General features: G+C 46.2%; 11 protein-coding genes, 1 long non-coding RNA gene and 1 other non-coding gene across 17 annotated transcripts in view; 9 read left to right on the forward strand and 4 right to left on the reverse strand.

Annotated features, from left to right (window-relative positions):
- The first annotated feature begins 4,156 nt into the window (after window positions 1–4,156).
- Window positions 4,157–28,034, forward strand: glis2b (GLIS family zinc finger 2b). Of its 2 annotated transcripts, none has more exons than XM_086175780.1 (7): window positions 4,157–4,624; window positions 20,950–21,152; window positions 21,231–21,361; window positions 22,296–22,451; window positions 22,533–22,666; window positions 22,764–22,882; window positions 23,014–28,034. In XM_086175780.1, the coding sequence occupies exons 2-7, from the start codon at window positions 20,975–20,977 to the stop codon at window positions 23,754–23,756; spliced, it is 1,461 nt and encodes a 486-aa protein (XP_086031906.1). In that variant the 5' UTR covers window positions 4,157–4,624; window positions 20,950–20,974; the 3' UTR covers window positions 23,757–28,034. The 2 variants fall into 2 exon arrangements, with proteins under 2 accessions (XP_086031906.1, XP_086031907.1); XM_086175781.1 differs by lacking the exon at window positions 4,157–4,624 and adding an exon at window positions 20,401–20,474.
- pam16 (presequence translocase associated motor 16) lies at window positions 27,822–32,022 on the reverse strand. Its single transcript, XM_086175782.1, has 5 exons — window positions 31,901–32,022; window positions 31,421–31,505; window positions 31,011–31,147; window positions 29,802–29,867; window positions 27,822–28,393 (listed from the first exon to the last, which is right to left on the reverse strand). Exons 1-5 carry the CDS (start codon window positions 31,901–31,903, stop codon window positions 28,307–28,309), a joined length of 378 nt encoding a protein of 125 aa, XP_086031908.1. The 5' UTR covers window positions 31,904–32,022; the 3' UTR covers window positions 27,822–28,306.
- Window positions 32,023–32,729: 707 nt separating this feature from the next.
- coro7 (coronin 7) lies at window positions 32,730–171,631 on the reverse strand. The gene is made up of 28 exons (XM_086175778.1): window positions 171,275–171,631; window positions 168,668–168,764; window positions 168,483–168,563; window positions 168,295–168,365; window positions 165,328–165,514; window positions 163,006–163,082; window positions 158,783–158,833; window positions 127,647–127,730; window positions 127,481–127,563; window positions 49,544–49,598; window positions 49,394–49,451; window positions 48,464–48,609; window positions 48,279–48,377; window positions 48,111–48,209; window positions 46,816–46,978; window positions 46,567–46,742; window positions 43,692–43,800; window positions 43,530–43,616; window positions 43,295–43,437; window positions 42,018–42,122; window positions 41,792–41,877; window positions 40,131–40,272; window positions 39,967–40,056; window positions 39,773–39,889; window positions 39,193–39,328; window positions 36,696–36,787; window positions 35,777–35,863; window positions 32,730–34,184 (listed from the first exon to the last, which is right to left on the reverse strand). Exons 1-28 carry the CDS (start codon window positions 171,332–171,334, stop codon window positions 34,176–34,178), a joined length of 2,790 nt encoding a protein of 929 aa, XP_086031904.1. The 5' UTR covers window positions 171,335–171,631; the 3' UTR covers window positions 32,730–34,175.
- Window positions 72,955–94,082, forward strand: vasnb (vasorin b). The gene is made up of 3 exons (XM_086175779.1): window positions 72,955–73,091; window positions 77,955–78,028; window positions 91,518–94,082. The coding sequence occupies exon 3, from the start codon at window positions 91,549–91,551 to the stop codon at window positions 93,604–93,606; it is 2,058 nt and encodes a 685-aa protein (XP_086031905.1). The 5' UTR covers window positions 72,955–73,091; window positions 77,955–78,028; window positions 91,518–91,548; the 3' UTR covers window positions 93,607–94,082.
- On the forward strand, window positions 121,006–130,804 carry LOC147217144 (uncharacterized). Its single transcript, XR_015108946.1, has 3 exons — window positions 121,006–121,050; window positions 122,053–122,184; window positions 130,734–130,804. It is a non-coding gene; the product is annotated as an uncharacterized LOC147217144 (long non-coding RNA).
- A 39-nt stretch (window positions 171,632–171,670) lies between the features above and the next one.
- dnaja3a (DnaJ heat shock protein family (Hsp40) member A3a) lies at window positions 171,671–177,280 on the forward strand. The gene is made up of 11 exons (XM_086175378.1): window positions 171,671–171,894; window positions 172,590–172,726; window positions 173,187–173,270; window positions 173,364–173,570; window positions 174,401–174,553; window positions 174,640–174,787; window positions 174,958–175,022; window positions 175,778–175,906; window positions 175,987–176,102; window positions 176,239–176,336; window positions 176,605–177,280. Exons 1-11 carry the CDS (start codon window positions 171,687–171,689, stop codon window positions 176,622–176,624), a joined length of 1,365 nt encoding a protein of 454 aa, XP_086031504.1. The 5' UTR covers window positions 171,671–171,686; the 3' UTR covers window positions 176,625–177,280.
- A 223-nt stretch (window positions 177,281–177,503) lies between these two features.
- On the reverse strand, window positions 177,504–181,966 carry hmox2b (heme oxygenase 2b). Its single transcript, XM_086175379.1, has 6 exons — window positions 181,765–181,966; window positions 181,280–181,357; window positions 180,890–181,007; window positions 180,130–180,621; window positions 179,329–179,452; window positions 177,504–179,221 (listed from the first exon to the last, which is right to left on the reverse strand). Exons 2-6 carry the CDS (start codon window positions 181,345–181,347, stop codon window positions 179,094–179,096), a joined length of 930 nt encoding a protein of 309 aa, XP_086031505.1. The 5' UTR covers window positions 181,348–181,357; window positions 181,765–181,966; the 3' UTR covers window positions 177,504–179,093.
- Window positions 181,967–185,823: 3,857 nt separating this feature from the next.
- Window positions 185,824–189,676, reverse strand: LOC147217147 (heme oxygenase 2-like). Its single transcript, XM_086176128.1, has 6 exons — window positions 189,591–189,676; window positions 188,808–188,885; window positions 188,421–188,538; window positions 187,653–188,144; window positions 186,940–187,063; window positions 185,824–186,836 (listed from the first exon to the last, which is right to left on the reverse strand). Exons 2-6 carry the CDS (start codon window positions 188,873–188,875, stop codon window positions 186,709–186,711), a joined length of 930 nt encoding a protein of 309 aa, XP_086032254.1. The 5' UTR covers window positions 188,876–188,885; window positions 189,591–189,676; the 3' UTR covers window positions 185,824–186,708.
- A 3,998-nt stretch (window positions 189,677–193,674) lies between these two features.
- Window positions 193,675–199,154, forward strand: tedc2 (tubulin epsilon and delta complex 2). The gene is made up of 8 exons (XM_086176127.1): window positions 193,675–194,115; window positions 194,630–194,688; window positions 194,948–195,533; window positions 196,611–196,661; window positions 196,760–196,838; window positions 197,098–197,230; window positions 198,205–198,398; window positions 198,493–199,154. The coding sequence occupies exons 1-8, from the start codon at window positions 194,012–194,014 to the stop codon at window positions 198,634–198,636; spliced, it is 1,350 nt and encodes a 449-aa protein (XP_086032253.1). The 5' UTR covers window positions 193,675–194,011; the 3' UTR covers window positions 198,637–199,154.
- trnat-agu (transfer RNA threonine (anticodon AGU)) lies at window positions 194,233–194,306 on the forward strand. Its single transcript has one exon. It is a non-coding gene; the product is annotated as a tRNA-Thr (tRNA).
- Window positions 199,155–201,467: 2,313 nt separating the features above from the next.
- Window positions 201,468–204,825, forward strand: LOC147217150 (uncharacterized). Its single transcript, XM_086176058.1, has 2 exons — window positions 201,468–201,527; window positions 201,687–204,825. The coding sequence occupies exons 1-2, from the start codon at window positions 201,487–201,489 to the stop codon at window positions 202,144–202,146; spliced, it is 501 nt and encodes a 166-aa protein (XP_086032184.1). The 5' UTR covers window positions 201,468–201,486; the 3' UTR covers window positions 202,147–204,825.
- A 3,674-nt stretch (window positions 204,826–208,499) lies between these two features.
- Window positions 208,500–220,309, forward strand: ccnf (cyclin F). The gene is made up of 17 exons (XM_086175783.1): window positions 208,500–208,739; window positions 209,502–209,653; window positions 209,822–209,928; window positions 210,037–210,104; window positions 210,277–210,473; window positions 210,638–210,691; window positions 210,923–211,027; window positions 212,004–212,081; window positions 212,652–212,806; window positions 212,924–213,088; window positions 213,179–213,302; window positions 213,397–213,577; window positions 213,694–213,781; window positions 215,452–215,551; window positions 215,650–215,783; window positions 216,687–216,865; window positions 218,580–220,309. The coding sequence occupies exons 1-17, from the start codon at window positions 208,727–208,729 to the stop codon at window positions 219,017–219,019; spliced, it is 2,340 nt and encodes a 779-aa protein (XP_086031909.1). The 5' UTR covers window positions 208,500–208,726; the 3' UTR covers window positions 219,020–220,309.
- A 1,420-nt stretch (window positions 220,310–221,729) lies between these two features.
- The window catches only part of abca3b (ATP-binding cassette, sub-family A (ABC1), member 3b), a 34,019-nt gene continuing 964 nt past the window's right edge, over window positions 221,730–254,784 (forward strand). Inside the window, exons 1-36 of one of the 4 annotated variants that reach the window (XM_086175374.1) lie at window positions 221,730–222,040; window positions 223,086–223,167; window positions 225,416–225,662; window positions 227,109–227,233; window positions 228,209–228,374; window positions 230,135–230,394; window positions 230,499–230,615; window positions 230,783–230,903; window positions 232,031–232,204; window positions 232,985–233,166; window positions 235,042–235,188; window positions 235,279–235,408; window positions 235,485–235,639; window positions 235,897–236,052; window positions 236,332–236,542; window positions 236,632–236,782; window positions 237,082–237,180; window positions 238,218–238,416; window positions 238,499–238,805; window positions 238,905–239,178; window positions 239,408–239,612; window positions 239,684–239,903; window positions 241,064–241,222; window positions 242,724–242,896; window positions 243,250–243,384; window positions 244,435–244,629; window positions 244,726–244,913; window positions 245,007–245,177; window positions 245,297–245,493; window positions 245,570–245,643; window positions 251,337–251,499; window positions 251,566–251,715; window positions 251,789–251,949; window positions 252,284–252,463; window positions 252,558–252,699; window positions 254,645–254,784. The exon at window positions 254,645–254,784 is cut by the window's right edge and continues 45 nt beyond it. In XM_086175374.1, the coding sequence (XP_086031500.1) occupies window positions 223,114–223,167; window positions 225,416–225,662; window positions 227,109–227,233; window positions 228,209–228,374; window positions 230,135–230,394; window positions 230,499–230,615; window positions 230,783–230,903; window positions 232,031–232,204; window positions 232,985–233,166; window positions 235,042–235,188; window positions 235,279–235,408; window positions 235,485–235,639; window positions 235,897–236,052; window positions 236,332–236,542; window positions 236,632–236,782; window positions 237,082–237,180; window positions 238,218–238,416; window positions 238,499–238,805; window positions 238,905–239,178; window positions 239,408–239,612; window positions 239,684–239,903; window positions 241,064–241,222; window positions 242,724–242,896; window positions 243,250–243,384; window positions 244,435–244,629; window positions 244,726–244,913; window positions 245,007–245,177; window positions 245,297–245,493; window positions 245,570–245,643; window positions 251,337–251,499; window positions 251,566–251,715; window positions 251,789–251,949; window positions 252,284–252,463; window positions 252,558–252,699; window positions 254,645–254,784 (5,928 nt within the window). In that variant the 5' untranslated portion in view covers window positions 221,730–222,040; window positions 223,086–223,113. Of the gene's footprint in view, window positions 222,041–223,085; window positions 223,168–225,415; window positions 225,663–227,108; window positions 227,234–228,208; window positions 228,375–230,134; window positions 230,395–230,498; window positions 230,616–230,782; window positions 230,904–232,030; window positions 232,205–232,984; window positions 233,167–235,041; window positions 235,189–235,278; window positions 235,409–235,484; window positions 235,640–235,896; window positions 236,053–236,331; window positions 236,543–236,631; window positions 236,783–237,081; window positions 237,181–238,217; window positions 238,417–238,498; window positions 238,806–238,904; window positions 239,179–239,407; window positions 239,613–239,683; window positions 239,904–241,063; window positions 241,223–242,723; window positions 242,897–243,249; window positions 243,385–244,434; window positions 244,630–244,725; window positions 244,914–245,006; window positions 245,178–245,296; window positions 245,494–245,569; window positions 245,644–247,575; window positions 249,468–251,047; window positions 251,264–251,336; window positions 251,500–251,565; window positions 251,716–251,788; window positions 251,950–252,283; window positions 252,464–252,557; window positions 252,700–254,644 lie in introns of those variants that run through there. The other 3 variants (XM_086175371.1, XM_086175372.1, XM_086175375.1) reach the window with 3 other exon arrangements.

The raw sequence follows: 254,784 nt of genomic DNA on the forward strand, positions 1-254,784 counted from the left end.
GAGAAAGGGCCCGTAGGAAACCGTTCTTCATCCAGCCGTCGTCTTCCGCCTTGCTTGACGTTCTAACGCAGGACTTCCCCGTTCCTTCTCCGGCGTAGCGCTGGATGCGGTGACGAAGCCCGGATCCAATCCCCGAGTGGGCGGACCGTTGCTTTCCGGCCGCGCTGTTCTGCTTCAGCTTCCACCTCCTCCTCCTCTCATGTTTTTCATCAACAGCCTCCTCCAGAGTCCCATCATTTCTGCAGAGCAGACATCGGCTGCAGACGGTCACTACATGTGCAAAGGAACTCCTCTTCCTCGACGATCCTGTTTCCTTTCTCACGTGGGAGAAGAGCGATACTCTTCATCGATGGTCCCCTCGCAAAAAATCAAGAGTAAAGAATTACAAGCTGTTTTCCATCTCAGGGAGAGGCAAAGCCTGCAAGCATCATTTCATTGTTGATTTGGACTTACACCTGCGCAGGGTTAAGCCGAGATCCCAAAATTGCCCAGAAGTGCGAATGAGGGGGTCAAGAGTTGTATGTCTTTATGTGACCCTTCATTCGAGAGACAGCGGGAACTGGCTCAAAATTAAAATGAAAATCACCGAATGAATGACTTCAATTAGCAACCTGATGTTAAGATCGCCTTCTTTCCAGAAGAAAGTGTAACTTGGGCTGCTGGTTCTGGTGATCATGTGTCCATGATGATGCCGTTGGGCGAGAGGCAGGTTCACCCTGGAGCTGTCAATCACAGGGCCGGAAATTTACAACCATCCGCCCTCTCAGCCACACATCTGGATATTTATTCAAACATTAGCAACGTGCTGCCTGTATTCTGTCACAAATGGGCAGTTTCCCTTTCACTTAGGCCTCTTGCCTCCATCTCACCCACAGCCAATCATCTTCCACCATCTAGCCAACAGCCAATCATCTTCCACCATCTAACCCACAGCCAATCATCTTCCAGTATCTAATTCATAGCCAATCATCTTCCACTATCTGAACCACCTCCATCTCACCCACTCTCAATCATCTGCCTTCATCTACTCCACAGCCAATCATCTTCCACCATCTAAACCACAGCCAATCATCTTCCACCATCTAACCTACAGCCAATCATCTTCCACCATCTAACCCACAGCCAATCATCTTCCACCATCTAACCCACCTCCATCTCACCCACTCTCAATCATCTGCCTTCATCTCACCCACAGCCAATCATCTTCCACCATCTAACCTACAGCCAATCATCTTCCACCATCTACACCACAGCCAATCATCTTCCAGCATCTAACCCTCTCCTCTGCACCCTCTTCTCCCGCACCGATGAACTTCCTGTCCTCTCTCCGTCCTCTCTGGTCTTCTTCTGGTCCTCCACCTCAGCATCCTACCACCCAGGATCTCCCCCATCCCTTCTCCGTCCAGCGTCCAAATCATCTCAGTCCGACTTTTATCTCCACAGCATCTTCCATGTCCTGTCCCTCCGACGGACTCCTTCCTGATCCTCTCCATCCCTCCTCACTCGCAAAGAGGAACCTCCACATCTTCATCACTATTTACTTCAACATCTTAAACCGTTAAAACCAGCAGAACAGATCATCCTTGGATGAATGCAAACCATCGGCTTGTTCCTCCAGACCTGTCAGATCTTCTGGGTCTCGGTGGAGCTCTTGCATGTTCTCACCGGCTCTACTGCGCCCCCTAGTGGTGACACCTCGCAGGGTGAAGATGCTGTGAAAGATCTCAGCACCTTCTGCTCTCCTGCTCTGCTGCAGGTTCAATTCCAGCTGATAACGTCCTTATTGACGATCACAAACCGTCGAGGATCGTGCAAAGACTTAGGAAATACATTTTTTTCGAGAGCGGCGGGTTTTACCGTTACACTGGAATAACACCCGAATATTATTATTATTATTTTTATATATTTAGGAATATATAACACTGGAATATTATTGGTAATCGTATTCTTGTTGTTGTCGTTTTGTTTGTCTTTTTTTTTCCATTCTGTTGTCTATTCTTAACCTTGTTGTTCTCTCTGCTGACTATTTATTTAAGAATGCCTTTTGCCATCTTTTAATTGTCTATTTATATTTATATCCATATTTATTGTATTTATTGTTACTGTAGTTGTAGTTGTTGCTGTGATGAAAGAATTTCCCCGATGGGGATCAATAAAGAATATCTTATCTTATCTTATCTTATCTTATCTTATCTTATCTTATCTTATCTTATCTTATCTTATCTTATCTTAGTAATGCTTTTATAATATAAATGACTTTTTTAACTTTTGGCAGATTGTTGTATCTCATATAGGATGAAGATCAAAAACATGTGGTAGAATATCTACTACTTTATGATTCAATTACAACCTTTGTTTGTCATTTTTGATACACACACACACACACACACACATACACACACACACACACACACACACACACACACACAAACGCACACGTGGACACACTTTCAGGTAATCCAATATATGTACGTATGTAGGTGTGACTTGCTTTTTCAACTTTGTCAGTCCCTGTGCACACACACATGTTGCGCACAAATATTTACACACACACGTGTCCACACCAAACACACACACATGCACACATACACACACTCTCAGACAATCTGACATACGGATATCCGTATACAGCTGTTTAAATTTTGTGATTATCTTTCTGCACACATATGTACGCGCGCCCGCACACACATACACACACAAACACACAGACACACACACAGACACACACACACACACACACACACACACACACACATACACTTACACACACACACTTTTAAACAATCTAACATATATCCCTATGTTGATGTTACTGGCTCTTTAAACTTTCTGTGTCTTTGCAAACACACACACACACACACACACACACACACACACACAGACGCACACACAAGCGCGCGCACAAACTAGCACAAACCCATGTGCACGCACACACACACTTTCATAAAATCTTATACATATCCCTATATAGGTGCTAGTGGCTGTTTAAACTTTGCCAGTCTCCTTGTGTGTGTGCACACACACACACACACACACACACACACACAGAGACCCCCCCCACACACACACACATGCTGTAACCACACACAAGCACATGCACTTTCAGACAATCCAATACATATCCCTATATAGGCGTAACGGGCTGTCTAAACTCTGTCAGTCTTAATACACACACACACTTACCCACACAGACACACATATTTACACACTCACACTCAGACACACACACATACACACTTTCAGACAATTTAATACACATCCCTATATTGTTGTTACTGTGTGTTTAAACTCAGTGTCTTAATAAACACACACACACAAATCTAATATATGATCCCATTTAAGTGTTTCTGTCTGTTTAAACTCGACTAGAAGAAGGAAGCAGTCGAAGGTCTCCCCCCTGGAGGTCCAGGAGGAGGTGGAAGGAGAAGAAGAGGAGGAGGAGGAAGAAGAAGAAGAGGAGGAGGAGGTGGAAGGAGAAGAAGAGGAGGAGGAGGTGGAAGGAGAAGAAGAGGAGGAGGAAGGTGAGGAGGAAGGTGAGGAGGTGGAGGAGGACGAGGAGCAGGAGGAAGGAGAAGGAGAAGAAGAAGAAGAAGAAGAAGAAGAAGAAGAAGAAGAAGAAGAAGAAGAGGAGGAGGAGGAGGAGGAGGAAGGGCGGAGCAGTAAGCCTGTGCTGAGTTGGCAGGCTCCGGGAGGCTCCTGTCGGGCTGCCCGGGGCTCCTCAGACGACCAGCGCCGCGCGGCTGCTCCTTGAACGCACCCTGGACACACACACACACACACACACACACACACACACACACACACACACACACAGAAATGCATGCATGCATACAAGACGACGACGGGTGAGGAAGAGGAGCTGTGCTGAGACGAAGGAGACCCTCCTCCTCCTCCAGCCCAACCCACCGCCGCTCGGTGCCATCCCTCCGGTCTGAACTGCCCTCCCACCCCCTCTCCTCCCCTCTTCTCCTCCTCCTCCTCCTCCTCCTCCCCCCTGCAGGAGGAGAGCCGCGACCACCCGCAGGAAACCCCCCACTTGACCAGCCGCTGCAGCCGCGCAGCGCGCATCGAATCCGGGGGTGGGAAACACCAGCACCTCCGCCACCTCCACCGGTGGTCTCCTCTACGGTTCTCCACACGGATTCGGGGGTGTTTCTTTTTTTTTTTTTTTTTTTTACTACTTTTCCCCGTTTTCTTCTTCTTCTTCTTCTTCTTCTTCTTCTTCTCCCCCCCCCTTCCCGGTGGCATGGTAACCCGCGCTTCGCACCCCGCCCCACGGAAAGCGACGCGTCCGCCACTCCATCGATCCGTCCCCGCGTCGTCCAGCTGTCAGCCGCGGTGCGTTCGCGTCCCGCTGGGATTTTCCATGCTCGTGGAGAACAACGCCGACCGTGGCCCCGGAGCGCAGCGCCTCCTCGCCAGCAGACGCCCAGCGGGATCCGACCGAGACGCGGCGGCCGCGGGGGAAGCGGCGGTCTGACCGTGGGGTGGGGAGGGAGGGAGGGAGGGAGGGAGGGGGGTGGTGGACGCAACCGGACGCCGGGTGGAAGCGACTTTGCGTGGGGGAAGTTTGGAGGAGCGAGCCGGTGGAGGAGGCACCTCCGGAACATCTCGACTCTGCAAGGTAAGAACCATGTCGGTCCGGGGGGGGGGGGGGGGGGGGGGGGTTGTCATGTGTGTGTCTGTGTGTGTGTGTGTGTGTGTGTGTGTGTGTAACCAGGGCAGTGACCTATTTTCCCCGGCCTCTCCAGCGGTGCCCCCTCCTCCTCCTCCCCCCATCGCACTGTCACATTCAAGGCCGCGGATTTTCCGTCCCCGGTCTGCAGACACCGACCCCCCACCCCCCCCCACCCCCCCGCCCACACACGACCCAGATCCAGCTGTTTTGCAAGCCTGTGTCACAACATCTGATAAAAAAAAAAAAAAAAAAAAAAAAGAGTTCAACCCCTTGTTTAACCCCCGAGCGTCTGGCGAGCGCACAGGTGGCGACCTCAGGTAAACAGCTGTTTGCCCTTTGCCCCTGCTTTCTGATCTAGCATCTCCACCCCGATTCGCTCATCTGTACCCTCTGAGATGCCTCCGGGACCCCCGCCCTCTCAGAGACGTGCCCGCGGCGCCATTGTATCATTTTTTTTTTGGTGTTTTTACAAGCACGTAGAGCCGGGGGTGGGGGGGGGTGGGGGGGGGAGGAGGCGGAGGGGCCCCGGATAAAGAGCCATTTTCCTCCAATTAAGCAATTCCCCCGTCCCTCGGCCTCATTGTGTCGACGCCGGGACCGGGTTCGGGACGGACCCTCTCCCCATCGGCCGCCTCCCGCGGGCCCCATTGTTCCGGAGGGATGCCAGTGTGTGTGTGTGTGTGTGTGTTGGGGGGGCGAGCCCTGCCAAGGCGGGCCTAACAAGCCTAACAAGAGGAATAAGGCCGGATCATTAAAAAGCCACGATGGAGGGCGCGCTCGGGGAGGTGGAGGGTTCTGGATCATTTCCCGCGGTTGCCCAGGTGACCCGGTGAACAAGACCATCCGCTCGGAGGTTCTTCTTAATGGGAGAGGGCCCGGCTGGCCGGGGAGGCAAATGGACGCCGTCCATCCCTCCCATCCACAGGTGTCAAAACCAGCTTTCTGGTTTTCAGACGTGAAGGTGCTCCTCACGGCTGACCTCCGGGTCAGCTGGGGGTCGTGGCGCCGGTTGTTCCGATGGGGTGCTCTTCTTGGACGCCCCTCGGTCACGGGGTTTCCAACCAGATGTCCACCGGGGTGCAGCTGCGTCCCCGCAGTGGCATTCCGCACACTCCGGATGTGTGTGTGTGTGTGTGTGCGTGTTTGTCGTGCATTTTCTGGTCCAGATGCCAGAGCAGCTGCAGGGAGCAACGGCCCGCCGGGCTTCGGTTACTGGTTGGGTTAGTGGATCCGCTCCGGCGCCGCGGCGGGGAATATTTCTCCCGACCGAATCCCGGGTGTGGTCCTCCACCCCCACCCTCAGCTTTCCATCAGCCAAACACCGCAGCTGTGTGACATCATCCCCAGAAGTTGTTTTAAGTGTGTATGGGGGGGTGAAAGGCGTCCGCTTTTATGGTGGGAAAAAGGTGGAGGCGAACGGCCCGGCTCTGCGTCACGGCAACCGCCGGGAACCCGCAGGGCGCCTGCACACAAACCGGGTTTGTAGGAGAACTAGCGTACTAGCCGGTTGTCGGGCTAGGAGGTAAGCCCCGGCGCACGTTAGCCGAGTTAATATCCGTCAGCGCCGGGGATTACGGTCAAGCTGAAAAGCGGCAGGGGGAGGAGGATTACGGCGGTCAGTGGCGGCGGCGTGCAGGGTAAACAAGGCTCCGTCCCCACCGGGGTGCTTTATCTTTCCCGCGACAGACACGCTCGCACTCGTAGCGGTCGGCGCTCACGTAGCGCCGGATGCTACGTGACCGGAGCGGCGCCGGAGATCTCGGCTACGCTCCGACCCAAAACCCTACACTTTTCCACAGAATGTCTTTTCGTCAATCATTCCCGCGTGGGGAGCGGCGGTGACACGTGTGTGTGTGTGTGAGTGTGAGTGTGTGTGTGTGATCTTCGTAGCCATACATTCAGAGTAGCTCAAGTAGCTACTCGGCCGGCCTCGCTCACATTTTTCTCCAGTTAAACTGTAACCACTTATCGCCTCCCGACTTCCTCCCTGAGGCAGATTTAAACGTATACTACAATCACCTGCATGCATGTGTGTGTGTGTGTGTGTGTGTGTGTGTGTGTGTGTGTGTGAGACGTTCAGAGGTCGGGTCCCTCCTCCGCGAGTCTGCAGGCCTGCATTTTCAAAATAAACACAGCCGGCTCCGTACCTCGCTCCGGCCACCCCACCCTGCTCCTTCTGTTCCCCCGAGAAAACCCCATATTCAGTGGCGGCGGCGGCGGCGGCGGGGATGCAGCCCAGGTGGCGTGAAGGTCCAGCTCCTCAGGTGGAGAGGAGATGTTTTAGACCTTTGGGTGACTCAGAGCAGATTCACATTTGAGACCGCTCATTTTGGGTGTCGGGGGAGACGGAACGGCGAAGTCCTGGAAGGAACAGCTGGTTCGTATTAGTGTTTATTCGCTGGCTCGACACCCTGGGATCTCTGACGTGCCCTCCACAGCACTGCAGCGGTGTGTGTGTGTGTGTGTGTGTGTGTGTTGTTTGAGGTGAAAGAAAGGGAGGAGTGAGCTTGTAAGTATGGGCGAGGAGCACCACGCTGGGATGAGGAGGAGGTGGAGGGAGAACAGTGGGGGTAACGGTGTGTGTGTGTGTGTGTGTGTGTGTGTGTGTGTGTGTGCGATGGGTGAGGCATTTCAGAGGCTCAAATAAAGCTCTCAAGTCTGGGCCTGGTCGCGGCTCCCTGTCTGGGCACATCCAGTCCTGTCAGCGAGCCTCCAGGCTCCGCCTCCTCCACCTCCACCTCCTCCTTCCATCTCCAGCTCCCTTGGCCTCCATCCACTCCTTCTAACCACCACCACCCTTCCTTCCTCCACCCGTCCCTCCCTCACACTTGCGTCTCCCGCTTTTCCATGAGGCTCCTTTGCAGACACTTCCATTACGTAAGACTTCATCTTCTACGTCCACGGAGAGGTGGAGTTGGCCTGCGAGTGTTTACCTTCTCCGCGGTGTTGTGTTTTACTTCACATGTACCTCCTGGGTTTATTTGTTTTCTTTTTCCTCGCGGCGGCCGGGATCGTCCGCTTCCTGCAAAGCGGCGTGACCACCGACCGTCGGTGTAGAAGCGAGGAGAAGCTCCGGCCGGCGTGCCAAAGCATCAAAACGCTTGCGAATCCTCGCCCGCTCCCCATTTTCCGTGACCTCTATAAACTGTCAGTCACCGCCGGCGCCTTAATTGATTCTAAATGTCAGCATCGATTCGAGGCGGACGAGCGTGTAAAAGCCCGGCCGACCTTCGGCGCTAATTGAGATCTTCTCTCAGGCTGGTTCTCCTTCCGGGGAGGGGAGGCCGCCATGGCGTCCTGTTTGTCCGCAAGCGCACGTATCAGCCCTCTCCAGCTTTAAGGAGGATACGAATTTAGCGCCGCTCCATTTTGCGGCGTGGACGAACCCCCCCCCCCCCCTTCCCCCCCCCCCCGCATCCGTCTCCTGGCTCGTCTCCTCTGGACGGCCGCCGAGGATGAGAGCCGACGGGTGGAGCCGTCACATGATCGAGCCAGAACGCAGAAATAACAGAAAATGCAGAGGAGGGAGGAAGAGAAAAGGCCGTCGTATTGACCTTGTCTGGTCGCCGGCGTCCACGTGAGGACGGTCGTTATCATGCGTGTGTGTGTGTGTGTGTGTGTGTGGTATGTATATGTGAGATGTCATGTGATGGAGGGTGCATGTCGAATTTTAAAACCACAGGATTTCCGCTATCACCTCCTTGTTGTTTGCTAAAGCTCGACACACACACACACACACACACACACGCGTGCGCAAAAACACACATGACGTCACTCGGCTTCCCTAATTACAATCTTCTGTTTTGTATTTCTCCCTCTTCCTGTTTTCCTCCCTCCTCGCCGTGCTTTGGTTGTTGGACTCCGGGTTCCCGGCCCGGCTCCGTCCCCACAAACACACTTACGCAACACACACACACACACACCTAACAAGTGAGGATGCTCCTCGCTCGGGGCACATCTGGCTCAATGTGTGTGTGACTTGGCTCTTCGGTGTGGCGCGACTGGTGCACAGGTGTGTGTGGCCCCCCCTTCTTCTCCCTCGAGGCCCAGGGAGGGACGGTGGAGAAAAACAAGATGTCGCAGCACCCCGGATGATACGAGTCGCCCCCGACGACGGCAGACAGCCCCCCCCCCCCCCCCCCCGACCCCCGGGGGACCTCGTTGCATAAAGCTGCCGCCGAGATCACGTTACAGCCGCTATTGAATAAGAAGACTTCCCAGGGAGGGAAAGGGAGTTCACCCTGCTCACTGTGACTTATTGAGTTGCGGGAAAATACGAGGGTCAGTGTGTGTGTGTGTGTGTGTGTGTGTGTGTGTGCAGGAGCGCTATCCCCCGACCCCCCGACGTAACATCCAGGAAAACGTCAGCGGCTTCGCTGTGCTACAGTTTCCACAATCCGTGAAAAAGGAAAAAAAAAAGACAGAGGGGGGGATTTTCTGGATTCCCTCCCTCCCCCGCTTTCGCCCGGCGGCTTAGAGTTTCTCAGAGTTGGAAGATCTCCCGTCGGGTCCGGCCCGAGCACACACACACACACACACACACACACCTGCATCTCGGGACTGAGTTCGCTCCTGTTAAACCCTGACCCGCGAGTGTTTTTTCATCTTTTTATTTGCGTGTGTGTGTGAGGCTCCGGTACTTTCAAGGGTTCAGGTGGGCGGTGGCGGCGGCGGCGGCGGCGCTCCACATTCCTAACCTGACCTCGGTCTCCTTTAGGGGAGGTCCGTCTTTACAGAGTGTGTGTACACCTGCGTTCATTCAGCCGGAGGTTCTGGCCCTAAATTTTTCCTCTCCCTTCCCGTCCCTGATAAGATCACCTCCTTCACGCGAGCTCTCGCCGGGAACGCCGTCGAATACCTGTCAAGTCGAGTCAAGTCGGATTTTATTTATCGAAACCTCGTGGTCTGATGACAGAGCAGGTCTGGACCGGGCGCTCTGAGATATTCAACCCGTGAGCGAGCGACGGGGAGGAAACACTGTCTTTTAGCGGCGCGGGAACCCTGGACAGATCCCAGCCGGCGGCCTTCTGCCTCGACCGGCTGGAGGAGAAAGAAAGAGAAACAAAGCGAGATCAGTATCAGTATTATCTTACTGATAATAGCAATCGTGCTAACAGCTACATGCTAATAGCTGCAATCATAGCTTTGATATTCAGTCATGACACTGTGATGTGCAGTGAGAGGTGGAGGTTTGTTCTGGAAAGGAGAGGAATGAAGCAAGACAGAATATATGTGTGTGAATATGGTTGAGGATACTTGGGGTGGAGATCAAGAAGGTGGAGGGTTTCAAGTCCGTAGGGTCAACAGTCCAGAGTGTAGGAGAGTGTGGAGAAGAAGAAAACAAATGGGTTCAAGCAGGGTGGAGAAAAGTGTCAGAGATAGAAGATTATCAGCCAGAATGAAAGGAAAGGTGAAGGAGACGGTGGTGAGACCGGCCATGCTGTTTGTAGAGCAAACAAAGACAGGAAGCAGAACTGGAGGTGGCAGAGATCAAGATGTCCAGGTTCTCTTTGGGAGGATGGAGAGGATCAGGAAGGAGTCTATCGGAGGGACGGCACACGCACACGAGGTCAGAGTAGCCAGACGGAGATGGTTGGGTCACGTACAGAGGAGGGATAGTCAATATATGGGGAGACGGATGCTGGATTTCAAGGTCTAGAGGAAGACCAAAGAGGAGATTTATGGATGTAGTGCGAGGGCATATGAAGCTGGATACAGAGATGGAGAAGGTGGATTCGCTGTGGCGACCCTTGAAGGGACAAGCCCGAAGGAGAGGAAGAAGAATGAATTCATCGTCACTGCTGCCGATCCCAGCTGTGACCGGGCGAGAGGCGGAGCTCAACCTGGATCCATCACAAGGCCGCATATTAGCTGTCCGGTGAACCTCCTGAGGAGACCTTTCTTGCCGTGACTTGTATGCCCTAACCACCGCGCCGGCTTTCGTATCCAGAACAGAAATGAAGATGGTGGACGGCTGCGGAAGATCGAGAAATCCTCGCAGCCTCGCAGAATCCTCGCCTTCACGCATGAGACCTCTTTTAAGACGCCGCGGGAGACGCTCGCTAAAAGGCCAGATGTGACGACGACGCGAGCTGCCAGCCGGACTGTCGGAATAATACTGACGGAGTGAGTCAGCTGGAACGGCGGCATTAGAGAGACAGAACAGCAAAGACCTGTTACTTCCGAAATACAGCCCCACCCCCCCCGGACAATGACTCACAGCCGGTTAGAAGCCGAGACGGAAGGGAGCCGCGGCGTATCGGCCGCCGAGAGCCATCGATCCGATTTGATCGAGAGTCACATGCCGTGGCCGCGGCGGCGCTCCGAACAAAAAACACATTCACCGACGTGCCGACACGCCGTAAAAGGGAGCCGTTAAGTTTTTATCGGGGTGCCTTACAACCCCCTCCGCCCGCCCGATCTGCCGCCGCAGACTTTTCCTTTCCGCCCTGCTTCCTTCGCTGGCGTCGTCTCTCCTTTTCTTCCTCTCCCCGCCGCTTTTCCACTGAGCGTAGCGTGGCGACGCCTCTGCCTGGCTGGCAAAGTGGCTCCAGACCCCGTGATTGCGAGCAGGAGCTGGAGGATTGCATCACCGCCTGTCGAGGGAGGGGGGGGGGGGGGGAGGCGAAAAAGAAGGGGGAGACGCCGAGAAAGGTCAACGGAGGAGAGGGGTTGGAGGAAGAAGTGGCGAGGGAGGGATGTGACGAGGAGAGGAGCGGAGAAGCGTCGGTCAAACCTCTCCTCGTCCTCTTCATCTTCTTTCTCCGATGGCGGCGGGCCTCCTGCCGCGCTCGCCGTTTCAAACCGCTCCGTCGTGAAATGCCCCACGTTACTGTCAGATTACTCAGCGCTCCTCAAAGCCCTGCGAAGAGCAGCTCTTGCTTAAATACACCGCCGCTCTGTGTGTGTGTGTGTGTGTGTGTGTGTGTGTGTGTGTGTGTCACTCATTTCGTGGTCGCGGATTAAGAGAAGAATAGAAGCGATGACTGGAAACGCATGTCCCTGCAGGTACCTCAGGCTGGAGGTAGCCTCCTAGCTTCATGCTAATCTGAAGCTAGCCTCCATCCCCTCTTTCAGCTGCCGTCCCATAAATCCAGAATAGGAAACTGCGAGACGCCGACATAAAGGGCCGGGATTATTCCTCTGAGGGACCTCCTCCTCCTCCCTCCGGAGAGTCGGCTCAGGTCACTGTGCCGTACGCTAATCCCGTGTTTACCGGTGCCGTAAGGCTTACCCGCACAATGTGAAATCTCCGTCAGATGGCTGTTGCCGGATCGCCCGAGCGCTAATCCCGGGCCACGCCGCCGCTCCGCGGTCGCATCTGTCGATGGCGCCCGGTTCCGCGATTCCTCTTCGCATCTGCAAAGAGGAAAGGGTGCGGCGTTTAGAATCACGACTGCTATCAACCGCTTCGCTTTTAAATCCGAGACCCGCTTCTGGTTAGCGCCTCCGCCTCGCAGCCAGAAGGTCTCCATGTTTTCCTCCGGGTTCCTCCGGGTTCCTCCCTCAGTCTAAACCAGAGCTTCTCAATTATTTTCTGTTACATTTCCCCCCTACTCTCCGCTGCAACTATAAATAGTAGCAAAAAGAAAGACATTTACCGTAATTTCCGGACGAAAAGCCGCGACTTTTTTCACGGAAACAACGATGCGGCTAATATATGGACTTTTTTGGGTGGGGGACGCTAACGAGCTTCACGCCGCTAAAACGTTTATCCTCGTCACATCGGACTGATGAAATGACCGGGAAATTCTGAGTCCGTTCAACTCCGACCACGAAGAAGACGACTTTGTCGGTTTTAGTGCGCAGGAGGAAGCCTGAGATAGCGATTGGCTAGCTGGTGCGGCTTATAGTGAGGTGCGCCCAATAGTCCAGAAATTATGGTAGATCAACTTGCAACAAAAATTAATTTTATTAACATTTATTAACATCGCAGTGCTCGCCTGTTTACTGAAGTAGCTTCAGCAAAGCGGGATGATTGTTGACGTTTTCGCTGAATCAACTCAAAGGGTCTTATTTGTCTTCATGCTTCCGCTGCAAACATTTATGGACACACCGGTGTTTCCTCGTCTCCCGCCGTCGTCCCGGTGAATCCAAGTGCTACATACAAGCCGTCGTATTTCCTTGACTTCGCTTTCGGGCAGTTTGGTTTGTTTCATCTCTGTTAACAAATTTTCCCGTGGTCGGTCCAAAAAACAAGCTACACCTTAGCGCTAATACTACACAAGAAGCATTATTTGAGAAGCAAAGCACATGCAGGAGGTTCATTGGAGACCCTGAACGTGAATCTCCTCACGACGTGTGAATGAGAGGTCGTACGTTTAAATCCGTGACCCCCAATTACAACCGGGATCGGCTCCACCCCCTTTCCGACTGCAGGCGTCACCGACGATGAATGAATGAATGAATAAAGGTTTGCCCTTTTAATTTATTTGGATCACGCGAACATCCACAGTGGAGCAGGAGGTGCACTGAGGCGCAGGTTCTGTCCGCTGCGACGCGGCAGCCATTAATCACCCGTAATGTTGACGTCCACCCACGGAGAGACATGTTGTTTTTAGCCTCCTTTTTCCTGTTTCGCCGTTCTCCCTACCAGCAAACCGCAAGTGCGACCCGCCTCCTCGACCCCCCGGTTCCCCCTCCTGCCCCTCTGCCTGGAATTCCTCAGCGTCTGAAAGCTCTGGCCGGAGGCCACCAGCAGCTCGCCGGGAAGCTTCCTGTTGCATTCCCTCTCCCCTTCGCCTCGTCTATCCCGTTCCTCCTCCTCGCCATTTCATCCGAGTAACAATTGGGTGTGTGTGTGTGTGTGTGTTCGCCAAGCATGTGAACAGCGCGCGTGGCGGCGTCGCAGCCGTCCAACAACTGTGTTTTTCCTGACCGGCCCGTCCCCATTGGCTGCGCGCGCGCCGCTCTTACATAATCCTAACTACGATCCTGCGCTTTTTTTCATTTTTTATTTTTCGCAGTCTGTCGGGAAGAGGCGGAGGGCGTTCAGGACGACGGGGGGGGGGAAGGGAGGAGAAAAACGACTTTTTCTATCTACGGCAGTTTATTCTAACCGGTTAGGGAGGTGAAAGGAGGAGAAAAAGGGTGTGGAGGTGCGAGAGGAAAAACAACAATGGTGGAGAAAGTGTAAAAAAGACGGAGGGAGGGAGTGAGAGGCCCGGAGAAGGAGGAGGAGTGGAAATTGAGGTTTCCTGTCTGAGGAGGACGGGAGCAGAGGGGGCTCTCAGCTGTGTGTCGGTGATCCGTCAGGTGGTCGGGCAGCGGAGGCGGGGACACTCGTGATGATTTACGAAACAAATGCGGGTTTTTAGAGAACGCAGACTGAATAAATGCTGCAAACCCTCCACCTCCACCTCCACCGGTGGTCTTCATGCACCGAGCCATCATTCGTATGGCTCTTGAAGAAGCTGGAAGTTCAGTTCCATCCATCACTTCCACCCTTTTCACACTGTAGGAACTTATTTTTGCAGTTTCTCGCAAAAAAGCGGAGGAATCAGCTCCGAGGATCATCTTAGCTCCGACTCCGAGGCAGGAGTCGTCTTAAGGTTGTTGTAGATGCTTGGTGGACCTCCTGCAGACCCAAGTGCGCTTTTTTTTAAAAAAAAAAAGATGAGAACTAGCGAGAAATGGAGCGATAAAGAGGTCTGAGTTCTTATGGCCTGCTAGAAGGCCTTCTAGTTCTCCATGCTGGCCGTGTCATCTTCCTCTTGTTCTTCTTGTGTGGTTTGTTTTTGAGTTTGCCGCTGAAGAAGCACGTCCCAAATAAAAACTAAAAAGTTCCCCCGGAGGAGGCTCGTTACTTGTACTCCGTGCACGGATCCAATTGGTGACCTCCGACCCCTCGCTCCCCGCTCACCCGGTGGGACGTGGAGAATCGTCCCACTGCGAAGGCCGCAGGTCGTCGCACACGTACACGCCAATGCGCCGGATTATCAGGGCGACCTGAACGTTTACCTTATTTGGTCACTTTTTGCTGCAATCTTTTACATTATCAAAGTATTTTCAGTTTGGAGGAAAACAGAGGAGCGCAAGGTTGAGCGAAGCTTCATCAGACCGAGTGGATTTACATCCAAATATCTTTGGATCGGTCGATGCAACGGACACATGCGACCATCCGCCCGCTCATTCGTTCATTCTGACAGTTTTTGAATCGGCGTCCCGTCGTTTCCAACGGAGGAATTCTACCGCCAGAGGAAGAGACGACCCGCGGGTTCCTGCGTAAAAGACGTATTCGTTCGGGGACGGAGGCTCGCGGCACTGAGCTAACGTCTACATGTTAGCGGCTACGTGTTAGCTTCATTTTAGCATCGTTTTTTTTGATAACACGGTCAAAGCTCAGCAGAATCACCTGAAATAATACGGCTAAAAGCTGTTGTTCCTGCTACAGCGAGCGCATGTGTGTGTGTGTGTGTGTGTGTGTGTATGTGTGTGTGTGTGTGTGTGTGTGTGTGAAAATGAAAGAGGGAGCAAAAAGCCCCGGGGAGGGATGGCTTACCTTCGACAGACCACCTCCCAGGGTCACAGCAGGAGGGGGAATTAAGTTACAGCCAGTCTCAGAGGGGGTCGAATACACACCCCCACACACACACACACACACACAACCCCCGACACACACGTATTTCTAGCACTTCAGAGTACATTAGCCTCCTTCACACAGATGTTTCGCAACAGCTAACCATCACATCGTGACGGTTTGGTTTATTTACGCGGGTCCAAACAGTGCCTGCGTGCCCAGCGTGTGGATTTACACACCTCTCCGCTTTTAAACCGGAGGAGGGACCTGCAAACACACCGCGGCCCTATAAGGCACACACACACACACACACACACACACAGATACACACAAATGTAAACCTATCTACAGATAACAAGACAAAATAGTGCACCCAGGGTGAGGCCCAACAATGACTGACATTCATTTAACTGTCGAGCTCTAACAAACACACACACACACACACACTGCTAGCATATTTTAAAACAAAGGCCTCGACTGATGGCCTGATGTCATGAGGCGATGACAGAGCCGACCCCTCGGCGCCCTCGTAAGAAAACTCCGACGCGGAAACCTTCCCAGCTGGATTTGGGCGGCCTTCTGCCTCGACCGCTTGCGGATGTTAAAGACCATCTGATGATTTAGAGCACGAGTGTCAAACATACGGCCCGCAAGGGCATTCGATCAGGCCCGCAGGATAATTTGAAAGTGAAAAAATGCTTAAAAGACAAGGATTTATTTTTTTTAATTAAGTGCAATTCGAAAATTTTCCGCTAGGAGGCGCACTATTTTGGTCAGAGTAGACGACAATCCGCATCACTGAGACGGACCAATCAGCAGACGGTATCGATGCACCACCTGTTGCTTGTTATGACGTTGTTTCTACCCCGTTCTCTACCTCCCCGCTACTCCCTCACTAGCCAAAATGTCGTTATCAAAATAGAGAAAAGTAGTTAAAGAGTGTAGAATTTTCAAAGAAAAATTGACTACGTCCTATTTATTTACGGAGACGCACGGGAAACCTTTGTGCTTAGCGTGTTGGCAACAAGTTTCGGTATTTAAGGAATATAATATACGGCGCCGCTACGAGACTCATCAGAGCGAAAAATATGACAGCTTGTAAAGACAACTGAGAAGAGATAAGATCAACCAATCGCTGGCGGGTCTGAGGAAACAGCGTCCACTTTCACCGATAGCCGAGAAATCGGTGCAGCAGCGGTAAAAGCCAGCTAGCTAATTGCTAGTGAAAATGTGCAATTTAAAGTTAAGTCACCAGCTTCACTACAAACTAGTATGATTCCAAGATTTTCTAATGTCCTTGTACTTCTTTACACCAAAAAAAAGGAAAGACATGATATTTTTGTTATTTATTGTGGAATATGCTATTATTTTAATGGTCCGACCCACTTGACATCTACCTGGACCGTATGTGGCCCGCGATGAGGAATGAGTTTGACACCCCTGATTTAGAGCGACGCTGCTAATGACTTTTCTTTGGCTCGTATGTCATCGGAGAAGCCGCGCCGCGAAACATAATCCCCCCCGCGACCCCCCGATCTCTGATCCGATACCAGATCGGGCCGTAGATCGTCCGGCTTGGAGGTCGAGGGGTCACCGAATGAGGTAATCCTCATCGCTGAGGGGGAGTTGGGAGGATCTCGGATCGAACCGCCCTTTCGCCCCCCCCCTCCGCCCCTTCCATCCGCCGTGAGTCCTGCGTTTCCTCGCCGCGGCCCCCGACGGCCGGCCCTCCCGTCCTCGCTCGGCCGCCGCGGCCCCGTGTTTATTCCGCCGGAGGGAGCGAGGGCCCTGCGAGGGGACAATGCCGCCTTTCAGAGAGAATGTCGACCCCTCGGCCGAGCGAGGAACTCTGCACGGGGGCCGGCCGACACCCCTTCCCCAAACTTCCCAGCCTCCCGCCACCGACCTTTACACACTCGCATGTCACGTAGACACACACACACACACATAGAAACGGGCTCGTGCATCAATCTGTTCTCTCTTTTTTTTTTTATGTCTCATATTTCCCACAACCCACCCCCCCTTTCCTCCAGATCCTGTGAGTCTCCGGACCAAAATCCACACACTGACTCACTTCCCGCACAGACTCCTTGACTGGCCTTCGTCCCAGGTCTCCTTTTACAGTAAATGTATTACAAATACACAACACGGCTTTTTTTAAAAACCTCACGCAGGGATGTTATGCAACCCTTATGTAGGATTTAGCTCGCGGAGCCTAAATATTTTGTGATTCGAGGACCTTTTTGCGCTCTAACCCGAGCTCGCCGCCGACAACGTTGACACCTCCTACCATGTCGGGTAAACGTGGAAACGATACTCCGAGCCAAATTGATATAAATCAATAAAATTCTTATTAACTCGTGAACAGAAGCGATCCAAATTTCATTAGCGTTTTAAATACAAATTGTTGCCATTTGTCGGACAACAAACAGGAGGCTTTGCTTAGAATGCAGAAGGTTCATTTAAGTCTGACTTAAGCCTGACTTGGGAAAAATACCAGTGAGAGAGATGAGAACAACTTTATTAATCCCGAAGGAAATTGTTGTGCCAGAGTTTCAAGTAAAAAAAAACAACAAAAAACAGTAATAGTAGAATAGTAGAAAGGAGGAAGAACAAGAAATATAATGAAATATGAATTGTCTTAACTGTTAGCAGTAACTACAAAGATTGAAGATTCCCTGCGGCTGAGGGAAGAGGAATTAAAAAAATTAAAAGTGCACGTATTTTATAAAAAACATGGCGAGAAAATAAAGACAGCGCCGTGCAGCCATCGCATTATGGAGTGTTAAAATGTTAATATGACATGTCTAACAAAAAAAAAAGAAAAAAAATCCTTCAAAAATGGTGTCACAATAACATATTTGTTAACACATATCTCAGTTCGCTCTGCTTTTTGTACTGTATGTAAAATAAATTATCTTTATTTGTGGAGCATTTTTGGCAAGCGGATTTTTTTCAAAACCTTTATTCAGGCGACGCCTGAAAAGGCCTTATTTTCCCCGTCAAATCCACAGAATGACAATTTAATCCGGTTCTAAGGGTTCGCGTAGACGCAGAGTTTGATTAGTTCCCGATCTGGAGCGAACCAAGTCTAAGCACGGGGGTCGGAGGGGTCGCGAAATGGAACGGCCTCAGACGAGTGTTGCGTACCTGCGCGGTGTAACCGATGACATATTGCAGTACATGTAGTACACGTGGTACTTTTCCAGTACTTTTCAGCGGGAGTTGCACGATGCTGTGTGCGCTTTAACACAATGGGACTGAACGTCATTTTCCTTGCGGCGCTGGAAGGGCCAAAGAATACACCCCGAGAACGTCTCTTTCCAGGAATCACCGCCAGGTTACTCAATCCGCAGACCCTACTGTAAGCAGTCTCGGGAGTTATTTTCTCTTAACCGAGCCCGTCGACGCAAAATTGCTTACAGTGACTTCTACGGATTAGCTAAGCGGGCCGCGGATTCTGGCGCCGAGGGGGCCGAGAGGAAAAATGTTTTTTTTTTCGAGGGAGGGGAGGAGCGAACTGTCCCTTTAAATAATTGGAAAAGATGAGCTTGGTAGCCCGTTATTAGCTCCTGGAATAGTCCGGAGTTGGACAACTCTTGTCGTGTCTCGCACCGCGACACCTGGGAGCTCGGGTTTGGAGTTCCAGGAGCCGAGGCGGCTTTGTTTTCGCAGACGGCGAGCGATTTCCTCGTCCTTCTCTGCACCGTTCATCGTTAGCGCATGCTATCAGTAGATAAATACAGCATTTTAGCCCTTCCGTAAAAGTGGACCACCGTCTTCTGCAGAGAGCATGGTTGCACCGACACACTGACGTAGCGCGGATGATGTCGGACGTGCGGCATCTCTGCGGGGTTTGTAATCGCTAGGCGCGCGCGTGTGTGTGTGTGTGTGTGTGTGTGTGTGTGTGTGTGTGACCACCCCTCCGTTCGCCGGTGAACCTGCTGACCTCTGAGCTCCGTGCCTCCCAGACACAAGGCCTTCTCATGTGGCCCCTCGCCAGTCACTCTCAAAGCCCACCATTCACAACTGCCGCGGCCTCTGTGAGTGTGTGTTCCGCATGTGTGTGTGAGGAAGACGGAGGAAGGGAGAATTTGTTGAAATTACAGTATAATTCATCGTGTGTGTGTGGAGTCCTTCTGTAAGCGAACACACTACATGCACACTGGGAGTGTTTTACATGAACTCAAGCATGAATATTGGACTTTTTACAACGGTGTGTGTGTGTAGATGGAAAATGCTTTGAGTAGATGTGTGTGTGTGTGTGTGTGTGTGTGTGTGATCCCGGTGAGAGCGAGCAACGAACCCTGACATATTGTGTTTAGCAGGGAGTGCCGTGTGTGTGTGTGTGAGAGCAGGAAAATGCTGAATGTTTAAAAAGACTTGCAACATTAATCAACTCCAAGAATTCTCATTATGGTTGTGACTACTTTATTAACATAATAATTAGCATTAATTATTTTCAGCGATTTAAATTATTGATCGAGGCCTGAGTGATTTGGATCTCGATGTAATTTGCAGTAGCAACTGTGTTTGTTTGCAGACGACACTCTGCAAATCCAAGATGTTGTCTGGTTTGGAGACACTGAGGAGAAGACGGGAGGCGGCAGGAACCTAAATATCATATAAATATGATATCATCATAATATATAATATATATATATATACGTCATAATATAAATATCATCTATTCGTTTCTAAGGAAAAGCTACCTGACTACACTTCAGCGATCCGTGTTGTCGCCACTCGAGCAAGTACGAAATAACGAATTCTCCCACCGAACGGTGGAAGTCAATCGTGTTTACGGAGATATTTCACGGACGTGTGTTTTATTGACGCGACCTAAGTCAACGGTTTCTCGGATATCGACGCCCCGCAGTAAAAGCGAGCCAAGGTCTCGCGCAATTCAGTCCTCTTCGGCGATAAAACTCGACTCCATGGGTTTGTTTGCACGATCCGTTCGGGAGGAAGATACCGTCGTGTCGACGAGGTTCACCTCCGCGTTATTGACTCCCGTTCAAAGGCTGCGGCCGCGTCACGCCGGGGGTTCGCGTTGTAAACAAACGTGTTCCATCCCTTGCGCTCCGGTGGGCGGGGGAAGGAAGGCGGCGGCGTCCAAAACCGCCGTGGGTTTCGGACGGAGGTGTTTTTTTCTGGTATGACGCAGCGCGGTCACGCGGAAGGGGTCGGGGTTAGCGCCGAGGGAGATTACAAGCGGAGCTGGCGGTGACGGCTAAACGGAGCGTCCGACCCGCGGCCCTCGGGGCGGGTTCAAAGGTCGGCGTGTTTGAAGGGAGGAGGAGGCGGACGGAGGGTTTGCAGCTGGACTTGAAGGCCCGGAGGGGGCGGAGGGGTTGCCGGTGGGTCGGCCTCTGGAGGTCCGTGGGGTCTGAAGGTGCACGCTGTGGGGGTTGAATGCCTTGAGGGGGAGGGAGGTGGACGGGACAGGGTGCAAGGGCCAGTGACCGGCGGAGGGGTGGGCTGATTGGAGCTGGCGGCGAGGGCGACCATCTGGATTGGATTGTAGACATTCCTCAGTGAGAGCGTGAGAGCAGAGGTCGGGGTGGATAATGGCGGAGGGGGGTCACGCTGATCTTTACGTACGTTGCACGTGTTTATTTCTCCTCTCTCGGTTCGTGATTGCAGAAGAGACTTTCCGCAACTCTGTTTGATGTAAAAATGCAGCGCGTCGCCGCGAACGCTCGGCTTGATCGTCCCGATCCGACCTCTGTTCGACCCCGTGTTTGTGCAGGTGGGCGGCGTGGTGACTCGTGATCATGCTTTCCCTGGACGAGCCCTTGGACCTGAAGCTGCCGCGGCGAACCAACGGGCGCGACAGAGCGGCGCGCTCGCCGCCGCTCTCCCCGCTGCATCCCAAACGCGCTCGGCAGCTCCGCATGGCGGATGACGGCACCGCCGTCATCGAACCCGCCTCGCCGGCGTCTCCGTGCACAGGTAGGAGGCCGTGGAAGCGTGCCTGGGCGAGACTCTCCGGCGAGAGGGAAGACCTCAACTCCTTTGCGGTCCTTTCAGGTACGCAGGTGTTGCCTCGCGGCCGAACCGACTCTCCGACCCCCCCTGCGGTGGACCTGAGCATGTCCCCCTCCTCGCGCCACGCCCCGAGCTCCCCGGAAATGACCAACGGCGCCTACGTCCCCTCAGGGGTGAGTATGATGGAGAGCGGCGGCGGCGCAGGTGTTCATCCGGGCTCTCGCGGCCCCGGGACGGGTCTCGACGGAGTTCGGAGTGGCCGGCGTTTTCCGGAGGGTCGGCAAATCAGGAACAACGCCGGACTGTTTTTGTCCGCAAGGGAATCAGGCGATGCACAGGGAGGGAGGTTGGTGGGAAAGCGGAAAGGGGCGGCTGCTCTTATCAAACACCTCTTGTGTCTCCGACAAGTGCCTCTGTTTGTGCAACTTGCACTCACTGGCCACCCTGGTATGACGCGTGTGAGTGTGTGTGAGTGTGTGTGAGCACATGTGTAATGCAGGCCTCATGCTGCCTAATCTATTTCCAATTGAATCGAGGCATGCTGGCGTCCCCGCCGGGGTCCGAAGCAGCGACCGGTCAACAACGCACCTTCTGTGCTGCGCTTATCGGACGGAAAGACGGTGCTATGCGTGTCGTCGCAGCCTCTTTATCGCTTTCTCGCCCACGCGCTCAGATGTCCTCGTACATGAACGGCAGCCCGAGCGCACACGCGTGTTATAACAGCTCACAAGTTTTCGGTGAAGCACATTCGTCTCGTTTTATGAAATTCGTCGCACGGACATTTCTGACATTGCTGAGGAGGAGGCGGTGATTCATTTGCACCGCTCTCCTCACTTCCTTATTCGGAGTTCCACATTTAGCACGAGCGCTAAAAGAAGGGAGCGAAGCGGTTCCTCGGTTCTCCGGACCCACAGCTCACAGCAGGCAACTACTTTCAAGTGAAGGACTTCTTTACCGGAGTTTTCACGCTCTTACTTTTGAGGGCTTTTCCGTATTCTTCGCGACCTGAGCATCGAGTTCGGGGTCCAGGATGTCGGGCCGAGGCGGGATGATCCTGAGCACAAACTGCGGATTGACCGACGGACCCCTTTTTTTTTGTCCTTCTAGAACTCCCACATCTCGCAGGCCTTCCAGTTTTTCGTGCCGATCGGAGCCGGGGCGGGTCTTCACCTGCCGTCCTCCATGTTCATCGGCCAGACAAATGACAAAAGGGCCTCGCCCGATCTCTCGGCGGACGAGCAGCTCGCCTGTCGCTGGAAGAAGGTGCGAAGCGGTAAAAAAAAAAAAAGCCGTACGTCTCGGCGCTCTAGAAACGTCGCGTGTTGACTCGGGTCTCCTTCGCAGTGCCACCTGCTGTTTGACTCCCTCCAAGACCTAGTGGACCACGTCAACGACTTCCATGTCAAACCGGAGAAAGATTCCGGGTACTGCTGCCACTGGGAGGGCTGCGCTCGCAAAGGGAGGGGATTCAATGCCAGGTGCGAGCGCCTTCATCCGGGGCGCTATCTTTAAAATCCGAATCCCGATCCGTCGAGAAGGTGCGACGGCCAACGTGGTCGCTTTGTGTTCCCGCAGGTACAAAATGCTCATCCACATCCGCACCCACACGAACGAGAAGCCGCACCGCTGCCCCACCTGCAACAAGAGCTTCTCGCGCCTAGAGAACCTCAAGATACACAATCGCTCACACACAGGTCAGTGGTGGACACACATACCCCGAGGTGAAGCTTCACAGAGCCCGATCGTACTTTTAAACTGTCAAGGGTTTGACCTGCGGATAAATGGAGGTCGTGGTAAGTTCAACCTGAGTTCTTTTCCTCCGCAGGGGAAAAGCCCTACATCTGTCCGTACGAGGGTTGCAACAAGCGTTACTCCAACTCAAGCGACCGCTTCAAGCATACCCGCACACACTATGTGGACAAGCCCTACTACTGCAAGATGGTGGGCTGCTTGAAGCGCTACACAGACCCCAGCTCTCTACGCAAGCACATCAAGGCCCACGGCCACTTTGTGGCTCAGGAGCAGGGCTCCCCCGGCGGGGTGGGCTCCATGCTGAAGGGGAGTCAGAGCGGAGGTCTCGCCGGCGGGGGCGGAAAGGATTCGGAGATGTCCTACGTGAGCGGAGCCCACATTATCATCCCGGGGACGGCGGCTGCTCTCCTGGGAGGCCATGCTCTGCAGGGTCTGGGAGGCTCCCTGCCCATGTCCCCGATCAGTCCGCGGCCCCTGGACCTCAGCACTCTGGGTTGCCCCAGCTCCCCTCCTGGAAGCTTGGGAGCTACGCCCATCCTGTCCTTCAACGGCTCTCCGCTGGGCTTGGCCAAGTCCCCCCTGCTCTCCCCGGCGTTCCCCTCCTCGGCCCTCGGGCTACCGATGGTGCCCATGCTGGGGGCGGCGTCTGAGCGCAGGGCTCAGAGCATACAAGTCAAGAAGGGGCGCGGGGAAGCTGCTGAGAACAAGGTGACCGGGGGGGTGCTGAACCTCTCCACCGGAGGGTCTCATGATCCCCTGTCCTGGGTGGTCATCCCCCCAGGCACTGTGGTGCTCAAGCCAGCTGTGGTCAACTGACACTCACACACACACATACACACACACACACACACACACACACACACATTCCAGAAGAGCTCAGGGGGTCAGGACGGGAGGGTCAACACCTTGGTGAGGTTGCAGGCGGTCAAAGGTGACGCGGATCGGCTCGCACAATCAAATCCAGGCGACGTATTTCGGAGACGGGGTGGAAAACATCCAACGAACAAACGGACTCAATAGAGGACGCCTCATATCGGTGAATTCTACAACGCAAGCCTTCTTTTTCCCGTCGGGGAAACAAAGGGGCCCAAGAACTCTGCTCGAAATAGTACGTGTTTCTACTTCAAGGCCCGGGAGTCGGGCTTTCTGTCGCATATTTTATACATTATTCATTCTCTTCGTGGGGTTGCGTGGACGGGGTCCGCCGGCGTGACGGTCTCAGTGCTCTTAGCGCGTTCTTACTTTGGTCGCAGTTCGTCGATGGTTATATTTATACTGCGCTTCATCGACGGCGTGCCTCCGGCTTAGCGGGAAGAGATACACCACCAAACCCGATGACGCACTCTCGGTTCTGGGCAAACGCAACGTAACGGGATTCTCCACAGTCGGTTTTAAAGTTTTGCCCCAGATTCAGACGAGCTTGCCGCAGCGAAGCGAGTGAACTCAAACTGTCTTTGTGCTGGAAAAGCCTGCGCCCGCTTCGAGACGGTCCAATTATCCCGCGTCGACCGGTCAGAAAAACAAACCTCAAAAAAAAAAAAAAAAAAAAAAAAAAAACACTGCTGCTAACGTTCTAGCTCGTTTCCCCATTTTCACCCCGGCCGGGAACGGGGGACTCCTTTTTTTTTTTTTTTTTATTTTTCGACAATCTGTCCCCGGCTCGGGAGGGGGACCAACGCGGACCGGCCTGGTCCGCCGGAATGTGCGGACCAGGGGGGTTTTAGGGTACAGAGCGATCTGACGACCGCCGACAAACGGTGTTACATCACCCGGCAACGAGCATTACTTCTTCCTTTCCAAAATCGTATTCATGGCGCCGGTGCCTCTGGCGCCCCCTTCTGGCAGGACCACGTATTGCACCCCGCTCGCCGTTGACAGAACCCCTACTGTTTCTGCTCCCGGATTGTCCGGCTGCTTTCCAGTAATTGAATCAACGGGGGCGAATTTGTGCATGAAAGGGCCACTGTGGAGACTTTTTTTTTTTTTTTTTTTTAAAGAAACTCCACCAGTTATGAAAAACAGATGGTCGGTGGCGGGAGGTTTTTTTTTTTTTTTTTTTTTTGTCGAAACCCGCGCCGTGCCAAAAACACACCGGGAACGGGGGGGGGGGGTGCAATCGGTGCCGCCGACAGCTGGACTGAAAAGGAAGCCACACTATCGCAAACTGCCTCATTTTCTTCTGTCCTTCTGGGAGAACTTTCTTTCTTTTCATGGCTAACATGCACTTACACACACACACATACACTATTTCTTACACGTTCTATGAAACCTTACTGCCAAGTCAGGGTTTTCTGTGTCGCTATCGTCCGACGTTGGCTCTGGTCGGAGAGGTTGGAGGTGCAGGAGACGCAACACGAGGAACATTTCCTGGAGAGACTGACCCGCCGCCGCCCCTCTGAGGCCGAGCCCTAGAAAACAATCGGTTATTGCTGTCTCGTTATTTGTTTGCTGTTGTTCGGGCGAAAATATTTTTTTCTTTTGTTAACTGATGTTGAAACGGCTTCTGCAAAAACAAAAAAACAAAAAAAAAAAACAAAAAAAAAAGCTGCTCTGCCCTAGAAGCTTTCTGACGTCCTGATGGGTCGGACGAGAGGAGGGGGAGAGTTTTGGGTTGACGCTCGACACCGGAAAAGTTCCTCATATGGACCCTCTTACTTAAATTCGGTTCTCGTGATTTATCGCTATTTCGCTCTTTTTCTTGCAGTATTTGATTTTTTTTTTCCGTGATGAAATAGCCATATTCCAGCCTAAGAGAGAAAAAAACAGTCAAAAATGTAGTACAATTAAACAACAATGTAATTGATAAAATAAATAAAATACAGGATCTCCTTTGCTAAACGGAAATGTTTTTCTTATAAGGAAAAACATGAGCTAATTAGCACGCTATTGGCTGATTGAGCGTGTTGTTCCGTTCCTCATATTGATTGCTTCACGGAGAGAAGCGGCTGGTCTTCTTGTAGGTTGCGCCGAGCATACATGTCCTGGTCCACTCCGCTGCCGTTCACGTGAGGGTGAACACTGTCCACTTTGTGCTGTTTAGTTTGTGAAGAGACGGATTTGTCCTGGAAAAGGATGCCGTCCTGTACTTTTCGTAAAGGGTCGAATGAGGTTCGCTGAGAGTTAATATATCTGTAAATACCATCGAAATGATCACACCTCTACTTTTGCGAAAATTCACTTTTTTCCTGCTAAAAGTGAGGTTACACTCTTGGGATATTAGATTTTGAAAAGATATTGATATTTGTGCTGTTTATCCACATGAACACATCTATTGGATTGCGGTTGACCCCCGTCGCCCCTCAGGATATCAACGGAGGGCTTCACCAGCTCCTCATATCTAGCTATCGGTGGAAAACAAGCAGCGAGAGTGCGCTCGTGGCTGCACGTATCCGGGCGCGTTCGAACTTCCCCCCCCGGAGAGATCTTTCGGCTCGCGACGTGTCCGAACCCGGGTCCGACCGGTCGGGGATCGCGGGCGCTTTGCGTTTTATAAGTCCCGTTCGTCTGGAGGAGAACAACCACAAAAACACATTAGAGAAAACCTTCCCTTCGAGTTCCATCACGCCGGTTTTCAATGTTCATCTAAAACACTGAGAAATTGCGAGCGGGGAAGAGCGTGAGAGCGAAGAGGCCAGCGATTGGCCGGATGAATAAGTTAATAGATCAGGGCAGGAGGGGGGGAAGCGATGAGGCGGCGTGCCAGCAGGAGATAGCGGTTCCGTGCAGCCGGCCTCCAGCTGGCCACCTACCCGGCTAACTGAAGTCACTGGCCGTGCTGTGAGCAATGTGGCAACCATTCACAAGCACACCAGCCCGCTAGAAAACTAGGCCACTGAACTCAGCCTGCCCTCTGGGTTCTCCTTTTTTGTTTTTTTTGTTTTTTTTCATGGACGACACCCAAATGGCTCAGCCCTCCTCCTCCTCCGACCTCCCTGCCGTAACCCCCCTTTTTTTTTTTTTTTCAATTTTCCAAATTCACCGTGTGCAACAACGCAAATTAACGTACCTCTCCGTGCGAGGATGCACACCTGCGTTGTCTTTTTTTGTTTTTCCACCTTGACGTGTCGGCGGCGGCGGCGGCGTCGCTGGCTGCTCCGGCCGGGGGTTGGTTGGTGGGGGGGGGGGGGGGGGGGGGAGGCGGCGTGGAGAATCTCTCATTGTGAGTGGACAATCAGGGCATGTGATGTCATCAGAAACAGGTGTTAAGTAGGCTAGACACGGTTCCCGTGGCAACAATGGAAAAAAAAAAAAACCCCACAGATGCGGCGGCTCCTCTCCTCCCTCCTCCGGCGGTCGACGCTGAGGACACAGACTCAATCAGACGGCAGAAAGCTGGATTATTTACGACACGGATCCTCACGGGATTCACATCTTTTTTTTTTTTTTTTTTTCAATATTAAATAAGCTGTACAATCCATTAACCCTTTGAGCTCCGTCTGTAATCCACTGCACTTTGACCCCGCCCTAGAGTGTGTGTGTGTGTGTGTGTAGATAGTGGGATGCATTCACATCGTCTCTAAGTGTAGAGCTTTATTCGGCTGTTTCGGGGATCGAGAGTAAAATTGTTTCGCAGCCCCCCCCCCCCACCCCGGTGTGAATTGGAAGTCGGCTGTTTCATTCAAAAGCGGTACTTTTGTCGAGATTTTAAATTCGGGGGAAACGTCTTTTTTGTGTTTTTCCCGTCATTTTGAAAGCGGCGCCGCTGACCGAAGTGCCACAGCGTCGCACAAAGGGTTAATGATAAGACTCAAGGCCGCGCCAGGCCTGTTCCAAGTTATGTATTTGCACATTTGTGAGATTTGTCAGTATTTTAATTTTTCCAAGTGCCTTTTTATTATAGGTAAAATATAGAAATTATACATTATATGAATAATAATGATGAAAAAAAAAAACGACGATATATATATCGAAAATATATATTTTTTTTCCTGGCATCATGTTCTGTGGTTGAACATGCAGAGTTTTAGAGTTGTAAAAGTCTCCAATTGGTACAACATAGCGGCGTTCTCCTGTTTTAGAGGAAGTTTATTACGATATTGATAATAATGTCAATGAAAAGGAAAAATGTTTAATAAAAGTTGCATTTGATACAAACTGTGCATTTGTGCTCCGTCGCCGAGTCGAACTATATCGGGAAGTTCAACCAATCGCATAAACACACCGGTCAGGAACGCATCGTATTATCAACACTCATCTGCTCCATAGAATCCAAACTTTTATCATATGACCGACCACACTTTTGTTTGCTTACCCTTCACGAAAGCACGTCTGCAGATAAAGCTGTGGATTCCAGACTTAAGAAAGGGTGAAGGCTTTTTATTAGGGTATAATTTACAGAGGATGGGGGGGGGGACATTTCTCCTTCTTCATGTTTCTGTGTTCTGTTGTGATCGTTGCTTCTCTTCTGTCTGGATACTCAGTTCCTCGTCTAACCGCTCTTTCGCCCGAACCACCTGGAGAGACACACACACACACACACACACTGATTGTCACCTCCTGGTATTTTCAAAACCTTTATACGGTCAGCCAGAAAAACACTTATAAACCGTCCTCTATGTCAGTGTTTCCCAACCTTCTTTGAGCCACGGCACATATTTTACATTAGAAAAATCACACTGCACACCACTAAATAAATATGTCAAAAACATTTTTTAACGAATTACAATGAAACCATAGTCTCAATTTACTTAGTGTGAAATCTAATATATCTAATGTAGATTTGTCAAGTTGCAATGCAAATTTCCCACTGATGTGCAACTTTTCCAGAACACTTTTTTCAATGTCTGAAGACATTTCATCAATATGTCTGAAAACGGTATTATTAGAGAACTGGCTATTTCTTTATCAACGCCAGAGCCGAGCATTTCTTCTACAATGATTTTGCCGGCAGGTAGTATTAATGTTTTGCTACGGTGTGTGGCTGTTTGGATTTAGAGATGAGGTCAGCAACTTTATAGCAGCTTTCACTGCTTTCTCACTCGTCTTGGTAGTTTTCAACAATGCTGCCTGTTTATTTACGCAGATACAAGTACTTTTTATTTTAAAAATGTATCACGCAAAGCGTCACTAATCACTCTGATACACAGATGCACAGGTTCATTCACTACCCGTCGCCATGGAATGGTCACGCTGCCCACATAGACATAGGAAGACACATTATTTACGTTGGAGAAATAATTTTCGGACCAATCGGGTGAACGTGGGCATTTTTCCACGGCACACCTGATGATCTCTCACGGCACACTAATGTGGTTGGGAAACACTGCTCTATGTCATGTGTCAAACTCAAGGTCCATGTGGCCCGCCACCTCATTTTATGAGGCTCAGGAGAACAGCTTTAACGGTCTAATAGTCTTAAAATAAATAAGTCAAACACCTGCATTGACCGTAAACTACATTTCCCACAATTCATGCTGATCATGTTTCCCGCCAACAGGTGGAATTGAGAAATACGAATGATCCCTAAATGTCCAGGAGGAGAAAAGTTGATGCAGATGGAAGGCTGTTTCAAGAAAGATGGGAATACATATGGAACATTTTGGATTTGAATGAGAATTAAATTCAGAATTATTTAACATTCGGGAGAAATTACATTTATTTACATTAAGTTACATTTCTACTGTTACATGTGGGCAGCTACAACGCTGGTATGGCCCTCGGTGAAAATGAGTTTCACACCCTTGCTCTATGTCTTGCTCCACATCACCGATATAGAACAACTTTTGCAGGTAAAAAATGTTTAATTCTGTTGTCGGGGGCTATGAAAGCATCTTTACCGGCCCTCCACCCCTGCACGCGTATGATGCTAACTGGAAATGAATACAACCAGGAGACACGTGGAACCCCTGTGGATACACTTACTTTGGATTGTAGGTAAAAGGAACCTCCCACCGACTTGTCGTTGACTTTGAAAAGGTGCTCATAGTTCTAGAAGACATGGGAAAAAAAAAAAAAACAAAAGTCAGCTCTCAGGGGCGGCGTGAGCGGTCGTCTCAGAACCAAACGTTCCCGAGCTCCTCCTGGCCTCAGGAGTGTTTTAGAGGAAGGCGCTGAGGCTTCTGGCCCGACGGGTTCGATGCAGAGGAAAAGTCTCGCGGGTGTTGTGTTGCGTTTATAGCTGAATGTGATGAAATAAAGAGCGTCGTCTATCAAGCCCATGATTATAACATGAATTAATTCAGTTAAATTAAATAATTGCGGGCGAGTACAAGCACCCGGGAGCCCATATAGACAAACTAGACTGGACTAAAAACACGGACGCCGTATAAAAGAAAGGTCAGAGCCGCCTGTTGTTTCTCAGGAGACTCGGGTTATTCAACGTCTGCAGATGTTTGATCACACGGTGGCGTCCGGTGTCATCTTCTGCGCTTGCAGCGTGCTGGAGCACTAGGCTAAAGGAGATGCTAACGGACTAATAAGCTCATCAGGAAGGCCGGCTCTGTCCCGGGAGTCGATCCGGACTCCTTAGTGGAGGATGCCGAACAAGCTGCTGCACTTTCAGCCGTAGACCGAGACCACAGAGGAGCACCGCAGAAGGTCTTTCTTACCCGTGGCCATCAAACAATAAAACACCCCTTTCTGCAAGAAGTGAACTTGACAGTAACAAAATTGAGATCACGTTCAAGTGAATATATGTAATGTTGGAGCCTTCCAGCAAAAAAATTTCCTCCGTGATAAATAGAGTTCTATTCTACATGTATTATTATCATCTTGTGAGTGGTAATGCTTGGAGAACATCCTCTCCAAAAATCCAGGGGCATAAAAAGCAACTGAGAACGCATCCGACTTTGAGCTCTGCACACTTTATAAAATGGCCTCTGGGTTACTCACAATAATAAAAGTACAGGAAGATGCTGCTTCTCAGCAGGCTTAGAAAATGGATTGTAGAAGGTCTCCATAGAAAAACCCTTCACTTCTTCCATTCACATCACACCAACTCACTTCATGTCCTCTTTCTCTCCATCCACCAATGTGCTTTACCTACTTCCATTCAGTAATGTCTGCATTTTATCTTCCTTCCATCGAGGAATGACTTACAGAACTCAAATACGGACTCAAACGATATTTCACCTTTTGAATATCTTCTGGATTCAGTGTGGAGATATTGAGGATTTGTTGGGCTTCTTGTAGGCTCATCCCGGTGATGTGAGAGGCGGCGGCGGACTGCTGACCCGCGCTGCTTCTGGCTCGTGCAGCTGCTTGACTTGCTGGGAAGGAAGGAAGGAAGGAAGGAAGGAAGGAAGAAATAAATAAGGAAATGACATTCATCCATTCACTGTCTATGCCGCCTAACCATTTAGACCAAGTGGGGCTGGAGCTGGTCCGGGCTTATTCCCCCAAATATTCCACCTAATCCTGCAACCTGGGCTGGATGAGGCTTTAACCAACACTTGGATTTCAATAAAAGTAAAACTTTAGACTCCATCTGTCAATAATCACCTCCAACATTTGATAACTCTTGAGAGAGACAGCAGGCATACCTGCATATTCTTGTTGAAGAGCTCGGGCAAACGCACGTCCCACCACTTGTACTCCCATCACGATGACTTGCGCTAGATATTTGGCCTGGAAAGCAAAAATAAAATGAATACATCTGTAGGAGTCTGAGGAGAAATATATCTCTGCAGCCACTGCAGCTCCTCAAGGAGAGGGAAAACGAGACTCCAAAACCTCGTGAAATATCGCGAGAGGATGAACCCGCATGGACGTGGGTTACATGATTGCTGTCAAAGCCATGACCCGGATAAAATTTCCCGACGTTGCCATATTTGGCTCTGATTAAATCTATTTAAGAAGGTTTTCAGAGGAGAGAAGGCAGCTAGCATAAAGCTACGATTCATGCTATAACGGAAAACCGAGGTCTTCTATCCGCGCTAACACTGACAAACCTCGGTGACTCAAGCCTGCGGACGAGCGGAAACTCCGGGGGAGACAAACACAGCATCTTTCGGTCCTCTTACCATCTCTGACTACGCCAAACTCCCTCGGACAGCCGCTCCGCCGCTGTTTTCACACATGGAAAGCTAAACCACTGAAGGTGACTGACGGCCGGGGTCAAAGTTCAAGAGGGCCGGGAGGGAGGGATGGTGTGAGTTTAGCAATACTGCCACCTAGCGGCTGGGAGGTCACATTGCAGCTCCTTTCTACTGTACAGTGAGAAGGCCTGGTTGAAAGAGAATTGTTGGAATCAATATGCTTTTTTTTTGGCAGAAAAAAAATCAAACATTCAAACTTAAGTAGTCAGCTTAATCAGCCTGTCTCATGAATAATTAGTAGTGCACTACCTTGTACTGCTGTGCACAACCAACCTCAATCGCCCTGATCTCACTTTTATTTTGCACTTATTTAAAGCCTGTTACATGTTGTCTGTTTAGTTTTGTCAACCAAAGTAAATTCCTTGTAGTTGGTGAATAAAGCAATTATGATTCAGATTTTGATGATACATATTATTTCGGGTAAAACTACCACTGCATGCTGACTTTTTAAGGAATGAAAAATCCCTTCCAGACGAAATGCTTGAGCTGTTATGGATGTACCTGTTTCACTCACAACCCTTTAAAAATGTAGACTCATAAAAGAAACAGAAAAGCAGTTTTAAGTACAGTATCTTTATCTGTCCTGACTCAGATGCTCTTTTTGTTTTTAGCTGTATAGTCAAAAATGTCAACGAAATACCATACATCATGAGGTACAATACCAAGGGCCCTTGTATTTTTGACTAAAAAAATAAAATAAAGGAGAGTCATGATACTCACCATGATGTAATGCTGACATTCACAGACGCACAGGTTTAAACAGATACCAAAGGTGTTTATTGCAAGACAATATTTAAGAAAAGCAAAATCCCATCCACAAAGACATTAACTCAAAGACAGAAAATACAACCTAAGAAACCAAATACACATTAGAAAAGAGGAATTTTTTTTTTTGCACCCTGGAATGACAAGAGATTATCCCAATATTACAAATGTGAGGAGTCTGCAAGTCCATTAAAACATCATATTACAGTACAACTTGCTGTTTGTAAACAAATGCGGTCGATTCAAGACTGGATTTTTGATGATATTGTTGCCCTGATTTGAAGTTACACACACATTCGCAGCTATTATGGCTGCATTGGAAGTAATTAATACTGCAATGTTATTGTAGAACGCAAAACGTGATGACGTTAAATTAGTAGAGGTTACATAAGAAACCAATACATATCCTGCTTCCAGCTAACAAAAAGACATCTTCAGGTAAAAAGGCCCCTCGAAAAAAATGTAAAAGAAAACAAAGTGAATCAAAGTGTCTAACTTCCATTAGATTTAAACCCTAGTTAAACAAATTTGACGATATGGCAAAATAATAATAAAACATGACTGGCACAATACAGTAACTTACAGTTCAGCTCAAGTATTGCGTTTATTTCCTCTCAAGTGACAGAAAATGAAACGTGTGGCGATTGAAAAATTCCAGTTTGTGTTCAAATACGGTTACCCTGTTTGATCCTCCCTGTTTTTTGCATTTCTTGAACTTACACACTTGTCATAATGTGTGTTTCACCTGACGAAAACCGGAAGACCGTTCAAATCTTCCACCAGACGCCTGACCGGTTTTTGCTCGTCGGCGCGCAAACGTGACCGTCCGGGAGAACGAAACGACAACAAGCGCCGATCCACTTCGAGAGTGGACGGCTGCACGGAATACAACTTTGCACACGACAACACACCACCACCATGTATCCATATAGCAGACTGGCCGAAAACAGAAACTGCGAGCGCCTACGCCGCGACACCAGAGTTCATATTTAACCCATGGAAGATAGAAAGTGTGCTCGGATCATCATATCGATAGTAGAAACCCAAGTTGCATGAAGAATTATTGCTATGCCACCTGCAGTTTCTGATGCACCCATTCATTGAGGTTATCATCTATAAGGTTTATTTTCTAAACACTGACATTAGTTTATTGTCCTATTAAGTAAAAAGCTGTGGAATCGGGCTTTTTTTTCTGAAAACACTGAACTTGGATCAGATTTTGTCACATTCGAAATTCAGGCCCCCTGATGAGTTCATTTATTGTCACCCTCCCCCGTATAATACCCATGTGGACTTTCACATCGTGCAGCAATCTTTGTGTGCTGGAAGATTGTCGTGTGTTACTGCACAAACACACACACACACTCGGGCGTTGGTTGGTGTCGCCTCGCTGTTATTGGCACCTTTCGGGAGCGGGAGGACGGCGGTGCCTCCTCTAGTCATCCTGGATGACACAAAAATTAAGATTAATTAAAACAGGATTATAATTCGACAAGTTGGAAGCACAGAGGGAAAAAAAAAAAAAAGATGAATTAAACCTGCACTCTCTCTTGTGACCACAAGGGGGCGCTCATTTCCAAAAATACCTTTCAAAACCTACATTCAACATTATTCTAATATGAATTTTCAAGGCAAAGCGTTGTAAAACCCCCCCAAAAAATAATACAAATCATATAATTCACAAAAAAACAGATGTTAATTGTGAAATGAAAACAGCGGTTTGACATTGAAATATAAAAAAATACCAAATACTACATATGTAGCTTGAAACTGGAGGATGCCCCCAGTAGGAATCAGAATCAGAAACAGAAACTTTATTTGCCCCTGATGGGAAAATGTGGGGGGCAAATTGGGTAGCAGCATCACAATTGTGAACGTCAAAAATAAAAATATAAAAAAAAACAAAAAGGGGTAGCAGCATCAAAATTGTGAACATCAAAAATAAAAATTAAAAAAAACAAAAAGGGGTAGCAGCATCAAAATTGTGAACGTCAAAAATAAAAATAAAAAAAAAACAAAAAGGGGTAGCAGCATCAAAATTGTGAATGTCAAAAATAAAAATAAAAAAAACAAAAAGGGGTAGCAGCATCAAAATTGTGAACGTCAAAAATAAAAATTAAAAAAAAAACAAAAAGGGGTAGCAGCATCAAAATTGTGAACATCAAAAATAAAAATTTAAAAAAACAAAAAGGGGTAGCAGCATCAAAATTATGAACGTCAAAAATAAAAATAAAAAAAAAACAAAAAGGGGTAGCAGCATCAAAATTGTGAACGTCAAAAATAAGAATAAAAAAAAAACAAAAGGGGTAGCAGCATCAAAATTGTGAACGTCAAAAATAAAAATTAAAAAAAAACAAAAAGGGGAAGTATTATCAAAATTATGAACGGCAAAAATAAAAATAAAAAAAAAACAAAAAGGGGTAGCAGCATTAAAATTATGAACGTCAAAAATAGAAATAAAAACAAAATAAAAACAAAATGGGGTAGCAGCATTAAAATTGTGAACATCAAGAATAAAATAAAAAGAAAAGGTAGCAGCATCAAAATTGTGAACGTCAAAAATAAAAAAACAAAAAAAACAAAAAGGGGTAGCAGCATCAAAATTGTGAATATAAATAATAAAAGAAAAGAAAAAACAATTTATATATATATGTGTGTGTGTAAATAAATTACTGTACAACATTTAGCTCATTGGAGGTACAGTGGGTAGGTATATGTGTTTTAATTTACTTTCAGCTGTTAAGACTTTTAGCAAAGACAAAAACAAACAGCACCCAATTACATAGAAACGATACGGAATCACAAAATGTGTCATCTTTTAATGGTTTAAACCCACCACCTTTAAAAAAAAAAAAAAGTTTAAATTACCGCCATCGGGAATAGCAGGGGGTTGACGACCGCGGCAAAAATTAAAAAAAAAGCACGTTCGCAGTTTCACGTCACAATACGAGGACACGGTTTTTGTTAGAAATGTGAGCGAACTCAAAATGAACATCTAGAATGTGGATCGGTTACAACGCTAATCATCTCACTCACCCACTCATCTTCATCGACGCCTTCGAAGGACTCCTGCGGCAGAGGCTCGTCCATGTTCCCCAGCTTGGCCACCATGGCGCTCAGCAGCTGAGCGGCGACGCAAACACGTACCAAGAAGGTACATGGAAGGTACATGGAAGGTACATGGAAGGATCAGGGTCAGAAGGTTCAGAGCAGGATGTTCTTCCTGAGGAGACTGTTGTGGTTCGGTGAACTCCAGACCTTCTAAAGACCTTCTAAAGCTTTTCTGCGGAGGCTCTCGGTCATCTATTTATCTATCAATTCATATTTCATTGTATTTCTTATTCTTCCTCCTTTCTACTATTATCTATTACTGTTATGTTTTTTACTTGAAACTCTGGCACAACAATTTCCTTCGGGATAAATAAAGTTGTTCTCATCTCATCTAGGTCACGGTGAAACTTCACCAAATTTTCAAATGTTCACTCTGCGGTCTATTTACTCGTGGTTGTATTTTGATTTAAATTGTTTCTCTGTTTATATTTATACAGTGGGTTGTCGCTACTTTGCAGATTTTTATTAGAATTCGGTTCTCGCGTTTTTTTTTGCAGTATTTCATTTTTTTTTCATGATGAAGTAGCTATATTCTGCCCTCAGAAGAACCAAAAAAAAAAAAAAAAGTAAAATTAAACTAAAATCAATTTTATAAAAATAAATAAAACATCTCCTTTGCTGATGCGCATTCTTGGAGGAGACGTCTTCTCCGACACGACTTGTAACGACATCGATGGTTTAATATGCCGCTCATATTTATTGATACTGTCATTGCCCTGCTAAAAAAAAAGAATTCCCCCTATGGGGATCAATATAGTATATCTTATCTTAAATACACACACACACACACACACACACACACACACTCAGGCTCAACAAGGTTGTGTGAACAGTCGGTTCTTACCTCCTCCTTCTTCTGCTCATCGGTCTTCTCCTCCAGGTAGAAGGACGAAGGCATGTATTTCCTGACCGGAGCTTCTTTGGGGGCTTCGCTCACTGAGAAGAACATGCAAGAGTGTGTGGCCGTCAGGTGAAGATGCTCGGAGGTGCGGTTCACACGAAGGCCGTCTTCTTCTACCACCAGGAGGCGCCGCAGTCAATTATCTTCCTGTCTTTAGCTGGATCTACAAACCTGGTTTTCCTCTGGACACTCCAACTTCAGCGTCCATCGGCCCAGATCTTCACCACCCCTCCTCTGTCCACGTCCAAACCATCTCAGTCTTGGTTTTATCTCCAAAACATCTAACGCGCCATCCCTCCGATGGACTCGTTCCTGATCTTCTCCATCCTCCTCGACATCTCAGATTGGATGGCAACAAACCACCTGAAGCTCAACCTAGACAAGACTGATCTGCTCTTCCTCCTGGGGAAAGGTTGGTAAGGCCGACCACAACCGCGAGAAACCCGGGTGTGGTCCTCAACAACCGACTCATTCTTAGCGAACGTCGGACGTTCCTGCAGATTCCTCCTCTACAACATCAGGAAGATTCTCAGATTCCTAACGGAGGTAACGGTGCAGATTCTCCACCGGGTTCTAGTCATCTCTGGTCTGGACGACTGCAACTCCCTCCTTGCCTTGCAGGCCTCTGGAGCTTATCCAGAAAGCAGCAGCCCGCCTGGTGTTCAACCGTCCCAAGTTCTCCCACACAACTCCCCTTCTTACGTCCCTACATCGGCTCCCGGTAGCCGCCCGCATCAAGTTCAAGTCCCCGGTGGTCGCCTACCAGGTGCTGAACAGGACAGTCCCGTCCTGGTCAAGCTACATGTCCCTAACCGTCCCATCCGATCCGCCACCTTTGGGCGACCGACCACCCCGTCCCTCGGAGCCCCCGGCCGCCGATCGAACCGATCTCGGCTCCTTGGTGGTGAAACGAACTCCCGAAAAAGGCGTCCCTGCCCATCTTTCGCCGTGAGCAGAAAACATACCTCCTCCCCAAGCACTACCCGACTAAGCCTCCAACTCCCCCGGAAAAAACAAAAACAAAAAATAAACATGAAATGAACGTATTTATGGACCGTAATTTCCGGACGGTAAGCCGCGACTTTTTTCACTTAAACAAAAGTGTGGCAAGTATATGGATTTTTTTGGGGGGGGCTAATGAGCTTCACGCCGTTAAAACATTTACCCTCGTCACATTGGACCGATGAAATGACCGAGTCTGTTCAACTCCGACACCGAAGAAGACGACTTTTTCGGTTTTAGTGCGCAGGAGGAGCCCAAGATAGCGATCGGCTAGACCAGGGGTCGGCAACCCGCGGTTCCTCTTTCATCTTTACACTGCGGCTCCGAGTGGCTTGGGAAAATATATGGTAAATATTTCATTGAAGTGTATTTCATTTGTGTTAATTCCTTTTTTTAACTTCTAGTTCTAAGTTGGAAGATTTATTGTGATCTTGAAATACTAAATAAAATTATATTTATTATTTTTCGCCGCTCAAAATAACGTCACACTGGCGGAAGCCGGTATACCCGCCGGCCGGTAAAGTCCCGATTTGCAGATGCTGTGCGCAGAAGTTCAGGAGCAGAAGTCCCATAAACCAGGTAAAATAAATATTTATGAAGATAATTTGCAAATATTTATTTATTATTGTTTACTGACACAGTGATTTTTTCCTGATTTATTTTTAAAATTCAGGTCAAGGCTCCGCTACACGCTCTGAAAGGCCAAAGCTCAAAATGAGTTCATTACATAAATAAAATTTAATTTTCTCTGTTATACTTTGTGAATTTCAGAAGCGACACACTACACACTTGTTTATACAAAGTGTAAAGGTAATAAAAAGCGATATATACAGTGGTACCTTTATTTTAGACGTCAAAAAGTGATTGCGGCTCCCAGAGTTTTCTTTTCCGAGGAAACCGGGTCCAGATGGCTCTTTGGGCGTTAAAGGTTGCCGACCCCTGAGCTAGCCGGTGCGGCTTATATTGAGGTGCGCCTAATAGTCCGGAAATTACGGTATATGGTTCTGAGATGGTCACTTCTGACTTCCATCTACTGCTACTTCGAATCTTCGGCGACTGAATTACACTTTTTGTAAGTCGCTTTGCATAAAAGCGTCTGCCAAATGACTGTAATGTAATGTAATGTAACGTCCTCGCAAAGAACCTCCATATCTTCATCTCTGCCTCCCATCTTCTCCTTCCTTGTCCTCCACACGTTCCTCCACCTGTTCCAACCTGCTCGGACGCATCTCTCCACCCATTCCATTCCTCTGGACTGTTGACCCTCTGTACTTCGACTCCTCCACCTTCTTCACCTCCACGCTAACCTCCAGCCCTCTCCTTTCCAGAGCACACCTCCGCCTCTCTAGACGTTCCTCCACCCACAAACCACGATATCGTTCGTGAACATGACGATCCGGTTGGACAAAGTCCCGGCATGGATGTGTGGTGCCTTCACCTGGCGTCATGTCCCTGGGCTTCAGGCTGATCTTCCTGGGCTGGGCGTCGGAGCCGGAGAGCCAGGCAGAGGCGCTCAGCGCCGGCTCCCAGGTCACCGCCGTGTCCGGGTACACGTCGTCCTGGAAAAACTCTTTCTGGACGCGAAAAAAAAAAGCAAAGGTGGATCAGTTTAGCTCCTGCTCTATTTATAAATACGCACACTTGTATGCTTGTGTGTGTTGTTGTTGTTGTAAAGCGAACGTAGTAGAGGACATCATGAGAACGTTAAAGGGGGAAGTGTGGGCGTGGTTTGTATTCAAAACCCGCGCCTTATAATCAGGTGCGCCTTATGTGTGAGTTAAATACAGTAATGGCACACATAACTGAGACTGCGCCTTTTAGTACGGTGCGCCTTATGGTCGTGAAAATACGATATTTACATTCATTCATCCATCTGCCACGAGCCCTGTCATTGGGCGAGAACCTTTCATTCAACCGTTCACCCTGTCATTAACACACCTGGATAAATTAGGGTCTCCGATGGACCTCATGCATGTGGAGAACATGGAGGCTCCACCCAGGTCATTTCTACGTCTCACCTTGACCCGCGGCACTTTGAAAACCACCGGCTCGATGGTGGTCTTGGTGAGCATGAGGCCCACGGCGATCTCCACGTCGCGCACGTCGCACTCCGTCTTGGGCAGGAAGGCCAGACCCTGCAGGGACGACAACGGCGGAGGAGTTGCGGGTCTGGACGCGCTGAAGGAGTTGGCCGAGAGGACGGACCCGGTACCTTGTGAGGCTCCGGAGAATGAAAACTGCTGCATTCCAGGAAGTACGGCGCTCCGGCGAGGATCTCGTAGATGTGCACTCGCGTGTCACCCTGGAAGCGCATAAATCCACGTCACCGCTCTTTATGTCTCCCGCCGTCTTCGACGTGGCCGCCGAAGGTCTTACCTTCCCGGTGAGGAAGACCACGCCGGTGTCCGGGTCGTAGAAGGGGATGAGGGTGGAGGGGGAGATGTCCACCGTCACGCTGGCCACCGCTCCGGACGCCAGGGCGTCGGCCGAGTACAGGAAGAGGACACGGTCACTGCGGCTGATAAGTTAAGATAAGATAAGATAAGATACATTTTACCCCTTCAGGGGTCACCACAGCAAATCCACCTTCTCCATCTCTGTATCCTCCTCTCTCACACCAACTACCTTCATATTCTCTCTCACAACGTCAATCAATCTTCTCTTTGGTCTTCCACTAGACCTCTAATTCCAGCATCCGTCCACCGATATATTCACTATCCCTCCTCTGTCCATGACCCAACCATCTCAGACCTTCTCTCCAAAACATCTAACATGTGCCGTTCCTCTGATGGACTCATTCCTTATCCTCTCCATCCTGGTCACTTCCAAACCAAACCTCAACATCTTCAGCTCTGCCTCCTGTCTTTTGGTCATTGTCACTGTTTGCAGAGCATACATGTCTCGCCTCCACCTTACCTTTCCTTCTGGCTGAGTCTTCTATCTCTTCGCACCCCTGATACTCTTCTCCACCCATACCAACCTGCTTGAACCTGTTTTTTCACCTCTTTTCCACACTCCACTATGCTCTGGACCAGGAGTGCCCAATACGTCGATCGCGATCTACCGGTCAATTGCAAAGATAGTGTGGGTAGATCGCATAGCTTTAAAAAGTAGAAGTCAGCCTCTTATCCTCTCTATGACATTTGTCACTTGACTGGCAGTCGGTCTGTCCAATCGGACCTTTTCTGACACAGGCGTCAATGCGCATGTGCACATAACGGCGCATTCTAGCAAGCTAGCGAGTTAGCCTCCAATTTATGCCTTCTAAACTTATGGGTATAAAAATGAGAGGGGAAGCTGGACCAAGTAAAAAGACTATAACGTATCGCATCCGTACGGAATGGGAGGCAGACTCTTTTTTTTTTACTATGTCATTTTCAAAGTGCGTTCATAAAACGCATAAAAACTACAGCGCTGAATTCCCTCCGAAAAGTGAGCTGAGAAGGAGAAAGGTAAAGGAACTAAAATCTCAGCGGTCATTTTTCCTCCCAGGTAACTTCAACTATGCTGCTGACTCCATTCAAGTCATCAGAATAAGGTATTTACCAAAAAAGTACTCAGTTGTAGTGAGCCATAAGGGTACATGCAATTATGCAAGATCCACAAACATTTATTGTGTTAAGTGTACTCAGTATTCAGCATTTTTAGTAGAAGTAGATCCTTTTAACATGGTTATTTGAAAAGTAACTCACAAGGCGAAAAAGCGTGGGCACCCCTGCTCTGGACTGTCGACCCCAAATACCCGAAATTCTTGATCTCCACTCCCTGTATCCTCACCGTTCCACCCAGATTCTTCTCATTCACACTCAAATATTCTGTCTTGCTTCAGTCCTCTTCTTTCCAATGCATACCTGCACCTCTCTAGATTTCCCTCAACCTGTTCTCTGCTCTTACTACACATCACAATGTCATCTGCAAACATCATGATCCATGGAGCCTCAACCGTCAGCACTGCATCGCACAAAAGGAGTTTCTACATTCAGTATTGCTTAAAATGCCCAAGTCTGCCTTAGAACCGCGTTTTCTGCCATAAGTACCTGTCGAATCCCGACACCAGCAGGGATTTGCCGTCGTTCACCCAGACCACTCGGGCTCCTCGGGGCCCCCCGGGTCCCGGACCCTCCTGAGGAGACACGGCAACGACCGAAGGGGCCGGTTCAATCCGACCGCCGTGGCGGTTCCGGGACGGATCGAACGACCGGCGGCCCCTCTCTTCTGGAGGTTCGGAAAATCATTTCGAATAACCGCCGTCATTCCTCTGACCTGCACGGGCCGGGCGGACCCGCGAGGGTCGTAGATTCGGACTTTCCCGTCTTTGCAAACCGTGGCCAGGAATCTGCCGTCGGGGCTCCAGGCCATGCAGAACACCTGGACGTGAAGAAGAAGAAAAGGGTGAAGTCAGAATGGAGAAAAAGCGATGAAAATATGGCGAGGATCCATTCGTTGGAGGAACCCGGAGGATCCTCACGCAGAATCCGCTCAGAAAAGCCAACCGGGGATCTTCTCGCTGCGAGGAGGAAGTTTTGTTTGTTTGTTTGTTTAGAAGTTTATCAGGACAGTGTACAAATACATTAAGCACAGAGGCAGAGATGTTTGTACCAGATTGTAGCTCATAGCTAATTTCCATCTGTAGTCCTGGACAATACAAATATAAATAGACAATATGTATAAAATATACAGATAGGCAATAAAATAACTATACAATATATAAACAGGCAATAAAATATGTATTTTGCAAGTTGAAAGTGCTATTGTTGTGATATTGTTACTTTGGTCATCTGGGGGCCATCAGATGTGACCCAGAAGGGAAAAATACCCGTCTGGTATTGTTACCAGACGGGTCGCCGGCAAACCATAACAACCTATCTTTAACTTAAAAACAAAGAAAAATGTGCAATATCTCATTTCTGTGCAATATTCAGAAACTGTGCAATATTTCATCTCATCTCATAACAGCTACACTACAACGTTCCCTTCTATCATACTATTGTGCACTCCTTACCTCACTTGTTACTAAGACACTTATAGTTTTATCACTTGTTTACTAAGACACTTTATAGTTTCACTGAGACACTTTATAGTTTATAGTTTATTTTTATTTCTAATTCTGCCTTTCTTTTATTATTTATTACTGTTATATTTTCTGTAACTCTGGCACTGCAATTTCCTTCGGGATTAATAAAGTTGTTCTTATTCTTATTCTTATTCTTAGCGTTAGCATGTTTGGTGCTCCAGAATCCAATTTTTAACGTCCCGTGTAAAGGTGTGAAAATCAGTCATGTAATCAAGTCAAGTCAACCCATCGTAGCGACGGCCGAAGGCCTGGAAAAAATCTGGACAACAAAAAAACGCTCCCAAAAGAAAAGACGATTTATTCAACATACAACACATAACACTTATTGTCGCGCGCGTGGCGTTTTAAGCAAAAAGTAGGCTGAAAAAATTTCTGTGAACAAATACGTCATTGCGGCTTTTTTTTTGTTTGTGATTGTGGCGCCACTGGGAAGCGAGGAGATGTTATAAAAAAAAGGCCTCCAAACCTGGTCCTCGTGTCCGGTCAGGACTTTGACCTCCTCCCCGCTCTCCAGGTTCCACAGCTTGACCTTGAGGTCATAGGACGAGGACACCAGGACGTCGGCGGCGAGCGGGTGGAACTTGATGGAGTAGATCTTCTCCATGTGTCCTGCGAGGGTTGGAGGCGCCGGTCAGTCGGCGGGAGGGAGGAACCACCTGAACGGTTTTTGGTTTTTATTTCCGGGAACGGTTCGGTCCTACCGGCCAGGACCAGGTCCGGATCGGTCACGGTCTCGCTCAGCCCCCCTTCCGGGACGCGCCACAGTCGGATCTTTGCATCGTCGCCGGCTGGACGAGTCGGACGGACACATATTATCACCCTCCTGACGTTCAACACACACACACACACACACATTCACGTACCCACGGCCAGACGGCGGCGGTCGAACGGGTCCCAGCAAAGGTCGGCCACGTTGACGGAGTTTTGGATGGTGGGCGGCGCCGTGTCCGGGAGCCTGCCCGGCTGGGAGCGCTGCGGATGCAAATAATATTTTTTATTTTTATTAAAAATGATTGTTTTTGTGATTCCGTATTATTTTTACGCTGTTTGCGTTTGTCTCCGCACGGAGGCGCTAAAGACTGACATGACGATTAACTCATCCGGACGTCCCGTAGTTTCAAGCTGCAAATGTACTTTTGCTAATTTTTATATTTGAATCCAAACATGTTTTCATTGAGTTGTTATTGCCGGTGTTTTTTTTTTTTCTTTTCGGGAAATATATCAAGATAAGATAAGATAATTTATCAATTCCCATTGTTACAGCAGCGTAACAGTTATAGTGTCAATAACTATGAATATAAGTATGAATAGAGAGACAATTAGAAAATTGCAAAATACATCCACAAATAAACAGAAAGCAGATAAGAGCGGATGAGAATGGACAACAGAATGTAAAAAAATTTAGTTTTAAAACTAAGATATGACTATGACCTCATGGGGGCATCCTATAGTTTCAAGCTGTAAATGTACTTTTCCTACTTTTTATATTTTAATCACAGCATGTTTTCATTTAGCTGTCATTGTCAGTGTTTTTTTTTTTTTCTTGTGAAATATATCAAAATAATATACTTTATTGATCCCCATAGGGGAAATGCTTTTATCGCAGCAATGAAATCAATAAATATGAGTATAAATATAAATAAAAGAGACAATTAAAAGTTAGCAAAAGACATCCACAAATATAGACAGCAGAATTAATAACAACAACGACAAGGGTAAAAAATTAGCAAGGGTGAGAATAGACAAGCAAAATGACAATAACAAGGATAAGAACAGAAATAGAGTGACAATAACAATGACAGAAATAAGCAGGATTCTTATTTATATTATGACTTTGGGTTTCCACTAGAAATTGAGAAAAACACACACATCCGTTGCCCAGTTCGGGATCAGAAGGATCAACTAAATAAAGGGCTGAAAGAATGCTCAGAAAGTAAAGAAAATGTCTTTTTTCATGATGTTTCAAGCAGAGAATCCGCTCCTCTTCAGATGTTTACCAAAATATAAACATGCAAAACATAATATAAACATATTAGACATATTAGACGCTAGACAAGATGTTTTCATCGCACTCATTCGCACGTGTCATGCCCGAACTCCGATTATTAAACTTTTTTTATTTTTTTTATCCTTGTTGGTGTTGCTCCACTCGCTTCGTGTTCATTTTTGTCATTGTTTTTATCGTCGTTTCTGTTGTTGTTGTTGTTGTTATTGTTTTGGTTGTGTAATATTTATCCATCTCCTCAATTCTCAGCAAGCCTGCAAACCCCTCGTCACCAAGCAAACCCTCCCACTGAGTGGAATTAATGCCGCTCATGTTATATTTATTACATAAATGCAGAGCAAATATGAACCAATAATTTGCAAGTAATTTATATATATAATTTTCCTTTTTTTTTAAACTAGAATTTTTTTTTTAAATTTTATTCTTCACATGTTCACAACTTTGATTCAGCTAACCCAAATAAAGTTTTTCAGATTTTAACTTGTCTTTTCTTATCCTTGTTGTTGTTGTTCACTCTGCTGTCTATATATGAGTGGATGCCTTTTGCTATCTTTTAATTGTCTCTTTTATTTATACTCATATTTATTGATACTGTAATTGTTGTGACAAAAGAATTTCCCCCCTATGAGGATCAATAAAGTATATCTTATCTTATAAACATATTTTGGTAAGCATCTGAATAAGACCAAAAATTTGCACAAGTAATATACATTTATATATATATATGTATAATACTTGTAAAAAAATAAATTATATATATATATATATATATATATATAATTTATTTTTTTATTTTAATTTATTATTTTTTATTATTATTTTTATTTATTATTATTATTATTATTATTATTATTATTATTATTATTATTATTATTATTATTATTATTATGTATTATTATTTATTATTATTATTATTATTATTATTATTATTATTAGGTATTATTATTTATTATTATGTATTTATTTATTTTTATATTTATATTATATTTTTATATATTTATATATTATATTATTTATATATATAATATATATATTATTATTTATTATTATTATTTATTATTATTTATTTTATTATTATTATTATACTATTATTTTTATTTATATTATTATTATTATTTATTATTTTATTTTAATAAAAAAAACAACAACTTTGATGCGGCTACCCCAAATAAAGTTTTTCAGATTCTAATTTGCCTATTCTTACCCTTGTTGAAATTCCTTTGTCACTCCAGCACAACAATTATAATGTCAAATGATAAAAAAGTAAAATAAATAGGAATATAAATATAAATAGAGAGACGGATAATAGAAGATTGCAAGATATTTATCCGTGAATAAATAGACAGCAGCAACAACGACAGCAACAAGAGTGGATGTTTGCTTGAAACATCATGCCATAATAAATTTTCTTTGCACTATGTAAAATAAATTATATATTTTTGGAGCAATCTTGGTGTGTGGATCTTTTAAAACCTTTATTTTTCCACTAGAAATTCCCATGAATATGAATCTAGCTGTTTTTTTTTTTTTTTTTTAGGAGATGAGGTTGTTATGCGCCCCCTTCTGGCCAAATGAGAAAATGCAGATTTACGGAATAGTCCTACTTTTTCCCAAATTTTCAGATTATCATCCAATTTAAGTTCATCGATCTTGACTCTTGTGTCGCCCGGGAACGACCCGGTTTGATCCGAGAAGAAACCGCAAGTTCCCCCTCCGTCTCGTCCGCAGGGTACCTGAAAGACGCCGATCTGCCCTCCGGATATGGCGAGCGGCACCGCCACGTATTCCCGGTTGGCGCAGAAGCCGTCGCACTCGCCCGGCGTGGTGAGATTGAGACCCCGCAGGTTGGTGATGTGCGCGTCCCGGTGCATCACGGCGCCCTGGATGTGCCGGAACTTGGAGGTCGGACCTTGGAGGTCGGAGAGGAGAACGAGTCAGCGGAGACGCCGGGATACGAGACGAAACAGAGCGAGAGTCGGTACCCAGAAGGTTCTGGATGGCTTTGGTGCTCTGGCTGGGGCTCGGGGACGGGAGGAAGCCCGAGGAGAGGCCGGACGAGGGGGAGCGGGACGGGGCGGCGCTGCTGCCGGGGCTGCTCAGAGGGCTCAGAGGGCTGCTGGACGTGGAGCATCCGCGGGCGGCGTCCTGCGGAGAAGAAGCGGGTGGAGGTCACACATTGATGACCTCCAGGTCAGGGGTCGGCGACCTTTGCCGCTCAAAGAGCCATTTGCAACCCTTTTGACATTTAAAATGAATTAACACGGCATATTTTAATGTTATTTTATTCGATCGACGAATCACTGCAGAGAAAACGTCTGGAACAGCGGGAGCCATGCGACCCTTTTGAGGTTGAAAATGAATGAACACGGCATATTTTAATGTTATTTTATTCCATCAATGAACCACTGCAGAGAAAACGCAATGATATTTCCGCATGCAACATAACATTTCGCCTGCAAAAAAGACATTGAGTGGAAGGTTACTTTTAGGCAAACTACTCAATGTCTATTTGGGTCCTTCTTGTACACTGCTCAAAAAAATAAAGGGGACACTTAAAAAACACATCCTAGATCTAAATGAATGAAATATTCTTATGAAATACTTTGCTCTTTACACAGTTGAATGTGCCGACAACAAAATCACACAAAAATGATCAATGGAAATCAATTGTATCAACCCATGGAGGTCTGGATGAGGAATCACACTCCAAATTAAAGTGTAAAAACAAACTCCAGGCTGATCCAACTTTGATGTAATGTCCTTAAAACAAGTCAAAATGAATCTGTGTTGCTTCCTGAGTGGACACTATGATTTCACACAAGTGGGATTGACTTGGAGTTACATTGTGTTGTTCAAGTGTTCCCTTTATTTTTTTGAGCAGTATATTTATTAAAAAAAAAAAAACAAAACAAAAAACTTAAAATAATCCAACGGCAGTAAATTAAAATGGCGTCCTCTCCGTGCGAGCCGTCATCCTTTTCCTGGCGCTTGCAGTCGCTTATTAAGAGCGACAAAAATATTTTCACGGGTTTTATTTAGATGTAAAAAAATTGGCACCTTCTTCAAATTTAAAGTTAAATTTTTAAAAATGAACAAATTAAAATAAAAAATACATTTGAATAAAAAAAAAAAAAAAAAAAAAAAAAAAATTAAATAAATTAAAATAATAAAAACAGCTGGATAAGTGTTTATAAATACATCTACGGAACATACTCGACGCTGTGTAATTATTTTTGAAAAGCCACATGGAAGTGGAAAGAGGTTTTGGCCGGCTCACCTCCTTGCCGTCGCCCCTGGCGGCCTCCTTGGCGGCGTCCTTGGCGGGCGGCGCCTTGGATCTGGGCCGCTTGTCCGGGTGAAGGCTGACTTTCTCCACCTGAGGACAAACACAGCTGCACGACTGGGAGGAACATCTGCGCTGATACCAGCCGGCGTCCTACGTTACCTGCCGGTTTCCTCCCCGCCACCACTCTTCGGCGGACAGAGCCGGCGCGGCACCCGCCGTTTCCGGGTAAAGGTCGGCGTGGAACTCGTGGCCCGAATTCTGACGGGGAGAGCGACACGTGAACGCACGAAGGCGAACGCGCAAACGCGCAAACGCAACTTTGCTTTTCCCGCAGAGCGTCACACCTTCCGGGGGACTCGATAGCTGATCGGCACGACGCTGGCGTCCGTCAGCTGCAGCAGACGCATCACCTCGCAGGACATCACGTCCAGCGCCAGCTTGGGCACCATGGCGACGCCGCGCGTGGAGAAATCCGTCAGGCAGTGGCTCACTGCGCGAGCAAAAACAGGTAAACAGCGACGACGGGAAAGACGGCGGGGGAAGAAGGAGATCCGTTCAGGCCACGGTCATCTCCCGCCTGGACTACTGCGATTCCCTCCTAGCTGGACGACCTGCTTGTGCAATAAAACCGCTGCAGATGGTGCAGAATGCTGCAGCACGGTTGGTATTCACTCAACCCAAAAGGGCTCATGTTACACCTCTGTTCATCCAGTAGCTGCCAGGATCAAGCACAAGGTTCTGACCCTGGCCTTCAAAACCACCTCAGGAACAGGTCCAGCATATTTGACCGAAATGATAAGACCTTATGTTCCCGGCAGAGAGCTGCGTTCCTCTAATTCAAACCTACTAGCAGTACCTTTTGCTCGCTCTAAGCGATCTCAGGCAAAACTGTTCTCAGTTCTACTACCTCAGTGGTGGAACAAACTTCCGGAAGCAACAAGACTAGCATCATCTCTCTCAACCTTCAAGAAACAGGTAAAAACGTTTCTCTTTCAGGACTTTTTACTGCACTGATGCCCCAGATCAGGTTGGCAGCAAGTTAGGCTATGCAGTGTGTGTGTGTGTGTGTGTGTGTACGTCTTTGTAAAAAAAAAAACAAAAAAAACTCACTAACCCAAGCTTACTGTTCTGTATATTTCCTGTGCGTCTTGTATTTGCAAGTGTATTTGTAGTCCCTATGTCCTCTATTGTAAGTCGCTTTGGATAAAAGCGTCTGCCAAATGCAATGCAATGTAATGTAATGTAATATCCGGAAAAAGACGTCCGCCGCCCACCTTGAGAAAGGAACGGCTCCGACGTCGTCACCTCGAAGCAGTCGACCACCGAGTCACCCTGGCGATGAAACGGCGGGAGTTCACGGTGATCAGCGTCGGGAAAAGACAACCAGTTGGACCTTTTCAAGGACGAGAGAAGGTTGGTCTTACCATGCCGGCGAGGACGAGCAGGCCGGTGTCGTCGTCCATCAGAGGAATCAAGGACCTGGAGGAAAAGAGGACCGGAGGAACATCTTCAGCACGAGATTTGTGGAGCTACTCGCCGCTAGATGGCGGCAAACACCAACTTCAGGGCAACGTGGACTTTCGGATCAGGGAGGTGAGGCGCCGACTCGGCCAAGACCCATTTTGACTCATCTATGTCAGCTAATGAGAGATGCAATATTCCATCTATTTTTTGTACGTGGCGACATTTTAAATGTTGCCAAACAGCTAAACACAGACGGCTCTTCAGCAAGACCTTCGCCAGGTTCTAAACAAAAATCTTCATCGAGGTCCGATTCGAAATATTTAATTGAAGTGTATTTCATTTGTGTTCATTCCTTTTTTTTTACTTTTATTTCTAAGTTGGAAGATTATTGTGATCTTGAAATATTACATGAAATTATATTTATTATTTTTCGCCGCTCAAAATAACGTCACCCTCGCGGAAGCCGGTATACCCGCCGGCCGGTAAAGTCCCGATTTGCAGATGCTGTGCGAAGAAGTTCAGGAGCAGAAGTCCCATAAACCAGGTAAAATATATATTTATGAAGATATTTTGCAAATATTTATTTTTTATTGTTTACTGACACTGTGATTTTTTTCCCAATTTATTTTTAAAATTCAGGTCAAGGCTCCGCTACACGCTCTGAAAGCCCAAAACTCAAAATGAGTTTATTACATAAATAAAATTTATTTTTTTCCGTAATACTTTGTGAATTTCAGAGGCGACACACTTTACACTTGTTTATACAAAGTGTAAAGGTAATAAAAAGCAATTTATACAGTGGTGCCTTTATTTTAGACGTCAAAAAAGCAATTGCGGCTCCCAGTGTTTTCTTTTCCGAGAAAACCGGGTCCAAATGGCTCTTTGGGCGTTACGGGTTGCCGAGCCCTGATCTACACCGCTTATCGTGGGATGAAGACAATCCCGGCAGTCATTGGGCGAGATCGATCAATCACGGAGCTACAAATAAAGGCGTACAGCTGTTCGCTCTCATCATCGCCCAACGCAACGCCAAAGAGCACCGGAAGAACCGGCAGCCGGTTCCGTAAAAATGCAATTTCACAATCGAGGAGACGTCGGACAGTTGGGTTGAAAACCGATCGAACGGAAACTCCAAGCCCCGTGAGAGGAAAGTAACACCGACCTCCAAGACTAGGTAATCCGAGTAAACAAGGAGTTAAGAATTCCAAAATACCGACTTCTATGAACGAACGGGAGACCTGGACGGTCGTGCCGCGTTCGCCTCGGCCCTTGTCACTTTTTTGGCAGCGTTCAGGAGTCACGCTCGCTGCGGTGACTTAATGCCATTAATGAGTCACGCCGATTTTAAACCGGCTTTCAAAGCGGGGGACCGTCGGGAGGAGATATTAGTGTGGACATGCAGGAAATGCCAGCCGTGATGCTGATTAGTGTCCATGCTGGCTTGTCGTCGGGCGGCTTCTTTCTCCTCCACCCGCCGCTTGGTTTTGTTAATCCTCCACCTCCACCCACCGCAAGTATTCCCCCGGTTTGTCCTCCATTTAGCGCCGCGGAGCCGCTCGGTTCCCGACACTCCTCCTCTGGCCGGCCCGCCGCCATCCATCCATCCATCCATCCATCCATCCATCCATCCATCCCTCTATTCATCCATCCGTCCGTCCGTCCGTCCGTCCGTCCGTCCGTCCGTCCGTCCGTCCCTCCCTCCCTCCCTCCCTCCCTCCCTCCGTCCGTCCGTCCGTCCGTCCGTCCGTCCGTCCGTCCGTCCATCCATCCATCCATCCATCCATCCGTCCATCCGTCCATCCGTCCATCCATCCGTCCATCCGTCCATCCATCCCTCCCTCCCTCCATCCATCGATCCATCCATCCATCGATCCATCCATCCATCGATCCATCCCTCTATCCATCCATCCATCCATCCATCCGTCCATCCGTCCCTCCCTCCCTCCCTCCGTCCGTCCGTCCGTCCGTCCATCCATCGATCCATCCCTCTATCCATCCATCCGTCCGTCCGTCTGTCCGTCCCTCCCTCCCTCCGTCCGTCCATCCATCCATCCATCCATCCATCCGTCCATCCATCCCTCTATTCATCCCTCCCTCCCTCCATCCATCCATCCATCGATCCATCCCTCTATCCATCCATCCGTCCGTCCGTCCCTCCCTCTGTCCGTCCATCCGTCCGTCCGTCCGTCCATCCATCCATCCATCCGTCCATCCATCCATCCATCCATCCATCCATCCATCCATCCGTCCATCCATCCATTCATCCCTCTATTCATCCATCCATCCATCCATCCATCCATCTGTCCATCCATCCATTCATCCCTCTATTCATCCATCCATCCATCCATCCATCCATCCATCCATCCATCCATCCATCCATCTCCGGCCCGCGAGGGGCCGCCACGCTTCGTTAGCGCCGATGAGCGTTCCCACGTCCGAGTGCGACCGCAGGGAGTCCACGAACACCTCCGTTCCCACACCCCTTTCCTCCCGTTCGACAAAACTACCTCTCGCTCACGTTCCGCCTCTCATCCAATTATTCCTCTTTTTCTTATCTCCCGCTTTCTCACAGTTAAAGGCGCAAAAAGTCAAACAGGCTCGGAACGGAGGTGCAGCTTTATCACTGATAGCGGCATCTGTTTACTGTCGTTTCCACGCTCCGCCTCGCCGCCGGGCGATTCTCCCACAACGAAAGGGGGCGGCGGACACGCATCCGTGCACGCGTTTACGTCCACATGTGCACAGGCGCTTTTATTATTAGCGCGTTTATGCACGGGCGGGTTCGGGTGCAGGAGGGGGTTTGTTGTGCTGATCTGAATCTCGTGGGCTGATTGTGAATGAAAAAAAAATAAGAAAAAAAAGGATTACAGGCCTGATTTATGCTCTAAGAGCCGGGGGTTCGACGTGCACAAACACGCTAATCCTGCGTCGGAGTCTAAACCCTGCTCAGGTTCAGCGGTTACGTGACCAAAATACATTTAAGATACGATAAACTTTATCGATTCTTTTATCACGGCAGCGTAACAGTTATAAGTGTCAATAAATATGAATAGAACACAATTAGAAAAAAACCAAGACAAAATAGCAAAAGAAAAAAAAAAAAAAAAAAATATAGAGCATCGAGGATAAGAATGGAAAAAAAAACTGACCGCAAACATACTAAATAGTATTTTTTAAGGAATTAACTTAAAAAAAGCCAATCTGTATTACATCAGTAGCCAAAGGGAGGATATTTGGTGGCTGTGAAACACACTCAGGGCAAAAGCGGCCGCCTTGTTCGCAAAAACAAAGAAAACCCCCCAAAAAACGCGCTTCATTAACGAACCGTCGGTCTGTGACAGCAGTTTTCAGCACCGGCGGACATGACGGCTTTATTAGTGTGTGAGTGTGTGTGTGTGTGTGTGTGTGTGTGTGTGTGTGGGTCCAGGTACACTGCGATGATGAGAAGGTGTTGGCGTTTGCCTGACTGATGGGGATCAGGGAAAGCCAACACGCGGATTATGGCAGAAAATAGAATAAAACAGGACTTGTACGCACAAAATGAATTAAAAAAAAACAAAACAAAACACATAATCCGACATCCAATCGGATTAAAGTGCGTAAACATCCAATAAACTTATAAAAGAGTCGCCAAGGCAAACAGATAAATTATACTAATCTTTCTATGTAATGAACTGTTCCTCTAAGAAAATACATGACGAATTACTTTTAAAATGAATATTAAACAAGAATGAATGAAATGACACCCTAAAATATTGTCGAGTTAAAAGAGAAAATGTTGTCACTGTGGGAAAATTTGCCAGTAGAATTTATTAGAAAATGGATTGGTAGCATGTATAATGTTTACAAGGCTATTCTGGTTATCAAATCAATCTTTTTAATTTTGCCCGATTTTTTTTTTTTTGCTGTCGGTTTTGTGGTTTTTGTAGAAATAAGAAAAGAAAAGATCGTTTTAACGGTGTCGCTAGATGTTTTTTCATCAAAAAAAAAAAAACATTTTGTTTTTGAAGCAAAAAATACATTGCAATGTTACTTTATCATTTTTTTAATTTTTTTTTTAAAACCCACTGTATAAAACTCACAGATGCATGAGAGAAAAAAGCATCAGCCGCATTTACACAAAGATTTGATTTCAGGCAGGGGGGCCACAAAATATTGTTCCGAGGGCCGCGAGTCTGAAACCACTGATGTAAACATTATTATAAATATGACTATAAATACCGCTGTGTTTACTGTGTCTCAAAAAAAAGTGTCCTGAGTCAATGTGGCTGATCAATTTGAATTTATTCTCATTTTTATTTATAATTTTTTTCATTTTATTTTTCAGTATCAAATGGTTCACTTGGGCAACTCGATTTTTATTTATTGATTTTTTTTTTCATTTTATTTTTCAGTATCAAATGGTTCACTCAGTCAAAAAATGTTTATAGTTTAATTTTTTACATTTAACGAAAATGTATACACTTTCTGTTACAGATTAATAACATTAATAGTTATTCTTCATTGCAATATGACCTATATTTCTTTATTTTCGCTTTCTTTTTATGTTATTAATGATACAACATTATGCAGAGGTGTACAAATAACAGTTTTATCGACAAATGATACTAAATATATTTATATGCAATTATATGAATAAATATACTATTTATTTGAAAACTGAAGAAGCCTCTCGGATGAGGGGTGAAAACAACCTTACGGGAAGAAATTCAAGTCCAGTTGCAAAAAGAAGAAGATTTTGACAAGAAGATACTATTTATTTAGCGTAGAATGGGGGGGGGTGTTGTTGTCATCATCCTGGGGGGGCCTAACAGAAAATAATAGAGAAGCACTGCGCTGCACCCACACACACCTCGGCCGACTGGGATGACGTGACCGAGGGGGAGGATGTCCATCGCAGGAGAGGACGGAGATAAAGCTGCGGTCCGGAACCATCCATCTGTTCGACCGGACGGCTGATCGGATATTAAACCGATAAGAAAAAAAGCGACAGACGACCTCCTGGAAGAGGCTAACAAGGTCGTTTTCCAAGTGTCAGAAATTCATCCGATAAAATCTGTCCGCCTACGTCGGCTTGGGTTTCTCTCCCGGCCCCCCGGCCCCCGGCCCCCCGGCCCCCCGGCCCCCGGCCCCCGGCCCCCGGCCCCGCCTCCTGCTGCTCATTGAGCCGTCTGGCGGATGGTTTTGACGCTAAAGAAGGTCCAGATACAAGCTAGCAGAGAAAGGACCCTTTGAAGGATAATGATCTGGTGGCAGCTCCGCGACCCCGTGACCCTGCACCCCCTGCAGGCTGCTTGCATTAGCTTCACCTGTGCAAGGCATACACTACGACGGCATGTGTGTGTGTGTGTGTGTGGAGAGCTACAACCATTCGCCCTCCACCAGCAGCAGATTTGAAAGTGAAGGACTGCGCTGAGAGGAGATATTTGAAAAAAAAAAAACAAAAAAAAAACAATGGGTGAAACAGATTTATCTCCAGAGGCGATTCAGAAAAAAAAAAAAAAAGTTAAAACGGTGGAAAATCCACCCCAGATTGTCTTCATCGAACCGCCGACGGGCTTCTGTCCGACACGCATGTCACATTTCATCCTCTGGATGGTTTCTGGAAAGACGAATAGCGTCGGGCGGAGTTTCCCCTCCTGCTTTAAATTCACACTTCTTCGCTTCTGATATTAAAAGACGGCGGAGCTCAAATGAGAAACCGTCTTCTTCCTCTCCGTCCGAATGTTGCCGCGTTGTCGCCGCGATGCCACCGGAGATGCCGGGGGTTTCGACCTCCGGCTCGCACGCGCTAGCGAACCGACGCCGCGTCGCCACGTCAGATTTCGAGCGGATCCGGATCAAAGCGGCGGATCCCGGATTGTTTTTCCGCTCCGGGCTCTTTTTCCGACATTGGGTTTGACGGCGGCGCGCGATCCCGCGAGTGCCCCGCTAGCGTGGCTATTGTCTGACGTGACAAAACATAGCGTCGCGGTTTCGCTCTTCTTTTAGGCTATCGGACACGGCTAATGGTTTTAAGCGCACTCGCGCCGCGGGCTCCTGGGTGTTCTCATCTCGCCCACAATAGAAGGACTGGGGCGGAATAATCCGCTGGTGATTAAACAGAAGTCATAACAGAGCAACGCCGCCTCGGCAAAACCATCTCCGGAGCGATAAATCCCGGGTTTGGTCGTCGCGTTGGGTAAGAATGTCGGTTCTCCTCCGCGCTGGAGGCGTTTTGCCGAGCGCAGGGACGGACGCTTCCCACAAAAGTCGTTTTAAGACAAAAGAGGAAAGAGCGGTTCCCGGTTTGAGGGGCGAGAAAATAACCCGAAACATCAAAACTCATGGAGTTTGACGTCTCGGTGCGATCGCACGTTAACAGGGAACGGAACCGCAGGCGCCGCGCTGAAGAACGCTCGTCAGTGTTTCCATCGGCGCCGTCCAAAACCCTCCGCCGTCGAAGGTAAAGTGCGGAGGTCGCAGCGAGGGCGTCGTCGACCCAAAGCCGCCGCCGCTGCCGCGCGCACGCCGTCCTCAAAGCTCACCCGAACCGAACCCGTCGAACATCTCTCATGGACTCCCTTCCTGTTTGCGCGTTGGACAAGAAGGACAATTTTTGTCTTTTGGACGTTCAGAACCTGCAAGGATCAGAGCCGGATCTCGCCGTCTCACTTTTCCATTGTGTCTTTTTCGCTTCGGGACACGAGAATGGAATCTGCAGATTTGGTGGTTCGGGATGTTTTTTGTTATTCTATTTTTTTTTTCCCCCTCTATTGGATGTCAGAAGAGGTTGACTTTCGGTTTTACAGTCAATTAAAGGACAATTTGGGTTTTTCCAACGAGAGCGAACGGCTCTTTGGCTCAGCCGCTACGCTAATCGCACGCGGGAAAAGCAGAAGGCGGCTAACGCGACCTTTTCTCCGGTCACGATCGGTTCAAGGACGCTCGGCAGGTGTTCGGAGAAAACACTCGCCGCCCCGCCGAGCCCCCGAAATGAACTTAAGCCGTCAGACTTGCTCCGCTGCGCCGGAGTGTGTGTTTTCTTAGAAGTGCAGCGGGTCGGCCTGCCTTCCCCGCCAGCGCTCAGTAGCCAGTTCATTAGAAGGGAATTAGAGTTGACGGCTGCGTTCCTCAGAAGGCGGAACGGCGAGGGCTGGCGGCGGCGGCGGCGGCCCACGAACTGCCAACAGGGTCGGTTTCCACGGGGGCTCGGCTCTCGCGTGTATTCTCGGCGTTTAATTAAACCCGCCGAGTCGCAGGTTTGCTAACCCCCGTCGCTAAAAAGAAAAAAAAAAAAAAAAGCAACCACTCCAGCTACTTCAGAATAATTCCGACTCGTCATCGGCGTGTAAAGATCCGACGCCGCCGTTTGGAGTTGGAGATCTTCACGGGATAACCAGGATGCGCGAAAAAGGCGACCACCTACATTATATCACACACTGAAGGAATCCTCCGGGACGGAGACTCGCCGCAGGACGGATCTCGCGGTACGTCTGGCATGATGGTGACGTGAAGAATGAAAAGCGAGTTTTACTTTTACAGAAAAGGAGGGGGAACGACGGCAAGGACGTGAGGAAGGCGCTGCGGAGGCTCGTCCGGAGGGAGGAAACCCCCCCCAAAAAAACTAACAGTCCATCCATCCATGTATGCGGCGCGTTCACCCGCTCATCGACACAAAGATACGCAAACTTTGTTCACATTTGCACTTTGTGTGGAGATATAGAGATTCAGCCTCTCATTCACACCTCATACATATTCATTATTCGCACACTATATGGACAAAAATTCACCCTCTCATTCACGTGTCATTTAGAAACCAAAAAACATGAACTCGAATCATTCGATCATTGATCGTGGAGATCCGATCATTCACTCATTCATACACGTTATATAGAAATATGCGAACGTTTAATCAAAAGTCATCTAGCAACATGTGACCCCGTCATTCACACATCACATGGAGATGTGCAGCATTCACGCCTCATAAAGTCATATTAACATTTACATCTCATGTACATCTCGTACAGTTACAAAAATTCGCATCGTGAAAAATTCACGTCTCATATAGGAAAAAAAAACTCATCCACACGTCATAAAGAAACAGACAAACATTCATTCATTTACGTGCCATATACAGGGCTGTCTCAGGAAATGAGAATATTGTGATAAAGTTCTTTATCTTCTGTAACGCAATTACAAAAACAAAAATGTCATACATTCTGGATTTATTATAAATCAACTGCAAGTCTTTTATTATTTTAATATTGCTAATTATGGCTTACATTTTAAGAAAACTCAAAAATCCCATCTCAAAATAGTAGAATATCTTGGAAAAATTATTATATATATTTTTTTTTTTTCAAATTTTCTGAGAAAAGTCCTGTAGACTAATATGTACCCTGACATTCACACCTCATATAGACATAAAAACATTCAGTTATTCACACGCCAATAGATAAAAATTCACCCTCTCATTCACATGTCTTATACAGGACTGTCTCAGAAAATGAGTTCTTTATCTTCTGTAATGCAACAAAAAAAAAAAAATGAGTTACTTTTTCATGATATTCTAATATTTTGAGATGGGATTTTTGAGTTTTCTTTTGATGTAATACGTAATCAGCAATATTAAAATAGTAAAAGGCTTGCAATATTACAGTTGATTTGTAATGAATCCAGAATGTATGACATTTATGGTTTTGTAACTGCATTAATAAAAACAAAATTACTTTTTCATGATATTCTAATATTTTTGATAGGATTTTTGAGTTTTCTTAAGACGTTAGTCGTAATCAGCAATATCAAAATAATAAAAGGCTTGCAGTTGATTTGTAATGAATCCAGAATGTATGACATTTATGGTTTTGTAACTGCATTAAAAAAACAAAAAATACTTTTAAATGATATTCTAATATTTTTAATAGGATTTTTGAGTTTTCTTAAGATGTGAGCCATAATCAGCAATATCAAAATAATAAAAGCCTTACAGTTGATTTGTAATGAATCCAGAATGTATGACATTTTTGTTTTTGTAGTTGCATTACAGAAGATAAAGAACTTAATCCCAATATTCAAATTTTCTGAGACACTCCTGTAGGAACCAAAACACACGAAGTCGCTCATTGATACGTCGCGGACATACAATCATTCACACGATAAAAGTACCGCCATTCACCCTCTCATTCACACATCGGGCCAACGTCAAGATCTCCAGCTACTCCGAAATGTGTGTCTGTGAAGCAGTGTGTGTGTGTGTGTGTGTGTGTGTGTGTTGACGGCCCCCTCGGAAGAGATGCGTTCCGCGTTAACCCCTGGGTTCAGCATCAAGGGCCCGGGCCAGATGACCGTAAAATGACCTGTCGGCGGGAGCCTGGGAACGCCGCCGGCGACCCCGTCTGCTTCCAGGTCACCTGACCCAACCTGGCTTCCTGTCACGGTTGCATTCTGCACGCCGATCGCAGACGCGGCTTTTGCACGCTCGCAAACGACACGACCCTCCGCCGAGACGAGGAAATATGGACGGAAATAAAAACAACCCCCCCCCCCCCGACGAGTGTTTGGAAGGTTCGATAAAAAAAAAAAAAAAAACCTTTCGGATCAAATGTGAGCGTTTCACACGCGGTGAAGTCGCCAAAGAGCGTTAAAAAAAAAAAAAGAGGAGTGAGCCAGAGCGGGACGTTTCCAGAACTGCTGAAATCGTTTCTGAATGTTTGTTAGATAATATGTGTCGGTGCTCCCAAAAAAAAGCCGGAATGAATCCGCAAAATAACCACAAAATAGAGATTTCAAGGTCCAAATCGGACCAATATCGGGGGATTTGACGGGCGATTATTTCCCCCTGATATGCAAAAGCCATTATTTTGCATACCGGGGGAAATAACCGGAACCACCTTAGTTGTGTTTTCGTGTTTTTTTTTTTTTTTTTTTCCCCTTTCTTTATTAACTTTACCTTTTTTTAAGATCGGGAAGACGTTCACCTCCGAAGCGGCGACAGTCAAGCGAACTGGGAACATGTTCGAAAAAAAACCAACCTCTTCCGTTTGCACGAATCAAACAAATTTCATAATTCAGTGGTAATAACCCTCTGAGCGTGTGTGTGTGTGTGTGTGTGTTTCTAGGCGTCCAATCGCGGGAATATAAATCTGTTCCTACGGTCACGTCGGGAGGACGCCGCTCTCGGGAGAAACGGACAAATCCCCATAAAAGTGAAATGATTTAAGAGCGAGAGAGTGCAGAGCGTTGGCTGGAACACTGCGGGGAAATGAATGTTTGGTCGAAAAGCTCTTTTATTGACCAGATCTTTAGCATAAGCTATATTTCCTTCACTGCCGTGCGGTTTCGAAAAGTAAAAACTGCTCTCGGGCACCGAGCGGATAGAAAGCGGACGGAATTTTAACAACGGATGGCGATGTGGAGGAGGACGCAGAGGACCGGGAGGCCCGTCGGAGGTTAGATGTTACAGAAGAAGGATGGAAAAGGAGCTGCAGGAGGTGAGGAAGACCTCAAATAGAGACGAAGATGGTTCAGATGGTTGGAGCCGTGCACAGGTGGCGCCGTCCCTCCGCCGAAACCGCCGGGCGAATGGAAAGCGGCGTGACGTGATTGATGGAAACGCGGGCGTGCACGTGCACGTGCGCGCACACGCGTGTGAAACTTTCCTCCGCCGGCCGCCGAGATGGAAACACTCCAATCGTAAAAACCCGGTAATTTACAGACACAAAACATTACTGTCTACTATTTGTTTTTCCTGCAGGCTCGGGTGCGAGTGCAAATGAGTGAGGGATAGAAATGTAGAGGAATATAAACTTATAACAACTTCTGCCGTCTTTTTTTTTCTTTCTTTCTTTCCATCTCCGTCCTCTGGCTGCGAAAACAAACTCCGGGGCATTTTTCGAACACAGCCTCTTTCCACCGATTCTCGCTCGCGCATGTTCGGACTCGGTCATCTCTCTTTTCTTTTTTTTTTCCAGCTCGAGAGAGAGTCGGTTAACTCGGTTATCATCCGCCAAATCGAACTCAGATCTCACACACACACACACACACACTTATCAGTCGCGTCTATTTGTCTATACTTGCTCTTTCTGGTCCGCGGACGACTTTTGCCACTCTTATCCCCTCCTCGGATCTGTCTGGGACGCTATCTTCAAATTCCACTGCGGCGGGATCAAGATCGACGGCTCAGGAACGCAAAAATGCGTAAAAAAAAAAAAAAAAAAAATCTTTTCACGGACATTCACCGACCCCCTGCGGCGCGTCGGGTTATTTCAGAATGGCGTCATCGTCCCCCCCCCCCTTTTCCTTCCCTCCGGACCGAGGCTTTACCTTTCCCCTCCTTCTGTCCAGGGTGGAGCCGCCGCGTAGGAAAAAAAAACAAAGTGTTTTACTGTGGGTCCGACCGGCTCGCGCTAAATCACTCCGTTTCATGACCCGAGCCGGGATATCTGCGGCGAAAACCAATAAAAAAAAGGCCCGGCGCCCCCACGGCGGATTTACTGTGAGAGGCCTCGGACTCCGGGAGAGGAAGGGCGGAGGGAGAAAGAGAAAGAGACGAGATCGCTATCGGGGTTTGGATGAGCCGAGGTTCAAGAAGCTCCAGGACTGGAAACCACTGCAGGAACCTTTCAGGAACTGGACCGATGGGCCAGCGGAGGAACCTGGGATTGTGGACCTTCAGCTCCAAGAACCGTCGGAGGTGCTTTCCGAAGGTCCAGTACCAGATACATCTCGTGGACGGCAGAGCACCATTTTTAAAAGCTAATGCTACCTAATGTTTTTCTCCAATATTAGCTCCAATATTAGCTCCAATATTAGCTCCAATATTAGCTCCAATATGGGCTTCTCCACATGGCGAAGCAGCGCAGGGAGAAGATAAAAACACTCTGATAGTCCACGGTTATTATTCCGCCAACGCTGTGGCAGCTTCCACCTCCACGTTCTTCTTGGGTGGTTCGTTTTTGAGTGCGTAGCTCACGGCGGCTCGTACCGTGATCCCTCACTGCCCGTGGGAATGCAAATCCAAAAAGGTTCACCTGGTTCCTGGAACCAAAGTCGAGCAAGATCTTGGAACTTTTCTGTCAGAAAGCAGCTAAAAAGAGCCGGTGCGACAACGACTGACTCCGGTTAGCTTCCTTCATTAGCCGCCCCGGACTCGCTCGCACACAAACAAACACATTCCAGTTGGCCTTCCCTTCCATCTCCATTCGTGACCACCCGGACAGAAGAACCGTCACTAATGCGGAGTTTGGTATTCCACAACAACGATACAGCGATCCACGTGTATAAACGTCACATTGCAAACAGACGGGTCGCGACGGCAGGACGCCGGACGACGTACGCAAAGAAACATGGCGGGTATGTTTATGTGAAACGCAAGGACTCGCCGTCTCGGAACAACAAGCCACGCTGACCAGACGTTTACAAGCCCGCATCCAGGCTCTGCCCGAGGGAGGAGTGGGGAGGTTGGCGCTTCCACCGCCGCCGCCGCTGCCGCCGGGCAGCTATCAGCAATTTGTCAACACAGCAGACGCCTCTTCCGGAGCCAAGCGCCTGCGTCGAATTACACCCAGCTGGGCTTTTGCCTCGTAGCCACAGACGAGAGCCGGACGGCGGGGAGCCGGAAAGCGATTGTCCTCTGCCCTGTTTTGTTTTCCGGGCCTCGAGATCTATCACCTGGAGGGAGCGCTATCCCCCGCGTTAGCTGCGCGCCGGCTAGCCTCCATGAAACCTCCTTCCCTTTCACCGGGCGGGGCCTCCAAACCAGATTTATGGGTTTTCTTGTTTCGTATTTGTTCCGGCCGGGCGGACAGTGTCAGCAACTCGGTGAGGTGCCTCCACCTACATCACATGACCGACCAAAAGACGCTAATTACACCTTCCCCTCTGACTCAGACGGCTAGAATACCATATTTTCTTCATTTGGTCCAAATGAATACCTTTATATGAGATTTATAGCCGCAGCTGCCGTCTCTGCAAATCTCACCATCGGCTAAAAAAACAGCCCTGACACATTAAATTTAAGATGTAGAGATAGAAAGATAATTATACGTGACGTATCGGCGAAATGATGCACAGAATGCCAAAAAAAAAAAAAAAAAAAAAAAAACCCACACAAATTTACGGAGTTGCTCGCCGCGACACGTCGGGATCGCTCGCCGTGACCGGTGGCTCACGTCCCTGTAATAGCACGGTGAACGCGCATAGTGAACATACTGTCGCCGAAGCTCCGGGCTATTCGCTCCCCGTATTAAACCACAGGCATGCTGTTGTTACGAAATACCTGAAATACCCGACTGAGGGGCAAGGGGAAGTGTAGCAGGTAGAGAAGGAGGAGGGGAAAGCAGCGCCTGAAAGGGGAAGAAGACGGTGAAAGTAAGATTTGGTATTACTTTTTTGGTACAAAGAACTCCTTTGATAAAAATCATTCAGTTCAAAGGGGATCTTTAATTCGAGCATACCGTAAGAGACGCAAGTCACGCTAACTTCACTTTCGATCTCCAGATCCAAAGTTTCTGGTCAAGCTTAGAAATTTACCTGAAAGTTGCAAAGCGGTGGGCCGGAAGTGGCGAAGACGTTCCAGTGGTACCTTCTGGACCTTCTAGTGGGTTGACACAACATCAAATCTCAGTGATGTGGACGGGTTTCTCTTACGGGACCTTGAGTGCCCGAAGGAGTGAAGCGGGACATAGTCCTCTGAGAAACCAGGAGATGGTGAGAGCTTTGGAGTGTGGTAAAGATCTTCCCTCTCACCGTGTCTTGACTTGTAAAACAAGTCCTCGATTATACAAATCTAATAAAGAGCAGAAGTCCATCTCTCAGGGTGAGCCAACTCTTGCTGATGGACCCAACGGGGCGGAGAAGGAGTTGCTGACCATTCCCTTTCTGAGGCGGAGGCTTCGGCCCGTAGCCGGGTGAGTTCATGAGCTGTTTAGCAAACTCCAAATCTTTTATCGCCACGAGTTCAACAAGCCAAAAGAGCAGCCAAGTGGTAGGGCTTTAAAAAATCAACAGGAAGACACCTCCCGCTTCAGGGGTTCTGGAAAGCGAGCCAAAGAAAATCGGAGTGATTTACAACACCTGGATCTTCCTTCCAGGTCTGCAGCCTCGGCCCAGGACTTCATTTTCCTGCGGCGTCTCGGCATCTGCCGTTTGAACAGCGCGATGCCCCCGTTCGTCGGGTTCTCCCGTCTTTCGGTGAGAACTTCCCCGGGAAGACTACATATTCTGGAAACTCCTGCTCCGCTCTGCCAAACCAAGCTTTAAAGGAGGGCAAAGAAAAGCTGAGAGAAGACAAAATAACAGGCTGCTCACAATCATGGTGTCTCACACCTCCGTGCTAAAGAGAAAATGTGTGTTCTGGATGACTATCAGCGGTAGAAACCAGAGGTCAGCCACGCGCTCTCTACTCTCTCTTGTCCTTTATCACTCTTATCAGGGCCAGAACGCTAAGCAGAAATCCCGGATTATCAGCCAGAGCGCCTCTATCCGCAAACACAAGATACCGCGGCAGCCACATGCGCCCACTCTGAGGGACTCCGAAGGCTAACTCGTCGTGAAAAAATGCACATCCTGCAGTCGTTAAGGGGAAAAGTGTTCTCAATAAGTTTACAAGATGGAGGATTCGGGGTTGTTATAATGAGTAACAGTAAATAAAACGAGCGCCGGCGGCTCATGCAGCTCCGAGGCTGGGGTTTCTGCGCCTGCCTGGAATGAGAAATGCCAGCTCGCTCCGAGTCAACACAGTAGTAAAACTCAAAGTGAACCGCGGTGTGACCTCTCGGCGGCCGTCCCATGAAAGGGACTGCCCCAGCGGATTCTTGAGGTCTTCGTGTCGGTGGCCTTTTCCTTACGAGGGCGATATGCCGTGACAGGACCACTTAGCGACGACAGAGGGCCTAAAGGGCCATCATTTTTAAAAGAAACATGCAAAAAAGGGACAATAAATGTGAGGGTAAAGTGTTTAAAAATGGCATCCTGTCTGCCGAACCCGGCGTCTTGAACCCGCCGGCTGAAGGACAAATGCCGAGTGCGTGCAAAATGGTGTCAGAGTTAGCAAGCCGGAGACCTTTTAAACCCCAAAATAATTCGCTTTGCATACGTGTCTTGCAGACTCCATGAGTCTCCTCTGGTCCATTTCACTGTGGAACCTCTTTCATACTGAAAAGCTCTGTCCAGCTCCAGGAACCAGCCTCCCCCAAGGGGAACTTTTTAGTTTTGCACTCCCAGGCAGTAAGGGTACCACGGTAGGGACCACCGTGATGTGCACCTTAAGCTCCACACCCAAGAAGAAGAGGAAAAAGACACGGACAACAAGGTAGAAGCTGCCACAGCATTCATGTTCTGCAAGACGGGAACTGAGCCTTTCAGTTCCCCAAACACATTCCTCTGCGAGCCCTGGAAACCCCTCTGAGGCGGAGCAGGTTCACAACTTGGACCTTTTCGTGGGTCAATTTCTCATCGCTTATATCCGTTTTGTCCCGAGAAAACTGCTGACCAGTGACCGCGGTAGTTTTTAAACATGGTGCTCTGGAGTCCGCAAGAAGTATCTGGCAATGGGCGTGGCTACTCCAGTTCCTCCAGTGGGAAAGGGGCTGTAATCACGGGTAAACCTGACGTATATTAGAGGTTCCTCACCAGAGGACAGCTTTATGACCAATAGATGGACATGAGTAAAGCAAGCAAGAGAGAGACCACCTGGGAAGAGTCAACAGAATGATGCCAGATATGGACTTTTATCTGCATTTGATTACGCCATTGGGTGTTTGTTCACACACAAACAATGACAACTTCTGCTTCCAGGATGTGAATTATTCCGTCCTGTATTTGCCATGTTTCTCCGTCACTTCCAGGTTCCCATGGCCACACATTCACCATGGATGCTACCGGCTTCTCCGCTTTCTCCTTTCCCAGGGCATCGCAATAAAAAGCGGCAAATGTCATCAATGAAATATATTTTTTCATTAGTGAGACGCAGCCGGTTTAATAAGGACAAGAAAGAGCTGCAATTCAATGATGGACGAGGAGGAATCAAAGCACGTTCTCTTCGGCTTCTTTCCCCAATTCCAATGAAAGAAAACCAATTTCTCATAACTACTCGAGTCCATGCCACAGGTCCCTGGTTGGATTCCCACAGCGGGAATGAAAGCAAAGGGTTGAACGTCTCTATATGGCCTGTGAGCGAGGGAGCAAATGTTGTATGTTTCTATATGGCCTGTGAATGAAGGGAGCAAATGTTGTCTATTTCTATATGGCTTGTGAGCGAAGGGAGCTAAGTTGTATGTTCCTACATGACCTGTGAATGAAGGAGCGAACATTGTATGTTCCTATATGACCTGTGAATGAGGGAGCGAACGTTTTATGTTCCTACAATGACCCTTGAACGAGGGAGCGAACGTTGTATGTTCCTATATGACCTGTGAATGAGGGAGCGAACGTATGTTCCTACATGACCTGTGAATGAGGGAGCGAACGTTGTATGTTCCTACAATGACCCTTGAATGAGGGAGCAAACGTTGTATGTTCCTACATGACCTGTGAATGAGGGAGCGAAAGTTGTATGTTCCTACATGACCTGAGAATGAGGGAGCGAATGTTGTATGTTCCTATACGACCTGTGAATGAGGGAGCGAACGTTGTATGTTCCTACATGACCTGTGAATGAGGGAGCGAAAGTTGTATGTTCCTACATGACCTGAGAATGAGGGAGCGAATGTTGTATGTTCCTATATGACCTGTGAATGAGGGAGCGAACGTTGTATGTTCCTATATAACCTGTGAATGAGGGAGCGAACGTTGTATGTTCCTATATAACCTGTGAATGAGGGAGCGAACGTTGTATGTTCCTACAATGACCCTTGAATGAGGGAGCGAACGTTGTATGTTCCTATATGACCTGTGAATGAGGGAGCAAACGTTGTATGTTCCTACATGACCTGTGAATGAGGGAGCGAACGTTGTATGTTCCTATATAACCTGTGAATGAGGGAGCGAACGTTGTATGTTCCTACAATGACCCTTGAATGAGGGAGCGAACGTTGTATGTTCCTATATGACCTGTGAATGAGGGAGCGAACGTTGTATGTTCCTATATAACCTGTGAATGAGGGAGCGAACGTTGTATGTTCCTATATGACCTGTGAATGACAGGTCGAGGGTGAACCCTACCTCGTGGCCAATGACAGCTGGGTTAGCCATGCCCCCATTAGGAATCAATGAATGAATTAGTTGATGCAACATGCTTGGATGGTTTGAAGGAGGGAAAGAAAGGGGGAGAGTTATGACCAATGTTTCAAACAGCTCATGAAGCAAGTATTCAGCAGCTCCTCTTCATCTCCATACGACCAAACCTTAAGAAATGAATTTGGATATTATGACAATTGTAGTAATTTTGGTCAAAATAATGTGCTACACAAGCAGGGTTCAAAAGTCTGACGGACACTGAGCTTTTTCTGAGGGCCTAGAAAAATAAAACAAATAGCAAGAACGTCATGCTAACTTCACATTTTTGAAAGAAAACATGTTTGTAGTTTTGACAGAAAATGTGGGATTAAGGGAATCAGGCAATTGTGGTGAACGATTTCCCGAAATTCGCTCTAATTGTCATCGGCCCTCCTCTTGTTCTCCGGCTTGATCGCCTGCAGAGCCTCGCGTCCGCCTAGCTTTTGGGTACTTTTGTTTTACAGGCATGAAAACCAGCGGGCGTACCGTGAAGAAATACATCACCTCAGACCAAGAGGTCCGGGGCGTGTCGACACTCGAGCCGATGTTGAAGGACACATCGAAATATACCCCGACAGCACGGGGTGCCGTTTTGGCCGGGAGTTGATGCGGTTTCTGATGTGGCTTTACATTTAACAATACAAATAAGACTGCGGACCGTTCAGAAGAAACGAAGAGGAGCGAGAAGCTAGAAGAGCCCCTGGCTATCTCCAGCGCAAGTGATGTGGCAGCTGAATAAATGCATGGAGCCAGGTCCGATATTTTCGATTTTCTCTGAAGAAGAGATTCCTGGAGACCTGCTGCACTGTGAGTCACCCTGTCTACGTTGCAGCCGAGGACCGACGACGCAAACATCTGGTGTCTGGCCGGCAAGCGGGACGGACGAGCCCGTCACTTTATGGTTGTTCCGTCCTTCTTGCTCCATTAATCTGGAATAAAACCACCCCCGAAGCTGCTCTCGGGCTCAGACGTGGATGAGAACTCGCTGAGTTTTTACCCCTCAGATGTTTCTCAGAAGTGAGGGCTCTTTGTGAGGTCCTCAAGATCCAACCGATGGGTGGAATCCTACTCTTCATTTGGGTCGCTCCCCTCGGGGGCTGCAAAACCGAATCATCTGCTTCCATCTAGCCTCTACGTCATCTTCTCTCACACCAACTAACCTCAAGTCCTCTTTGCAGAATCTCCTTTTGGTCCTCCTCTAGATCTCCCACCTGGGAGCTCCAACCTCATCGTCCTTCTACCAGCCCTCCTCTGTCCACATCCAAACCATCTCAGTCTGACTTTATCTCCAGAACGTCTAACATGTGCTGACTCCCTCATGGACTCGTTCCTGATCCTCGCTCCCAAAGAGAAGCTCAAGATCTTCGTCTGCTGCCTCCCATCTTCTCCTCAGTGTCTCCAAACCAGACAACATGGTTGCTCTCAACGCCATCTTCTCCACCTTTCCTTGTCTACTCTTGTATCTCACCAGTTCCAACCAGCTAGCACAACTTTCCTCACTTCTTCTCCACTGCTCTGGACTGTTGACCCTTGGTACTTAAAACCCTCCACCTTCTCTATCTCCACATCTCTGCATCAAATGCGTTTCCTTGGTTAGCACGTTGACCCATATGTAGCACATTAGCCGTTTTATTTGCACGACATCTATGATAAGTGAGGCGGCTCATCACGGTTATTTTACAATCCGCGAGGAACCCGACTCTCTTGCCCTCGCATTCCCGGAAGTGTTGCCAAGCCACTCGGATTAAGACCGTTAAAAGGTTTAAACTGATTTATAATAAAATCGGCGGTCGGCACGATACGTCAATCGGGCAATTTGGAAGGGGGACGAGAAAATGCGAGAGTTGCGTTTGTAGTGGGAGGGGATGGCGGCCAAAGGGAGGAACGGCCATGACGAGAAGGTGACTAGGCGTTCTGAGAGGCCGGGGGTTTCTCACGTTCACGTTTTTGGGAGATACAAGTTTGCAAGTCCTTATTCGGTTGCGTGTCCTTTTGCGTGATCGACTGGTAAGCGGTCCCGGGTGAACCCTGCCTGTCGCCCGATGACAGCTGGGATCGGCTCCAGCAACCTCCACCGCGACCCCGAGCGCAGAATACGCAGCGTAGCTAATGAATGAATTTCACAACATGTACCAAACTGCCTCGACTATGTCGTTGATGTTTGGTACATTTTACTGATCCTTGAGATTCACTTGCTGATGAAGTACAGGATCAGAGGTTTTGGAAGGTGTAACAGTATGCTAAGGGTCAAGAAGAAGGAAAGGGCAAGAGGTACCCTAAAAGACCACTGGCACCCCAGGAGCAGGAGGACAAAGGGGAAGCAGCTCTGAAACCGAACCAGGAGGCTCCTCTGCTACGTTGTGCGGGTATGTATGCTTTGAGAGTTTGGCTCCAAACCAGTGTTTAGTAGGTTCCCCCGAGGAACCTCATCTCTGACTGAGTGATGGAGGCCTACGTGAGGACAGCGCCTCGAACCAGGTGGCCCCGGTTTGCCTTTACAGCAAGAAGAAGTGGGCTCTTCTGTTGCGGTTGCCTCGTCTGCACTGCTTTTCAAGCGCTCATCAGCAGCGACGCGATGACGGACGGAGGTCTGCGCCGGGCGGCGGAGGAGCCGAGGTCGACGGCACGAAACATCGCATTCTGGCATCTCGTTTCAGTTTGTCAAGACGAGGACGGCCTTTGTTTAAAGCCCGGGATCTGATTCTCTTCCGTTTCGTTACGGAGTGCTTATTTTTGGTGGTTTGACTCCAAATCACGGCCTTCATAAGAACACGGAGATTCCTGCCCCTGAATGGCATCACTGGCTATTTCCTAGCGAGCGCAGGAGTTTTCTACAGTTACACACAAAATAAATGCGGTGGGTTTTAATGGCTGACCTTTCCACCAAATCCATTTAAATGTGAGCAATTTTCAGATTGGTGGTCTCCAAAGCCTTGAATCTTTGAGATGTTGAAACACGAAATCTAAAAATACAGCATCAATTATCTCCGACGGAGAAGGGATCTTGTGGATTTAAAAAAAAAAACGGGCTTTCCAACGCCACGCGTTTGACTTGTTGCCCGAACCCGCGGTGGAACTTTCCGCCCGCGCTGACTCGAGGGATTCGTGTTTGCCTGCGACGCCCCGGGCGTGGGTGAGTCCGGGAGCACCTGCGCCCTGGAGGTGCCAACACCCAGATGACCCAGATGAGGAGCTCGCCTTCGGCTGATCTACCTGGGCGCTGCGGCGGCGGGCTCGACGGGGAGATTTACGGCGGCTTCTTCCGATAAAAGGTAAAGATGGCGTAGGACACGCGAGGCCGGGGGAGCGTTCGACGACTCCTCACGTGCGATTGAGCGCCGTAGGTTGAGATTTATGTGGCGACACCCAGTGTTGTCTACGTTTGAGGAGCTGGTTGTGGACCCTGGGGGACCTCCGCGGACTCCTTTCTCTATTCCGGCGTTTGCGGTAATCCTTTGCAGATGGTACTGCGAGTGTGTGTTTGTCACATGGACGATAACTCAAAAGAGAGCCGTGGATTCGCGTGGAGGCTGCGATCGGACAAAGAGCAAAAATACTCGGAAGGGGGGGATGCGAACGCAGGAAGTGAGGGGGCGGCTTCAGAAGAGCCGAGCAGAAGGCTTGACACCGGAGAGAAGGTTGTTCTGACTTTCTCTTGTTGTCGTTACGCCCCCCGGCAGAAACGCAACCACAAGGTGAAGTCACAGCCCACAAGAAAGTTCAAGGTTGATTCATTCAATGTGTAAAGACACGTATCTTGGAACATATTTGGGAATTTTCCAACTCAACCCTTCATTGGTGCTAGCAATCAGTGCATTTCCAAAGGGTATAACTGGTTCAGTTTCTTCTTCCTTTGGGTTCTTTCCACTGGCCACAGCAAATCACCTGCCTCCATACAACCCTCATCGCTGCATGTAGAGGCTACATGGAGAACATGGAGACTCCACACAGAAATGCCCCATTGTCAGAAGCCAACCAGGGACCTTCTTGCCGTAGGGCTGTCGGGATCTTGGACTCTGGGTTAATGTGCATTTCCCTTCACCTCTGCTCTTCACCGGAGAGCCTGGTTGAGCAGCAGATAGGCGGTTTGCTACTCGCAAGGCCCTTGTTCCAGAGTTCTACGTCTTTCCTCGCAAGCTCATGAGACTCCTATCGCTCCCAAGTCCAGAGTTTTACGTCTTTCCTCGCAAGTTCCAAGTTTCCGAGACTCCTATCGCTCCCAAGTCCAGAAATCTATGTTCCTTTTTCCCCAAGTCCTGAAACAACCCGGACCCGACGCAGCTCTTCATTCGTCTCCTTGTGAAATAAACCCCTCTAGCGCCTACCTTCTCACAGTGTCCTTGCATTTGGGTCAGGTACCCTCCAAAATCATGACAGGGGCAGAAGCACTAACCACTGCACCACCCAGCTCATGAGACCACAATAATAATAAAGTCATACAAAATGTTCATGTTTGCTCGCGGCTGCGTAGCCGAACGCAGCAGTACCACCGGAAGTCGAGAGGGGCGGCGGTGCCTTGTATGCTCAAGTGCAACCAGCAAAAAGAAGCAAGAGCAAGAAGACGACCCGGCAAATTCTCACAATGCCTTTCTTTTATTGTACATTCCACCGCCGCCATCTTTGTTGCTGTCGTCCGAAAGTGGACTCCGCACCGCCCTCTAGTGGATCCACCGCTTAACAACCACGGCAACGTAAAGGGGCGTTGAAGCATAAGTGAGCCTTTAAAAACAACAAAGATGTTCAGTATCAATACTTGATGGCCAGAATTTAGTGGTGAAACGTTACATAACGTTCCAGTGAGGATAAGAATGCCGGATAAAATAAAGCCCAAAGCGGTATGAAGATGCTGGAGCGCAAAGAACGCGAAAGAGACACTCAATTATACTTCAAGTGCTCAATCTATTGTTTTACTTTTGGATTTATGTCCGGCGGACTTGTGAAGATCCAGCCTCTCTGGTGAGCAGCGAGACGGAGATCGGCTCTTTATTAAACTAATAACTCAAGCTTGGCGAGGCCTGGAGCCGATGAGACACGCTTTCTGGAGAGAAGAGTCGCCGCCTCTTTGTTTTTCCACACATGTTGAGATTTCTGGCACTTTCCGCCCTGCAGATTACACCCAGTCCCCGTTTTGTGTTGGTTTTTTTTTTTTTCAGATACCAACGATTGATGCGTTTACGCGATTTCAGGAAAAAAAAAAAAAAAAAGCCGTAGTCGCAGCACCGACGGTCGTTTCTGCTTCCACTAGAAAACCCCGGTTCGTCTTTTGCATTTTTTGGGGGGCAGTAAATATTTATGTAAAACACATGAGCTCAACTTGACTGTTGGAGAACATCTGGACCAAACAAGTTTCTTCATACTTTACAAACGCGTAGCACGTTGCTGCACCCAAAGAGCCGCCTCGGCGGTAAAGAGGTGCGCTGGTGGTCCATCGGTGTAGAATAAGAATTAAAGCAACTTCGTTTATCCCGAAGAATATTGTGCCAGAAAAATATAACAATAATAAATAATAGTAGAAAAATTGTATAAACAGTAAAAAAAATAAGAGAAAAAGGGGAGATTAAGAAACACAAATAAACTATAAAGTGTCTTAAGTAACAAGTGAAAGATAAGAAAATATATTGTGCATGTAGCTGTTGTGAAATATTGCACAGTTATGAACATTTATACAGATTAATTATTACAGTTTAAATGATTTACAGAAAGTGGGTGAGATTTTTTTTTAATTTTAAGATTTTCAGATTCAAAGGAGAGGATTTAAAAAGTCTGATAGCCTCAGGTAGGAAAGACCTGGAGAAGATCACTGAGGAGAAACTGAAATAGGCAGCTGGTGTTTGGGAAGCGTTTAATGGCTTTTGCAGCTTGGAGATGTCTCTCTCACACACACACACACACACACACACACGCATGCACCTACAGTGTGAATGAGCGGGACTCTGCAGAGCAGAAGTGCATCTTCACTTGAGAGGAGGTGGTGGAGGAGGATCGTGGAGGACCATCTCCTCTCCTGTTGGAAGGGGAGGAGACGGGAGCGCGGGGACGCAAGGTGAGTGGCTGAATGCGCAGACGCGCGTCCCGCCGCCGTGCGTCCCGGCTCTCCACGCCCCTCCCATTACCTCACACACACACACTCACACACACACACCGTGTTTAAAGCGTCTTTTTGCACCCAAGCGGACGCAGCAGTCGAGCGCAGTCCTCCAGGTGGAGGTCCGGTGAAGCTCCTCCATGAAGACCGAGCTGTGGAGTTTACCGACGCCGGCGCGGCTTTGGATTTAGACGCAAGACGCGGCTGCGGCTCCTTCCAGGATCACGGTAAGAGTTTCCTCTGCTTAGGAAAGAAAAAGTGGAGGATCGGTGATGTTGCTTCGGAGAACCTGCGCTCCACTAAACGTGAAACCCGAGTCTTCTGCAAAACACCGCTCGCTAAAGTTACGGCGAGCACTTTGCGTTTCCGGTTCAAGACGCGGTAGTAATGACGTTATTGCGCTTCCAGATACAAAGAGGCAAGCAAACAAAAAAACGGAGGATTAGTAAGTGAGTTGACAACTCAAACTGGATCTTGTAAAGTTGTTTTTTTTTTCGCCACCCCAAAGGAGAAAGAAGGGGGCGCGGAGAGGAGCGGACAGGGGCCACCGGCGGAGCTCCGCCGCCGGAGGGTGCGCGCTGCCCGGGGGCGACGGGCGGCCAAACCCCGGCCCTGCAGTCCACCCGGGAATATCACAAATCCAAACAATTCTTCAAGGTTTAAAAAAAAAAAAAATATATAAGGGGGACGACGAGTCTAAGCAACGTGACACACCAGAAAGTGTGTATATTTTCTGATATGAAAGGAGGTTGGACGTGAGGCGGCCTGCAGCTGGTGCAGATGTTAGGGAAGGACTCCCGGCCGCTGCCCTGACCCAGGGGAAGCTTTGCGCTCTCAGCCGTACGCGGATAAAGCCACGAAAGCGAAAAATAAGAAGGTTTATATGAGTCACGACCGCGTTGGACGATTTCTTGTTGGACGCGGAGGAGCTCCTGAGGTCATCGGCTCCGGCGTTTGACACAAAGCTCCTTGTGGGATGTGAGCCGCCGTTGTGCACGAGCGGGAGGTGAGCGCACATTCCTGAGAGATTAAAAAAAAGAAGAAAAAAAAAAAAAAAAACCTCAGGAGTGAAGCCGTAATCCGAGGTCTAATCAGGAGACGTGACGCCACGGGTTCGGGAAGCGTGTCCTCTTCGGATTCACCCCATCCCGCACGACCGACGCCAACTCTCTGAGCACCGATGTGCACGTACGTGTGCACACACATGCACAGAACGCCGCTTACGTGCGGTAATTCATATAACGACCGTTTTCTGATCCCTTAAGCCTTGGGCCCGATTAGCATCTTTAACACGACCCCCACAAACAGGCACGGAAAATCGTATAATCTTTCCCAGAAGCGAAAACGACCCCGTCCCGCTCGCCTCCTCGCCACGTGTTTCCGCACACCGCCATTATTATGCTATAGGAGACGCCGGCGTGTCGGCGACAGTATATAATGCTTGTAATTGGTTTATATTAGGCTGCCGGGCGCAACAGGACAGCTGCGGGACGCCGGCCGCACTTCATTAGCGGAGGCCTCTCTCGGGCTACCGTGTCGCGCGAATTGCAACGCTTACTTTACGACGGGGCGGTTCGGGGCGCAGCTTGACACGGCGGAGAATGCAAAGTGTGCCGGTTTATATTTGGAGCGATGAAGGATACCAGGTCAAGCTCGCCGGAGTGAGGAATCCGCGCGTCTGCTGCTCGGCGGCGGATCGAAACCAGCCGGATGTAGCTGTTAATACGTTTCCGCGCGTGGAACCTCGCTACTCGGGATGTATCGTTATATAGCATTTTTTGGAGTCTTTGACAATGTTATCGTGCTGAAATTGTCATAGTCTAACCTAAGACAAATGAAACAATAAAAAAATATAGTAAAATTAAGTTAAAATTCATATTATAAAATAAATATGAAATCGCCTTTGTTAAACAAAGGTACCCAGCATTGCGAACTCTCGCTGCTACCATTGCACCCACGCCAGATCTTAGATACCATTGGCTAAGTAGATCCGTACTCGGCACGCTATTGGCTGATTGAGCATGTCGATCTGTTCCTCGTGTTCATTGGTTCATGGAGAGAAGCGGCTGATCCCCTTTGCGGGTTGTGCCAAGCATACATGTCCTGGTCCACTTTGTGCTATTTAGTTTGTGAAAGTCATTTTTATTGCGATACCCCACGCTCTACCATGTATACTTAAACGCCCGGCATCAACCCAAACGTCCGGTATAGCAGGAAGACCCCGGCTATTGCTAGAAAGATAAAACTTCTGGATATGTTTAAGGAAGTCGGTGTCCATTACAGCATCAACCAATCTACAGTTGGTTACATTAAAAAAAGCAATGCTAACATTACGAAGACAGCGACCTTAAGCTTCAGTAAAACGGGTGATGACTTTTATGAAAATAAACTGCTGCAGCAAAGTATTTTCAATGGAGAGTATGCCATAAAACGTTTCATTAAAAGTATAACATTTAATTTACATTTAATATGATTTTTAATGCACTCATTTACAGTATATTTTGCCTTGTATTTCAATGTCTAAAAGTGTTAAGAGTACTGTATAAGACTGTGCTACAGTCGATGGGTTGATCAGTTTGGTAAAGGCGGTTGGTAAAGGGTTGAGTGAGGTTCCTGGAGGGTAAATATATCTGTAAATACCGTCAAAACGATCGGAAATACACTTTTCGCGTGGGGTCTTGGAATGTAACTCCCGTGGAAAGTGAATCCTCTGAATGTCGCGTGCCAAAGGGTCCGGCGACAGCGAGGGGATTCCGGTCCGTCTCATCCGTTGTAGCTCCTGCGGCCTCCTTCCCCGCGGGAAGGAGACGGTTAAAAAAATCAGGTGGTGAGGAGGGAACGGCGAGAGGTGGAGGTGCGGGTCGCTCACACAGCGGGCGGCGAGAGGCGAGTCGACAAGGCGGAAGCGATGGCGCGGGTTCTCGGCCGGGAGTTTAAAAACCGAGCACGCGCTCTTTGAGCGACGACGTCAGGTGGCGAACAGGCCCGAGGTACCGCTCGCTGACAACCTTGATCCAGAGGGACCCCGCCCGAAGGGACGGCTTCTTCAATGAAAAAAAGCCCGGCCACCCCCGGCGCCGCCGCCGCCGCCGAGCTAAAATTGAAGAAGAGGCCCGGCGACGATGCCTTCAGAGGAACCACTTCAAAAACACTTGCATAAAAACACGCTTTCTCAAAAGCCGGCTCCTGTCCCGTTCTACCGATAGCAGCGATTTCAAATACGCTCAGCGCTTTATTTGATTTTTTTTTTTTTTTTTTTTTTTTTAAACCCATGGCCGGAGAGAAGCTGCAGACGCCCAAAATCCCCTGGATTCCTAAAAGCGACTGCAGAAAGAAAGATCGAGAGAGAGAGAGAGAAAGAAGGGGAGAAAGGGAGGGACGGGGAACCAGTACGAGGATGAGAGGGAGGATGCACGGCCCGGAGAGCCACCGCAAAATTGCTGCGTTTCAGTTTGCCTTTTGAAAAAAAAAGAAGAAGAAGAAGAAGAAGAAGAAGAAGAAGAAGAAGAAGAAGAAGAAGAAGAAGAAGGGGGGAACGACTCCTAATCTAAGGTGTAATTAGCTTCGGCCGGCACTGTAATTAGGAAATAAGACTTGAACCGGGGAGAACGTCTGCAGCGAGGAAGATGAAATAATTCACAGCTCGGTAGACGACGTCCTCTCCAAATATGGTTGAGGAGATTGAGACGAAGGTCGCCGCACGTCCACCCCCACACACACACACACACACACACACACACACACACACACGTCGGCACGGACGTTCCTCGTTCGGCCCTTTTTACTTCAATCGCTATTTCCGTCGCGGCCGTGGGGGACGCGAATAGTCCGGCTATCTGCTGCCGCTGAGGATCTCAGACAGCCTTCGAGTGACAGCGACTCAAACGTGTGTGTGTGTGTGTGTCCATGCAAGTGTGTGTATTTGATCGCTGCAAGAGGAAAACCGCTAGCGTTGTATTTGATGAACACGCTTGAAGCGGCAATGTCTTGGTTTTTTTGCCCCAGGATGAAAACAGATAGAGATGGAGGAGGGGGTTGATGTGGGGAAACCGGGGGTTGAAGGAGGGTGAGGCGATCTTTATGTTTAACAGATGAGCGGAGAGGAAAGAGGGAAAATTATAGTGGGTCAAAAGGCTGTAACGTATCAGCGCTCTAAAATAGGAGAGAGGGAAGCGCGGATAAAAATAGGGCTCTCGGAAAAACAGAGGACACGCGAAAGCGAAGCGACGGGGGAAGTGCAAAAAAAAAAAAAAAAACACAATGTTTACACCGTCCGGGCTGAAATTGAAGAGGGTGCTGTGTCACGGAGGGGGGGGGGGGGGGGGGTTCCCCGACGGAGACGTGCAGAAAAGAAACGCATCTATTTTCAGCGCCGTGAGAGATAAATATTTACATTTCAATTTTTTTACGTCCCTCGGCGGCATCGGCCTCCGCCTGGAACCCTGCGGGCGGATACGTTCACGTAAACGACCCTTGAGACGCCTAGCTTTTGGCGGCAACGGTGCGGAAAGTGGTGAAACGCGGCGCGGTGACTCGGAGCGAGGTTTCAGGTACGACGCCGGCGGGCGGAGTTTCACTCAAGAGTTCAAGAATAGCAAATATGGCCTTCGCGGAAACACGCCGCGACAGAAGGCCTATTATTCTCGACGCGGGTCGGTGGATTTTTAACATTTTGTTCCGGCCGGACGAGAACAAACACGATTTGTGGAATATCCACGAAAACAAACGCGCACAGGTCGGCTTAAGGTGCGGTGAATAGCGCACGTCTGCAGAATTTCAAGGCACGTCACAGGATCTGGGTTCTTCACAACAAAACTCATGCATATGTATCTGGAAACATGCTCTCCACACGCTCGATCCGCCGATAGCCGGCACGTAGAGCGGTCGGCCCGCATTCTTCACATCATTGGGCGCCGGCGCCCGGCTTGCCCTCTCGTTCGCCGCCGCCGCAAAGCAACCAATTAGCAGCAAACACTTCCTGTTTGGCCGCGTGGCGAGGGACCGGTCTGTGCGGGCGAGGGGGCGGAGGGACGCCGCTTCGCAAACATATTGCAAAATATTTGGCTAACAGAAGGCTGTTCTGCTTCCAGGGTAGTGGAAAAAAAATAAAGTCCTGACTTGGAGCACAGTGGAGCGGCGGCCGAGGAGGAAGTGTCTTCACCGGGTGAGCGAGGCATTAAATTCACTCTGACAGTTTTATTTGTAATCTGTGTAATTATGAATAAGATGTGGCCACTCGCTGTAATACAGACTCAATGTAACATCGGGAAGAGGTTTTCAGCACGAGTATTGTTAGATAAAGTGCGTAAGGGACTCCGCGAGCCGTGTCATAACACACTCCGGTGTGTGGAGATGTGCATCCAGAAGCCCAAACCGGCCCCTGAGCTGCAGGGGGAGGAACAAGACGAAAAACGCCAGAGGAAAACAAAAACTTAAGTTCAGGATTCGGCTTCTGTGATTCTTTTTGTTTTGCGAGGAAGTCGTGAATGCCGGCCTCCACCCGTTGTCACGTTGTGCTCGTGGAGACTCGTGCACACTTCCTGCTCGGTGGCGTGGAAGGATGGATGGATGATGCTAGTTGAAAACTAGCATCAACAGTTCCTTCATCCTGCACCGTGTTACCGTGGCAATTGTACAAGGCTAAAAAGAATTCAAGGCAAAACCAAAAAAAAATGGTGGCCATTCTCACTGGTGAAGCCCCCAACATCACACACACACACACACACACACACGCTGGACCAAAAGCATAGCCTTTGGCTCCTGCAAGCTCGCCGCCACCTCTCACTAATTACCTAGGAAATTCTCCGGGCGGCTAGCGAGCTAGCATTCCACAGGTGTAGGAATGTGTGGACAGTGTCCGTCCGTACGTCCGCTAGCTGTAAATTATTATCTGTGTGGACAATGCTCCAGTGTCAGGGCACATATACACACACACACACACACACACACACACACACACACACACACACACACACACACACACGCATGCTCCAGCTCTGCAGCTCTGTCGTCAAAGCCTTGTGCACACCAGCATGATTTATAGCGTGCTAACTTGTGTTTTTCTGGCTTGTCATCCGAGTACTGACATCATATGGCCTCCGTGTACGACCCGGGACGTATCTCAGTAAATATTAAAGCAGCGCACGGTGAGCAAATAGAGTTTGTTTTTTTTTTTTTGAGATTAAGGAAGCGTAACAAAACCAACATGGAAGAAATATGCTGGATGAGATAATAAAACCCATCGGGGCTGATCAGGTGGCTCTCCTATAGTGAGACAACAAACAAGTGGGTACAAAGCTGAGAAGAAAAATCAATAAACATGAAATCACAGCACTTGCTGGCTGTTATGAGATTTATATAAGTGCATCTTTAAACGTCAATATTGCTAAAACACTAAAACACACATTGGACATTCATTCATTCTGTTCAAACCTTCCCTGCACGTACGACGTGTTGATTGAAGGAAGAATGGTGCAAAAAAAAAAACAGTCTTAAAACAACAAACCGTCATCCGTTCCACCGGTTCTCCAATCCGCAGACACACACACACACACACACACACATGCCACAGCAGCGCAGGCGGCATCTGTGAAACCGACCCGCCGGGGTTAAACGAGGACACCAGCCTGTTCTCAATGACAGGAAAACAAAAATAAGCGTAATTAGGTGTGCTGCACAGTGAGGCAAGTATAAGGCCGAGGCGCCGCTAACCAGGTGACCGCCTGCGGCCTTTTGGGAAAGCGGCGCCGGGTTCTCGTCTCGGCCGGCCGGTCGCGGTGGCGTTTGTGTCGTTCCCTGGATCCGAAAAAAAAAAAAAAAAGCCTCACCGGGTTATCCATCAACCTCCGTCCCCCTCCCTGGACGCGAGGAGGGGCTGCACACCTGCTCCTCGCCAATTGCGGGGTTGAAGGTCTGCGATGATGTTCTTATTAGGCGCCTGTTGACTGACGTCTTTATCTTCAATGAAACGTCACGGCTCACCTGTTTTAATGAGCTCGGCCCGCTAATCAAAGCTGGGATTACAGAAGCGGCTCGGGACGTGCAGGTACACGCCGTCACAAAAGCTTCTTTCTCAGAGCGGGAACCTTTTCGGGATTGAGGCCGTTTCTCGGTGCGTTCGACTCGCTTTTACGGTTTCGCTTGTAGGTGTTTGGTGGAACTCCTTAACCACGCTAGTTAGCATTTTTAAAACCTATTGCGGTCACTGGTCAGCTGTTTTCTTGACAGAAAATGGACAAAAATGTGCATTCAACAGCAGAGGAACCATCTTAGTTTCTTCCCCTGAGGCGAGGACTTTTTACAGTTCTGTAGGACGTACATGCATGGAGCTCAGAACCCACGCCCATTACCAGATACTTCTCACGGCATTTTCAAAAACTATCGCGGTCACTGATCAGCAGTTTTCTTGCGTCAAATTTGGATATAATGGAGCCACGAAGAGGTCCGAGCTCGGGAACGTCAACGTTTTGGCCAGAACAGGTCTGAAGTTAGCTAACGGCTAACGGGCTAACGGGGTTCTTGCAGGGAGGAGCTAAAACTGATAGTCTGGTTTTTACTCCAAGAACGCCGTGGCAGCTTCCACCTCTTCTTCTCCTTCTTCGATGGTTTGATTATGGGTGTGGAGCTTAAGGTGCACGTCAGCGTGCACCCTCACTTCCTAAGCAACACTAAAAAGTTCCCCATAGGAGAAGGAGGCTAATCCCCACTGCAAAACTCCACTTCTCAATAACTTTTCCGATACACGTTGGAAGCGGAGCGCGGGCGAGAAGAAACGTCCGCCGTCGAAAAATTAAAGAAAATGAAAGATTCTTTTTGCCGTTGGCTGAATTCAGGGAGTCCAAGGCCGTGGAGAACAGTGCTGTCGGTGTGTGTGGGAGCTGGCGCCGCACAGGGAAAGGTTTCACAACACACTCCTCCGTGACATCCTTATCAGCAGCGGTTATCTCCACCTCCCATTTATCTTGCATATGCGGCCCATGTCATGGATGTTGTGAAAGGAAAATGCCCGCGGGGCGGCGGGGCAAGAAAAATCACGAACGGTAACTCTTGGATGAGGAGGAGGAGGAGGAGGAGACCTGAAGAACAAGTAACGCTGCCTGCATATGCAAAAACTGCATTGCAAGACACAAAAAATATATAGAGAATGCAATTTTTCCAGGTTATCTTGTTGGTAACATAAGATACATTTTATTGATGCCCATAAGGGAAATTCTTCAATTCTCTAAAGGTGAAACTATTTATATTTTGCTTATATCATACACATACACACACACACACACACACACACACACATACATATACATATATATAAATATATATATACTGCTCAAGAAAATAAGGGAACACTTAAACAACACAAAGTAACTCCAAGTCAATCAACTATGTCAAGAATTAGTATCTAATAAGAATATATATATATCAGTTTAGGGAAAAAAAAAATATATATATATATATATATATATATATATATATTTATATATATATATTTTTTTTCCTAAACTGATTGACATCACTTTTTATGAACTCTACTCTCATTCGCCAAATAAGCCGAGGGGGTCACGACCGCCCCCTTCCATGAGGCAGACGAACTGCGTGCCTCACTTGGTGGTTCTTCGCAGCTGGTTTATGATCGCTCAGCACAAGAAACTAGTAAAACACATCCAGTTGTTGACAAAGTGTAAATGTAGTTCATATAGCAAAAGTGTGTAAACATTTTAATTGCGACATGCAGAGAGAAAGAAATATGGCCATAGTGCTGAGCCTGACGGCAGTCAGTCGTCTTTGCGCAATCTACGTTGAGGCTCAACAGTCGATGGCCTCACCACACGTGTTGAACAGTAAATGTGAAAATCCAGCCATTTTGAATAAAACAAACAGGTGAACTTAAATGAAAAATACTTTTTACAGTGCAAATCACTGATCAATAGAACCGCTTCATTTTTTTTTTCATTTGACATTTTTGTCTTTCCAACATCGGTAAGTGAGGCACGGCCTCTCCTGCCTCCCCTGACTGCACGTCACTGACGCATTCGGACGACAATTACTACAGATCACAATACAGTCGACTTTATCCGACGATAGTATAATCCGTTTCCACGTGCTTGTTTGACTCCTCGGTCCGTTGCCGTGACGACAGTACGGAATCCAAGTGATGGCATACCTCGGCCAGTGAGGCCCAAAAAGAATGCTGCTACGTACGTTTGAGTCATCACATGCGCTGGAACCCGAAGCATCTCGAATACGCGCACACACACATACAAACACACAAACACACACACACACCTGCATGCACGCAGGCCGGTTTGATGTCAATCACATGATTGTCGGCGTTGGTTCGTATCTGGCACAAAACCAGAATGTAAAGTCTCAAAAGTTTCGGATGTTTTGTTTGCGACGGTTCACACTTTCAAGATGCTCTTGACGGGCCAGCGGCAGAGTGCAAGATGAAGCGGGTTTGGTTGTTCTAAGAAATCTTACGTGGCGCCGTAAAGTAACATAAAATCGTCGAAATGGGGGAAAACTCAAGGGCTTTTTTTTTTTGTTTTTTTGGCGGAGGTCAGGCGACGAGGCTGAGGCGGAATCCGTGTCGGCGTGCGCGGATTATTCATGGCTCGAGTCGCACTGACGGAACCGGTTGGTCCAGACGCTACGAGGCTAAAGGGCACGAGGCTGGAAACGCGCCGCACGCGCTCCTTCCTGTTTCTTTCCCGAGGGCCCCGGCAGACATGACGGGTCCCCGGGGTCACCGGCGACCCGGAGACGGTGCCGCGACGCCCGACAATACCAGATTTGTCAGAGGATAAGTAAAGTCGCGGGGGGTTCAAAAGGCGCGGAGACACAAAACAGATGAAAGCGGAGGTTGTCAGCGGCGCGCTGTGTAACATGAGAGCCTCGTCCAACCACCCCCAAGATCTGCGGCCGATACGTGGACCCTGACGGCGACCTCGGTGACTCTCTGGCTCCGACGGCCAGACGGGGAGGGGGGGCGGCGATGACAGAGCGCAGGAAGACATGTCGCTTTACGGCATGAAAACCTAAAGCGCAACGCAGAGGGAGAATGAGGGAGAAGTGGCGAGGAGACGCTAGCAACTATTAGCATGTTTAGATATGTACTGATAGGAAGAGTGTAAACATTATTATTAATATGAATTTAGACATGAAGATGACATTCCAGTCATTTGGCAGATGATTTTATCCAAAGCAAATTACAAGAAGTGTAATTCAGTCACCGAAGATCTAAAGTAGCAGTAGTCGGAAGTCAGAAGTGACTGTCAACCAAATAGCCGTTTCAGAACCATATACATGCATATAGTGATTTAATCATTTTATTAGTGCGATTAGCAGGGCAGTACTTGGTGAAGAGGTATCAATGGCTGGAATGCAAAACCTCCTATCTGAAAAAAAAAAACACATTTCATTTGATTATAGTATGGTCTTTGTTAAAGATATTCAAGAATATTCTATTGTTCACGGACTATAGTTCTATGTTATAATTTGAAAATACATAGCATGTAGACATAGCATGTAAAAATACATGATTTTTACCACTGACACCACCGCAGATGTGTTTTTTTCCTAATTTTTTCGGCTTCATTGTGCACATCGGAGTTTTGTCATGTGACATTTATGTCAAAAGAAAGGGCGGGATTATCTTGCAGATAGACTGAAAATGTGGAGCCGTCCCATTCCTCACCATTCAAATGCAAAAAACACAAAATCGAAAAAATTTGCAAAAAGGAGGTTTTGCATTCGACATGTTTTCAGCTCACGGCAAAAGATGCGCGGCGACTCGGCTGTTTCCTTTTTCGGGAGAAAAAATCCAGAGTTTGACCTCTGGAGGCGAGGTTAAGACGGACGCAGACGTCCAGTCCGCCTCGAGTCGCATCATTTACTCCGACACACTCCGGGGGTTTTGGATTTCACCCACCTGTCATGGAAACCCATAGCGGCAGGCTTCAGGTGTGTGTGTGTGTGTGTGTGTGCGAGTAACCGGAGCTGGGTGTGTGTCCGCGTTAAATAGGGCGTCTTATCTTTGTCAGTCACAACAGAGGATACAGAAGATCGAGCGGCGGCGGAAAACAATAACCCCGAATCTGATGCTCCGCGATAAAAAAACCCCACCGTTGAATCGCAGTCGAGGTTTCGGGTTTTGCGACAAACCCGTCCAGTTTGACGGGAAAACAAAAACGAGCGTGTTTTCCCATTCCTCAACACACCGCTATCTCTATTGACATTACCGGAGGAGCTTACCGTTCCAGCGTTACGCCCTCCGTCAGCTATCCTTAACTAGGTGGGAGGAGAAGGCCGAGGAGCCGGATAAGAAGGTCAGACTGACAGGATTCTGCGCCGCTGATTCATCGAGCACTCGCGCTAAAAAGACGCGACTCGTCGCTGCGGATGTGTGTGTGTGTGTTACGCTGTAAAGACGCAAAGCTGCAAGGCTGCAAAGTCTCGTTTGCGCGGCGCATTGAGAAACTACAGAACGGCGCTACTGCTTCTAGCGCCAGAAGCTACTACCATCATCCTAGCTAGCGACGGGTTAGCTAATGCTAAGCACATCCTAGCAGTAGCATCTGATATTATCAGAATCAGAATATTTTATTGATCCCCAAGGGGGAAACTGCTTTTTGTTGAACAAACAGACTGAAAAACATTTTTTACCCCGGAACGGTCGTCACGCTAAATTCGGCAAAACCCTGAACACTTGATCCTCTCGTATAAAACAGTGCAATAAACCCAATTTTTCCTTTTTTTACTTTACTTTTTCTTTCCACATATTTAACTGTTTATTCCTCTAGATCAGGGTGTCACACTCATAATGGTTGTCCTCAAAGGGCCACATGTAACAGTATAAATGTGACAAAATGTAATGTAAAACAAATGGAACTACTCATGAATGTGAAATAATTCTGAATTAATTCTCATTCAAATCCAAAATGTTACACATGCATTCCCGTCTTTCTTGAAACAGCCTTCCATCTGTATCGACTTTTGTCTTCCTATCATGTGTTAGTATTGTTATGCTGTGTCCTGGATTTTAAGGTTGTTTGTGTCTGTTTTTGATTCCTCTGAACCTGAGAGCTGCTATTTCCAAATTTCGTTGCACTCTGTGTCATGAAAATAAGTCCTATTGCTTGAAATCCTTCAAAAAAAAATGAAATTAGAACTCTATATATAAATATAAAAAATAGCAAAAAATATAAGAAATCAGAATAATATGATAAAATAAAATAAAACGGTAAAAATCAAAAGAAATACATAAAAATAAAGTTACAGATATGTAAATAAACACATAACGTATAAACATGCGTATTTAGATGTCGTATTTATGTGCATAAATCAGGGTTTTGGCACCGAAGGAACGATTGCACAAATGATATGTTTGTTGCGTGTGTTTTCTTCCCACCTCCGGATATTCTTCCTTTGGTAATCCTTTCATCCGCGGATATTCAACGAAAATCCGGCCGCCCCGATCCTCCCCATCCCAACTGAACCCTCCGTCATGTTGACAGAAAACCCCGCCGGATTACGGCTAACGGGGTCCAGCTGCGCCGCGGACTCCGCTGACGCTGGAAAAAAAAAAAAAAAAAAAAAGGGATGGGAACACGGGGAAGAGGTGACGCTTCGCATCCATCAGCGGCGCCTCGGCGTGCCTCGCTTATAACTTACAACCAGGGCCGTCGCCGGGCCCGAAACTGCACGGAGGGGGGGGATCCTGCTACTGATGCAGGAGGACGTGTTCTCCACGTGGTTCCTCCGGGTTCCTCACTCAGTCCAACACACCTGAACTGTCCGGACGCGTGAATGGTTGGATGTCTATGTATGACGTGGATGAACGAATGAATGAATGGCTGTGTGTCTCTATGACGCGTGAATGAACGAGTGAATGGCTTAACGTTTCTATAGGACATGTGAATTAAAGCATGAATGGTTTTATATTCGACATGTTGGAGTGATGAATGAATGAATGACTGAATGTCTCTATATGAGTGAATAAACAAGTGAATTACTGTGTGTCCCTACGTGACATGTGAATGCGAAGATGAATGGTAAAATGTTCCTAAATGACATATGAATGAATGAATGAATGAATGCCTTTTTATGACGTATTAATGGGAGAATGAATTGCTGGATGTCCTGGTATGATCTGTGACTGAGAGGGTGAACGGTTGTACGTCTCTGACGTGGGAATGAACGAGTAAATAAGAATAATAAGAATAAGAACAACTTTATTTATCCCGAAGGGAATTGTTGTGTCAGAGTTACAAGAATTATAAAACAATAATAGATAATAGTAGAAAAATTGTATAAATAGTGAAAAATAAGAGAAAAGGGGAGAATAAAAAATACAAATAAACTATAGTGTCTTAAGTAAGACACTTTATAGTAAGACACTTTATAGTGAAAAAATATTGTACATGTAGCTGTTATGAAATATTGCACAGTTATGAATATATATATACAGATAAATTATTTCGGTTTAAATTATTACAATTTACAGTAAATGGGTGAGTTTTATTTTAAGGCTGGATGTCTCTATATGATGTGAGAATGAGAGGGTGAATGGTTATATGTTGCTACGTGATGTATGGATAAATGAATGCATGAATTAATTTGTTATGGTGTGAATGAGCGGGTGAATGGTTGCACGTCTCTGTATGACGTGTGAACGGATGCTTGAATGAATGAATGAAATGCCGTGTCTCTGTAAGATGTGTGAAAGGTAGTACGTCTCCATATGAGGTGTGAATGAGAGGGTGAGTGGTTGTTTGTTTCTGTAATGACGAATGAATGAATGAATTGCCGTGTTTTGATATGGCATGTTAATGGTGATACGTCTGTATGACGTGAACGAACGAGCGAATTACTTTAACCTGTGAATGAGAGGGTGAATGGTTGGATGTTTTTGACGTGTGAATGAATGAGTGAATGCTTATAAGTCTCTATAAACCCGCCTCGCGCTCCATGACAGCTGGTTTTGGCTCCGGCCTCCGAAAACCCAGAGCGATCAGATGATGAATGAATGAATATTGGTGCTTCAAGCCCTCTTCATCACAACAAGATTGTTATAAATCGCGGTCCTGAATGCAAACGTTTGACGGACGGGTCTCGTAACGTTTCGCCTCCCAAAAAAAAAAAAGGACCACCGTCTTCGAGTCGGCCGGTCAGGTTTTCAAACACTCCAAAAACTTCGCGTCGATGCCTGGATGCCAAACCGATGACACAGTCAATCGCGCATTTTCGAGCTCAGCTGCTGCCTGTCCCAGGAATGTCTCGACAAGCGCACAGGGGAGAGGAGAGGAAATTACAACTCAAAGAGAGGAGGAAGGCCAGACGGGAGGGGGCATTCCTCCTTGACAAGCCTGTCTTTCTGCTGCAGTCCACCTCCACTGCCTTTCAAAAAAGAAAACAAAGTCAGCGCCGCAGCCCCCGCGGAGACGCCGTTAGCGACGCCGTTAGCGACACCGTTAGCGACGCCGTGATCGGCCTTTATCTCGCCCGCCGCTAAAAGACCCGCGCGGGTCACTTTCCACGCACGAGAAGACTTATCTACGTCTGAATTATCTGCCATCTAGCAGGACTAAACCAAAACCCGGCCGCCGCGTTTCATCCCCCCACCACCTCCTCCTCCTCCTCCTCCTCCCCGCTGGGTTATCAGATGTGCCGGGCCGAGGCTGGAATGAGGCACGCTAAAATAAACATTTCAACCCGTTCAGTGGAACCGCCGCGTTGAGATGTCGGGGGGGATAAAAAAAAAAAATCTACCGGCGCTCGTGTCTGCTTCGTACGTACCGAAAGGAATGGTTTTTAAATCGGCAAAGGGAAAACCGTCTTTTTTATTTATTATTTGCCGGTTTCAGCGCCCAGGAAACAATTTTTCGCCGTCGTTCGGTTACACGCCTCGCTTTTTTTTTTGGCAAGTCTTCCACGCGCTGACGGCAACGGTGACCCCGGAAGAGAAGGTGGAAGTGGAAAGGTCCAAAATCGGGGAGGGTTTTTCGTGACGGAGAAATGTTTATTTTAGCGCTGATTGCAACACTTGAGTGTTTAGTCGTTTGTTTGACAAACCCTGTCAGCCCTCCGTAGGTGTGAGGCACAAAATACTTTTTTTGTTTAAGGGAGAGAAAAACACAATTTATTGCCACTTGCGCTATTTGTTGAATATTGAATTGAATATTTGTTTAGCAAACTTTGTTATGAAATCACTCATGAAAAGTATAAATGTACTATAATAAATGTAAATAACAACATTTGGGTTTTTTTTTCATAATCTGGCTAGTTGTTATAGTGGTCATTGACAAGTTAACTATTGAATGAGTCATAGTGTTACACAGCGATATCCTCACAAAGCCATGTTTTCCCTTTCTCTGCGCACACACATATGAACACACACACACACACACACACACACACAGATTAGCCTTCGTTTCCCCTTCTGCACCTCTTTGTTTCAAAAGCCTCAAACCAAAACAGTTCTGGTTGACTGTTGAAATTGCAACTGCAATTTCTTATTGATTACCACAATTAAAAGTTTTATTACCCCTCCTGTCCAATAAATGAAATGCTTTGGGATTTATTACAAGCCCTCTGCGGCTTCATCGCAAGCAATCTTTTACGCTATAATAACTGTCTGAGTGATTTCTAGCAGACGCTTACAGCAAACGGTGGAATAAACTTTCGTTCGCCACCTTTGCTGCCAATTCGGATGTAGCCAGGAACGAAATCGCCCGACCAGACGGAAAATATTTTCCATTCACGGATGGCGCCTTTTTGTGCGTTCTACACGGATCCACACGACGGGCCGGTAGGCTCGAAAAAGCGGCGGCCGCTTTGATTGAATCGAGTCTGGAGGTTTAACCCGGGTCAATTTATCGGCTCCCGGCGTGGCGGCTCAACATCGGGTCCGTCTGAACTTATTATCCGGATGATAAGAGTAACGTGTTGGCAGGAGGACGGAGCGCGGATGCCAGGATTACTTTTAATCTACACAAAAGAAGGAGTTTGAAGTTTCAGGAGTTTCAGGGAGCGAGTTCCGCCCCCCGAGAAGCCAAATAACGCAGTTATCTCGTTGTGATGAGCCGATACCGACCCCTTTGTTCACTTTAATTTGGACGCGTCTCGAAACCCCTGACGTCGTCAGTCGCTTCGGAGATTGGACGGGAAAGGAATTCGATATGTTTTTTTAAAACCCTAAAATGTTAAAAGCATCTGGTTTAAGTTCCTTTTTTTTGTTGTTGTTGTTGTTGTTGTTTTTTTTTGTTTTTTTATTAAAGGGTTGGTATCGACGCTAATGAGCAAAACTGCACTGATTTATTTCTCGGCGTCGGCGTCGACAGCTAAGAGGCTTTTCTTTATGAGGTAAAAACCGGAACGCCGCGAGAAATGAACACGGTTTTGAGCCGGTCTGAGTTGCCCATTTGTTTGGCGTTTCTGGCGTGACGGCGAAACCAGAACGCATTAGCTCCTTTAGCGTGCACTGGAGGAACTTTTTGCAGATCCAAGAACCTTTTCCAGGAACACGGCTGTTATTTTGTGCATCCTGGGACCCAGGAACCGTGAACCGTTTTATCTCCAGTTCCGGTTGGTGGGAAGCTCATAAGCCCCGCCCATTACGGCATACTTGATGTTTCAGGAACTATTGCGGTCACTGGTCGGCTGTTTTTCTCGCGACAAATTGGACAGAACCGGTGAGAAGTGGAGCGATGAAGAGGTCCCAGCTCCTCCGTAGAGGTTTTGCAGGAGCGCCGACATTTTAGCCAAAATAAGTTGGGAGTTAGCTAACCGCTAACAAGGTTCTTCACGCGGCTAAGCAGAGCAGTCAGGAAATAAAAACACTTGAATCCATCTGACAGGCCGTGGTTATTATTCCCGCCATGCAGAACATGAACGCTATGGTAGCTTCCACCTCCATGCCCACTCCGTTCCCAACCCCGGTCCCTTACGATCTGTGCTAATGCTAACCAAGACGTTCCCCTGGTGGAGGTTATTTCCTTGAACGAATGTTTCTTCCTGCATCTTGTAAACTTCATATCCATAAAGCTTCACGTCGGCTTCAGCCGCCCCTGGTGTAGGTATCTGCGCACCTTTTATGGCCCTAAACTCGGCTCCCCCGGCACCGAAGATGAACCGCAGACGGTCCATGATGGTGCAATAAATATCCGATCCTAAAGATAGCGGGGGTCTGAATGTTTTCACTATCATTACTTACCGCGATAAATTCAAGTAACGACGCGAAATAGAAACCCCGTAATTCCAGTCGTACTTAAAAAGATTTGAGAAAATCGATCCAACGCGCGGCGGCGAAGATTAAGGCTTCTCGTTTTATTCCGTAGAGGTTAAAAAAAAAAAAAAGGAAAGAAAAGAAAAGAAAACACAGGTAGAGTGTACCTGTCTGGAGAAGATGAATCACGTAGAGATAGAGATGTTGGTTCTTGCCCCCGAGGTCATTCGACTCGCTAGCGGGAGATAACAAACTGCCACACAGGCTCTTGTCAGCAGCTCGTTTCTTCTTTATCTCCGCTAATTCCTCCCCTTTCCATCATCCTCCTTTTTCGGGTCCCGCGTTAACGCTGCCGTGTTTGTTTTTTCCAGGCTTAGCCTCAGGTGAAATGAGTTCAAATCACAGTAATCACATCCCCCTCCTCCCCCCCCCCCCCCCCCTGTACTGTTTATTTTACAGTATTACAGATACCGCTCTGGCAGGTAGTAACAGCCGTCAGTCCACATTATGAAAATATATAAAATGTGTAATTTATATTACGACTATATAACTTGGGTCGGGGAGGAGGGGGGGGGGGGGGGGCGGCTCCGGGCCATCGGCGAGTGGAGCTCGTCTCGGAGTTGAGAACGCCACAAAGTAAATCACCCCCAGATGTGCAGCCACGTGCAGCACGGCAGACGTACAGCCACACAAAGCTGACACGGTATGGTTATTTGAAACCGGAGAATCCAAAAGCGCTGTTTCCAATCACTCCGAGGGCGTGTTTGATGCCTTTCATGGTTTCGGTGGCTTTTTTTGGGAGATGGCGAACGTTTGATACGACCGCCCCGGGGGAACTCGGGTGCGAGTTGACGTACGTCCCGACGTGCCGGGGGGAGAACGTCCGATGTAGAAAACGGGTGTCGTGGGTTTATAGAAAAGCATACGTACGGGTGGCTCTGTGTGGAACATTAGAGAAGGAAACTATGGCTTTGGCGTCCCACAGCACTATCTATTACACAGATCATTGAAGGAAGAATGTGGCCCTTCTTTGGCCAGAAAAGTGTGGCAGGATGCCACTGTGTCAATTTTTCCCCTGACTAATGCAGAGCTCCCTCTGAAGTCTGAGGTGACGGCCACGGCCCCTATTGTCTGCGGGAGCCTGGGACAAAAGGCCGTCTTTGATCGCCGGTTATGCAAAGTTAAAGCTCTGGTAGTAATCTCACTCCATTTAACACGTTCAAGAAGCACACACTGAATCAATATCGGACCTGTGAGGTTGTTGTTTTGTTTTTTTTTTTGTCCAAAAGGAACTAGTTTAGGAATTCGACGGCGCGGCGTGTATTTTACACACTTGTTAGCGCCTAAAACGGTATTTGCGCGTCGTTGTTTTTTTTTTTTTTTCTCCACGGATGCGCGTCGAAGTGACTCTTCTTGTGTTGTATCGTTGCAGGCCGGGCAGGGCGAGTGAAGGCGTCCGCATCATGACGGCTTCCGTCCCTCCACCGCTGCCTTTGCTGCTTTTCCTCCTCTTTTCCGACGGGGCCTCGTCCGGCGGCTGCCCGAAGGACTGCTCCTGCGCCACGCCGGAGTCCGTCTTGTGTTTCCCGAGACAGTCGCCCACCATCCCGCAAGGACTACCTCCGTCCATAACGAGCCTCTACCTCTTTGCCAATGGCATCGAGAGTTTGTCCACGGAGGACTTTGACGGTCTGGAGAGCCTGGAAATGCTGGATCTCAGTCAAAACAAGCTGAAAGACCTTCCCGATAGGGTGTTCGAACCCCTGACGTCTTTGAGAAACCTGGACTTGTCATCGAACCAAATGAGTCACATTTCAGAGGAGGCCTTCCAGGGCATGGCACAGCTGGAGCGTCTCTATTTGTACAGTAACACCATCAAGACCATTCACCCCAAAGCGTTTATTGGATTGGAGCATCTGCTGGAGCTCAAACTGCAAGGCAATCAGCTCACGACCTTACCGACCCTCTCCATGCCCCGGTTGCTGCTGCTGGACCTTCGATTCAACGTCTTGCCCTCCCTGGGGCCTTCAGACCTCCAGACCCCAAATCTGGAGTCCCTCAAATTAGGTGGCGTGGGGCTGACTAGCCTGAGCAAGGAGCTCATCGGCAGTCTGAGGAACCTCCACGAACTGGACGTATCAGAAAACCAGCTCAGGTCTTTTCCCACGGTGCTCAGGGAGACCCAGGGATTGATATACCTCAGCCTGGCCGGGAACCCCATGGGTCCGCTTCTGGTTCAGGACCTACAGAATCTCGGAGAGCTGCAGGAATTGGACATCAGCAGCCTGAGTCTGCAAGGTCTCCCCGAAGAGTTTTCCCAGCTTTTCCCCCACCTGAAAAAGCTCAAAGTTGCGGAGAACCCTTTCAACTGCCTCTGCACCTTGGCCTGGTTTCCGAAATGGCTCAGAACCCAAAACGTCATCTTGGAGAGGACGGAGGAGACTCGTTGTCACTTCCCTCCTATCAATGCCGGAAAGGTACTGGAGAGACTGGAGCGCAGGGACTTCGGCTGTCCTACCACGACCACAGTCACCACGAGCACGGTAAAAACAACCGCCGCCCCGCCCCTTCCGGTCACGACCGCCCAGACGACCACCGTCGCCGTCCAAATCCCCAAAGCCAGCGACGACCCGATAAACGACGACGGGGACGACCCGCAGCCTCCCGACACTGCGTCCACGAGTAGCATCGGCGTGGACGTGGATGAGGAGCAGCGTTTTTGCCCCTCTCACACTTGTCTGAATGGAGGCACTTGTCGTTTGGACCAGTACGGCCAGGTGGAGTGCACGTGTCCGCAAGGCACCTCCGGTATGTATTGTGAACTCCAAAACCCAAATCAACCCCAGCTACCGGAAGCTAAAACCCCCATCGCTACCGTAACGGCGGATACACCGGACATCAGCTCTCGTCAGGCGACCTCGACGTCGATCCTGCTGGATCTCCATCGCTACATCGAATTGCGGCCGTACATTCGCGGGATCCGTCTCACCTACCGCAACCTGTCCGGGCCGGATCGAAGGCCGATGCAGCTCAGCCTGCCGGCGTCGTACCCGGAGTACAGACTCAGAGGTTTGCACCCAAACTCCACCTACACCGTATGCGCCAGTCCGCTAGGCGCCCCTAGCGGCATCGACAGCGTCTGCACCCAGGCGCACACCGCCGACGAGAAAAACGGCAGCGTCACGGGGGCCATCGTGGACAAGAAGCTGACCACCATGGTCGTGCCGGCGATCGCCATCTTGCTCTTGCTCGTGCTCGTAGCGACAGCGGTTGGCGTGATATGCTACCTCCGTAGGAAGAGGGCCAAAGGGCATCTAGACCTGGACTGCGAGCCCTCTCAGCTGGAGTTGGACGGAGTAAAAACCGGTTTGGACAACGGGGTGCTGCCTCAAAAACAGACCCAACTGATGATCCCCGAACCCGCCATTCAGAGTGGCAATCTGGAATACGAGGTGCTGCTGTTACAGGATCACTGCATATCGAATAAGAACATGTCGTCACACAAGCCTTCCTACTTTTGACATCCGGCTCGGCGCGACTTTCGTCGGAGCGAGGAGTTTACCTTCTGAACTCTGCGCGCCCCGACTGTTAAAAAAAAAAAACCACAGCATCCATCGCTGCGAGCGAGCGGGCCTCCATGCGTACTTAAAAAAAAAAAAGAATTTACAAACGGCTGTATATTTCACGTCCTCCACTCGTCTCACCGGACATTAAACATTCTGCAGGAAATGGCTCAGGTTGCCGGATTAGCAACCGCTCCCCGCATGATCAGCGACAGTTCAAGGGAACAGTACGGTTCGTTGTCATTTACAGCCGAAAGGACATTCGTGCGGAGAATCGACGCCTCGCTTTAGCCGCTTTAGTCGAGGAACGAGCGCTAAAAAAGGGGTCGCGCAGTACGAACGCCGCCGGAAAGCGCTTCAGCTGCAAGTTGTAACTCCTCGGTATCGTCCCAAAGGGATCGGCGCTTGCTGCCAATGAACTCCAAGACACAAAATGAAGGTGCGTAGAGGAAATTGCTGTCTTGTATCGTAATGCCTAATCACTTCCGCCGAGAAGCTAAACACGTGTCTTTGCTTCCTTTGTTTTTTTGGGGGGATTTTTTTATTCGCCTGCCTGTCGGTCTGTCGGCTGGCGAATGATTCAAAAAACAACCCGGGACTTTTTTTTATTTTCTTTTTGATATGGAGCGACGTTGAGGGTTTAGCATTTTCCCTAAAGAGCGAACCATTTCATTCAGAAATAGGCCAATTAGACACGGCGAAAACAACGGTTATTATAGGTTGTTATTTTCACGCAACAACACAACTGCTAACAGTTTGCTCCACCTAAACACCCTCCTCTTCTGACCAAAGGACAAAGCGGGAGATTAATGAGGCTTAAAACGTGTTTGGTACCACCAAAGTCAATCAAAGGGTTTGCCCTCAGACTATCAGACGGTCTAAGCAGATGTAGTCTGGGCCGACTCAAGGACTAAATCCCCCCCCGCCCTCCATTTGAGCCCTTTGTCACAAAAAGGAGAAGCGGGATTTCGGCAGGAACGGCGCCCGACCGAAGCCCTTCCGTTAAAGGTAACGGCTCCATCCAAAAAATAAAAAATCTTTTTTAAGAAATCCAAGCATGGCTCCCCCCCCGTCCCCCGTCCCCGAACCACAGCTTTGCCTGCCTCAAAGGGAGCAAAGTAGATAATGGCTGCATATTGTTTCTCTTGATTAAAATAGTCTGCTAGACATAACACAGCTTGCGATTTCTCCTTGGAAGATACCCGCTCGAGGTTGGCTGGATGCGAGAGGGCGTCGGGTGTTTACGCCGTCGTGTAAAGAGGACGGGAAGGGCGGGCGGGGGGGGGGGGGGGTGGGACGGGGTTTTTCATGCCGATACGGAGTTTCAAGATCCAAATCTGTGAAAACGGGGGCCGTAAAGGAGCGGGTTTACGTCCGCAAGCTCCGTCTTGTGCAGACATGGAGCTACGATCGTCCAGAAACCCCCTCCGCCACCATGAGCCCGCATGCCTAGAAGTATATTAAGCCCCCCGAAAAACCATCTACCTTAACGTAAACATGCCAAAGACACATATGTGAATTCCTGTGAAGTTACCAGCAGTATTTTCCAGTGCACGCCTGATAATCCTACACGCGCCAAAAAAAAGATCGAGCAATGCAACTGGAATATATTTGTCTGTACAAACTGATACATTGAAAATATGGAAAAAAAAAATATATATATATATTTTCAATGTGATTATTAATTTTCCCTGTTCATTTTGGGAAGTGCCTTGTTATTATTTGTCTTTTTTTTTTTTTTTTTTTTTAAATCTGTGAACTTATTTGTACAAGCTGAAAAAGTGATATTATCATTAAATGAATATCCAAAAACAACTAAGCTCTGTGTGTGTGTGTGTGTGAGTGCATATATTTATTTAGTTTGTCCGTGCCCCTTTTCTCATTACAAGGAGGATTAGGGCGACTGAACAAAAAAAAAAGTAGGAGATTATGCTTGTTATTCACTTCCGCTCTTTTAAAGCCGTCACTCAAATCAGCACGGGGGCAGGAAATCACCAAAAAATGGAGAATCCCGGCTTGAAAATAATATAAAGCGGACATTTTCCCACCTCTTTTCTGCGAAGAAGTCGTTTTTATCGCTCAGCGCGTGTAAAATCATTTTCACACAGATGCAATTAATTAGTGAATTTGTTCATTGGAGGCGACCGCGGGCACACCGCCGCCCACACACACACACACACACACATACGTCTGCAAACTGAATTGGCATTCAAAACTAGGTGATGCTGGAGGCAAAATGGAAATAAAGATTATGATTGGAAACACGTCGGGGGACTTGAGTGGATTCAACTATTGCGCGTTATTCGCATGTTTCAGCCTAATAAGCGAGCGGAGCTGGAAAACGGCGCGCAGGATGACCACCCGTGTGTTTATAGGTGGGACGATTCAAACGGCATGCACGGTCGCAAACAAACACGCCAGCGAGGGCCAAAACAACATACCTGGGAGCTGTTGGACCAGATTGCGCGATAGCTACCCAAAGTCATAAAACAGCAGCGCTCCGGTCCTGCAGGCTCAATTCCGCTTATTTACCAACGCAGAAAACTTCCATGGGAAATCGTTTTCGACTTCTGGTCCTTCGTGTTTCGATTAAACAGGATGTCGAACTCATTTTAATTATATTCGCCCTTTAAAAGCCCACACGTAATAGAACGACTGTAACCGAATGTAAAGTAAATGTTACTACTCTTTAATGTTGAATAACTCCAAAATGTAACACGTGCATTTGCGTTGATGTAAAAAAAAAAAGAAGCTTTTCACCGCTGCTGTGTTTTTGGGTGCGGCTTTCATGAACACATTCTGCAGCCGTGGTAGTTTGGCTTTTAATTCTTGGACAATTTTGCTGTTTTTCTGGAAGGCTAACTTTGGCACGTTTAGCTCCGCGTTTGGTGTCGAAATGCAGATTGTGCTCTTTGACAAGCACATGCACACAAAAGACATGCCGTTTTTTTTGTTTTTTTTTCTCCTTGAAGCACAAACATGGATTCACCTTCCCTCAAGCTTTCCATCGGCGTCTACTTTTCTCTTCCTGGACATTTAGGGATTATTCGTATTTCTAAATTCCACTTGTTGAAAATGGCGTTGATGTGGATTCACTGCGATCTAATGGCGGGTAACAGAATCGGCATGGATTGCAGGTGTTTGACTTATTTATTACACAAAAAGAAGATAGTGGATTTTTTTTTTTTTTCTTTCTCCCATCGAGGACACACGGCGAGTGTGCGCACACACACACACACACACACATCAAGCGAGGTAAAACATGACATGTGTGTTTTGTATCGTTCTCCAGTCAGACGTTGTGAAGAAGAAAGGGGGTGATTGGGTGAGCGGGTGGGGGGGTTCAGACCGCAGACGTATGTGTGTGTGTGTGTGTGTGTGTGTGTGTGTGTGTGTCCTTTCCATCCATTCAACAGTTCCTCTTTTATTCCACTGGATTTAAGAGAACCTCGGTCCCTGGACGGAAGCCAGCGCCGATGCTCACACAGCCGCCTCAATGGGCCCCATTGTAGCTTCGAGGGACTTCCAATTATCGACCGAAAAGAGGAACAAAAATCCTCCGCAGACTAACTGATGGCTAAATGTTTTTCTTTGCGCTTCCTTTCTTTTTCAGTTTTCTTTAGACTTACACATGAACAGCTAACCCCCCTCCCTTCCCAGCGCATCCAAACTACGTCTTTATCCGCCGCCTGGTTCAGGGGTGTCAAACTCATTTCTCATGGCGGCCACATACGGCCAAGGTAGATGTAAAGTGGGCCGGACCGTTAAAATAATGGCATACTCAGCAATAAATAACCGAAATATCATGTCTTTCCTCTGTTTTGGTGTAAAGAAGTACAAGAACATTAGGGAAATCTTGGAATTTCATCCCTTTACAAAACATTTCATGAAACACCTCATATTTCCTTCGACAAAAGTGAAATTAACTTCTATCATTCACATGTTTGCATTGCAATCATGTGATCATGAGATCCCACTGATCGTACAAAGGCACAAAACTTTAACAAGTAATTGGTATTGAATGCACTTTAAGATTAAATGAGACTTATAAAGAAAGGGATTTTTAACCCATTTACACATGTGCGTATAAAATCTAAATTGAATCCCTGCCTACACCCTACAAACTAAAAAGAGTGCTATTAAATGTGTAAGGAAGAAAGTATTTTACTGTCCTGTAAATGTGTAAACTTCATCCATGAACCATGCAAACACATACAATACATACTGAAAATGTATGGTGTTGCATGAACAGTAGAATTCCATCATACTCTTTAGTAGTGAAGCTGGTGACTAACATTAAATTGCACATTTTCGCTAGCAATTAGCTAGCTGGCTTTTACCGCTGCTTCGCTGATTTCTCGGCTATGGGTGAAAGTGGACGCTGTTTCCTCCGACCCGCCAGCAATTCGTTGATCTTATCAACGGTATTATCAACGGTATTCTTTAAATACCGAAACTTGTTGCAAACACGCCAAGCCCGAAGGTTTCCCATGCGTCTCCGTAAATAAATAGGACGTAGTCCGTTTTCTTTGAAAATTCTACACTCTTTGACTACTTTTCTCTATTTTGATAACAACATTTTGGCTCATGAGAGCAAATTCTTGATTTGCATTTAATTAAAAAAAATAAATCCTTGTCTTTTATGCATTTTTTCACTTTCAAAATTATCCCGTGGGCCTGGTCGAACCCCTTTGCGGGCCGTATGTTTGACACCCCTGGCCAGGTTTCTCCAGCGAAACTTAAAGGCTGGAGGACGGCGACGTCACCGCCGGCCGTTGCGAAAGCGGCCTGACGTGCGCGTTCCGTGTTTTTAAACCGTCGAAAACAAGATCTTCTCAAGATAAATAACCGTCTCAGACCCTTAAGAGATACTTCATGAGAAGGGATGGCTCCGAGCCCGCGCATCATTAGAACGGTTTTAAGGCTTTCGAGATACTTCCTGTGTTTTTGTTTAGTTTTTCCTCGGCCTGGAGGAGCATGTGCAGTCGAGATCCTTTCATTGCGGAGCTTAACCGGACCGTTCTGCCCGCGTTACGCCAGATTTCAACCTCGGCGCACCTGCCGAGTGCGCTCGCAGGACATTTGACCGCTTGATTTGCGCGGCGCCGAAACTCTCATTAGCGCCGGATCGAAGCACGTTTCGGAATTCGCTCCACAGGAAGAGAAGCAGGTGGGAAGTCGTGATAATGACGGGTCGGGGTTGTGTTTCAACGGCGATGCCGTTGGTTATATCACGGAGTTGGAAAAAAGCCTCGCTCACACGTCTGATGAACAACTGAGGCGGGGGGGGGGGGAAAAAAAAAAGCTAAGAAAACACACATATAGGCAACGTTAGATCTCCATCTTTACAGCGGCATGACTCATTTTTCCCCCATTCTCCTCTCTCAAGCGCGGCTGACCTCCGCGTGACCTCAAAACATCTCCGTCCCCCGTCACGGGGGGACGAAATAATCGGCGTCGCCGAGCGAAAACGTGGCTGCAGGCTAATGGACGCGAGGTATGATTTCAGCGAGGAGCTGCAGCGACAGAAAAAAAAATAAGAATAATAATATGAGAGAAGGAAAAGCAGCGCCGGGCAGAGAAAACACACCACCACTTTGTTTTTGGAATCTGGCTCTTTGGCTCCGGTTATTGGCTCCCCGGTTGTTTCCCTTCTCGCTCCAACTCTCCTGACACAGATTCCACCTTCCCTCCCTTGTATACTTTCTGCAGGACTAATAGCAGATGATGGATGGTGAGCTTCGCGTTCCCTTTTCTGCCACACAGCTGCCAGGATGTGCCAGCGGATGCTAATCTGATTTTTTTTCTTGTTTTTTTTTTTTTTTGGTCTTTTTTTTCAAGGCGAGCAGAAATAAGACAAAATAAACAAGGGGGGAAAAGAAATGAAAGGGAGAAGTTTTACTCCGGTCGGATCTCGACAGAGCGTGACACGCACCAACACATGTAACTCATTTCGCATGCTGTTCGGTCGATTATTGGATATAAAAACAAACGGCAGTATGATTTCCCTTCCTAGCGCAGCCTCGTCCGCTCACTTCTATTTCAGCGGTTATCTAATGTTTCAGCAGGACATGAAGTTCACCCTCTCCAGTAGAGGAGAGGGTCATCTTCCACCATCTCGCCCTTCTCCTCGGCGACCTAGATCTGCACCATCCCCCCAACTGTCCACGTCCAAACCATCTCAGGCCGACTATCTTCTCCAGAAGATCCGGCATGTTCCGTCCCTCCGCTGGATCCGATCCCGTCCACCCCAAAGGGAACCGCCGAGTCTTCATCTGCTTCCTGTTTTGCCTTCGGCATCTCCAAAGCCATCATGGCCGTTCTCACCAACATCTGCCATCAGGAGAGTCGGGCTTACGCTCGGGAGCCGGAATGTGGTGCAAAGAGTTTCCGAAAAAGCAACGGAAAGGAAATAAAGCGAGTGTAGCCCGATCCGATACAGCGACGGCAGATGTAAACACAACCGTCTTTCTTACAAGACATGTTTAGAAATTTGTTGTACCAAGACCATGACGACGGCCACGACGGGACGGCGTAAACCGAAAACTGGACGAATCAGGATCTAATTCATCATTTTACGGCTCCGTATCCCCGACCCCCTGGTAATCATTTGGTGCCGATCCACAAAGAAAATCTTTCTTAGTACAAATGAAGAGTACCCTTTAAGAAAGTGGCCATCAAGGGCTGAGAAAATTCTCATGTTTCAGCACAGAAGCACATCCTGCCCCGCATGGAAAGATCTTTCCCAAGCTAACCCTGTCACAAAAAACAAAGAAATGTGCCTTTCACTCACAGCGCCTCCTCCTGACAGCAGACAATGTGTCTGGGATTCTGTCGTTCATTCATTCAGTCGTTATTTATACCGCTTCTCCTGCACTCAGGATCTCCGACCCCAACTTTCATTGGGCGAGAGATGGGGTTCAAAGTCGACCGCTCGCCAGTCGATCACAGTAGGGTTCCCCAATTCCCGGTCCCCCAAGGTTCATTTGGTACCGGTCCGCAAAGAAAATCTTTCTTGGTACAAATGATAGTTTTTTTAATTCGACCTTCCGGATTTTATTCCGAAAAACGACCATTTCCGGCTTTCGCCTCACTGCCGCACTTAACTCTGTCACGGCTTTCACATGTCAGTTAGCTAGCGCTTGAAAAAAAAATGAGCCAGAAACAAAAGTCGGCAGGGAGCTTTTTTTTTTGAGAGGAAAAAAGCAAACGATGTGACCGCAGAAGTGTAGCAGACTGCTAGCAAAAAGAAAGCTTTGCAGTTCTTCACCAGAGAGCTTCGTCAAGCAGCAGCCGTGCAGGAGGCTGGACTCCAGCAGGTGCGTAATGCAGGTTCACCACTTCTACGTCTCGCCTTTCTTCGCAAGTTCCAAGTTTCTGAGACTCCAATCGCCTTTCTTTGTTAGTTCCTGAGACTCCAGTGACCCCAATGGGCAAACTGGATTCTGCACAGTCAAATGTTTGTGCGGACCGCCTCTTATCGGTCCGCACAAACATTTTCAGGCCTAAAACTGGTCCCTGGTACTAGAAAAGTTGGGGACGGCTTTCTGATTCTTGGTATCTTCAGAGTCACCGATCCGTTGCCAACCCACCAATGGGTTTATGGCAGTGTTGGACTCGGAGCTGTGGGGACTTCATCGTTAAATTCTCAGACATGAATTTGGAAATCCACTGAGTCCTGAGAGAGCTGGAATTAAGAAAGATGGGCTGAAGAGCAGCGGAGGAGAGGGCGGAGGCCGGTGCCGGCCGAGTCCAAGCTCGCCCCTCAAACCGGGAACAACTCTGCGGAGTTCAATCTGAGGAAGCCAATTCACCCGTTCTTCTCGAAGGGAGGGACATTGACGAAAGACGCCGGTGAGGGAACGGTTAATGGAGGCGAGCCTTCACAAGGAGATGTTTGTCAGCGAGCTAAGGGGGCGGTTAGCTCACCTTCTATGACTCCCACAACAAGAAAAAAACAGCTGTTGAGAGAAGACGGGGGGATGGAAGGCTTCAAAAGTGGTACTCTTGTGGACGGCGCATACAGGGAATATTGTCCTTCACTAACTAGGTAGAAAAGTTGATGCCTTGTAAATGATATAGGAAATGTCAGCGGTTAGGTAACCCTCCTTGGGAGGCTGCGAATGGCTCCTCTCTGCGAGCTCCAATAAACGGACCCCGGGAGTGTGTTTCGTAAGAGCGGGATAGGATAAATAAATAAATCGGGGCCGGATAAACGATTAAATTAAGAGGCAAACAACTCCGTCATGTTGCTCGTAAAAGTGTTATTTCAAGCAGAAAGAAAAGGGCCGGCCGGCCGGTCGCATCTCTTTCGTCTACCCGGCTAAATCAAACCAGCGTGTGGAGGACGCCGGCCGGCAGCAGCCTCGCAGCCTCTTTCAAGCAAGCTTTTTATTTCGTCAATATGCATTTGACCGATGGCCCTTTAGCCCGGCGGCATCACACACACAAAGCTAGCCGCGCTTTCCATACAGAAAGCGTTTAAACCACCTATCATTTCATAAGATGACAAACGGCGAGCGGATTAACCCTTCCATTCATTCAAAGCAACTCGGTTCTGATCAAACAGTGGCGTGACGCCATCCCGCCCGCTTCGGTTGCTTGCCGTGCACACATATCTGCGCACGCGGCGTTGACATTTCACCCGAGCGTCATCGGCAAACGAACCACGCCATCTCAAAAGAAATGATCGGTAAACTATTTATTCGTTCACCCCCGCACTCTGATAATATATCAAAACATTACCACTTTTTTTTTTTTTTTTTTTTTGCACTAATATCGCTATTGAGTAAACCATCATGCTGCTTTTGCAACATATACCATGATGGTACCACCTACTGAACTTTGCATTAAATGGTACAAAAAGAAAAAATAAAACCTCTGCTGCTACTTTCTCATGCCGTCAAATATTAGTTTGTATCAGCATGCAGAGCCGTGCCTTTCAAAAATGTAAACAACTCTATTATACCTCACATGTTCATGCTGATATGCAAGGGAAACAATACATTTCAAATATTAAGTATACTTGGTGTCTATATATACACACATATATACACCTATATATATGTATATATATATACATACACACACACATACGTATATGCACCCACACATATACACATATACATACATACATACATATATATAGAGATACACATATATACAAATATATATACATATGAGTGCATGTGTATCTATGTAAAAGTTATATATAAATATTTATATATATGATTTTTATTGCTGGTAGATCATTTTGACCTGGTTATTTTAAGAGTAGTTTGGCATGCAAGCTAAAAAAGTGTGCGCGCACGTGGTTTAATGTTCATTCATTCATTCATTCACTCATTCATTCATTCATTCATTCATTCATTGCTGTTGTTTGCTGTTAGCCGCCACTTTTGCATATGTTTACGCTACTGTTGAAATATTGTCAACATTATTAGCAACTTGTCAAACCTCCTCCCTGTTTATATATATTGTTAACCCTGTTCGTTGTGTATTTTTAGTTTTCTGTTTTTGATCACTTTTCTTCCACTTTCTGCTGTGGGTGCTTGAAGAAATATTCTCTTCGATTTTAACGAGGTAAATTAGCTATTTATTATTATTTTGTTGATTTCACGTCACCGCCGGATTGCGAGAAACATCTTCTCGATTCTTCGGTATGTCGAGTCGACAATCCAGCGGAATTTGATTTTATCCCGTCCACCGCTTGAGGGCTTCGTATCGACGTACGAGCAATCGCACGTATATGGAAATGATATTCCTGCTGTGAGGCGGAAGCGCTAACCGCCGCCCTGAAAAGTCTACCGTCTTTGAGAAACTAGGGTGATTGTGCGCGTTCACAGGAGTAGAACAGAATGCGGCGGCCCTGTGCTGCAAGTGGAGGGTGGCGACAGACACGGATTAGTTCCCTGTAATCCTTTTCATCGGGGTGGGTGCCCACGGCCGGCAACAGGACTTACGAATTACAAAATATTTCTGGCAGGATAAGTAGCATTTTTTTTTGGTGTAAATGGCTTCCACATGACATCCACCTTTTGAAAAAATGAGAAATAAACAAAACGCGGTAACGGTTCGCGGACGTCTCAAACATCCTGTTAAAACACGGCTGAGGCGCGCTGACCTTTGACCCCGCCGCTCGTGAACTCTAACCCTGAAGGAATGGACCATCAACCTCCAGCCAACAAACACCTGTTTGTTCCCATTTGCTGGAAATGCCCAAGGAAGGCAATCGTGTCATTACACACACACACACACACACACACACACACACACACACACACACACACACACACACAATAGCTCCTCTAATCCTGAGCATAGGGAGGGTCTGGACAGTCACAAGTGTCTGGGTGGTGATTAGTGCTGCTGAGCCCCCGAATGAGTAGCAGAGCAGGAAAAGGCTCATTTCTACCGGCAGAGGTTTATGTATCTAGAACCGTCAAAGGTCGACAGCAACAAAGACAAGATCTTTATGGATCCAGAGAACCCTCTAGAACACGTGTCAAACTCAAGGCCCGCGGGCCAAATGTGGCCCGCCAAGTCAATTTACAGGACTGTCTCAGAAAATTTGAATATTGTGATAAAGTTCTTTATCTAATGCAATTAAAAAAACAAAAAAAAAACTTTTCATGATATTCTAATATTTTGAGATAGGATGTTTGGATTTTCTTGAGATGTAAGCCATAATCAGCAGTATTAACCTAATTAAATCCTTGACATCTTTGTTTCTGTAATTGAGTTACAGAAGATAAAGAGCTTTATCACAATATTCTAATTTTCTGAGACAGTCCTGTATGTGTCCCGCAAGAAGGTCTGATTGTCTTAAAATAAAAAAGTCAAACGTGCTTTGACCATAAACTACATGTTTACCCACAATTCATGCCGATCATGTGACCTGCAGTGAATCAACATCAATGCTATTTCAACAAGTGGAAGTGAGAAATAAAAATGATCCCTAAACGTTGATGCAGATGGAAGCCTGTTTCATTCTGCAACATTTTAGATTTTTAATTATTCTACAATACATTCTGGTTATATTTTGTAACATTTATACTGTTACCATAACATGTGGCCCTTTTTGGGTAACCTGACGTGGCCCTCGATGAAAATTGAGTTTGACACCCCTGCTCTGGAAATATTTTCGGTTTGGGCGCAAGCTAACAAGAACCTGCACGAACGCTTGCCAACTGGAACATTTTGTTTTGGCTCATTAAGCCAGCAGTTAAATTTTAGGGTTAGATGGAGAAGGTTGATCCGCCGTGGTGACCCCTGGAGAGAAAAGCCAAAAGGACAAGAAGAAGAAGCTAGCTGTTAAATAGCAAAGGATGAATACGTCAACATTTGATAGCATTTAGTGCGTAATAGAATTCTGCTGCTGGATCGTCTGCGATCAAAGAATCACAACATAACGGATAAAAAAGGGAAAATCGGGTTTCGCTTTGCAAGCCGCGCCAGAACATCGATTTGCAAATCTGGCCTTCGAACACTGTCAAACTTCCCACGCCGTGCTCACCGTTGCCACGGTTGTTCAGCGATACATCCACTAATCGTCTGTTTCAGTGACAAACACGACGATAATGTAAAATCTGGAACACCAGCTCCTCCTTCTTGGTTGCACTTGAGCATACAACGCGCCTTCAATTGCACAAAAAAACAACAACCTCTCAGAAAACATGACGGAAAATGCGGATTTACCTTTGAGCCCCCACGCTAGCTAGCGTTCACACCCGTGCAAAACGCTAATCCGAAACCACCGGGAGCAACTCGGTGCAAAAGCGGTGCCGTTCGGTTCGGACAAACTGCAGCACAGTTCTTGTTAGTGCTTTATGGTCTGCATGAGCAGGTCTGACACCAAAGACTCGCAACCCGCCACGTGTGTGTGAAAGGGCAACTGCGGACTCGTCAAGAGTGTGTTTTATGTGTAAGAAGACCCGAAAGCTCAACACCGGCTCCCTCGTCTGTTTGCCGAGCTGACGATGAACAGCCGGGTTTCGCCAACGTGTTCCCAAACCTCGCGGTTCAAATTAATCCTGTCCGTCCACTAACTTCTTTTCGGCTTCATGAAAAGAGCATAGAGAGCGGCTTCCACGATGGACGTTTCCGTAATCCAGCGCTTCTCAATTATTTTCTCTTCATTTCACCCCCCCACACTCCGCCGCAACTATAAATAGTATCACTTGACTAAAAAATTATTATATGTACCCCTCTGCACATTGTATCCTTATTAACATGTAGAAAAAGAAAGAAATAGACCGTATTTTTCGGACAATAAGGCACACTTAAAATCCCTAAAATTTTCTTTTTCCGTCTTTATGAATTCTTGTTGTGCTTTCTGACCTCCGACCAATTTGATGAGGGACGCTGCGCTCAAAAATCGGTCAAAATGTTTTAGTAAACGACCAAACCGCTCCGCTCGAACGATTATCGGACCGTTCCCGCCCGACACCGGAACGTCGTGGTAAAGTCGTTCCTCGGTTGAATACGGTTTGCAAGTGCTGGAATACAACGTTGTTCCGATCTCACACTAGCTTAAGGTGTCCGCTATCGCTAACAATAATGGCACCTGTTAAAGGACATGCTCACGAAGCAGAATTCAAACGCAATGCTATCGGTCACGCTGTAGATGATGGGAAAAGAGCCGATGGATAAAGTTCGACTAAACCGACTATTCTGTTTCGCTTTATATCGCGTATGTTTTATCCTGCGCCTTATAACGCGGTGCGCCTTATGTATGAAAATAGACCCGTTCAATAATATCGCACCTTATAATGCGGTGAGCGTTAATAGTTTGCAAAATACAGTGGATCAACTCGCGACAAAGAATAACTTTATTAACATTTATTAACATAACAGTGCTCGCTGGTTTGCTAAAGTAGCTTTAACAAAGTGGGATGATTGTTGGCAATATTCGGCACCTTTTCGCTGAAAAAGGGGTGTAATGTCTTTCATTCATTTGGCTTCATGCTGTCCGCTACCAGCATTTTTAGACACGGTAAACACATGACATTTAGCACAGAATGTTTGTTTTTATCCTTCAATTGAAAAAGCGACGTCTGGGCTGTTATAACAAATACGTGCATCCAGCTTTCTCACTGAGCTTGCTTTATTGAGAATGTAATGACCTTCCGTTCCATCACCAAACACGACAGGAATGGCCTGGAGCGTAACGCCTTGACAGTCAAATCCTAAAACCAGCCAAAAAGATCGCCTTACCAGCCAAACCCCCCCGAATGTATTGCCGCTCATGATATATCTATTATATATAAATGCAGAGCGCAGCTTACTTCATGGTCTCTTCACACGGTACAATTTGCACAATTCCGTGCACAAATTCCGCGAAAATACAGAATTTATCGTATCTACATCATTAAAGTCAAAGTCAGCTTTATCGACAATTTCTGCGAAGGCGTCGAAAAGACGTTTTATCCCAATCCAACGGTAAGTATAAAGCGCACGCAGATACACGCTGATATTTGACGGCATGAACGAGTAGCAGCAGAATTTTTTTTGTGTGTGTGCACAGTTTAGCGCAAAGATCAGTAGGTACTATTTAAGTACCTTTTTTTATTAATTTCTATTTTTTTTATATATATAATATTTATTTATAAATATATAAATAAATATTATATATATAAATAAATATTATATATATACATATATATATAAAATATATATATATAATATTTATTAATTTTTATTAATTATCAGACTTTTTAATTCCTCTTCCCACAGCCGCAGGGAATCTTCAATCTTTGTAGTTACTGCTAACAGTTAGACAATTCATATTTCATTATATTTCTTATTCTTCCTCCTTTCTACTATTATCTATTACTGTTATGTTTTTGTACTTGAAACTCTGGCACAACAGTTTCCTTCGGGATTAATAAAGTTGTTCTCATCTCATCTCATTAATTGTTTACTGATGTTCATAATTTGATGCTGCTATGCTACCCCTTTGTGCCCCCCGGTTGCCCCTCGGGGGACAAATAAAGTGTTTTCTGATTCTGATTCTGAGCGGACCAAAAGCCGCTTGCAGCCCGGGACGATAGCGAACTCCGCCAGCGGCGCAGACGGTATTTATCGGGTGTTTAGAACGATGTGCAGGCGCCGGCGCGAGGCGAACGTAAACAGGGACACCCCGCCGGGCGGGCCGACGCCGCGTGCCCACGTGGGCGCCTGCCAGCCCGGGCTGCGGCCTGGAGGTGGAAGCGATGCAGCTGAAAAAGCTAACAGCTGCCCCAAGTCGACGGGTTCATCCCAGTGGAAAGTCTGCATCAGCCCGCACACAACCCGCTGCAGCTCGGAGAAGGTAGCAATTCACCAGAACCCCCCCCGCATCCCCTCCCTCCGCTAATGCGGCCATTACTTCCCGAGCGACCACAAGCTAAATGTATCCTCCATGCGCGGCAGAAAATAGTGTGACGGAGGGAGAGACCGGTTGAGCGGAAGGTGGATCGGTGCGACCGGACGGGGAAGAAAATATGAAAATCGATAAGCGGCGGATGAGAAGAGGTAATAAAGAAAATAGAGCGCCGCTGAGAGATGGATGGAGCGCTCCTGAAAAGAGTAAATGACACCAGCAGACAGATCGGAGGGGAGGGGTGGGGGGTCTCTCCAACATTCAACCGCCGCATATTTTCCGTTGCAGAGGATATAATTTAGTAAACCGAGCAAAGGTCGGGAGCAGAGAGCTCGGTGCCAGCTCCGTCTCCGAGCCAACAATTTTAATCACATTATTTTTTTTTTTTTTTGCTCCCTCCTATTGGGTTCGTCTCCGCCCTCCTGTCCCCGTCGTCATCAGTCATCGTGTTTTCCTCACACGGCAGCTCATCTTCGACTCCAGACAAAAAGGCCCGTAGATGTAAAAGTGCATCAGCGGAGATGATGGATTGACAGCTCTGGTATTTTTAAAGCTTATTTTTTCGAGTGTGAATTGAGTTTTCGGGACGACGGCCGTGGAGGAAAAAGCTAAAAGTGGGGAAAAACACCAACAAGAATTGCGCAGCATCGTATTCTGTTGTTTATTTATCACGCTAGAGCAGGGGTCTTATACTCATTGCCGTCGTAGTTCGGTTTTTAATTCTTGGACAATTTGTTGTTCTTCTGGAAGGCTAACTTTAGCATACTTAGCTCCGTGTTTGGTGTCAAACTGCCGACGTCGATTGTACTCTCTGACAACCGACGCTGCCTCATAACACATAAGACAGACCGTTTTTCCTCCTTGAAGCACAAACATGTATTTTGCCCTCCCATCTTTCTTGAAAAAGCCTTCCATCTGTATCAACTTTTACCTTTCTGGACATTTACGGATCATTTGTATTTCTCAATTCCACTTATTGCCTACACTTTGCAGGTAACATGAATTGTGGGAAACGTAGTTTACGATCAATGCAGATGTTTGACGTCTTTATTTTAAGACAATAAGACCTCTTAAGACGTTCTTGCGGGCCACATTTGGCCCGCGGTCATTGAGTTCGACACGTGTACTAGAGGAAGACCGAAGAGGACGTTTGTGGATGAAGAGGGCAAGGAGGTTAGGATATATATCATGCAACAAATTCATTGACATGAAATAAGTAAGGAGCTTTTTATGACAGCTCTGACAGCTACAGGATATTATTTATAATATACAAATTCCAAAAGGAATAACTGCCGGTATGTGCCGTCATATTTGAATGACCTCAGTCTCCTTATGTTACGATACAGCCAAGTGTAAAATGGCCAGAGGGACATTTGATAGTGCTTATGATAATATATTTGTTCATAGAAAGCCAGAGGCTTTCAATTATCCAGGGACCTCCTTGCTTCGAAGCGAAGGCATTAACCTGGACTGAACTGAAAACAAGTGCGTCTTCTGCTCTGCTTTGGGGAATCGAGGTCCAGAAGCAGACTGTTCCATAGAGCTGGCGCCTGAAAAGAAAAGGACTCTTCGCCAACAGCCTTTTCAAGGACCTTGGGAGGCACAAGGAACTAGAACCCTGGTCGTGACATGTATGCCTTCACCAAGTCAGATCGGGAAGATGGTGCAACGCTATTAAGACTTCGTAAGATGTTTCGGAAGCGATGGAGCAAAGAGTCAGAAAAGGGAATCCAGAAGCTGACCAAAATAAACTCCACACATCCAAATGATGCTGCGATTTTTCCCAGGGGTCGCGTCTTGGAGGTGCAGGGTTGCAGAGATGCGGATGAAAGCACTCGTTGGCCATGTTGAACAGAGACTACTGGCAGACAAACAACAGGCGAAAACCCTTGTTGCATAACTGTTTCCCAAGAAGGAAAAAGTGCAGTCGTGCGAGCCAGAAACCTGCCGCGAACATGAGTGGAGATGACATTAGCTAAACAAGAGTTTGTGTTGTGACGTAGTATCACTGAGTACTAGCGCTGTGGCTTTAACACGCTCATTTTGATTAATTACCGAAATTAATGCATTTTGATCAGACTTTCATTTGGGTTTGCTTGAGTTCCAGGAGGATGGACAAGGTGGAAGAGAGAAATCTGGTGAATTTAAATATCAGAAAGTTCCAGGTGACGCTACCGTATTTTTTCGGACTATACGTCGCACCAGCCACAAATGCATAATAAAGAACAAAAAAAAAACATATATAAGTCGCACTGGAGATTAAGTTGCATTTTTGGGGGGAAATTTATTTGATAAAATCCAACACCAAGAATAGATATTTCATCTTGAAAGGCAATTTAACATGAAAATAGAATAGAGAACAACAGGCTGAATAAGTACAGCCTATATGACGCATAAACAACGAACTGAGAACGTGCCTGCTGGGCTATGTTAACGTAGCATATTACGGTAAGAGTCATTCAAATAACGATAGCATATAGCACATGCTACAACCAAACAATCGGTGTCACTCTTTATCACTAAATCCAACGAAATCTTCTTCTTCGGTGTCACTTCTGAACAACTCCACCAACTCCGAAGGTAGACAATGCACCGCTTCCTCATCTGACGTTGCTTACGCCAGAATCATCGTCACTTGCTGTTCCAATTATTCCAGCCTTTCTGAATCCCGACAGGACGGCGTCCTTGTTCTGATAGAGAGGCGACTGCGTTGCATGAAGCGGTAACACCAGGAAGGTCCTCCCGCAAAGTCATTTCTATTCATCTCCTTGGCAACTACCTGGTGTGAAGACGCAACTGTCCTGTTGACAAGCCTCTCCATGTCCTTCCTCTAGCCGTGGCCAGCTAGCTTTTAGCCCGCGATTAGCTTTTTTAGTTTTCTTCATTTCAGTAAGAGTAACCTCCGCTTTTCGCCAGTCCCTTACAAGTTTCTCACTAACTTCAAACTTTCTCTCTGCTGCTCGATCGCCGTTTTCGGCTGCCGAATATGATTTTCTTTTCGGTGCCATTTTTGTTCAGCCCTTCTCAGTTGTTTTTATAAGTTAGCGCGAATGTTGTAATGATCCATTTTCATAGGTACAGAAGTAGCATGTAGCTTCTTTTTTCACAAAGCACTTCGGCTATGACCCGCCCCCGCTGAATTTTGATTGGTTGGCGTCTGTGTGTGACGATCGCTGTTATATTAAACACACACACATCAGAGCAAGAGAGCTCAATAATTTCACACATCAGTCGCTCCAGAGTATAAGTCGCACCCAAACTATGAACAAAACTGCGACTTAAAGTCTGAAAAATAGGGTACATACATACATGCTGTTCATTCCTGCGTATCACAAGAGCACTTCCACCTCCCCGTTAGCACCTCAGCGCTAACCACGCTAATCAGTCCTCAAGAGTCAGACAAATGTCGGGGGTCAAATACAGAAACAAAATGCCCGAGTTCACGTCGGACAAATAGACCAAATAACCAACGAGATGGATGACGGTGGACTGTAGTTCGCTCTCCTCTCCACCGAAGAAGATAAGGGGTGACAAGATCTATGAACGGTTGCCCAGAGAGACTGCACCAGGACGAACGGCAAGCAACACACTCATTTACGAGGCCGGTGTCGGAGACTGATGGAAAAACAAACGAGAACTTCGAGTTGAAGCTCGGGTATATTCATCCATTGATCAACCAATCTCCTTTTTTCTAGCGTCAAATAGTCAAATGCAATAAAAAAAAAAAAAGAAAATGAAATGGAGTCCCACCCATAGTCGGTACACAGTAAAAGAAGACGACCTCTTAGCCAAAGGCATTGAGTACCTTAAGTACTCAGTGCCTTTTGGGGTGCTGAGTACTTACTGCAAACAGCCAGCTATAAAACCTAAGTTTATTCCTGCGGTAAACTTGGAAGACTAATCAGCGTCGGTGCGGTAAACAGGCATTTACCTGCTCATCATTTACCTGCTTCAACTCAGGCGCAGTACAAATGCCCCGTATTTCTACTCCCGGAATTGTTTCACTGTAATTCTTGTCCTTATTAATCATACAAACCAAAGCATAATACGTGAAAACAGAGCGCCGGTTTCATATGACTGGAAATATAATTAAAAAAGAAAACAAAAGTGTGCCAGGGAGTAACGTTTAGTGCAGATGACAAGGATGTCAGAAAGTGTCGAGGAGAAGCAGAAACGAAACGTTAAAAGACTCTGCGGATGACAATTTTTACAATTCTCCAAAACAACAATTTGTCAGAGCCCTCCAGCTTCCGCGAAGGGATCGGCCAGATGTGAAGCGGCAGTCGGAATTAGAAATACTAGCAAGAGCCCGTTTTTTTCTTTTGTTTCGTTTCTTTTTTTTCCTCAAGCCCTCTCGATCGTCTACGGCTCGCGGAACGACTTCGCCAACGCAACCAAGAGAAACACGGAGCGGAAACCGTTCAAAAATGCGGACGGTATTATATTCCCCCTCCGAGCCCCGGCTATAAACACTTCATCGCTGTCACCCCGAGATTTCCGCGAAACCCCTTCCCGCAAACTCCTTTGCGAGGATAAAACATCGTAAACGTTGACGAACGTCCGACGGGCACGGCGCAAGGTGGATCCTCCAAAGGTTTGAGCGAAAACCAGGAGACCGACGCGACGACCCTCCAAAATAAAGATGCTACTGTACTCCAGGAGACCAGGGCTCTTGCTCTTTCTACCACTGAACAAAGCAGCAGCGTGATCTTCCAATGTTGACAACACACATGAATGAAGAGCATGCCAGTGTGTGTGTGTGTGTGTGTGTGTTTGCACGGTGGTTAGTTTGAAGCAGTCGACCTTCCATCTCGCAGCTGTGAGTCCCCGCTGCTTCACAGCGGCGGCGGAGCGTGGAAGCTCCATGGCGTTGAAGACGTGTTTGGGAAACGTTAACAATAATAGTGGCGGCCTCGCCGCCGCATGCGCGTCGAAATCTTTATCGCCACTCGCCCGTCACATCTGTGTTTTCTCAGTCCAGCGCTAATGAAAGGCTCGCTCGCTCCGCTGGGACACGACCGGGGGCGCGTCGGGCTGAAAAGCCCAGCAACCTCTCCGGCATTGTCCCTTTGGCTTCGCCGAGACAAGTGGCCCCTTAAAAATTGTCCTCCCTCCTTCCCCAACCCCCGGCTTGCGTCCCGGTCAAATGTTTGTCCAAGGTTCTTTGTGTAGAAGGCCGGTCTTTCACCCTTTGCTCCGAGAGCCGGCGCTCACGGTCGGTATTCACCGAAAGTAAGCGGGGAAAAGGGGAAAAGCAGCAGGGACCCAACGTGTTGATGTAAATTGGCGCAAATAAAGGCCTTATTCTGATGGGAAGCCACGTCCGGCTTTGGAAAGAAGCTGCTAGAAAAGCGGGATTATTTAGTCATCGGCTAAACTAACCAATCTGCAGAGAAAGATACCGTGACGCCGGCAGACTCGTGACAAAGACGAAGACTAGATCGGCGATCCACGACCTTTTTTTGTACCAGGTTCCATGTTTCATGCATGAAAATGTTTCAATAATAAAAACTTTTACACATTACACATTACACATTATATTAGGCAATTGTTTTTCAACATACGACCCGCGAGGTTTAATGAAAAAACTGTGATTTGTAGCAAGTAAGATATTCTCTGCGGACCGGAACCGAATAATCTGCGGATCGGGGGGTCGGGGACGGTCTCCGGACTCTTGTTTTAAAACAAGATCTGGTAAAGTGTCACGTGCGCGGTGCACGAATGCATCGCCGGGGAAACGCACGCATGATTTACTGCACGTCAGTCCGCCTGTCAGATGCAGCGGAGCCGTGATGAATGCTGTTTTGCGATGGTCTGTGTGTGCGGAAAAACTCAAATAAATGCTAAACCTGTCTAGGCATGCACGTGCGAACGACATGATGGCATGTAAGTGTGTGTGTGTGTGTGTGTGTGTGACTGACCTGCGAGTAGGAATGCGACTCCTCTCGCTCATGGCTGGGCTGCTTTGTGAAAGACACCTGCGTCCCAAACACCCTCAGAGCACTCAAGCCTTCAACTCTGAAAGCCTTCCCCTATGAAGAGGTCCGAAGCATTGCATCGCAGGGCCTGTTGTCCCTCCCGACACACACACACACACACACACACACTTTACCGGGTGATGCAACGCGACGGGAACCACTCCTCGGAGAATTGTGCAACGGAATTACCGACTGCAGGAACGGGGTCGGGTCGATTTCCACGCCGCCGCCAGAAGTTTCGCCCGAAACGTCTCGCTAAAATGAAGAAACCGCCTCTTCCCCTGAGACGGTTTCTGCACACCCGTGACGCCCCCATGGCGTGAATTGTTGAGGTCAGATTTTTAAAAGAAATTCGAAAAAAAGAGTCAGACAATAGAGGGCTTACACTCCAAACATTTTAAAGAACTACCTCCCACTTTTGTGCGCTGACAACCTCCCCCCCCCCCTCTTGAACCAGCACAAAACATCCACACAACAGCCTGCTGACTAATTGACCTTCCTGAAATTACGCTAGCTGGCTTCATTCAGGGAACATCCAGTCGATGCTCGAGCGGGGAAAATCCACAGAGGCCTCGACGGGCTGAAAAACAACCGGTCCCCCTCCTCCTCCTGCTCCTCCAGCCCCACATCCCAGAGGGCCCTCCACATTTTCTTCCTTTCTCCCGATCCGACCTGCTGTGCACAATGGGGAAATTATTTCCCGGGCCACCGCCACCCACCAAACTCCCTCACAGCCAATTACATTTTGATGAAAATGTTTAATCTGCTCGGGTCAAGTGCACTCGCGCAGATGTACGTGTCCGGGAGGCCACGCAGGTGCAGAGCGACTTTCTGCACCTCCACCTCATGCAATGACAATGGAGACTTCCTTCTTTCATCTCCTTGTCATAACAGTCCTGCGGGGATGATGTTGTTGTTCGGCGACTTTTCTACACTTTGTTTTTTTTAAGCTCATTCACCTCATCGCTGAGCGGTGTGTGTGCGGAGAATTTACACAAACGCACAAACGTGCGGGCTGAAGTGTAAACGAACAGGAATATGAGTTGTTAAAGTGTGATGGATCTTGATGTTAGCTTGAAGCTATCAGGTGTCAACGGGTGCACTGGTTAGCGCTTCCTTCACAGCACGAAAGTTCCCGGTTGGATTTCGATTTTCTGTGTGGAGTCTCCCCGCTCTCCTTGAATGAGAGGGTCAAGAGTTGTATGTCTTTGCAGTACATGAGAGGGTGAGTGGTTGTCGGCTCCTATTTATGGTCCTTGGATCCAGCGGCCCCCCTTTCCTCCCCGAAAAAGCTCTCCGGCAACTTTTTTTCTGGCTCATTTTTTTCAAGGGGCGAGTTTGTGGTAGCTGTTGAGTGAAATGGCATGACAGAATCAAGTCTGGCAGCAGGGCAAAGGCCTTTTTTCAAAATAGGATCCGGAAGGTCTAATGGAAATACTATCATTTGTACCAAGAAAGATTTTCTTTGCCTACCGATACCAAATGATCCATAGGACCGGTCGAATTTGAACCCCATCTCCCGCCCAATGACAGTCGGGGTCGGCAACCCTGGGTGCAGGATAAGCGGTATAAATGATGACTGAATGAATGAGTTGGCGCTCTGAGTAAAAAGCACATTGCTTCATCTTTTCTGACAGGGTTAGCTTGGTAAAGATCATTCCATGCAGGCTAGGATGTGCTCTTGTGTTGAAATATGAACATTTTTTCAGCCCTTGATGACCATTCAGGTTCTTAAAGGGTAAAAGAGGCTCTCTCAGTAGGTAGGTGGCGCTATGCTGACCCGCTCCACATGGCAGAGGTATGCCGGGACATTTTTCTCAGTAAAACAAGCGCAACACCAAACACCTACAGAGGTGAAATTGACTTGTTTTCCAGTTGCAGTTCGCCAATACACAGTGTACCGTGTTCGCCCAATTAGTCTAATTGGTCTGCGGGTTCTCCAGCTGGGGCACAAGAATCTCTTCCTGTAGAGTCTCTGTTGTTCGCCTTTTGCATTTCCCTCTTGTTATTCACAGAAGAGAGGCGGCACAGCGCCGTGACGTCCCCTCGGCTGGCCTCCGCTGATTGACAGAACACGCTCAGTGGCAAGTCGGTGCAACCCTGTCAATCTTTGGCGGTGACTAAGGCGGCGAGAACGCATGCCTCCAGTGCCTCTCCTCACATATCTGACTACGGAAGGGAAATTTAAAGAAAGGATGACGAAGCGGTCTTGATGTTGGTTCCCTTCAGAGGAGGCAGCGGTGTAGTATCGCTTTGGAAGTTATCGCCATAGGTGGACGTGAAACCTACATACGTTTACAAGGAACGCAGACATTTGCAGATGACATTGTGATCTACCATGAGAGCAGGGAGGGAAGATCCGGCGAGGTGGAGGTATGTCCAGCAAAAATGATATGGGTGGAGATAAAGAAGGTGGAGGATTTTAAGTAGTGAGGGTCAACCGTCCAGAGCTTTGGAGAGGGTGGAGAAGAAATGAAAACACAGATCCGAGCAGGGTGGACAAAAGTGTCAGGTGCGATAAAAGAGGATGGAAGGAAAGGTGGAAAAGATGGAGGCGAGAGCAGAAAGCTGGAGGCAGCAGAGATGAAGATGTGGAGGTTCTCCTTGGGAGTGAAGAAGATGGAGAGGATCAGGAACCATTAGAGGGACGGCACATGGTAGATGTTCTCTAGATAAAGTCAGGCTGAGATGGTTTGGACATGGACAGAAGAGGGACGGTGAAGTCGATGCTAAGCTTGGAGTTGAGACCAGAGAGGAGGTTTATGGACGGTTGGTGCGAGAGGAGAGGGTTAGCTGGAGGAAGATGATTGGCTGTGGCGACCCCTGAAGGGAGCAGTCCAAAAGTTGGATACGGTATGACTTATATGTATTGGATTTTACTAAACCTTTGGAAAAAAAAAAGCATCAGCTGGTAGTTGAATTGATCGACGGCAACCATGTGGTCAAAAAGCGGCGTCACCCTCGAGCACATGTGGCCCACCTGCCGCCGACCAATCACGGGGCCTCTTCATCAAAGAACGTCCCGTTTCTGGAGTTTCGCTTTAAGACAGCGGGCCTGCTAATGAGAAGTTGAGGATTACCGGTTTCTGTCACGGAAACAGGAAGAAAAAAGAAAAAGGGAAAAAAGAAAGAGAGAGAGTCACTGTGCAGACGTTCCACCTCGCCTGGTGTCTCTATTAAGTGATAGGAAAAGTCTGCTCAGTCGAATGCAAATCAAAACAGGGAAAGTTGGATTTCACCTCGAGCCAGATGTGAAGAAGTGCTGTGCTGATATAAAACAGCTTTCACAATTAGCCAATAAGGGATTAGGATAGTATTTGTTTCTCAAACCAATACTTTCTTTTGGTTCCGGAGTTCAGCGTGAAACCAGGAGACCAATTTTAAGAGAGCCAACTCTTCAATATCGGATGGAGTGCTGGTTTTATTAGCAATACCAATTTTGCTCCAGCATCAGGTTGCTTTTATTAGCAGCACAGGTTTTGCTCAGGCATTGAATTGGTGTTATTAGCAGTACAAATTTTGGTCGGGCATTGAGTTGGCATCATTAGCAGTACAAGTTTTGCTCCAGCATCAGGTTTGGCTTCATTAGCAGTACAAGTTTTGGTCCGGCATTGAGTTGGTGTTATTAGCAGTACAAGTTTTGGCCCAGTATCAGGTTTGGCTTTATTAGGAGCACAAGTTTTGCTCCGGCATCAGGTTTGGCTTTATTAGCAGTACAAGTTTTGGTCCGGCATTGAGTTGGTGTTATTAGCAGTACAAGTTTTGGCCCAGTATCAGGTTTGGCTTTATTAGCAGTACAAGTTTTGCTCCCCCATTGAGTTGGTGTTATTAGCATTACAAGTTTTGCACTGGCATCAGGGTTGGCTCTATTAGCTGTACAAGTTTTGCTTCAGCATTGAGTTGGTGTTAAAGCAGTACAAGTTTGGCTTCAGCATCAGGTTTGGTGTTATTAGCAGTACAAGTTTTGCTCCGGCATCAGATTTGGCTTTATTAGCAGTACAAGTTTTGCTCCGGCATGGAATTAGTGTTATCAGCAGTACAAGTTTTGTTCTGGCATTAATTAAATCAGATTTGGAGTCCCTTCTACCATAAACATCAAGACATTACAGAAGACGTAAAGGACAAGAGTATTATGCCGATTACTCCACAAAGAACAGACAAACCCTTGGGAAGCTAAGTTGTAACGAACTATCAGAAAAGTTTTTGTGTGTGATTTAAGATGGCGGTTCTTCTCCCCATTCATGGCCGAGAGCTAAATCTCTCCATTCTATCGTTTCCTTTGTGCTTCCATTATTGTCGGCGAGGTGATGAGGTGCGCAGTGATGAGCTGCCAATCTGCGGCGGTCCCCCTCGGGGATGGCGGCGGAAGACACGCCACAAGACAGAGGTGGGCGGGTGCAGAGTCAGAAGAAACCATCTGCTAATGGGAAACACACTTCTCTCCATTGCTTTTTTTTTTTTCTCCCACAGTAAAGCGAGGTAGCGTCCTCAAATCGAGGCCCTGCCCTCGTCATTTCCTTTTTCTCATGAAACGGACGGTCGCGTGCCCAAACACCTGTGTCCGTGCAGAAAGAGGCTCGAAGAGGAAGCGTACAAAGAGGAAAAAACAAGGGAGAAACATGGCGGGCACATAAAATATCACAGGAAATTAAAATTGAAATAGAGCTTTGAAATGATAGTTAGGAAAACAAATGGCAAACTGGCCCACTAGACACGCAGTTCTAAGAACTACCTTGCTTGAACTTTGTTCCAGGAACAAACCTCCTCCCCCTCCAGGGGAACCTTTTAGTTTTCCATTCCCGTAGGCAGGAAGGGCATCTCTGACGTGCACCTGAAACTCCACACTCCAGAACAAACAAGGCAAAGCAGAAGAGGACGACACGGACAAGATGGAGGTGGAAGCCGCCACAGAGTTCATGGAATAATAACCGTGGACTATTAGATGGGTTGAGTGAATTTTATCTTCTCCCTTCAATGTTTACGTTCCTCTGCGAGCCCCGGAAACCCCTGTGTGGCTTAGCAGGCCAGAAGAGCTTGGACCCCTTTTTCTGCAGTCAGCAAGAAGTATCTGCTAATGGCCGTGGCTTACGAGGTCCAACAATCACCTAAGTCAAACGTGTTCCTGAGGAACCATAAAAACAGAAGGAGCTAAAACGGTTCTGGGAACTGAGATCCTTGGTTCCCCTACTGTCTGAACCCACAAGCAAAGGGTCCAGATACTGAAGCAACTCCAGGAACTGCAAGAAGTTCCTCCAGTGTGAAAGCGGCTAATATCATACATATTGTCTCCAAGTCTGGAACGCCTCTTTCAATGTGCCTTGTGGCTACTACACCGTCCTCTTAAAACAATACATAACAGCAGTGTGTTCGTACTGTTCCCAGTATTTGGATCCGTGTGTTGTAAATAATGCCCTTTGCTGTTTCCACTTTAGACCCGCATCCCTTGCCAGCCTAGTCTTACTCGTGTTTCCATCAGATGCTCAGCTACTGTCGATTCGCCCCATATAGTAGAGAGAAAAGTGCTGAAATGGAATGGGGGTAGCCAAAAGTATGCTGCAGTCCTTTGGTAAGCCAAAGATCCTGAATGTTACTGCCAGAATCTCTCTAATCAAAGGGAAAATGATATTTTTCCAGATGTTAGAGAAAAAGCAAATATCTGCAGCTGCAAGTGTCACTGCTGCTGTTTTTACGAAGGTTTAGAAAAAGCGTAGCCTGACACTGCCTCACAGAATCCAAAATCCAAGAGGTTCCGGAGAGAGCTTTTCCAGCCCGAGGTCAAGTTTGAAGTTACCTTATTGAGACGACTGCCACGTAGAAGCCACCACAAAAACAAATGAGTGAAGGTGAATGGAGGAATGAAGTGGTGAAGGTAGGATGGAAGGAGGTTGCTGATGGAGGGACTTTTTTTTTTTTTTTTTACCCCCACCCACCCCCTTCTTTTTTTTTTTTTTTTTTTTTTAGTCTGTAGCGAGTTTGCAACAAAAGGGTCCTTCAAATCCCTGGAGAGCTGAGCACATACCTGTGGGATGAAATCAAAACCCTCTGTGAGTTATATTAAATATGCCCTGCCAAGTGCTCCAATACTTCCATGTGTTTTTTTAACCAGCTCTAAAAGGCTGCATTAGACCTTACTCTTGAAGGAAGAAAAAAAAAAAAAAAAAAACTTAATTAGAATTCCAGAGCCAAGCACCCTCTGAAACTCAGCACTGTGATTCAATTTCTCTTGTGCAGATAGGGTCCACTGACAAACACAGCCGGATAATCCAGAGAGCACACGCGGGGATTTTAGAAGGTGGCTCGACAAGGACGGGGAAAAGACTCCCCGGATAATGGCAGCTACATTTGTAAAATGTGTTCCTCGGTTACAAAGCGCTGTAAGCGAGACCTGGGAACGGGATGAGGTGTTTCGTTGCCAAACAAGTGGCAGAGCCCATTAGAGCTTATAGACGTCGGCCGCTTTCCGACAGAGCTGTACCGAGAACTGTCATACTCGAGTTTGGTTCCAGGGCCTAGCTTCCTCGGCAGGGACCGGTGCGACGTGCACCTTGAGCGCCAAACTCAAAAACAAACCACCGAAGAAGAAGAAGAAGAAGAGGAAGGCAGCACAGACAACATGGAGGTGGAAGTTGCCAAGGCGTTCGTGGAAGAAGATCTGATCCCTATCAGATGGGTTGAAGTACTTTTATCTTCACCCTGCACTGCTTGGCTCTGTAAAGAACCCGGTTAGCCGTTAGCTATCCACGGACTTCTCTGGGCCAAAACGTTAATGTTCTTCTGGGAGGCCTGGAAACTCCTCTAAGGCCAGAAGAGCTTCGACCTCTTGGTCGCACCCTTGTCGAAATCTTTTTTGGCAACTGGTCTTTCTGGAATTTCTTCCAGTTGCCAAGACAAGAAGATTTCGACAAGAATTCACCATGACCTGGATGGCTGAGAACCTCCGCAGACATCTTGGTTGCACCATTTCTCACTGGTTCGGTCCAATTTTTAGAAGAAAACAGCTGACCAGTGATACCGCGATAAGATTTCAAAAGGCGCACCGTGGAAGGTATCTGCTCTTGGCTGGTGAGTTCCACCAAGCACTTAGGACATATGACTTCCTCGGAAACCCTAAAAAGATCCAACCTCAGAGAAGGAGCTAAAATAGTTGTAGGATCTGAGGTCCAAGTGCCTCCAAATGCACGAAAATAGGCCTGGCTTCTGCAGAGGTTCTAGGAACTGCAAAAAGTTCCTTCAGCGGCTACGCTATGTTTTACCGTATTTTGCAGACCGTAAGGCGCACCGCATTATAGGGAGCAATATCAATGAACGGGTCTATTTCCATACAGAAGGCACACCACATTATAAATCATACGGTATATAAAGCCAAACAAAACAGTCAGTTTAGTCCAACTTTATTCATCTCGCTTTGTTCCCTCAGAAACTGTTTGGTCTTCTTTACTCCCCGCAGTTCGTCCGCTTGCTTCCTGCACTTCCGTACCATCGATTCATTCATGTTGAATTCTTTGGCGACCGCTCTTTTCCCATCATCTACTGCGTGACTGATAGCCTTCGTAAGCATGTCTCGTCACATTTTTGGGGGTCCTCATACACATAGATGTTCAGTATTATTATGTCAAAGTACAGTACAAAAAGTTACAAAAAGTGGCGGCGGTAGTCGTACTACGTACTGTTCTCTGATTGGTTTGTGGTTGGCAGCGATAGTGGACACCTGAAGTTAGCGTGAGGTCGGAACAACATTGTATTTCTGCACTACATAATTAGTTATCTAACATTGGTCGCTTACCAAATATGCACGAAAACAAATTTTTGAGCGCCACATAAAATTGGTTCTGGGTCAGTAAGCACAACAAGAATTCATACACAAGGTTCATCGGATTATAATTTTTGAGAAAACGTAAGGATTTTAAGTGCCTTAGAGTGCGAAAAACACGGTAAAAGAAATAGGCGACGGCAGAAATCCACTCCCCCTTCACATCCTCTTTCCCTCGACGAACGCCACCGCCGAATTACGGACTGAAACCCCAAATGACTAACAGATTCCGGACGCCATGTTTCCAATGTCAGGACAAGTTCGAGGTTCTTTGGAAGAGTGCGAAAAGCCGTCCCGGAGGAACGGGCGCCGCAGCTGCGGCGCTTTAGCCTTGACCCAGGAGTCAACCTGAGCGCCGGTCTGTTTGACGTTCTCCCCGTGTTCCGGTAAGATGGACGCCGAGACGACAAAGCTTAATTAGCTCGCGGAAGGCGAACTCCGAGGAAGGGAGCGACGTCCAACTATCGTTCAAAGCGTTGTCATATTTATATATATCTTGTCCGCTTTGGTTAGCAACGCTGCAGCTGCACCTAATCCCCACAGGAAAGCCTTCATCTGGGATTGATTTCGGAGCGCCCGAGCTGCGATGGGAGAAAGGGGGCGAGTGTTCCCTTCTGGGGTGCAACGGGCCTCCGCGCAATCCATCTGATTAAAGGGAGCTCGGCTAAATTACACCCGCCGACCGAGGCCTGCTTTCAGGCATGACCCTGCGAGGAAAACACATAGGGATGGATTGCGGGGAGTCAATGCCTCGCACCTGGGTCACCCCCCTCCTCTTCACCGCAAACCCTGCCTCCTTCTGATAACATCGCCGTCCGACCCGCGACCGGGGGTCGGGAAAACAGCGGGGTCGGCTCTCCGGAGAGAACCTGGATCGGGACTCGCCCCCCCCCCCCCCGTTTTTTTCCGATCAAGTCCGAAGGGAAAGCGAGCAATTTCGGAAACGGACGGCGAATGTCGGGTTACGGCGACGCTAAGAAAGCCAGCTCTGGAATCAATTTCGCCGAGCTGCCACGAATACAATATTTATACACCGGGTCGTGTGTTAACTGGAAGGTGACTCTGTGTGTGTGTGTGTGTGTGTGTGAATAATTACCGTGACGTCGCAGGCGTTTATACGGCGGGCCGTCTGCAGCCGTGCCAGGTTGTGAAGTTCACTGATTGCAGCTGGCTTCCAGGCCCAATTAAACTCATTATTGTAATTTGGGTTTATAGAGGGGGGGAAACAATGAGAGGTTTAGCGTCTCTCCGCCGCTCGCGGCATGACAGTAGTTCGGACTTTTGGAGATGTGAGAATGCTTCGAATTCCGTCACAAGCCAGCGTTAAAAACATCCCTCTCAGATCCGTCGCCCTCCGAGCTTCATTCCGAAGTCTCCATTTCAACCTCGGCCAGAAAATAAACACCCCCCCCCCCCCCCCCCTCCCTTCGTTATTCTCCGTCCAAATTTCGTTCTGCCCGCAACCCCCTTTTTTCCCTGGCCGGAGCGCTGGGCCCCCGTTTTATGTTGTGACACTCCAAAGAAAACAGTCCTACCGGTTGTCGTGGACGTGCACGGCGAACCTGAAGCGAGCCGGCTCGCCGCTCCGATTACACGGCGTGTTTACCGAGGCTGTTTTAATTAAAAACAGGCAAGAAAGGAAAAAAAAAAAAAAAAAAAAAAGAGGTCATCTTTACTCTATATCCACCTCGGGCCTGAAATGACAGGGAGGAAACGCTGCACTGTGGATGTTTGACATTGACTTCCTCAGCTGCTCACACACACACACACACTCACACACTCACACACAGGGATGGTGAAGTGTATACGAGTGCAGAGAAAGATGGAAACATCTCCTCTCAGATTTCCACCGATGCTTTGTCCACACGCCGGGAAATTCACGCCGAGGCCGTCGCGATCTTAAAAACAGAATTATCCACAGGGTGCATTGGCTAGCGCTTCCTGCTCACGGCTAGCGCTTCCCGGTTAGCGTCTCCACGTTCTCCCCATGTCTGCGAGGGGTTCCTCCAGGTTCCTCCAGGTTCCTCCGGGTTCCTCCCACATGCAGGAGGTTGATTGGAGACCCCACACCACATGTGTAAAATTCAAGGCAAACTCCATCCCCCCGACCAATCACCCCCTTTCTGCTTCAGACGTCTGGCCGGAGAACGCTAGAAACACTGTTATTTTTTACCTTGCTTAATGAAAAAAAACATCTACTATCTTCTCCTTTATAGCAACATCATAACATTCGGCGAAGCTTCTTCTGCATAGCTGTCAAACTCAAGTGTCGCGGGCCAAATGTGGCCCGTCGGGTGATTCTACGCGGCCCGAGAACATCTTAAATTGTCTTAAAATATAGTGCTCAAAAAAAAAATCAAGGAAAACAACGCAAAGTAACGCCAAGTCAATCACACTTGTGTGAAATCAAACTGCCCAGTTAGGAAGCAACACGGATTCATCATAAGGACTTTGGATCAGCATGTCGTGTGTTTTTACACCCAGACCTCCATGGCTTCGTACATTTGATTTCCATTGACCATTTTGGTGTGATTTGTTGTCAGTACATTCAACTATGTAAAGTATTTAATAAGAATATTTCATTCATTCAGATCTAGGATGTGTTATTTCAGTGTTCCCTTTATTTTTTTGAGCGGTGTAAATAAGTCAAACGCATGCATTGACCACCATCATGTTACCTGCCATTAGATCGCAGTGAATCCACATGAATGCCATTTTCAACAAGTGGAATTGGGAAATACAAACGATCCCTAAATGTCCAGGAAGAGAAAAGTAGATGCATATGGAAGGCCGTTTCAGGAAAGATGGGAAGGCCCAAAAAAAACGGCATGTCTTTTGTGTAACGAGGCATTTTGACACCAAACACGAAGCTAAGCCAAAGTTAGCCTTCCAGAAAACCAGCAAACTGTCCGAAAATTAAAAGCCAAACGACGACGGCTGCAGAATGTGTTCACAAAAGCTGCATCCTAAACCACTGCAGCAGTGAAAACTAGCTTTGGAACAATTCTTTTTACATCTACGCAAATGCATATGTAGCATTTTGGAGTTATCTAACATTAAGGGGTAGCTATATTTATTTTACATTACATTTAACGTTACATGTGGCCCTCGGAGAAAATGAGTTTGACACCCCTACCCTTCGTTGTCCAGACGGGTGAATGAGAGGGTGAATTTCTATAATTTACCCCTGAGATCAACCGATGACCAGTCACAGCTGGGCAGAGTCGGGAAAATGAACGGATTAATTCATGTTTTATCATTATAAACACCATTTGAAGCCGGCGACAGGCGGCCGTTCAGGGAAACTCCGCGAGATACTCCAAGCGTAGTGTGATACTGAGTAAACAGGGCGCCGGCCACGAGTCTGCTTCCGTCGGCGGCACGACGCGACGCTGATAAAACAGAGATAGCGACGGGTTGCGCTAACCGCTAACAAAGAACATTCTGACATTGTCACGACCTTGAAACCGGCTTGGTTTGTTATCAACAGCGAAGACGAAGACTCGGCGGGCGACGGCGCGGCGGGTCAAAGGAGGAGGATTGACAGAAAACAGGGGGGAGGAGGCAGGCAGTGGTATTTTTGTGCGTTTTTGCAAAAGTCTGTCACGGATATCTTCAACACAAACATATATAAAAATGCAATTACGCAGGAGAGGCTGGTATTATTTTGACATTACCGGTCTCGGCACGTCGGACTCGGACTGTTGCGGGAAGCGAAACGGGGGGCTGCTTTCAGTCAGTCCGTCCGTCGAGAGACCTCGCCGCCGCCGCCGCAACCGCCAGGATAACGACGCCGCGGATTAATCGGACACAGCTGGGTCGGGGAGGGCGACGGCTCGACGCAGTTCGGACAGTTCCGAGGCAAAGTTACGTCGTGCGAAAACAAACGCCGGTCAACGACGGGCAAAGTCTCATCTGCCCGTCGGTCGTTCATTCACCTGTTTGATTTCAGAGCTGGACAGACAATACCTTTTCCAGATGTTAAATATCTATTTATGTCTTTGGGGGGGGTTCAAAAGATTTAACTCGGACCGTTTCGCCGTTCGGCTTCGTCGCCGCCCAGACGGCGGCCCAACGAGGACGGAATGTGTAACAGCTTGTCGCCAGATGAGGCTGTGGAAATCCTCGGGCCGTCGGTACATTCCCTCCAGGTCGGGCCACCGTCGCGCCCACGAGGGGGAGGAGGCTGCAGCTCCGTTGAGTAAACGTTGACATTCTCCGGCCCGGCGAGCGCCACGGAGGTAAAGTCACAAGCAAACGCTACTTTCTCTGGCTTTCTGTGCAAAGAGATGCGCAGTTGACATCTCTTCAACTATAATGTAACATTCTCAAGTGTCTATTCCTAGCACGAACGCGAGCTACAGATGTAGCACCGCAGGGCTAGCACTCGTACCTCCTGATCCAGAATGAAGTTTCCGGATAAAGACTACGGATGTATTCTGTATGTCACAGTGAGGTGCAGTCAGGGGAGGCAGGGGGAGGACCTGCCTCACTTGCCATTCTTGGAAAAAAAAAAAAAGTCAAATGAATAAAAAATTAAATGGTGTTATTTATCAGTAATTTGCAATATAATGGCATTTTTCATTTAACTTCACCAGTTTTAGATTGTTTTTAATTCAAAATGGCTGGATTTTCACATTTACTGTTCAAGTACAGAAAAGAGACGTGCGGTGAGGCTGCAGACGGCCGAGCCTCATCCTATGACGGCTGACCGCTGGCATGCTCTGCACTAAGACCCGATTGCTGTCTCTGTATGTCGCGATTGAAATGTTTCAACACTTTTGCTGTACAAACTACATTTTCGATTTGTCAACAAGTGTATGTGTGTTCCTAGTTTATTGTGCTGAGCAATCAGAAAATGTCTGCGAAGAGCCACTAAGTGAGGCACAAAGTTCTCCTGCCTCATGGAAGGCGTGCCTCACCACCCATGAGCCTCACTGCAAGTCACTGGCCTGACAGAACTATGCGGTGAAAACAACAAATTCAAGGGAATCTCTGGACATTAGCAGATGGCACGACGATCCACGGTCAACACAGCAGAGACGCCAAAAAACAAAACAGGAACTGTGAGCAAATAATTTAGCGATGAGCTGCTCCAAAGAAAGAAGGCTGTCATTTATGTCGTCCTCCAAATGGGAGGATGAAGGTGTCATAGTGATAGATAGATAGATAGATAGATAGATAGATAGATAGATAGATAGATAGATAGATAGATAGATAGATAGATAGATAGATAGATAGATAGATAGATAGATAGATAGATAGATAGATAGATCGAAGGGGGTCATGTCAAAGTGTTAACTGCAGTCACCTGACTCACTGGTTCTGAACTGACCAAAGCAGATCGAGCGCACACACACTCATGACAATGGAATGTGTGTGTGTGTGTGTGTGTGTGTGTGTGTGTGTGCAGGAATGTGAAGGAACAGTGTGACGACTCTGGGAGGTCGGAGCGGATGGATGGAAGCTCCGCAATGCGCCGAGGCCTCCATACATCAACCCCGACACAAAAATGACAAACTTATAAACGCATGCCGCGCACACACACACACACACACACACACACACACACACACACATGCCGAGAATGTCAAGATCACGCAGGACAGAGCGTCTTTGTCAGAGAGTGGATGGTGCACGTCATTTAGGAGGGAAAAAAGGTCCGGGCGGAGCATCACTCACCCGCTGGAGGAGCCGAGGGACACGGAGCTCACCGAGGAGTTCAGCTTCCTGGCGTCCCAGAGCCTCACCTCCCGGCCTCGCATCTACAAACACGCACCGTACGTGCCGGTGAATCCAGCGCTCTCCGACCGAAATGATAAAGAGACGGTCGTGTCGGATTCCTCACCGTGTCGAAGCCGGTGGTCAGCAAGAGCTCGTCTTGGGTCCAGAGGACGCGGGAATCCTTGTTGCTGGCGAAGGTCTGGGCCGCCTGCGGGACAAACGAGGCAACCGTTCACGCCGGAAACAAAAACATAACTTTTTCCACAGCGGATTAAATAAGTAGCAGAAAAAAAAACAGGTTATTTCAATGTATTTTGCAAAGGAGATGAGTGCTTAGAGCATCGGCAAAACCTGTCTCCTGGAAGCAAATACTACACCGTCTCCATGGAGACGGGGTGTCAAAACAACGCCGACGGGTGGTCCGAACGCACGGTGACGGATAGAAAAGCAAATAGCGGCATTGTGTTGAGACGGGAGAATTTGGATGTTTGTGAAGACGCGTGTGACAGGAGCCGGAGGGAACGGGGTGGGGACTCGGCAAATTCTGCAGGATGTTTGTAATTCTACCCGAGGCTTCGCTCCCGTGGAATCGTGGAGCTCCTTTCCATTGTCTGATATTTCAACCGTGGTGACAAAACAGCAATCAAATCAGAGGCCAGGAGATCCCCGGTTGGATTCTCCCAGGAGGCCTTTCAGTGCAGGAGCTCCATGTTCTCCCCATATCTACGCTATGAGCCTTACAGAGTAGCTTATTCACCATTCGATTGGCGGCAGTTAGGAAGTTCTGTTTACAATCTCATATCAGCTTGCTTTACAAAGTGTTGCACACAAAAAAGCATATTTACCGTATTTTCACGACAATAAGCCGCACATAAAAGTCTTAGATTTTCTTCAAAATGTGCGGCCCGCCCTATAGTGCAGTGCGCCTTATAGTGCAGTGCGCCCTATAGTGCAGTGCGCCTTATAGTGCAGTGCGCCCTGTGTGTATTGTTGTTGTATGGCGGACATAGTTTCACGACTATAAGGTGCACATAAAAGTCTTAGATTTTCTTCAAAATGTGCGGCGCGCCCTATAGTGCAGTGCGCCTTATTGTGCAGTGCGCCCTATAGTGCAGTGCACCCAAAAGTGCAGTGCGCCCTATAGTGCAGTGCGCCTTATAGTGCAGTGCGCCTTATAGTGCAGTGCGCCCTATAGTGCAGTGCACCCAAAAGTGCAGTGCGCCCTATAGTGCAGTGCGCCTTATAATGCAGTGCGCCTTATAGTGCAGTGCGCCCTGTGTGTGTTGTTGTTGTATGGCGGACGTAGTGGAGAACACTATGAGAATGTTAAAGGGGGAAGTGTTGGCGTTGATTGTATATAAAAGGACGGGTATGTGCGTTATGCGGAACATCGTTGTTTTAACAACCCTGAAAACATCGCCGACAAACACATCCAGCCCGGCCACATCGCTAACATGGACGAGGTGCCGCTCATTTTCGACATCCCGGTGAGTCACACTGTGCAGAAGAAGGGGACCAGCACGGTAGCGATACCGTTAAAGTTAAATGAAAAATACCAATATAGTGCAAATCACTGATAAATATAACCATTTAATTCTTTTATTCATTTGACATTTTTTTGCCAATATTCTGCAGCCGCTCCTGCCTCACCTGCCAATCTTGGAGAAAAATATAGAGTAGCTTATTCACCATTTGATTAGCGGCAATTAATGAGTCATGTTTAAAATCTCATATCAGCTTGCTTTACACATACAACAAATTGTAGCACACAAAAAAGCATATTTAATAAAAAAAAATTTAAAAAAAGATTTGAAAAAATAAATGGATGGCTGCACTTGACTTGCTAACTCTAGCTTGCTGTCGCTGTATTCTGCAGCCGAGGAGCTTTTTCAAGTGTGAGATGGTGCGACAGGGTTACTTGCAATACATCCGGATTTCCATGAACCGGAAATGAATTTTCGAATGAAAAAAAACTATTGTTTATACCAGGGGTGGGCAAACTTTTTGGCTCAGGGGCCGCATTGACTTAAAATTTGACAGTCGGGTCGGGTCACCACGAGATACGATACACATAACAAAATAATGCGTTTTTTAAAAGTAACATCAGACTCGTTCGACATCTGCTTTGAAAATAAAACCAGCTTGGTTTTGAAGGCTCAGACGTTTTCTTGCATTTCATGCACAAACTGCTTTTTCCCTTGTACCTTCACGTCCGGCTCATTCATGTGTGTCGGTATGTCCACAGTAAAGGCTAAATCACAAGGCCAATCTCAAGTAGCTCCAAAAATTATAAAATCTACTGTTCTAGCTCCCACATTCTGTGATCCAATCATTCAATCATTCACATCAAGTATGAATTCTGTACCAATCTTTGGCGGGCCGGATTAAAAAGCCCAACGGGCTGGATGTGGCCCGCGGGCCGTAGTTTGCCCACCTCTGGTTTATACCAAAACAGATTTTGCTTGTGGACCGGTACCAGTCCGAGGACTCTCGCCCAATGAGAGTCGGGGTCGGCGACCCTGACTGCAAGATAAGCGGTAAAAATAATGACTGAAAGACTGAATGACGGGATCCCAGAGCGATTGCCTGCTGACAGGAGTTGACGCTATGACTAAAAGGCACATTTCTTCATCTTTTGTGACAGGGTTAGCTGGTAAAGATCATTCCATACAGGGTAAGACGTGCTGAATCATGAGCATTTGTCAGCCCTTGATGACCAATCACGCGTTCTTAAAGGGCTCTAGATGACTCATGAAACGTTTGCACGACGTTTGAACGAGAGAGTGAACGGTTTTCTGTCTCTGTACGATTGCGAATGACAGGGTGAACGGTTGTGCGCCTCTACGTGTCGAGAGAATCAAACCTCAACCTTCTACCATTTCCCAAATCACTGGAATGAGCGAATGAACATCTGAGGGAAAACTCGACCCTTCCCATCCTTCCCCGGCGCCACCTGATTCTCACGACTCTTATTACACATCCGTGCATGATGAAATAGTGAAAACATTAAAAACAAGCACAACGTCGCCATAGGGACGATTTAAAGCGTCCTTGTGCGAGTCGGCGAGGGCACGGCGTGGGGCCGCGGCGTCCGGGAAGCCGCTCAGATGATTCGGCGTGGGGTTTCCTCGCCTGCTTCGGGTGAGGGACAAACATGTGGACCCTATCAGTTCTAATTTGAAGACCACTTCCTTTTCTTCCTTTTTCCTAGCATCGCTTTCACTGCACGCTCCGCCGGCGGTTTGAGAATCAAGCCGACTCGTGGGGACGAGGAGGAGGAGGAGGAGGAGGAGGAGCGGGGGATCGAGGATACGGTTCTTTGAATTTCTTTAAACTGTTTAAAGTCTGACGTCTTCACGACCGCCTTCCCTCCACGTCAAACAAGAGTCTTCTCCTGGTGCATGTGGACCAGAAGAAATCACACACATATGGACGAGGCCGGAAGTTCTCCAGACGGAAAATGATGAAAAAAAAAAAAAAAAAAAAAACATCTTGTGATGGACTTGCGGTTGTTCTGTGTAATTCCTGCCGATATTCATGTGTGTGGAGACGGGGATCTCCATGTTTGTCCGCGGAGGACATTGGGACGTGCAGTGAGAGCAGGTGGAGGAACATCTAGACAGGTGGAGCTGAGGACCAAGTCGCAGCAAGATGGATGAGAGGGAATCTAGAGGAACGCTGAGGGTACAGGAGAGAGGAGTTGAAGTATTTAGAGGAGGGTGGATACAGGAAGCAGAGCTGGAGACAGCAGAGGTGAAGATGTGGAGGTTCCTCTTTGGGAGTGAGGAGCATGGAGAGGATCAGGGAGGAGTCCGTCAGAGGGAAAGCACATGTTAGATGTTCTGGAGATAAAGTCAGAGGTGGTGAAGATCAGGGTGAGGTTGGAGCTGCCAGTCAGGAGGTCTAGATGGAGCCCGCAGAGGAGGTTTACGGATGTACGGACAGATTTTAGCGAATTTTTCGCACTATAAGGCGCACTTGAAATCCTTTCATTTTCTCAAAGATCATCCGTGCGCCTTGTGTACGAGTTCTTCTTGTGCTTTCTGACCTCCGACCAACTTGATGTGACACGCTGCGCTCAAACATCCGTCGAAATATTTTACCGCGACTTCGGTGAGCGACCGAGCCGGTCCCACCTGACACGGGGACGGCGTGTTAAAGTGGGTTGAATATGAGTCGCAACATTAGACAATGTTAGATAACTAATGATGTAGTGCTGGAATACAACATTGTTCCAACCTCACGCTAACTCCAGGTGTCCGCTATTGTTGGCGACCAATCAGATGAATAAAGTTTGACCAAACTGTTTTGTTTTGCTTTATATACCCTATTTTTTTATCATGCGCCTTATAACCCAGCGCGCCTTATATATGAAAATTCATTGGTATCATTGATATCGTACCTTCTAAATTGGTGCAAAACACGGCAGTTGGCGTGAGCTAACTCCAGGTGTCCGCTATCGTTGGCGACCATAAACCAATCAGATGAATAAAGTTTGACCAAACTGTTTTGTTTTGCTTTATATACCGTATTTTTTTATCATGCGCCTTATAATCCAGTGCGCCTTATATATGAAAATTCATTGGTATCATTGATATCGTACCTTCTAAATCGGTGTGACTTATGCTCTGCAAAACACGGTAGTTGGTGTGAGCGGAGAGGGTTCGCTGGAGGAAGATGACCGGCTATGGCGCCTCCTGAGGGGAGCAACCCAGACAAAGAAGAAGAAGAAGAAGAAGAAGAAGAAGCGTGTCCTGTTTGACAAAGCCTGGTACCCGCTTCCTATTTGCGTAACACTAACAGGCAAATTCAGCGGGAGCACCGTGTTTCCTCCAAATGTTGTGCTTTTCCATGAAAGCGCACAACTCGGGCCAAGGCTTCCGAGCTGAAACCATCCGTGTCGGCGTGGCGGCGCCGGGCAGTAAATCACGAACCGCCGCTTACGTCGTCGGAGCGTTTATCGTCCGCAGCTAAGCGGGGACTTAACACCGGCGCTCGCGGACCCAATTCCGCGTCCTAAGGAAGTAGCCCTCGGCTGCGCTGGTCCGAGGAATGCTGTGGCTTCTCGCTGCCAGCATTCTATCGGACACCATCTGTATGTTGTACAGATGTTTTCTGGCTCCCGGTTCACTCCTAAATAGCCGTATCCGCTGGGAAGGATTAGCATACACTCTACTGATCTGGCCTTCCAGCGTCTTCCCCCAAGTAACGCTACCGAAGCGCTGACAGGGTTGATAATAAGTCCCGGGCTGAGTAAACACTCCAGCCACGGCTGAAGAGCTTTTTTTTTTTTTTTTCCTGCCGTAGGTGCGTGCTTCATATTCCCCACGCGGTGACTCACTTGAAAAACAGACCAGACGCACGCGAGAGGTCCAGGGTGAACGAAGCCGGGCGAAAAAAAAATGCGATAGATCACAAAGAGAGCGAGGGAAGGAAGACGGAAAGCCGAGGGTGAGGAGTTGTAAACAAACCCCCGGAGGGGGATTCACCGCCGCCGCCGCCGCCGCGCTCTTCATCAACGCCCGATTTCCTTCCAGGGGCAAAGACGGCGCGGAACTGGCATCGGGTCCGAACCGGGAACAAATAAGAGCTCGGGCTATTTTGATGTGCCGGCGGTCTGTTTAACATTAAACCGCGCTGAGAAGCCACATGTGGTATCCTCGCCATATTTATAGAGAGCAGGCAGGGATTCCAACGCCGTTAATGTGACATCAAAGAATAAACGCCGCGCATTTGCAGCGTTGTCTTTGCGCAGATCCGCCGCTGAGCCCCGGAGGTTTTACTCCGGTGCTGCTGAATCCTCAGGCGTCAAATCCATAAGAATTAACACAAAATACAAAATCCGTTCCAGAAGTGGGTTCGTATGTTGATTTTTTTCGTATCTTAAATTCATTTTCCCCATTTGAAAAAATACACAAAACAAATAAATTCATTCCAACGCCCCCGAAGCTCACAAAATAAGGATATTAATAGAGAAAATTTCTGAAAAAGAAGGGTATTAAAAATGTGAGGGAAATCAAAATGAAAAATTATTGTTAACTAGCTTTCTTCGATGATTATTATGATTGGTACAAATAAATACCGGAGCCGATGGGTTAAATGCAAATTTCAAGGGATCAATAAAGTAAAATAAAAAATAAAAATAAAATTTGCTCGAATCACATTTCACATCTTGTTTTACTGTAAAAGCTTGATTCTTTCATACTCTCATCAACTTTTGTTTTCTTGCAACTGCACCTTCAGCCACTTCTCTGTGACAAATTATTTTATCATTTTTTTGTACGTTGGCACCGTGGGTCTTAAGAATAACGCTTTTTCAATTCTCTGCATGTGTGAAGGTACGGCAGTATTGACAATAAAGTAGACTTTGACTTAAAAAATTCATATATAAAGGGATTCATATTTTGCAGATTTTGCAGAAAAAAAAAAAGAAAAAAAAAAACAAGTTTTGCCATTGCGCCATCCCTCGGGAGCGTCGGTACAGCTCGGCGGATTACACCGCCATGATGTCATACTCGAACCCGCGGCCGTAAAGCCACGCGCTGCCGCAAACCCTTCTGAAGGAGAGGTGGGAACACAAAACAAAAAAAAAAAAACAAAACAAAAACAAAACGTGGACGGGAATCGCTTGGCAGCAGCCATGGAAGTGCAGTTGAGAATTAGCAGCTTTACCTCTTTCCAATAGAAATGGCGTTCCAACTTTAGGGAAGTGCGATGTAGCTGTCAAAAAATTAAAAAAAAAGAAAGAAACTGCACTACTACTGACAGGCCGGGGCAGCCAGAGGACACAACATCTGGACCGGTGCAAACTCCAGCCTCGCCAAAACGTCTCTCTCTCTCCTCTGGTCATGAATATTAACTCAGATCTCGCTCAGTCGCCGACCAACAAGCCTGGGATCATCATAATATTCGTGAAAAAGAGGAGGGAGCGGTGGAGAAACACAAGACAAATGTTTTTCCTCGGCAAGTAAGAATCCCCGCCGAGGGGATTAACGTGGAAGGTCGGACAGAAACGGAGAAATGGTTCCCGATTTTACAAAATTTTTTTAAATAAGAAGAACGAGGAATCGGTTACACCTGCCCGAAAGGCCTGGATGAAAAGAAAATTTAATCACATCTGGGGAAAGGGGTATAGTTTTACCAGCGCAGGTGCCGGCGTCCAGATCGGGGATTTTTTTTTTTTTCTTTTTCTTTAAAAAAATAAAAATAACAGACGGCATTTGGAAGCTATTAAGGCGAGGGGGGGAGAATCAAAGCTGAGCCGAGCGTGACGTTAATCAAACTCAAAGAGACAGGATTTACACTAAGGTTAAACGTTGTGCAGACAGACACGTAGACGCAGGAAGTGCGAGTCAGCAGTCTGGCCAATTATGGTTTTATAGGTCTATTAAATACTTTCTCCCAATATAAACAGATGAGAATCAGCCTGCGCCTCCCCGTCCTTCTCCCGCAGATGTTTAACTCGCCGGCCCTCGCGCGTCGGTGTCACTCGCCGGGAATGTTGATTCGCCCATCAGGCCGAAATATCAGGTGTCCGAGGTGCACATGTGGGAACGATCAAAAAAAAAAAAAAAACGACCCCTCTCTCGCTCCCGCTAGCTCCCTCCTGTTTTTATATTTCCACCTATTTGCGTATCTGCTCAACGGGCTGTCGGCGAATGAAAGAGCGATTGCGTGATCGTCATTCTGGACGTCGTGCCGGTTCGGTTCAATCGGTGTAGTGTTAGCGTTAGCGTTGTAGTGTTAGCAAAATGACCGAAAGACAGAAAATGTCAAACCGATAGTTTCGGCATGTGTATGTCCGGTTTTTCGTGGCGGAGCCGAGAATCACCCGTCTATTTAAGAGCTCGTTTTTCCATTCCCTCTTGAAGAAGCTTCATAAATCGACGACCGGCGATCGTCATTCTGGACGTCGTGCCGGTTTGGTTCAATCGGTGTAGCGTTAGCGTTAGCGTTGTAGTGTTAGCAAAATGACCGAAAGACAGAAAATGTCAAACCGATTGTTTCAGGATATATATGTCCGGTTTTTCGTGGCGGAGCTGAGGATCACCCGTCTATTTAAGAACTCGTTTTTCCATTCCCTCTTGAAGAAGCTTCATAAATCGACGACCGGCGATGATTTCCCCGCCCCCGACGGCGCCAATTTAAGCCGGGTTGGAGTTCGCTGGCGACGGGCGGACGGCCGGGCGGGGGGGGGACACATCCCGAAAATCAAACCAGCCATTTTATCCTTAATTTCCTCACCGCCTACTGTCTCTTCATCTTGGGTTTAATTGAAACCATCTGACGACGCATCCCTTTTTCCATAAAAGTCCAAAAGCCACAAGCTAGCCCTCCGCCCCCCCCCCCCTCCTTCCCCTTCCCCCGAACGTCTCTTTCCTGTCCTTTAAATGAATATGAATGTGTAAGGTCAGAATCTGGGCGCGCGGCGTAATCTAAGGGAAAGGCAACAAGGAGCAAAGCCTGCGCCGCAGCTGTAATAGCACAAATCCGAGAACAAACCCCCTCCTCCGTCCGCACCCCGCCGTCATGCGAGGCTCGTAAATCGAACACACGAGACACGACAGTGTCAGGTTATAAAGTGCACGTCATTTGCAGTGTGTTTTTTAACAGTAGCGACTTCAAAAAGAAAAAAAAAAAAAGATATTTAACTGGAATCGGTTCGGCTAGGCGTCTAGCGACCCGGTAGCGAACCGCTACCGCCGTTAGCATCGTTTCCGTCGTGTCGACCAGTGAAAACGTTTCCTCTGCAGACCCGGAGCCTCCGTGGGCTGATGATGCTTCACCGGACGGATCCCCCGCTTAAATATAGATCCGCAGAAGCCAAAAAGAAGTACTGTAGGGCTTATTTTCACATTAAGATCGCTATTGATGCTAACTAGAGCGGGTTTAGCCTGACGGACGTTCCGCAAGCTCACCGAACAGAAGCAAAGTATCGCATTTTCTTCGATAATCAACTTGAGTTTTCTGCGGAATTTACCGATCAATCACTCAATCGCAGCGTACATCTTCCCCAACACTAATTGCACGTTCCTGCTAGATTTGTAAACCGACGGCCGCCGAGAAGACGTCACCTTCCAGTTTTTTCAAGAGGGCAAGAAGATGGAAAAATAAATCAAGATGGGGCAAAAAAAAAAAAAAGAAAAAAAAAGGATCAGTTACCTTTTGGATGAAGGTAAGAGAGGAGAAGGAGATTGATGCAGAAAACAAGCCGGCTGGGGTTAAAATGTATATTTATAAGCACCGTTTTAACCGCACTGGGTTTTTTTTTAACCCGAATAATCCCTCAAGAGATGACGTGACGTCGCCAGACCTCCTCCACGGTCGCTCAGATGATCCTTGCAGACAAACCGCACAGTGGAGAAGAAGGAGGAGGAGGAGGAGGATCCCCTCCATCCATCCATCCATCGTTCCTCAGATGCTGAAGATATGAAACCAACATCTCGCGCGCGTCCGTTCACCGTAAATAGCAAACAATGCATGTAATCATGCAATTTTTTTGTGTGCTTCTTTGCATGAAACTCAAAGAAAACACCAGAAAAACAGCAGTAATTAAGGTTTCCTTTAACTCCTTTATGTATTTTGTGCCACGCATGAACCCATAAAAATAACCGTAATTTCCAGACTATAAGCAGCTACGTTTTAAACACGCATTTCAAGACGATGAGGTGAATTTAAGGATTTTTCTAGCATTTAAAACCTCATCACAACCGAGACGCTTCCTTTTCTATAGTTTTTAAAAGTCTTTTTTTTTTTTTTTTTTAAAGTTTTTCCTCAAAAAATGAGCCATATGTTGAAGAAGGAGTTGATTTAGGGGGGAAAAAAAAAATTGTCAAAAAAAGGCAATTCCAAAAAGGTCCGGAGAGACCAGAGCCTCAGCGCCACTCCAGAAAAATATGAAAACAATAAAATATAGCAGAACTCAAGAAGAATACAACATGACTGATATGGAAGCCGTATATATGTATTTAAAAATATATCGTAATTTCCAGACTATTTGTGGATGTTATCGCTATGTATTTAATTAAAAGTTAAAAAAAAGTGTGTGTAAATATCTCGTATTACAACATGGACACCTGGGGCTTATAGAAGTGCGGCCAATATATGTAAACATAGATTTATTTTGTTATTTTTTCCCGGCGCAGGTTATATTCGGGTGCCTTCAAAAGTCTAAAAATTAAAGAAATTAAAGAAATTAAAGAAAGAGATTATTGGGGAAATTGCTTTTCGTCAAAAGCAGCTCCTGCTGCGGAGTCAAGTGGGGAAGAATCAAAATAGATAAAAATGTAAGATATATATCATACAATATATCTATATAAAAATAAAGAATAAAATAGCAAATAATAAAAATAAAATAAAAAGAACAATAAAGTTCGAAAGAAAGGGAGAAAAATAAAGTTAAAGGTATGGAAAAATATGTAAAAATATATAAAAATATTAGAGTACGTTTTTGGTGCCGGAGAACAATTTAATTTTAATTTCAACGGGGAAAAATAAATTCTGTTTTCCTGATGTTGCAGTTCATCCTTGATTGTGGAGGGAGATCTCCAACCACCAACCGTCTAAATATATCTCGGAGGACGCTTGAAAATATTTACACACAATGCATTACAAGGAGATTAATTTTCGTACTCACCGACTGAGTACTAAAATATACTCGGTCTGAGTCTAAAATGAAAACAGGGAAAATGAATCATGCCCTTAGTCTACGATGTTGTCTAATGATGACAGTAATGTAATCCGTGGTAATTTGTCACGGCTATTTAAAATGATGACACTGTAATTCGGAGGAAGAGCCTTGTGATTGAAACATCACATTGAATAAAAATCACCCCGGTGGAAGCTGCTTGGTGTGCAAAATCTATTTGTTTCTACCATGCGAGTTTTTTTTTTTTCGGTTTAATAATCCAGCAACCCGTCCAATTGGATCCGGGATGTCTGTCATTTTCACAAAAAAAAAAAAAAAAAAAAAAACACACCACCAAACTGGTAGTGTCTTAATGTTTTTTCGAAGCTAGATTTTGTGTGCAGTTAGTCAGCTTGGATTGTGATTTTTGGTCAAGACTCAGCGTATAAATCAGTTTAACTGCTGCGCTAAGTGAAAGGGAACCCTGAAGCGGGAGCGAGGCTGTGTTTATTGAGCCACAGTGCTAATTGGGACGTGCCGCCACGGCCAAGGCCTCGCTCAGCCAATGGAGTGAGCCGGGCTCCGGTCAACCCTCTCTGGGAACAATCGGCTCCTCACAGCGTGGGACTGGCAGCGGCGGCGCTGCGCCTACTGGAAGGCCCCACCCTCCGAGGAGGGGAAAAAAAAAAAAAAAAAACTAGCAAAGGTCGCGGAGGCAATGCATCTGGCGGCTTCCAGGCGACGCGCCGGTGAACCGCCAAATCTGCGTGGCAGGGAGCCGGAGGATTTCGAGCGCATATCTGATGATCTTCCCGGGGTTTTTGATGGTTATTGCGGCGGAGGCCCGAGCATGAGGATTCTCCACATGCACTTAGCGGCTGGGGTTTTTTTAAAATCCATGCACGGATCCAGGGGACGGCTAATGACAGAGGGACGGCTGATGAGGATCTGCGTGCCAGACGTTCTCGGCCGAAAGATCCGTCAGGAAGCATCAAACAGGTGATCCGGCGCGGCGCTTCTGAAGTCGTTCCCCGCCGGAGCCGCGACAAGATAGAAGTCGCTGGCTCTTCTCCGTCCCGGCGACCACATCAACGACGCTTCTCATCTTCAAAGTGCCCCCAGGGTGCTCACATGGGAGCGCCAGCCGCCGGTCGGCTCCACATGTGGGCCGCGCATGTAGCGCTCCCGTCATTTGCGTACATCAAGAAGCCGCTATTGCGGAGTCGGCAAACGTACGGCCCGCGGGCCACCACCGGCCCGCCGGGGGGGGTTCAATCCGGCCGGTGGAATAAATCTACAATTTGAAAAAATATTGAAAAGTCATGAACTTGTTTGCTAGGGGCGCAGTGTTTTAGTCAGCGTTAGCAACATGGCACAACACTATGTGACTCAGAACTCAGCAATCCCGCTTCCGGATCTGTAAAGCATTTTTACTTATTGTTGGAAATGTACCCGCTTTTCCCCCCATCAGAAAGATGTCGTCCAAAAAGAGAAAAGTGGACGTGGAGTGTAGGGCTTTAAAAGGAAAATGGAAAATGGAAATTTGTTGGTTGAGATGAATAAGAAACTTGTATGCTCGGTGTGGGTGCAGGAAGTTTCATTGCCACTATGAGACTCGTCATGGCGAAAAATACAACATGACGGAAGTGAGGCGTAGCGATGTTGAAGTAGCACTTACTTTTCTTTATGAATCTCAGGATGTTTCATTACATATAAAGATTTGTACCATTTACCTGTTATCTTTACACTAAAACAAAGGAGAAATTTGGGCTTTGTGTCACTTCTCGCCAATTACTCTACCATTTTACTGGTTCGGCCTCCTCGACGTCAAATCAGGCCGTATGCGGCCCGCGGACCAAAATGAGTTTGACACCCCTGCTCTGTTGTTTAACGTCCCCGAGCTTTATTATTTCCATTCTGCGGGATTTTTTTCTCGCACCGGCTCCGAGAACATCGTTCACACCAAAGAGAGATTCCAGTCGCCGCAGAAGCGGAGCCATAAGGACGATGCCAAAGCCGCTGACACGCTGTGTATTCCAAAGCAGCTGGACGGGAGTATGATTGATCAGCCCGTTAACAACACGATAACAAACCCTTCCATCCACTCTGCGGGTCGAAGCGAACGTCCACGAAAACAACCGCCGCTTCGCTTTTTCTCCAAACCGCAAGCACCTATTGTCTTCGCAGGCTCAATTAGTAAAAGGAGAAACGACGTTGGTTGTTGCCGTTGTGGCGTTTTGTTATTAAAAGACATGTGCGGGCCAGATTCTCGGAGCCTCCCGTGTTTTAACTGTTTCCCCTCTCTCTCGTCTCACAGGCCACGGATTCTTTTGTGCGGGAGGGAAAAACACCCCGTTGCAGGTGTGCACACCTGTGCTTTCACAGCGCTGCCCACGAAACTACGCGACGGATTGGATGTTGTTTTCCGCGGGGGCTGTCAAAACAGTGGACATCAAGAGAGAGAGAAAAAAAAAAAAAAAAAAACGGGGTTATCCGAGCGATTCCCTTTGTTCCACATCTGAGTTTCCTCTTTTCTGGAGCAGAACAAGCCTGTTGAGAATCTCTGGCATCTGGGTCATCAACCTATTACTTGTTTATTCCCGTTATTCGACTCTTCCAGCGCGTTTTTACATTGTAAATAATAGCGTTCCTGGGTATTTGGATGCTAAAACCTGGATGTCTGTATTCTTTTACTTCCGTCACGTTCTCGTTGAACGCTAACCGCTCACCAGAATCCCACCTTCCCCTAGCAAATGCGTGAATCCTATCTTAGCCGTTGCATCAAATGCAAGTTAAATTTGACTAAATCCATATCATTTAGCGGGTGTGCCGAATTAGCGTACCGACCAGACTTGCGGGGGAGGCCTTTTAGGCAAACCAGCGTGGCATTTTCCTGCCAAAATAACAAACCGGTCCTGCGTTTGCTTTTCCACGCTGAACGCCAGCTAGCAAATAATGTTTTACGCCAGAGTGGAAAATTAGCATTAGCTAACCTTTGGTGGAGAGCTCTTTAAACCAACGAAAACTGCGACGTGAACCTGTCACCTTGCAGAATTAGCTCTATTAGCTAACGGTTAGCGTTGAGGTTGTAGTCGCTCCGCCGAGTATCCAGACGGTCGGTACATCACGCCTGCTCAACTGCGCACTTCTTGCACACTCTCAGCGCACAAGAAAACCAATCCAGCGCAGTGAGCGCACTGGAAATGACTTATCATATTTTTTTCTCTATCATTTTCCTGCGTACCTCAGTGAGTGACAGGTGTCCAGCCAATCATACGATACGATGCATTACGTTACGCAGCCAATCACGGCACGGACGGTACTTGCGCACGTGCTCTGCCCGTACATGCTGTATAACAATAATAACAGTGTGGCGGAGTTAAGTGACGCTAATGCTAACATGCTAACCCCTTAACATGGCGAAACGAGCGGGCGGTGAATGTGATTCGTCCACTCACCAAGCCAAAGGAAAAAAGAAATGCGGTTCTTTTAAGTTGGAACGGATGTCAGAAGATGTGCAAATAGAAGAACGAGCGGTGAGATTTTTTCTTTTTTCGAGTGAGAAAGGTCTAGTCTGCAAAACATGCAGCTAAGCTAAACTAGTTAGCGAGTTTTCTGATGGAAAAATATGGACTCAATGGAAGCTGGACTACATCAAGCGACACATTCAGCAGGAAAGTCCTACGAATGCTGTTAGAATTATACGAAGACTCAAGATAATAAAAGGGATCGGTACATTATTGTGAGAGAGCGTAATAATGACGACCGGGAGAAAAAGAACGAGCTGTCACACAAAAAAAAAATCTGACCCTGCGCAAGTTAAAGTTCTCATTGACAATGCATCAATGCTATCAGTTGGCCAAATGAGTCACATTAAAAGCAAACTAATGGAAATTGCATTTATAATTTGATTCTTTTAATAATCCATGAAACTTGCTACGATCCCAGGTGTGATACAGTTGTGTGGCCTCAGCGTGCACGTCTAATGTTGCTCACAGCGGTCCTCAGTGTGCTCAGGGAGGTGGTCTGTATGCCCAGAAACATGAAAAATTACAGGGAACATTGCGCCTGCTTCTTCCCCGCGCCGCAAAACAACGTTCAATATCCTGTTTTACAAACTACAAGCGCCTCCTGTATGGATTTAGCTTGAAATAACGATGAACACGACCGCGACTAATCAGCTTCGCGCCGCCTCCGGCCTCCACATGTGCTCGGCGAGCGGCCGGCCAATTCGCACCTCATTCTGCTGATTTGGCAAGCGAACGGGCCGGGAGGAGAGCGGCGCTTCGCTCCGTCGATGTTTCCCACCGGGGGCGGGATTTGGCCGCGACTTTATCCGAAGACAGCGGAGAAGTAGAAAGCGGATGACGTAAGAAAAGGTGCGGAGGGTGATTGAAGCCACATTGCGGCACTCGGTAAATAGCGTGCCTGATACGGAGTGCAAGGCGAGGTGACGTCTTTGACTAAGCAGGCAAAAGCCGTGATATATCGGACTTGCGGTCCAGCGGTGAACACAACTATTCAGATGTGAGTGGATGTTCTGTATCTGTCGATGGACGAATGTCAAACAACATATTTATCGCGCCTCTTTTTTTCCTTAGTGGGTCATACTGCCAAAATCAGCACGCAAAGTGTTTTATATCATTCATTAATTCATTAGCAACGCCGCTACGGCAGCATGCTACCGCACCTGCACTGCATCTTGCTATCCCCTTTTTTTTATTTTTTGTTACTACACCTCAAAACTCCTGTCACTTTAAAAATCAAACCCTACAATTTCTACCTCTCTGTATAATTATTTCTAATTTTTTTTGTACTTTTGCACCGTGAGTCTTGATGCTCTCTGTGTGGGAAGACTCTGTGCCAGCTTTCATTTGGCGAGGCCGAACCTACTATTTTTTGAGAGAGAAAAAAAGAAATTGTACATAAATAAGCAGACTTGTCTATAAGCCGCAGGTGAATATGAGATATTAACACGTTACAGGAGACATTTTTACAATTACCAGTATCTAACGCAAGTGTTGTTTATCTATTTATTTGTTTTTTTCAGAACAGATGCTGAAGTGTACGTGCAGCAGTTCTATTTCCTTCCTCGACAGCCAGACTGATCGCTTTCGAAAGCATTTTTGCTGTCTTTTTCATGATGGGGGTGTGTGTGTGCGATAATCGCAAAATGGCTTATCTGAAGAATTATCGTAAAATGCGAGTGAGTTTGCCGAAACAGTTTCATTTGTCAGCTGTGACGCTGTTAGCATAAGGAGGCTAATGTTATTAGCCTCTAAAAATCCATAAAGTGTGTGAAAAAAATGAGAATTTTGTCCGTCGGTTTTAATCGTCGTTTTTAACGTCGGACATCCTTCGGCTGAATCTCCCGGGTCGGCGAGTGTTCGGCGGCGAATCGGGAATCATGCTTTTAAAAATGAGCAAACTTTAGCACGAATATCAGGGGACGGCGAGCAGCAGGAAAGAGAAGGGGAGCTAATCCTCCCCCGCTTTCCGTCCCCAGGTGTCGCCCATGTGTGCGCTTTAATTGCAGGAGATCCCGGAATATAATCAATATTACGGTCGCACACACGCAAAATAACAAATCCCACTTATGATGAAAATTCGCTCAATAAACAACACAAAAAAAAAAAAACTATCAAATCTTTCCAACATCTTTCTTCCAGCAGATCCAGTCTGCAACATCCTGTCGTTTCACATCACAACAAAAAGCACTATTTCCCGTTTGAAAATAAGCACGTGAAGAAATTAAGTCATAAAAATTAAGCGCAGGCAGATCAATCCTAATTGAGTCGGACTCTGAACGCCCGGATTTTTAAGGCCGCCGAGCGTTTCGGGGTCGCAAATATGGCCTTTGTTGAAGGAATGATTCAGCCTCGTCGGGCAAACTACAACCGAGGCCGGTAGCCGGAGGAGCCGGAGGAGGCCGGAGAGAAGAGGAGGGGCGAGACATCTGGGCCGAGTTAACTACCGGCTTTAACCAGGTCGCGAAAACCCGGCGGGGGATATTCAGGCACACGTTGCGCGGGGGGACGGGGGGGAACGGGGGGGGGGGGGGGATGTGCACTCGCACAAAGAAGCTACAGACGTGCCAAAAAGAAAAGTACGCAGGCGCAAACACAGCATGGCAACCAGTGAAGTGTCAGGTCCAGCCATGAAGACATAACAACACCTTTTTATCCGCCCTGAGAAGGTCAAAGGTCAGTGGGGATTATGCTGGTTAGATGGGGATCAACCCCCTAATTGCCCAATTGACCCTGGGACGTCGTGCCAGCTGTCTTTTCTCACCGCAATTAATTTGGACGGCCGTGGCTCGGCTGGTACGGCGGGGCCGGCCTCCGATCCGAAGGTCGGCGGTTTGATTCCCGGCTTCCTTCCGTCCAGGACACGGAGCGCCCGGTGGTCTGGTTAGCGCAGACGGCTAACGGGCCACATCCCGCCCGTTCTGCATTTTTAACCGGCCCGCCAAACTATTTTCTTTGAATATCTTCGCAAGCATATTGAATTTTTTCTTTTTCAATTTTTTTTCCCCAAATAATGTCGATCAGTACATTTATATTATTATTATTATTAATTATTTTAAAATTGGAAAAAAAATGCCAAAAATATTTCAAATTGTAATTTTCATTTTGTTCACCTAGTTGGCCCCGTGCATAAAAATAAAATAAGAAATGTGGCCCGTCGGCCAAAATAATAATAAAATGAATAAAATAAAATAATCTCCCCATCCCTGGGTTAGCGCCTTGCATGGCAGCTCTGCAGGAACGGGTGGATGTGATCCAGTAGAAAGTGCTTGATTTATAAAGATCAGACCATTTATCATTTGTCCAGCGTTATATGCATTCATTCATTCATTATCTATACAACTTATCCTGCGCTCAGGGTGATGGGGGGACTGGAGTCTATCATTGGGTTACGAGAGAGAGGCATACAAACATTCACTCACTCATTAACACATCATATAAATCCATACAACCACTCATTCATTCACGCATGCTAGAGACGTGCAACCATTCACCCTCTCATTCACATGTCTTCTTTTTGGACGTTCAACCATTCACTCGTTCATTCACACGTCATATCGAGACGTACAACTTTACATTCATTCATTCATTCATTCATTCACTCACACACGCTAGAGACGTGCAACCATTCAGCCTCTCCTTTTTTTGCTCATTCGTTCACATATCGATATGAAACAACCATTCACCCTGTCATTCACGCGTCTTAGCTTTAGACATTCAACCAGTCACTCATTGTTTCACACATTGTTTATATCCAGACATACAGTACAACAATTCATTCATTCATTCATATAGAGATACGACAATTTACTCATTCATTCACTCATCCAACTATTCATTCATTCATGAATACACACACGCTAGCAACCATTCCCGCTCTCATTCACAGAATTCACTCATTCATTCTCACATCATTATGAGACACAGCCATTCACCCTCTCATCAATAATCCGATGATTTGAACTGGTCGGGTTTGCTTGTTTTTCCCCGTTCCTCACTTCCCTCGATCGATCTGCGACAACGGCGCCGAGCGGCTCCGTTTTCACGTGTTTATATTCGAGAGGACGGCGAAGCATCGCAAGGAATAATATTTATGTTAGTGACTGCAGGAATCACGTGTGAACTATCAGAAGCCTTGTCGATAGGCGTGATCTTACACACTCACGGGAGTATTTTTGACATCAGCTGACCTTTCAAAGCTGATGTTTGTGTTTGTGTGTGAGGAATCCCGAAGTCATCGAACAAACCTGAGCCGTGTTCTTGGAAACCGCCGCTGTTCTTTATAGACATCGTAGTTTACATTTCACCATGTTGACTCCACATGCGGTGTTAGTGTTAGACATTCTCCGATCTCTAAACACGCTTCATTCTGAGGGGAAGTATCGGAATCTCGTTCCCTGGCAGGCGCAGCCTGTGAGAAATATCCGTTTGTTGGTGCAACGGAATATTAAGCATTTTTGAGACTGAGAAAAGTTATTTTCTTAGTATTGTTTTTTCTCCCCCCTCGTCCACGCCGAATGAAGATATTGTGTGCTGCTGCTTCGGGGGGCAAGAAGGGCGGATTCCTGGGGAAGCGGCTTCGGGAGGGGGAAGCTGGGTCTAGAAAAGGAAAGGCAGCTGGTGTGGAAACAGAAGTCAATCTATATCGGAATTTCAAAACAAATGGCAATATAGACGTCAAGGAAAACAGTAGAAAGGTATCGTCCACTTTCGTCCGTTCATTCATTCATCGTCTAGTGTTTATCCTGCGCTCTGGGTCGCAGTCAATGTGTGTTACTGCCATGCAACCGTTCACCCTCTCATCCTCGTGTCATATTGAGACATGCAAACATTCACCCTCTCATTAACAAGTACTTCAGTGATGCAACCATTCACACATCAAATGAGATAAATAACAGTTCACTCATTCATTCATGTCATATATAGACATGCAACCATTCATTCGCCTGTTTATATATGCAACCATTCACTTATTCATCCGCCTCTCACCCTCATTCATTCACAGAGACATGCAAGCATTCACTCATTCATTCACATCTTAGAGATATGCGGGCATTCACCCTCTCATTCACCGGTTCTTCAGTGACGCAACCGTTCACGCATCAAATGAGATAAATGACAGTTCACTCATTCATTCATGTCATATCAAGGCGTGCAGCCGTTCACCCTCTCATTCACGTGGAATATAGACATGCAACCATTCATTCATTCATCCGCCTGTCACCCTCATTCATTCACAGAGACATGCAAGCATTCACTCATTCATTCACATCTTAGAGATATGCAGGCATTCACCCTCTCATTAACACCTTCTTTAGTGACGCAACCGTTCACTCCGTCAGTCGCACATCCTATGAGACGAACGACACTTCACTCATTCATCCACTTCATGTCGAGACATGCAAGCATTCACCCTCTCATTAACAAGTACATCAGCGATGCAACCGTTCGCTCGGTTATTCTCACATCATACGGAGACAAACAACCGTTCGCTCATTCATTCATTCAATTCATGCAATTGTTCACCCGCTCATTTACACATCGTATAGCGACATGCAAGCGTGCAGTCATTCATTTACACATCTGGGCAATTCAGGGTGTCCGGATATCCTGTTGCATGTGTTTTGGACGGTGGGAGGAACGTGGAGATTCCACACATAAAGGCCTCCGAAGGCCTCTCGTTGGGGCGCGGAAGCACTAAGATTTCACAAAATTATAAAATAATTTCGCTGAATATGCGGAAGAAAAAATGAACGTCACCTCGCCGTTGGATCTAATATGGATTTAAATCCTGTGCGGCCGATTTAGACCTCAGGCACGTCCTCCAGTTTGCGGACGACACAGTTATCGTCCTTGCAGATTTTTTTACAGAAACTTGAGGACTGAAAACGACAGTATATAAACAGAATTTAAAGAGGAGGGGCGGCATAAACACCCTTGCATGAACGCTCAACCTGCTTCAATCAAACACCAACAAATGGAACAAAAAAAAAACTCCCGTTTGCACTGCCTCGATATCTTCTTACATGTTTAAAAAAAATACCTTAGAATTAAAAAAAATTTATTAAAATTTTTTGTCTCCTCCCAGTTCAAGTGCAGGTTCAAAACCGAGAGAGGTTGTCCCGAACTTCACCTCGGCCACTAAATGGATGCAGAAGTGAGTTTGGGGAATAAATTCAATGGGAATTTTTCAACGCCAGTCCATTTCTTGGGAGCTCTCAGGTGGTTTGCCATCTGCAAAACTCATGAGTCAGAAAAGGCTTCATTTATTTAATTGCCTTCAAATCTTCTTCAGTGATCTTGCCATCGCATCCATGGTTTTGACTGCCGTACCCGCAATTCTCCGGCTTCTCGCAAAAAACCTGGCCGGGACGTCTCCCTTCCATCCGCGGCGGAACCGCAAAGACGCTCGCGACTTTTCACGGTCGTAAAAGCGGAGTTCGTTTCCATCGGTGTTTAATACGGTATTTAAAAAGTCGTGACGTCCGTGTTCCCCGAATTTCTCCGGCGAGTAATTGGGCCGAAATAAATGCGACGTAACATGGCATCACGATTTACAGCAGAGGGACGGGACGGGGGTTTAAACCGAAATGTTTCTTCTCCAAGGACATCTGGTCCGACATCTGCGATACAAACATCAGTCTTTTGCAATAGTCAAAGACCTTCATTGTGCTTAGTCCAGAGTCCACACACACACACACACACACACACAAACCACACCATGCCTGCCGGTAAGTTTATTCTGCCTATACTGAGAAACCTGAGCATGGGCACACACACGCACACACACACACCCTTCTCCAAACACACCCTTCTCCAATTAATAAAATGTAAAAGACACATAGATTACACTGACATACAAGTGTAATTTATTTGACTCTGAATTAGAAATCCTACCCTTTGAAAAGGACACACAAACACACACACACACTGACACCTTACAAAGAGGTCGCTGTGATTTACGGTGGAATAGAAAAGACGCAGTGAGTGGCTGCTCTCAGCCACCTATAGTAGTGAAAACCGCCGTTCTTTTCCTTGGCCCACCTATAGAAGTGAAACCGCCGTGCTTTTCCTTGGCCCTGCCCATGCCTTCCCTGTAGTCCAAACCCATTCCAGCCTGTGGTCCTCTCTAATTTCACCCAAAGCAACAGAAGCTTAGCTGAGGAGAAGGAATCTGGCCCCCGAGTCCGGCGAGCTTTTCCCTTTTCCTGTCTCCCTCCTCTTCCAGCGACCGCAGATCGACAGCTCTACGGCCAGCGCGGGCCCCAAAACTATGAGGGGTATTTTCAGCACTGTAATTTCGAGCGCGCACTCGAATGCGGAATCACACACTCAGCGAATACGCAGAAATCGGGGGTTAGATCAAAAGGAGGAGGTCGGTGGGGGGGGGGTGAACTCCCACCCGAGCACGAGTCCTCGCATCCACCGAGCTTGAAATCAGGGCGGAGGCCCGACTGCGCGGAGATGTGAAGGAAAGTCGTCTGAAAACAAAGAGGCCGGAGGCGGGGACAAGGAAGTCGAGACCTGCTCGGTTGAACGTCGCGGTGACCGTTCACCGCTCTCACTGGACTTTTCCTCCAAAAGAAGTGTTTCTCTGTTCTCGGCCTCCCCGACAGATGTTTCCCTCCACGCCTCTTTGCTTTTTCCACTCATCGGCAAAGGCGTCCTGCGTGGATCCGAAGGGAGGCGCTTCCTCTTTTTTTTTTTTTGGGTTCGAGACGTCGAACGACACATTCGCGTGCCAAAAAAAAAAAAAAAACGGTAACATCCAATCTGACGATCCATCTGCTGTTCGCTTGTGTGTCAAGAGATGCCACATGTGCGAACACACACACACACACACACACACACAATTGCAAAATGTGCCAACTACCTAAATACAACCGTCTGTATGCTTGCTCGCGCACATACTCAACAGTTGACTGATTACAGATGCAGTGTATCTCCCGCTCCTGTCCAAGACCTTAATTACCCGGCGCAGTCTTATTTGCCATAAATACAGCGAGAGCAGGGCTGTAATTAGGGTCTAAATTTACCCCACCTGGCGAGGGGAGAAGCCGGCCCGGCGACGGCCGCAAAGGGATGAGCCTCGCTCGCTTAAAATCCGCCGGCGCTGGAAGCGGGAGCGCAAATAAAAACACTCCGCCTCCGCTTTGAATTCTGCGATTGCTTCGAAAGAACGAGTGTTTATTAAGGAACCGACACGACGCGCGTTTTATTCCCGGACGATATGTCAGCGGTTTCTTTCCGGCCAACGGGATCGACTGCGGACGATAAAAAAGGGAAAGGGGGGGCGCTTGATAAGATTGCGCAAGAGTTGCACAGCCCCGTGCAGATGGGAGAAATTATTTAATCCGACTCGAGAGGGTTCTAACGCGCTGCACGGCGAAAAAAAAAAAAAAACATTTATCCGTGCCCTTCCGTTGAACCTCACGGTTTTGGGTTCTCCTCTCTGAGCCACGGGTTTGAAAAGAACGGCGCTAAAAACGCGGCTTGCGCGCTTTCCGGCGGTTTACCTGAGTCAGTTTCGATAAAAGGGGAAACGTATTCTCGCGGCTCGATGTTTGAACATGAGATATACTTCCTCCCGAAAAAACAAAAACTTGCGGCTTCTCTCGATGAGGACAAATGACTGGAAGCCGTGCAGCGAAAAAAAAGCCAAAACGGACCTCCCAAAAGTTTGGACACTCCCCTGCGCCTCTCTGTTTACCCTGCGGCGAGACCCGTCGTTCCCGGCCGTAGCTTTACATCTCCGCCGACAAACAAATAATGGGAGGACGGGGATGTCGGATTTGATTACATTTCGCTCTCAATTGCTGGACACCCACGGCGGTTTGGCCGCGCCGTTGATATTCCAGTGCCACTTCCCGTTCGGTCGACCGCTTCGCACCGGCTTCGGAAAATCACGTGGACGTTTGGATCAGGAAGCTTCCGAGAGAGGTTGTCGTAACTTGGACGGAACGGCGGATTTCATTTCCAAGGCGGTACCGACTGCGTCTGCGAAACGGACAACGTCAGCCACGGCTCAAGAAAAGAGTCATCTTCTACTTCCTGGTTTTGTTTTTCTTATTCCTTTCCTTTTGGCTGCTGCCTTCGAGGGTCACCGCAGCCGATCATCTTCCTCATATAACCCTCTTCTCCGCATCCTTTTTGGCCCAGGCGCCGCATCGACTTCAAATTTGACAGACGGGCCGTGTCAGCACAAGATACCATACGCATAAAAAAAAAAAAAAAAAACACATTTGTTAACAGTTCACATCAGACTCGTCTGATATTTGTCTGAACGTTTGCTTGCATTTCATGCATAAACCGTTGTTTTGCTTGTAGCTTCACGTCCAGCTCATTCATGTGTGTCAGTATGTCAACAGTAAAGGCTAAATCACAAAGCCAATCCGTCTCATTCAACTCAGGAAAACTCTCAAGTAGCTCCGAAAATGAAATAATCTCCTGTTCGAGCTCCCGCATTCATTGATCCAATCATCCACATCAAGTATGAATTCTTTACCGATCTTTGGCGGGCCGAATTAAAAAGACTAACGGGCCGGTTGTGGCCCGCGGGCCGTAGTTTGCCCACCTTTGCTCTGCACCAGGGGTCGGCAACCCATGCGACTCTTTCACCCTTAAACTGCGGCCCCGAGTGGCTTGGGAAAATAAATGATAAATATTTAATTGAAGTGTATTTCATTTATTCAAATTCCTTTTTTTTTTTACTTCTAGTTCTAAGTTGGAAGATTATTGTGATCTTGAAATATTAAATAAAATTCTATTTATTATTTTCCGCCGCTCAAAATAACGTCACACTGGCGGAAGCCGGTATACCCGCCGGCCGGTAAAGTCCCGATTTGCAGATGCTGTGCGAAGAAGTTCAGGAGCAGAAGTCCCATAAACCAGGTAAAATAAATACTTATGAAGATATATTGCAAATATTTATTTTTTATTGTTTACTGACAGTGATTTTTTTCCCGATTTATTTTTAAAATTCAGATCAAGGCTCCGCTACACGCTCTGAAAGCCCAAAGCTCAAAATGAGTTCATTACATAGATAAAATTTAATTTTCTCCGTAATACTTTGTGAATTTCAGAAGCGACACACTACACACTTGTTTATACATAGTGTAAAGGTAATAAAAAACCAATATATACGGCGGTACCTTTATTTTAGACGTCAAAAAGTAATTGCGGCTCCCAGTGTTTTCTTTTCCGAGGAAACCGGGTCCAAATGGCTCTTTGGGTGTTAAAGGTTGCCGAGCCCTGATCTACACCAACTTTCTTCACGTCCTCTGTCCCTCCATCCAGAAACCTCGCGTTCACACACACATGTATTTGCACGTACAGCTCTCACCGTAAATCACGATGTCATCTGCGAACATCATAATCCACGGAGATTTCGGTCTAACTTCATCTGTCAGCCTGTTCATCACCGCTGCAAACAAGAAGGGGATCAACTACTGTCAATAAATTGTGAGATGTGTGTGTCCAGGATCGATACGACCTCCGACTGAGCAAAGAGTTTGAGTGCGAAAAAAAAACAACTTTTGTTGCCCTTTGCGGAAGAAATTTGCTTTCTGTCACCTCGGTCTTTTTGTTAGCACAGGAGTCAAACTCTGGCCCGACAAAAAAGAAAAATGACAAAAAGAAAGGCAGAAGATTAATGTGTAACAATAATTAAGGTTTTCTTTACGCGCTTTTTCTTGATACTCCATGACATGGGCTTGAATGGTTCACATTCATTGAAGGATGATATTATTATTAGCTAGTTGGTTTATTATTGTTGTTTTATTTATTATTAGCTTACGGAAAAAAAGATTACTGGAGAAATTTAAATCAGAAGGCTACAAATAAAAAGAGACATACGACTGTTATTTAACTTTTACTTGAGAAATGAATGCCATTGAATTTTGATTCAACCTGTGTGTAAAAATAAGTTATATATTGAATAGTATTAAGCTTTTTAAGCAAAACTTGTTTGGGTCCATATGAAAAGGTTCATTGCTATAACTGGAGGAATATTTTTATTCAATTATATTTTTTTATATTTAGATTTTTTTTATTCAATTATATTATTTTTTTCAGTTGATTACATATCAACGATGGCCCGCAACTTTGTACCACTTTTGAATTTCGAGTTTGACACCCCCGGTCCGGACGATACCGACTCGATTTGAAAATCCGAATCTCGTTATCGCTCTTCTATTTCCCGCAGAAATCTCGCCGTCTGAGCGAAACCACCGATTCTTGAACAGAAAACAGCGGCTCGGAGGGAAACCGATAATTGCTAACGTTTATATCAATTTATCGAGAGCTCAAGAAAAGGCAAAGGTAAGGTCTTTCCATCCCAGATGTTCGGCTGTTTAACCGACAAGTAGTTTAACAGACGGAAGGAGGAGCAGGAAACCTGGCGTGGATGATCAGATGAAAAATCCCGCACGTTCACGTCGGTAATCTTGTTACGACCGACGATAAAACCGGGCATAGTTGCGATAAACCTTGCTTTTTTTTTTTTTTTTCTAGACATCAGCAATACCTCGCGTCTTTCGGATTTGCTGCCCTTAATCCCTACGGCAGCGGTCTTCCGTCCCGCATCTAATAGCGGTGAGGTTGGACCAACGCTTGCACCTCTAAAAGCGAACCTCCAGAGCAAGACAACAAAAGCAAGACGGGGGAGAAAACCAAAAACCACCACCCTCTAATAAATCTGATCTGCGTCCTGGCTGTTCTTGGGTTTGAGGTGGTGAAGCCATGTGCAGATTAGAGGGGTGGATGGCGTGCTGACTCAGGCCTCTACGCCAACCCGCTCTGTCCTCCCCTGCAGGAAAGTACCAGCGTTTATCAGAGAGGGGAGAAGAAACGGAGGACATTAGCGGCCGAAGATGGACGGAGGACATTTCAAACCCCAACGATGAAAACCGGCTGCACGCGCGTTGGTTAGGACGCGACGTATCTCTTGGCTGAACTTGATTTTCAAGCGTCTCCGGTTGTTTGCGGATGACACTGTGAGGTGTCGTGAGAGCAGGAAGCAAGTGGAGGAACATCTAGAGAGGGAGAGGTTTGATCCTGGACCAGGGCTCGCCAACCCGTAACACCCAAAGAGCCATTTGGACCCGGTTTCCTCGGAAAAGAAAACACTGGGAGCAAGTATGTAGCTTCTGAAATCCACAAAGTGTTACGGAGAAAATTAAATTTTATTTATGTAATGAACTCATTTTGAGCTTTGAGCTTTCAGAGCGTGTAGCGGAGCCTTGATCTGAATTTTAAAAATATATTGGGAAAAAATCACTGTCAGTAAACAATAAAAAATTTGCAAAATATCTTCATAAATATTTATTTTACCTGGTTTATGGGACTTCTGCTCCTGAACTTCTGCGCACAGCATCTGCAAATCGGGACTTTACCGGCTTCCGCCAGTGTGAAAAATAATAAATATAATTTTATTTAATATTTCAAGATCACAATAATCTTCCAACTTAGAACTAAAAGTTAAAAAAAAAAAAAAAAGGAATTTGAACAAATGAAATAAACTTCAATTAAATATTTATCATTTATTTTTCCCAAGCCACTCAGAGCCGCAGTGTAAGGGTGAAAAAGCCGCATGGGTTGCCGACCCCTGACCTGGAGGAACCCAGGAGGAACCCAGGAGGAACCCAGGAGGAACGGCGAGGCGAAGAAGAAGGTGGAGGCGGAGCTGGAGGCAGCAGAGATGAAGATGTGGAGGTTCTCTTCAGGAGTGAGGAGGATGGAGAGGATCAAGAGAGGAACTAGATAGGCTGAGATGGTTTGGTTGTGGACGGAGGAGGGATGGTAATGATCTGGGTGAGGTTGGAGCTGCTAGTCAGAAGGTTTATGGACGGAGGGACGGAGGTTAGTTAGTGTGATAGACGAGGAAGCAGTGGAGAGGGTGAGATGGAGGCAGATGATTGGCTGTGGTGACCACCGAGGGGAGCGGCCCGAAGGAAAAGCGGTCAATCCACCGCTAACGTGAAAGCCAGAAGCACCTTGCTAGCAGCACGGCCACGACCAGAACCTTTCATTTAAATATGATCATGTTTTTTTTTTCCCCCCAAAAGGAACCTCGTCGACGCCCGACGCGTCAAACGCGCGTCTTGAAAACGGCGGCGATTCCGTTTCTTTGATCCGCTTCAAGTCGCCATTGAAAAAGCGGGGGCGCAGACAATAGTTATATCATGACAAGTTATTCCTTCGCTGCAAATATATAATTTTCTTGAAGCTCCGGTGGAAAAATTTCCTGCAACCAGTCGCCGGGTCGCTACGTTCTTCCGGAACCGCTCGCAAAAAGCATCCGACGCGATCCAACGGGTCGCGTCTTCTGTCGCTAATCCCTCCTCCGTCCCCCCCTTTTTTCCCGCGCAGGGTTGCCGCTTTCCGCTGGAGTCAGAAATGCCACAGACGCGGCTGGTATTTCACAGCTGCGCCGCCTCCTCGCCACCGACGCCGCCAGCAAACGCTGGGCTTTTACTGGAGACGCCGTTTCTGGCAAACAAACGCACCCCCCCAAACACACACTCACATCGCTGAATTGCAGAACCCGATTACGTGATTACGCTTTACGGGAATTATCTTGAGTTATTAGTCAAACAAGGGCTAATGAGCCGCCAGTGACTTGGAACGGCCGAAAGAGGCGACGCAATCGCTGGAAGATCTTCCGCTGTATTTTCCGGGGGGGAAATTTTCTAGAAAAAGGCCTCCGTCTTACTCCCTCCATGTGCGGGAGCCCAACATCACGCACCTGATGTAAATATCCGGCCTGGAACGTTCCCCCCTTTCCCGCTCAGCTGCCGGCTAGAAAGAAAATCAGACGTCCCGTTTCCCCCTCCGGTTAGAAAAACGTTTAAAATAAAACATGCCGGAAGATTCAATTCACAGCCAGACTTCGGAGGAGGGAAATATACTGCTCAAAAAAATAAAGGGAACACTTGAACAGCACAATGTAACTCCAAGTCAATCACACTTGTGTGAAATCATAGTGTCCACTCAGGAAGCAACACAGATTCATTTTGACTTGTTTTAAGGACATTACATCAAAGTTGGATCGGCCTGGAGTTTGTTTTTACACTTTAATTTGGAGTGTGATTCCTAATCCAGACCTCCGTGGGTTGATTTCCATTGATCATTTTTGTGCATATTGAACTGTGTAAAGAGCAAAGTATTTCATAAGAATATTTCATTCATTTAGATCCAGGATGTGTTTTTTAAGTGTTCCCTTTATTTTTTTGAGCAGTGTATATGCACGCACACAGGCGTCTTCCTCGCAACCATATAGGGTGATGTGTCTTCCAGGTATTTCTAAGTCATCTGAAATTGTGTACTTTTGCAGGAATCCGTGTATTTACAAAAAAAAAAAAAAAAAAAAAAAAGACCGAGCGTCAGAGTAATTAAAACACCTTGTGAGGTCCGCCGAACTCTGTGAGAATGTTTGCTTTGCGCTGATCAACCTCTCGCGAGTCTCGCCGCCCACCTTCATCCCGCTTCCCGAGCAAAACATAAATACTCTGCCGCTCCGCTTCCTCGCCGGCCGAGTCCAGCCAGGACGTCGCTGTCGAGCTTTTACCGGAGAGATGACGGTTATCCATGCGGAGAGGACGGCCGGGCCCTGAGCTTGTAAAGTGCATGTTTTGCATAAAGCGCACAAATCCACCGCTTGCATCACGCCAGCTCTTTTTTCGCTTGCACATGCAAAGTCCGAAAAGTAAAGCACGCTTAACGTACATGAGGGTGCGGAAACCGGGGCCCGTTCCAGATATCATTTTAGCATTTTTAAAGGTGCAGTTAAACCTCGGCTTAGGAGTGTATCGACTTTTCCGACTTTTCTCAGTCTTTTTGCGATCTGAGCTCGGAGCTGCGAGCAGGATGAGTGTTTGAAACGGATGTGGCCGCCGCTGTCCGTGAAGCGGCGTTTAAAGACAGTCTGGCGCGCCGCTAGCTAGCCCGGAGAAAAACACATCGAGAAGAAATGGAGAATTTGCTGTGGTTGAGGGGACGATTTGATGATTTTAGAAAGAGGAGCGGCTTCATTTTGTCCATAAATGAAGTTTAGAGCGAGTGTAGCCACGTGTGTGTGTTACATTTAGCATTGTAGCATCGGAGCTTCCATTTTCTACCATTCCAATCCAAGTAATCCTACAAAAGTGTCTTATTTGTCCCCCAAAGAAGGACATTCCTGTTAGCATAACAACACCCTTAAACCTGGTTTCAGCCCATGAACTCTTCCATTTACAAATCCTGGACCCGCCCTAAAGCCTGCCGGTTGTATTCGGAAACTCCACACCGGTCAGCAGAACTGGAGAAGCCTCTGGAAAGACGGCTAAAACATCTTCAAGTAAGAAATTCAAGTCCAGCTGCCACGACGAGAAGATTTTGACAAGGCTTGTAGCATTACGGGTGTAGCCTGGAAGTTAAGGATAGATGGCCGGCGTCTTTGTCCGAAGGTAAATAGCGAATCCACCTTCTCCATCTCTGTCTCCTCCTCCTCTCTCACACCAGCTAACTTCACATCCTCTCTCACGTCCTCCATAAATCTTCTCTTTGACCTCCAATCCCAGCATCCGTCTACCAATATATTGACGATCCCTCCTCTGTGCAGGACCCAAACATCTCCGACCTTCTCTCCAAATCATGTGCCGTCCCTCTGATGGACTCATTCCCGATCCTGGTCGCTCCCAAAGAGACATTTTACATTTTTTCTTCTTCAAAAACACAACCGGAGGGCTGGAAGGGATTAATAGCATTTCAATTCATTTCAGACGGGAAACGGAATTCGATATTAGAGCAAATCGAGCCGAATAACGGAGCCAATCCGACTGGTCAGTCCAGGGAGGACCGGGTTCGGTCTCCACTTCTAAAGCACTTCCTGTGCGAAAGCGCTTCACGCTGGATCCCGTTCACCAACCACAACTTCCCTTCATCTCATGGAATCCAAACAGTGGCGATGTTGGTCGGACGTATTTATTTTACTTTTTCTCATTGCTATTGTCACTCTGTCTATGTTGTCTTTTTTTTCCTCCCCTCATTCTGTTGTCCATTCTTATCCTTGTTGTAAGTGTTGTTGCCCTCTTTGCTGTCTATGTATTTATGGTTGTCTTTTTCTATTTTATAATTCATATTTATATCACATGCTGTATATTATTGACACGATAACTGTTACGCTGCTCCTGGGACAAAAGAATTTCCCCTTTGGGAATCAATAAAGTTTATCTTACGTAGCATCATGAAGGCATCTTCTTCAGGTTTGTCCACCTGCAGGGCTTTTATTCAGAGGGATGTTTTTTTTATTTTTATGACACCTCATCCTCATCAAATAAAGTTAATCAATAAAGGCAAGATGGCGGGCGGGAGGACGCTGGCGCGTTTGGCTGCCGCTTCCCGCTCTCCAACCAATCAACCAAACCAAAGACAAAGGCTCACCTGGACAATCTCCAGAAAGCTACCAAACTAGCTTGCCGACCTGAGCAGGCTGGCTGGCTAGCTAGCCTCTCAAAACTCCAGATCCCGACAGTGACCTGAGCCGGCTAGCTGGCTAGCTGGGCTCTCGAAACTCCGGATCCTTACGGTGACCTGAGCAGACAGGCTGGCTGGCTAGCTAGCCGGCTAGCCTCTCGAAACTCTGGATCCCGACGGCGACCTGAGCAGGCTGGCTAGCTGGCTAGCTAGCCGGCCAGCCTCTCGAAACTCCGGATCCCGATGGCGCCTAGCAAGACGGCATTTCCATCGGCCGAAATCTTCTTGCTCCTCCTGCTCCACCATCTCTCCCTCCACCAAAAATCCATCTCCGACATCCAGCTCCAACACTTGCCTCCTCACAGCAGCACGACACTCAGCTGCACACCGGCGAAGCTCCTCCAGCTTGTCCCTGGACTGGCGCTCATCGCCACACTCTGCAATCATGGACTTCTTCCCAATAATTCTGTGTATGTTCTGTTCCTTCTCTTTTTTACTTGTGAAGCGTCTTTGAGTGTCATGAAAAGCGCTATAAAAATCCCATGTATTATTATTATTATTATTATCCTCTGCTCATGCTTTAGTTTGGCCGACAAACCGGATCTTTTTAAAGGATTTATTGTAGGTTTGTTTCAGGACGGTGAAGGTACTCACCTGGACGGGCGTCAGCTGGGCTCTGGGGTCAAACACGCGAAGCATCTTGTCCTAAAAGCAGCAGAAAAAGAAAAAAAAAAAAGGGGGGGGGGGTTACACACACTTTAGCGCGGCGCCGAGGACGTGGGAATGCGGCGAACATTTCGATGAGGCAACAATTTTGTGTTGTATTGAGTGCAATCCTTTCGTGGCGGGGGAACTGAGGATGAAGCAACAACAACAGAAGGGCTGAGAGATGTGTGTGTGTGTGTGTGTGTGTGGTTGACTGTTTAGTACGGCTGCTGATGAGTGACACATGCAGGCGTTAACAAGCCGAGACCTGAGCTTTTGTTGTGCGTTTTCAACTTCACCAACGACTTGAAACCACCGGGACCACAGAAGGCAGAAGACAAAAGCGGTGTCTTTGCACCAAACTATGCAGGTGTTTATCATTTTTTTGCCGCCCTCGGAGACACCCGTCCTTACGAGCTGCCCGAAAAAAAAAAAAAATTGCTGTTTCAAATTTGCACGGACATAAAAAGCAAAAAAAAAAAAAAAAAAACATTAAGAGGCATTAAAAAGGAATAATCCGCAGCAGATGGTCGGGTTCTTTTTTTCTATCCCGTCTGCGCAAAGATCTGCAGCAGAGGGTCGGCGTTGTTCCTCGCTGATTGGTGTCATTCCCTTTGGCTACCAAGAGCCGGGCGTCCGTGATTGCGCGAACTGAATCACGGCAGATGAAATCGAAAGAATTGATCGGGACGTTCGTTGAGATTGATCATGAAAATGAAAAAAAAAAAATGTAATAACAAACGCAGGAGCTAGCGCCCTTGCTAATACCGAATGCGATCCGGCGACCTCTGGACGGCCTCGACCCCAGCCGACCCAAACGGGCATTCGTCATTAAATCACGCCGGCCAATCAGAGATCCCCCCCCCCACACACACACACACACACACACACACACACATATGACTGAGAGGAAATGGGGCCCTAATGAGATCAGGCTGTGACCTGGACAAGCGTGTCGCTCAATATCTCTGCGAGACTCTGATCACGGCGAAGATAGCAGGTAGTGATGATCGGGGCTCGGGACAAAATGGCATGAAACGACCCGCGAGAAGGAAAAAAAAAAACACACACACACACACACACACAGCCAGGCTTTCGTAAGAAGCGCGACAAAGAATCCATTGCGATATTAAGCTAGGGCTAAATAATAAACACACACACACACACACCTTTTCCATCACATCAGCTTTGTTTGGATCGCGGCGCTAATTGAGGCCGGATTTTAAAAAACATAAATCAAAGAACGGCGGCGGGACGGATCAGAAGCAAGCAAGAACACATCGAGGTGCCCGCCGGTGGATTCAACAACATTTCTGCGGCTAAATACCCACTTTGATTCTTGTGACTTCATCTCAGGGTTTAAAAAACATCAGAAACACACACACACACACACAGTGGGTGCTCACTGCCTAGGTGTCTTCATGCAATCAACAAGGGAGGAAATTATCTGGTTGTGCAAACACACAAATGAGGGTCCGCCACAGATGTGTCCGACGTGCAAACACCCCTTCCTAAAAACCCTACGACAACAACCTGTGCAAACACACACAGCGAGAAACCAAGACTCATAAACGCACAGACGGAGGACGGACACACACACACACACACACACAAACACACACGCCGTTGGATTGGCCCGTCTGCCTCATTCTCAAGCTGCCGCCTAGAAGTTTCGCGTCCCGCAAATACAGATGTACGCTCTCTGCGCTCGGCAAACACCGCGGCGCCCCGTCTCCCACGGTTACCGGCCCTCGAGAGGCTTTTCCCCAGCGGGAGGAAGGCACGGTTTGCGGCGTGGAGCTCACGAGGACGGACGTCGGACCGTAAAAAATCCCGCCGTTTCTCCTCCGAACACATCATAAATACACCTTTCTCTCGGGCCAGATGAAGCCTGCGGTGATTCCTGCTCTTTGGGGTGGCGGTCTCCCCTTCATCTCCACCCCCCCAATGTTTACCCTCGAGGAGGGCCGGGGGGATTGGACCCACATGTTGGCAGGCTCTATTTGCTTTAATAAGCTGGATCGGGGAGATGGAGAGGGGCCTTTTGGGTTAAATGACACCAGAGCCCAAGAGAGGGAGAACCTCGGAGGCCCCTGAGGTCTGATCTTAAGTCCGCATACACACCCGCCCTAAATTTTCAGGTCTTTTTTTTTTTAGGATGCGCGGCGGCTGAGGAGAAATGCGGCAGAGCTGCTGACGGTGATTATCCTGTCAAGGTAAATCTCAGGAGTTGGACACGGTCACTGATGGGTGGAGTAATTTGTTCCTTGTCAGTGCAAGGACAAACAAAGCCGCCTCGACTGACCGTCGGGCCTTCTAAGTGTGTACATGTGTGTGTGTGTGTGTGTGTGTGTGGGGAGGGGGTGTTACGTCAAAGTTCGTTTGGCGGGTTCTGGCGTAATTAGGACCCGGCGTGTTTTCCTTCATCACAAGTGATTGGCCTCTGCCACATTTCCCCGTCAATCATCAGCCGGCTTTTGCAAGCGTGGAGGCGAACGCTCTGCGTTTCCAAAACGTCAATTAAGTCGAGGTCTTACGACAAAAAAAAAAAAAAAAAAAGGCAAATATACTTGATAAATACTTCCACCTCCATTCAAAAGCCTTTTATACCTCTGCGTCTTACTCGTAAACTCACCCCGCCTCCTTCCTGCTACGCCGGGTCTTAAAAACTTAATGGAAAACCCTCGGAGCCCCGTGATTATTTCCCGATGACGCGACTTGAGGAAGGGGGCCGCGACGACCCGGAAAGACTCGCTGAGAATTTCCACCCCTGCAATTTCCTGCCAGCGCCGACGGTGTGGTCGCTACTGTAAAAACAAATATAGGCGTGATGGCGGTGAAGGGTTGGGGTCGCGTGAGGTCAAGGCTGAAACAAAAGACCTGACGATGAAAAAACCTTTATGAGGGACTGTTTGCTATCATGGGGGGAAATAAATTGGACGTCACAGAACTTTCTGACCGTTTTTTTTGACATAATTCGAACCCCTGCAGGCGAAATCCTGTGCTTCAGTGAGACGTGAGCGTCACCTCTGTTCATATTAAATGGGAATAATCCTGATGGAAACCGATGAGCTAGGCTGGGAGGCACTGGGGTGGTGGGTCGTTGCTGGCATCTAGTGGCAGAAAAGCGCCACGACTGCATTCAGGACCCCCAAAAAAAGAGGGGGATGCAATAAATGTGACCGACTTTATCACGCAAAGAGCCATTTAGATCAGTTTCCCTGCAGTAAAGAAAACACTGGGAGCCACACAACGCTTTGGGAATTTAAAATGAATGAACATGGTGTATAATGTTATTTCATTTTTTTTTTTTTTTTTTGGCTGAATGCTATGTATAAACAAAATGTGTTATATTTTATTTATCTTTTTTAAATCAGTGATGCAACTGCAGAGAAAATGTAATTACATTTCTACATGCTACAAAACATTTTGAACTCCATTAGGCTGAAGGTTACTTTTAAGCAAAATACTCAATGTCTATTTGAGTCCTTCTTTCTTTGTTGTGCTTTTCTTAACCGGCCAGCCAAACTGTTTTTTTTTTTATATATTAATCAAATATTATTTTAATTATTTATTATTTAAATACATTTTATTAATTTTAATTAATTACATTTCTACATGCTGCAAAACATTTTGAACTCCATTGGGTTGAAGGTCACTTTTAAGCAAAATACTCAATGTCTATTATTATGTAAAATACATTTTAACATATATATATATATATATAACTATAAACATATAAATAAATATAAATATATAAAATATATTTAATTATGTTAATATATTTAATTAATTTTAAAGCATTTTCAATCAATATTGAATTTAGAAACGTCATATTTTTTTCTTTTTGTTTAATTTTGTATGGATGATTTCATACAAAAATTAATGATTTTAAAATTAAAATAAAATGCAAAAAAAAAACATAAATATTCAAATTGCAATTTTCATTTTGTTCAATTTACATGATACGTAGTTATAAAAACTAAATTCAAAAATGTGGAAAGCCAGCCAAAATAATCGCCCACCCCTGCTCTAGACCTCCAACGGACACCTTTTATTTAGATGTTACCAGATCGCCACAATCGTATAATTGGAAATGACATTTAAAAACATGAGCAGACTAAAAATAAAATACATTTTAATTAAATAGTCGTGTTGGCGTTGTTCCTCACCTTGCAGGAGGAGGCGAGCAGGGAACCGTCCCGTTTCCAGTTCAGACTCTGCAGCTGGTCGCCGTGCTGCTCCAGAGCTACGGAGGACACACACTGGTTTACAGAAGATTCAGAAAAGAGCAGTACGGATTTAGGAACAAAACAGAGATGCTTGAGAGAAGTGGAATACAAAAAAAAAAAAAAAAAGTGGTGGAACAAATGGGAGCACTTGAGACGAATGAGTGAATCCACGGTGACGACATCTGAAAGGTCAGTGGAGCGAAAACAAAACGTAACAGCGAGATGAAGCCATTAAACAAGCACGTTTCAGGAAACACACGATGGATGGTTGTTAGGCTGCAACGCTGCGAGCACAGCGAAGCCGGGGTGAACGCGGCTCGTGCTCTGCAGCGTCAAACAGATGAAAAAAAAAAAACACAATTTTTAAAAAAATAATTTTTTAATTTAAAGAATCAAAAGAAGAAGACCGTGAACAACTTTTTTTTTCTTTTTAATTATCCTTTTTAATTATAAAAACAAAAAAATATATATATATTAAAAAATAAGAAGGCATTCACCGTCACAGCGTCCATTTAAAGGAGTGCGGACCTTCAGGTGACGTCAACGTAGAAGAATAATGTCCACACTCATTCAAATGAAGGCCATGACGGTCAACGTCTTGATTTTTTAATTTAAAAAATAAATTAAAAAAATTTAAAAAAAAAAGAAAACCGCAAAGACTTCCTTTTTTTTTTAATTATCTTTTTTAAATATAAAACCAAAATATATATATATATATATATATATATATATATATATTAAAAAATAAGAAGACATTCACCGTCACAGCGTCCATTTAAAGGAGTGCGGACCTTCAGGTGACGTCAACGTAGAAGAATAACGTCCACACTCATTCAAATAAAGGTCGTGACAGTCCACATCTTTTACTTTTTAAATTAAAAAAAAAGAAATTAATATAAAAAATAAGAAGTCATTCACCATCAAAGCCTCCATTTAAAAGGAGTGCAGACCTCGTTCGATAGGTGATGTCAGCTGGTGAATGTTCAACTTAATATTCTTTTATTTTTAATTCAAAATAAATAAATAAGTAATTAAATAAGAAGACATTGACCGTCACAGCGTCCATTTGAATGAATACGGACGTCGTTTTTCTAAAGAATGACGTCCTCACTCATCGAAACAGAGGTTGTGACAGTCGACGTCTTCTTTTTTTTTTTTTTTAATTAAAAAAAAATTCAAATATAAGAAAATATATAGTAATCGTAAAAATAAGAATGACGTCCACAATCATTATAACGGAGGCTATGACGGACGACGTCTTCTTTTTTTTTTTTTTTATTAAAAAAAACTCAAATAGAAGAAAAAAAATAATAATAATAAAAATAAGAATGTCCGCATTCATTATAATTGATGCTGTGACAGACCACGTCTTTAAAAAAAATTCAAATAGAAGAAAAAAAAAAAATTAATAATAATAGTAATAAAAATAAGACATTCACCATCACAGCCTCCATTAAAAACGAGTGCGGACCTCGTTCTTCAGGTGACGTCAACGTAGAAGAACGACGACCGCATTCATTATAACGGAGGCTGTGACAGACGATATCTTCTTCTTTTTTTTTTTAATTAAAAAAATAATAAAAAAAATAATAATAATAATAATAAAAGTGACATCTGCATTCATTCAAATGACGTCTCTGATTGTCAACGTCTTCTTTTTTTTTTTTAAATAAAAACATTTTATAAAAATTGACCCAATTCCTCCACAGTACAGAAAACACCGGGAGCAACATAAATAACCCATTTGAAATGTAATCTATTGTATGTATGGAGGAAATGAAAGTCTGAATGATAGGAGGTTCATTGCGGAGCGGGAAGGGGGTGATCATGAAATGTTGGGAGAGCGGTGAGCAGCGGCAGCAGTGGCGGCAGCAGCGGCGGCAGCAGCGGCGGCAGCAGCGGCGGCCAGGCCGACCGTCGTGGGAGGGGGTGTTTTGTGGGGGTCGGGTGGGAGGAGGCCGGGGGATTGTGATTACATCCTGAGGCCAGTGGAGGGGAGACTGGGACTAGGACTGCAACATATTACCTCTGCTGCTCCCGACAAGAGCCACAGGGCTGCAAAATGTAGGCAGCGTCAGTCAAGACAGTCCCGATCAGACTCCGGTCTAAATATACACACAGATACAAATCGTACCTCGACGTAAACTCGACACAGAGACAAAAATGCAACACTTGCACAGCGAACGGACAAATAAACTGGGAGGAGCGCACGAGGAAACGCATGCATCTGCGGGATCTCCGGCAGCAGCCGGCGCCACGTACCCGCCAGCGGGGCGTCCCGGCGCCCGGCGTCCCAAAGGAGGGCCGACTTTTCCGCGCCGACGGCAAGCAAACCCGAGGCGGTCGGGTGGAAGAGCAGCAGCTCCAGACGGCCGCGACCCGGGCTCAGGGTGACCTCCGGCTCGACGGGCGGCGCCGCCTCCGGCTCGCGCAAACGCCACAGCTTCACCTGCGAAAAAAACGAAATGTGAGACTACGTACTGGACAGATTTTTAGAGCGGACTCAACAGAACCAATGGAGGCTGAATGTTAGAGGTCAGAGGTCAGGTGTTGGAGATGGTTGAGATTCCCGGGTGTCGTGATTGACAACAAACCGGCAGGAGATCCGACGGAGAGTCTTTGTGCAGGAAAGGTTTAAGCAGACTGCACTTCTTCCTCATTCGCCCAGTCGTTTTGCAACTACAAGGAATTTGCTTCGGTCGGCGGCGCTAAACATGCAACAGGTATTAACCCTCATATTATGTTAAGGGTCAATTTGACCCATTTCACCCATTGACCCAATGGGTCAAATTGACCCTTAACATAATATGAGGGTTAAATAAGTGAAAAATAAAAGTGAGATCGGGGTGATGGAGGTTGCATCAGAGGGGTCGACGTCGGGGCTGCCGATGGGAAGAAACTGTTTTTGCGGCGGGTTGTTTTGGTCCTGACGGAAGGGTCGCCTGCGGGTCCCGGAGGTGTTCAGGTCCTGCAGATGATACGATGAGGTCTGACCTCGTCTCTTTTACTGCCCTTTGTTTGTGAGATCCTTGTTTGAGGTCCTGGGAGATCCCACAGGAGGATGGGTGGAGGATGGGGCCACCATCTCCGCAGTCTTCAGAGCATTTAGCTCCAAGTTGTTCTGACTGCACGAGGTGCTGATAGTCCTGGAAGTAGAGATGTTTTTCCAGCTTCACTTCCTGCCTCCTGACAAACAGGAAGGATTGGTCTTATTTAACGTACGCAGCAAGATGTTGGAGATCTTCAATGGGTCTGCTGTCTCGTCGGGAGAGCTGGCTCTGCGACGGAGAGCCTGGTGGAAAGGAGGACGCTGAAGAAACTGTCGTCCATCATGGACAGCTCGGACCGCCCCCTCCAGCCTTCTAGCAGGCTGTCCGACGGAAAGATCCAGGAAATCTTTCCTACATCGCGCCATCAGCCTGTACAATAACTCACTCTAATCGGTTACTGACCGATCGGTTACTAATCGGTTACTCGCAAATACTGACAAACATTCACTCGCTCGCTCATTCAAGGCAATTTTCCTCCATTTTTTTCCTGATTAACCTGCTGCATGTTTTTGGATTGCGGGAGGAAAGCGGGAGGAGAACATGCCGACTCCTCACAGATAGTGAACTCTGTCTCTCACCGATATGAGAGACAGAGTTTATTTCTTTTATTTATTTTTTCCATGCATTTTTAGCTTGTTCTTGTATGTCTTGCTGCTGTGAAACAATTTCCCAAGCATGGGATCATTAACATCACTTAAAAAGCGAATTGTTCCGAGTCACTGCTCTTCGTGCCGGCGCACAAAGTAGCCTTTTCAACTTTTCTTTTTGTTTTCAGCTTTTTTCTAGATTTTTCTTTAAATATACATTTTTCCTCATCTTCTCCTCATCTCAGCCATCTCCCCTTTCACCTCCTCTCCCGCTGCACAAAAAAAAAAAAAAAAACTCCCCCAATTGTCCCTCACGGATAAATAGTTTATTCTAATTCTGTATTTTCTGCTTCTACATTTTTGTTTTTTGTTGTTTTTTTTTACCATCAGATGGAAGCCTACATTCTGTCGTATCCGTGGGAGATTCTCGGCTTCACGCGCATTTCATCACCGCGCTTTACATTCATGCTCAATCATCATCAACACACACTTAGTCGTTAACGAATGATTACGATAAAATTCATTAAGCCGTGTTGAGTGCATGAAGAGGTTGTAAGAATAGGGCTGCATCAGCAACGTGTCCTCAACCAAAACAATATACAGGACTGTCTCTGAAAATTAGAATATTGTGATAAAGTTCTTTATCTTCTGTAATGCAATTAGAAAAACAAAAATGTCATACATTCTGGATTCATTACAAATCAACTGAAATATTGCAAGTTTTTTATTATTTTGATATTGCTGATTATGGCTTGCATCTTAAGAAAAACTCAAAAATCCTATCTCAAAATATTAGAACATCATGAAAAAGTCATTTTTGTTTTCTTTAATTGCAAGAACTTTATCACAATAATCTAATTTCCTGAGACAGTCCTGTAATGTGCACGGACAGATCAGGGGAGAGAAGTACAGATAAAAGAGCGTTGCGCGTCAGAAACCGTCATAATCGAGGGCTTCATGGAAACAGAAAAGGATAACAACTCCAAAGATGATAAACAAAAAAAAAAAAGCACGTAGGTACTGAGGGTTCTTTAGATAAAGGAGGCGAGTGTGTTGCCGACGTGACCATTTTTGAGTTGCAGCCCAGATCTGGGGAACCCAAAAGACGCCAGGAGTCTGATAACAAGGAGATACATCCTGGGAGAAGACCGTGACAACCGTCTGTGAAGATTCTCCATCATCTGAATTCTTGTCGAAATCATCTCGTCTCTGCAACCGGATTTGAATTCCTTCACTTCGTCTATAACGTCTTCAAGTCCACCTGCAACTGCACGTTTGATTCTTTGTATTCAAAAAAAAAACACGGGGTCGTGGAAACGGAGCCAGTCAGATTTCGTAAACTGACTAACTTCGATGCTTGTCAGAAGAACAGAAGATCTGACCCAGAGCTCTGTATACTTTATTTTGACGTCTGAAGCTTAAATATCAGCATCAGTGAAGCAGCATGTGCACAGCTGTGTGAGGATGCGACATATTCCAGGAAGCTTCCAAGTTTCTGCGACCTGCACGCAACGACCGAGCAGAGGAAGCGGCGGAGACGGAAAACGGCTAATAATAATAATAATAATATAATAATAAAAGGAAGAGCTCACCGTCCCGTCCGCGGAGCAGGTTCCCAGAAGGCTGTCGTCGAAAGGAGAGAAGTCCATGTCGGTCACCAGATCTGATCGGGGATAGATAGAAACAAACGATATTTCAAGAATGAGACCTCGCAGCTTTCACGGACGTCCGGAAGATACGTCGTCACGGCGACGGAGGGGAGCGACAGATTGAAGGATACCGGAGTGGCAGGAGATCTGGGTGACGGTCCACCGGCCTCCGGCGCCGGGTTTGACCGAGGAGAGGCCCAGCATGCCTCCGCCTGAGGACGCACGGGGGAAAAACAAACATCGGCCTGAATCTTTCGTCGTCTTGCAAATGTGGAAAGAATATCAGAGGACGTCGCCATGGTTGTCGACGTCTTACCGGCCTGCTCCGAGTTGAAGGCCACCAGCGTGGAACTCGCCTTGATGTGGTTTCCTTGGCACGGGAAGGAGCCCGAACGGATATCGGTGATCCATTCCTGGGGTTTGATGACACAGAGAGAAGATAAGATAAAAGGGGAAATTCTTTCGTCACAGCAGCGTAACAGTTATAGCGTCAAAAATAAATAGGAATATGAATAGAGACTGATTGAGGACAGAAAATAGCAAAGATATCCACAAATAAATCGACAGCTGTGAGAAAAATAACACCAACAGAATGGAAAAGTAAGGGTGAAAAATAGACAACCAGGGACAATAGCAATGACGAGAATAAAAGAAACAAAGAAAAATAGGTAGGTGATGTAGAGGTTGAAAAAATCTGCACACCAAAAATGCAAAAGATGATTTATTTCAGTGTTTCCCAACCTTTTTTGAGCCACGGCACATATTTTGCATGAGAAAAATCACACGGCACACCACCAAATAAATATGTCAAAAACGGCTTTTTAACGAATTAGAATGAAACCGTAGTCTCAATTAACTTAGTGTGAAATCTAATATCTGTAGATTCGTCAAGTTGCAACGCAAATTTTCTCACTGATGTGCAACTTTTCCAGAACACTATTTTGCAATGTCTGAAGACATGTCATCAATATGTCTGAAAATAGTATTATTTGAGAGAACTGGCTATTTCTTTATCAACGCCAGAGCCGAGCATTTCTTCTCCAATGATTTTGCCGGCAGGTAGTATTAATGTTTTGCTACGGTGTGTGGCTGTTTGGATTTAGAGACGAGTTCAGCAACTTTATAGCAGCTTTCACTGCTTTCTCACTGGTCTTGGTAGTTTTCAACAACGCTGCCTGTTTGTTTACGCAGATACAAGTACTTTTTATTTTAAAAATGTATCACGCAAAGCGTCACTAATCACTCTGATACACAGATGCACAGGTTAATTCACTACCCGTCGCCATGGAATGGACACGCTGCCCACATAGACATAAAAAAAAGGTATTCTCACACGGGCTCTTTCTCAGATGCTTACCGGAGGTGTGTGTGTGTCCACACACATCTTCCACGTGAGCAAGACCCTAACATCATACATTATATATAAAATACATCATCTTTCTTGTGGAAGCATTTCTGGTGTGTGTTTTTTCTCAAACTCTACTTAGTCGACTTTTTTGATCTTGTAACCAATCCCTTACCGGGTAGCGGATGTGTGTGTTTTTCTTTTTTTAAACAGAGAGAAGATGAATCACAAAAAAAACGGTTCACAAGAGAGCCGGGCGCCGCTTGACGACCGAGGAGAATCCCCGGTGTTCACCTGACAAGTCTATACAGGAGCGAAGTCGGCACGCTGCAGAGAAGGAACGTGGTTTGCCTTCTTTATTAGAAGTAAAAAAAAAAAGGATCTCACAGATGCAGAAGTGCTTCTGAAGGAGCAAAGCGCTGAGGAAGTGGAAAGGCTCCCTGTGTGGCGCAGCAAAGAAGTCTTTCATAACATTCAGAGGAGGCCGGAGTGTCTGCTCGACACGCTCCGACAGCCTCGGCTGATCCTCCGAAAGACCGCCACGAGCCCCAAATGAGTCGCAGAGCAATTTGAAACGGGGAAAAGTGATTTACGGCTCCGCTAAGGCTGCCTCGTTGTAAAAGTGTAACGTTGCTTTAATCGGGATAAGATGTTCGCAGTATTTCTACAAGACAAGCAAACCCGCGCGAGCTCTGTCAGCTTTTTTAATTTATCGCTTCGCTCAATAGCTTTTTATGCTGGGGTCAAAACTGTCAGCCGTCTGACACTTTCTGTGGAAAAAAAAAGTATATTATCAAAGGTTCTGGAAGCATCCCTACGTGCATTGGAGCGGCTTTATCTTGATTTACGAGATTTTCTATCACAATGTGCACAGGATCCATGCATTTTCCCCCAGGATTAAAAAGCCGCATCCACCAAACTTTCTACATGCTGCAAACTCCTACTTTCTGCATCCCCTCAGGTGCACAAGCGTGCTTTCTGCAGCGGGGAAAAGGGTCAAGTCTCACAGCACAATAGTGTCAGGTCAGATGCAAACACCCAAACCCACTGAACGTGCAAGGGATTTCACTGCAGAAACAAAGAGGGGGGATTACATAATGCACCTGAGCAGACGGAGGGCGAGAAAGTCCTGGGCTCCCAAAGACACAATCAAAGCTGCAGATATAAATTGAAGGTATTTCCAGCAGATTTGAGCCCGGTTCTGCAGCAGATGTCTGATCAATCAGTGCAAAAGCGACTCACAGCTGGAAATCACTGAGGTCGACTCAGATAACGATGATGATGGACGTCACCGCAACATCAGCTATTATGCTACCAGCTCTGCAACCACATGGCTCGTAGTTTTATTGAAATCCTGGAATGCGTTTGTGTGTTTGTGTGTGTGGACGAGTGAGTACTTTAGGATTTTCGCATTTCGTTATTTCCCCTCTATATTATGCAGTTTTCTTTTCCTTGAGATGCAGGAAGTTCCAACATCCCGTGAAGGCACGCCAGCACACAAAAAAGCAAAGCTAACGTTCATGAGCGTGCTAACGGTCGCCTTAAAGTGGGGATATCGGACCCTGCGGGGGTACTCACGTCTTTCTTGGTGATTTTTGGAGTGGTGTTTTTGAATTTGGAGGTCTTAAAGCGGTTCATGTTGTCCTCTGGGAGTGTTTCGAGGTGCCTTCCGGGTGTCGCTGTCAGGCTGCTCGCTTCCAGTCAGCGGCTCCGGCTGCAGCTGACAGCTCGGCGGCGGTGTCGCCTCGTTTTGTCCTGCGGAGCTGCCCGCTCGGGCGGGGTTCCGGCGATTGGACGCAAGATTACGCTCTCACACGCATTACACGTTTTTCCTTGTGTCACACTTATTGCGGTTTTAAGCTATAAGATACTAACGTTTGCTTTTATAGAAAGTTTTACACGAGTAGTGTGAGTTTAAGTTAACGCTGTCGGAACTTACTCCTTACTTCCGGACATGCGCAGTGCTCCGGGAGCGCCGGTCAGTCAGGCAATGATGGCGTCCTCGGCTGCTCGCCGTTTCTCACGCTGGATTGCGCTCGTCGTGTCCTCTGGACAATGCCTGGCTCCCGGAGCCGTTTCCTCCGTCAGTCGTGGCGGAGGACGTTGTTTTTCCACATACGGAGTGGGGAAAATGTGGCGGGCAGGAGGTTCAGTGTGCGGCGGAGCGGGGGATGCGTTGACATTGAGAGGGCTCTCAGGTGGCGCATGCTATTGGCCTTGACTACTCGCTACTTAGCTAGCCTAGCCTAGCCAAGGTTAGGCTAAAGCTAAGCCAACTGTTGTTATTCTTATTTTTCATGTGACAAGCCGTAAAACTAAATCATTTTAGCTGGTCGACGTCGACGCAAGCTTCCACTCGAAACGCGCCGAAGCTGTCGCTTTTATTGCCACTGAAGCTATCACTTTTATTGGCATTGAAGCTATCGCTTTAATTGCTATTGAAGCTGTCGCTATGAGTTGTATTTTAGCAACATTCTGTTGCAAAAAGCATGGGATTATTAAAGTACATTTCATCATCTCATCTCAGACAAGTGTTGGGGCAAGCATAATTCTTTTAACGTCAAAGTTGAAACTAGAATATCTCGTGGTGGCTGTTCTATAAAGATTAGGAGTACTCTAATCCCGATTTGGATAATGTGCCACTGGTGCATTGTTTACATCTTGTAACGCCAGTTTGTCCTTTTAAACTTCATATGGATCTTGATTTCGCTTCATTACCTGAGCTTTAGGTAGTTTTTCTGCTGAACTGCTTGGTGGAGCATCACCTCGTCGCTGCAGCAGCAAAGGAAGCTGGAAAATGATTTTTTCAGACGTCACAACAGTTTTTTGTTGATGCATCTGCGCTCCTCTTAATCCACAAATTTACTCTTCCTTTATGTTTGACATCTTTCAGGTTTCAAGTCTACCAATGTTGCGTGTCGCCTGTCCTTTCACACCAGCACGACCGGCAGAAGCAAGCAGGACTTCTACCAGGTCCTCGGGGTTCCTCGCACAGCAACGCAGAAAGAGATCAAGAAAGCCTACTACCAGGTCTGCAGAGATTTGGAGTTTGTATGTCAACGGCTGGAATATAAACGTCCTATCTGAAAAAAAAACACTTTTTTCAGGAAATGCAAAATCATTTCATTTGATTATAGTGTAGTCTTTGTTAAAGATGTTCAAGAATATTCTATTGTTCACAGACTATATTTCAATGTTATAATTTAAAAATACATAGCATGTATTTTTACCACTGACAATGCAGATAAGTGTTTTCTTCCTAATTTTTTCTGCTTCATGGTGCACACAGGAGTTTTGTCATGTGACATTTATGTCAAAAAAAAAGGTGGGATTACATTGCAGATAGACTGAAAATGTGGAGCCATCCCATTTCTCACCATTCAATTCAAAAGCCCAAAATCGAACAATTTGCAGATAGGAGGTTTTGCATTCCAGCCGTTGAAATTTCCTCGCAGGACCCATTTTCGAGTGCGTTTGCTGTTTCTTTCAGCTTGCCAAAAAGTACCATCCTGATACAAACAAAGACGACCCACAAGCCAAGGAGAAATTTGCTCAGCTGGCAGAAGCTTATGAGGTTCGATGTTGACACATGAACACATCTATAGTTTCTGATTTATGTAAATAAGAGGAGCGCAAATGGTATCCGTGATATTTGTGTTTGTCACAGATCCTCAGTGATGAAGGCAAGAGGAAGCAGTATGATACGTACGGCTCCGCGGGGTTCGATGCCGGGCAGGCAGGTGGGGGTCAGCAGTACTGGTCGGGACAGACCAGCAACGTGAACCCAGAAGAGCTGTTCCGCAAGATCTTCGGGGAATTTTCAGAACGCCGAGGCTTTGGCGACTTCAATGCCATCTTTGACCAGCCGCAGGAGGTTAGTCCAACACGCCGAAGGGGAATTTAGCTATTTTGCGACGTCTCATCTGAAGCTCCCTGTGGCTTTTGAAAATACTAGTATTTATAGTATTTGATTAAAATGTATTTTATTTTAGTTGGTTCATTTTTAAAATGTAATTTTAAATTTGAAGAGGATGGCGATCTTGCAACATCTAAAGAAAACATGTTAAAATATTTTTGTCGCTCTTATTAAACGACTGCACGCGCCAGTAAAAGGACGACAGCACACACAGAGCACGCCATTTTTGGTGGATAACTTAAGTTCAGCATTTTTTCATAAATACAAGAAGGACTCAATTAGTATTTTCCTTATGAGTAACCTTTAACCAACTGTTTTGTTTTTTTTTCGGAGTTCAAAATGTTTTTTTTTGCATGCGGAAATGTCATTTAGTTTTCTCTGCAGTTGTTCATTGCGACACATTTTGTTTATTCATTCAAAGCGTTTATTGTCACATGCGCGGTGTAGAAACCTGTTTCCCTGTCCAATGAAATTCCTACTTTGCTGTCCGCTGTGCATTTGGATACATAGCATAAAGGCCAAAAAAACAGAAAACGTTATATGCCGTGTTCATTTATGTTAAATTTCAAAAGGGTTGTGTGGCTCCCGGTGTCTTCTTTACTGTTGGGAAACGGGTCCAAATGACTCTTTAAGCGGTAAAAGTTGCCGACCCCTGACCTAGTTTAACATGAACCCAAACTCAGAAAACACAGCGTGGAGAGTAGAAGAAGCCAAGCGTATAAGGATATATTTTGGATTCTTTTTGGAATGGGTTTTAACCAAAGTTTTGAATATCTCTCCCATCGTAGTACATCATGGAGTTGACCTTCACTCAAGCAGCAAAGGGTGTCAACAAAGAAATATCCGTTTTCTTGGATGCAGCCTGCCAACGCTGTGACGGTAAGGGCCACGAGCCAGGCACCAAAGTCCAGCACTGCCACCACTGCAACGGCTCCGGCATGGTAATACTTCTACTACATCTGTGGTTTTCCCTCATCGACAAATATCCGTGCTGCTCTGGCTTGAAGTGGGACATTCTTCTCCGCAGGTGACGGTTAACACCGGGCCCTTTGTGATGCGATCCACGTGCAATCGTTGCGGCGGCAAAGGGACGGTGGTTTCCACCCCGTGTCGCTCGTGCCACGGATCAGGACAGACCAAGCAGAAGAAGAACGTGATGGTCCCCGTGCCTGCAGGCGAGTGCCAGCGGTTTGATTGCATTCAGCACCTTACACTCACAGCTCGACGGTACCAGTGCTAAATCTGCACCCAAGCAGGGTGCAGATTTAGTCCTGTGGGCTTGAAAATGCTTTTACACAAAGCACGAAGACATTGTCTCACCCCTGGGTTTGAATTCGCCTTTCAGGAGTGGAAGACAGCCAGACAGTCAGAATGCAAGTGGGCAAGAAAGAAATCTTCATCACGTTTCGGGTGAGAATATTCACCAACCGCCAATAATTGTAGTTGTGTTTAAAAGAGTGTCTGGTGTGCGGGTGCTCGTGCGTGGTTGTGTTGTATGAGGCAGGAAATCTTTCTTGGCACAAATGATGCGTTTTTTTTTCATTCGACCTTTCGGCTCTTATTTTGGAAAAACAACTGTTCCCGCCTTCGCCATACTGCTGCACTTAACTCTATCACGCCATTACACACATCAGCTACCGCAAGCTAGCGCTTAAAACAAAAAGAGCCAGAAACAAAAGTCGCCAGAGAGATTTTTCGGGCCGAGACCACAGAAGCGTCACAAACAGCCAGCAACATAGAAATCTAAATTCAACAGAAAATATCAAGATTCCCACCTAAGTTGCAGGTTCATCGCAACAGGTGATAAGCAAAGCTCCACGCCCGCTATGCATTATTTGCGGTGAACGGTGAAACCTCAAAAAGTTATCTTTATTTATTTATCCGTTATTTTTTATGATAGTGCAAAATAATTGTTATTGCCTCATGTCAGGTATAGTGGCAGTGTTCAGATGAAATACTGTTAACTGACAAGTTTTATTATTTGAGCCCCCACGCCTTTAACCGGTCCACGAAAACATTTTCATGCATTAAACTGGTCCCCGGTGCAAAAAAAAGCTGGAGCGCTGGTATAAGGCACTGAGCTTCCTCAGCTCTTTGGCTTTCACAATGGAGGGCTCGAAGACAAACTGTTGATACGCTTGTCAAACAGCTGCTTTGTCATCCAGGTCCAAAAAAGTCCAGTGTTCAGGAGGGACGGTGCAGACATCCACTCCGACCTGCTCATCTCTGTGGCACAAGCCATCCTGGGCGGCACGGCGAGAACACAAGGCCTTTATGAATCGCTAAATCTATCAGTGAGTACAGTCACGGTTTTCCTCAGAAGAAGAAAACTAGACGGGTGCCGTTAAAAAAAAAAAAAAAACTTTTTTTTTAGATCCCTGCAGGCATCCAGACGGACCACCGGATCCACCTGGTGGGCAAGGGGATAGCTCGAGTCAGCGGCTACGGCTTCGGAGACCACTATGTCCACGTCAAAATCAAAGTTCCCAAGTAAGACATGAGACGCACGCATTGCATACAATGTCACATACTTATTTGTCTTAGCTCTTAACTTTAATGAAAAAATGTTTTACTCGATATCACAATCCACCACGGGGTCCGACCACTGACGGGTTTCCTCGCGCAGGACGCTGACAGACCGGCAGAAAGCGCTGATGATGAGTTACGCCGAGGACGAAACGGAAGTGGAGGGAACAGTCAATGGAATTACATCAACCACTACAGGTGAGGATTTTCTCCCCCTTTTTTGTCGTACATTTTCGAAAATGCAGCCATCGAGCTGTCATGAGGTGGAGGTGTTACTCTGTGACCAGGAGGGGGCGCCAGAACAGAGGCTTTTTCTGGAAAATCGAGATTTGGTTCTTCTTAACAGCCTGTAACCGTGGTAACCGAAATGCCCCCGCCGTTGCTCGACTGCCAGCGTGAAGCACGGTTCCTTTTTATTTTCCAGCATTCGAGCGGTCTGTTTCAAATACCCTCTCTCTTCTTAAAGGCAAGAGGTCTTGGAACTGAGATGCTTCCTCACGAGGCCGAGAGAAAAGCGTGAAGCATGGAAAATCGAACCGTCGAAAGCAGCGGGGGATTGAGTTTTGGAGGATCCATATCCTTCAGTACAGACCCGCCTCCGCAGCCCTGCTGGGAATAGTCCTGGGTTGCCTGCTCTTTTCCTCTGCCTGGGTGATCGCATACAGAAGCAGATGTTCAGTGGAGTAAACCCTTTCCGGTCAAATGTCCGTTTTTGGCAACAAAGACTTGCGTCATCCTAGCATTCTGTGCATACTGTCTTTTAGTTGATGGATGATCGGCAGATTAACACGGAGATTAAAAAAAAAATGCAAAAATGACAAGACTGACGATACAGAAAAACCATCTAAATCTGTGATGTGATTATCATCTTGGTCTAGATAATTTAATGCTTTTATAAATTCATCCATTGTTCACTAAGATGGGGGTCACCAATTGCAGCAGCAGAACACGTCTGGCCCGAGCGGCCAGCTCCAGGACCAGGATACGTTTGGTTTCAGATTTAGGGTCACAAAGGTGGACAGTCAAACTCGAGTGTGTTGCCCCATCTTTCCCTCGGACTTTTGCACACATCTGTATATAAAAACAGTTGCGTTATTGTGACACCAAATGTCTAAAACCTATAATAAAAGTCTTTAAGGAAATGTCAAGAAATGTTTTGTAAAAAGGCAGTGACGAGTGGAAGGCCACGCGCTCGATTTTAGATCATGCCGTTTCTGCGCAACAAGTGTTCCTGGAAACCTCAATGTCTCTTCTTGCACTTTCCCGCCAACTGTCCTCTGAAATTCCCCAGACTCACAATTTGAAACTGTATCTTAAAGTTAAGGCTCAGGAAAAACACACATGGGCAAATTTGACAACATTCGAGGTTTGCGTATACTTTATTCGAAGAAACTAATAGAGTTTCACTCTCATACAACGAAACCACACCAGCTTCTGATTACCAGGTGTTGTTCACTCAGATACACAAGAGAATGGAGCACGGAGTTGACGATAACCGGTATAAAACAGGAAAGCATTCCACTCTGCGATCTGATTCATGATGGCCACGGCATGCAATTTTCCAAAAACGCAACTAGTGTCTTAAGAATACCAACAGGCTCACGTGAACTTAAAATAAAACTGTTAGATAATCTCCATGTTAGTCCTCTCTGTGTCCGCGTTCAGAAACACTACAGCTGTTTGCGCAAAAGTAAAGTATATTACAAATTCATTTGTAGGAATGTCATTTAACAATACGGTTGAGGTGTAGCCGTGGTATCCGAAATGAAAAGAAAACGGCACAAGCAAAGTTTTAACCAAAAAAAAAAAAAAAAACACAAAGTTTAACCGTGCAACTGCAAATACTGAGTTTAAGTTAAAAACAGCCAAGGAGGCCGAGTACAGTCTGAGAAACAAACAGATTTGGTTGACAGTGATTATAGGTATCATTTGCAAAATTATACACAAAAACATGGCAGCTGAGGGAAGGCTCCTAATAAAACACAGCACTCGGACCCGTTGAGCATTCCTGCTGATGAATTTGGTAGCGATACCAAAAATCTGGACCAGAAACTGCTGCGACCGTATGTCTCCTGATACAGGCTCTTTTGGAGGCTGAAGCTGATAAATAGAAACTCGTCGTTTTTACAAACGCAGTATGCCTCGTCCAAAAACTTGTGCAACTAAACATGCATCCGCTGATACCAGTTAGATCTTGAGTTGGTATTTTAATCTTACACTTGTCAAAGTGTAGGCGTGCAGCCATTTAACTACTGATTCCTATCACATTTTAGTTTCAGAAAAATAATAAAGCTCATGACAGCATTTACAGCCCATCTGTGTATGATGAAATCGGATTATACGACCCAAATGAAGTTTTTCTGCGGGGCATGTGCTAAAATACAGCATTTGGCGACATTTAATGACATTATGATTTCGAATAAACCGTTAGTTTAATTTTTTTTCTTGCCAAATTCAAATCCTTCAAGGCAGAAATTCACAAGAGGCAGACCAGCATTGACAAGCTAGCCTTACATAACATATGCATAGTAGGTTTTTTTTTTTAAATATCTTTTTAAACCCTCCTTGTATCACGCCATGCATTAAACTTACAGTCAGCATGGAAAGGGTACTGTGCTTTGTCAAGTCTGCAAAATGTCATTCAAAATCTGGAGAAAATAATCACTTCCAAAAGAAAATGAGGTAGAGAAATGAAAAGTTTGGAGGATATAAAATAACAAGGTGGACCTGGATAGATGGATGGAGTTACTGGATATTTGTAGCGACCTTAGATTAATATAGGAATTTCACTTGAGAAATAACAAAAACCAAGAACGTTACATCTGGCAAAAATGTAACACTGAACACACCTGGGCCTGTTTTAAGAGCTGAATGGATGGAACAGTCTACAGTTTGTTGTGATTCACGACTCTCCTTGCTGTCTGCCCTTCTCCTCCTCCTCCTGCTGTGGCTCGATCACATCAGATACCATGCAGCTAGTCCAGCTAATGCAGCAAACCAAGTGGCAAAAAGGACCTGTCCTGTGGGATGTCGCAGTACCGCCATTGCAAGCTGGCGTGCGTACGCTGTTCCACCAGATGCCGCTGAGAAAGACAGGACCACAAAAAAGGAATATAAACTTAAATAATGTCGCCAAGTGTGATTCATTGGGGGGTCATCATAGGTAGCGCATAGATTAATGTTAGCATACCCATTTTAGCAGCGTAGTATGGACATTTGCTGATGTCTCCATCCATTGCTCCGTGAGCCGGCATACCACCATCGAGAACATCTTCCACCATGGTTTTGCCGATCTCTTCCAACTCCTCAAACACCTATGAGCACAAGTGTGTATGGGTTTGTTTGTTTCAAACATACCAGCACTCCCTCGCTCCAAAGCAAAAACATCCAACTGAAAATACAATGTCAACCCCTGTGAATGTTCCATGCATTTGTCTATGCTCCTGTCAGAGGCCAGCCATCACCATTCAACCCCAGGCAACCAAAGGAAAAAAAACAAGACCCAGATAATGATAATCATGTATTTGCAGTCCCTATGTCCTCTATTGTAAGTCGCTTTGGATAAAAGCGTCTGCCAAATGCAATGTAATGTAATGTAATGTAATAATGTGGTTTGAAATGCATGCACAAAGTTGACCTATATTTGTAGTAGCTCGTGCTACGTGAATGCCTTTCTATTGCATATTCCTTTAAAAATCCAGCCAAGGATAGTTGGGATATTTCACCAATATTCGGTTAAAAAATTAGTGATAGCGCCCAATGAAACATTGGGCCGACTGAATCTTTTAGGAACTGGGCAGGGCTGTGTCACATGAATTAGATCACTAGATAGCAACGCTAACAATTAACATTTCTATTAATACTACTACAACTACTCTAAAATCCTCCTTCATGATGAATGCCTGCATTATAAGCTACGTTGCATTGCAATGGAAAAGTGTCATTCTTTCTCCACCTTTTTAACTTCTTTCCCACTGTGCTGGTGTCTTACCTCCATGTTAAACTGAAAGGCCTTGACAGCTTCTTCCACCAGCCTCTTCTTTATCTCCATGTCACACTCCAGCTCATTCATCCTACTGCGGTACAGCTGCTTGAATGCTTTGGCGCTATGGATGGCATCGAATTTGTAGAATTCAAGGCCCTCTCCCGTCGGTGGAAGCTTCAAGGCTCTCTGCGCCACCTTCTTCAGCACCTGTCCCCCAGATAGGTCCCCCATGTAGCGGGTGTAGGCGTGGGCCACCAGCAGCACCGGGTCTTCCTGCCCCACCTGGTGTATACGGTCCACATAGCGCTGGGTGGCCTGTGAACAGCTGATCTGGCTCTGCCAGTCAGGACCATAAAAGTACTCCAGGTCACGAGCCAAGGCCTCGTGACGATGCAGCTCTACAGGAAAATAAAGGGGTGCAAAGTGGTGGTGGTCTTTATTCCGTTCTATCTCCTCTTCCATGGCGCTGTATGTGAAATAGAGAGCCACGGACCCAAGCTGTGGAAGACAGAACAAGGACTTCATTTCTCTTTGGCTTTCCTACACAGATATTTTAAACATAAACTTATTGTTAGTCACCTCTTGTCTTTAGACAAAAATCTAACGAGCGGTTCATGTATCGGTGCGTCAACAGGATTGTGCACATCTACAGTGCCAGGTTTTTTCATTAAAATTAATGGAGGGAGCCAAGGATGTGCAAAGGTGAAATCTTTTACTTTTTGAGGCACACCTATTTATGATATTCTGTGTTTTTCTTTGCGCTGACCTTAAAGAGCTCTCTACGGATGCGTCCCCTGAGGAAGTCCTTTACAAACTGGGTGTTTTCCGCTTTTTCGTGAACCTCTTTGGTTCCTGCTGCCAACATCTCTGAGAGATCGTCAGGACTGGAGGAGCGGGGATAGTCAGCATAGCATACACATTAGCCCTGCAACTAACAATCTGATTACTGTTGCAATGTCAGAAAATGGAGAGAAATGCTCATCAGTGTTTTCCAAAACTTTTGTCCTCCAATGTCCAGAATGAAAGGATTTTTTACTTGCGGTCACACACAGGTAGAGAAACCAAATAATATTCATATACAGACACTTGGGGCTCTTAAATTACTCCACATACTCCACTGTTTTTAAAGATAATGTAAAATCAAGTGGCAATTTACCTGAGGGTGTTTTCTTTCTCATCATATACAGGTCTTTCTCCACTGGACGCACTCTCCGTTGTCGCCATTGTTGCAATGCTGAATCACAGGCAGAGCTTTGATAAGCAAGCGGTGGTCATTACTTATTCAAATTGTCTATTGCACGACCTTTGCGCTAAACTATCGCTTGAGAAAGTGAAGTGCAAGTTTTTCTGGGAGCAAAAGAAAAATAAACAGCAACAACAAAAGGCAACCTGTGACAAGCAGTAAGCTCCAGAAGTTTGTTTGGTGGCTTGGGAGTTTTCAAATTATAATATCTAGAAACAAAACATATGCAGTGTATCTTGTACTTAAGCATTCATATGTGCAGCTAGGCAAACTAAATTCAGGTAGTCCTCTGTTGTTCTCTTTTCAACAATCAGGCACTTTCAGGTTAATCAAATAGATGTCAAACTTAAAATCACGAATTATAAACAGTGGTCAAAGACAACTTGATGAATACATACCAAAGTTCCAGCGGTTATGAAACAAAATTCCCAAAAAAAGAGGAGCTAGAACAGCTCCAGTCCTTGTCACTCCTGGCTCTGTTCCTGAGTTGAAGATGACGTTCACAGCCCCCGTCTGTCAGTTGGTTCAGCACGTAGAGGACCTTATTTGTTCTGAAAAGTAAAGTCAGGCAATGTTAAGGCTGATACTCTGTGGTTGACCGTGGTTTGAGCTCTCATCGGAAAAGCCTTCCTATGTGCAGTCACATCAGGGGCCTTCTGGTGTTTACAACCAGGGAAGCACTCTCACAAAAACAACTGGATTCCACTAGCTACTGTCATTGAGAGCGACCAAACGTCACTGGAGTGGACGGTCTTAATTCACCGTTAAACCACATATATTGAATCCGTGAGCTCTTTCTCAACGACAGGGAAGAAGATCGCACTTTTTCCAAAACAGAAACGTCAAATTGTCTTCTTAAGACTCCCTCTGACAACAAGAGCTAACTTTATCTCATGACGTTAGCAGGCTAATGGCTAGCAAACACAGAAGCTAACCGAGCTTCACTGTCATAATACGTAACTAGGTCGGCACGGTATATCATATTCATAAAAAAGATTTCATTTGAAGATTTTTTTTTAATATATATCCACATTAGAACAACAAACCATCCTATATTACTCGTCAGCGGTTACTAAATCAAGGTGAAGTTGTGTCCTCGGGCTCCGGTCCAGTTCCGCCCCCTGCCGGCTGCAACCGGTCACGTGTCTTTAACCGGAAGTGCTGTGACTGCACATTTACCAGTTTGAAAAAATAGTAGTAAATATACCGACGTTCAACAACAACAAAGATAGCAAAATTATACCGGTACGGTGCAAAATATAATAGTTATTGCAACCTATTATATTGCAACCTATTATCCATGAATTTATTGAAATGAAACAATGCTCCTTGCAGCACTGGCCTCAAAGTGTTCAGGTTAACCCTGGCACAAACTCCTCTGTATTTTATTGCATACTATCAAAAACAAATTAACTTTGTTTGTTCCACCCTGTTGCCACAATGAAGATGAAAAACTCACCTAGCACTAAGTATTCATTGCAAGAATACCCCTGCTTTGACAGTGTTCATGGTGTTATTGTTCCAGTCATTTGGTTTTCATTTAAAATGTGTCAAGAAGCTTCAAACATTCCCCCTCCGTCCTCTTTTCCACAGAGCTATAATTACACCAGAGAAAATATACTATCAGACACACATTTCACCACACCTTTTCCCATCCAAGGTTACAACCGTTGTAATTATCCATGATATTTATTTGTAAAAGACATGTCATCCTACTATTATCCCCTTCTCAGTTGGACTCCACTTTGATGGAAAGTACTTCAAAAAATATGTATTATTATAATTATTATAATTATTATACATTACTTTGATGGTAAGTGCTTTATAAATATATGTATTATTATTACTATTATCATCATCATTATTACTATTATTATTATATATTACTTTGATGGCAAGTGCTTTCTAAATACATGTATTATTATTATTAGAAGTAGTCGTAGCAGGTAGAATTAGTAGTAGTAGTAGCAGCAGCAAGCTGCTGCTTCTTCTTCTCCTTTTGGCTTTTCCCTTCAGGGGTCGCCACAGCGAATCAACCTTCTCCATCTCACCCTATTCTCTGTATCCTCCTCTCTCTAAAGAACTACCTTCATATCTTCTCCCAATACATCCATAAATCTTCTCCTTGGTCTTCCTCCAGACCTCTTGCCTGGCAGCTCCAATTCCAGCATCCGTCTACCGATACATTCACTATCCCTCCTCTGTACATGACTGAACCATCTCAGTCTGGCTTCTCTGACCTCTTCAAAACATCTACCGTGCTGTTCCTCCGATAGACTCATTCCTGATCCTATCCATCCTGGTCACTCCCAAAGAGAACCTCAGCATCTTCATCTCTGTGACCTCTAGCTCTGCCTCCTGTCTTTTCGTCATTGTTAATGATCTAGGCCATACAGCATCGCTGGTTCACCACTTGTCTTGTTCACCTTTCCTTTCATTCTGGCTGAAAGTCTTCTTTCACATAGTACCCCTGACACTTTTCTCCACCCATTCCAACCTGCTTGGACCCGTCTCTTCACCTCTTTTCCACACTCTCCTACGCTCTGGACTGTTGACCCTAAGTACCTGAAATCCTCCGACTTCTTGATCTCCACTCCCTGTAGCCTCACCGTTCCACCCGAGTTCTTCTCATTCACACACATATATTCTGTCTTGCTGCGACTAACTTTCATTCCTCTCCTTTCCAGAGCATACCTCCACCTCTCTAGATTTTCCTCTACCTGTTTTCTGCTCTCACTACAGATCACAATGTCATCTGCAAACATCATGGTCCATGGAGATTCCTGTCTAAACTCATCTGTCAGCCTATCCATCACCATTGCAAACAGAAGGGGCTCAGAGCTGATCCCTGGTGGAGTCCCACCTCCATCTTTAACTTCTGTTACTCCTACAGCACACCTCACCACTGTCTCACAGCTAGCATACATGTCCTGCACCAGTCTAACATACTTCTCTGCCACTCCAGACTTCCTCATACAATACCAGAGCTCCTCTCTTGGCACCCTGTCATATGCTTTTTCAAGTCTACAAAAACACAATGAAACTCCCTCTGGCCTTCTCTATTGGCATCCTCAAAGCAAATACTGCATCTGTAGTACTCTTACTAGGCATGACGCCATACTGCTGTTCACAGACGCTGGCTTCTGGTCTCAGTCTGATTTCCACTACTCTTTCCCATAACTTCATTGTATGGCTCATCAACTTTATTCCTTTATAGTTGCCACAATTCTGCACATCCCTCTTACTCTTAAAAATGGCCACCATCACACTTCATCTCCATTCTTCAGGCATCTTCTCACTCTCTAAGATCCTGTTGAATAATCTCATCAGAAATTGTACCGCTGCCTCTTCTAGATACTTCCACAGGTATATCATTGGGAACAACTGCTTTTCCACTCTTCATCCTCTTCAGTGCCTTCCTCACTTCAATTTTACTAATTTGTGCTACTAATTTGTGATCCAGTATGATCTGGTTATTAATATTGATTTGCATATTTGATTTTAACAAAAGTTTTACGCCGGATGCCCTTCCTGACGCAACCCCCTGCATTTATCCGGGCTTGGGACCGGGTCGAGGCTGGCTCGGGGAGACACGGGCCCGCTGTTGCTAATACAAGCTGTTGCTAATACATTAAATTGGTTTGAGAGCTGCTTCTGTGATTCAGTTCGATAAATATGATAAGAGACTGCTAAAAAAAAGCTGCCAGAAGAAGTTAGGTACCAACACAAGATCCTCTTTTGCTAATTGTATTCATATCTTCCTTTTTGCTATTCTGATGAGGTAAGAACCTCAAAGAATTTAACATTATCTTCACCCTTATTAAAGCATTTAGCTGTGGCTTTGCCGGGTCATCTAGGGAGGATCATCTAAATAGATTGATGGGCTATCTGAAGCCCGGGCTAATATCAGTAATAGAACTGAAATAGTATAAAAGCAAAGAGATTATAAAGATACCTTGGAAACACAGACAAAACATGTACATCTTTCAAATGTTGTGACAATGGCTGTTTTTCTGTCAAGGGCAGTGTATAACCTAGACCGGTCGGCAGACGAGAAACTGCTGCAACGTTTTTTCTTGTTCTGATACAGGCTCTTTTGGAAGCTAAAGCTGATAACTAGATACTCGGTTTTTTGTTTTTTTTTTATAAATGTAATACCTTGCGGTTTTACAAACGCAGTATGCCTCATCCAAAAACCTGTGCAACTAAACATGCATCCGCTGATCTGTTAGATCTCGAGTTGGTATTTTAATCTTACACTTGTCAAAGTGTAGCTGTGCAGCCATTTAACTACTGATTCTTATCACATTTCAGTTTTAAGAAAAATAATAAAGCTCATGGCAGCATTTACAGCCACTCTGTGTATGATGAAATCTGATGATGTGACACAAATGAAGTTTTTTCTGCAGGGCATGCGTTAAAATACAGCATTTGGCGACATTTATTGACATTATGATATCGAATAAACCATTGCCTTAATTTTTTTTATTGCCAAAGTCAAATACTTCAAGGCAGAAATTCACTAGAGGCAGACCAGTACTGACAAGCTAGCCTTACATAACATATGCATAGTAGTTTTTTTAAAATATCTTTTTAAACTCTCCATGTATCATGTCATGAAATAAACTTACAGTCAGCATGATAAAGGGTACTGTGCTTTGTCAAGTCTGCAAAATGTCATTCAAAATCTGAATAAAATATCACAAAATGAGGTAGAGAAATTTCAAGTTTGGAGGATACAAGATAAAAAGGTGGACCTAGACATGTATGCCGTTACTGGATATTTGTGGCGACATTTTTGTCAATTAAAATCTGAATAAAATATCACAAAATGAGGTAGAGAAATTTCAAGTTTGGAGGATACAAGATAACAAGGTGGATCTAGACAGACGTATGGAGTTACTGGATATTTGTAGCAACATTTTTGTCATTCAAAATCTGAAGAAAATATCACAAATATCACAAAATGAGGTAGAGAAATTTCAAGTTTAGAAGGATATAACATAGCAAGGTGGACCTAGACAGACGTATGGAGTTACTGGATATTTGTAGCAACATTTTTGTCATTCAAAATCTGGAGAAAATATCACAAATATCACAAAATGAGGTAGAGAAATTTCAAGTTTGGAGGATATAACAAGTTGGACCTAGACAGATGGAGTTGCTGGATATTTGTAACGACCCTATAGATTAATATAGGAATTTCACTGAGAAATAACAAAAACCAGTTACGTTACATCTGGCAAAAATGTAACATTGAACACACCTGGGCCTGTTTTGAGTGCTGAATGGATGGAACAGTCTACAGTTTGTTGTGATTTACTACTCTCCCCCTGGCTTTATCACATCAGATACCATGCAGCTAGTCCAGCTAAAGCAGCAAACCAAGTGGTAAAAAGGACTTGTCCTGTGGGATGTCGGAATACCACCATTGCGAGCTGGCATGCATACGCTGTTCCAACAGATGCCGCTGAGAAAGAAAGGACCACAAAAAATATGAAAATTAAATAATGTCACCAAGTATGATTCATTGGGGGTCATCATAGGTAGCGCATAGATTAATGTTAGCATACCCATTTTAGCGGCGTGGTATGGACATTTGCTGATGTCTCCATCCATTGCTCCGTGAGCCGGCATACCACCATCGAGAACATCCTCCACCATGGTTTTGCCGATCTCGTCCAACTCCTCAAACACCTATGGGCACAAGTGTGTATGGGTTTGTTTGTTTCAAACATAACAGCACTCCCTCGCTCCTAGGCAAAAACATGCAACTGAAAATACAATGTCAACCCCTGTGAATGTTCCATGCATTTGTCTATGCTCCTGTCAGAGGCCAGCCATCACCATTCACCATACATTGTGTTTGTAAGATAATCTGTGATGTGAAATGAATGAAGTCCAAATGGCTGTCGTGCATACTCAAAGTTTGACTATATCTGTAATAGCCCATACTGCGTGAATGCCTTTCTATTGCATATTTCTTGAAAATCCAGCCAAGGATAGTTGGGATATTTCACCAATAGTCAGCTAAAAAATAAGCGACGGCACTCAATGAAACATTTGGCCGACCGAATCTTTTAGGAACTGGGCAGGGCTGTGTCACATGAATTAGATCATTAGATAGCAACGTTAACACGTAACATTTCTATTAATACTACTACAACTACTCTAAAATCCTCCTTCATGATGAATGCCTGCATTATAAGCTACGTTGCATTGCAATGGAAAAGTGTCATTCTTTCTCCACCTTTTTAACTTCTTTCCCACTGTGCTGGTGTCTTACCTCCATGTTAAATAGAAAGGCCTTGACAGTTTCATCAAGCAGCCTCTTTTTTGTCTCCATATTCAGCTCCAGCTCATTCATCCTATTGAAGTACAACTGCTTGAATGCTTTGGCGCTATGGATGGCATCAAATTTGTAGAATTCAAGGCCCTCTCCCGTCGGTGGAAGCTTCAAGGCTCTCTGCGCCACCTTCTTCAGCACCTGTCCCCCAGATAGGTCCCCCATGTAGCGGGTGTAGGCGTGGGCCACCAGCAGCACCGGGTCTTCCTGCCCCACCTGGTGTATACGGTCCACATAGCGCTGGGTGGCCTGTGAACAGCTAATCTGGCTCTGCCAGTCAGGACCATAAAAGTACTCCAGGTCACGAGCCAAGGCCTCGTGACGATGCAGCTCTACAGGAAAATAAAGGGGTGCAATGTGGTGGTGGTCTTTATTCCGTTCTATCTCCTCTTCAATGGCGCTGTATATAAAATACAGAGCCATGGACCCAAGCTGTGGAAGAAAGGACAAGAGTTCAACTCTCTTTGCCTTTCCTACATACATATGTTAAACATATACTAAATGCTAGTCACCTATTCTTTCAGTTTCTTCAGACAAAAATCTAACAAGTTGTTCATTTATCGGTCTGTCAACAGGATTGTGCACATCTACAGAGCCAGTTTTTTTTTTTTTTAAATTGATGGAGGGAGCCAAGGATTGCAAAGGCGAAATCTTTTACTTTTTGAGGCACATCTATTTATGTTATTCTGTGTTTTTCTTTGCGCTAACCTGAAAGATTTCTATACGGAGGCGTCCCTTGAGGAAGTCCTTAACATACTGGGTGTTTTCCACTTCTTCATGAACCTTTTTGGTTCCTGCTGCCAACATCTCAATGAGATCGTCAGGCCTGGGGAGGCGGGGATAGTCAGCAATAGTCAGCATAGCATACACATTAGCCCTGCAACTAACAATCCAATTAGCGTTGCAATATCAGAAAATAGATAAATGCTCGTCAGTGTTTTCCAAAACCTTTGTCCGCCAATGTCCAGAAGGAAGGGACTTTTTACTTACGGTCACAGATATGTAAAGAAACCATAAAATAGACATATACAAACACTTGGGGCTTTGACATTACTCCAGTTTTTAAAGATAATATAAAATCAAGAGGCAATTTACCTGACGGTGTTTTCTTTCTCGTCATTTACAGGTCTTTGTTCACTGGACGCATTCTCTGTTAACGCCATTGTTGCAATGCTGGATCACAAGCATAGCTTTGATGAGCAAGTGGTGGTCATTATTCATTCAAACTGTTTATTGTATGACTTTAGCGCTGAACTATAGTTTGAGACAGTAATGTGCACGTTTTTCGGAGCAAAAGAAAAGAAACATCAAGTTTTCAAATTGTAACAACCGGGAACAAAACGTATGCAGTGTATCTTGTTCTTCAGCATTCAGATGTGCAGCTAGGCAAACTAAATTCAGTTAGTCCGCCGTTGTTCACTTTTCAACAATCAGGCACTTTCGGGTTAATAAACAATATGTCAAAATAATGTCACAAATTATAAACAGTGGTCAAAAACGACTCTGTGAGGGAAGCACTCTTAAAATACAACTGGACTCCACTAGCTACTGTCATTGAGAGCGACCAAACGTCACTGGATTGGTCTTACTTCACCGTTAGACAACATATACCGAATCTGTAAGCTGTTTCTCAGCGATACGCAAAAAGATCGCACTTTTTCCAAAACAGAAACGTCACATTGTCTTCTTAACAGACTCCCTCAGACAACAAGAGCTAACTTTTTATCACGATTTTAGCAGGCTAATGGCAAGCAAACACACAAGCTAACCGAGTTTCACTGTCATAACACGGAGCTAAGTCGGCAATGTATATCATATTCATAAAAAATATTTCATTTGAATTTTTTTTTACTATGTATCCACATCAGAACAACAAACCGTCATATATTCCTCGCCAGCAGTTACTAAATCAAGAAAGTTTAGTTGTGTCTACAGGCTCCGCTCCAGTCCCGCCCCCTGCCGGCTGCGACTGGTCACGTGTCTTTGACCGGAAGTGCTGGGACTGCCCATTTACTAGTTTAAAAAATAATAAATATACCAACGTTCAACAATAAAGATAGCAAATATATCGGTACGGTGCAAAATATAGTAGGTCTTGCAACAGTACAAATCCCCTGACTATTTTGCTCACCATGAATTCATTGAAATGAAACAATGCTCCTTGCAGTGGTAGCCTCAAAGTGTAAGCTTCATTTTGTTGCACAAACAAAAGACTTATGTGCACACCACCATCTGACAACCACTGACCAAGACAAATAATTTTTAAATAAATTGCAAGTCTGTCTTACATCTACTGGTATTAATACAATGTCTGCTGTGTTATTTAACCTCTGCTGCTCTATCAAATGCCTCTGATGCGCCCACATGAACAGCATTAATATCTGATAGATGCAAGTATTTGACAGGTCAAAGTCTACAAAACAAAGTCAACAAAATAAAAAGTTGTTGGCTTCATTTATTCATTTGTTTATGGTTGTGTGCGGGGTGCTCTTGGGACTTTTATTTGTAACCAAATAGTTAACCATCTAAGCATATGTGTTATTGTGCATCATGGAAGAGTTCTGTTTCGTGGTATTGGAGAGCAAGTTTTCCATAAAGCAGATTCATTTTGTGAATCACTGTTTAGGTTAACCCTGGTACTAACTCCTCTGTATTTTATTGCATTGTATCAAAAACAAATTAACTTTGTTTGTTCCACTCTGTTGCCACGATGAAGATGAAAAACTCACCTAGCATCAAGTATTCATAGCAAGAGTACCCCTGCTTTGACAGTGTCCATGGTGTTATTGTTCCAGTCATTTGATTTTCATTAAAAATGTGTCATTGAGAAGCTTCAACCTTTCCCCCTCCGTCCTCTTTACCACAGAGCTATAATTACACCAGAGAAAATATACTATCAGACACACATTTCACCACACCTTTTTCCATCCAAGGTTACAACCGTTGTAATTATCCATGATATTCATTTGTAAAAGACATGTCATCCTACTATTATCCCCTTCACAGTTGGACTGCACTTATAAAGCACTGGAGAAGTGCTTTATAAAAATATGTATTATTATTATTGTTATAATTATCATCATCATCGTTATTTTTATTATTACAATTATCATACATTACTTTGATGGCAAGTGCTTTATAAATGTATGTAATATTATTTATTGAAGTATTAGTAGTAGTAATAATTGGTAGAAGTGGTAGTAGTAGTAGTGGCATCAGAAAAAAATCAGAAAGAAAATTCACATGGAAACTAGGATTTTACTTTTCTTTGAACACTTTGAAGTGAAACATTCTGCCTCGCACTCCTTGACAAAACACTTTGTTTACATTATGTTGAAAGGTAATGTGGCAATTACTGATGGAGGTCAACTAATGATTTTGCAGGGTTTGTTTTTTTGTTTTGTTTTTTTGTGCTAATGACTCATGCATGCTGCTCAGGAATAATGCATGAGGTGGTTGTTTGTTTCCTAGAGCAGTTGTCCTCCATCAGTGAATGTATGAATGCATTGTGTGCCCACTGTGTATACGTGTGTGTGGTGGTCAAGTACTGATATCAGGCTGGCAGACTACCGCAGTGTCAGATGTTCTGTTGGCGGGGCAGCAGATCCCCCCTCCACTGTTTTGCAAATGAGTCACAGGAGGTTGGTGGGGGAAAAAAGATGAGCTAACAAGATGATTCACTTCCCTCCAGCGGGGCCAGCAAGCTGTTGCTAATACATTAAATTGGTTTGGGAGTTGCTTCTGTGATTCAGTTCGATAAATGTGAAAGAAGACTGCGAAAAAAAAATCTGCCGGAAGAAGTTAGGGACCAACACAAGATCCTCTTTTGCTAATTGTTTTCATATCTTCCTTTTTGCTATTCAGATGAGATAAGAATCTTAAAGAAATTAACATTATCTTCACCCTCATTAAGGCATTTAGCTGTGGACCTTTGGGTTATTCTATTGTTTTGGCTTTGCCAGCTCATCCATCTAAATGGATTAATGGGCTATCTGCAGCCCGGGCTAATATCAGTGGTAGAACTGAAATAGTATAAAAGTAGAAACATTAGAAATGTAACTCGGAAACACAGACAAAACATGAAGACATTTCAAAATGTCGTGACAATGGTTGTTTTTCTTTTCTGTCAAGAATCATCGCATCCAACCATTATCTACCGCTTATTTTACACTTAAAGTTGCAGGGAAGGTTGGAGTCCATCCTAGACCTGTCGCCAGTCAATTGCAGGGAGAATTGGGAATTTATTCATTTGTTACTATCAAAATCAGACTTTAGCGACCGTTTTTTTTTCTGAATCCTTTGCACATGTTTTCTTTTGTATGCAACTGGATATTAGCCAAGCAATGGCACAATAGCTACATTAATGCAAATTGTGTTTTGGTATTTGGTATGTGGTATTCGGAGTATAAAGTAAAAGCTAGACAATCATAGAATGATTAATCCCAAAAGCTAGACCATCGGACAAACTCTGTTGCACAAAACTAATATAGGCTCAATATTGCACCATGACAAATAAATAAATACTGATGCAGCTTCGTACCTTCTGGACATGTGGATGAAGACACGTTTGCATGTCTGACTGTCTATAGATGAAGATGAGTTGAAAATACATGTTTTATAATGTCATGCTGCATTCAGTTTGTACAATTTCTGGGTTTTAATCAACAATGCTCCACTTTGGGGTTAGAATTATTTCTCAAGATGTTGTTATTAAGTGCTTTTCATAATCTCATTCTTAAAAAACTATCATAATGGAGAGATCAGTAGTAGACTGCCCTGGAATATTTCAGTGATACTACAAGTTATTAAGATGCCTTAGAACTTTTGAAATAATTAAAATGGATAGAAATCCAGTTAAAACGTAATAATGTCTCTTCAAAATCGATGATAAATTTGATAAACTTGAAACTCTGCCACAACAATTTCCTTCGGGATAAATAAAGTTGTTCTTATTCTTATTCTTATTCTTAAATATTTTCTGAGAGGTTATTTATTATTTAAATGCATAACGAATGCACACACAACTGAGGAAAAAAATGAGTCACAAACTTTTTCTAATTCAAGAAATTTCTTGAAAACATCTTGACAGGCAAATTTCAAATACTCAAACAAAAAACCTTTAAGAATAAGAATAAGATCAACAATAGGAATAAGAACAAGAACAACTTTGTTTTTCCCAAAGGACATTGTTGTGCCAGAGTTTCAAGTAAGACATAACAATAATAAATAATAGTAGGAAATTGTTTAAACAGTATAAAAAAATGGGGTAAATAAGAAATACAAATAAAACTATAAAGTGTGTAAATAGCAGAATCAAAGAAACTGAAAATTTTGCACTGATCTCATTTTTTTCCAGAGCTTTATATAGTGTAGCGGATATTATTATGTTAATACTTCTTTTCTGAATGTTACAACATTTTCATCAGGTCTCAAAATGAAAGAGAGGAATGATGAGAATAAAAATCAATCGAATGAAAAAGGGATAGAAAAACAAAATGATCGCTCTTTTCACGTACTCCTAAAAAAGATCCAGTATGTCTCAATTATATTTCTTATATAAGAAAAACGTTTAAACTAAATACATGTTCCAATCTTTTCAATGTAATCATGTAAATTATAAAACATTTGCCCACTAACAAACCAAAAAAATCTTCGTCTTGCTTTTCTTCTACATCTTAGCAGATAGTCGGCTGCTGAGGTGAGCTCAACATGCGTCTTTTCGGCAGCTCGAAAAATATGTATGATGGTCTTTTGCAAGATATTTATCTGAAATCAAGAAGCGTAATATTCTATGGCAAAAAAAGGAAATTTGGTCACTCAGAGCCGCAGCGGAGAGAAATAAAACGTTTTTTTTTCTACGAATGCAGCCGTTTAAAATCCAACCAACTTTTAAACCTCCTCGAGGAAACGGCGTTTGCTCTCACTTCTCGCGAGATGTGCAAACCCCGTTCCAACAGACGAAGCTGCGTTCTAAAACTTGTTTTATTTTCTATTTTACCGAAATTCACTCGATGAGAGTAATTGCTCAGTAATACCATAAATCTTTCAAAAATAAGTTTTTTTTCTAATACGAAAAATATGATAATATTTCATGTAAAAAGTGGGAGTACTACTACTTCCGCATCCGTTAAGTTTTCTTTCGCGGGTCCGCGCCGGAGTTAAACACCGTTCCTTTGACAACCGCTATCCTAAACTGTCGTGACAGTTAAATTTCCTTTCACTAATTACTTCTTTTGTAAACTACCAGTTGTGGTAAACTATAGTTTTACGGGTATTTTATTTATGACGCCGGGACCGCCATGTCTCTGCTGAGCGCGGTTGAAACCGCGGTCGAGTCGTGGAAAGCCGAACAAGCTAGGATTCACAACTGCATTCAACTGTACCGAGAAATACTACAGACACTGTAAGTATAAGTTAAGGAAAAACAAAAACGAAACTATGAAGTCTAAAAAGTCCTACAGACAGTGAAACCAATCCTGGGGTGGTAGAAAAAGTGTATTCGCTCCCTCAGCACTCATCTGGCGCTGTGGCTTAGTTGGTTAAAGCGCCTGTCTAGTAAACAGGAGATCCTGGGTTCGAATCCCAGCAGTGCCTTTTGGTGCAACTAGTTTTGTGCTTCCAAGTCTGTCTAGTTCACAACTTTCATTTAGGATATATTCCTTCATCTCTCACTGACAATAACAACTTTTAAATCAGGTCACTTAGTAATGAAAATAGATTAAACCAGTGCAAAATTATCATTTATGGTCCTTTGGGCTTTTCACTTCCTTGGTCGCCTCAGCGAATAAATCTTTTCCATCTAAACCTTTTCTCTGTGTCTTCCTTTCTCACACCAACTAACTTCATATCCTTTCTCACTACATCCATAAATCTTCTCTTATTTATAATTTATGGTAACATCCTGTTTTCTCTCATAGGACAGCAGAGCCCAAGACACCATTCATAGACACAGAATTAGCACTAGATGCTAACTCAGGTGAGTATATGTGTTTTTTATATGCGTATATATATTCATATTAATCTACAGACCAATTGAACCACAGAAGACCCATTTTTAACATTTGGGTTTATGGACCAGCTGAATGAACAGATTCCGCACATACACAATACAAAGCGTGTCTTCCACGTAGACATATGTATCGCATAAAAAATGTGTATTCCCTGATGGATGCTTTGACATGCAGGGGTCAAATAAATATTGAATAACTCAACTGTAGCCGTTATTTTGTTCTCAGGCATGAATTCCCCTTCAGGGGAAACCGAAGACATGAAATTGCTTGAGCAAGCACTGGAGAAAGCCCTCTGCATTCGCACTGGCAGGGGCCTCTCGAATAAAGACCCTGAAAGAAGCAAACCACCTGGAAAGGAACTCTCTGCCACAGCTGTCAGATCTAAAGAGGTAACAGAGGCCTCTGCAGCCTCTAAAGGAAAGCATGCCGCTGTCAGATCAACAGCCAAATCCACCAGTCTTGACCGAAAAGGGCACAGAGAGCCTCAAACATCTGTATCCTCCGCACTGGCCTCCAGATCCTCAACTCATAGAAATCCTGGACAAAGCAAAAACGCACTTATTAGACCTTTAATCCAGAAGCCTCGTGTCTCGTCAGCTGGAGCCGTGCGTCACAAAGCTGCAAAGGAGCAAAGTGTGGAGGCACATGGAACCGCTGGTGTTCAGCAGTTGGACATTTCAAGCATCCTGAATAAAGATAAGAGCGCTGGAAGTGGCGTGCTGAGCAGTGAGGATCTTGGCGAAGCTCTGCCACCTTCAAACGACAAGTGTCCTGTTTCCCATACGGATGAGACGGCAGCCAAGCAGAACGGGTATGGCTTTGCAGCACTGCACCGCAGAGATAAATCGCATGTGCTTTGTGCATTATACGCATCTTTCATTCAGTTTCTTCAGTTAACTGATGAACTAAGATAACTGGACTTCACTGTGTTTCTCGAACTGAACCTCTGTTGCTTTTGCACAGTCCGGAGCATTTTAAACACACAGATTCAGCTGTTGTTACCAGTTTTTATGTGAAAATTCACTTATGAAAATGAATATCCCATCAATGAATCCCCCAACTCAAAATAAGGGAAGGTTGCTTGTGAGAAAGAGACGTTATGTTTTGCATTCTCCACAGCTCAAACAATAATCCTGTTGCAGAAAGGTCAAGATGCTGCAGGCAAGCATAAAGCAACGGAATAAATCAACTTCTTGTACATACGGCAAACTCTCAATGCCATCTGACCAGTGTGCTGGTGATGTAGATGCAGGAAATGCTTGAATAATAGCGCAATAGTTGTTGAGGTTTCTCTGCCGTGAGTCTCCCTTGCTCAGTGTTTCTGATATTTCCTACAGAAACATCATGGCATGGATCAAAATTTTCATAATCACAGAAATCGGGCTAAATTATGTGTGACGGAGTGCTGCCGCAGCCTGGTGTGCACGTGGACACAGCATCTCGAAAACGGGCCGGCACAGTAGTGACGTGCAGAAAACCATCATTTTCGCATGTCTGTATAACAGCAGCTGACTCTCTGAATACGCTGCATTGTCAGTGGTGCAAGGGCTAATAACCGCAACAAGACCGCAAAAAAAGCCCATAATGGGCTTGGTCCCGCACACACACGTCATTTTATGATGAGCCTGCTCGTGACTCAGAGACAGGAACAAACCAATTTGCTATTTGAAGATGAGTGCGGGGAGATAAAGGGACAACCTCATTTCTGGAAACGAGTAGCGGCAACTGTGTTGCACCTGATCCTCCTGCAAAGCTGCATCCAGATGAGGTTAGGAGTGTGTGGACTATTTATGGGACAAAATGTGAGTTATTTGCCAATAGATTGCCCGAATAATAAGAATTTTGTCCCTTTTTGTGTATAACTGTGATTGCGTTTGCCTCCTGACAGAATCCCTGCACAGGCAGCGAAGTGGACATCCCTGACGGTGAAGCACAGCAGGTGGCCAAAATCAGTCTGTTCATTTCATGAGAGTCTTAAACTCTCCGGATTCCCCAGTTTGTGCTTTGACACCTCCTTTGACTCCACCTCATCTCTAGGCTGTGGGACAAAATACTCGCCGTGCAAAGGAAACCTGTGTCTGGGAGGATTCGCTTCATGGAGAGAATGACCGCCATGGTATCCTTCCTCTTTGAATTGAAGCCTGTCAAAATGTGCTGGCAAGCCTCAAACACATTTTCCGTGCGGGGCTCTGCCGAGGGAAGAGGCCTATCCTGCTGTCACGGCGGAGCTGGAGTTCCACCGTGATTGATTTCCGTTGCCTATCGATCAGAAGGACGCAGAAATTCTCAATAAATTATATTCATTGCATTGATGAACCAGTTAACCTGGATAATCAGTACGTTGAACCCCTTGCCTCTGATTTCGGCTCCTGCAGTTCGCTGAAGGAGGGCCACGCGGTAGCGCGGAGCAGATCGGGGCTCTGACCCGCCGTGGCCGCGAACCCGGCCGACAGCGGCGGACCGAGGAGCCTCTGGTCCCGCGGGATCCACAGCAATGCAGAGATCCCGGTAAAATCCTGAATACGGGTTGCGTGTCGCAAAAAAAAAAAAAAAACAGTGGAAAGTCAGAAGTGCGGATAGATGTGATGTGAGGCGGCGTGCGATAGAGTACAAATTGGAAAACCAAATTCCGGAGTGTTGGCAGGTGCGGCGATCAGGAGTCAGCTGTAACACTTAAGCCATGATTAGCCGTGCGTCTTTTTACCTTGTCTTTGGAAACATTGTGCGGGTGAATCGAGCGCCGACGCTGCGGTGCTGTCTACTCGGAAACCAATCGTGAGTGCGACAAGATGTGAGCAAAATGATTTATTCAAAAGCACCACGGGCCTCTGTCGGACGGCCAGTGAACGGGACGGCCATACTAACATCGCCGGCCGCCGTCTCTCTTGATAATGAGCTTTGTTTGTCATCCCGGCCGGGCGTTTCTCATGAGTCACACGATGTATTGTGGCGTAACTTCCAATCGGCGTCTGCGGAGAGATTGATCGACCAAAGGTTTTCCATTTGCACCAATTGGATTTTCCATTCCCGCGTACAGCAAGGTTATTTTATTTACATATGTTTACCAGCCCTGGCTCCTCTTCGGTCAACCTACGCCTGACTGCCAAAGCCGGCGTAATAGTTTCCAGTCCTATCAGCTCCACCTGTTACTTTTGCATCTACTGTTAAGTACTTCTGAGCATTTTACTTTCCGCTTATTGTACTTTAATAACGTAAGTGTTTTGTACTGACGGCTCCGCGCTAATGAGTTAATGCGGCTCGTCCATTTCGGCGCATGGAAAATGAAAACAGAGCTGCGGTGCCAGATCAGTGCTTTCCTCGGCCTTGACAGATCTCCTTCCCTGTGACGGTGGCGTTTTAAAGCCGTCCGTCCTGACGTGGCTCCGCATGGGCCCTCGCTATTTAAAGCCGAGGCAACGGAGCACAAAAGCGTTTTAGGCTACAGTTGCTCACGCTCTAAAAATAACCGTATTTTCCGTCAGAGCCGGGGGCACGGAATCGACGGAGGCCCGGGGGAGGATGGCTTTCCTCCACCGGGGCAGACGGCGAAACGGGATTTGGGATGGTCGCTGCGCTGCCCCTGAGCGTAACCTACAGAAGGGAGAGAGAGCTGAGAGAGCTGGAGGAGCTGCGGATGAGAGTGGCCCTGCTGCAGCAGGAGATCGACCTCGAGCAGGTAAGGGACGCCCCGTATTGCTTTTTTTTTCTGTCGCGAAATATCACCGTTACAAAAGACGGATCGGACAGATGGTGTTTCTTCTCTGCGGCAGGTTCTGTTGGACGCGCTTTTCCCTCAGCTGGCCTCCGCCGTGCACCGAGGCGCCGACCCCTGCGTGCTGAGAGACCTGTGCTCCCTCCTGGGTGAAGGAGGACAGCGTTTTCCCGCCATCGTCCTGGAATCCGAGCCCGACTGAATCCCGAGCGACGTCTCGTGTAATCCACACCTTTCGCTCTCGAGACAAACACCTTAATAGAAAGTCTCGTTTCAATGCGTCCCCGAGCGCCAGGTGAGCGGAGGCGCCTCCGGCCAGCTCAGCAAAGCCGGAGCAACAAGAGCTGAAAGAATGATTTTCACAATGCAGTGTTAATATTTATCACTTCATCACAAATGATTAGTGTCCGACTTCAATGCGAGTGGTTTTGTTCTACCGTGACCGGATCTATATCGGCGACTGGATGTCAGGAAACACATCACGCGGCTAAAATGTGATTGATTTTCTTTAACTGAGGGTGGGACTCCGAAACACCGAGCTAAAGTACGTCTCGTACCTGGGATCACTGATGGGATTTTCGCAGCTTTGTTCCAGCAGGTGTCACTCATCTCACAGAAGTACCAACCGGCGAAGTCGAGGACTTTTTTAAAATTATTTTTAATTCTTTTTTTTTTTTTTTTTTCCTCGATGCCTACAAATAAATGATGAGTAGAAATGAACCGGTGTCTCGGAGCTCTCCTATCAGGTATCTGCTGACATAGTGTTACGTAAGGAGGTGATAATGAGTGCAGGGGGAAGGAGCCGGGCCTTGGGAAGGTCCAAAAGGCCTGTTCCCACAGACGCTGTGTGAATGGCACGGGATGTAAGATGCCAGACCGGGCAACAGGTGGCGCTGGGTTCACACAGCAGGTCGTGGGTGTTGGAGGCCTGCTGCCGCGCCAACCCTCACGTACACACTCACAAAAACACACACCCGACGGCCGGTTGAGTCACCGAGATCTAGCGAGGCCTTTATTAAGGAATGTTTCCCTTTTGTCGACGGCAAATCCCGCCCCGTCGGAGCGGCCGGGGTCACGTCCGAGCGAGGGGGGGGGGGGGGGGGGAATTCACAGGGCCTCCGTCCCGAGACCAGAAGTGTCTCCGGTCGGGATCCAGCGGCCAGTATGTGCCCCGCGGGGCTGGGGAGATGTGCCGGCGGCATCTCATCCACCCCTGCAGTCTCGGATCAGCGCGTGTGAAAGCGCCAAGGGAGGAGGAGGCGTCCTTAAAAAAAAAAAAAAAAAAATCCACACTACGCACGGCTCCCCGCGGGAGCGATGCCCACGCATCCCAGCCTTCCCCTGACCCGCGTGCACCGGCGGCGGTGTAGATCTGCCCGTCGCCGCCGTCGACCCTGGCCCGGCCCCGCCCGGGTTAGCGGAGTCTCACGTCTGCGTCCCGTTTGGTTTCTTTTCTCACGCCATTTTGTAACATAATGGAAGATTTGAGGCGGTGTCACCGGAAGAGGCTGGATTTTCCCTCCGACGTCAACAGTAGTTTTCACTGAATGAGTGCAACCCCCTCCACCCCTCCGTCACCCCACCCTCCCGAGCCTGTTTGCCTTTTCTTTTTTCCCACCGTCCCCTCCTTTTGCAGTCCGACAAACACAAATCCACAGAAACCGAGCAGCGCCACCAGGAATCTCCCCTCCGCACGCCCGTTTCTTTTCAACACCTCTCACAAACAACGGCTGCACTCCCCTCAGCTCCTGATTTTCAGGCACATTACGCATCGCTTTGGCCGCGATTGGTTTCTCCTATTTTATTCCCTTTTTTTTCGGGCTGAGTGCATGGAGGGATGAGATGGAAAAACATTTAATTGCGATGTGAAAACGATGCCAGCTGGCGATAATATTTTAAATCTGTAATTGACGTCAGAACGTGTTTCATGCCCGCGCGTTCGGCTCAGGTCATCGGTGTTTTCGTTGGGGTCAGGATGGATGCAATCGGAGTCACGGTGACGTAAATATGGCATTTTAGATTCGCGGTTAACTTTCGAGTCCCAGGGTCGAAAAAGGCCTACGTGCTGTCAGACACCCCCGTTATGCCTTTTATTCCCACAAGAGCAGGTTGATGCGCGTTTAGCATCCCATTTAACACGATCAGAACCAAGATTTTTAATTGTCATTGTGCAGGCACAGTGACATTTTGCGATGAGAGCTCCCGGTTCGGAGCAAGTGCAGGTTTTTTATAAAAAATAAATAGATCGACGAGTTATTCACATAGCATCCCGATTTTTTTTTTTTTTTTTTTTTTAAAAAAAGCCTTCCAGAATGATGCGACGTTATCGGAATCAATACGCAGCTATTTGCGTCCGTCGCCCGTTTTCCGAGGCGGGGAGGGCCGGAGGGACCGAGCTCGCCGACAGGAAACCCGGATCGGTTGCATTTTAAACGGCGGATGGGGGTCGAGCATACTGAGGATTACTACTCGCTTGGCTTTCACTCTGCAACGGCTGACACCGGCGGCGCGTGGGCGGCCAGCGAGGCGCGGGCCTCCGTTCTATCACGTGCGGGCTCATTAGCATTTACTCTTCCCCGACAGAGGTGCTATGTAGTCGATGTTTGGTCACAAATCCTCGAAGGGAGGATTCGTCGCGACCAAACCTGCAGCGTGGTGAGGTTTCCCTCGTCTCAGCAGATCATTGGAAATGGACCTTGTCGCTTTCCAGCGCAAGCAGCAGGGAATCCCCCACCCCTTCCACACACACACACACACGCTCCGGTGTGTAACCTGGCTCGATCTGCAGGACGACTCGCTACAACCGTGATGGGGAGATGAAGAAAAGAGGGAGCAGTCCACCTCCTCCTTCCTGTTCTTCATCAACCCCTGTTCTCCCCGATTCAATGCTTGACGTCACGCGAATAACCGCCAATGGGAGCGCTCGTACTTCCCCGCTGTTGTTTTTTTTCCCGTCCCGAGCTCCTCCCCCGTCCCGGCCCCCTTATATAGGCAGCTTCCCCCGCGTCCTGCCCAGTGTACAATGTGCTGCCAGAGATCCAGCAGGCAGCGCATGGAGAATCAGCCTGAGAGGGAGGGAGAGAAAGGGAAAGTGTGAGTGGATTTGTGGACTGATTTGACGGCTCCTTCTCCACCTTCTGTTCCTCCTCCTCCTCCTCGCGTCACCGGAGCCCCTTTTTTTTTTTTTTTTTTTTTTTTTGCATTTCGTCTTTTTACCCGCTCTATTTTTTTATTTCCCCCCTGTCTCCCCAGGCCGGAGCCGAGCAGGGACGGGGTCGAGGCAGCCCGCTTCCCGGCTTCGCCCGCCCTCGCCGCGGGGATGGGCTGCACCCCGGGCCACCTGGCCTGCCAGCCGCAACCCCAGACCATCCTGGGGCAGGAGGGTCAGCCCCTGGAGGCCGGCGGGGTCAAAGTTCCGGAGGTGCTTTCCTCCCTGGAGCGCCTGTCCCAGGCTACGGGAGGCATGGAGAAGTCCTGGTACCGTTGCATCTTCCCTTTTGGAATAATCTCCCTGGTGATCGGCGTGGCGGGGACGGGCGTGACCTACACCTACAACGACCTGCCTCAGACCAAAGTGGTGTCGGTGGTTCTGCTCGTGATGGGGGTTCTGCTGTTGCTGATGGCCACGGCTTGCTGGACCGTCCACAAGAAGAAGAAGAGGAGGAAAAAGAAAGAGGGAGGCTCCTTCACCTCCGAGCAATGCCCCTTGTGAAGAATGCTGGGAGGGGGGGAAACAGTGAAAGGAAATTCAAAACAGAGACGGACCTCGAGAGTTTTCTATAGAAGCCAACACTCCGCCTCCTTCATGCGCCGAATTCCCTCTATTCTTCATCACGGAGTTTGGCACGGCTCGCGCCGGAAAAATACTTGGGCTGACAAAAGAGAGAAAAAAAAAACAAAAAACCCAAAGCGAGGACGGGCAGAAAGAGGGACATCTTCTGTTTAGTCTGTAAACTCTGGACCATTTCAGAATCGTCAACGTCCCGCGCTCCTTTATCCTCAGACGGGCAGGTGTCCGCTTTCAAAACAACTTCCGAGGAGGCACGCACGCAAATATGCGTCGCGACGGCGGCGTGCATATTTACACGCGGCGGTCCTCCGTGTACCGGCGGCGACGCCGGGAGTTCACGCCGCCGCCGCCACTCGCGTCACAGAAACACGTCAGTCGCGGCATTCCTCCTGCCAGGACAGGTGACTCTCCAAGAGGCCAGAAGTGGGCCAAAGACAAGCAACCCGATCCGCCGCCCAAAGAGCAGCGGACCCGCGTCAGCGGCCGGCGTCATTCGCTCGTCCTGTGACACCGCAGCAATGTGTTGGGGGGCTTTTTTTACGCAATGGGAACAGTGGAACTTGAGTCCGGCAGGATCTCGCAGGCATTCGTGTGGATGATGAGCTGAAGAGGGCAGAGGATCTGCCGCGGAAGCAGGGGGTCGGGACGGGACGGATGGGGTTTGGGGGGGTGGGGGGGGACTCTGAAAGGGTCCTCGGGATTATTAGGAATTGCACAAATGAGAGAAACTTTCAGTGGAGGGAACCCCTCCCGAAGCGGGGGGGGGGGTTCTTCTCCGAGCCTTACGTAAGATGGGCCCGCTAACTTTCATGCAGCGATGCGGCGACACCGACCGTGGACTCGCTCGTCCTTCCTCCGCACACACCTCAGAGGTGTGTGTGTGTGTGTGCACGACACACAACACACACGTATTCGCTCCGGTTGGAGCTGCAGACAGGTGTAACGGCATTTCAATCTTGTCTTAAACCCTCTGGACGCATTGCAGGAGAAAGCGCATGTATAGATTTAATGCCGTTTGGGTCCCCGGCTATCCTAACTTAGCATCGATCACCGGTGCATTGATTATTGGTTGCTTAGTAAATTGAGTGTCTATGCATCAAGAGGTAGCAGGAAAACGCGATGCCAAAGAGAACAGCGAAGGTCGTCTCGCCCGACGGGATGGCCGGAGCCGGCGGACGCGGCGCGGGTCGGTCCTTTTCGATCGCTTTTTCGGTTTGCAAAGTGAAGATGTCGGCCGTCGGACGGGGATCGATCTTCGCCCGCGTCGGTTTACTCACCTGTTGCAAAAAAAAAAAAAAAAAAAAAAAGTTATCTCCGTGCATTGGCTCTCGGAAGGTTGGAGTTTAAATCTCTTGCAGACGCGGAGAAAGGACATCGTTGTTGATACACTTTGTGTTTTTTACTTGCGTTAGAATGTTGCAGCCCTTTTGTGCCAGTGTGATGCCACATTCGCGTCGTGTCGATGGCGGACGGACGCACAGTCGTTTGTGGAAGATGTGAAGAGATTTCCCCTCTGCCTTTTGAGAAAAAAACAAAACAAAAGGGAAAATCTACCTCTTTGTGCTGCGGGGGAAACACTCCCCCTCCTTCCCCCCCGACACCCACCCCGGCGGACGCCCACGATGTCGCTCACTCCGACGAGTGACACGAAATGTATTTGTCTGTGTGATTTTTTTGGTGCTGTATATATAACAACTTTATATTTGTACCGCATATTTCTACTTAAATGTCAATTTCATTTGTTGCATTAAATAAATGTTGTCTGGAAACGGTTGGTTGCAGCAGAGCTTGGAAACAGTGTTTATTAGCCGTTCCGAAACACCTTTGGAGATTACCGAGGGGTCGTGACAATAAGCGACATCCCGAATGGCGTGGAAGTATCTCTGGTCGGCGCTAAAAATACTGAAGACAGATGGGGAGTGGATAGGGAGAAGACAATCAACTGACATGCTTTTTTAACTCTATTTTTAACACAGGGAACATTAGATTTCAATTGTCACGCCACCTAATCATTTACACCGACGCGAATTCCCGGCAGAAGACTACCTACGGGGATAGAAATTCAAACTGGCCGCATCAACTCAGTTACCTACAAACAACGCTAAATCCAATATTTTTCCTTTGTTTTAGTGTAAAGGAGAATTTTAGAAATCTTTATATTGTAGCGAGTCAATAATGTTGGGGTTTATGTTGTTTTCTATGTGATTTTGGGGTTGCTGGGAATTATGTTAGTGTTTTTTTTTTTTTTGGTGCAATGAATTCTGTTTTTTTTTTTACCTGGAATTAAGCGGGAGCAGTTAGTTGTATTGGAGGCTCATGTGGCGTGGCTGTGGCCAACAACAGCTATTACTCATTAAACAGACGTTTTAGCGTCACACTGCAGTTTCCCTGACTAAAATGCCACAATATGGAATAAACTGTTCATCTAAAAAGACACGACATTTACCAGATGGAGCTAAATACATATTCATGAAGACTTCAGAAGCCTATCTTTACTAAATGATGGGCCGTGTCTTTGCTAATACAATAAAGTTAAGCTCCAAAAGTTTTGGACAAAAGCATCATTTTAGATTACCTATGTGGAGTGGATTTTTTTTTTTTAATCATTTTTTCACCCCCCTCCTTTTTTTTTTCTTACCCACGATATTTCTGTTACTATTTCATGATCATGTCATCTCATTATATGTGGTATATGTACCTGTCTTATTGATGTAGAGAAAAACTAAATAAAAATTAAGATAAAAAAAAAACATGACGAACAACCTGAGATTCAAGAGGAAAAGTGCAATTTTAACAACTCCATGCTTCAGTTCTGTCTTCTCAGTTCTCCGTGCATTTTGTTGTGTTTTTTGTCTCGTAGTGATGCCGAAACTTGCTGCATCCACACCAAGCACACATGTTTCTTCCTAAACTCAAAAAAGAAGTAGCCCATTTTTCTTGCTAGCCACTTTTTTGACAACAGCATTTTGCTGATGAAGGTGTCGGAGGCCAAAGGAAAAGCAGGTAAATTTCTAAGAATAAGTAAAAATGCTATTTACAGATCCGGAAGCTACATTGCTGCCATCTACTGCAAGTTCTGAGTCATATAGTGTTGTGCCATGTTGCTAATACTGACTAAAACAGTGCACCTCTAGCAGACAATATAGAAACTACATTTTTATTTAAAGAAAGTAGTCCACGATTTTTATGTATTTTTTTCAAATTGTAGATTTATTCCATGGGCTGGATTGAACCCCCTGGCGAGCCAATACCGGCCCGCGGCCCGCACGTTTGACACCCCTGATCTACATCCTCCATTGATGTTTGATACCTTGGTTCAATGACCCATTCATTCATTATCTCTCCCGCTTATCCTGCACAGGCGACACCATTCCCAGTTGTCATGGCGCGCGAAGCGGGTTTCACCCCGGACCAATCACGGGGCAACATATAGAGACGTTCACATACGTAGAAGAAGGAGAGGAAAGCACTTTATTGTCAAACTCAGTGATACGAACAGCACTTCATTCACACGTTATATGGGGACATACAAGTCTGGGTACTTTAGTGCCTCCAGTGAACCTCCTGCATGTAGAACATGGTGACTCCACAAAGAAAGGCAATCCAGCCGGGGACCTCCTTGCTGCGTCCATGAGTTGCTCATTAACTCTTGATTTGAAGTTTTATTAGTGTTTTGCACCAAGGTCACTTTGCAAACAAGCTAAATCAATGCTTATCAGGGGTGTGTGTGTCTGACTGAAGGGTGAGGAAGCCAGAGCCAAACCTTCGGTGGAAACGGTCAGTCGCTTTGCTGAAGTCGGCGGCGGCAAAAGGACCCCAGGTGGTCGCAGGAGATCCGTCGCCGCTTGATCTCAAGGACTAGGCGTTGGGCACCACTTGGTGTTTATCGCATTTTGAATCCCATCAAAAGGGGCTCCCTGGTCCAAAAACACTAATTTAGAAAAGCAAAAAAGTCCTGCATCTGCAGCATCAAAGACAATATCTTCATTTTCTGATAGAGCATGCAGATTAGATAGCAGGAAAAGGAAATTACGGCGGAATCTCAATATAAATATCACGTATTGAACAGATGAGATACAGATGGGATTCTCTGTCTCTCTCCGTGCGATCTCGATACTGGAATAGGATAACGTTAGAGGTGATTATTTTTCGACTGTCAAAGAAAGAAGCCGCGGAGGGTTTGAGATTAATGGCGGCCTAAAGAATTTTCTCTTTTCCTCAGAGACCCATTCTTTAAATGTGACATCTTTTCACACAAATAACTGTTTGCCAGAGCCTGTTTCAAGATGCTGCAACTCTCAGGCTGCTTACATTCAACACAAAACACATTTTATGCTTAAACAGCTTGTTTTCCAAACAACTGCTGTCAAGTTTACTTACATTCAACTCATTTATCTCATATAAGAAATATAATAGTTGCAACTGCGTCCCTTTTCCAACAGGTGCCTTGTGAATGAAAAGAAAGGGACGTTGGAGTTTCGTGTGTGTGTGTGTGTGTGTGTCTCACCGGTCACTTGTGTGTTTTACCGAGAAAAGCGGTTAAAATGGGTTGGAGTTTCTATGGAAACAGTGGCTGCGTTCACCCGATGATGTCACAGCCTCGGCCCCGTCGGAGGTCACCGTGAGACGCGGTGATTTGATCATACCGCAACCCGCCGCCCCTTATGAACAAATAAGCCGCGGAGAAAGCAAAAACAATTTCATTTTACCGGCACATCAACAACAATTAACCCCAGCGGGTCTGACCGAGGTGAAGCCGGAGGTCTTGCCTTCGCGCGGTTCCCCTCGAAAAGCTGGGACGAAACCCTTCTGCTTCCGAAAACGTCAATCCGGCTTTTGGAAACTCGACTCTCCGGGCTTGTAAGTGATGATGGGATTGAGAGAGCAGGTGATGTGCCGATCAATAGAGAGCCTGAGAGGAACAAAAGACCACCGCCGCAAGAAGGCTCTGCTCTTTTATGACCCATTTTCAAAGAGGGGGCAGCGGAGAGGACTCTATTCAGTGACACGAGTGCTCCGCGTTCATCACTTGGCTTTGGATACAATGGTATTAATCATCATTCCACTTCTTTCAATGCAGCCGCTTTAAATTCAAGCATTATTTTCCTTTATTTGTCAACAACTCTGCAAGGTCACACCGTTATCGATTACGTTTGTGTGTGTGTGTGTGTGTGTGTTTCGATGAGGTCGAGGAAAAGTCGATCATTTCTCCAAATGGTTAATTACATGTCGGACATTGATATTCTTCTTTGATCTATTTGAAGAGAGAACAATAAATCTCACATTCCCCGATTTTGGGCCGATCACCAGTTACCCGGTTGACCACTGCACAATAAACTCATATTAATCTGGTTTACCCTTCTGACCCTGCGGACTTAAGATCAAACTAAAGTGTTTAACGTGCATTCATTTGTTTTATAATGAATTTTACTTTCACTTTGTTGTGCGGAAAAGTGTTCGTTGGCGTTCGAAACTCAACCGTTGACCTGAAATGTCTTGATATCGGGGACAAAATAAACCCGGAGGTGGGTCTGTACGGAGGTTTAAGATTCAAAGCATTTATTGTCACATGTGTATTGTAGAAGCGTGTTTCCCTGTAAAACGAAATTCCTACTATGCTGTCCGCAGTGCATTTGGATATTTAATGATAAGACATAATAATAGTGTAAATATTATTATAAATATGAACAGTGTTGGCAGTGCAGCAAAGTGCAGGTGCAAGGATGACTGCAGTTTAAATGGGCAGTAATTCCATGTGCAGTGCTGAAAGAAGAATGTCTTATAAGGTTAAAAATGTAATATTCCATATCAATATTAGTGTTAATATCAACCCATAAGACACAATGACCGGCTTGTCAGGCCCGTTTGATTAAATCAATCGCCGACTTTGACCGTGATCGATGTTCGTGGCCCTTTAAATGTCGTACCTTTAAAAAAAGACTTCCGGGTCCAACTACATCACCCACAATTCAGCTGTTCCTGGTTATGTCGTCATAATCAGGTCAACCAATCAAAGCTGCTCACTAGCGAGCGCGTACTTCGAAATGTTACGACGCCGTCCAATGCCCAGCCGATATATTACAGTTTATAAAATTCGCCCAATGATTACCGCTGTTAGACGGGAGAACCAATCATACGGCGCGTACCTCGAAGGTGGGCTGACCCAATACGGACCAATCAGATTGAATGTGGTGTTTAAACACTGGGCGCGGGCGGTCCTACGGCAAACCCGGGGTGGGTCTAACAAGTCAAGACGCGTGCTTGAATTTGAATTTCAGGCACAAGCCGATAACTACACTTATTTGAGAAGTGCTGCTACCCAACAAGGACAGAACGGCACATTGTAACACCGTCTATCTGTTGGAAAAGTCGTCTGTCTTTACGCTGTTTTGAAAGTTACATTTAACCCAGTGCTAACGGTGTGTTAAAATCACTGTAAAGCGCTGTAAGGTTAGCTAAGGTATCTGCTCCGGTATCACCCTCTTAGGAGACATCACTTGCAATGAAAGCGGGCGGTAAGTCACCCTTTCCCCAAATTTTTATATATATTGTTGTTGTTAAACCATGGTGTCACTTGATTTTAATTAATATGTGAACGACTTTCACGAATGGCTAAATGGTTTACTCCCTGTGACATCGTTAGCACAGCTCATGAACTTAACTTAACTTGTAATTCACCTAACTTTAAGTAAGTCCATGGATATGACTGGGATGCAATTTATAAAAAAAAAAAAAGGTTTGTTAGCTGTACAGTAGTTTTGGTTTCTCTTTTAACGACAAGAAAATAACGACTACTATTTGAAACGCTAGTTTTTTTTAGCCACTTGAACTGCAGGAGGGAAATTTAGGCGCTCACTGGGCTTGGCGTCACTCCACCAGCGTTTGAACGCCACTGTCGCTTGAAACACTCAATTATATTTTATTAAATGTGTAATAAAATGAAAATATCCCATTTTCTGTAAATATGAAATGCTGACTTTCACTCAAAGGGTTTTAGCGACCAGATGAGGCTAGCGTTGGCCATAAATTTAGAGCCATAACTTTTACTGAGGGGTTCTTGGCTAGATGACCAGTTTTCCTTCTGGCTGCTTTAAATGACCTGCAAATATTGAAATATCACGAATGTGAGAATTACTTTTTTCAGCCACACTGGAGTGTGAATCACTTGTGTGCATTTTCAGTGTTTACTGTGGGCTGCTGCTCCTCGCCTGAATTGTGGCATTCGTTGGTTAAGCCTGTCAGCTGAAAGCTCACTTGTCTTTCCTTGTCTTTCACAGCGGTCCACTGCCGTTGTTCAAAATGTTACTGTGTTCCGGCGCGTAAGCGGGTACGTAAGCGGACCACTGTTACCTTGCTGTCTCTCCCTGAGGAAATCCTTCTATGTGTGCTCCAGTGCCTCTCCGCTGAGGACCTGCTGTCTGTTAGAGTGGTAAGTAATCCTTCATGACAATCTTGACGCTCTTGTGTTCGGCCTTTAGTGAGGATGAAGCGCGCCACCCCGTCCTCGACCCGACCTGGAAACTTTTCGGCTTACCTTTACTGGTCACTCAGCTATCTGTCTGTTGCAGAGACCAACTGCCTGGTGCTTTTTTTGCAGGTTAACTCCCAGCTACGTGATATTGTTGACAACCACTCCAGTGTTTGGGCCAGAGTCAGTTTCCGAGACACGTGGCCATCCCCCAGCTCTCTATGGCTGTTTGAGAGGTGAGATCTCTTTTTTTTAATTTTTTTTTAAAGAAAAATAAAAAGCAAACTATTGTTGAAGGTGTTCCCTTCTCTGTGTCATTTAATCTGAAGCCTCTCTCCTTCCAGGGCGGCAGAGAAAGGGAATTTTGAAGCGGCCGTAAAATTAGGAATCGCTTATTTATACAACGAAGGGCGTGAGTAAACTTTTCGACAACTCCCAATTTGCACTGCACCGTGTCTCAAACGAGCGGATAGAATTCAGACGTGAAGTGTCTTCCCTGTCCTAATCATTTATTATTCAAACAAGGAAGACAAATGCTCAGTGCGCTTGCAGCCAATCATTCGAGCTCTGTCTTTCTCCATCAGCGTTGCTGAGCGATGAGGGACGAGCGGATGTGTGCGGACGGAAAGCCTCCCACTTCTTTAGCCTCTCAGAGAGCCTTCGCTCTTCTGCAGCTGATCCCTTTATCTGGGTGTTCATCCGTCCACCGTGGTCCCCCACCGGCAGCTGCTGCAAGGCCGTGGTTTTCGATCATCTCAAGGCCGAGTGTGACAACCATATGGTGGGTTTTCTTTACTGTCTCTCCCTCCGGGTGAACGTAACATGCATGATAACTTTTGTCGACGTGTCGCGCTAAATGAAGCTCTGGCTAAGGGCTGACCTTTTTGTTTTTCTCTGGAAAAAAAACACCAATAAATTGATGCTGATTGTTTTGAACTCTTACAGGAGAAGAAGGGGCCCCTGTTGCACTGTTTGGCAAGAGTTCTGCAAATGTTTGAAGTGAGTATGATGTTTGCTATGAACAGCTCATATAACACAGCTGGTGCTCATTTTCAGCCCAAATGTGATAGAATATCGAATTATTATAATTACAGCTCGGATCTCCAGGCCTGTGAGAGGAGAACAAAATCAAGGGACACAATTTTATTTATTTTTTCGTCCAGCTTGTTAAGCAAGATTATGTGCTAACATCTGGAACTGTGTGGCTTTTTTTTTTTTTTCTCCCCCCAGGAGGACAAAAAACATTCAGACGCCATTGCAATGTTGGAAGAGTCCTCGCAGGCCGGCTGTCTGCAGAGCTCCTTTCTTTTATGGGAACACAATCATAAAGCGGCTGTGAGTTTAAATCTCTCTTGTGACATTCCTAGAAGTCAGTATAGCTCTTAATCTCAAAGCCCATGATACAATTTTATAATTTTATATGTACACACACACATACACACCATATTTTTCAGACTATTGGGCGCACCTGAATATAAGCCTCACTGGCTGAAAGTAAACAAATAGATATATGTATATATATATTGGCCGCACTTGTCTATAAGCCGCAGGTGCCCACGTTGTAACATTATATATTTACATAGAAACATCTTCTTTAACTTTTAATTAAATGCATACACGTAACACGGCAGATGAAAAAGACTACCGTGATTCCCGGACAATAAGCATCGACTTTTTTTCACTTAAACGACGCTAATATATGGATTTTTTGGGGGGGGCTTATGAGCTTCACGCCGCTAAAACGTTTATCCTCGACACATCGGACCGATGAAATAACCAGGAAATTCTCAATCCGTTCAATCTGTCCCCGAAAAAAAAGACCACTTTGAAGGTTATAGTGTGCAGGAGGAAGCCAAAGATAGCGATCGGCTAGCCGGTGCGGCTTATATTGCGGTGCGCTAAATAGTCCGGAAATTACGGTAATAATAGAGGAAAAGTCCATCCATCCGTTTTCTATCCCCACTTTATCCTACTCCAGCTGATCGCTATCTTTGTTTTCCTCCTGCGCACTAAAACCATTAAAGTCGTCTTCTTCTGTGTCAGAATTGAACGGCCTCAAATTTCACGTTAATTTCATCGGTCCGACGTGACGAGCCTAAATGTTTTGGTGGCGCCAAGCTTGTTAGCCCCCAAAAATCCCTAAATTAGCCGCATCATTGTTTAAGCTGCAGTGTTCAAAGCGTATTTGGGGAAAAGAAGCGGTTTATAGTCAGGAAATGACAGTGTATATCTTACTTCATTGAATTTCCTCTGTGACGTAGTTATGAAAATGAATCCGCTGGAAACAAACTTTACTGTTCGCCCTTTACAGATGGCAGATCCGGGCAGATACCTTCAGTCTGTGCGAACCCTGAGAGACTACGCTGGCAAGGGATGCTGGGAAGCACAGGTGTGTGTTCTTCACAGATTGCTCGACGTTCCAGATGCACACCTGACGCGCAGATTAAACGCAGAGGCCTTTATTTTAATTTTAGATTTATGTGCAGATGGATAAACCGTAGCACTTTAACACACTGTTTTTGCTCGTCAGACTCGTAGGCAGAATAGACAGACTCAGATTCAGCTGTTTGTTTACCGGTTTCTCACCTGTCAGTTTGCAGTAACCGTTCCACGTGTGTTCAGTGTAACACAAAAGCAGCCGGTTGTTTACGACACGACAGCTCTTTATTTGCCGCGTCTTTGTTTTACCTCGTCTCCTGCTCCTCCAACTGCTATTCATAACAAACACTAATAAGCAGTGTCACGACGGTTTGACAGTTGTTGACGAGCCGCCGCTTTTCGGTCGTGGTCTGTCACATTTCCACAGCCAAAAACGTACCCGAGAATCATTAGATATGACCTCCATCAAAATCCAAGCTCATTTAGAGTTTTCCATAAAGTTAGTTTGTGAACTTCTTGACATGTTCACAACATTATACCAACACAGTGTCTTTTTTTTTTTTTTTGTGTGTGCATGCAGCTCTCGCTGGCTAAAGTCTACAGCAATGGGAACGCACTTGGTTTGGAGGCCAAGGCCTGCTCGGACCTGGTGTCCCAGCTTTTCAGTGCCTCCAACCAGGCCTCACAGCGCTGTAGTCACAGGATCCTCCGGCGAGGCATCAAGGACACCATGAGGTACTTACTGTCGTCGGAACCCCGATCTATTACTGAATATAACTGATAACCTTAAGGATGTTTTATTTCACGTGAGCGCCACATCACTTTTTACCGTCGTCTGATTCCCATCTGCAGGTATATCCTGGTGGATTGGCTCGTGGAGGTGACCACCATGAAGGATTTCTCCAGCCTGACGCTGCACGCCACGGTGGGCTGCGTGGATCGCTATCTGGCTCTGCGCTCTGTCCCTAAAGCTCGCCTTCAGTTACTAGGAATTGCCTGCATGGTCGTCTGTACACGGTAAGACTGTTCATTTTAATCATTGCACTGAAATACGACGGCTGAATTTGAGAAGAGGGTAATAATAACGTTTTGTTTATTCTTTTCCAGCTACATCAGTAAAGAAATCTTGACAATTAGAGAAGCCGTGTGGCTGACAGACAACACCTACAAGTATGAGGACTTGGTTCGAATGATGGGGGAGGTCGTAGCCGTGCTGGAGGGAAACATCAGGGTTCGTACCATCCCGTAAAACCTTTTTTTTTTTTTTCGAAGAAGAATTATTTTGGAGGCGAAGTAAGTAAACGAACCCTCTTTTTTCCTCTCAGGGCCCCACACTGCTGGACTATGGGGAGGTTCTTCTGTCTCTCCTGCCTCTGCAGCGGAGGAGCAGACACCTCTTCAGTTACATCTGTGAACTCTCCCTGCTCTACTCTGCCCTCGCTACACAACCACCCGCCAAACTGGCCTGCGCTGCACTTCTGCTCACAAGAGCGCTCCACCATTATGGTAACTGTCAAAGTGTCCGCGGAGAGACATTGTCACGCGTTTTCTCGGTTTCGGTCGGGAGCAAAAAAAAAAAAAAGGTCTCACCTTGAAATGACCTTGATGTTTCTCGTTCCCAGCGCCCGTCTGGCCCAGCCAGCTAGCCGACTACACCCGCCTCTCCAAGCTGGACCTCGTCCCCCTTTCCGTGCTGCTTTATGTCAAGTGGTAAGCTTCTGAGTTTGTTTTGACACACAAGGATTCTTTTTTTTGTTTGTTTTGGTCTCATCTTGCTATCAAACATTTGGCAACTACAGTGCATCAAGGCCACATATAGACCTTTTCTGTCTTTACCTCCATTACAGAGGTTGTTCATAACCCACTTTTTATGCAAGTTATCAGACGAGATCGATTTATTTTAATTAATTTTATTTGTTTATTTTATTTTATTTTATTTTGAAGGTTTGGGAATACCCATTAAATCCAAGACAGAGCCAGGCTCTTCCTTCCTCCCACGTTCATGAGGAATATTTATAATGATAATCAACGCTCAGACTTAAAAGATATCCTGACAAATCAGCTGATTTCAATACGAAGGAAGCCGAGGTCATCAGGCTGGGTGGGGCTCTACATTCTGAGTGCCCTGATAGTTTTTTTTTTTTTTTTTTTTTCCTCCCCCCAAGTGATCTAATTCTCTCAGCTCACTTCTCACAATTCCATTTCCTGTAACATGACCTTGGGAGTGAGACCTGAAAAGCATATCCGCGTACTTGAAATACATGTTTTTTTTATTATGACGTCAGCAGTCCAGCACGGGGGCCCGTGGAAATTCATGCTCTCATCGCAGCATATCTGATTAGCCAGGGATCAACATATGATTGGGATATTATGTTTCCCTGCAGCATGGGCCTTTATAAACATTACCCTGCTCACTCTGTGGCTGACTTGCTTTGCTTTTACAATCACTTGTTATATGACTAAATTTACCGTGTCGCTCTGCAGAACCGGTCGACACGCACCGCAACACGTTTTAAGTAACAGTTTATGCCGTTTCCAAGGAAACTTTTGGTTTTTTTTTTTCCGTTAGCTCTCATGGTTGATTTCATAAATGTCGCTTCTTTCGTACCGGCGGGGAGACGGAGGTCATGGCAAGCTGGGAAGGATATGGGAAAAACAACTGCACAGAAGTTTATCTATTTGAACAAAAACACGTTGTGTAAATGATGTGACAAATATGATTCACCTCGCCATCTGATTGCATGGCAGTCTCCCGTGGCATCGCCTGCTTCTGTAATCATGTTAGAAACATCATCCAGCCGCTCGGCGTTAACAACTCTCCAAACGTCCAGTTGTGACATCAGCGCTGCGCGGTTAACCTTCGGTTTCTTGTTTGGATTCTGAAAGGAAGGCGTGTCGGGAACAATATTCGGTTTCACCGCTTGTTTTCCACATCCAGCCGCTGATTTGATGCACAATTTGGATTTGGAAAGTATAAAACACATTCTCTTAATTTGCCAGCTCAGTTTGGCTCACACGGAGCCGTTATGTCACCGATCATCTTGAATTGATCGGTCAAAAGCCTGACTCACGTTGCGTCACTGGATATGAGACGCCTCATGATACCTGGTGACTAAGAAAGTGGAGTTATATGCCGAGTTATAAAAGACAGAAGAAACGTTCGTGGTTAGATGGGAGTGTGTGTGAGGACGCCGTGAGTCACCGAAACGTGCTTTGGGGCGGGTCACTTTGATAGGTGAGCTTTTGTATCGACAAACTGTAATTCTCAAATGGAGAAGTAATGAGATTTATCCCCGAGAGGTAATTACAGAGATGCAACTGCAGCCGGGAAAAGTGTTTTGAAACTCACTCCTTTCTCTTCACTCCGTTTCCTCCATTAGTTTCAGCCAAGATGTTCCCAAAGATTACCGACACGTATCTCTGACTGGCGTCAAGCAACGGTTCGAAGACGAAGCCTACCAGCAAATCAGCAAAGAGAGGGTACCGCCTGTTTTTTACTCATTAAACAACAACAAAACAACACATGATAACGGAGGACGTCGTTAAGCTGCTGTCCCTCTTTTCGTTTCATATTCAAGGTGATGGATTTCAAAGAGCTGTGTCAGATCTTGGAGATCCCAGAGGTGGAGCCTCAGATCGAACCACCCAGTCCTACCGGCCAACAAGCAGACATTTCCACTTTCCTCGCCTCTCCCTCCAGCAGTAGCAAGAAGTAAGATATTTGGACGAGATGTTGCCGCCGCACCCTGAAAAAACAAAAGTTCTGCCTAGAAATAAAAGCTATGTCTGCCGATGGAAGCATCATCTTGGAGCTGCGGCTTTCTGATATCCTGCAATTTGTGCAGACATAAGTTACCTGAAAACACTTTTGGTTTTTCCCCCCTCACTAAAGTTTCGTGCCAAGACCGAGATCTGTTAAAGGATCTGTGTTTATTTGTTTGGGGAAATGCACGTTGGTAGGTTTTCCAGAGCATCTGTGAGGGTTCTGTCCTCGTCAAATCTTATCGTGGCAACCGGAGTCGGTTCCTTTTCCCAAACCTTCCACCGTCCATCCTCCTTCTGCTCAGTCCGGAACTGTTACCGCGATAAGACCTCACAACGATTTTGCAAAGTCGGGGTGGAAGCGAATTACACATTGATTGCAGATGAATTAGTGGAGGATAATCCTTGGATTTCCTTCTAAAGCCTTTGCTGCTGCGGTTGTAAATTAAGTCCTAAATTGATTTGATAATCCTTTTAAAAGGTCTTAAGACACAAAAAAAAAAAACAAGACAATGAAATGCTGCAGAATTCCTTTTTTTTTTTTTTTAAATATCACCATAAAAATCAAATCCTATCACACTCCCTAAACAGTTCTGTTTATCCCACGCCCTAACCTCTGAACTTCACCATACGTGCATTTCGCTCATAAAGCGTAAGAAATCTCATCAGAAGCCAAACAGGCGGGAGCCGACGGCAAAGTGACCAGCTTCCCGTCCCTCCCTCGCTCATTTCACGGCCTGCGTCCGGTCGGCCAAGACAAACGGTCTTGTCCAGAAGGTGTTTTGTTTGTGCCATCTGTGAAATGAACCAATGAATCACTCTAACCCGCTCTCGACTCCCTCCCTCTCCCCAGGAGACGCGATGACAGCATGCACGCTCGCCGAGGCAGCTTTTCGGCCACGCCCACCACCGAGCTGTCCAATCAGGAGGAGACACTGCTGGGCGACATCCTCGATCTGAGTCTGGATACTTCGTCTTCCGGCTACGAGGGCGACCAGGAGGAGGAGAGCGAGGGGGAAAGAGAAACGGATTGTGAGTATAGGGAAGGGAAAGTGTTTCTTAGAAGAGAACGATTTGAGGAATCTGGTTTGACACACAGCATGATACCTCGAGTCACGAGACAGTCCTGTTAGTTTTGTTTTGGTTTTTTTCCCAGATTTCTGCAGCGTCTCGGTCCTTTATGACAGAGTGTGTTCATTGTTTACCAAGTGCGAACCCCAAAATATCCCTCTTCAGTCATTTTTTTTTTTAAAGTACCTGAATAAATAGGCCCCAAAGTTACAATTCTGTAGATGATCCTGACGAGCTAGTGTTTTCTATTTACTACTCTAAGTCAGTAGGGTGCCCCCTCTATTTGATCTGACTCACTCATTTACATCTCCCAGAAAATAAAAAAAAGAAAGAAAATTGAACGGGAGCTTCATGCATCAACGAATCGTTACAGGGACAATGGACGTTAATAAAAGTTTTTGTTTACGTGCTAGTATTAGCCAATTGGCAATTTTTTTTTAAACACCCACCCCTGGGCAGGTTTAATACATATAAAATTCAACATTGACATCTATGTTGTAGCATGGACACTTCAAGACATTTCTACAGCACCTGCCTGTAAAAAAACAGAAGTAAAAGAAAGATAAAACACACTTCAGGTCATCCAGACAAGTTGCACAGAATGGTCTCATTCTGTTGCTTAGGATTTATAGCGTCTGCCATTGGACGTGTTTTGTCGTATCAAAGCACCGAAGGGGAATTCACATTCACTTTGGGTCACGGGCTTTGTTTCGAGAGCGAGAGTGTAATCAATGCCACGAGATGAAACATGGCGCGTCTGTATGGCTGCCGGCCACAAAGCGCTCTGTGAAAGCAGAATCGATGAGTGCGGGACGCATGCATTCAAGATTCAGAATGTTTATTGTACAATGTACAATGTGCAAACGTGTTTCCCTGCACAATTAAATTTTTACGTCGCTGTCCACAGTGCATTTGGATTTGTATTGGCAATAAATAGGTATTGTAAACATCAATCTAAATATGAACGGCGTTGGCAGTGCGAGTAAAACATCGAGTGCCACTTGGTGTGCAACTCACAAGTGCAGTACTGCATTTAAATTACAGCCCAAATCTACAATCCTTCAGAATAGGTCCGCTGTCACTGGCTTAATAATAACAACACTTGCTAAATGTTCATCAATTATATTATTGGTATTGTTTTCACAACAGATGAATAGTGACTACGTCCTGTACAGCTGTGGAATCCCACGCTGCTTCTTTTGGCATGGGACTCCGTCATCATGAAATTCAGTCCTTTGCAGTCTTAAAGTGCCCGTGACACTTTTAATTAGGAGTATCGCAAATACTTTGGTGTGTTCTTGAATCTAAACACGACCTATTTGGAAAGTTTTGAGAGATCGAGAAAGAGGCTGTCAGGGAAAATGTTTGGTCATGTGTGCTGAATTTAATTTATTTTGCTAAAACACTTGAGCAAAATAAATTCAATTTATTTACATCATTTTTTATTTATTTATTGACATCAATTTTTTTTATTTTTTTTTTTACATCAGCGCTTTTTTTTTTTTTTTTTTTCTCCCCCCTCCCACGCCAGGGAGGAAAAAAAAATCCTCAAAGATGTAAATGTGTGTTTTTTGGTTTTTTTTTCATGTGATACTAAAATACATTTTACATACATGCATTACAATTTTGATTTTGTCCAAATGAGTAAGAGCCACGCATTCTCATTTTTCAATAGTCTCAATGATGTCCTTCAAACTGGAGCCGCCGACTGATCCGAGGGATGGCCCGGAGCACTGCCGAGCCCTTTCCAGTGACGAAGACAGCGTCTGCGAGGACGAGGGAGCGGTAAACAAAAATTCCCTCGTCCCGCAACCGCCGTCCTCCTCAGCAGACTTTAACAGTTCGGGATATATATCTGTCCAAAGCGCTAGTCCACCATCCTTGTGCTCGTCTGCCAAGGCTTGCACGATCAAGACCTTCAGTCCTCCCGCGGGCGCCGCCTCTGCTGGTCCCCAGCCCGGCTTCCGCCTTTTGCTTCCCGTGCAAAGGCCTCGCGGCAGCTCCGGCAAGCAAGTGAAGAGGAAAAACTCGGCAGCTCATAGTGCGGGTGAGATGGAAAGGGCGGCGGACGGAGGAGACGTGTGTTCTGTCAGCGCTGGCTTTCTGAGCCTATAGATTATGGTCGTTTGTCCAGACGTCTCGCGTAGTTTTCCTTTTTCGCCGTGCCCGTCAGTCTACAGAGGCCGGTCCGCTGTCGCATCAAGCAGAGTTCAAGAACCAGAGGGGAAAAGAAATGAGTATTAATCTTCTAGAAAGTTGCCATTGTTTTGCATTACATTTCATGTTTACAGGCGCGATACAGTACAATGCCTTCCTTCCTTTAATCAAGACAGTTCAACAACTCGCAGCCGGCTCGGAAAAACCCTGGAACGTGACTTGACCTCCCTCAGGGCCCGTTTTACAGCCTCCTACAACAACCTATCTCACATCCTATTACATTATTGTAATATGCCTCATGGACTCCTGGAGGAAGGAAAAAAAAAAAAAAAGGTTGCTCATTGAAGAGCCTAAACATAGCTGTCGTGTTTTGGTTTTCTACGTTTTTATAATGCACTGTTTTGTACAAGAAGCTCTTGTATTTGGTGAATGTCATCTTACTGGTGAATTTTCTTGGCATCTGAAACCAGAGTATTAGCGCAGTTTTGTCCTTACTTGCCAAAGGTACTGTGTTGCTGTCACTGGTGTCCTCAGGGGCGTCTTTTTCAGTCGAATCCGCTGTGAATGGAGCTCACGTTGCCGAGACTTTACACCGACTGTGCTTTTGTTGTCGCGCTGTGATCCGATGGGATCACTACGACACAATTCCCAGCAGGAGACCCCGGATAGAGTTTCACTTTTAAGATATTGACACATTGTGTATCCAAGTCGGCTGGAAATGGGAAAAAAAAACAGAAATCACAGACTATCCAAAGCTCACATCTAATCGGGCTGTTTTACTTTATGAAAGCGACACACTTAGGTTTTATTCCACCCATGTTTACTGTGGCTTATAGAAGATCCAACATTTTTTTTTAAATTTTTTTAAATCATGGAAACAACAGGTGAATGACAAGTTATCTTTCATGTGTATTGATGGATTTTTGTTTCGCCTCAAACTGTAATTTTAAGGCACAAGAGCGTGTTAACCCGAGTGCCTTATTCCGGTCACTGAGGACATTATTTCTAAATAATCGTGAAATGAAATGCTTCTTTAAACTGTTACTCCACACTGGTTTTTTTTTCCTCCTGTGTTTTTAAATGTACATAGTACTATATGTATAAACAAAGAGGGACAGAATATGCCACTACTACTTGAAGTTTTTTTTTTATTTGCTTCAATCCAAAAAAAATTTTTTTTTTTTAAGCGAAACTTTTTATGACCCGTGATGTGAATTTTGTGTATATATATATTTTTCAAATAAAAATAAGCCATCATATATGAGTATGTTACTCTTTGTCATCATGTGCACACAGAATAAAATCTTGGATAGAATTAAATATACATAAAGTGAAAGTGACCTTCTGAGTTCGACCCTGATGGATTTATAACTCTGGCACGTTTATCATCCCAGTCACGCACACATATGTCTTAACATTTTTATGATCGACAGTAATGTTCAAGCCCTCAACTGCTGCTCGGTCAAACACCTACGTTTGCACCATCTCATCCGCTGTGGGTTAGTAGCTGTTCAGCCACATTAAGTGAGCAATGAAGCAGCTTGTGAGGGTAGGGGACAGGCCTGGTCACCTCAGGAGGGCACTGAAGATGGAGGATCTACTGTCAGAAAGAAGGGGAGAATTCACATGAGGAGGATTCCACATCTTACACCCGGCCTTTTAGTGGCTCCCCTCTGGTTGCGGACTCCGCTGCCCCGCCTGCAAAGCCCAGAGGAGTAGGTCAACCGTTGTCCCCGGAGCCATCCAACTCCTCAATTCCCAGCAACCCTGCAAACTCCTTTTCACCATACAAACATCCCCACCCCTACCGAGTGTAATTACGCTCTTGATAGATTTATTATGTAAATGCAGAGCGAGCTTACTTACAATTTGCACAATTCTCTACAGCTATATATACATATATATATATATATGTATATGTATTATTACATTTTTTTTTCACAATTTGATACTGCTAACCCATGTGCAACTTAATCTTCAATCTTTGTAGTTACTGCTAACAGCTAAGACAATTTATATTTCATTATATTTCTTATTCTTCCTCCTTTCCACTATTGTCTATTACTGTTATGTTTTTACTTGAAACTCTGGCACAACAATTTCCTTCGGGATTAATAAAGTTGTTCTCATCTCATCTCATCATCTCATCTTAATGCTCCTCAGGGGCAAATATTGTCATACCAGCCCTCCACCCACCAAGTGTAATGCCCCCTATTATATATTATATAATATTATGAACAATAAATATTAAATATTAATATACATATAAATATACATATATAATTATTTTATTTGATGTTGATCATTTGCATCACCCTCGGGTACAAATAAAGTTTTTTTCTGCTTCTGATTCTGAAAGTAATCAGTTAAAAAAATAGTTTGGGCGTCTGAAAATTAGAAGGAGAATTCATGTTATTTTTTTGTCGGGAGCGGATAATATAATAATATGCATCCCTGGAGTGTATGTGCTAGTATTCCATTCCAATTAATAACAAAAAATTGCATTCGAAACGGGTATATTGTTGTTTTTTTTTTTTGTTTAGTGTGTAATGTTTTGAACGGCACGCCTTCGCCACGACACTTGGAATCACTTTACGGCAGATGACGTAGGCACGTTTATCACGTGATCACAGCAGGTCACATGACCGGCTGTGTTGACTATCCCCCCCTCCTCCGCTGCATTTTCACGATGAATGCAAGGGCTCGTCCGCTCCTTGCTGCAGTGTCATCGTCGCTTCGCTAACGGGCTGGAGGGGAGAAAGAGAGAGAGTGACGGACCCCCGGAGTTCAAACACGGGAAGACAGCCCGATGCCTGCCGGTCACCGATAGTGCCGGGAGAACCGCCGCAGTGATGGTATTGTTATCTTTTTAGTCCGAAAAGGAGGAGCGGGTTCTTTTTTTTCCTCGACAAGAGAGAGAGAGAGAGACAGAGGGGACCGCCGCTGGTGACGTTCATGAACCGAAGTCCCGTTTTTGTGGTAATTTGACTTTTATTTTCCCACACAAATTACCATCGGGTTCGCTCGGTGTCCATAATATGTTGCTATAGAATTCAATAAAGCCGTAACGGTGAGTCGGAATATGTAGTCCGGTGTTTCCTGGCTCTGACCCTCAGTTCCCATCTCCAGCGTTCATTAGAATCCTTAGGGATTGACGAGCGTGCCGTTCAGCCAATCGGGAAAGCCATAAAGCGTCGCTCGGCCAATCAGAGGCGTCGAAGGCGGGTGTCAGTGCATAGGTAAAAGGTTCACGTCTCCTCGGCTGCTGTGTTTATTGTCCTCCTGAACAATGCCAGGAAAGCATTTGAAATATAAAATAAACATCTGATAATGTCGAAAAAAAAAGTCAAATCACATTCAATAAGAGGCACGAATCTGCTAAACATCCCTGTTGTATCATCACCTGTTATGTCTAAGTTCTGTAGATAGATAGAATTTACTGTATTGATCTCCAAAACTGGGAAATTATCATTTCCAGAAAAAAAATAACAGTGGAGCGTGTTTACCTGTCAAATAACTGGCTGACATACTTTTGTGAGATTTTTTATTTTGCAAATACAGTTTCTGGATATGGCTCACACTCTTTGCGATTGTAGGGCCTTGGCACTTCCTCAGCATGCTGGAGTAGCGATTATTCTAAATATGTATAATCTGAGTTGTTGTTTTCTTTTCACTTACTTACTAGTTCCATTGCCAACTCTCAGGCCGTTTATATTTGCACAGTTAAAGCAAATAGGATCAGCTCTTAAATCACCTTTATACTTCCAAAATGCAGTTTTGCTGAACCGCAAGGCTCGGGGTGACTCTGGGAAGTGGTGTGGACTCGGGATGCATGATTGATTTGTGTTTTAATATAAAACAGCTTCGTACAAAGCTTTCACTTCTCTTTTCCCATTATTGTATTAGTAACCTAATAACACTGTCGCTTTACACTATGAACTCAGATTTCCCATACATGTTAAACATCAACACACTTCTAATGACAACATATAACGAAAGGCTTGCTCTGTGTTTTTGTCCTCAGGAACTGTAAAAGGAGTTTACCTTTCAAAATGGCTATCATGCGACAGTTTGGACTCCTGGTGTGGAAAAACTTTCTTCAGCAGGTGAGTTGGAGATGAACGACTTTATGACCAGCGTGCTATTGACCTTGTTTGGTTTTGACTGCCAATAGAAGCTAGCGTTGTCACAATTAATCATGTTTTATAGAGCAATAGTTTTTTTATGACAGGTTTTATTACATTAGGCACTCAAGTTAGTTCTTCATCATAGTAAAATAGTGTACTGTTGTTTAAATGATGTTTGCCAGCTATTTGTGTGTTAAGGTTTTCTAAGGTCACCATGTCAGTAGCTGTCACGTGCTATTTTTTGCCTTTTCTGGACAGTATTCAGTTTTGGTTCCCTCTGTGAAACTCTGTCATGTACAGGTTATGTTGTGGCACCAATTTCAAATTTTACCTGCAGAATAGAAACAGCGTAGCTTTAGATTTGCATGTCCTTTCAGTGAAGACACCTTTGCTGATTGTTGTCCAACAGGTTGGACAAGTTGCGTTCCTAAGCTGTATCTAGAAATGTGAGAAAATGTGCAGATCTTTATACCATTGTGTGTTCTGCTGAACATCATATCAGACCTGGGGTTACTAAAGATAATACCTCTGCGTCACAATGAAATAATTTCAACACGGATGGAACCCGGCACATTTCTGGCAACTCTAAATATGCGCGTGCTTAAATTTGCACTGCAGTATCACTCGGTGTTTGCAAAGAACTGCAAATATTCAGATACCGGCCTGCGTGCCTTCCCTCTGTTCGGCGTAACGTCTCCGCTCCATCGCATTTTGTCCACTCCCTGCTGGTTCAGTCAAGGTTGTGCAGGGGAAGAAAAAAAAAAAAGCCCACAGTGAATCTCATTGTTGCTCGCCTGTCTTGGCCGCAGAACACAGAGTGCAAGCTAATCCCTTAATCAGCCCCGGTCATTCATGTTCAGAAATACTTGGATATTTACGTGAGGTTGCAGTGTATGGACGGGTCAGCTTTCATTTGATCACCCACACGTATTAGCTGATTGAAGAATCGATTGAGCTGGTTTGGGAGCATCTATATTGAAATAATCTAAAAGCCACAGACGTACACATTCAAAATGTATTTGCTCAACTTCTCGAAATGAAATTCTCTAAATGAAAGCAAGGAACGCTACTGAATCAGGAGCCATAGTCCTTCCAGTGTTCTCTTGTCCTTTTTTTTTGAGCCGTCAAGTATCACAGCTGTGTTGAAAAGACAAGACCCCTGCTAGAAATTTAATGTGAAAGCACATGATAAGGCCTGAGCCTTTTATAAAATCATAAAAAAAAAAGTTTCCTTTTCTTTTTCACGGGTAAAGTAATTTACAGACACACCAAAACACTCTCCTGAATTAGTTTTTATCCACAATTCAAAGTGCAGAGTATTAATAGGAGTGATAAACAATAGTTGAGCAGTGATGGATGGCAGAATGAAATTCAAGTAGAACTCGCGCGTGTGTGTGTGTGTGTGTGTTTGTGTGTGTGTTTGTGTGTGTGTTTGTGTGTGTGTGTTAAAATAGCCTTCAGCAGGAGAAAGCAAAGCATGAGCATTTTTTTTTCAGTTTGCACAGAAATTGTGTGCTCAATATAAAGGAAAGCAGACGCATCACTCACTTTAGGGTTTAAATGACAAAATGACGAAAAACCCCTCGATACAAAAAGTGTCCAGGAAATTGAACCGTCATATCTGACAGGACAGCACAAGCACTTGAATAGAGCTTTTTTATTTTTTCATGTCAAACTGACTAAGCGTGCAGTCGTCCGGATAGAATAAGGATCAGATGTCCACAATAAATTTACAACCATTACCACGTACTCTGTTTTTCTGACTTGTGATCGAAGAGGAAGAGCCGCCATCGCTCTCCCTCAGAGACTGGCTAATGTCCTGGAACTGTCAAAGTCACTCCCGACCTCAGTCACTCAACAGAAGGAGGTGCTCGCTTTAAAAAATAAAAAATAAAGGGGTCTCGTCAACTGTCTGTGAAATGTTTTAGCCTCGGCCGAGAGTAACGAGGACAGGATGAATTGATGCACGGACTCATGTTGTGACGGAAATGATGACACGCTGTTTACACCAAGCAAAGCAAAGCGGCGTGTGTCATTTGATGCTGCAGTTCTTAGTTTTGTGTTTAATGAATACCACGGTTTTCATTCTTTAAGTGCTCAAGCCGTAAATACAGTATCTATACCTCAAATTCCTATATTGTGCACTTTAGTCTTCTGATGCCACTCTGTTTGCTTCCACCTCTTCCTTCTTCTTTCTACAATTATCTCCCTGTTTCTTCCCTCCCAGAAACGTCAAATCCTGGTAACGCTGGTAGAGATTGTCCTGCCCCTGCTTTTCTCCGGCATCCTCATTTTGATACGAGAGAGGGTGTCTTTTAAAACTTTCCCGAATGGAACCATCTACAAGAGCTTCGCCATCGACAGGCTTCCCGAGAAGTCCATGCGCTCCCTGCATCTCGCTTACGTGCCTGGGAACTCCAGCTTGGTGCGAAAGCTGGCAGAAGATGTCCAGGAGCGTCTGTCCCTGGCCTCAGGTGGGTCGTCGCTGTTCCAGGAAGTGGGAAAACTATGTAGCCGATCTGATTTGAAATATGGATCAAGAAGGAATTGCAGCCAAAGAACTTTAATGGCATCATAAACAGATAAGGCGCCTGAAAATGGGTATTGTTTATGCTAGCAAAAAGGTCTGTTTTGTTTTGTGGGAATCGAAACAAGAAATCAGCTTCCGGCGCAGGAATGGAGAAGTAACAGGCAGCGCAACCTTGACGCCATTTAGCGCTCAACACAGACCTGGAAATGTAAACGCGCTGTTATTGCAGCTGGAGGTTCTGTCGGAAAGTAGGCTTCTTATGGCGCTCACCCAGCTTCCCAGCTTCCCAGCTGCAGCGTCTCTTTGGCCGACAGCCTGACCTGACAGCCGTGCAATTAAGTTGATAAACACGCTTGTTTGCCGGCTGACGCACCGGACGAGCCGCAGAGCGCGCATCCGAGGCGGCCGTCGGGAAGCGGATCTATACGCTCGTCGTTTCTGAAGCCATCGAGATCCCCGCTCAGCTATTTGTGTTATTTTAGCCGGCGTTAGCGTCAGAGGGAAATGTCACGCTCGCCGAGAAACCCGCCACAACGTGATGAAAAACGCAGCCGACGCTTTTCTGGTGTTGAAGAGAAGGTCCCATATCTAAGCCCTTTGAGTTGAATTAGATTAAATTAATTAAGAGACACTTGTTGAGGGTCACAAGAGCAAAGGGGAATGTCTCGTGATTTAGGGAAGTGGTTTGGACTGGATGAATTCCGTGGCTCGTATTTGTGACACTCTGAGTCACATTGTTTACCCTCGCCTGGTAAATGTGTTTTCATGTCTCGTGTTTCACGTCAGCAGTTGAAGATGTAGATTGCAAGGGCTCGGGTTTTTTTTTTTTTCTTTCCGCCGGCGTGCCCGCCGCTTGTTTATTTTAAGAGAAACGGCCTCGACTTCACCTTGAATCCTCCGTGTAACAACCCGTGCCCTTTGCCAGACTTGGAATACCTGCATGTTCGTATGATAAGTGGAAGAAAATGCTATTGAGAAACGTCCAGGCAGAGAAAGAATGTTAAACAAAAGTGTGTGTGTGGCCTGTTATCTAAACCTCTGCTTTTAGTCCATTTTTTTTTTTTTTTTTTTCCAACCGTCTCCAGTAGGTCATCTTAAGACTTGTCTATTCCTTCATTTCATTGTGACATCTGCGCTGTCGTTCTGTCAGTAAATGGCCATCCTTAAGAGCACTTTTCCTCAAGGTCAGACAAATTGTACTGATAATAGCGACTGAAGAATTCAGCCGGGGTCGAGCTTTCCAGACAACTTCCTGGCTGCCGCTGAGAGTAGCGAGAGCCAAGGTCAGGCGACAAGACCTGGTTGAAAAGCGATGTACGTGAAAAGAATTCAGTTTGAAATAAAGTCCCTTTGTGTCATCTGATGTGTGTGTGTGTGTGTGTCTTTTCAGTGCGCGGCTTCGTCACGGAAGAGCAGCTGGAAGACTATATCAGAAAGGACCTGACAGGGAAGCTTCTGGCTGCGGTGGTGTTTGAACACACCTTCGCCCAAGACAATGAGACTTTGCCTCAGAAGGTAAAATGCAGCACACACACACACACACACACACACACACACACACACACACACACTCACTCATATACACACACACACACACACACACAGATGATCTTTTCCCTTGTGCACCAGGGGTTCATACTTATGGTGTTGTATTAGCTCTATAGCGTTTTTTTTTTTTGTAGCGAGGATGCACACACACAGCACAGAGCAGGAAATATGACGTGCTTTAGAAAATGATTTAACTTGGATGATAAGAAAGGCGGTGAGAGACGGAGATAATGAGGTAAACGAAAGTCACCAGAAAGCTAAGATGTGGAAATATGACGAAGCGTATTTAGCGCTTGGCTTCACTGTGACTACGGTGGGAGTTGAGGGAGGAGCGGTGTGTTTACTGGGTTTAAAAATGTTAGCAGCATGAAGCCAAATAAATTAAAAGACATTACACCCCTATTACTCTGATAAGCCGCTTGAGTTTTTTGTGCAAAAAAGCGCCGAATATTGCCAACAATCATACCGCTTTGTGAAAGCTACTTCAGCAAACCAGCGAGCACGACTCTGTTAATAAACGCTAATAAAGTTACTCTTTGTTGCAAGTTGATCTATATTTCTTTCTTTTTTCTATTCTTTAATATTAGTAATGATACAATGTTGTGCAGAGGTGCACGTATAACAGTTTTATATTTCTAGTTGCGTTGGAGAGTGTTTTCTTCTTCCAAAGGGGGTGGGGGGACAGAAAATAATTGAGAATCATTGGTTTAATGTAGAATTACAAAGGATTCTGCAAAAATTGCAAATATCATAAAAGCTCTGCAAACTGTCGAGCTTGCAACGCACCGATTATGTAGATGGTTTGCGTTGCAGATCCACTTGAGATGGACTTATGGACGTTATTCTATCGATCTGAACGTGGAGCGCTCACCGCATGCACCTGTTTTCCTAAATAACAAACGGCTAATGAGCTAAAGCAGGACTCTTCTGTCTCTCCCACAGGTGAAATACCACCTGCGTTTCCCCTTCACCCCGCGCAACGCCCCCTTCAAGGAGAAGTCCGAGCTGGACCCCAACAGCGACTTCGACTGGCATACGCTCAGCCTCTTTCCGCTCTTTCAGCTGCCCGGCCCGAGGGAGCAAAACGACGACTCTGGGGGCACACCAGGTGAAGCTCCTCCGCAACAAATCTGTATTCTTGTCTTTTAGACACCTTTTTCCTGTTTGACCTTTTCATTTGAAGTAATAATCCTCCTCACAGGGAACGTGAATATTCTTAAAAGCCTTATATTGTTTGCTAACTTGTTTTAAAAGCCTTTTCCTCTCTTGCGATTGACGTCTAGCACTTTCCACCGGAAAAAGACTTTGGATGATTTGTAAAAAAAAAAAAATCAGCGTGGAGATATTCAGCGCGTGTTCCTCGGCGGATTCGAAAATCCGATTACTTCCTCATTCACGTGTGAGATCTTTCCGGGATTCGAGGGAAGAATTTCTCCCATGAGAAAATCTCACAGACACGGCATCTTCGACAAATCCCGTGTTTCCATAGATACCTGTGCATCTCGGGCCGGGTCAGGTATGGTCAGGATATTTTGTGATCTCTGCTGGCTCCCTCCTGTTATGGGAGAAGATGAAGTCATGCTAAGACCGTGGCAGGGAACAAAAGATCTTTATAAGCCAAATGAAAATGGATTTCTTTTTAAAATAACTAATACAACATGGCTTTTGTTCCTGAAGGGCTCTCATCCATTTTCATTCTGTGGTAATACTGTATAAAAGAGAGGTAAACTGAAAGGACACTAAGGTGTACAAGACAATGGTGACATTCACTAAAAGACAGGAAGCAGAGCTGGAGGTCGCAGGGATGAAGATGTTGAGGTTCTCTTTGGGGGAGACCAGGATGGAGAGGATCAGGAATGAGTCCATCAGAGGGACGGCACATGTTAGATGTTTTGGAGAGAAGGTCAGAGAAGCCAGACGGAGATGGTCGGGTCATGGACAGAGGAGGGAGAGCGAATGTATTGGTAGACGGATGCTGGAATTATAGGTCTCATTATTGCCACATTATTGTTATTGTTGCCCTCAAAGGGACACGTGTTACGGTATCATTATAAATGTAACTAAATGTATCCAAAATTTAATGTACAACTACTGTAACTACTCCTTAATGTTACATAAGTTATAATTACCGTAATTTCCGGACGATAAGCCGCAACTTTTTTCAGGTAAACAACGATGCGGCTAATATACGGACTTTTGTGGGTGGGGGACGCTAACGAGCTTCACGCCGCTAAAACATTTATCCTCGTCACATGGGACCGATGAAATGACCGGGAAATTCTGAGTCCGTGCAACTCCGACACCGAAGAAGATGACTTTGACGGTTTTAGTGCGCGGGAGGAAACCCGAGATAGCGATCGGCTAGCCGGTGCGGGTTATATTGAGGTGCGCTCAATAGTCCGGAAATTAGGGTAAGTTAAATGACTTTTAATTTATTACTTATTCAAATCCAAAATCTTACATGCGCATTCCCATTTTTATTGAAACAGCCTTCCATCTGCATCAACATTTCTCTTCCGGGACATTTAGGGATCATTTATATTTCTCAATTCCACTTGTTGAAAATGGCATTGATGTGGATTCACTAATGGCGGCACGTCGTCACTTCGCGGGTAACCTAGTTTATGGTCAATGCACGCGTTTGGCTAATTTATTCTAAGACAATCAGACTTTTTAAGAGGTTGTCTCGGGCCACATAAAATGACGTGGCGGCCCACATTTGGCCCGCCGGCCTTGAGTTTGACACATGTGGTTAGTTGGTGTGAGCGAAGAGGATTCGGAGAATAGGGTGAGATGGAGACGGTTGATTCAAAAAGAAGAAGAAGAAACTGAGTAAACGCTAGCTGAGCGCCCTCGTCCTCTCTTCAGGTTACTATCGAGAGGGCTTCCTGGCGGTGCAGCACGCCGTGGACCGAGCCATCATGCAGGCGTACAACAGGAGCGCCGCCGACTCCCTGCTGGGGAGGACGATGGTGGTCATGTCCAGGTTTCCTTACCCGCGCTACAGCTCGGACGTCTTCGTCCTCGCCATTCAGAACCAGCTGCCGCTGCTGCTCGTGCTCAGCTTCACCTTCACGGCTCTCAACGTAGTTCGAGCCATCGTGCAGGAGAAGGAAAGGAAGCTTAAGGTACGTCTCTATTAGAAGTCCTGGTTCGATTCAGGTCGATGAATTTATGAATAAATGCAAGTTTTTTCTCATATCTGGACGCAAACCATTCTTTTGCATCTCAGGAGTACATGAGGATGATGGGACTCAGCAACTGGCTACACTGGAGCGCCTGGTTCCTCATGTTCCTCCTGTTTCTCTCCGTGTCGGTCTTTCTTATCACCGTGCTCCTCTGCATCAAGGTGAGTCGCCATCCAAGATGAGAAGATGAATGAATCAGCCTAATGTGACTAAGTGTAGCGACAAGCAGTCCAGGTTATTGCTCAACACCTGAAACCAACCGACTTCTCTTCGGCAGCGAGTTTTACCTGCTCACTGAGCCGGCGTGTTTGTGTTGTGACCGTTTCAGGTGAGCCAAAACGGAGCGGTGCTAAGCTACAGCAACCCCACCTTGGTTTTCGTCTTCCTGCTCATGTTCACCGTATCCACCATCAACTTCAGCTTCATGATCAGTGCCTTCTTTTCACGAGGTGTGTCTTCTCTGAAAGTATTTGCGGACGAGTCTTGTGCGTCGAGGACACCAGAATCTGGACACCTTTGTCAATAGCTACCTTTTCTTTTTTTCGATATGCAAGTCGAGTATGTGACACACACACACACTCACCAAATTTATACTCCATTATATTTATTCACAAAGCAAAGTGTGATTGCATCCTAAATATAGCACCACGTCACCGGATCGTATCAGCTTCTGAATGCTCGACTGCGGTGCCCGTTTTGGTGAAACGTGACTAAAATCAAACACATGACAATCTGAGCTCTGAGAGATGATCCTATCAAGCCAAGCTGGAGTAACACGGACCATAAAGAACACCAAAAAAACATTTCCTTTTTCTTCTTTCCATCCCTCTTTAAACTCTCGATACCCGTCTTTCAAACGGGAGAAGATGATTAAACAGTGTCTCATTTCGGCGCTCCGGTTAATTAATGTAAACCAATATCTTTTCTTTTTTTCCCTCGGCTGTGATTTTGTGTGTAACACATTCAATGGCAATTAATGTGACCGGAATAGAATTACCGCGAGGTTATCCGATCCTTAGTGAATAATAATCATGCTGATTTGAAGAAATTGCAACAGTTTAGGCGGCATTTTCTCCACCTGTTAATTTATCGGCGAATGAAAAGAAATTGAATGTCAATAAAGGTGACGGATTGATGCTTTCCCACAACAATAACAACAGAGTGCTGATTCCCTTCCTCAAGGGGCGCCGTATTAGAAACATTTATTTCGACATGTTTACCCTTTTTCCTGCGGTTGTTTGTTAATCCCCCATGGCCGCCGTGTAGTATCTCTGTGTGAGTGTTTTTTTTTTTCCGGTTAAACGAAAGCAACGACTTTGCCCCGCAGGTGTTTCATTTTCCATTTTCACAACCTGGAGCTGTTCAATATCTGTTTCACTCTCTTGGACGTGGACCTGCTCTGACAGGCAGGGAGACGTTTGGCTGCAGGTCCTCCTCTAGTTAATTCACCTGTCGGGTCTGATCTCTCTCTAGCTTTTTTTTAAAAGGTGCATTTCAATTTGCGGCGTTTTCTCGCAAGTCGTTTTTTGGTTCCCCATCAATCTCTCACTCCTTCCTTCTCTGCGTCTGCTTTCAGCCAACGTGGCAGCAGCAGCGGGCGGCTTCATCTATTTCTTGACCTACCTGCCTTATTTGTTCCTGTGGCCACGTTACGACCTGCTCAGCCATGCCCAGAAGGTGTCCGCCTGCCTTATGTCCAACGTGGCCATGGCTATGGGAGCACAGCTCATAGGAATGTTTGAAAGCAAAGGTAGGTCCACTTAAAACCCCCCAAAATCATCCATGCGCCTTATAATCCAGTGCGCCTTATGTATGAATTCTTGTTGTGCTTACTGACCTCCAACCAGTTTTGTGAGGCACACTGTGCTGGATAAAGAAGTAAAGAAGACCAAACAATTTCTGAGGGAACAAAGAGATGAATGAGATGAATAAAGTTGGACTAAACTGACTGTTTTGTTTTTGGCGCATGAAAAAAAACATAGGGTTTTTTTCATGCGCCTTATGCATGAAAATAGTCTACCGTAATTTCCGGACGATAAGCCGCAACTTTTTTCACGTAAACAACGATGCGGCTAATATATGGACTTTTGGGGAGGGAGGGGGGCTAACGAGCTCCACGCCGCTAAAACATTTCTCCTCGTCACACGGGACCGATGAAATGACCGGGAAATTCTGAGTCCGTTCAACTCCGACACCGAAGAAGACGACTTTGACGGTTTTAGTGCGCAGGAGGAAGCCCGAGATAGCGATCGGCTAGCTGGTGCGGGTTATATTGAGGTGCGCTCAATAGTCCGAAATTACAGTATTCTCACCCATGGTGTCTTTTTTTCCCATTCTGTTGTCTATTTTTATCCTTGTTGTTGTTCTCTGCTGTCTCAATTGTCTATATTTATACCCATATTTACTGATACTGTAATTGTTACGCTGCTGTGACAAGAGAATTTCCCCGATAAGGATCAGTAAAGCATATCTTATTTTACCTTACCTGCATCTTACCCCCTCCTTATCTTACCCGCATCTTCCTCTGCAGGCACGGGAATACAGTGGTCGAACTTGTTTACTCCAGTGACAGTGGATGATGACTTCTCCCTGGCCCAAGTCCTGGGCATGCTGCTGTTCGATTCCCTGCTGTATGGGCTGGTGGCCTGGTACGTTGAAGCGGTTTTCCCCGGGGAGTATGGAGTGCCTCTGCCATCGTACTTCTTCATATTGGTATGCCTCAAGGCTCACACTTTCTCATACCCTCACGCATCCCTGCAGAGCAAAGAAACACTGATACCAATCAAGAGTTGCATAATCTAGAATAACAATAACGTCTGCGATACTTTGCTTGTTTTGTGAAAAGATTGTATTGCCAATCTGGGTCATACCCAGCGTCTTTTGTAAAATGTATACAGATTATATTAATAAGTTCTTATGGCCTTTGTCTTGATTTTTATTTCACGATTTCAAAGTCTGGCACAGAGAACCCATTAAGGCGTCCTGCTGGCAGAAGTGCAGGCGTGGGTGTACGCATTGGATAAATCAATCAATAAGTGAGCCGTTCAAGACTGTATATAAGAATTCTACATAGCACTGAAAAACATGTATGTTAAAGCTCTGGATTGAGGTTGTCTTGGGAAATTGTCTACGGCTGAATCTGACAAAGGTGAGGCCGCAACACAACAGCCACAGGAAGCCTTTCAGTTCAGGCGGATAAAATAACAGGAAATGTCTGAGTCCGTCCTGCCAGCAGAAACTACGGCTGTTCATATGATAGCCATTCACCCTCCCGAAATGGCATGTTATTGTGAACAGTCACATAAACACAGAAGAAATCCCACCTGGGTGTGGGCTAAAAGTGACACACACAAGTGTGTGTGCATGCACACTTGTTTATGTTCTCTCTGCAGTAGAGAGAATGTGGTTGGACTTCCGGCTGTGCACAAGCACAAGGTCAAATCAGTTCCTTATTTTAATGACACTCTTTCCTAGAAATTGCTTGAGAAATCAGGAACGCGATCACCCTTTAATGCAGTGTTTCCCGACCACTGTGCCGCGGCACATCAGTATGCCGTGAGAGATCATCAGGTGTGCCGTGGAAAAATGCCCACTTTCACCCGATTGGTCCGAAAATAATTTATTCAACGCAAATAATGTGTCTTCCTATGTCTATGTGGGCAGCGTGCAGTGACAGGCAGAACAATTAAATGCTCTTCCACTCGATGGCAACGGATAGTGAATTAACCTGTGCATCTGTGTATCAGAGTGATCAGGGACACTTTGCGTGATACATTTTTAGAATAAAAAGTACTTTTATCTACGTAAACAAACAGGCAGCGTTGTTGAAAACTACCAAGACCAGTGAGAAAGCAGTGAAAGCTGCTATAAAGTTGCTGAACTCGTCTCTAAATCCAAACAGCCGCACACCGTAGCAAAACATTAATACTACCTGCCGGCAAAATCATTGGAGAAGAAAAGCTCGACTCTGGCGTTGATAAAGAAATAGCCAGTTCTCTCAAATAATACTATTTTCAGACATATTGATGACATGTCTTCAGTCATTGAAAAAAGTGTTCTGGAAAAGTTGCACATCAGTGGGAAATTTGCATTGCAACTTGACGAATCTACAGATATTAGATCTATTAGATTTCACACGAAGTAAATTGAGACCACGGTTTCATTCTTATTCGTTAAAAAATGTTTTTGACATATTTATTAAGTGGTGTGCCGCGTGATTTTTCCAATGTGAAATATGTGCCGTGGGTCAAAAAAGGTTGGGAAACACTGCATTAGTGCATCAACACGCTCAGCAGCAAAATGCTAGTATGCTAGTATGTATGATGCTAGCAAGTGCCAGCTAGTATGTATGATGCTAGCAAGTGCCAGCTAATATGTATGATGCTAGCAAGTGCTAGCTAGTATGTATGATGCTAGCAAGTGCCAGCTAGTATGTATGATGCTAGCAAGTGCCAGCTAGTATGTACATTGCTAGCAGTTGCCAGCTAGTATGTATGATGCTAGCAAGTAAAGATGTATTTATGTGGGTGTTTATATTTGACCCCGAGCCTACTGATCTTACCGCTTTGTTCACCCTCGCCGCTGCAGCCTTCGTACTGGTGCGGCAGCCCTCGCATGGCTTTGGTAAACGAGAAGGAGGAAGAAGAGGATCCGGAAAAGGCTCTGAAAGGGGAGTTCATCGAAGAGGAACCGTCCGGAGTGGTCTCCGGGATCAAAATCAAACACCTTGCTAAGGTGAGCGTCGACAGAAGGATACCCGCTTCGGGTTCCCAAATGCTCCCAACAGACGACGCGTACGAACGCTGCGCTCCGTTTGCCTGACAGGAATTCAAAGTCGGGAACAAGACCCGTCACGCCGTGCGGGATCTGACGCTGAACATGTTCGAGGGACAAATCACGGTGCTGCTGGGACACAACGGTGCCGGGAAGACCACCACGCTGTCCATGTTGACAGGTGATTTGCAGCGGCGCGCCCTGAAATGCAAACCTGCCCGCCACGATGACGATATCCAGCCCCTTTGTCCTTGCAGGTCTGTTTCCCCCGACCAGTGGCAGGGCCTATATCAGTAGTTACGACATCTGCCAGGACATGGCTCTGATCCGACGCAGTCTGGGACTCTGCCCTCAGCATGATGTCCTCTTTGATAACCTCACTGTTAGAGAGCATCTGCTTTTCTACGCCCAGGTGATTTAAACCTTTGATCGCCACGGTTGGGGTCCCTATACGCGCTCTCTTTCTGTGATGGTGATCGATTATCGTCCCGGGAGATCGCAGGGGTCTGAGTCACATTGCTTTGTGTGTTAGTGGCTGAAAAATGATGGAGAACCGCCGCCGCTCTGGAACGCTTGAAAAGATTTTCCACTCTTTTAAGACCAGCCGGCTGTTTCGGTGTCACCTGAGATACGGTAGTTGCTCACAGTTTTCATCCTACGTACGTCCAGCTGAAAGGCTACGCCCGAGAGAAGATTCCAGATGAGGTGGACCGGATGATCCGCATTTTGAACCTGGAGGACAAGAGTCTGGCTCGCTCCAAGACGCTGTCCGGTGGCATGAAGAGAAAGCTCTCCATCGGCATCGCCCTCATCGGCGATTCCAAGGTACGGGATTTTTCGAAGCGTCGTAAGCCCTGTTTCCTTTTTACCTTTACTTTATTTCATTACATTACATTACATTGCATTTGGCAGACGCCACACACTGCATAGCCTAACTTGCTGCCTAACCTGATCTGGGGCATCAGCGCGGTAAAAAGTCCCGAAAGAGAAAAGTTTTTACCTGTTTCTTGAAGGTTGAGATAGATGATGCTAGTCTTGTTGCTTCTGGAAGTTTGAAGCGAGCAAAAGGTACCGCTAGTACCCGTGTTATCCCGTCATATTCAGGTGGTCATGTTAGACGAGCCCACGTCAGGCATGGACCCTTCGGCGCGACGTGCCACTTGGGATCTTCTGCAGGGGGAGAAGCGCGGCCGCACCATTCTGCTCACCACGCACTTTATGGACGAGGCCGACCTGCTCGGCGACCGCATCGCCATCATGGCGGGAGGGGAGCTGCAATGCTGCGGGTCGCCGCTCTTCCTTAAGAACAAATATGGTCAGTGAATAAAAAAAGCGAGGTCCAGCATCGGAGGAACGGCCCTCAAAATATTTCCGCCGCGCTACAATGCATGATCCGCTCACCAGGTGCTGGTTACCACATGGTGATCGTGAAGGACACCCAGTGCAACGTGCCTGAGATCACCCGCGTGGTTCACATGTACGTCCCCAATGCCACATTGGAGAGCAACGCCGGGGCCGAGCTCTCTTACATCCTTCCCAAAGAAAGCACCAGCAGGTGAGTCGCCCAAGTCCTTGCGCTCGCGGAGAATACTAACCGGTAGAGGTTTCAAAGAGACGAAATAATCCCTCTTCAGATTTCAAGGGGAACGACCTCCTAATTTAGCTCCATGCGTTTCTCTCTTCTCTGCCATCTCTCCGTTTAGCTTATTGTATTTCATATATTGCCTCCTAGAATTGCTGTTGTCCACAGTTCAATTTTCCTGCACATCAGGATTTTATTTAAGGCCAAAAATAGTAAGATTAGCAGATACGATAGGCCTTTCGTATGTCATGTTTTTTTTTTTTTCCCTTCAGGTTTGAGCTTCTGTTTGCTGAGCTGGAGATGAACAGAGAAGAGTTGGGAATTGCCAGTTATGGCGCGTCGGTAACAACCATGGAGGAGGTTTTTCTTAGGTAGGGAAACGTACTTGTTTCAAATTTCCCCGGGGGCACGTTTGAAAAAGAAAAGCTGTTATTCCTGGCTTTGTTTTAGTAGCAGGCGGGACATTTTGTCACAGTAGAAAGTGTTTTTCATGAGTTTATTGTAGTCTTGGAAACAATGGCTTTCAAATGGGTTTTCTCTTTTTTTTTGGGGGGGTTATTTGTAGACGAATGCCCGATAACACGTAACTCCTCGTTTACTCCGAGAGCTCAGGTCCTGCTGCATAATGGACGTTTATCTCCGTATCCCCCCGTTGGTCTCTGACGTGCAACGGCTGCAGACTGCTAACACTGCATGCTACGTCAGCTAGCGCTGTGCACGTGCGCCCTCCTCTGCAAACCGACGCAGCATCGGCCCGCTCATTTGCAAGTCAAAGCGAGAGTCCACATGCAGGTCTCGTGGCCTTCAGGTTATTCGCAGAACATTAAACCTGACACCCAGAAAACCTGCTGCTTATGCTAATTCTTACCTCCCTCAGGGGCAATTCTAACATCCTAGATGGGAAATCACTCCGTGGCTAATGCTTCTTTATCCACTGAATTTTTGTGCTTCAAAGTAGCAAACATTGCAAAGAAATGGAAAATATTTAACTGAATTGCATCTCCAGTGGAGTTTAGTGTCCTCGGTATGAATGTTGTTGTCGCAGATTGACTGTTTCGGCTGGAGCGGGGAACTCACCCCGGATGCTCCGGACTCCTCCAATATTGGCGATCAATTATGAAAGAGACAGAAAGCAGAGTATCCAAGCCCCGCGGCTCAATCGCATTGACCGCAAGCAGCTTTATTCAGCAGTCGTGTCGTTGTCACGGCCTCGGAGGGGGGTGCGGGATAAGCTGACTTTTAAATCCACTTCCCCTTTTCCTGGATGTAAAACAAAAAGGGCTGAAGGTTTTTAGTGCCTTTTCTCATGCGGAAGAACTTGAAATACAACACGGTATTCCCAAAAAAACGGAGGAAAATCGTCTTCAGGGAAGCGGAGGGTGACCGTCGACACGTTTTGTGTGTTCAGAGTTGGAAAGTTGGTGGATTCCAGCCTGGACATCCAGGCGATCCAGCTCCCCGCCCTGCAGTACCAACACGAGAGGCGCTCCCACGACTGGACCACCGACGACGCCAGCAGCATCAGCGGGATGACCGACGTCACGGACTTCACCGACAGCGGCACGCTCATCTCCGAGGACTGCTCCAACATCAAGCTGAACATCGGCGTGAGTTTGTCTCCGACGCGCTCCATTTTTCACCGTGCGTTTTTTTTTTTTACCCAGTCCATTTTTTCTCCTCCCGTCACAGGTCCGGCTTCACTTCCAACAGTTTTACGCCATGTTCCTCAAGCGGGCGCTGTACAGCTGGAGAAACTGGAAGGTGATAATGGCCCAGTTCCTCGTCCCTTTGGTCTTCACTGTCGTGGCCTTAGTGGTGGCACAGACCCTTCCCGATCACAAGTACGCTCCTAAGCTAGACCTGGCCCTCAAAAGATACGGACCCACCAGGGTTCCTATCGCCGTGGAAGCCGGGGCCGGCCCCCTGGCCTCTGCCATGGCTGACGCGTACAGTTCCCAGCTTCCTGCCCAGAGAGGGAAGCTCATCAACAGCACAGGTACTAACCGCGGGGGGGACTCCGAGCCCCGGCTTGTTCGCCTTCGTGCACGTTTATCCGCTGAACCGACGTTTTTTCTCGTCTCCTGATCCTCGTCAGACTTAACCAAGTATATCTTGGACCGCGCTGATAAAGAAGGCGGCAGCTTTAATGAGCACTGCGTGGCGGGCGCCACTTTCCTGGGCAGCAGCAGTCGCTTCGCAGAAGCGACCGCCTACTTCAACAACGAGGCTTACCACACTCCTGCCACCAGCCTCATGATGGTGGACAACGCCTTGTTCAAGCTTCTGGCGGGGCCCAACGCTTCCATCCAGACAGGCAATTACCCGATGCCGCCGAGAGTGTCTGAGGTCCCCCAGAGCCGTCTCACAGAGTGTGTAAAGGGAAGGGCGGGGTGGGGCGGGCGTTTAGATTGAAGAATTGTAATGCCGAGGGATGTTTGTATGGAGTGACACCATTTTGCTAGCTAGTAAAAAGCTAAGATTTAAATTTAAAAGGCTTGTTTACGTGACGCATGTTTAATTCCAGACAAAAAGCTTCTTTGTATTTGTTTAATCCTCCCTGTTCTTCTCAGCCCTAACCAGTTCCCTCCGTGTCTGCAGGAGCAAAACCGGCTTTGTCATCGCCATCAACCTGATGTACGGCATGGCGTCCCTCTCCAGCACCTTCGCCCTGCTGCTGGTGACGGAATCCGCCATCAAGTCAAAGCTCATGCAGAAGGTCAGCGGCGTCTACCTGTCCAACTTCTGGTTCTCCGCCCTGCTGTGGGACATGGTCAACTTCCTGATGCCCTGTCTGCTCATGTTGGTCAGTATACCGTCTGAAAGTCGTCCACGTCTGCATAAACGTGACGTGATAGATGTGGCGTTTGCGTCCAGGCGGTTTTCCAAGCCTTCAAAGTGGAGGCGTTCGTGAAGGGGAAGCACCTGGTGGACGTGCTGCTGCTGCTGCTGCTGTACGGCTGGGCCATCATCCCCCTCATGTACCTGCTCAGCTTCTTCTTCTCCTCCGCCGCCACGGCGTACACCCTCCTCACCATCTTCAACGTGATCTCCGGCACGGCCACCTTTCTGGCCGTCACCATCATGACCATTCCAGGTGAGCGGGGACACGGGCGGCCGTTATCGGTTGCGTGTTGTGATGTTTCGTTGTTGTTGTTTGGGGGAAAAGCCCACATGCTAGCAGTAGCTTCCGGCTCGTCAATCATTACTCAGTGTCTTCTGTGCAATAAATGTTTTACTGTACACTAAATTATTACATGTACTTGTAAATACAGGATACCCTTGTTTTTCGCGGGGGTTACGTTCCAAAAAGAACCCGTGATAGGCAAAATCCGTGAAGTAGAAACCCTTTTTTTTTTTTTTTTTATTATACAATTATTATACAATTAAATACTCTATTATACATTGCCGCTGTCGTCCTTATGTTTTTTTCTTCCTTCTTTATGGAACGAACGGAAGATTCATTCATTCTGTAATGCCGACCTACAGCCGCATAGCTTTTACCTTCCCTTAGCATGTCCAGAAGTTTAACTTTATCTGCGATAGATAGCATCTTCCGCTGCCTTTTGGGCCCTTTTTCAGTCCAGAGCGTTTTGTCAACATTATGGGTTTTAGAGAAACTGGAAATTGCAAGAGAATTTGCACGTACGTCATGTAAATTTGGCAAGATGTTTTACGTACGTGTCCATATTAAACTGCAATGTTATTGACGCTCAGGTAGAGAAGAAGCGGAGTGACTTTTTAGCCAATCAGAATGCAGAACACAATGCACCATGCAAATCCATGAAGTAGCGCAACTGTGAAAAGTAAACAGCGTTATAGCGAGGGATCACTGTACACATGTATATACGTTACATATAATTTTACATACCTTTAACGTTATTTTTATTTATTTATTTTGATCTTTACTGTTCTTTTTTATTTTATTTTTACCATTTTTTTATGTTTATTCTTATTTTTATATGGAGTTCTATTCTGATTCTTCCCCACTTTACTCTGTGGCAGGAGATGCTTTCACCAGAAAGCAATTTCCACCCTGGGGGAATCAATAAAGTATTCTGATTCTGATTAGGGTTTAGCTTCTAGCAACTCCCACTGAAATCCAATTGTGAGGCTTTTTAATCGCCCTGCTGTGAAAATGAAAAGGACCCGCCGCTGCGACTCCATTTGGACCGGCGGAGACGCGACGGCGACTTCAGCGTCGGAAGTTCTCCAGTTCTCCCCGCTGATTGGCCCCTTTATGACTTTCTCTTCTAGAACTGAACATGCAGACGCTGTCCAAATTGCTGGACAAGGTGTTCCTGATCTTCCCGAACTATTGCCTGGGGATGTCGTTCAGCCAGTTCTACCAGAACTATGAGTTAATCACCATTTGCACCCCCAGTAACATCACCAAGGCAGTTTGCAAGTACTGGAGTAAGTGCCACTTAAATGAGATTTACACAGCGAGCCGGTCATTTCTTTCCACGCAGCGTGAAAGTAGGGAAGAAGAAGAAGAGTGTGTTCTACTGACGGTTACGTTGTAAATGAATGTCTGACACTCGGGATTTGGGGCGTTTGACACCGATGTGGACGCCGCTGTCCGTGAAGTGGCGTTTGAAAGGGAGATTCTCAGAGGAAATCATGGAAAAACATGAGGGAGGTTCGGGTGTCGTGGCGGGAGACGGTTACTGGAGACGGTTAACTCAGGTTTGACGGTTTTAAAAAGAGGAGCGGCTTCACTCCGTCCAGAAATGGGATTTAAACATAATGTGTAGCAAAGTCTGCAAAGTCTGCAAAGTCCGTGTCGGATCTTTAAGGTAAATACACTCAATAAAACCACTGTCACTCTTTACATTGCCTTTCATTATGCATTACTTTTTTATACATTATTTCAGTGTTTCCCAACCACTGTGCCGTGAGAGATCATCAGGTGTGCCGTGGAAAAATGCCCACTTTCACCCGATTGGTCCGAAAATTATTTATCCAACGAAAATAATGTGTCTTCCTATGTCTATGTGGGCATCGTGACCATTCCATGGCGACGGGTAGTGAATTAACCCGTGCATCTGTGTATCAGAGTGATGAGTGACGCTTTGCGTGATACATTTTTAAAATAAAAAGTACTTGTATCTGCGTAAACAAACAGGCAGCGTTGTTGAAAACTACCAAGACGAGTGAGAAATCAGTGAAAGCTGCGATAAAGTTGCTGAACTCGTCTCTAAATCCAAACAGCCACACACCGTAGCGAAACATTAATACTACCTGCCGGCAAAATCATTGGAGAAGAAAAGCTCGGCTCTGGCGTTGATAAAGAAATAGCCAGTTCTCTCAAATAATACCATTATCAGACATATTGATGACATGTCTTCGGACATTGCAAAAAAGTGTTCTGGAAAAGTTGCACATCGGTGGGAAATTTGCATTGCAACTTGACGAATCTACAGATATTAGATATATTAGATTTCACACGAAGTAAATTGAGACTACGGTTTCATTCTAATTCGTTAAAAAATGATTTTGACATATTTATTTGGTGGTGTGCCGTGTGATTTTTCTAATGTAAAATATGTGCCGTGGCTCAAAAAAGGTTGGGAAACACTGGATTATTTGTTATCTATAAAGTACATTTTTTATTTCTTAAAAACACATAAAACAGGCGGGCTTGAATGGATTTATAGCGTTTCAGTTCATTTCAGTCGGGAAATTGAATCAAATGGACGAGCAAATCGGACACGGAACAAAATAGACTCGCAAGTCAAGGTGTTACCGTATTGCTTTTATTTAATTCACCGCCATCAGAAGGAGAAAATTCATTTTCACTCCCCGGCCGTTCTCCTGCTTTGCTCAAAACTCATCATAGTTCACAATAAGACAGTTTTGTGATGAGATCAACAAGCATGTCTCGTGATCAGCCTTCCACTCTCCCCGTTCGCAGATCTGACGTACAATACGAACTACTTCTCGATGGATGAGCCCGGCGTGGGACGATTCCTGGTGGCCTTTTCTTTGCAAGGCTTGGTCTTCACCTTCCTGCTGTTTGCGATCGAGCTGCAGTGCGTCCGCAATATCTGGCAACTCCTCGCCCTCCTGTGCCGAAAACGGAAACAGGTAGATGAATCGGAGCCGGTCAATGAGACGGGTGGTTTGTGTTTTTTTTCGCGCTTGTGATCAGACGTCTCTTGGCCGGCGCGGCGCTGTGTGGGAGATCTCACCGGAGAACCGATTTAAAAACATTCAGGTTGAATATATTCAGCAAGACACGGGAGTGTTATTTTACACCCACGAATGCACATTTTCCGTCGTCCTACGTTTTCCGCATTATTTTCAGAATAATCTAGATTCTACACCGACTCGCGTGATTTTTTTCCACGTTTGTCTCTGTATGACTGTGTGAATGAATAAAGAGACGCCGCCAGCAAACACATAAAAAACACCTTCCCATCTTACTGGTTGGTTTTCAGTCGCCTCTCATAGAGGATGCGGTGCTGCTTCCGGAGGACAGAGACGTGGCCGAGGAGAGGAAGAAGGTGCTGGAGTGTCAGCCGATGGTGGAGTCCATGGTCGGAAGCCCCCTCATCCTCCAAGAGCTCAGCAAGGCACGTCTTACCCGGCTCGTAACTCCATTTACCCGCATATCAAATTCAATTTCCCCAGTTGAAATGAACCGAAACGCTGTTAATCCGCTCCGCTTTTGGTACGTGCTTTTTTTCGAATAAGAAAAAAAAAAAAAAAAAATCCGTCTGTTTTGTTCCTCGTCCATCTGAATTCAATTCCCCGACTGAAATGAATTGAAACGCTATAAATCTGTTCCAGCCTGTCTGTTTTGTTGTGTGACTTTAAATAGGAAAAATGCACTTTATAGATAACAAATAATGCATAATAAGAGTGTATTTACCTTGAAGCTCCTCAGGAGGAAGCTCCTCAGCATCATGGACAATGTCCATCACCCCCTGCGCGCCACACTGACGTCCTGTCAGAGCTCTTTCAGCCGTAGACTGATACCACTGAACGCCACAGGAGGTCTTTCCTCCCTGAGGCGATCAGACTTTTTAATTCCTCTCCATTCAGCCGCCGGCAACCATAAAAACCTATCTTTAACCTAAAAAAAACAAAAACTGTGCAATATTTCATTTCACTGTGCAATATTCCGAACTGTGTAATATTTCATTTCATAACAGCAACACTGCAATTTTTCCTTTTATCATACTATTGTGCACTCCTTACCTCACTTGTTACTAAGACACTTATAGTTTTATCACTTGTTTACTAAGACACTTTATAGTTTCACTGAGACACTTTATAGTTTATAGTTTATGTTTATTTCCAATTCTGCCTTTTTCTTTTTATGATCTATTACTGTTATATTTTCTGTAACTCTGGCACAACAATTTCCTTCGGGATTAATAAAGTTGTTCTTATCTTATCTTGAAGATCGGACAAAGATGCCAGCCGTCTATCTTTAACTGAACTTACCGGCTCCACACTTAATACTGTAATGCTATGCTAACTGTCACAAGCACCCTTTTGCTACACTTTGTGTCTAAACTCGGTTTATGAACTCGTCTTTTCAAAACCGTCCCCGACCGGCTTTGAGTAACTCTTCCGACGCCTCGCGTCGACGTTCTCGCCGTCCCTCCTTCCCCCAGGCGTACAGCAGCAGGGACGACCTCCTGGCCGTGGACAGGCTCTCCCTGGCGGTGGGCAAAGGGGATTGTTTCGGCCTCCTGGGCTTCAACGGCGCCGGGAAAACCACCACGTTCAAGATGCTGACGGGAGACGAGAGCGTCTCCTCCGGGGACGCCTACATCGACGGCTACAGCGTCCTGAGGGAGATAAAGAAGGTGAGAGCAAATGTAGAAGTAGAATAAGTGCGCTTGCAGAGGGGGGGGGGTCAGCTGTTTTTCTTCAATATTTACAAATGTAATATCGCGGTTTAGGTGCAGCAGCGCATCGGTTACTGCCCTCAGTTCGACGCCGTGCTGGATCACATGACCGGGAGGGAGACCCTGAGCATGTACGCCAGGCTCAGAGGGATTCCGGAGAGGTACGTGTCGGGCTGCGTGGAGAACGTCCTCAGGTCGCTGCTGCTGGAGCCTCACGCCGACAAACTGGTCCGCAGTTACAGGTAAACAAGAAATCACGGTTGTTTTCCGCCTTTTTCTGTTGGTTTGTTTGTCATCGTTTTTTTTTTTTTTTTCTTCTCCTGCTGAACACGCAGCGGCGGCAACAAGCGAAAGCTGAGCGCCGGCATGGCTCTGATCGGCGGGCCGCCGGTCATCTTCCTGGACGAGCCCTCCACCGGGATGGACCCGGTGGCCCGGCGGTTGCTGTGGGACGCCGTCACGCGTACGCGGGAGTCGGGAAAAGCCATCGTCATCACTTCTCACAGGTGAGGGAGTCACCGGGGGGGGGGGGGAGGCGTCCCGGAAGCGGCGTTTCATCTTCTCGAACAACGGCGACCCGTTTTCCAACCCCCCCCCCCCCCCCCCGGACGTGCTTCCTCCGCAGCATGGAGGAGTGCGAGGCCTTGTGCACCAGGCTGGCCGTGATGGTGAACGGGCAGTTCAAGTGCCTCGGGAGCCCGCAGCACCTGAAGAGCAAATTCGGAAGCGGCTACACGCTGCTGGCTAAAGTCCACGTGGACGCGGAGTTAGAGGACAGCGACCTGCTGCTGTTCAAGGAGTTCATCGAGAGCACTTTCCCAGGTGAGAGGCAAACGGGGGGAATTCAACTTTCATTCGACCGCAGGTCCGACGCTCAGTTTTGTTTTTGCCTCCGCAGGATCTCAGCTGAAGGACGAGCACCAGGGGATGGTTCACTATCATCTCACCGACAAGGCGCTGAGTTGGGCGCAGGTATGGTCGCCATCGGTTTCCACGGGGTGAAACTCTGCGTCTGCGCGTTCTTAGAGCGCCATCTAGTGGCGAGGACGCCGTTCTGACCGATGCACCGACGCGATAAGATCTTTGAGTCTTTTACTGATTGACAAATGCCGGCGTGAAAAGCGGATCACGGCTTAATGTGTGATGAGTAAGGTTAAATATGAAATGGCCGCTTAAAATAGTTGGGATTTAAAAATGATCGGACCACGGGGGAGCAACATTCGGGTTAAAAAAAAAAAATGAAAACCCTGAACTTATAAGGTATTTGCTGCATTCAACATTTTCAATGAAATGATTGATATTCGGGCGAAACGGCGGTTTGCGCCTCCGCCTCGCAGCAAGATCGCAGTCCAAGAACACGCAAAGAACCCACTTTTTCCAGATGCGCAAATGTGAGGGCGAATAGTTTATATTTCTATATGTTGCCCCTGTGAGTGATAACATCAGGGCAACCCGCGGTTCTTCGACCCGTCCGATGCGACTCCCCACGGCTTTTGAAAGTATCGGGGATTTAATTAAAGTGCATTTTATTATAGTTCGTTCATTTTTAAAATGTCATTTTAAATTTGAAGATTATGGCGATCTTATAACATCCGAAGAAAACGTGTTAAAATATTTTTGGCGCTCACAGAGGGAAAGGACGGCATTTTTTTTTTTTTCCATAAATACAAGACAGACTCACATAGACATTAAGTATTTTGCTTAAACCCGAAACCTCAATGTCTTTTTTTTCTGAAAAGTTCAAAATGTTTAAATGTTTTGTTGCATGCAGAAATGTAATTTTCTCTGCAGTCGTCTGTGAAGGTTGTCAGTCATCCAGATCATGGGGAAGTCCCGTCTAAATCTTGGACTTGAATTTTTTAAGTGAAGAACTTCAAGTCCAGTTGAGAGCCCAGAATTTCTCTGCAGTTGTTCATCGATTTCAAAAAATAAAATGAAAATAAATAAATAAAAAATTTCTACATAGCATAAAGCCAAAAAAAAAAAAAAAAAAGGTTATATGTCATGTTAATTCATTTTCAATTTCAAAAGGGTTGTGTGGCTACCGGTGTTTTCTTTATTGTTGGGAAACTCTTTGAGTGAACCGACCCCCGGACCACATGAATGAACGATTACTCTACATCAGTGTTTCCCAACCTTTTTTGAGCCACGGCACATATTTTACATTAGTAAAATCACACGGCACACCACCAAATAAATATGTCAAAACATTTTTTAACGAATTAGAATGAAACCGTTGTCTCAATTTACTTAGTATGAAATATAATATATCTAATATCTGTAGATTCGTCAAGTTGCAATGCAAATTTCCCGCCAATGTGCAACTTTTCCAGAACACTTTTTTCAATATCCAAAGACATGTCATCAATATGTCTGAAAATGGTATTATTTGAGAGAACTGGCTATTTCTTTATCAACGCCAGAGTCGAGCATTTCTTCTACAATGATTTTGCCGGCAGGTAGTATTAATGTTTCGCTACGGTGTGCGGCTGTTTGGATTTAGAGACGAGTTCAGCAACTTTATAGCAGCTTTCACTGCTTTCTCACTCGTCTTGGTAGTTTTCAACATTACTGCCTGTTTATTTACGCAGATACAAGTACTTTTTATTTTAAAAACGTATCACGCAAAGCGTCACTCATCACTCTGATACACAGATGCACAGGTTCATTCACTACCCGTCGCCATGGAATGGTCACGCTGCCCACATAGACATAGGAAGACACATTATTTGCGTTGGATAAATAATTTTCGGACCAATCGGGTGAAAGTGGGCATTTTTCCACGGCGCACCTGATGATCTCTCACGGCACAGTGGTTGGGAAACACTGCTCCACATATCTTGAGATATTTGAAGTGTTGGCGGAGTTGAAGACGCTCCAACGTTTCCCTCTCTCCCCTCGAAGGTGTTCGGCACGTTGGAGGCGGCCAAAGAAAAGTACCGCATCGACGACTACTGCGTGAGCCAGATATCACTGGAGCAGGTTTTCCTCAGCTTCGCTCAGTTCCAGCACTGCACGGCGAGCAGGAGGAAGTGAGACGAGCGCCGAGTTCGTCCATCATCCGTCCGCATCCATGTGCATGTTCATGTACATGGACTTGCCTTTTTTTTTTTTTTTTTAACATGCGAGTGTGTAAACTGAACGGATCAAAAAAAAAACAACAAAAAAAAAAAACGCGTCCCTTTGACGGTCCTCCTCAGCTTCAATTTTACATCCAACACACACACACACACACTCATCCCGTTCTCAAACATCGTCGTTGTCGTCATTTCACCCGTAGATGTGCCGTCACACCGTTACTGACAGGCAATGTAGGAAAATAGTGATTCCATCCAGCAGGAAATGGAGGACTAACTCAACTCTCGAGTGCTGCACCTTTAATTTTATGATTCCCCCCCCCCAACTACTTAATTGTTATTAAGAATTTATGTGTACAATTTGTTTTTGACTATTTATGACTTTGTTACGGTGGCTTCATGTTTCCCGGGAGTTTATTTTTGACGATCGCTCCCGTTTTCAGTTGAGATTATTGCACACCTTTGCGCCTTATCAGCCCATTTGAGGGTTTTTTTCCGTGTTGAATCGCCCCGGCGGTCTCCAAGCGTCCCTGCCAGATGTAAATAATGTGACGCGTCCACGGTACTAAAAACGCCGCCGCGGCCTAATTCGGTCCCGAGCAGAACATTTATCGATCAGACCACCGTACCGGACGCGTAAACGAATGCATGCCTGATGAACCGTTGACCGAGTGCATGATAATACGGGAGGAGAACCTTGCCGGCCACTTGAAAACACATTTTTGTTTGCGCCTTTTCGTCCGTCCCTCCGCTCGGAACCCCGACGATTCTTTTTTGCACTTCCTCCGGCAGGAAAAGGAGTGTTGACACTGGAATGAATAGGACAACGCCGAGGGTTGTCCAAAGTGCAGCTACTTCCAAGGAAACTATCAGCGGCAGCAGGGTCTCTGTGACCCTTCCTCTGGGTGTGTTTAGTACGGTCGTCATTCTGGGATTGTGGTGCAGCTGCTTCACGTCGGAACGATGTCTGGACGTTCCGGTGTACGATCTCAGATGCTCGAGGAAGAACGATCGGCGTCGTGTTCGCTCCTCTTCTATCACATTCCTTTTTTTTTTTTTTTATTTTATTTTTTTATTACACTGCCTAGAGATGTAAACTCAGTAGGACTATTTCAAAAGATGCTTTGGACCCACCGCGTGCACCAGTAGAAGATGAGTAGATCTTTTAAACGGCCGCTTCTCCATCCCTGTTTTGAATTGTCTAACCCTCGACATTTCTGCCGTCCGATACACACTCTTAACTTTGCAGATGTGAAATGAATGTATTGTCTCTGTTTTGCACTTGCATCCGCCTGCTTTTTTTTTTTTTTTTTTTTTTCAAGAGCTTCCATTCGTGAATGACACGATCCCTCGCGAGGGGGGAAAATAAAAAACAAAAAAAAAAAAACAAGACTGACGTTCCAGAAATGACACTTGCCGCGCTGTTTAGCGTTCTTTTTAATCTCTTAATTTCTGCCTTTTTTGTTCTTGTTCCTTTATGTATTTGCACACCTCATGTTTCAGATGCAATGTTTAAAAAAAACAAACAAAAAAAAAAAAAAACAAGGAAAGCTTTGCACTGCTGCCAGTGACGGGCTGGAGTGTAAAGAAAGAAACTGCACCATATTTAGAAAAGGGAATTTACATGATTGTAATAGTGAACTCCTCTACCGTGGTACTGACCCTGTAAGCGGTATATGTATTGTCATTCTTTTTAAATTAAATAATGCTCTATGCAAATGGAAGCGAGCGCCTTTGTCTTGTCTCACTTGGAATCTCACGCCACAGAGTCCACACGCCTCCACGGATGTTTATCGCTCAGCAGTCCATTAGATGTTATTTGCTCGCCGATTGCCGTTCGGACGCGACGGCCACTTTGGAAATCGTCTTTTTGAATCGCTGATACTGTTAAGAAGCTGGAGGGAGAGTAGCGACACTCACGTCTGGCTCATAACTTATGATCATCCTCCTCTTCCTCCTCCTGGAGCGTCTCCACATGGCTTGTGCAATAAATTGCATAAATTTTGCTCTTCAAGATAATGTTTTCTAGAATGTAAATGAGCAGAATTGGAGATTAACCCGTAGATATATTCCACCAGCTTTTGTCCTCGTACGAGGCCATTAGATTTAAGCCTTTTGTTTTTTTTATGTGACGCACAATCAAAAAACAATCAAAAAAAATTGAAGTTCTGCAGCAAATTATAAAATTAAAGCGTAAGGCGATGCGCAAAATTTGTTGTGAACGTTCTTCGCCTGAGCACAACTGCAAAAAAAAAAAATCAAATTAGTTTATTTGTTTTTCAGCGGTCGCATTCCTGTTATCACGGAGAAGTAAACTAGTTTAGCCTCCATTTAAACAAATCACTAGAAAAGTTAATGATATATCATAATAATGCATGTCTAATCAAGCAGGAGACACAAGCGATATATGCTGAACTGCAGCTCATATCTCAGGAGGTGCGTTTCAGGTAATTCAGGAGGGGCGTTTCAGGTAATTCTCACCTGAAACCGGTCAATCATTGTCGGCCGTAATGAATCCTTATATCAGCGATTCTATGGATTGCAGAGTGTGTTTGGGTCTGAAGTCCGTGCAGGGCTGCGCATTTGAAATTTAAACCCCTGCTCAAACAAAGTTTTTTTGTTGTTTGAGTAAACATGATGCTCAGAGTGGTGAGAGGACGAGGTCATTCAGCAAATTCAGCAACATCCTGCTCCATCATCTGCTGGCTGCTCTGGCATACTAGCCAGTGGCAGAATAATTTAGTAAATTTAGCAATAACTTAGCAAAATGAATAAAATTGATAGCTAATAATACCATCCTCTGTGTCCAGGGGGCTTGAATTAGCAATTAAAATTATTTGTAATGGCTGCAGTGGAAAAATTGAGAATAAATCCAATTTAACATAATTGTTAAAATTAAAAAAAAAAAAAGTTGATGGTGTTATTTAATATTGGGTTATATCAATGCTATGAGGTATATTAAAGTTTAAAAAGCATTATTGCAAAAGGAGCAGTGCAAGGGTGAAAACTTTATAGATATAAACTAACTTCTGCACCCCTTTGTTTAAAGTAAGTAAATACTTTAAGTAAAAGTAAATAATGGTGTTACATTTGGTCAAAGTGTTATCCTCAACTCAGGTGTTTTGTATTCGACATGAAACCAAGGAAACCAACCGCCCGCGCCTAACGGACTGTGAGCCAATCAACACGCGGTGCTTTTTGAGTGACACCTACGTCGGCCAATCAAATCCGAGTACCGGTCAAACCCCTTGCTGAGGAGATTTAAAGCCTCCCGAGGCTCTCAGGTTGAGACGGGACGACGACAAAGCGGAGCAGAAATGCCCCTTCTGGAGAATTTTATTTCCTTCCTGGCGGCGAGCCCCGCCGGTGCGCTGGTGGCCGTCGCCTCCTTGATTTTCCTCTTTCTCCTCTTTGGTTATTTACCCTCCAAGGATCCCCCGGGACCCCGGCCGTGGCCTCTTCTCGGCAACCTCCTGCAGCTCGATCTCAACAGACTCAGCCAAAACCTGTGCCAGGTGGGTTTATCGGCAACCCCAGTTTTTTGCTCTGATCGCTTTCCTGTGACCGTTCTCCGTTTTTCTTTTTTAGCTTTCCAAAAAGTACGGGTCCGTATTCACCGTCTACTTCGGCACCAGCAAAGTGGTGGTACTGTCCGGGTACAAGACGGTCAAGGAGGCTCTCGTCGACCACGCGGAGGAGTTTGGAGACCGAGACATCGCACCGATTTTTCACGATTTCAATCAAGGTCACGGTGAGTTCGCAAACTTCGAGCCTCCTCTCCGGCGAACTTAGACAAGTGGAGCGTCTCTTTCGCCAGGAATCCTGTTCACCAACGGAGACACCTGGAAGGAACTCCGACGCTTCGTCCTCACCACCCTGAGGGACTTTGGGATGGGCAAGAAGCTGACGGAGGAGAGGATCCACGAGGAGTGCGGCCATCTGATTCCGGAGTTTGAGAAGCACCAGGGTAGAACCGACGGGTCGGAGTTGAACCATCGACACGCTCTTCCGTTAGCGATCTCACGATTGCTTCCGTGCAGGGAAACCGTTCGAGACGCAGACGTACTTGAATTACGCGGCGTCCAACATCATCTGTTCCATCATTTACGGACACAGATTCGATTACGCCGACCCGATGTTCGTGGAGATGGTGAGGCGGGTCAGCGAGAACATCCGGATGACCGGCTCCTCGCAGATTCAGGTCAGTTTTATGTTTTCCTTCGTGACCCCCGACAGATCGTAGGACTGAAGACAGCTGTCGGGACTGAACTTTGCCCCGGAGCTCCAAGAAACACCATAGATAAGATCGGGGAATCATCAAAACTGTTTAAAAGATGATTATTTATTTGGGACTCCCTGGGTGTCGAAGGGTATCTGGACGAGTGGTTCACCCTGAACCGGTCCGTCACGGGGTCATGGAGAAACCTTGGACCTTCTCATGATACTCGATAATTCACGTCATACCTGCTTCTTCTGTCGCTGTAATGAGAATTGAGTAAACTGCCTCCGTCCTCTTGTTCTTTGCCTCGTTCTAGATTTACAACATGTTTCCCCGACTAACCCGCTGGTTGAAAGACCGGCAGGTGATCCTGAAGAACGCTGAGATCACCATCTCGGAGGTCAAGGGTATGATCGACCTGCTGAAGGACACGTTGAGCCCCGAAAAATGCCGGGGCCTCATCGACTGCTTCCTGCTCCGGAAGCAGAAGGACGAGGTGTGGTGGCGTTTGGGTTGACACCTGTTGTTGCTTCAGAAATGATGGATTTAATGATGAGAATAACAACGCAGATTGTATTTAACGTTCCCAGGAAGCGCGTAAAGCTAATTCTCCCTTCAATGAGAAGAACATGATCTTCAGCGTGTCCAATCTCTTCGCCGCCGGCACGGAGACCACGGCCACCACGCTCAGATGGTGTCTGCTGCTCATGGCCAAGTATCCCAAAATACAAGGTGAAGCTATGAACTCGCGCTCAGTGAGGATTCCAGCGGACGCACTGAATCGCCCTTCCAGAAAAACTCCAGACGAAAGCCCCTTTGACCTCCATGTGCGCGGGTTGGTCACCTGATCGGTCACCTGAATGTGCACCTGGTTGAAGTTTCACTAAACCTTCAATCATTTGCCGACCCCAGACAAGGATTTCTTGTCTCTGTGCTCGGTTTGAAACGTCTTTTTAAAGATCAAATCTGAATTAGACAAACATCGAGGCCTCAACTGGAACTCTTATGAAAAGACGGTACGGAGTCTGGCGTGAGCTTCCTCCATTTTTTTTCAGTAACTCCGCAGAAGGTCCTGATCAGTTTGTAGTTTTGTTGATATAAAAAGGTTGACTGAGGGTCTGGATCTGGGACTACCTCGGGGATCCACTCTGAGACATTTCTTGTTTGTTATGGTGCCGGACAGGCTAACAGATGAGGTTAGACTGGAATCTCCATGGACTGTGGCTGTATGCAGATGATACTGTGGTGTTGTGAGAACTGGAACGGTGAGGCAACAGGGAGTGGAGAAAAGAAAGGTTGAAGATTTTAAGCACAGCAGTCCATCCACGGCAACATAGAGGTTGGGGAAGAGGGGAAGAAATATGTGCAAGCAAGTTGGTACAAGTGGAGAGAAGTGTCTTCTTCTTTTTCTTTCGGCTACTACGGCAGCAAACCGACCTCCTCCATCCAACCCCATTCTCTGTAGCCTCTTCTCTCACACCAACCAACTTCATTAGCTCTTTCGCTACATCCATACATCTTCTCTTTGGTCTTTTCTGGACCTCCTGCCTGGCAGTTCTAACTCTTCTACCAATATGTTCACTGTCCCTTCTCTGGACCTGATGAGCCACCTCAATCTGGCCTCTCTGACCTTCTCTCCAAAACATCTAACATGTGCTGTCCCTCTCATGGATTCCTTCCTGATCCTATCCAACCTCCAGCTCTGCCACCTCTTTATTTCTTCACTGCCACTTTCTCCAAGCCATACAGCATCACCACCGTCTTGCCAACTTTCTTTCATGCTGGCTGATAGTTGATAGTCCACTGCCCTGGACTGTTGACCCCAAGTACCTGAAATCCTCCAACTTCTTGATCTCCACTCCCTGTCTCCTCAAGATGTTCCTCCACCTGGTCCCTGCTCTCATTACAAGTTACTATGTCATCTGCAAACATCATGGTCCATGAAAATTCCTGCCTAGCCTCATCTGTCAGCCTGTCCATCACCATTGCAAACAAGAAGGGGCTCAGAGCTGGTCTCTGATGTAGTCCCACCTCCAACTTGAACTTCTCTGTCACACCTACTGCACACCTCACCACCATCTCTCAGCAAGCATACATGTCCTGCACCGGTCCAACATACTTCTCTGCCACTCCAGACTTCCTCATACAGTACAATAGTTCCTCTCTTGGCACGCTGTCATAGGCTTTTTCTAGGTCTGCAAAAGCACAATGCAGCTCCCTTGGACCTTCTCTGTCCTTTTTCTACCAGTATTCTTAAAGCAAATACTGCATCTGTAGTACTCTTTCTAGGCCAGAAATACTGACCTCTCCTCTCAGTCTATCACAAATGCTAATTTGTCCTCTCGGTCTAACGATGCACTTTCATCTATCCCTAACTTATTAGCCATTCCCCTCAGGTGTTGGCTCTTTGTCTTGAGCTCAGAGGGCAAAACTGCCTTTGCCAAATGGGATGTCAAACTCTGGGCCCTGGTTGAAAACCAGCCAGGAATAACATTAGTGTTTTATGACAGGTTAACTTTTTTTTGTTTTTAATCTTTTGCCATTCGGCCAGAGCACGTAATAGGTGGTGCTCCCAAAAGCATCCAGTATTTTGTCTGACTCCTATTTCTGCAAACCAAGTACATCTTTCACAAAGGTATAGTCGTTTGGCTCAGACAATTTTGATCTGCGTGTCCAGACCGGGTTCAGGAAGAGCTGAGCAGCGTGATCGGCAACCGCCCGATTCAGATGGAAGATCGCAAGAACCTGCCTTACATCAACGCCGTCATCCACGAGACTCAGAGGTTCTCCAGCATCATCCCGATGGCGATTCCTCAC

Source organism: Fistularia commersonii, chromosome 28 (genome assembly GCF_037954325.1).
Source record: "Fistularia commersonii isolate RoL2024-O1a breed Wild chromosome 28, RoL_Fcom_v1.0, whole genome shotgun sequence".
Taxonomy (NCBI): domain Eukaryota; kingdom Metazoa; phylum Chordata; class Actinopteri; order Syngnathiformes; family Fistulariidae; genus Fistularia; species Fistularia commersonii.

Coding starts and splice junctions, on each gene's coding strand:
- glis2b (XM_086175780.1), top strand. CDS start 20,975: ATGCTTTCCCTGGACGAGCCCTTGGACCTGAAGCTGCCGCGGCGAACC. Junction 21,362..22,295: donor GCGCCTACGTCCCCTCAGGG/GTGAGTATGATG, acceptor TTGTCCTTCTAG/AACTCCCACATCTCGCAGGC. Junction 22,667..22,763: donor GGGAGGGGATTCAATGCCAG/GTGCGAGCGCCT, acceptor GTGTTCCCGCAG/GTACAAAATGCTCATCCACA.
- pam16 (XM_086175782.1), bottom strand. Junction 29,868..31,010: donor ATCCAGAAGATATTCAAAAG/GTGAAATATCGT, acceptor CATGTCTTCTAG/AACTATGAGCACCTTTTCAA. Junction 28,394..29,801: donor CCTTTTACCTACAATCCAAA/GTAAGTGTATCC, acceptor GTGTCTCTCCAG/GTGGTTCGGGCGAAAGAGCG.
- vasnb (XM_086175779.1), top strand. CDS start 91,549: ATGACGGCTTCCGTCCCTCCACCGCTGCCTTTGCTGCTTTTCCTCCTC.
- coro7 (XM_086175778.1), bottom strand. CDS start 171,334: ATGAACCGCTTTAAGACCTCCAAATTCAAAAACACCACTCCAAAAATC. Junction 163,083..165,327: donor CCGGGACGCCCCGCTGGCGG/GTACGTGGCGCC, acceptor TGTCCTCCGTAG/CTCTGGAGCAGCACGGCGAC. Junction 48,378..48,463: donor GCTATCGAGTCCCCCGGAAG/GTGTGACGCTCT, acceptor TCTCCCCGTCAG/AATTCGGGCCACGAGTTCCA.
- dnaja3a (XM_086175378.1), top strand. CDS start 171,687: ATGATGGCGTCCTCGGCTGCTCGCCGTTTCTCACGCTGGATTGCGCTC. Junction 172,727..173,186: donor TCAAGAAAGCCTACTACCAG/GTCTGCAGAGAT, acceptor TGTTTCTTTCAG/CTTGCCAAAAAGTACCATCC. Junction 176,103..176,238: donor GTCAAAATCAAAGTTCCCAA/GTAAGACATGAG, acceptor TTCCTCGCGCAG/GACGCTGACAGACCGGCAGA.
- hmox2b (XM_086175379.1), bottom strand. CDS start 181,347: ATGGCGACAACGGAGAGTGCGTCCAGTGGAGAAAGACCTGTATATGAT. Junction 180,622..180,889: donor TCCGTAGAGAGCTCTTTAAG/GTCAGCGCAAAG, acceptor TGTCTTCCACAG/CTTGGGTCCGTGGCTCTCTA. Junction 179,222..179,328: donor ATACTACGCTGCTAAAATGG/GTATGCTAACAT, acceptor TGTCTTTCTCAG/CGGCATCTGGTGGAACAGCG.
- LOC147217147 (XM_086176128.1), bottom strand. CDS start 188,875: ATGGCGTTAACAGAGAATGCGTCCAGTGAACAAAGACCTGTAAATGAC. Junction 188,539..188,807: donor GAGAAAGAAAACACCGTCAG/GTAAATTGCCTC, acceptor CCGCCTCCCCAG/GCCTGACGATCTCATTGAGA. Junction 186,837..186,939: donor ATACCACGCCGCTAAAATGG/GTATGCTAACAT, acceptor TTTCTTTCTCAG/CGGCATCTGTTGGAACAGCG.
- tedc2 (XM_086176127.1), top strand. CDS start 194,012: ATGTCTCTGCTGAGCGCGGTTGAAACCGCGGTCGAGTCGTGGAAAGCC. Junction 195,534..196,610: donor ACGGCAGCCAAGCAGAACGG/GTATGGCTTTGC, acceptor GCCTCCTGACAG/AATCCCTGCACAGGCAGCGA. Junction 197,231..198,204: donor ACAGCAATGCAGAGATCCCG/GTAAAATCCTGA, acceptor ATTTTCCGTCAG/AGCCGGGGGCACGGAATCGA.
- LOC147217150 (XM_086176058.1), top strand. CDS start 201,487: ATGGAGAATCAGCCTGAGAGGGAGGGAGAGAAAGGGAAAGT. Junction 201,528..201,686: donor GAGGGAGAGAAAGGGAAAGT/GTGAGTGGATTT, acceptor CTGTCTCCCCAG/GCCGGAGCCGAGCAGGGACG.
- ccnf (XM_086175783.1), top strand. Junction 209,654..209,821: donor ACCTGCTGTCTGTTAGAGTG/GTAAGTAATCCT, acceptor CTTTTTTTGCAG/GTTAACTCCCAGCTACGTGA. Junction 213,303..213,396: donor TGCTGGAGGGAAACATCAGG/GTTCGTACCATC, acceptor TTTTCCTCTCAG/GGCCCCACACTGCTGGACTA.